At 42.5% G+C, this 257,174-nt stretch overlaps 18 protein-coding genes, 1 non-coding gene and 1 pseudogene across 36 annotated transcripts; 10 read left to right on the top strand and 10 right to left on the bottom strand.

The window, feature by feature from the left end:
- Positions 1 to 524: 524 nt before the first annotated feature.
- On the bottom strand, positions 525 to 13,995 carry LOC130195349 (epidermal growth factor receptor kinase substrate 8-like protein 2). Its single transcript, XM_056416837.1, is given in 22 exon segments — positions 525 to 1,400; positions 1,661 to 1,720; positions 1,722 to 1,794; positions 3,299 to 3,470; positions 3,586 to 3,658; positions 4,967 to 5,086; positions 5,401 to 5,461; positions 5,463 to 5,504; positions 5,588 to 5,622; positions 5,714 to 5,748; positions 5,751 to 5,881; positions 6,087 to 6,235; positions 7,193 to 7,267; positions 7,361 to 7,449; positions 8,586 to 8,712; positions 8,821 to 8,891; positions 9,003 to 9,112; positions 9,248 to 9,327; positions 10,057 to 10,206; positions 11,966 to 12,127; positions 13,761 to 13,825; positions 13,933 to 13,995. Coding segments are annotated over 22 exon segments (1,971 nt in total). The 5' UTR covers positions 13,946 to 13,995; the 3' UTR covers positions 525 to 1,322.
- Positions 13,996 to 20,238: 6,243 nt separating this feature from the next.
- Positions 20,239 to 29,244, top strand: fads2 (fatty acid desaturase 2). The gene is given in 13 exon segments (XM_056417678.1): positions 20,239 to 20,731; positions 21,298 to 21,543; positions 21,943 to 22,053; positions 22,379 to 22,576; positions 22,663 to 22,764; positions 22,839 to 22,964; positions 23,060 to 23,120; positions 23,203 to 23,279; positions 23,370 to 23,467; positions 23,775 to 23,871; positions 23,949 to 24,028; positions 28,439 to 28,564; positions 28,764 to 29,244. Coding segments are annotated over 12 exon segments (1,338 nt in total). The 5' UTR covers positions 20,239 to 20,731; positions 21,298 to 21,333; the 3' UTR covers positions 28,816 to 29,244.
- Positions 29,245 to 29,310: 66 nt separating this feature from the next.
- Positions 29,311 to 51,647, bottom strand: LOC130195899 (epidermal growth factor receptor kinase substrate 8-like protein 2; annotated as a pseudogene).
- A 1,564-nt stretch (positions 51,648 to 53,211) lies between these two features.
- Positions 53,212 to 56,461, bottom strand: LOC130195901 (transmembrane protein 80-like). Of its 2 annotated transcripts, none has more exons than XM_056417680.1 (6): positions 56,260 to 56,461; positions 55,924 to 55,940; positions 55,756 to 55,849; positions 55,574 to 55,666; positions 54,251 to 54,452; positions 53,212 to 53,527 (listed from the first exon to the last, which is right to left on the bottom strand). In XM_056417680.1, exons 1-6 carry the CDS (start codon positions 56,276 to 56,278, stop codon positions 53,518 to 53,520), a joined length of 435 nt encoding a protein of 144 aa, XP_056273655.1. In that variant the 5' UTR covers positions 56,279 to 56,461; the 3' UTR covers positions 53,212 to 53,517. The 2 variants fall into 2 exon arrangements, with proteins under 2 accessions (XP_056273655.1, XP_056273654.1); XM_056417679.1 differs by lacking the exon at positions 56,260 to 56,461 and adding an exon at positions 56,124 to 56,251.
- A 111-nt stretch (positions 56,462 to 56,572) lies between these two features.
- Positions 56,573 to 79,477, top strand: myrf (myelin regulatory factor). 7 transcript variants are annotated; one of them, XM_056417671.1, is made up of 27 exons: positions 56,573 to 56,644; positions 56,850 to 56,903; positions 67,810 to 67,900; positions 68,031 to 68,375; positions 68,904 to 68,965; positions 69,702 to 69,924; positions 70,038 to 70,138; positions 70,303 to 70,417; positions 71,171 to 71,387; positions 71,465 to 71,541; positions 71,617 to 71,727; positions 71,819 to 71,924; positions 72,844 to 73,044; positions 73,317 to 73,425; positions 73,881 to 73,990; positions 74,071 to 74,231; positions 74,360 to 74,432; positions 74,523 to 74,605; positions 74,692 to 74,760; positions 75,189 to 75,256; positions 75,383 to 75,454; positions 75,532 to 75,762; positions 75,940 to 76,033; positions 76,443 to 76,505; positions 76,844 to 76,949; positions 77,098 to 77,172; positions 77,257 to 79,477. In XM_056417671.1, the coding sequence occupies exons 2-27, from the start codon at positions 56,867 to 56,869 to the stop codon at positions 77,335 to 77,337; spliced, it is 3,081 nt and encodes a 1,026-aa protein (XP_056273646.1). In that variant the 5' UTR covers positions 56,573 to 56,644; positions 56,850 to 56,866; the 3' UTR covers positions 77,338 to 79,477. The 7 variants fall into 7 exon arrangements, with proteins under 7 accessions (XP_056273646.1, XP_056273645.1, XP_056273647.1 ...); XM_056417670.1 differs by lacking the exons at positions 56,573 to 56,644; positions 56,850 to 56,903 and adding an exon at positions 58,771 to 59,305; XM_056417672.1 differs by lacking the exons at positions 56,573 to 56,644; positions 56,850 to 56,903 and adding an exon at positions 58,771 to 59,305 and having other exon boundaries at positions 71,819 to 71,909.
- A 418-nt stretch (positions 79,478 to 79,895) lies between these two features.
- tmem258 (transmembrane protein 258) lies at positions 79,896 to 81,562 on the top strand. The gene is made up of 4 exons (XM_056416749.1): positions 79,896 to 79,980; positions 80,292 to 80,401; positions 81,101 to 81,229; positions 81,322 to 81,562. Exons 1-3 carry the CDS (start codon positions 79,978 to 79,980, stop codon positions 81,225 to 81,227), a joined length of 240 nt encoding a protein of 79 aa, XP_056272724.1. The 5' UTR covers positions 79,896 to 79,977; the 3' UTR covers positions 81,228 to 81,229; positions 81,322 to 81,562.
- A 149-nt stretch (positions 81,563 to 81,711) lies between these two features.
- Positions 81,712 to 84,671, bottom strand: tmem138 (transmembrane protein 138). The gene is made up of 5 exons (XM_056416748.1): positions 84,591 to 84,671; positions 83,559 to 84,057; positions 82,612 to 82,783; positions 82,390 to 82,465; positions 81,712 to 82,309 (listed from the first exon to the last, which is right to left on the bottom strand). The coding sequence occupies exons 2-5, from the start codon at positions 83,684 to 83,686 to the stop codon at positions 82,197 to 82,199; spliced, it is 489 nt and encodes a 162-aa protein (XP_056272723.1). The 5' UTR covers positions 83,687 to 84,057; positions 84,591 to 84,671; the 3' UTR covers positions 81,712 to 82,196.
- A 362-nt stretch (positions 84,672 to 85,033) lies between these two features.
- Positions 85,034 to 93,565, top strand: cracr2b (calcium release activated channel regulator 2B). Of its 6 annotated transcripts, XM_056417830.1 has the most exons (18): positions 85,034 to 85,099; positions 86,984 to 87,273; positions 87,353 to 87,464; positions 87,544 to 87,688; positions 88,526 to 88,672; positions 88,787 to 88,877; positions 88,969 to 89,061; positions 89,137 to 89,315; positions 90,077 to 90,148; positions 90,220 to 90,274; positions 91,179 to 91,258; positions 91,355 to 91,472; positions 91,694 to 91,820; positions 91,911 to 91,992; positions 92,165 to 92,279; positions 92,483 to 92,602; positions 92,728 to 92,804; positions 93,309 to 93,565. In XM_056417830.1, the coding sequence occupies exons 2-18, from the start codon at positions 86,986 to 86,988 to the stop codon at positions 93,391 to 93,393; spliced, it is 1,986 nt and encodes a 661-aa protein (XP_056273805.1). In that variant the 5' UTR covers positions 85,034 to 85,099; positions 86,984 to 86,985; the 3' UTR covers positions 93,394 to 93,565. The 6 variants fall into 6 exon arrangements, with proteins under 6 accessions (XP_056273805.1, XP_056273802.1, XP_056273804.1 ...); XM_056417827.1 differs by having other exon boundaries at positions 88,969 to 89,315; XM_056417829.1 differs by having other exon boundaries at positions 88,969 to 89,315; positions 92,495 to 92,602.
- Positions 93,566 to 93,682: 117 nt separating this feature from the next.
- On the top strand, positions 93,683 to 98,256 carry cd151 (CD151 molecule). Of its 2 annotated transcripts, XM_056417371.1 has the most exons (9): positions 93,727 to 93,848; positions 94,743 to 94,827; positions 95,376 to 95,567; positions 96,232 to 96,306; positions 96,755 to 96,775; positions 97,055 to 97,159; positions 97,312 to 97,467; positions 97,548 to 97,634; positions 97,777 to 98,256. In XM_056417371.1, the coding sequence occupies exons 2-9, from the start codon at positions 94,744 to 94,746 to the stop codon at positions 97,831 to 97,833; spliced, it is 777 nt and encodes a 258-aa protein (XP_056273346.1). In that variant the 5' UTR covers positions 93,727 to 93,848; position 94,743; the 3' UTR covers positions 97,834 to 98,256. The 2 variants fall into 2 exon arrangements, with proteins under 2 accessions (XP_056273347.1, XP_056273346.1); XM_056417372.1 differs by lacking the exon at positions 96,755 to 96,775 and having other exon boundaries at positions 93,683 to 93,848.
- A 73-nt stretch (positions 98,257 to 98,329) lies between these two features.
- gatd1 (glutamine amidotransferase class 1 domain containing 1) lies at positions 98,330 to 100,402 on the top strand. Of its 2 annotated transcripts, XM_056417374.1 has the most exons (7): positions 98,334 to 98,485; positions 98,749 to 98,825; positions 99,060 to 99,165; positions 99,259 to 99,366; positions 99,443 to 99,534; positions 99,625 to 99,718; positions 99,812 to 100,402. In XM_056417374.1, the coding sequence occupies exons 1-7, from the start codon at positions 98,437 to 98,439 to the stop codon at positions 99,925 to 99,927; spliced, it is 642 nt and encodes a 213-aa protein (XP_056273349.1). In that variant the 5' UTR covers positions 98,334 to 98,436; the 3' UTR covers positions 99,928 to 100,402. The 2 variants fall into 2 exon arrangements, with proteins under 2 accessions (XP_056273348.1, XP_056273349.1); XM_056417373.1 differs by having other exon boundaries at positions 98,330 to 98,485; positions 99,625 to 100,402.
- Positions 99,952 to 105,382, bottom strand: chid1 (chitinase domain containing 1). The gene is made up of 12 exons (XM_056417370.1): positions 104,993 to 105,382; positions 104,642 to 104,785; positions 103,468 to 103,600; positions 103,339 to 103,383; positions 103,128 to 103,234; positions 102,984 to 103,045; positions 102,244 to 102,333; positions 102,037 to 102,138; positions 101,749 to 101,898; positions 100,998 to 101,078; positions 100,874 to 100,916; positions 99,952 to 100,777 (listed from the first exon to the last, which is right to left on the bottom strand). Exons 1-12 carry the CDS (start codon positions 105,104 to 105,106, stop codon positions 100,679 to 100,681), a joined length of 1,170 nt encoding a protein of 389 aa, XP_056273345.1. The 5' UTR covers positions 105,107 to 105,382; the 3' UTR covers positions 99,952 to 100,678.
- Positions 105,383 to 105,515: 133 nt separating this feature from the next.
- ighmbp2 (immunoglobulin mu DNA binding protein 2) lies at positions 105,516 to 111,662 on the top strand. The gene is made up of 16 exons (XM_056417005.1): positions 105,516 to 105,646; positions 106,083 to 106,165; positions 106,321 to 106,490; positions 106,585 to 106,780; positions 106,869 to 106,966; positions 107,136 to 107,299; positions 107,428 to 107,628; positions 107,717 to 107,864; positions 107,954 to 108,128; positions 108,645 to 108,827; positions 108,926 to 109,044; positions 109,127 to 109,221; positions 109,436 to 109,559; positions 109,639 to 110,490; positions 110,584 to 110,783; positions 111,288 to 111,662. The coding sequence occupies exons 2-16, from the start codon at positions 106,089 to 106,091 to the stop codon at positions 111,474 to 111,476; spliced, it is 2,991 nt and encodes a 996-aa protein (XP_056272980.1). The 5' UTR covers positions 105,516 to 105,646; positions 106,083 to 106,088; the 3' UTR covers positions 111,477 to 111,662.
- Positions 111,496 to 115,108, bottom strand: LOC130194981 (zinc-binding protein A33-like). Its single transcript, XM_056416207.1, has 6 exons — positions 114,719 to 115,108; positions 113,365 to 113,460; positions 113,028 to 113,258; positions 112,567 to 112,589; positions 112,371 to 112,489; positions 111,496 to 112,290 (listed from the first exon to the last, which is right to left on the bottom strand). The coding sequence occupies exons 1-6, from the start codon at positions 115,106 to 115,108 to the stop codon at positions 111,740 to 111,742; spliced, it is 1,410 nt and encodes a 469-aa protein (XP_056272182.1). The 3' UTR covers positions 111,496 to 111,739.
- A 270-nt stretch (positions 115,109 to 115,378) lies between these two features.
- On the bottom strand, positions 115,379 to 122,349 carry rapsn (receptor-associated protein of the synapse, 43kD). The gene is made up of 8 exons (XM_056417006.1): positions 121,736 to 122,349; positions 120,824 to 121,162; positions 120,036 to 120,194; positions 119,012 to 119,110; positions 118,728 to 118,850; positions 118,578 to 118,631; positions 117,689 to 117,888; positions 115,379 to 117,515 (listed from the first exon to the last, which is right to left on the bottom strand). Exons 1-8 carry the CDS (start codon positions 121,946 to 121,948, stop codon positions 117,443 to 117,445), a joined length of 1,260 nt encoding a protein of 419 aa, XP_056272981.1. The 5' UTR covers positions 121,949 to 122,349; the 3' UTR covers positions 115,379 to 117,442.
- Positions 122,350 to 123,148: 799 nt separating this feature from the next.
- kbtbd4 (kelch repeat and BTB (POZ) domain containing 4) lies at positions 123,149 to 126,407 on the bottom strand. The gene is made up of 5 exons (XM_056416842.1): positions 126,364 to 126,407; positions 125,162 to 125,636; positions 124,943 to 125,084; positions 124,670 to 124,776; positions 123,149 to 124,582 (listed from the first exon to the last, which is right to left on the bottom strand). Exons 2-5 carry the CDS (start codon positions 125,621 to 125,623, stop codon positions 123,722 to 123,724), a joined length of 1,572 nt encoding a protein of 523 aa, XP_056272817.1. The 5' UTR covers positions 125,624 to 125,636; positions 126,364 to 126,407; the 3' UTR covers positions 123,149 to 123,721.
- Positions 126,408 to 127,618: 1,211 nt separating this feature from the next.
- LOC130194624 (protein FAM180A) lies at positions 127,619 to 128,385 on the top strand. Its single transcript, XM_056415649.1, has 3 exons — positions 127,619 to 127,696; positions 127,865 to 127,938; positions 128,035 to 128,385. Exons 1-3 carry the CDS (start codon positions 127,630 to 127,632, stop codon positions 128,383 to 128,385), a joined length of 492 nt encoding a protein of 163 aa, XP_056271624.1. The 5' UTR covers positions 127,619 to 127,629.
- A 141-nt stretch (positions 128,386 to 128,526) lies between these two features.
- Positions 128,527 to 132,219, bottom strand: ddb2 (damage-specific DNA binding protein 2). Of its 2 annotated transcripts, none has more exons than XM_056417127.1 (10): positions 131,918 to 132,219; positions 131,732 to 131,841; positions 131,426 to 131,617; positions 130,800 to 130,966; positions 130,276 to 130,375; positions 129,625 to 129,802; positions 129,357 to 129,502; positions 129,051 to 129,206; positions 128,915 to 128,960; positions 128,527 to 128,811 (listed from the first exon to the last, which is right to left on the bottom strand). In XM_056417127.1, exons 1-10 carry the CDS (start codon positions 132,051 to 132,053, stop codon positions 128,576 to 128,578), a joined length of 1,467 nt encoding a protein of 488 aa, XP_056273102.1. In that variant the 5' UTR covers positions 132,054 to 132,219; the 3' UTR covers positions 128,527 to 128,575. The 2 variants fall into 2 exon arrangements, with proteins under 2 accessions (XP_056273102.1, XP_056273101.1); XM_056417126.1 differs by having other exon boundaries at positions 131,732 to 131,844.
- A 604-nt stretch (positions 132,220 to 132,823) lies between these two features.
- Positions 132,824 to 143,383, top strand: kif23 (kinesin family member 23). 3 transcript variants are annotated; one of them, XM_056417683.1, is made up of 24 exons: positions 132,824 to 132,895; positions 133,126 to 133,189; positions 133,744 to 133,872; positions 134,518 to 134,623; positions 134,768 to 134,904; positions 135,007 to 135,116; positions 135,207 to 135,377; positions 135,552 to 135,596; positions 136,255 to 136,367; positions 136,628 to 136,749; positions 136,844 to 136,946; positions 137,026 to 137,105; positions 137,188 to 137,307; positions 137,410 to 137,569; positions 138,029 to 138,190; positions 138,859 to 139,025; positions 139,124 to 139,297; positions 139,469 to 139,696; positions 140,563 to 140,790; positions 141,019 to 141,252; positions 141,872 to 141,960; positions 142,058 to 142,124; positions 142,795 to 142,865; positions 142,952 to 143,383. In XM_056417683.1, exons 1-24 carry the CDS (start codon positions 132,882 to 132,884, stop codon positions 142,965 to 142,967), a joined length of 2,910 nt encoding a protein of 969 aa, XP_056273658.1. In that variant the 5' UTR covers positions 132,824 to 132,881; the 3' UTR covers positions 142,968 to 143,383. The 3 variants fall into 3 exon arrangements, with proteins under 3 accessions (XP_056273658.1, XP_056273656.1, XP_056273657.1); XM_056417681.1 differs by lacking the exon at positions 140,563 to 140,790; XM_056417682.1 differs by lacking the exons at positions 135,552 to 135,596; positions 140,563 to 140,790.
- Positions 136,439 to 136,535, top strand: LOC130196021 (Z30 small nucleolar RNA). Its single transcript, XR_008832170.1, has one exon. It is a non-coding gene; the product is annotated as a Z30 small nucleolar RNA (small nucleolar RNA).
- Positions 143,384 to 203,235: 59,852 nt separating the features above from the next.
- tle3a (TLE family member 3, transcriptional corepressor a) lies at positions 203,236 to 223,206 on the bottom strand. Its single transcript, XM_056416243.1, has 22 exons — positions 222,603 to 223,206; positions 221,942 to 222,099; positions 221,292 to 221,392; positions 221,019 to 221,082; positions 219,420 to 219,464; positions 215,204 to 215,266; positions 214,850 to 214,954; positions 213,215 to 213,244; positions 211,225 to 211,429; positions 210,811 to 210,818; positions 209,265 to 209,387; positions 208,425 to 208,475; positions 208,184 to 208,336; positions 207,586 to 207,718; positions 207,308 to 207,480; positions 206,653 to 206,726; positions 206,329 to 206,578; positions 205,624 to 205,871; positions 205,200 to 205,347; positions 204,929 to 205,079; positions 204,669 to 204,745; positions 203,236 to 204,373 (listed from the first exon to the last, which is right to left on the bottom strand). Exons 2-22 carry the CDS (start codon positions 221,963 to 221,965, stop codon positions 204,266 to 204,268), a joined length of 2,334 nt encoding a protein of 777 aa, XP_056272218.1. The 5' UTR covers positions 221,966 to 222,099; positions 222,603 to 223,206; the 3' UTR covers positions 203,236 to 204,265.
- Between the last annotated feature and the right edge of the window lie 33,968 nt (positions 223,207 to 257,174).

Below are 257,174 nucleotides of genomic sequence, written 5' to 3' on the forward strand. Positions count from 1 at the left end.
CTCTGGCTCGACGCATATCTCCATAAATGACAACTTTAATTATTTGACAAGGAGTGACATTTTTTCTCCTCTTCTGCATCATGCATTGATTGTATGTTTGCTTTTATAATCCAGTTTCTTAGTGTTGGTGATATAGTTTATTTAGTTAGATTTATACTTTTTTCAGATCCTGTGCCGGGTTTTTAGTGCTTGCAGTTTCTCTGAATGGCCTTACAGTGTCTTGAACAACAGTCGTGTGGTGTTATGGATACAATTGAACAAATTAATTGTGAGGTATTAACCGTGATTGTCATTATATTTCATGAGGCAGAACAATAAAATGAGACAATTACATGGTAATATTACAAGTCCCGTGTAATTGAGGATGAATTAGTTACTGCACTTAATTTTAACTTACTTCTTGACTTGCAACTCTTGTTCTTATCTTACAGTATACAATAAAGGAAATGTATTGACTGTTTATCCAACTCTGCTATTATTAACCTAATGACCAACACAATCATTATAAACAAGAGACAAAGATATCAAATATTTGCAAGTTTTTTTTCTTTTACAATATTAATTTTAAACAATTTGTCCCATAATATTTACAACCGTCTCTGAATGTTTTTCCTAAAGCTTCATTTCATTATTTTATATCACATAAATTCATCATTCCTGTCTGTGCAGTTTACACTGCGACATATCATGCTGCATAAAACACTTTCATCACATCATCTCACAGTTATTGACAATAACTTCATGCAAGATTATTGACAGTTTCTCTGTGAAATTGAATTCTGATTATAAACAGCAACATTATTCATGTTAATACCTACTGCTGATCTGCAGTTACCAGCAGGATGAGACTACTTCTGACACAAATAGAGTGTGTTTTATTGTACCGGTAAACAGTAATATGAAAATAATTGGCTATATATCGGAAAATGTGTCAAACATTCTGGCACAGATTTAGATATGCGATAGCTAAGATCTACTCATTTTAGTCATTCAGTAAACAGCTGGAATATCGCCAATGAGCATAAACATTGACCACACTGATCATACAAATATGTACATTACATGCATGTTGTGCTTACACATGTTCCAAGACACACACACACACACAGACAGACACACACACAGACACACACTGTGCATAGATTCATATGTTTCTCTGTTCACACGACAACCAAATGTAATGTGACAATGAAAACCAAAGAAAAGAAAACACTGGAATACATACATGTTGGGTGATACAAAATAAATACACATTTAAAAATGTATGCAACATCTCAGTCTGTTCCACTGTGGGTCACCATCTTCTGGAAGGGTCGTGCTGCTCAGTCTTGGTTGCCAGAGTCGATCCTCTGCTGCCGCCGCTTCATGATCTCCTGCAGCTCAGAGTCCCCGCTGGTCTTCTGCAAGTTACACAGTTCATTAAAAAAGTATTTTCTCTTGAAACTTCTGTTCCCCATTTACAAATGTGTGCGCACAAGTTATGACAAGTTCATCTTACATTGAATGACTAGTGGGTAATTAATTATTTTTTCTCGAACGTGTTGAACCGGTGTTCATTTGTCCGTTTAAAAATAAACTATTGTGGTCTAACTGTGAATGAAACAACTTTGTTGTAACAGGTGTGCACAGAGTTTGCGAGCTACTTGAACAAGTGACCGACCTCTAGTTGTGCTTTCTGCACGGTGGCCTGGCAATAGACACGGCCGCCTTCCTCCCTCAGACACCGCCTTCAGTTCTTCTTTGTTGAGGGAAAAGAGTTGAGCTCCAGTCAGGATCCCCAAACATTCAACAGTCCTGCAAACAAACAATTCATTTACTAAACATAAAATATGAATATACTTCTTAATATAATTCCTATTGGTAGCCTAAGTGCACCAATGTTGCTAAAACACTGTCGATCCAAAGATAAAATGTTGGCTGTATTTTAAAATAAAACAGCAGCAAAAACAGCATCCTGGTATTGTGCATGGCTTACTGGGATGGCTTACTGGGACATTTAATGGAACTGAGCCATCATCAATGTAATTAATTACACCTGTTCTTCCCTGTCATCCTGAAGGGAGCGTGAATGTCATTGCAATCCATTTCATATTTGTGGAGGTATGACAGTAAAATAATTGCAGAGGTGGAAGTAACAGATTACATTTGATCTTGTCTCTGTAACAATGTCATTTTTTGTATGCGTGTACTTTTTTTTCCTTCTATTTTACTTTTTATAAAAGCAGGCTACAACTTAGGCTCGTACTATCACACCCATTTAACTCTGCTAAGCGTCATGTCGCAGAGTACTAGTCATGTGAAAGAGAGGAATGCGCAACCAGAGCCAAGATCACGTGTGCTTAGCATTCATGTCCTTTGACATAGCTTAAAAAAAAAAGTTGCATCTATTTGAATTAATGACATCATCATGTCACTTGGCTAAAAGTGCCGCGAAGTTGAGAAGCTCAGTGAGAGTAGACAAGAAAACTGGTGATACTGGGACAAACAGGCATTGTAGACTGGTTATACTGGGAGAAATAGGCAGTGTTTTAGGGTGAACGGGTAGAGAAGTTGAACCTGCAGCAGATTATGGAGAACTTGGTGTGTCGTTCAGACGGGTAAGCACGACAACACACTGCGGAAATCTTAAAACAAGATCGTCAGTAACCACTCTGTTGCGGCTAAGACGTTGCCTAGCAACATAGTAGGGTGTGCGTGCTACGCCTTGTGTACATGTTGTCCAACCTTTACTTTGCTTTAATACGTGTGCCAGTGGCTGCAGTCTGCTGTGCAGATTATATTGTTGCACATGTCCACTTGCCCACAAACTCTGCTGATTCTAAAATAAGTTTCAGGCACCGCTGCGTCCATCGCAGGATTAATTTTCTGAGTTTTTCTCTTTTCTGGTTAAATCCTAGTGAGGCTACAGTTGAGAAGGCAGCATATATATTTATATAAGTGATGCTCAGCTGTATGCATTGACAGACTGCACAGTCTGTTGATTGGACAGAGAGGGTGTTGTTGTTGATGTTGTTCCACTTATGTATACGTTGACATTCAATGCCATATATTTGTAGCCTAAAGATGTTCTTTAATTTCATAGTTACAAATACTCAGAGTATCTTGTAATTTACCTACTTTTTGACTTTTACTGAAGTACATTTTCACAGAAGTACATATTCTACTCATTCCACCTCTGGCTATTAGAGTAGACATACAATGCAGCTTTTAATGGCCCTACTTCTGCCGTTTTAGTGAAAACATTTTGGTGTTGGAGACATTTACTCTGCTGGATTGATAAATGTTGTGAGTGACTTACGGTTTTGAGAAACTCTTTGCGCTGAGCCATGCAGTGACCTGCTCCTGGCTCGAGTCAAAGGTGAGCGGTACATGGCTGCTGGAGGATCGCTCCACGCGGAACTTCCTGGCGGGCGGCTGGCTTTTGTTCGCGGTGATCATCATCAATAACTCATTGTTGACCTCGTCCATCACTGCACAACAGAAACAGGACAGCAGACGGCATAATTGAGCAATTATGACAAATATGTCACAAATAAATAAATAAAACAAATCGTGCTTTGTTGACTTTTGTTAGTGTTCACTGACTTTTATCTTTGGGTCTATTCTTGAAGCTGTCTCCATGGCTCAGAGAACCAGGAGATGACGTACTGCAGCCTGGCTGCAAACACACACACACACACACACACATACATACATATACATACACACACACACAGACACAGACACACACACACACACACAGTTCATGAGAAACCAGCTATTATTCCACAAACAGGTTTGTTTTTCATCTCACTGGTGGTTGATACATGTTTGCCCAGGAGCCAAAAAATAAGATATGTGTGTGAAAGAATTTGACACGAGGAAGAGTAGCTGCATGCAGTATCTGCTGCAGGGCGTTGGTAAACCAGTATGCAGCGTGCATGTGCAGTGCGTGGCCATGGGAATGCTTTTGTTGAGGGTGGGAACGTATTGCTGTACAGTGACGAGGATCACAACACGTGCTGAGAGATTGTCCACAAAGCTGCACTGATCTAGAAGCAGCGTGCAGATGATATGACTACAAACATTGCTTTTACATAGTTTTTTAGCTTTGTACAAAAAGAAAAAAAGGTTGGGACTTTTACATACTACCCATTGTTTATATATATATAGGTTTTTATTCAACTGATTATTTATCCCTTTAAAATCTCTTCATCAGGACTACTTCATGTGCCCTTTGCACTTTTTCTCCCGCAACAATGCAACAATTCCCAACAGTAATATTTGATTTCCACCAGAAGCAGTGGAAACATTGACCCATCTCATTACATCATACTTTAGTTTATGATTGCATTTCCCAGAATGTATTGTGATCCCTCTTGATAACACAGCTGAGAGAACGATCATGACTGTAAGCAAAGTAAGTGAGAGTGACCTGTAATATAAAAAAGATTAAAAAGCTGGATAAAGTGAATTCACAACACAACATTTCCTGTGGCTGCATTGCCTGTGGAAAGTATATCATTACACCACACAGCTACAAAAGGCTCAGGATGAATGTAACAATGCCATCAGAAAAAAGTGCTAAATTCCATAATCAGGACTGAAGGATTGTCGACGGCTGGGCAGAGGCCACCTGCACACCAGGACTGTCTATCATTACCATTCATACCCATTCATACACCACAGGGACAGCCTACAGGAGAAGTGTGGGGTTAAGAGTCTTGCCCAAGGAGACATCGACATGGAGTCGGGGATCAATACAGCCACATGACATGTTGTGCCGATCCTCTGACTGCAGGACGACATGCTCTACCAACGAGCATCAGTCAACATTACTCCACTGTTTTTAAATAGATAATAGTTGTTTGCTGCCGTATCGCCGTGATTGCTGCTGCTGAAATACTTTCCTTTAAGAGCTCACACATACACAGCCACACCAGAGAATGTCATGGTAATGCACTGCATGTATAGTACAACAGGTCACCTGGTTGTAGACACCGTCTGGCTCCTCGATCTTCACCAGGTCCAGGATGTTGACGGGGACGTAGCCGGCCTGACCGCTGCGATTCCGTAGTTTCCACCACTGTTTGTCATCCTCTATCACCTGTGAGACATGTTTCACACCTCAGTCCTGCTAACTGTAATTAAACTCAAGTCTTGGGAGTAACACACACACACACATCACATACACACACAATGCAGAGCTGAAATTGCTTCAGTGCTAGAAGTGACCTTTCATGGTTTAACACTGGACATTCGCTCATTAAAACAATTTGTTTCCAGAAGACAAAGCCCATTAGGTAAAGTTTAAATGTCAATTTATGTTTTTGGGGAGGGGGTTGCATCCTCCCTGCCAGATGATACAATGTACATATGCATTTGTTTAGATTTTATCTTTTTATTTAAAAAGACGTTTACCTCGAGGATTTCATCCTGCAGCACTGACAGCTCGTTGGCATTCCGTGCTACGAAGTGGTAGCAATTTTGGCATATTTGCAGTGGGGGGCATCCCATTGTAAGACCTGTTAAGACAAATGGTAGCCGCTCATCACACTGTGACATGTTTTCTGACGTGTGAACGTTTGGGAAGGACTTCATTACTTACCCATTTGACGAGTTTGAGGATTGTGTTCCATAATACTGAAAAAGCAGACAGATTGTTACATGTCCAGGTTTAGGACCTTTAATGGTCGGTGCATCACAGACAGTAGCCGACAAACACGCCCCTCACGTCTTCAGCTGAGTGTTTTCTGTAATCGGGCTGGTAGGAGACCCCAGTGGCCCCATGGGTCCCTCTGTTTCCCACGGGGCCGTCCTGAGGAGCTCCAACGGCGGCTCCCAGCCATTACGAAACTTAGGACGATAAGGAGGCGCACACTGCTCTCTGGGCCACTCCGCTCTGCAACAGGAGCAACAGGATAGTCAGCATGTGACCCTTAAGCTACACATCCATACAAAAAGAGCCGGTCAAAATAACACACTGAGCTCTCGGTTGGCTGAGCAGTTTGCATGTGGTCAGTGTGTGACTGGGTGTGTGAATGTGAGGCTTGAAGTTGTGACGCGCTTTGGATAAACGTGCTATTTAAATGCAGCTACTTATGTACCTAGGTTTGGTCCATCCATCCCCCAGCAGCTCAAAGATGATCGTCTCTTTGGGGGTGAGGTGTCCCCGCAGGAAGTCGACCGTGTCTTTGGAGAAGTGAGGGGAGATGACGGAACGCACAAGTTCAGGACTCCCACAGCTCTGCAGCACCTGTGGACGCATTCAGAAGTTAACTTTTTAGCAATGTTTGTATATATTTATTATATACCAAACATTAAGGGCCATTTATTGGAAAGTTTTCTACTCAATACTACAGCAATATTTTAGCCAATCATAAAATATGTTTAAGATGTTGTGTCTAGTGTCTTATAAAGAAAATAAACTGAACTAAACTGTTTAATCTGAAGATGATTTTGTATTTTCAGATGACATGAAAGTAATAAATGAAAAGCAATTAAATGCATCAGAAATCTCTGCATCTTAACGATATTGTAAAACAACACATGCATTTTAAAGTGCTGCATGTTGACACTGATTATTGAGGTAAGCGAGACGCCGTGGCACCGCACTTTGAATATTACTGCTCTGGCTTTATCTCAACCGTATCAAGCAAATCAAACAAGATAACTGCACATGATCAACCGGCAAAGCTTAATCACAGCTGGCGTTCTATCCAACAGTATCAAAGTCACGATGCTCCAGTCTTCCAGGTGAGCGTTTAGCAGAGCGCCAAGGTGTGGTGGCAAAAAAAATAAAAACAGTGAGAGGAACGTCTGACGGCAACAATGCGAGCGCTTAACAGCTTTGAGTCTGTGCGTCTTCTTCAGGGCTCAGTCAACATCGAGGATAGCAGATGACATGGATGACTTATTTCGAGTGGATTAATATCGTTGGCATTCACAAAGATGATGGCATCACCTGTAATACCTTTCATCCACATATGTCTCTGACACACAGACACAGACACACACACACACACACACACACACACACACACACACACACACACACACACACACACACACACACACACACACACACACACACACACACACACACACACACACACACACACACACACACACACACACACACACACACACACACACACACACACACACACACACACACACACACACACACACTGAACAGATTCATAGCTCTTACCAGCTCCAGGGGGCCGAAGAGGACATGAACCAGCTCAGACGCACTTGGATTTTGTATGTGTTTCTTCAGTTTGGCCTGCAGGGGGCGCCATGACAGACAGACAGTGAGAAGGCGATGAACAGAAGACAAGCGATGATTGAGGAGAGGTTAGGAGCTGTGATATCTCACCAAGAGGTTGAGGGCCAGCTTCAGTTTCTGCAGGCTATCAATGAACTCTCCTTCAGTGGGGGGCTTGGCTCGCAGGGTCAGCATGCCCTCTATAAACAACCAGAGCAACAATGACCACACACAGACTCCAGAGTTACCAGCCCTCCATAGAGACATATCACAGACAGGACACAGGAGTCACTTTCTGGCCACAGTTCAAGGAAATTGTATTTTGTCAGGTATATAAACGCAAGCAGTACAATAATGGTTAGCTAATAGACAGAAACAAATCATCTTGACCAGAGAGTGAAGCGTAAGAAAGAATGTGCTACATCAGTGTTTCTCAACTTGTGACCCAGAAGGTCTCAACATTCTCACAACCCCAGAAACCAGAGTCATGTAATGGGAATTTAGGGATCGTATTCTTTTAAATTGTATTTTCAGCTATGGAAGTTTGAATAAATATTAAATATATCAGACCTACTGATTTTACTATATCTAATTATATTCATATAATATATATGTGAAACGTCTTGATCAACATGACCCGATATGGGATTCTGACCCATAAGTTGAGAAACTGATTCTCTAGAAAGAGAATACATCATTTTCAGCTCATTTGTCTGTGTAGTCGGGGACAACACACACGTTGTGTGTTTGCACCTGACCAGGCACATAGAAAACAACACATCACGTGCATGTATGTAAAGAATGTCTTGCTGCGATGGAAACAAAGTGTGTTGACATAAAATCACTGCATCACAGCAGTGTTGGTTGGTAAAACATTACTCAGCGACATGTTACAGTCTAGAATATTACTTGGCACCTTTACTTTGTTATAATTATCTGCGAATACACTTTCGGTTCATAGATGCACACTTTTGTTTTCAATTGAAATAGTTGTGACTAAGGCAGCCTCCATGCATAGTTTAACAATTGCTTTCTTTTGGTATGCCAATATCTTTGACATAATAACAGACGGATCAAAGCACACTGATAATCATTTTAACATGCCAGACATATATTAGTTCAGCTTTCCCAAGGAGTGGATGAGAAGTAATAATATGACACTTGAGTAATGAGTATTGTGTTACTTGTGTTACAAACTGGCCACTGCTACCACACATGCATCACTGGATGACAGTCCAGGGCCACAGGACACAAACAGAGAAACATGGCAATGTGAGCAATACCAACATATTGTCACTGCATCCGTGCCACCACAGAAGAAGAAAGGGAGACAGACCTGCTGGTCCTTTCTTCTTATTCTTCTTACTCTTGTGGCGCTGGTTGAGCTGAGAAAAAGCCTCCGTAGCCTTTTGCAGCCGCGCCACAAAGATCTCGATGTCATCCAGGGAACAGTTGAGGATTTGCTGAGGGAGACAAATACTGTGGTTTAACTTAAAGACCATAGCATCATGAGCCCGTGAAAGGAGCTGTGTAATGTAAGGACCGGTGTCCGTGTGGATAAAAACACTCACCACATCCTTCTCGATGCGTTGGGCCAGTTTTTCATGTGACTCTGTGTCATTTTGTCTGGAGGCTTGTTGATCTACATGCAAACACAACAAAAGCTCATGTGAATGCAACTTTTGCATAAAATGTGAGCTGTGCATGTGAGAAGGGCGTTCTTTGAGTACATGTGCAGTTTGTGTATTCTCACCCTGCGTGTTCATGGCTGCTGCACGTCCCATCACAGCAGGTGGCAGGCCCTTAGGGGGCGAGCGAGGAAGGATAGTTTCTCTGTGACGCTTCATTTTCTCCTGGTTCACCCTGGAGGACGAGGAGGAGGCATTGAGACCGTTAGAAATCTACAATCAAGTTAGCTAACTTCTCATTAGAAGTCTGTGTGGCCTCCTTTGATGTGTATTTGACTGCAAGAAGCTGTGTGTGTTTCACTGTTCTCACTTCAGAGTCTGAAGCCTCATTTTCTTTCCATGCTTGTCGTCTCCAATGGCACTATCTATATCTGCATGAACCATCTCCGCCTGAAGAAAGTGAGGAGAGACATACAGTCAACCTTTTTATCCTTAATGGTGGTGGAGTTTTAAGGCTGAAAGCAGTTTCTCTAGAGCCGAGATCCAGTTACAATACTGCCATGACAAATTGAATTATGAAAGTTTGCAGTTGAATGCATTGAAGTAACGTATAATCCATTCATATATTTAGAAAATGTAGTTTTAATTATGATCATCTATGCAAAGCTTTGGTTTTTGGAAAGATTTAGCTGTTCTATTCTTTCTCCACATTGAATAACTGAAGCGTCAGAGTTTTGATAGATAAGGAACTCCTCATTCACTTATATTATTTCAATAAAGACAAAGGTAAGCGATATGTGATGATCCAAAGGTCGTATTCAGATCCTTCAACCCTGCTCAGTGTTTATGAGCCAACATTTCTTGTAAATTATTTATTTGAACTTACTAGTATTCTGGAGATTCTGAACAACTGAGAGGTAATATCTTGACAACAAGTTATAGTATTAGATCCTTTCAGGGATTGACCTTCCCTTGAGAAAATTTCGCTGATTAAGGCTGCAAAAAATGTAAAAGGATACACACAAGCACACTGCCACCAACAGTACTTGAAATCTGACCTGGAGCTCCAACAACAGCAGCTTGGATTTACAAATGACATAAAACACAAAGCCAGCCAATCATGCACCGACGATAAAGGACGCAAACGGAGCCAAGCCTGCATCATTTAAACGGACTCACCTCCACCTGGTCGCAGTGGAAGAAGTGGATGTCGGGTTTGTGCTGCTCGTTGTCCTGACACACCAGCAGGAGGACGGAGGGGTATCGCGTCTGATTCAGGACCGTCTGACTCATGTGGATTGTGGGAAGAGGGAAGTTCTCCAACTCTTCCTGCAGGAGCACAACGGAGGAACAGTTAGAAGAGGAGGTGGAGGAAGAGGAAGACAAAGATAATTGCCTATCTGAGTGGGCCTGAGAATGATAGAACAATACTAGGCCTACAAATAGTCTTCAAAGAGTGATGAGAGAATTAATGCCCCTCTCATCTCTGCATGGCAAATACGAAGAGGGCACAAGCAACTGTTTAGCTTCGCACAAAGACGGGAATTGGAGAAAAACAGCTAGCCTAGCTCTGTCAAACAATAACTAAATGTTTAACCCTGTTCTTAAAACTCACTAATTAACAATAATCATATACTGTTTGTTTAATTCTTTCAAATTCAAGAGTAAAAAACAATAATTTGTGAATCTACGTGGAGTGTTGTGGGATTTTGTTATCTTTGGACCAAGCCAGGCTTGCTGACTGCTTGCTTCTCATCTTTATGCTAATCTAAGCTAACTGTAGCTTCATATTGAACAGACAGAGGGATATCAGTCTTCTCATGTAACTTTAGACAAATAAGCAAAATGTGTAAGTATTCCTTTAAAGGTTGACATTGACATAACCACAAACATTATCTTGGACATTATGACGTGTAAAAAAAGTTATTTTTTATTCAATTGGAGGCTACCACATTTAATTAATACTTAAACAGGCATCTGAGCATGTTTGTATTGTACTAAATTGGGGCACTTGTGAGAAACAGATAAAAAACGGAATTGTGTAACAGTTTAGCTCCACACCTTTTTATTAGTTGTTTTCATCCTGTCTGCCTGTTTCACTAACTATCATTTCGTTCCAGATTATGCTTCCCATCTCGTCAGTCCAACTCCCTTCACCTGTTCTCTCACCGGCCTTTGATCACTCCCTTGTCAATCCCTCATTACCTTCACCTGGTCCTCATGCCCGTCTCACCTGTTGCTCATTCCCTCGTTAGTCCCTGTCTACTTGGGTCCCTTCACTTGCACTTGTCCTCTGCCAGATTGTCTTGTGTTTTCCAGCCCAAGCCCTTGTGCGGTCCATATTGTGTCGCTATATTTCTGAGTGTTCTGTTCCTGATTATTTTTTGAGTAAAGATCATTATTCGCCTTCGCCTGCTTTATGCCCCCAGTGTGGTCTACTGGCGCTCTAACGGGCTGCCAGATGGCTGGCTGCCTGTCTACGCTGGTTACCCTCTGCCCCCCTACGGCTGAGCTTGACCACCCAGTCTTTGGTTTATCTCCCCTCCCCCCTTCCTCACGTTGCATGTCTTGTTTAGATGTATGTGCTTTTGTGCTGAGGTGTTTTTTCTGCTCCCACACTGTACCCCTCTAGGGGCATATTCTGGGGGTTGTTTTTTATTTTCTCCTCTCTTCCCTCGTGTTATGCTGTAATCTTCCTGGATCTGCCTGTAATTTCCCGCTTGCGGGATCAATAAAGTATACATCTATCTATCTATTATTTGCAGTTCTGTCTCCTGAGTCGGGCTATTGTGTTCACACAAATCGTCCTGTGACAAATTGTTAATATCGATGAACAGAAAGCCAATATATCCTTACTTTAAACTCTAAAAACAATGGATCCAACACGTTCCATAATGGACTTTCAATGCATTTTTTATTAGAAACTCCCTGGCTGGTAAAATTCTCACATCTTTCAAACTCCAAGCCTCACTAGTGCTGGCTTTGTGTGTGATGCTGTAGATCCCAAACACAAACCAGTGCCTTTGAATGTGAGGTGTATTACATGCAAACATAATCTGATGATGTGTGGACAGATGTGAAGCTGTACCTGTGTGTCACAGTCCAGCAACCTGACCGCCTTGTCGGTGACCTGCAGGAGCATCTCTTGGGTCCAGATTTTGTCTTTTGAGTCCAGAAGGACCAGTTTCCTGACGGCATCGTCCACCGTGGTAATGGACTCGGTCTTGTCCATAATGAACGTGGAGAGATGCTGAGTAGAAAACACAACTTGTTTGTATTCATGAAAGAAAAGTGTTCATTACTGAGCTTAGACTAGCTGTTAGGTGGATTGTTACCAATGTACATGCATTGTTCACATGCATGCTAAGCTATGTAAATCAGCTGCTGGTTCCAGCTTCATATTGAACATACAGACATGACGGATATTAATCTTCTCATTAACTCTCAGCAAGAAAGCTAATAATAATTTCCAAAACTGAGGTGTGCTGTACTGTATATTAAGGCCTGTTTTCTTCTTCTTCTTACATTATCTGTAAAACTACTTAACTTGAAGATTCTTCATGATGCCTTCAGCTAACAGCATAACTTGATCACTTGTTTTATCTGATATCAAAGCTGACATATTACTACCACTTTGGCTCTCTCAGCATGCAGCTGCCACCAGTGAGACTCTGATCTGAGACTACATGGGCAGCACGGTGGCTCATTGGTTAGCACTGTCGCCTCACAGCAAGAAGGCCCTGGGTTCGAATCCTGGTCGTCCAGGTCCTTTCTGTGTGGAGTTTGCATGTTCTCCTCGTGTCTGCGTGGGTTTCCTCCGGGTACTCCGGTTTCCCCCACCATCATAAAGACATGCACCGCAGCCTCACCCCGGTTCGTATGGATGTGAATGGATGTTGGTGGTGGGGGAGGGGCCGTAGGCGCTGAATGGCTGCCACGCTTCCGTCAGTCTGCCCCAGGGCAGCTGTGGCTACTGATGTAGCTTACCACCACCGGGATGACTGTGTGTGTATGACTACTGGACTCTGGACTGTAAAGCGACTTCGAGTGTCTCGAGAAGCGCTATATAAAATAAATGATTATTATTACATGGCCATGTGTGATAACAGCGACGCATTTGGAGGCCTGATTGCTTTATCAAAGAGTTTTATAATATATGAATTGACTCTTGAAAGAATACTAAAGAGATTAACGTTCCGCATTTATCTCTGGCCAAAAGAACAATACATAACATTTAGAGTAAGTTTCTTTTATCTTGTTTTTCCCATGAGGTTCAGTGAACTTTAAAAAAAATCATTACTGTTTAGCCTTAATTTTGTATATGTGTGACAGGAAGAATTGAGAAAAAGAAAGAATAAGAACAAACTAGCTGAATTACATCTGTACACCTAATACCGATCGAGTTTACAACTACTGCAATAGCCAAACAAGATTTTCCATCTTATACATATTTTAAAATGATACTGTATCTCTATTATATTTGTATTGAGTTAATTTTATGTTATTTCCATAACTCTTTATTTCCCTTTCCCAGTCGCAAGTCAGGTGAAGCACATCCATAATCAACACATGAATGATGCAGACACGTATCTGATGAAGTAAATCAAACATGTAATACAGAAGGGGATTCAGAGAGCAAGATCCATGAAACTATTATTTTTAACTTTAATAATAAAGTAAAGTTAAAGAGCCTCTCTGTTAACCTCCCAACCCTTCTAACACTGTTAATTAAACATGCATTGTTACATTTTAAATCTTTAGCAAGCTTTCTACTTCTACATATATGTTTGCTTTATTTCTAAAAACGTTTTTAAATACAGAAATGGTCAAAATTTTGAAATGATGTTTTTTCCCCAGATAATCACAAATAGAGCGGCTCTTACCTCAACATGATACTGCGACGTCTCCTGCATGATATAATTGGAGTTGGAGTATTTTTTCCTCTGTTCTGTTGATAAGAAAACAAAAACACCAAAAGTGAAAAACTGACAATCCCAGTACTGCCTGTGATCATAGTGTACATCTTTGATCTAAACAGCCAGCAGTGACACTGACCTAAACTCCACATATTGCCCGTGTCAGCAGAGAGAACAGCTGAAACAAAACACTTGTGTGCAAGCTGAAAAGACCAGCATAGCAATAAGGAAGTGACTATAATATGTAACGTGTGGGGCGTTGTCTTCATGTTTTATTTGTACAATACACAAATATATTTTATGAATACACTATTCAATATTAACATACATTTTTAATGAATAGTAAATGGTATTTTACATTACATTACATTACATGTCATTTAGCAGACGCTTTTATCCAAAGCGACTTACAATAAGTGCATTTCAGAGTACAAACTAAGAACAACAAGAATACAGGAAGTAACATTTCCTCAACATAGTCGAACTACAAAAGTACCATAAGTAAGAGCTATTTAAGCGCCACTGAAGTGCAAATCTGTGTTTTAATCCAGATATAGTCGGAAAAGGTGTGTTTTCAGTCTCCGGCTGTTTAACAACAGTGCAGTAAAAACAACGGGTTTTTATTAGTGGTCCAGACTTTGAAAATTGTTTACATCATTTTGTGTCCTGCAAGAAGGCAAATCAAATGAGCAGAACTATCTGAGAAGTTAATTATTGAATCTCATATACAATAGTTTGTGTGACTTGATTTGACCCCTAGCATTACATCTTGCATAACCCAGGGCGCCAATTACAGGCGCCGATTTACTGCAGGGTCAAAGATCGATAGTACTACTTCTCGACAGCACCACGCTAAGTGTTGCTCAATATGCCGTAAATTTAGCCTGACATTTTCTCATTTTTAGAACAAACCTGTTAAATAGTAACGCTGGTGTACGTTAAATAGGGGCATGTCAATATTTTGTTGGCAGTGCTACCAGTGATTTAAATTAAACTAATGTCACCACAGAGATTCACACAGGAAAGATTCACTCTAGACATATTTTAAGACGAAACTACTTGCACAAACATTTACAAAACCTATCTACTTCCCCCCTAAAAAAATCCAGGATCGACGCAACATTGATATATTAATAAATATTAAGTTTGTATGAGGAACCTGCAAGCAGTTGCATATTTACACATCTGGCCGTGACGGAGCAACATTATCATTTATTTGGAGTTTTATTTCTGGCCATCTGGTGAAGTCCAGTATTAAACAAAAATGAAGTCATGACCAAGACCAGAGTGTGCATCAAGACTGAGAGACCCAGTGCTGATTCTTCTAGGTATACATATTTCTTTCCAGACAGTCACAGCTTTCTCCTGTCTGACAGATGTGAATGAGGGCGGCAAAGTGTGACAGCCGTTAACGTTTACAAAAAAAGTCTAATTATAAATGAGTTACATTGTTGGTTGCATTTGAAGCAGGATGGTGTACATCTTATCCCAGTCATGATATCAACAAATAAATTAGACAATGCACATGCAATTTGATGATACACCAGCTTCGGTCTTGTCTCAGGAGAGCTGATTTCTATATAAATATATAACAATATAATTAAAACATGTGAGTTAAATAAACATTCACATTTGTCAGAGACCGAGACCGTTTTTTTGTACCCGACTATAAACATTACTGTTAACTTCTGCTGTAAAGTTGGGCATTTTAACATGTAGTCTGCGGAGATGGATTTGCTTTTGATGTCATTCTCAAGTGGCCATTTGGGGTACTGCAGATGTTGGCACTTTATTTCTTAGCACCGGATCTTGCCACATTCCCCCAACAATGAGGACATGGAAGGTGTCTGATTAAAGGAGCACATCTGCAGCATCTGCTGGTGAAGGAGGGAACTGCAACACCCCATTTCATAATATGCCTCATGTCAAACGATATTATAAGAAGATGTTGATTCCTTGAACACAAAATGCATTATATATACACTACCGTTCAAAAGTTTGGGGTCACTTAGAAATGTCTTTATTTTTCAAAGAAAAGCACTGTTTTTTCAATAAAGATAACATTAATCAAAAATACACACTAAACATTGTTAATGTGGTAAATGACTATTCTAGGTGGAAACGTCTGGTTTCTAATGAAATATCTCCATAGGTGTATAGAGGCCCATTTCCATCAACTATCACTCCAGTGTTCTAATGGTACATTGTGTTTGCTCATCGCCTTAGAAGACTAATATCTGATTAGAAAACCCTTGTGCAATTATGCTAGCACAGCTGAAAACAGTTATGCTGGTGATATAAGCTATACAACTGGCCTTCCTTTGAGCTTGAAGTTTGTAGAACAAAATGAATACTTCAAATATTAATCATTATTTCTAACCTTGTCAATGTCTTGACTACATTTTATATTCATTTGATAAATAAAAGTGTGATTTTTCATGGAAGACACGAAATTGTCTGGGTGACCCCAAACTTTTGAACGGTAGTGTATATATATATATAGTTATACAGTATATAGTTATACAGGTACATAGGTATAGTGATCCAGCCATTTATTGTCTTACTAAATTATAATTTTGTAGAGATACGTTTTTACTTTGACAAAGAATTTCTTTATGTTGGTCATTCTAAAAAAATGTAAATAAACTTCCACCTGCGATGATTACTTAAAGATAAGGATAAAGGACAAATGTCAGACAGTCATACAGATAGATAACGATTCAAGCCCTTCTTAGAGGTGACACATTTAAATATTGTTTGATACATTTAAATAAATCAATTACAAAAATAGATATTTATATGTAATGGGTGTAACACAAAATGTATGAATACTTTCATTTATTAGATTTATTTAGGTTAGATGGTGTGCATATCAACTCAAAATAAATGTGTTTCATTGAGGACTACCCTTTGCGCATGCGCCTTCTGAAAATCAGTTGTTTGCATGAAGTGAAGACACTTTCAGGGCTGTACGGTGGTGTAGTGGCTAGCACTGTCGCCTCACAGCCAGAGGCCAGCCGCGTATACCAGTAGGAGACTTTTCATGCTGGAGAGCCGAGAGGTGCTTCAATTCCCACCTTAACTCTTTTAATAAGAGCGTTTTTTATTTTAAAATTATCCAAAATGTGAGAAGACACCTACATTTAATCTCAATAATAAACTTTCTTTATTTGTTTAGCATGCATCACTTACTTAAAACTAAAGAATCGAAATAGAATCATTTATAGCCCTAAAGTAATCATGCAAATAATATTAATCTTTAAATATAATGCTTCAGATGTACTTTTATTAGGGCACAACATGTTTATTTTACATGTTTATTTTACACATGTTTATTGTATACATGATTAAGTGTACAGCTGATCATATCTAAATATCTTATTATTTATTTTTCCATGTATTAATTCCAGTAAAGTGAAGACAGTCAAAGGGATGATTTAAATATATTTTATTGAAAATACACAGCTGAATTCTAAAATGAACAAAATTTAAATCCTCTCAAAGAATTAATGTAAAACAAATGAAATGAATAAAAAAGTATTACTAGAACTATATATATATGTGTGGTCACTTCGTATCCCCGGCTCTGCAGAAGAAGTGTGGGACGCTGGCTTTGCATGTGCTTTGGAACAAAGTTTGAACAACAGATGTGAAAAACTAATTGTTAACAGCAGATGTTATCAATACATGATTAATATACACTCTATAACACCCTGCGAGGCTAGGAGCACTACACACTTGGCCTCAACACGTTGGGTTCCTGATCTTCCCTCACAAGCTGAGGGGCGATGGCGAGCAGCTGAGGAGGGACCGGCAGCAGAGTCTTCGCTGTGGGATCGAAAGAAAAACAAAGAAACGACACATAGTGAGAACGACGTTCAGGATGGTGGAACGTGAGGAGCAAAACTAAATAATAACCTTTTACTGAAGCTTTAGCCACAAGGGGCTCATCTGGCTGAGCAGGTCTGGAAACAGTCGCTGCAGCTGGTGACTTGGTCCCGTGGGCTGGAACAACAACTCTTTGTCATTTTCCTTACACAAAGTGTGTTAATGCTTCTCAGTGTATATTTACCTGCTGCTTTTTCAGACTTAAAATACCCTTTACTTTAATTCTAAGTTGCTATTTTGTTTGTCAGGTAACGCAGAGAAACAATAGCAATATATAGCATACAACCTGTCAATCAAAGATGTGGCATGTATGAACGGTTTTTGTTCACATGCCACATCCTGGAGTGACAGCCTAGAGAAAGCATGCAAAAAAAGGAAAACACTTACCATCATAGGCGACATGTTAAATCCTTCAGTTAGTAGGAGAGTAAGAACACATCAGAACAGGCCAGAACACGGCCAAAATAACAAACTATTTCAAAGAATCGTGATGGCAGGGAGGACTCTGGTGAAAACCGAATCCTCCCTCCACACGGGTGGAGAAAAACCTGTTGGTGAAGACACATCCGGGGCTCTGGAGACTGCTGCTGGGGGCCCTGAAAGCACAGGCGATGAAATTAGATTGTTACCATGTACAGTACGATTTAAAAAAGCTCCGTTTGTTAGAGTAGATCCACTTACTTCGTCTAGTGTCGAACTTAGAGGGAGACAGATTCAACATCTCTCTCTCCAGCTCCTCCTCCATCACTGGGAGATGAAACATGAACATGAGGTGTGTGTGTGGGACATAACATGGTCACTACAGAGCTGTATGTGCATGTGTTAGCGAGCTGACCTAGAGTTCTGGATGTGGCTGCAGGGGGTGGGCCGGACTCAGCCCTCTGCTGCTGGACGATGTCCTGCTGCAGGTTGGACATCTTGCTGTTTTTGATGCACTTCACTCCCAAAATGAAGGCCGCATAACCGTCAGCCCTGCTCTTCCAGATGTGCTCCCAGGTGTCCTTGGCCCTGACTCCAAAGCCGACAATAGTGTCCCCTTCTGAAGCCACAGGTGAAGCAGGCTTCCTGGAGGAAAGGTACTCCCTCAGGTCCTCAACTTCCTGGAAGCTCCTGGCATAGTCCAGAAATGACAGCAGGCTGTCCTTGCTGTTTCCTTGGGGGTTGAATTTACCGACTCTCCTCTTCTTCTACCGTTTATCAGGTAGATGATGTAGCCAATGTCGTTTTCGAGGAGCCATCTGAAGGATTTCCCCTTGTACTTGCCAAACTGCAGGCCGTACTCCCCCATCACCTCCTGTCGGTCGGACACATCTCCTCCCCGCTGAAGGAGCGCGGTGAGAGCATTGGTGCTCACGCGATGCTGGAGCTGAGCAGGAGACTTGTCCTGAAGCGAGGGATCAGTTTTCATTCTCATGGCCTCATCGGAGGGATCCTGCCGCAGATGACCCGATGGGCCCTTTCTGAAGGACACCGTCTTCCTGCCTGGGAAGAAGTTGGTGGTCTTCTTCATCATCTCCTGTGCACAGCAAAACACAACGCAGCGCATAGACAGAGTCCCTCACGTTAACAGTGATGAGCATTTGTAATAAGTAGGTAACAGCTTCATTTATTACACAGATATAGGCAGACGGACAAAAAAACTAAGTGTTTTCCACCTTATTATTCTTTATTCTGCTTGTCATAGAACTTGAACCCATCTTAAACGTGGGGAACTGTAGTAATTACCCATTCAAACTAATATTATTCATAAAGACAAGTCAATGAGTTCCTGTTGATGTTGACCACGTTACACACACAACAATATACATTAAATACGTCCCATTCAATACTAACCGTACGGTGCTAACAACACACAGTGTTACAATGCTATCCAACACAAGTAAAGTAAACTATAGAAGCCGTTGACCAACATATACAACTGAGAACCGTTCATTAAGTAACTTCATTCACAAAATGCGGCGTACTTACGTGTAACTGTTTGTCCGAAAAAGAACTGTGAAAAGATGCTGCGCGAAGCTCAGGTGCGTGTGCTGCTGCAGGTCGTCTCTCACTCAAAGGGGAACATACGGGTCTCTTTGCCTCGTGTCCAGGGGGGAAACAGCGCCCCCAAAATCCCACGTGTGGCCAAAGATATATCGCATCGGTAGTGATAAGAACTACCATAGAGAATGAATGGGGAAAGTTAAGGAAAGTTAAGGACTACTATACACGGGGTTCAATTCCCAGTTGGGGTGTTCCTTCTGTGTGGAGTTTGCATATTTTTTTAGTTAGTTAGTTCATATTTTGAGTTGGACAAACACAAATTAATTTAATTTAATGAATATCGTTATTTTATTTTAGATATATATGATACAAATGAGTTGGACTAACTTAATTACATTTTATTGCACTGATGTGCTAAATTTGAGTTGGAGTTGCATATAATTATTGGATGGAAAACCTGCCAACAATTTAATTGAGTTCATCCAATGAGTCATTTCTTTGAGTGTAGATAGACAGATAGATAGACAGATAGATAGATAGATAGATAGATAGATAGATAGATAGATAGACAGATCGATAGATAGATTAAAAGCAATAAACAGCAGTAAATAATCAATAAACTAGAACATAATTGACTGCATTTCTGAGAACATATAGACTGAACTACAATGGCATATTGAACAAAGATAATATGGCACACTGTGCATTATAATATGAATATAATACATGTATATGAGTGCAGGATGCTCTAAAGTGACTCATTCCGTGTGAGCGCACAGACGGCAGCGTGTGACATGTCAGTGGAGCAACGTGTTGAGCCTATTGCACATCAGCCAGCGGTCTGGGAGATACTGGACGCCCATTGGCCCGCACAACCTCGAATGATCGGCTCGGAATTCGTACAGTGAGTCGGTGAATGAGTCCATTAACATTTTAGGGAAGACGGCGAGGATGAATTGTGTGATGTTCACTATTTGAAATGGGTCTAAATGAAACGGGAGCTGATAAAAGGAGCCGGTGTGTCGGTGTGACTGCACCCCGGGGAGAGTAGCCACTATCTGGAGACTGTAAGTGTGACATATTTCCCCACCTTCACGTCGTGGGCCTCTACAGCCTGCCGCTGTCTGCGAGTAGTGTTCAACTAATCGATACACCGGCGACGCACGTTTATTGATAGACGGTCTGTGGTTTGATGGATCAGGGTTGTGTCCTGTGTTTACACCGTTGACCGGTTATTATGATAAACTGCGACGTATTGTTCCCAATGCGCTGCTGTACAACATGAAGAGTCGCACACAAACCCACTTAAGGCTAAATATAGATTATTCTCAATATTTCATTACATGACGATGTTGCACTTATTCACCCGCTATTGGAGGATGTCGATACAGACTAATTATGCAAATCCGGCAGCCTCCTGTTATATTTCATCATCAACTATTATATGTTGCTTTACTCTTTGTGTGACTTCACTCGTGTCACAATCAGCTGTGTGGTTAAAGTAAAGAGAGCAACAGGTTAAACCCTTTTCCTCTGGATGCTGCTCCCGCTGCACAATCTGTGACCGCACGCTGTCAGAGGGGCGTTAAACACAACTCCAGGTGTCAAAGTGTGTGGCTGACTGGCCCTTTAGTGTGCAGGTGGACCCCAGCCAGAGGCAGCAGGCAGGATGGGAGGTGGAGGCCAGCTGACGGAGCCAGGAGAGAAGGTCATCGGGTGAACTGGTGGCGTCTACACCTGGGAGGAGGTGCAGAGCCACTGCAACAAGAATGACCAGTGGCTGGTGATCAATCGAAAGGTTTACAACATCACGCAGTGGGCCAAAAGGCACCCAGGAGGGATCCGAGTCATCAGCCACTACGCTGGAGAGGATGCCTCGGTAATGTTTTACATTACAACACATTCCCTTGGAAATACAAGAGAGCTTTGTTGTTGAGGTGTCCATAATTGTCACCGGTGGAATGTAACTACACAACATGTTCACCAACACATTGTTAAACATTACACAAACGGTTTCCAGCCTTTTTACGGTTTAGGTTGAGCTACCATTTGTCACCATTGCACCACCGAAGAGACACTTTTCTAAACTTCTCAAATTATTTAATTTACAGTGACACTCACTCACAAAAATATTCAATCCTGCCATTTGTGGCCCAATTACAACCACGAACTCATGTATCTGTTGACCATTTGCTAAACCTTAAGCCCGTTGTCTGCTTGTTTGAAATTATAAAACAAATTTTTATTTACTGGTCACTTTCTCTTTTCTGGTTTCCAGGAGGCATTCACTGCTTTTCATCCCAACTTAGAGTTTGTGCGTAAGTTTCTGAAGCCTCTGCTGATTGGAGAGCTGGCAGCGACAGAGCCCAGCCAGGACCGAAACAAAAACGTGAGATCAGTCTCAGATTCTTCATGTAACAATGAACATCTTCATGTCTCAGTGGGACAACATGATTGACACCATGTCCAGAAACACCTGAGGAAAAAGAGGGTCAGACCTTTACACATCTGTTTTGTTATTATGAGTCTCACAATGTTCAGGCACATCTCAGATTCTGGACACTTGTGTCTTTAGCTAAATAACTCAAACTGTCTTCATACCTTGTTTTTTCTTCTTCTTTTTGTAATCTCTGTACTAAAACTGTAAATATTGTGAGAACATCTCCTTTTCTCTTGAACCCCAAATGACTGGTATTCTTCCACTGGGCTCTCAGGCGACAATCATACAGGATTTCCACACTTTACGTGCGAAGGTGGAGCGCGAGGGTCTGTTTCAAGCTCGGCCTTTGTTCTTCTGCCTCCACCTGAGTCACATCCTGCTGCTGGAGGCCCTCGCCTGGCTGATCATCTGGATCTGGGGAACGAGCTGGACCCTGACCTTTCTGAGCGCCGTCATGCTGGCAACTGCTCAGGTGACTCCAGCACCTTCATCTCTTCCCTCGAGCTGTCATTGTGGGTGAACTTTGACTGAATGCTCGTTTCTCTTCCTCCTCTGTAGCTGCAGGCTGGATGGCTGCAGCACGACTTCGGCCACCTGTCTGTCTTCAAGAAGTCCAGGTGGAATCACTTGTTGCACAAGTTTGCCATCGGCCATTTGAAGGTAATTGGTATTCTCAGTTGCGCATTTCCTTTTCTGAAGATTTGACAGAGATAATAAAGGATTGTTTTTCTCAGGGAGCGTCTGCCAACTGGTGGAACCACCGGCATTACCAGCATCACGCGAAACCCAACATCTTCAGTAAGGACCCCGATGTCAACATGTTGCACGTCTTCGTAGTCGGAGCGACTCAACCGGTGGAGGCAAGGAACTGATTTCCCTTTTTTTCCCTTTAACATATTATTATTTAATCCTTGACCAGCTTCTCATCCTAACTCTGTATTCCTCTCTTTTACAGTACGGCATTAAAAAGATCAAATATATGCCCTATCACTACCAACACCAGTACTTCTTTCTGGGTATGTTTCTTAAACTCTTTAAAAAAGAGTGAAACTATGAAAACATCACAGGAATAACAGTTCACTTGTTCTCCTTTTTTAGTTGGACCTCCGCTTCTTATTCCAGTGTACTTCCACATTCAGATCATTCGCACCATGATTTCCCGCCACGACTGGGTGGTAAGACGATGTCAGGTTACACGAGGGCTTTGTAACAATGAGGGATGAGTTGATCACACAGATCATGTTAACCATGCTGTCTTCATGAAGGATCTGGCCTGGTCTCTGTCTTACTACCTGCGCTACCTTTGCTGTGCGGTGCCCATGTACGGCCTGTTTGGCTCCGTGGTGCTCATCAGCTTCGTCAGGTAAACAGCAAACACACACACTGATATATTGTCATCAAACCCCACACACACACCTCCTGTTTGAAGCATGTATTGTAACACACGCTCTGAACACTGAACAACTTAAATAACAAAGATACACATGACCTGTCACTAACACTTACAATAAATAGCTAGAAAGGGAAGATAAAGTTGTAATTTAAAATGTGTTATGAATGTATAAATAATGAATACATTACCTAACCCTTTATAAATATGTATGAAGTGACCCCTCGCCATATGGTGTCACACATTATTCAGCCCCTCGTCTTGTGTTGCCTTGTTTCAGGTTTTTGGAGAGCAACTGGTTCGTGTGGGTGACTCAAATGAATCATCTGCCGATGAACATCGACCACGATCAGCACCAGGACTGGCTGTCCATGCAGGTGCCTGGTTCATTTTCAATAATACAGTCGGCTGTGCTGGTGTATTGACGCGTCTTTCGTGTCCTCCTCTACTTAAGCTGCACGCCACCTGTAATATCGAGCAGTCCCCCTTCAACGACTGGTTCAGCGGACACCTCAACTTCCAAATCGAACACCAGTAAGTCAGGGATTGAGTCCAAGGAGAACATGTGTTCATCAGTTCAAGGTTTGGAGGAAAAGACTTGTTTTAGAGATAATACAATAAGTATTATAAGTAGAAGGTCTAATCGTCATCAGGTCTTTTGTAGCCAAACTGTTTTAACTTCCAGTAAAGATCCCAACGTTTTTGTTATGATTTGTCTTCGACCCCAATTGCACGACAACAGACAGTGTTACTGTTTAGCCGGGAAAGCACGGCGTAATTTATTTGAATACTCGAGCGGAAAGTTCAGAGAAAACGAAAGAAAAACTGCCTCCTTAATTTGGCAGAGGGAAGCAAGCAAACAAAAACTCACTCTTGAAATAATCCACGGGAAAAGTTACTCCACGATAATCCAGATGCCACAAAGCTCTGACATAAAAAAAACTCCAGGGTTGAATGAGCTCTCCTCCTGAGCTTCCAGAACGAACTCGCAGCGAGCTTCTTCTTCTTCTTCTTCTTTTTGTTTTTAGGCGGCTGGCATCCAAACTGGTGCATTACCGCCACCTACTGCCTTTCTTTGCGAACTAGAAATAGCAAGCCCTTTATCCCCTCAAAAAGAAAAGAAAAGAAAATAAATAAATTAAAATAAACTAAACTAAGAAGGGAGCCCTGTCAACTTCAGTGCCCTAAATTCTTCTATTCAACCCTGTCTCCTTCAGATACTGCAGCACCCTTCCTGCCCCCAAGGATAATGCATCCCTCAATTGCACCCCTCCTACTGCCAGCCTCCTCTTCAACCTGCCTCGCTCGTTTCCAAATTTCTGGCAATGCCACATGACATGATCCACCGTTTCTGCTGTCTTGCAGTACTCGCACAGTCCAGTTGGGTGTTTTTTAATTAAGTGCATTGTATTGTTTAGCTTTGTATGTCCAATCCTGAGTCTACTCAATATGTTTTCTTCTCTAGTGCTTAATATTGTTGTCCTCCCCTTGTTAACATCCTTCTGAATAGTATACAGTTGTCTTTCTGTGCCTCCTGCCTCCCAACTGTGCTGCCATTCCTTAATAATGTTTACCTTTATTATTGATTTAGCTTCTGATTTGCTAAATAAAATATCCTTCTTGTTCTGACATTCCAATGCTTGCTTAGATAGTTTATCTGCTGCTTCATTTCCCTTTACCCCTCTATGTGCCGGCACCCACATGAATGCTACCAAAATACCCATATGCTTAAGACGGAAAAGTGCTTCGTGTATTTCATTGATTAAGTCCTGCCTGCTGTTAGATGTGAGTGATTGTAATGACATTAATGTTGAACTGGAATCCGAACAAATGATGACCTTACTTATCTGAACCTCCTCCACCCACTGTAGTGCTGCTAGAATGGCCAATGTCTCGACTGTATACACCGACAGATGGTCTGACGATCTCCGTTTTACTTCATAACGAAAAGATGGGATGGTGACCGCAAAACCGGTTCTACCTGTAGCCTACTAGGATCTTTCGATCCATCCGTGAATGCCGGAGTAAATGATTTATATGTCGTCTTCAGCCTATCCTCCACCATTCCTGCAATATTATCAATGTTTTTAAGTGCTTGGGTTTTGTTCAGAGTGAGAAAAAATTGATCAACTAATACTGAGGAAAATAACCAAGGAGGTGTTACCGATAGCGACACGGTAGCAGTGAATTTGATCTGATTCAACCCCATCTCCCTTGCAAATTGTCCACTACTCCACGCAAAGCAGCCCCGTTTGTCCCTTTCGCTTTCCCAACACGGCATGAGCCCCTTTGTGGTTGGGTGCTTGTCCACGGAATGCCCTTGCAGCTCGCAGCGAGCTACTGGCAGTCCTTTTATTTACTCCCTGTATAACGAGCTACAGCTGCGACGTGAGCAGAGTGGCTTCAGCATGGACGGATTAAGAAACCACGGGCCCCTGGGCCTGGACCTGTCAAGGCCCCCCCCCCCCCCCCCGCAAAAAAAAAAAAAGTCAAAACAAAAAAGTCAACAAAAAAAAGTCTAAAATATATATATATATAATTACTTTTTTTTACATCGCTAACAAAACAGTCCGTATGGAACAACGATACCGGAGCTGAGCAGACAACATAACGCAAATTATATGACCATGACATGAATGACTTAAGCCTAGCATATACCGGCTATGGCGCATCGTGTCATATCATCATATCAATACAAAGTTAACTAGAACGGGCACTCGGTAGAGCGCATACCTTCGCATATCACAAGATTGGGCATTGAATTATGAACATTTTGGCATTAGTTGCATGCCAATTGGACAAAAATGTATCGTGCTATGGTAAAAAAAAGATGTTGACCTTTCCATGACCTTGACCTTGACCTTTGACCCGATTGATCCCAAAATCTAATCAAATGGTCCCCGGATAATAACCAATCATCCCACCAAATTCCATGTGATTCAAGAAGATTTGACCTGTTCATGACCTTCGACCTTGACCTTTGACCCGATCGATCCCAAAATCTAATCAACTGGTCCCCGGATAATAAACAATCATCCCACCAAATTTCATGCGATTCGATTCAATACTTTTTGAGTTCTGCGAAAGATTTTGAACTGTTCATGACCTTTGACCTTGACCTTTGACCCGATCGATCCCAAAATCGAATCAACTGGTCCCCGGATAATAAACAATCATCCCACCAAATTGCATGCGATTCGGTTCAATACTTTTTGAGTTTTGCGAATAACACGCATACAAATAAATAAATAAATAAATAAATAAATAAATACACGGAGATCAAAACATAACCTTCTGGCATTTTCAATGTGAAGGTAATAACAGCTACTTCACGCAGAGGCTCTGGATTAGGGGCCCCCTGAGCTCATGGGCCCCTGGTGCCGGTAGGCTCGTTCGGTAATCCATCCCTCAGTAGGACTATTGGGGCCTTGTTACTGACATGAATGACTTAAGCCTAGCAGATACCGGCTACGGCGCATCGTGTCATATCATCATATTCATATCAATACAATGTTAATAACAGCGACGTCACGCAAGGAGGCTCAGGCCCAGGGGCCCCGTGAGCTCAGGGGGCCCCTGAGCTCACAGGCCCCATGGCTCACGGGCCCCCTGAGCTCATGGGCCCCCTGAACTCACGGGCCCCCTGAGCTCATGGGCCCCCTGAGCTCACGGGCCCCTGGGCTCACGGGCCCCTGAGCTCATGGGCCCCCTGAACTCACGGGCCCCTGAGCTCACGGGCCCCTGGTGCCGGTAGGCTCGTTCGGTAATCCATCCCTCAGTAGGACTATTGGGGCCTTGTTACTGACATGAATGATTTAAGCCTAGCAGATACCGGCATACGGCGCATCGTGTCATATCATCATATTCATATCAATACAATGTTAATCACAGCGACGTCACGCGCGGAGGCTCAGGCCCAGGGGCCCCCTGAGCTCATGGGCCCCTGGGCCTGGGCCCGGTAGGCCCGTTGGTTAATCCATTCCTGGGCTTCAGGTGTGCGCTGGAGGTGGGACCCCGGCTGGCTGAGTCCTAACAGTTTTTAAAGATATGAGAAATGTGTATCACATGATTTGACTATTTCACTCAACATAAACATCATGCAGTTAGAGAGCTTGAAAGAGCTTATGAGATGTTGGAGTTATTGGCTGTAGAGATATCTGTCTTCTCTTCTATATAATATAACTCTTTGGCACCAGGCTTGTGGTGCTCAAAGCGCGACAAATACATTTTAAAAACTCTCTTCAGAGCTCCTGACCCGGTTACTCAAGATGATCCACACACCTTGTTTTAAACAGTTTCATGTAAGAACTATGGTTGAAAGAAAATAGAAAACTGTATTTCAAGGGGTTATATTTATGGACTCCCAGTATATTTGATCACTACAAAACACAACATGATCTTTCTCAGGAAATTAACTGTTAAATATTCAACTGTTCTGTAGTTTACAAAATATAAACATTAGGACTACAGTGTTGTTTTCCTGTTAATATCCTGTAAACTTAGTCATTTCTGTGAAATATCGAGATTAAAAAAAACAAAAAAACAAAAATACAAAGATAATAATAAAAAAATATATCCATTATATACTGTATATAATGACATTGGTTCATTGGATTGAATTGCACTTGTAAAAAGTATTTTAACGTTCACATTTGCTGTATTTTTTTGCTTTGTAATACAAGCATAGTTCTTGACAAATGCCATCCTCTGTGTTCAGTCTCAAAAACAATAGAATAAACAGCCAGTGTGGACTTCAAGCGACCGCTTCCTATTGGATATAAGCTGGTTTAACTCTATTCAGACATTGTGAAACAACGGTGAATCCTTTCTTCTCCATCAGTATCTTTTTAAATGACTAATCTGATTATTTATTTAAATTCCAAAACCATTTGTTGAGGCATGTTTGATGCTGACTGACGCCTTCTGTTCCCTTTGTCTTTGAAGTTTGTTTCCCACGATGCCACGCCACAACTACCACCTGGTGACCCCGCTGGTCCGCGCGCTGTGTGAGAAACATGGCGTTCCTTACCAGGTGAAAACAATGTGGCGAGGCCTCGCGGATGTTTTCAGGTAAGTCCAATAGTAGTAATTTATTATCTGATGAGACACCTTGAAGGTCGTTTCCACCGGACAAAACAAAGGCTTGAGCTCCAAAGTGCAACTGGCAGAATAAAAAAGACAGAATGAGATATAAATATTGTCATGCTCAAATCTAGATGGTTCAGTTTGATTGCTTGTCTGAAGAGTGTCGTGTGTATTTGTGTTTCAGGTCACTGAAAAACTCCGGCGACATCTGGCTCGACGCATATCTCCATAAATGACAACTTTAATTATTTGACAAGGAGTGACATTTTTTCTCCTCTTCTGCATCATGCATTGATTGTATGTTTGCTTTTATAATCCAGTTTCTTAGTGTTGGTGATATAGTTTATTTAGTTAGATTTATACTTTTTTCAGATCCTGTGCCGGGTTTTAGTGCTTGCAGTTTCTCTGAATGGCCTTACAGTGTCTTGAACAACAGTCGTGTGGTGTTATGGATACAATTGAACAAATTAATTGTGAGGTATTAACCGTGATTGTCATTATATTTCATGAGGCAGAACAATAAAATGAGACAATTACATGGTAATATTACAAGTCCCGTGTAATTGAGGATGAATTAGTTACTGCACTTAATTTTAACTTACTTCTTGACTTGCAACTCTTGTTCTTATCTTACAGTATACAATAAAGGAAATGTATTGACTGTTTATCCAACTCTGCTATTATTAACCTAATGACCAACACAATCATTATAAACAAAAGAGACAAAGATATCAAATATTTGCAAGTTTTTTTTCTTTTACAATATTAATTTTAAACAATTTGTCCCATAATATTTACAACCGTCTCAATGTTTTTCCTAAAGCTTCATTTCATTATTTTATATCACATAATCGCATAAATTCATCATTCCTGTCTGTGCAGTTTACACTGCGACATATCATGCTGCATAAAACACTTTCATCACATCATCTCACAGTTATTGACAATAACTTCATGCAAGATTATTGACAGTTTCTCTGTGAAATTGAATTCTGATTATAAACAGCAACATTAGTCATGTTAATACCTACTGCTGATCTGCAGTTACCAGCAGGATGAGACTACTTCTGACACAAATAGAGTGTTTTATTGTACCGGTAAACAGTAATATGAAAATAATTGGCTATATATCGGAAAATGTGTCAAACATTCTGGCACAGATTTAGATATGCGATAGCTAAGATCTACTTATTTTAGTCATTCAGTAAACAGCTGGAATATCGCCAATGAGCATAAACATTGACCACACTGATCATACAAATATGTACATTACATGCATGTTGTGCTTACACATGTTCCAAGACACACACACACACACAGACAGACACACAGACAGACACACACACAGACACACACACACACACAGACACACACACATACACTGTGCATAGATTCATATGTTTCTCTGTTCACACGACAACCAAATGTAATGTGACAATGAAAATCAAAGAAAAGAAAAGAAAACACTGGAATACATACATGTTGGGTGATACAAAATAAATACACATTTAAAAATGTATGCAACATCTCAGTCTGTTCCACTGTGGGTCACCATCTTCTGGAAGGGTCGTGCTGCTCAGTCTTGGTTGCCAGAGTCGATCCTCTGCTGCCGCCGCTTCATGATCTCCTGCAGCTCAGAGTCCCCGCTGGTCTTCTGCAAGTTACACAGTTCATTAAAAAAGTATTTTCTCTTGAAACTTCTGTTCCCCATTTACAAATGTGTGCGCACAAGTTATGACAAGTTCATCTTACATTGAATGACTAGTGGGTAATTAATTATTTTTTCTCGAACGTGTTGAACCGGTGTTCATTTGTCCGTTTAAAAATAAACTATTGTGGTCTAACTGTGAATGAAACAACTTTGTTGAAACAGGTGTGCACAGAGTTTGCGAGCTACTTGAACAAGTGACCGACCTCTAGTTGTGCTTTCTGCACGGTGGCCTGGCAATAGACACGGCCGCCTTCCTCCCCGCACACCGCCTTCAGTTCTTCTTTGTTGAGGGAAAAGAGTTGAGCTCCAGTCAGGATCCCCAAACATTCAACAGTCCTGCAAACAAACAATTCATTTACTAAACATAAAATATGAATATACTTCTTAATATAATTCCTATTGGTAGCCTAAGTGCACCAATGTTGCTAAAACACTGTCGATCCAAAGATAAAATGTTGGCTGTATTTTAAAATAAAACAGCAGCAAAAACAGCATCCTGGTATTGTGCATGGCTTACTGGGATGGCTTACTGGGACATTTAATGGAACTGAGCCATCATCAATGTAATTAATTACACCTGTTCTTCCCCTGTCATCCTGAAGGGAGCGTGAATGTCATTGCAATCCATTTCATATTTGTGGAGGTATGACAGTAAAATAATTGCAGAGGTGGAAGTAACAGATTACATTTGATCTTGTCTCTGTAACAATGTCATTTTTTGTATGCGTGTACTTTTTTTTCCCTTCTATTTTACTTTTTATAAAAGCAGGCTACAACTTAGGCTCGTACTATCACACCCATTTAACTCTGCTAAGCATCATGTCGCAGAGTACTAGTCATGTGAAAGAGAGGAATGCACAACCAGATCCAAGATCACGTGTGCTTAGCATTCATGTCCTTTGACATAGCTTAAAAAAAAAAGTTGCATCTATTTGAATTAATGACATCATCATGTCACTTGGCTAAAAGTGCCGCGAAGTTGAGAAGCTCAGTGAGAGTAGACAAGAAAACTGGTGATACTGGGACAAACAGGCAGAGTAGACTGGTTATACTGGGAGAAATAGGCAGTGTTTTAGGGTGAACGGGTAGAGAAGTTGAACCTGCAGCAGATTGTGGAGAACTTGGTGTGTCGTTCAGACGGGTAAGCACGACAACACACTGCGGAAATCTTAAAACAAGATCGTCAGTAACCACTCTGTTGCGGCTAAGACGTTGCCTAGCAACATAGTAGTGTGTGCGTGCTACGCCTTGTGTACATGTTGTCCAACCTTTACTTTGCTTTAATACGTGTGCCAGTGGCTGCAGTCTGCTGTGCAGATTATATTGTTGCACATGTCCACTTGCCCACAAACTCTGCTGATTCTAAAATAAGTTTCAGGCACCGCTGCGTCCATCGCAGGATTAATTTTCTGAGTTTTTCTCTTTTCTGGTTAAATCCTAGTGAGGCTACAGTTGAGAAGGCAGCATATATATTTATATAAGTGATGCTCAGCTGTATGCATTGACAGACTGCACAGTCTGTTGATTGGACAGAGAGGGTGTTGTTGTTGATGTTGTTCCACTTATGTATACGTTGACATTCAATGCCATATATTTGTAGCCTAAAGATGTTCTTTAATTTCATAGTTACAAATACTCAGAGTATCTTGTAACTTACCTACTTTTTGACTTTTACTGAAGTACATTTTCACAGAAGTACATATTCTACTCATTCCACCTCTGGCTATTAGAGTAGACATACAATGCAGCTTTTAATGGCCCTACTTCTGCCGTTTTAGTGAAAACATTTTGGTGTTGGAGACATTTACTCTGCTGGATTGATAAATGTTGTGAGTGACTTACGGTTTTGAGAAACTCTTTGCGCTGAGCCATGCAGTGACCTGCTCCTGGCTCGAGTCAAAGGTGAGCGGTACATGGCTGCTGGAGGATCGCTCCACGCGGAACTTCCTGGCGGGCGGCTGGCTTTTGTTCGCGGTGATCATCATCAATAACTCATTGTTGACCTCGTCCATCACTGCACAACAGAAACAGGACAGCAGACGGCATAATTGAGCAATTATGACAAATATGTCACAAATAAATAAATAAAACAAATCGTGCTTTGTTGACTTTTGTTAGTGTTCACTGACTTTTATCTTTGGGTCTATTCTTGAAGCTGTCTCCATGGCTCAGAGAACCAGGAGATGACGTACTGCAGCCTGGCTGCAAACACACACACACACACACACACACACACACACACACACACACACACACATACATACATACATATACATACACACACACACAGACACAGACACACACACACACACACACAGTTCATGAGAAACCAGCTATTATTCCACAAACAGGTTTGTTTTTCATCTCACTGGTGGTTGATACATGTTTGCCCAGGAGCCAAAAAATAAGATATGTGTGTGAAAGAATTTGACACGAGGAAGAGTAGCTGCATGCAGTATCTGCTGCAGGGCGTTGGTAAACCAGTATGCAGCGTGCATGTGCAGTGCGTGGCCATGGGAATGCTTTTGTTGAGGGTGGGAACGTATTGCTGTACAGTGACGAGGATCACAACACGTGCTGAGAGATTGTCCACAAAGCTGCACTGATCTAGAAGCAGCGTGCAGATGATATGACTACAAACATTGCTTTTACATAGTTTTTTAGCTTTGTACAAAAAGAAAAAAAGGTTGGGACTTTTACATACTACCCATTGTTTATATATATATATAGGTTTTTATTCAACTGATTATTTATCCCTTTAAAATCTCTTCATCAGGACTACTTCATGTGCCCTTTGCACTTTTTCTCCCGCAACAATGCAACAATTCCCAACAGTAATATTTGATTTCCACCAGAAGCAGTGGAAACATTGACCCATCTCATTACATCATACTTTAGTTTATGATTGCATTTCCCAGAATGTATTGTGATCCCTCTTGATAACACAGCTGAGAGAACGATCATGACTGTAAGCAAAGTAAGTGAGAGTGACCTGTAATATAAAAAAGATTAAAAAGCTGGATAAAGTGAATTCACAACACAACATTTCCTGTGGCTGCATTGCCTGTGGAAAGTATATCATTACACCACACAGCTACAAAAGGCTCAGGATGAATGTAACAATGCCATCAGAAAAAAGTGCTAAATTCCATAATCAGGACTGAAGGATCGTCGACGGCTGGGCAGAGGCCACCTGCACACCAGGACTGTCTATCATTACCATTCATACCCATTCATACACCACAGGGACAGCCTACAGGAGAAGTGTGGGGTTAAGAGTCTTGCCCAAGGACACATCGACATGGAGTCGGGGATCAATACAGCCACATGACATGTTGTGCCGATCCTCTGACTGCAGGACGACACGCTCTACCAACGAGCATCAGTCAACATTACTCCACTGTTTTTAAATAGATAATAGTTGTTTGCTGCCGTATCGCCGTGATTGCTGCTGCTGAAATACTTTCCTTTAAGAGCTCACACATACACAGCCACACCAGAGAATGTCATGGTAATGCACTGCATGTATAGTACAACAGGTCACCTGGTTGTAGACGCCGTCTGGCTCCTCGATCTTCACCAGGTCCAGGATGTTGACGGGGACGTAGCCGGCCTGACCGCTGCGATTCCGTAGTTTCCACCACTGTTTGTCATCCTCTATCACCTGTGAGACATGTTTCACACCTCAGTCCTGCTAACTGTAATTAAACTCAAGTCTTGGGAGTAACACACACACACACAAACACATCACATACACACACAATGCAGAGCTGAAATTGCTTCAGTGCTAGAAGTGACCTTTCATGGTTTAACACTGGACATTCGCTCATTAAAACAATTTGTTTCCAGAAGACAAAGCCCATTAGGTAAAGTTTAAATGTCAATTTATGTTTTTGGGGAGGGGGTTGCATCCTCCCTGCCAGATGATACAATGTACATATGCATTTGTTTAGATTTTATCTTTTTATTTAAAAAGACGTTTACCTCGAGGATTTCATCCTGCAGCACTGACAGCTCGTTGGCATTCCGTGCTACGAAGTGGTAGCGAATTTTGGCATATTTGCGAGTGGGGGGCATCCCATTGTAAGACCTGTTAAGACAAATGGTAGCCGCTCATCACACTGTGACATGTTTTCTGACGTGTGAACGTTTGGGAAGGACTTCATTACTTACCCATTTGACGAGTTTGAGGATTGTGTTCCATAATACTGAAAAAGCAGACAGATTGTTACATGTCCAGGTTTAGGACCTTTAATGGTCGGTGCATCACAGACAGTAGCCGACAAACACGCCCCCTTACGTCTTCAGCTGAGTGTTTTCTGTAATCGGGGCTGGTAGGAGACCCCAGTGGCCCCATGGGTCCCTCTGTTTCCCACGGGGCCGTCCTGAGGAGCTCCAACGGCGGCTCCCAGCCATTACGAAACTTAGGACGATAAGGAGGCGCACACTGCTCTCTGGGCCACTCCGCTCTGCAACAGGAGCAACAGGATAGTCAGCATGTGACCCTTAAGCTACACATCCATACAAAAAGAGCCGGTCAAAATAACACACTGAGCTCTCGGTTGGCTGAGCAGTTTGCATGTGGTCAGTGTGTGACTGGGTGTGTGAATGTGAGGCTTGAAGTTGTGACGCGCTTTGGATAAACGTGCTATTTAAATGCAGCTACTTATGTACCTAGGTTTGGTCCATCCATCCCCCAGCAGCTCAAAGATGATCGTCTCTTTGGGGGTGAGGTGTCCCCGCAGGAAGTCGACCGTGTCTTTGGAGAAGTGAGGGGAGATGACGGAACGCACAAGTTCAGGACTCCCACAGCTCTGCAGCACCTGTGGACGCATTCAGAAGTTAACTTTTTAGCAATGTTTGTATATATTTATTATATACCAAACATTAAGGGCCATTTATTGGAAAGTTTTCTACTCAATACTCCAGCAATATTTTAGCCAATCATAAAATATGTTTAAGATGTTGTGTCTAGTGTCTTATAAAGAAAAGAAACTGAACTAAGCTGTTTAATCTGAAGATGATTTTGTATTTTCAGATGACATGAAAGTAATAAATGAAAAGCAATTAAATGCATCAGAAATCTCTGCATCTTAACGATATTGTAAAACAACACATGCATTTTAAAGTGCTGCATGTTGACACTGATTATTGAGGTAAGCGAGACGCCGTGGCACCGCACTTTGAATATTACTGCTCTGGCTTTATCTGAACCGTATCAAGCAAATCAAACAAGATAACTGCACATGATCAACCGGCAGAGCTTAATCACAGCTGGCGTTCTATCCAACAGTATCAAAGTCACGATGCTCCAGTCTTCCAGGTGAGCGTTTAGCAGAGCGCCAAGGTGTGGTGGCAAAAAAAATAAAAACAGTGAGAGGAACGTCTGACGGCAACAATGCGAGCGCTTAACAGCTTTGAGTCTGTGCGTCTTCTTCAGGGCTCAGTCAACATCGAGGATAGCAGATGACATGGATGACTTATTTCGAGTGGATTAATATCGTTGGCATTCACAAAAGATGATGGCATCACCTGTAATACCTTTCATCCACATATGTCTCTGACACACAGACACAGACACACACACACACACACACACACACACACACTGAACAGATTCATAGCTCTTACCAGCTCCAGGGGGCCGAAGAGGACATGAACCAGCTCAGACGCACTTGGATTTTGTATGTGTTTCTTCAGTTTGGCCTGCAGGGGGCGCCATGACAGACAGACAGTGAGAAGGCGATGAACAGAAGACAAGCGATGATTGAGGAGAGGTTAGGAGCTGTGATATCTCACCAAGAGGTTGAGGGCCAGCTTCAGTTTCTGCAGGCTATCAATGAACTCTTCTTCAGTGGGGGGCTTGGCTCGCAGGGTCAGCATGCCCTCTATAAACAACCAGAGCAACAATGACCACACACAGACTCCAGAGTTACCAGCCCTCCATAGAGACATATCACAGACAGGACACAGGAGTCACTTTCTGGCCACAGTTCAAGGAAATTGTATTTTGTCAGGTATATAAACGCAAGCAGTACAATAATGGTTAGCTCATAGACAGAAACAAATCATCTTGACCAGAGAGTGAAGCGTAAGAAAGAATGTGCTACATCAGTGTTTCTCAACTTGTGACCCAGAAGGTCTCAACATTCTCACAACCCCAGAAACCAGAGTCATGTAATGGGAATTTAGGGATCGTATTCTTTTAAATTGTATTTTCAGCTATGGAAGTTTGAATAAATATTAAATATATCAGACCTACTGATTTTACTATATCTAATTATATTCATATAATATACAGGACTGTCTCAGAAAATTAGAATATTGTGATGAAGTTCTTTATTTTCTGCAATGCAATTAAAAAAAACAAAAATATCATGCATTCTGGATTCATTACAAATCAACTGAAATATTGCAAGCCTTTTATTCTGATTTATTGCTGATTATGGTTTACAGCTTAAGAAAACTCAAATATCCTATCTCTAAATATTAGAATATCATGAAAAAGTATACTAGTAGGGTATTAAACAAATCACTTGAATTGTCTAATTAACTCGAAACACCTGCAAGGGTTTCCTGAGCCTTGACAAACACTCAGCTGTTATAAATCTTTTTTTTTACTTGGTCTGAGGAAATATTAAAATTTTATGAGATAGGATTTTAGAGTTTTCTTAAGCTGTAAGCCATAATCAGCAATATTAAAACAATAAAAGGCTTGCAATATTTCAGTTGATTTGTAATGAATCCAGAATGCATGACATTTTTGTTTTTTTAATTGCATTACAGAAAATAAAGAACTTTATCACAATATTCTAATTTTCTGAGACAGTCCTGTATATGTGAAACGTCTTGATCAACATGACCCGATATGGGATTCTGACCCATAAGTTGAGAAACTGATTCTCTAGAAAGAGAATACATCATTTTCAGCTCATTTGTCTGTGTAGTCGGGGACAACACACACGTTGTGTGTTTGCACCTGACCAGGCACATAGAAAACAACACATCACGTGCATGTATGTAAAGAATGTCTTGCTGCGATGGAAACAAAGTGTGTTGACATAAAATCACTGCATCACAGCAGTGTTGGTTGGTAAAACATTACTCAGCGACATGTTACAGTCTAGAATATTACTTGGCACCTTTACTTTGTTATAATTATCTGCTAATACACTTTCGGTTCATAGATGCACACTTTTGTTTTCAATTGAAATAGTTGTGACCAAGGCAGCCTCCATGCATAGTTTAACAATTGCTTTCTTTTGGTATGCCAATATCTTTGACATAATAACAGACGGATCAAAGCACACTGATAATCATTTTAACATGCCAGACATATATTAGTTCAGCTTTCCCAAGGAGTGGATGCGAAGTAATAATATGACACTTGAGTAATGAGTATTGTGTTACTTGTGTTACAAACTGGCCACTGCTACCACACATGCATCACTGGATGACAGTCCAGGGCCACAGGACACAAACAGAGAAACATGGCAATGTGAGCAATACCAACATATTGTCACTGCATCCGTGCCACCACAGAAGAAGAAAGGGAGACAGACCTGCTGGTCCTTTCTTCTTATTCTTCTTACTCTTGTGGCGCTGGTTGAGCTGAGAAAAAGCCTCCGTAGCCTTTTGCAGCCGCGCCACAAAGATCTCGATGTCATCCAGGGAACAGTTGAGGATTTGCTGAGGGAGACAAATACTGTGGTTTAACTTAAAGACCATAGCATCATGAGCCCGTGAAAGGAGCTGTGTAATGTAAGGACCGGTGTCCGTGTGGATAAAAACACTCACCACATCCTTCTCGATGCGTTGGGCCAGTTTTTCATGTGACTCTGTGTCATTTTGTCTGGAGGCTTGTTGATCTACATGCAAACACAACAAAAGCTCATGTGAATGCAACTTTTGCATAAAATGTGAGCTGTGCATGTGAGAAGGCGTTCTTTGAGTACATGTGCAGTTTGTGTATTCTCACCCTGCGTGTTCATGGCTGCTGCACGTCCCATCACAGCAGGTGGCAGGCCCTTAGGCGGCGAGGAAGGATAGTTTCTCTGTGACGCTTCATTTTCTCCTGGTTCACCCTGGAGGACGAGGAGGAGGCATTGAGACCGTTAGAAATCTACAATCAAGTTAGCTAACTTCTCATTAGAAGTCTGTGTGGCCTCCTTTGATGTGTATTTGACTGCAAGAAGCTGTGTGTGTTTCACTGTTCTCACTTCAGAGTCTGAAGCCTCATTTTCTTTCCATGCTTGTCGTCTCCAATGGCACTATCTATATCTGCATGAACCATCTCCGCCTGAAGAAAGTGAGGAGAGACATACAGTCAACCTTTTTATCCTTAATGGTGGTGGAGTTTTAAGGCTGAAAGCAGTTTCTCTAGAGCCGAGATCCAGTTACAATACTGCCATGACAAATTGAATTATGAAAGTTTGCAGTTGAATGCATTGAAGTAACGTATAATCCATTCATATATTTAGAAAATGTAGTTTTAATTATGATCATCTATGCAAAGCTTTGGTTTTTGGAAAGATTTAGCTGTTCTATTCTTTCTCCACATTGAATAACTGAAGCGTCAGAGTTTTGATAGATAAGGAACTCCTCATTCACTTATATTATTTCAATAAAGACAAAGGTAAGCGATATGTGATGATCCAAAGGTCGTATTCAGATCCTTCAACCCTGCTCAGTGTTTATGAGCCAACATTTCTTGTAAATTATTTATTTGAACTTACTAGTATTCTGGAGATTCTGAACAACTGAGAGGTAATATCTTGACAACAAGTTATAGTATTAGATCCTTTCAGGGATTGACCTTCCCTTGAGAAAATTTCGCTGATTAAGGCTGCAAAAAATGTAAAGGATACACACAAGCACACTGCCACCAACAGTACTTGAAATCTGACCTGGAGCTCCAACAACAGCAGCTTGGATTTACAAATGACATAAAACACAAAGCCAGCCAATCATGCACCGACGATAAAGGACGCAAACGGAGCCAAGCCTGCATCATTTAAACGGACTCACCTCCACCTGGTCGCAGTGGAAGAAGTGGATGTCGGGTTTGTGCTGCTCGTTGTCCTGACACACCAGCAGGAGGACGGAGGGTATCGCGTCTGATTCAGGACCGTCTGACTCATGTGGATTGTGGGAAGAGGAAGTTCTCCAACTCTTCCTGCAGGAGCACAACGGAGGAACAGTTAGAAGAGGAGGTGGAGGAAGAGGAAGACAAAGATAATTGCCTATCTGAGTGGGCCTGAGAATGATAGAACAATACTAGGCCTACAAATAGTCTTCAAAGAGTGATGAGAGAATTAATGCCCCTCTCATCTCTGCATGGCAAATACGAAGAGGGCACAAGCAACTGTTTAGCTTCGCACAAAGACGGGAATTGGAGAAAAACAGCTAGCCTAGCTCTGTCAAACAATAACTAAATGTTTAACCCTGTTCTTAAAACTCACTAATTAACAATAATCATATACTGTTTGTTTAATTCTTTCAAATTAAAGAGTAAAAAACAATAATTTGTGAATCTACGTGGAGTGTTGTGGGATTTTGTTATCTTTGGACCAAGCCAGGCTTGCTGACTGCTTGCTTCTCATCTTTATGCTAATCTAAGCTAACTGTAGCTTCATATTGAACAGACAGAGGGATATCAGTCTTCTCATGTAACTTTAGACAAATAAGCAAAATGTGTAAGTATTCCTTTAAAGGTTGACATTGACATAACCACAAACATTATCTTGGACATTATGACGTGTAAAAAAAGTTATTTTTTATTCAATTGGAGGCTACCACATTTAATTAATACTTAAACAGGCATCTGAGCATGTTTGTATTGTACTAAATTGGGGCACTTGTGAAACAGATAAAAAACGGAATTGTGTAACAGTTTAGCTCCACACCTTTTTATTAGTTGTTTTCATCCTGTCTGCCTGTTTCACTAACTATCATTTCGTTCCAGATTATGCTTCCCATCTCGTCAGTCCAACTCCCTTCACCTGTTCTCTCACCGGACTTTGATCACTCCCTTGTCAATCCCTCATTACCTTCACCTGGTCCTCATGCCCGTCTCACCTGTTGCTCATTCCCTCGTTAGTCCCTGTCTACTTGGGTCCCTTCACTTGCACTTGTCCTCTGCCAGATTGTCTTGTGTTTTCCAGCCCAAGCCCTTGTGCGGTCCATATTGTGTCGCTATATTTCTGAGTGTTCTGTTCCTGATTATTTTTTGAGTAAAGATCATTATTCGCCTTCGCCTGCTTTATGCTGTCAGTGTGGTCTACTGGCGCTCTAACGGGCTGCCAGATGGCTGGCTGCCTGTCTACGCTGGTTACCCTCTGCCCCCCTACGGCTGAGCTTGACCACCCAGTCTTTGGTTTATCTCCCCTCCCCCCTTCCTCACGTTGCATGTCTTGTTTAGATGTATGTGCTTTTGTGCTGAGGTGTTTTTTCTGCTCCCACACTGTACCCCTCTAGGGGCATATTCTGGGGGTTGTTTTTTATTTTCTGCTCTCTTCCCTCGTGTTATGCTGTAATCTTCCTGGATCTGCCTGTAATTTCCCGCTTGCGGGATCAATAAAGTATACATCTATCTATACATCTATCTATTATTTGCAGTTCTGTCTCCTGAGTCGGGCTATTGTGTTCACACAAATCGTCCTGTGACAAATTGTTAATATCGATGAACAGAAAGCCAATATATCCTTACTTTAAACTCTAAAAACAATGGATCCAACACGTTCCATAATGGACCTTCAATGCATTTTTTATTAGAAACTCCCTGGCTGGTAAAATTCTCACATCTTTCAAACTCCAAGCCTCACTAGTGCTGGCTTTGTGTGTGATGCTGTAGATCCCAAACACAAACCAGTGCCTTTGAATGTGAGGTGTATTACATGCAAACATAATCTGATGATGTGTGGACAGATGTGAAGCTGTACCTGTGTGTCACAGTCCAGCAACCTGACCGCCTTGTCGGTGACCTGCAGGAGCATCTCTTGGGTCCAGATTTTGTCTTTTGAGTCCAGAAGGACCAGTTTCCTGACGGCATCGTCCACCGTGGTAATGGACTCGGTCTTGTCCATAATGAACGTGGAGAGATGCTGAGTAGAAAACACAACTTGTTTGTATTCATGAAAGAAAAGTGTTCATTACTGAGCTTAGACTAGCTGTTAGGTGGATTGTTACCAATGTACATGCATTGTTCACATGCATGCTAAGCTAAGCTAATCAGCTGCTGGTTCCAGCTTCATATTGAACATACAGACATGACGGATATTAATCTTCTCATTAACTCTCAGCAAGAAAGCTAATAATAATTTCCAAAACTGAGGTGTGCTGTACTGTATATTAAGGCCTGTTTTCTTCTTCTTCTTACATTATCTGTAAAACTACTTAACTTGAAGATTCTTCATGATGCCTTCAGCTAACAGCATAACTTGATCACTTGTTTTATCTGATATCAAAGCTGACATATTACTACCACTTTGGCTCTCTCAGCATGCAGCTGCCACCAGTGAGACTCTGATCTGAGACTACATGGGCAGCACGGTGGCTCATTGGTTAGCACTGTCGCCTCACAGCAAGAAGGCCCTGGGTTCGAATCCTGGTCGTCCAGGTCCTTTCTGTGTGGAGTTTGCATGTTCTCCTCGTGTCTGCGTGGGTTTCCTCCGGGTACTCCGGTTTCCCCCACCATCATAAAGACATGCACCGCAGCCTCACCCCGGTTCGTATGGATGTGAATGGATGTTGGTGGTGGTCGGAGGGGCCGTAGGCGCTGAATGGCTGCCACGCTTCCGTCAGTCTGCCCCAGGGCAGCTGTGGCTACTGATGTAGCTTACCACCACAGGGATGACTGTGTGTGTATGACTACTGGACTCTGGACTGTAAAGCGACTTCGAGTGTCTCGAGAAGCGCTATATAAAATAAATGATTATTATTACATGGCCATGTGTGATAACAGCGACGCATTTGGAGGCCTGATTGCTTTATCAAAGAGTTTTATAATATATGAATTGACTCTTGAAAGAATACTAAAGAGATTAACGTTCCGCATTTATCTCTGGCCAAAAGAACAATACATAACATTTAGAGTAAGTTTCTTTTATCTTGTTTTTCCCATGAGGTTCAGTGAACTTTAAAAAAAATCATTACTGTTTAGCCTTAATTTTGTATATGTGTGACAGGAATTATTGAGAAAAAGAAAGAATAAGAACAAACTAGCTGAATTACATCTGTACACCTAATACCGATCGAGTTTACAACTACTGCAATAGCCAAACAAGATTTTCCATCTTATGCATATTTTAAAATGATACTGTATCTCTATTATATTTGTATTGAGTTAATTTTATGTTATTTCCATAACTCTTTATTTCCCTTTCCCAGTCGCAAGTCAGGTGAAGCACATCCATAATCAACACATGAATGATGCAGACACGTATCTGATGAAGTAAATCAAACATGTAATACAGAAGGGGATTCAGAGAGCAAGATCCATGAAACTATTATTTTTAACTTTAATAATAAAGTAAAGTTAAAGAGCCTCTCTGTTAACCTCCCAACCCTTCTAACACTGTTAATTAAACATGCATTGTTACATTTTAAATCTTTAGCAAGCTTTCTACTTCTACATATATGTTTGCTTTATTTCTGAAAACGTTTTTAAATACAGAAATGGTCAACATTTTGAAATGATGTTTTTTTCCCAGATAATCACAAATAGAGCGGCTCTTACCTCAACATGATACTGCGACGTCTCCTGCATGATATAATTGGAGTTGGAGTATTTTTTCCTCTGTTCTGTTGATAAGAAAACAAAAACACCAAAAGTGAAAAACTGACAATCCCAGTACTGCCTGTGATCATAGTGTACATCTTTGATCTAAACAGCCAGCAGTGACACTGACCTAAACTCCACATATTGCCCGTGTCAGCAGAGAGAACAGCTGAAACAAAACACTTGTGTGCAAGCTGAAAAGACCAGCATAGCAATAAGGAAGTGACTATAATATGTAACGTGTGGGGCGTTGTCTTCATGTTTTATTTGTACAATACACAAATATATTTTATGAATACACTATTCAATATTAACATACATTTTTAATGAATAGTAAATGGTATTTTACATTACATTACATGTCATTTAGCAGACGCTTTTATCCAAAGCGACTTACAATAAGTGCATTTCAGAGTACAAACTAAGAACAACAAGAATACAGGAAGTAACATTTCCTCAACATAGTCGAACTACAAAAGTACCATAAGTAAGAGCTATTTAAGTGCCACTGAAGTGCAAATCTGTGTTTTAATCCAGATATAGTCGGAAAAGGTGTGTTTTCAGTCTCCGGCTGTTTAACAACAGTGCAGTAAAACAACGGGTTTTTATTAGTGGTCCAGACTTTGAAAATTGTTTACATCATTTTGTGTCCTGCAAGAAGGCAAATCAAATGAGCAGAACTATCTGAGAAGTTAATTATTGAATCTCATATACAATAGTTTGTGTGACTTGATTTGACCCCTAGCATTACATCTTGCATAACCCAGGGCGGCAATTACAGGCGCCGATTTACTGCAGGGTCAAAGATCGATAGTACTACTTCTCGACAGCACCACGCTAAGTGTTGCTCAATATGCCGTAAATTTAGCCTGACATTTTCTCATTTTTAGAACAAACCTGTTAAATAGTAACGCTGGTGTACGTTAAATAGGGGCATGTCAATATTTTGTTGGCAGTGCTACCAGTGATTTAAATTAAACTAATGTCACCACAGAGATTCACACAGGAAAGATTCACTCTAGACATATTTTAAGACGAAACTACTTGCACAAACATTTACAAAACCTATCTACTTCCCCCCTAAAAAAATCCAGGATCGACGCAACATTGATATATTAATAAATATTAAGTTTGTATGAGGAACCTGCAAGTAGTTGCATATTTACACATCTGGCCGTTACGGAGCAACATTATCATTTATTTGGAGTTTTATTTCTGGCCATCTGGTGAAGTCCAGTATTAAACAAAAATGAAGTCATGACCAAGACCAGAGTGTGCATCAAGACTGAGAGACCCAGTGCTGATTCTTCTAGGTATACATATTTCTTTCCAGACAGTCACAGCTTTCTCCTGTCTGACAGATGTGAATGAGGGCGGCAAAGTGTGACAGCCGTTAACGTTTACAAAAAAAGTCTAATTATAAATGAGTTACATTGTTGGTTGCATTTGAAGCAGGATGGTGTACATCTTATCCCAGTAATGATATCAACAAATAAATTAGACAATGCACATGCAATTTGATGATACACCAGCTTCGGTCTTGTCTCAGGAGAGCTGATTTCTATATAAATATATAACAATATAATTAAAACATGTGAGTTAAATAAACATTCACATTTGTCAGAGACCGAGACCGTTTTTTTGTACCCGACTATAAACATTACTGTTAACTTCTGCTGTAAAGTTGGGCATTTTAACATGTAGTCTGCGGAGATGGATTTGCTTTTGATGTCATCCTCAAGTGGCCATTTGGGGTACTGCAGATGTTGGCACTTTATTTCTTAGCACCGGATCTTGCCACATTCCCCCAAAAATTATTTAGATAAATACATTTAAAATACTGACCTGTTAAAAGTTATTATGTATTTTGTAATCAATCTATTTGAAATCACAATCAATTGGAATTGTTGACAGCACTGTGTATACTGTTGGCTGCGACCATTGTCTTCAAACCAGTGTGCTCATTGACCTATTTACCGCCTGAATAGTCTGCAGGTAACAATTACTGATAAATGATAGCATGTTGTTATCAACTCCAGATCCATATCAGGTCTCTGTATGTCCCCCACCCAATAGAGTCAACATTTTGATGCAGCACAGGCGTTCTCTCCATACAGACGCCCAGCCACATTTCACTTTATGTACTTTTTGGTGACTGTGACACAAAAGCTCTGCTGTTTGTTTAACTCTTAACCAATATGTGCCAAGCCTCTAAATATCATAATATATATTTATTGTTGATTTAGTGTTAATTAAATAGGCTTCATAGAGCTCGGCTTTTTCCATGATCCCGGCAGCTTTTTTTGTCTGCAACCGCTGCCGCTGCCTAAATGACGCAAACGTGTTCCTGCTATTCCCTCTCTGCGGATTCCTTCCTGCTTGGCTCAACACAGGTGAAACACAAGCGTCAAGTGTCATACTGAAAGTTGAGCTCGCCCCATGTCTTATTAATGGGCTGACATTCACGCCAATCAATTCACAGCGCTGCAACAGCTTGCAATAAGAGCCACTTAGCAGGTGGATGGGCAGATCTTCTCCAGAGTCAATGACCAGTGACAAACATAGCGCCTTGGCCGATTACCAAACCAATACATGACCGAGATCAATCGGACAATCTTACCTCCTTATAACTTCCCTTTAAACAAACTGAGACATGATATCTGCAATATGATGACTCATCCCCGAAGAAAGGCAGGAAAACATTTTGATACAATGCCGTGAAACTGAAACTTTTTAGGGGATGTTGTATGTGTACAGATTGTAAAGCCCTCTGAGGCAAATTTGTAATTTGTGATATTGAGCTATACAAAATAAACTGAATTGAAAATTGAATTTAAAGAGAGCTGCCGGATGGTCTGAGGTCAAGGAGTGATGAATCTGATGTGACGTCTCTGCTTTAACACCAAAACTGCTGATAACAGATCAGATGGGAGAACCTGTGCATCCTTTGCATCTGCTTTGTGCTGCACTGTGTGAATGATGGGAGTTTTGCAAACGGGATATTGAGCTGTGACTTTTGCTGTTGTTCCTTTACATGTTTACTCAGCAACATACATTAATCTATCCAAATATCTCCCACTGTTATGGATGGTGCACAACATTGTGCCTCTGTGGTTCGGGAGGACAGGCAAGCTGCTGTCATCCTCCAGTGAGAAGTGACCATCTGCCATATAAGATGCAATAAGCCAATGAAAAACAGCACAGCCTCGTCACACATGCAGCGGGATATTTCATAGGAATCACAGCAGTGGGTGGGTCCTGTGGACTTACAGCACAAAAGCACTTCACAGACACCGAGGTGCACAGTCAGATGCTTCGGGAGCATCTTGCCTTCCTGCAATACATCATCTGTCATTTGAGGCCATTCTATATTTGGAACAGGGCAGCCATGTACGAGAGCAGCTTGTCCCGGCAAACCTCAGTGAAGGTTTCTATCGTTTATGCTACACAATGTTCCTCTATGTTGGTGTGGAGGGAGGTGCTGGCAGGAGCCAGTGAGCTAATGTCTGAGGCAGCGCGGAGTGAGACCGCCTCTTCCTTTGCACTTTTCAATGCATCTTTTATTCACCTGCAGGACATGGGCATCCCCACCCTGTTCCAACCACACATGAAAAACAGGCACACCCTGCACATTGCAGTCACACACACACACACACCCTGCACATTGCAGTCAAACACACACACACAACCTGCACATGTCAGTCACACCCACAAACAGACACACACACACAGGTATGCAATAAGCTAGTGACAAGCCATAACTGTAGTTATCTTTGAACTGACAATTCAGAATGAATGGAGCCTTAAATTAACATGAACAGATTCTTCCATTCAAAGTATACAAAAAAGACTAAAAGACAATATACATCTGCACAAAACGTGACAAAAAAATGCAGACAAAAATAACCTGACAACAACACCCCGCCATGCTGTGCAGGCCGGGCACAGAGCTGGAAACTGAAGTTCCCTTCAGGAGCCTTGCCTCCCTCCCATGTCCCTCAGCGTCTGACAGAGGTGACAGCAGCCTGAGCACGACGGGGCCCCTCAGCAGGACCTTGGCCCCCCTTATCACTGTGTGTGTGTTCTGGGAAGAGGACTGTGATAGTCCAGCAAGGCCGCGAGGCTGCAGCAAGTGAGGGAGCTGGATTTCCTGACCGTCATTTGAATAGAACATTTTATATGTTAGTGATTCGGCTCAGTCACAGTGCTGATCTACACGGCCGGACAGTTTGAAAAAGCTGATTTGCACAGATGCAAAATCGAAGAAAAAAATAAATGTCTCAAATATACTTTAGCTTATTTTTTTATAAATGAAAACAGCTAGGCTGTCGTTTTTTGGAAAAAGCATATTTGTTGTAGATTATTATCATATGCGGATTTATACAGATTTTGTGTGAGAGTACATTAACACCAGCCGGACGGTGTATGTGGGATTGACTCAAAATTAACTGCGGTGCTGCTGGTTCAGTGTTCCTCTCCCAGCAACAGAGCGGCTCATTTATGGACGACAGTGAAGGTCAACAATCAGGCTTCGACTCCACAGGCAATATGAATAAGCAGAATAAATCAAGTTTGTTTTCTAAGGATTTTAGAAAAATATAGAATATTATCTGTATTTAAGAATATAAATAATAAAGGGTGTTGAAGAACATACTTAATAAACAGAACTATTCCTTAACAATTATTAACAAGAGTGTATAATCCCCCAAATGAATCAACTCCTAAATGACTCATCAATCTGTCTGTAGTGACTCATGCCACAGAAATAAGGGCAGAGGTAATTACAGGTGAAGGCATGTAAAGGCAACGTCTTGAAAACAGACCAACAACAAGGCAGCAACTTCCCTTCACACTTCCGTGCAGTCACTTACCGTAGAGGGCCTTGGCGCTCATCTTGCTGTCTGATCTGGCCACTCCACTGCAATGACAAGAAGAGGAGACGGGGTTACGCTGCATGTTCTTCATCCTCACCCCTCCACCTCTGGACGTCAGTGTCACAAACCCTCTGAATCCCCCACACTGTCACTTCTCATACACGCAAGTAGCACACAATAGGAGTGATATATACAGAGAGCAGACTGGCAAGCACTGGATGAGATTAGCCTGAGATTCTGAGCATATGGACCAGCCAGGGAGAGAGAGGGAGTGTGGAAAAGGGAGAGAGGGGGAGGGTAAAAGGAGGTGTGTGGGGCATGGAGGGAGGCTAGAGCCAGGAAAACCCAGGCAAAGGCAAACAATTCTCAACAGAGCTGCTTTGTGCCCGAGGTCCCTGACCCACACCACCTTCTGCACACTGGGTTAGTGATTCTCCCGCAGCTGTGTGACAGTAACTCAGCATAACACACAGAAAGGTAAATATGGGGGGGGGGGGGGGGAGATGCAGGAATGTGTGCGACACTCACTTGGCTTGCCTCGACGGAGATCGCAGAACACTCATGGTTTAAGACATCCACCTGGAGAAAGAACCAGACAGGAGGATAATCAGAGAAAGAACGAGAGTGGGTGTTGATGGAGGGAGGTGGATGGGGATGGAGAGCAAACAGTTTACCAAAAAAAAGCAGCATTATGTATCCCTTTAAAGACCTTCTAAATGCCTGTTGCATCATTTTGGTGAGCTCTCATGTACAGTGAACGCTAGCCTCGTTGAGGTTGTAGATATGGCGGTTGTAGATATGGCGGTTGTAGATACGGCGGTTGTAGATACGGTTTGCAAAGTGGAGGCGTAGTCTACAAAACAGCCTGCTCTTCCACTGGGCAGAGCCAGGTGTTGGGCCTGTACTGCTGTAGTCGGGGGACTGATCTGGGACAAAGGCAGACAGCAGGCCGATATGCACTGTGTAATTAGATCCACTATGTTGATGACTGTACCTGCATAGCTGCAGTTCATTAATGTGGCTTTACGCTCAGCCCAGCTAAGTATTTGATAATTGGCGTGGCGTGCGACATCTAAATCTGGTTAACCTGAGCAGGAAATGAGCGAAGGAAACTCCTGCACACCTTTATAACATATCACGTCTACGGCACACACTAGGGCTAAACACACACTAGCTAGTATAACTGTGGACCCTAACAAGCTGTTACACAACAGTTTGGGCTCCTCCAGACTTCCTTTATGATAATTTATCCTGCATTCACCACTGATAAGCGTCCCTATGTTACTGGCTAAAGTGAATTGTATTTAACAGTGAAGTTAGAAATGTATCACTTTGGCCGATGCCTTCAGTTTGTATGATTAATTGGAAGCGGGAGGTTTTGGGTGTCGTTTCACAAGCAAGTAGTTTGAAGTGCTCTCCAAGAACAATCCAACCTGTGAGATAATAAACTTGTGTCAGTTTGCGACACAAGGCATGCTACCCAGAGTGGCTCTGAATATTTGAGTGTACTTTTCGAACCAGACTGTTACCACTTGTCCTTGTCAGCGTTATGAGGCGGGCCTCCTCTCTGAAGTATCAAACAAGTTTTGCATAATGATGAGCATTGGTGAACTTCCCAAGGTAAATAATGTGTGTAACAGTTTACAGGTTATGGGCGCTGTCACTCAAGCTTATCTTCCAGCAGATCATCAACATAATCACCCTCAGGTAATCGGCTCATATCTGCTGAAACAAAGTGAAGACAAATCACAACAACAGCTTCCACGGATATCAACAGAAGGTACTGTGTTCCTGCACACATGGTTTTATTCAGACGCACGCATGTATCTCTCAGCAACCGGCTTAAAGGATCATCTACAACAGAATCTTACTGAGAAATGCAAATGAGCAAAGAAAACTAATCCTATTTACTTCAGTTCGCCTGCACAAAAGGTAGACTTCCTCTTTCTGTCCTTATCTCTCTGCTCATCCTCCCTCCTCACTATTGTCCTGGCACACCGCCAGGTTTCAGGAGAGCGGTGAAGCCGGAGTGGGGCGGCTGGGTGTCATGTGCTGTCAACCTCCTGGCAAGAGGCCCTCCGCACACCTCAGGTTCTTATTGTTCAATACTGACAACCTTTTAGTCAGTGGTGATTACACATTATTAGAACGATTATTACACAAAATTAGAGTCTGAGTGTGCAGGATGCTTATCTTACTCCTAGAGACACCTGTCTCATATTTTAATCTACATTTCCTCAAATTATTCCAAATTTTTTATTTTCAATTGAGATGAGCCGCTGCGTTCTGTGACAACCAATCAGAGCGATGGGAGGGACAATGAAAGTCAACAAAATAATTTGTGTTGTTGTTTTTTTTCACATGTTAAATCTAATTTTGGGTTGAAACTCAGAATTATATTATCTAATATTCTAAAAGTGATAAAAACAGACAATAAAAACAAGTTAATCAATAATTATATATCACAGTGACGTGCATGTCTGATCACTAATGTATCATCTTTGGTAATGCACTTCAACTTTTAAGTTTAGCAACCCTGACCAAATAAATCTTTAACTGGACATGAGGTTTTGCAATCAGTTTATGCGCCGAGGATGTCATGAGCTGTTTTGCACGACAACAACCTGACTGTATGTACCAAGTGTAAATAAAAACAAAAGTACTGATTTTTAGCAGCTTGTGTCCTAAACACTATTGACAGTGATAGTTTATGTACTGTGTCTAAAGAAATATGAGAAATTTGGACTTTGCAGTTGTCTGATTTATGTTTATTTAAAGCATTGCAAGCCATCTGGGTGAATCATAGCACCCTGTTATGATAGCTGGTGATGATGTTGCAGGTTGAATCTAGCTATACAGGTCTCTGAGTCAGGACACAAGACAAAATCAGGTAAGATTTCACAGATATTCCCCTTTTGCTCACATTTATATGATATAACGTTAAGATCAAACATCTCGTACCAGGACAAAACAAAATGTACACGGTTCTCAAATTAGCAATAAGTGTTTCTCATTTGGCTGTTAATGTGGAGCATTCATGAGGTTATTCCTAAACTTGTAAATTAAAGCACGTTTCTCTCACCAAAGAGCTAGATGCTGAAGGTGACATCAGACTTAAATATATGATACAACATGTAGTGTTCTGCTCTCCTGGAATAAGCAGAAACAAAACCAAATGTTGCAGTAAGTGAATTACTCTAATAATTGATTAACGCACCATTTGTTTGTATCAATATCACATCAAACCTTCAGCCTTTGGTCACAGATCATAAATGATGTGCTGCCAATTATTAGGAGACATTTCATAATAACATAATACATTATTCATAATAATTCATCTCCACGAAAAAAAAAAGTCCAACCAATCTCTACTTTAAACTCAAATTAAGCCATACAGGTGTTGAGAAAAAAATATAGGCCTAACTATAAAGTCAAACGTCATACGACTGAGAAATAAATAAATACAGAGAGAAAGAAAAGGAGTAGTCTCTATTTGACCCCTCATCGGAACTCACAGTGGGTTTTCCTGACAGGATGTGCGAGGTGACAAACGTGGGCAGAAGCATCAGCCCGCCATCGCAGCCCGGTCAGGAACTCAGCGGGAAATTGTCGATATTTTGTACCGGCTTGTTTTTTCAGTTGAACGGTTGAAATCCAAGACAGTGAAACACACAGTTGTCAACCAACAGAGCGCAGACGGACCAGTTGCCAGTCGGTAGGTGAGTCTGCAGGTAACTCAATCTGAAAGGGGCGGAGCTCCGCTGACACTTTGCTTGAGGGAGGGGGAGGGGGGGGAGGATTGTTCTCGCTTAACTGTAAATCGGAATACTTTGGTTTGGGTGCATGCTGGTGATGCAACTCACTCATCGGTGTTATTATCCGGCATCACAAAAAGCAACAATAACCCACTCCGTGCAGCTTCATTTAAAGACATTTATGATTTATTATGTCGTCTTATTGTCATGTGCTGTGCTTTAGTATCTTTGGAGTAAGCGGTGGTTTCAAACGTTTATGTTTTGTGTCCCCTTAAAATAAAGCAATATCAACTTGTGGCCCCGCATCACATACAAATGGGAATAAGAGAGTATTTTAACTAAAATGCGTTTTTTCCTGCTCAGTGATTTGAAGGCTTTATGATTTTATTTTGTATTTTTATATTTTGCAAGAAAAAAAATGTTTTAAATCATTTTGTGATCCTCTGATTCATCTTGGGACCGTTTGACAAATCACGACTCAAAGGTTGGTTATCACCGCTGTAAAGCACTAGTGCCCCACCAAGACCTTTATTGGGATGCCCTTAGGTGACTTTTATATGGTTGTCAAAAATATAAAAAAACATATATATATTAATATGATTTCCAAATGTATCGGCCTTCATACATTTGATGCAAGCTCTTTAGAAGTGGGATCATTATATTTAAACATGTTTCTGATTGAGCAGCAAAGCCGTAACTGGTCTAAACTAGTTTGATTCAACAGGTGAAAGAAGAGCAACAGAGTGGAACACTGCAGGTTTCAATGTCACTGCTCGTAAGAAGGACCACTCTTTGTCTGCAGCGAGCCGTCCCTGCATAGAAAATCATGAAGATAATGCAGTTTCCCTCTTCTGGGTACATTACTGCATGGAAAAAAACTATTGAATGATTGTTTGAACAAAAATGCAAACAGATTATCAAACACTCCTCCGAAAACCAGCAGTGGGGAACAATTCAAAATGGAATATGAATGCTTGACTCACATTCAGAGACATGCACACGTGTTTGTCTGTGGGCTCGGCTGTTGCTCAAGCGCAGGCACTCTGAAATGTCATTTGTTTTGAAGCTGGTTACTTTGGAAACCACGGCATTGAGTTTGATGATTAACTTAAGCTTTCAGTGCTGAGAAATCACCTGTTTGAAGAATGTGGTGTTGGAAATTACCAAAAGAGATCTTTACCTGAATGAATACAGTGCAGTGGAGCAGTGTTGATCTGACATCAAATGTGTAGGCTGCAAGTCACATTTTAGACCAAACTACAACATTCATTCTTAACCGAGAATCATGTTTAAGGTAGCATCAGGTACACTAACAGCCGCTTTATTGTTTATTTGTATGTATAGCCAACTCCAGTTAACCTACGTTATTGACTCGTTACATTCCTAAAAATGGAAGACATGGAATAAATAAATGTTCCTTTAAAAAAAAAAAAAAAATCACTGTTTCCACTAACGCCTCAAATCGTATTCGAAACACTTCTGCCCTCTACTGGAGAAAAGATGAACATACAGTATTACAATGTATCAAATGTAGTTTCTTTATTATAAATAATAAAGTATAACACATATATAAATATTTATCCTCAACACAATTACAAAAAAAAATAAGATTAGCCAAAGAAAAGGAAAATATAAAATATAAGAACAATCTGTGTGTCACTATGGTCAGTGAAATCCCTGAGAGATCCTTACAACACTGACCAACCGGAGCTTTGAACAAACGTTCTTCAATACAAAGTTATTTTGATTTGTGGTTGTTTCAAAGAAGTGCAGACAGGTCTTGAGTTCAGCTCTAACATAAGGATGGAGAGAAGGCTTCCTCATTTGTCACTGAAACACACAAACAAGATACACATCTGTTATTCAACTGTACCTGAATAACTTAAAACCCATAAATGACAAAGAAGTGTGTTCTTGTTTAGTTGTTCAAAATATATCTTGCTAATGAGTGCAGGTTCAGTTAAGTTCTTCGTTCACATCGCTTTATGAATGCATTTTTTGACCATCAGCCACCTGAATACACAACATCAAACTTTTCAAATTGGGAAATTCTGAGGAACATTTGAGGCTGTGACTATATTGTAGAAGGTATACAGTATCATTCAGCACACACATCAATTATTCATCAAGTCCCAAAGAGAACCAGGACTTCATTCATGGGCAAAAGGGTGAACAAAAGAAAAGCTGAGTGCGTTCAGGTGTATCAAAACATACGTATGAGATGCCAATTACAAAGACATATCTTGCCAATCAAAAAAAAGGGAGACTATATTCGAGGCCAATCTCTTCATGAGATAATAAAGCATGTTATCTATGCATGACACGAGATACTGTAATATACCTATTATACTTAATTAATACTTATTGTAAGTCGCTTTGGATAAAAGTGTCTGCTAAATGACATGTAATGTAATGTAATACCTGTCTATTATTTATGCTGACATGCAACTGTCAAAAAAAGCCTGTTTGTCACATGATCTGATAAAGCCTATCGTGGCTGGTGAGGTTTATTATATAATATAAATGATGAAAAGTAATAAGAGGAGAACTGACCTGGCCAGTCGGGCCAAAGTGCTGAAAGCCACGACTCCATCGAAGCCATATAAAACCAGCAGGACACTGCTGAGGATCACGTCTGCCCGCATCACGTATGTCTGCCACACCAGGAAGTAGACCGTCAGCAGGACGGTGGTCCCAGTCACAATGAGGTTGGTAAGAAGAAGGCCCTCATTCTCCATCAGGTGGCCCCTCACACCTGCAGACGGTGCAAGAAGGATGTCAGTTACTGTTAAATCTATTGTTTTCTGTTTAAAATAGTCGTAAACAGGTAAAACACATCTTTTCCGACTATATCTGGATTAAAACACAGATTAGCACTTCAGTGGCACTTAAATAGCTCTTATTATGGTACTTTTGTAGTTCGACTATGTTGAGGAAATGTTACTTTCTGTATTCTTGTTGTTCTTAGTTTTGTACTCTAGGTTGAATTCACTTATTGTAAGTCGCTTTGGATAAAAGCGTCTGCTAAATGACATGTAATGTAATGTAATGTAATTTGAAAGACATGATAAATGATGATATTAATTGCATAATGGGAAATGTTGGATACAGTGTTTCAGGAGCTTGACTCATGTTAAGAATTGAAATCAGGATATGTCATACTCATCACAGGTTTTAATAGATTTGTTTTATCAACCTAGAGGCAGCTCTTGCTAGCCAAGAAAAATCAAAACCAGTGAAAAATCATCAATGTATAGCTTTAGTCAAACACTGTGTTATTGCTGCATGGTGAGGTTTTCAAGACGGTTTGCAATCTCTTCCATGTGCCTTGAATTTATCCCCCACGTTGTTTTAATATGTCTAAGACACACAAGACAAAATCACATTGTAGTAGTTTTGATTGCTTTAAAAAGGTTGCTCTTCAATTCAGACTCAATCAGGACACATTTGAAAGCTGCTGGTAAGTCTGACTTGGGTATGTTGCTCCATGTCAGACGTTTAAGTAAACTACAAATAATTGCCAGTGGTCCTAAAGCCAATAATTAGAGGTATTAACTGGTCTGCTTATTTCGTTTTTTACTTGCAGACAAATAGACATGTTTCCCCATTGAAAGATGGTTTAAAGGTGTATTCATGAATACTTTATGCATGTATACTGTAAATATTGGCTGCCTGGAAGGGACAAATAAAATGCATTCGTCAACCCTGAAACTGTGACATGTTTTTGGGAATGGATGGAAAGCAATACCATATGATAACGCAATCAAGTTTACATACACTGAAGGCAGAAACTGGCATGGTCCAGGTCTCTGTGCTGGAGAAGGCAGCATGCCCATAATGGAGGGATGCTTTTAATATGGGAATCTGTTCTCTCACCAGATAATAAATGGAGGACCTCCAGACCAGCCAGCAGGAACAGCAGACAGACGTCACAGACCAGAGCATCAGTGGGATAAGTCAACACCAAGCCTAAGAGCAACAGACACATTCACTGTTCTCTAGGGTCAAAAGATAACTCTAAACAAAATCTGGGACTGTTTAACGTGTTCAGTACTCACTCTTTCTGATGATCAGGCCAAGAGTGAACAGGAAATAGAAAACAAAGTACCATGTTGTCAGGTTCAGCAGCAGCTGGAAGGTAACAGAAGACAGCTGAGTGCGGAGTTAAGGTGTTGTTATCAGTCAGTGACACAGAGAGTCTCTTTAGGATGACACGAAAAGGATACGACACTGGCTGATCGACCTAGAGAGAGAGAGAGAGAGAGAGAGAGAGAGAGAGAGAGAGAGAGAGAGAGAGAGAGAGAGAGAGAGAGAGAGAGAGAGAGAGAGAGAGAGAGAGAGAGAGAGAGAGAGAGACACAATTTTAAAAAGTTATCTCAATTTCTTTCCAGCTTTGAATTAACTGGCGTTAACTAAATGAACTAACGTAGGAGTGGTGATGCCGGTTCTCTCTTTAAAGTGGCTGTACATAATATGAACGTCTTATTTATCGCTAGCGGTTTGACGTAGCGCCAGCTAGTTAAACGCGTGTCTCTAGCAGCCATAGCAACGCGTCCTCCTACCTGCTCTGGGCGTCGCCATTTTGATTCCTCTCCTCAGCTCTTTCACTTCCGACCAGAACGATGAAACGTCTCGGCCTACTGGCCGCAAGATGTACTACAGCAACTTGGTCAAATAAGTGGGATACGTGTATGGTTCAATACTGCAGGCTGAACTGAAGTGTATAAAGTCCTGATAGTGTGTCAACTGGGCCGCATTGCTTTTTAAACATTGACGGGATCTCCTTTCTGATTGTCTGTCTGCTCCTTTAATCTAAACTACAGGGAACTATTATGTACACTACACTCTCTTTAGTTCCATGTCACTGTTACAATCCTATTCCCCTCCAGCAGCAGCAGCAGCAGGCCGCTGTTTTCAGTCAAAAATAAATTTAAAGGTCTTCAACAAGTGAGTATATGTTAGCTGATGAGCATGTAGTGAGCAGCTAATGAGGCAGAAGGTTTTCTCAAAACATAAAGTGAATTTATTTATTTTGAGTGGGGAATAAAAATGATTGCTAATGTTGCTCCACGTCTGGTGGATTCGTAAACACATCTACTAACGCGTTGGTGATAACAACTTCATCAATATGTTGATGTTGTTTTCTTTTCAGCGAAAATAAATAAATTGATGAATGACAACTGGAAGAGAGATCCCAAAGTAAGAGGTAATGACAATAATAATCGCAGTTCGCTATATAGACCTTCACTGTTCAGGAAACTAATTAGTTGGAGGAATAACCCCTCCACAAAGTTCCATAGTTTTGATATATCAGTAGGTTACACAATGTGTAATGTCACTTACATATTTTTTCCAAAAGATATATTCAGCATTCTACATACAAAAACGTATTTGTTTAGGCTTAGGGGCACATTGGTTTTCATACCTGCATGTATCCCCCCCCACCCTCATGCAAACCATAACCTTTAACAAACCCCCAAACTTAATCATACAGTTTAATATTTAACCTTAATTATTTAACCTGCTAGGAGGTGAGTCTCCTCAATCTGATTTTGTTCACTGCAGGCTTTATACAACATGCAGAGTAGTTGGAGGGCTATATGGGGTAAGAAAAATAGAATGACAAAATGAACTGCTTTAGCATAGCCAGCTGTTTCATTGTCCCCTGTAGCCTCTATCTGTTTCTCTTTCTCGCTTGTCCTCTGAAACAATCTGCATAGTGTGGCTAAAAGAACGGAGGCGTTGTCTGGTGTGAATGCAGGAAAAGCAGAGGGGTGGAGGGGGTGTAGGGGAGATGCTCCAGCTGTGGGGGAACAAGACAACACAACAGCATCTCACATGTGGGTGAGGGGGGGGGGGGGGGCGTCAAGGCTGCGGGGGCTGCACACAGTGGCATTGTTATAAGGGGGGTGGGATGCAGCTGATAAGGTTGAGAGAAATGGATCATTCCCTCAAATCCTCCCCTCGCCTTGACACAAAACACTCCTGTTACTGTATGTTTGTTTAATATGGCATTTAAAAAGGCAGCACATATGTTTATAAAATCCCTAAAACATACTTTAGATCAAATGTTTTTGATAAAGTATTTATTTTTAGGACTATGAATCACTTAGTGTTAAAACTGAATACATTAGATCACGTGCCGCAAGGCTTTTTTCCAAAGTATCCTCAGGCCTGACCTAACTCTATTCTTTTTGTATGAAGTATTTTCATAAAATGTATACGACAAGTCAAGTACAGTTTATTTTTGTAATCAATAAAAAAATCCATAGCCTCTATTTGAATATCATTTTTAAAAATCCATATACAAGAAGCAAAGGGAATAGGGAGTTCAGGAGCAACAGAGGAGAGATGTGAATTCCAGCTGGGCGGAAATATTTGAAATATGTTTCATATACAGAATAGACTGACATAATACAATTAGATAGTGTCCCCAAAATGTATTTTACCTAATTTTCACATTTTCAAAAAAACATTTAATGTCCCTGCATGCTCTTTGGAATATTTCAAATATCAAGCCATATGTTTAATACAATATAGGTTTAGGGCTGCAACTAACAACTAACAATGCATTTAAATATGGTTAAGAAGGCTGATTATTAAAAATTGCCATCACGGACCCCGAAGTGATGCTTCAAATTGAATTCAACCTTCATGATAAAGACAAGCGGCAAACTCTCATACTTGAAATTAAACCAGCATTTGTGTTTCTCTGATTTTTATAATCGTTGATCATACATTTTCTTTCCATGACCAATCAATCAATCAATCGACTAATCACTGCAGCTTTTTTTAGAGGTATTTAGTTAAGTATCAATGGCCACAAAAAATGGAAAGATACAATTGAAGATAAGTTGATATGAGCCAAAGTTATAGTGTCACAGACACACGCGCCCTAACGCGGCCTGTTTTTAGTTTGGGGATATTGGCCGCAGCCTCACATCCTCACCTGCTGGGCTGCTCTCCTCCTCCGACTCAGAGAGAGAGAGAGAGAGAGAGAGAGAGAGAGAGAGAGAGAGAGAGAGAGAGAGAGAGAGAGAGACGAAGGAGGAAGAGAAGCAGCAGAAGGGACTTCTGGTCAAGTTAAGCCAACTTTTACGCACTTTAAAAAAGAACAATTATTTCAACAGACTAGTATTTTTCTTTCGGTATTTCTTCCCACTTATGTGTGTCTGTTTTCTTGCCAGTTCACTATGAAGCTAGTGGTGGCTGAAATGAAGGCGCGCCTGAAGGCGATTTTTGTAACGTTGTTCTTCTTTGGATTTTTGTTGGCACCTTAATTAACGAACTCCTCCGACTGTAGTTGTAAAGTTATTGCCCGAGTTGTAGCGTCATCGGAGGCGTTTGGCTCAGTCATATCCATCCAGTGCCAAGTCGCTGAGCAGGGGAAAGACGTTCTCCTCTTGAAGTGTTGGATTTATGTCAACTCAGACAAGAAGTCGTCAGTGAGAATATAATCTGGATTCCGCGATGTTTATTTGAAAGTTTCCCCGATCCAAATTGATTTGGTTCGGACAAGGGGAGACTTGAATGGATGGATTGTTTATGTGGGACCTGCTAGGATGGACGTGGTAGATGAAACAGAAGCGTTACAGAGATTTTTTGAAGGTAGGAATGTCTTATTTTTTTATCATATTTATTAATGCAGTTCAGTTGTAAATTTAATGTATTGATAGCAAAACGGAACATATGTGATTTGTGTTACTTTTACAACCACTTTGACTTTGTTTAAAGTCTGTTTAAGTGTCAGCTTTCATGTATGTAGTTTTTAACTTCAGTGCTTTTCTGGTGCACCACACATGGCAGGTGGTTAACATCACAATAATAATACTATTAGCCAGTGATCTTATAGGATCTGTGGCTTTTAAGTGAAAGTTTCCAAAACATAATACAATGCAATAAATACTCTGTTTTTCACTTAAACTTTTCTTCTTTGCTATTCCTCCGGGGAAAAAATGAAGGAAAAAAAGGAAAGAAGGCCAGAGGTTTAACGGGTGAGAGGAGCAAAAGTGCTGCTGATGGGTAACAGATCAAGTTAAATGGGGAATCCTAAGAAAAAATGAGGTGGAGGAGGGTGGGGTTGGGGTTGGAAGGGTGTAGGAATTCAAGTCAAGATAAATGGTGTGTTGGGTGCTGTGGCACATTGTGTGCGTTAGAGACCGACATGAGCAATGGGATTTTAACCAGTGATGTAGTGTTGCTCATCATAAGGCAAACAACCATAAATAGTGCAGAAAAGCATGATGTATGTTTATCCACTTATTTAGCGTGATTAATATAAACTATGACTTGAAATTATTATACTTTTAGCCACTAAAATAGTGTTGGTTTCTTCTCTATTATATCGCAATTTTATATTTGTGTGACACTGTGAACTCTATATGCTCTCCCTCGTATTCCTGCTGTAAGTTTCATCTTTCTCAGGCAAGACAATTACATTTCGTCACATTTGTTTGAGGAGGTTTTTTTACTCTGATTTACGGCTTGCCACAGAATTCACTTCTTCCTAATTAGTTTTTCTTAAAGAAACTTAATGTCAAATGTTCCAGAAGTCAAGTGCACATAAAACACATACTGTGGTTCATGGATAATAAGTTATCTGAAGAGAGACTTAACACTTGATGATAGTATACACAGTGTTGACTTAAATATACACAGCCATCTATGACTGTCAGATGTTTCTTGCCACTCTGACTGGAATTTAGTGTGTTTACATTCTTGCTTTGGGAGTAAGAGCGATGTTCTTACTTTGGCTTTATTTCAGCCACTTTGCTTGGACTAAAATGTCAACTTGTCCATGATAAGTATACAGTAGATGCCGCCTTAGATGCTTCGTTTTCTATTTAACTTGCTCTTTCTCTGAACTAACCCAGTGATATCGAGCTCAATATTATATCTCTCTCAGATTTTGGACTCAGGCTTTTTGGTAAAAGACCTTGAATTTCAATTTGTGACAATATGTACAATCAATAAGCCTTCAGTTTGATATATTAGACATGTCCGTGTTCATCTTGCCCTTTATCTGAAAGACACACACACACACACACACACACATCACTATAATGGATTTTGGCCCTGGTAAACTGGGTTTTTATGGGATTAGTGAAATATGTATACATTCACACTAATGCACAGTGTACATTCCTGGCATAGCCCTGGTGGCTGTTAAAACACAATGAGGTGAGACTGGTGTTTCTCCTCAAGTAGTTGGCCTTCCCCAGGCGCTCGCTCTCTCTGATTCCATTAGAGTGACAGTGAGCAGACGGGGTGAGGAGGTGAGATAGTGCAGACTCAGGGTGGAGAGAGACTGACCTGTTGAGAGAAACCCAGTTAAACCACAAACCTCCCCCAAAACTTGACCTTCTCCTCTCTGACTCACTTAAACAACAAACAGTCGCGCACTCACGCACAGAGCCGCAGTTGCAGATAAAAGAATCATGATGTTCATTGCTGTTGTGTTGTGTTCCCTTTATTAAGTAATACCTCATCCTAAAACACTTGAATGAACAGTAGTAGTCGTACATCCTCTCAATTGAGAAACTGGAACCAACGTAAAAAATGACTCTTAACCATTGTCCAAGTAGCTGTAGTCAGAAAAATCACATTCTCACAATGATAACTCTAAAATGATGTGTACCATCTTAGTTTAATATGTTGGAATTATAACTTTTTCTAATAAAAAAAATAGTACAGCTGAGGCTGAGGGAACGTCATGAACGCCATTCGGTCATGAACCAACGTTTTGGACGAAGTATTGAACAGCTTCAGGATCACTTAACATGTTTAAATTAATCCTGAGGAGGGCATGCATGTTTTTTGTAATGATGATTCATAGTAACCTCCAAGATATTTATTTCATGGTGGCACGAGATGGAAACGTCAGGGAATCATCAAAGTCGAAAGGATTCATCCTCTGGGGAATGACAATCCAACCAAAAGTTATCAACATATTCCAAGATTTGCAGCCTGTCGTGAAAATAGAGTACGTTTTGACTCTACTGTGTCTTCATCAGATTCACAGTGGACAAAGACAGCAAAGGCATATATAGTCAACCTAGAACAGGTGTACAATGTTCATAGGATAATTGGTTGAAGAGAATTTCAAACCTATTGGTTAATGGACCCAGTGGTGGGCAGAGAACTGTGTTTCAACTAGTTGTCAAAATATCACAATAGTTGTGAACATTGCCATCTACAGAGACACGCTGCTCATGGCTGAAAACCCTTCAACCTGCAATGAGCTTGTCCAGATACTCTTATCGCCAGAAATAAAACATTGGGCACGTTCGCCTCCTCACCGTCTGAGTCAATAGGAGAATAAATCACGTTCCTACTCCATATTGCCCTTAAAAGAGGAACAACTCATCACACGTGTTCCTATATCAAACGTCCTGCTGCACTCCCACAGAAGTTGTGAATCACGGACGGGAAGGCTGTCGTCCATCTTGGAAAACCTGTGTGAAACGGAGCGAAGTGTGGACGTTTCCTCTGATTTACAGGTTTAGCAATGAACTGCAGCTCGAGGAATGTATTGTTTTTGAGCAGTCAGGCTTACGGTGCTTACGAGTAGGTTTTATTATTCATTGTTGAGCCTCACTCCCATGAGTTTGGACTGCCAACGGAGTAATCCTCATCTGATGCATGTTGTTTGTGGTTGACCTGGCCTTCAAGAGATTAATTCACTTTTTTGTGGTTGTTAAAACTTCAAAAGAGGCTGTCAATGGAGAAAAAATCATGCTAGGGGATGTTTGTTTGCATCCTGTATTCTTTATATTATTAGTCATTGTCACAATACATGTATTTAAAGACAGATGCAGGTGTTTATCAGAGTTGCTCTCTCTGAAATGTGATAGTTTAAAACACAGTTTTTATTCATCTATGAGATCATTCACTTGACTGCCTCAATTCTGAATATTTTTCCCCTTTTCCACTCCTGCTTCTTTGTGTTGCTCAACATCTTCTTACTTATACTCTATTTTTGGCCTCTTCTTCCTTTATTCCCTCCTCTTCTTTCCCCTCCTTTTTGTCTTCATCTTCTTACACCATCTCTCCCTCCCGCCATGCTCTGCTATGCTGTCGAGTGCTGACCCTCAAACCTCACATTAGCAGAGTTTCGTGTTTTTTCCAGCCTCTCTTCGTGTCCCGATCCCAGCCCTGTCACTCCTGTAATCTCCTGAGCCAGGTCCGCCGGTGCGCCCAGTGCTTGTGTGCGACAAGGGCTGTGTGTGGTAGCCTGGTACAGCCTTTTCTCATGACTGGGGAATAATCCTCATTAGAACACTCTCCGAGCCTTTCTCACACACACTCTGCACACATATGCTTTAACACATAGGCATGCACGCGCAGACACCACACACACACTCACACTCACACACATTTGTTACCCTGATCTGTGGCTCTCAGGTCTAGTGAAGAAAGTCTTTCAGCCCGAGTAGCGAAACATGTGAAAAATTGGAGAGGACTTGTTCTTCTCATCTTCTGTTTCAGGGGCTTTCATCTCAAGGACATCAACATGCTTTGGCTACGCGCAGGTACTCTGCCGCTCTGTACGCTCTGCTTCTCTTTAGTTGTGATTTATTTCCTCACTGAAGAGGGGCTTTCTATTTGCATTCACTTCTTGAATAATGTCTGCATTATCGTGAAGCTCTTTACTCGTTTACCAGTAACTATGTCTTGTAAACAAATGGAGAAGATCTGTGACTCTCAGGCTACACCTCAGCGCTCTTTAACACTTTCTAGTGTAGATTTGACACGTTTTCTTTCCTTTCATTTACTGTTTGTGTCACTATGTGTGTTGTATTTTACATTTTAGGTACACTTTCTGTATTGTTTGCATCTTGTTGAATAACTGAATGATTGTTTGCTCCTCTACGTTGATTATATTGACATCACTTAGATCCATCAGGTGATTTTTAGTCTTTTTTGTGTGATAAGTATCTCCAAAAGCACATTGAGATACAGGACATACCTGTTCATTTACTTTAAATATCTACCTGTTATAGAATACCTTGAATGATTCTACAAACATCCGTTTTAATGTTGTTGCAAAACCTTTTTAATAATTAATTTCAGTCTTTAAATTGATTATTTTTCAGAGTGTTTTTATTCCCTGTCTGCACTATTTGTGGGTATAAGTGTTGTGGGTGTGCAGCGAAGTTCATTCAGGTCTAACTATTTGATAATCAGATGGACTTTGTTCCTCCTCTGAAGGTGTTTAATTATTAACACAAATATGTAAGTGCTTCAAGAAATCTCATTTGGAAGCAAAACATCTGTGTAAAAAATATAGTTTGGTTAAATTTAGTTTTGTTCCCTCAACTCTGATTTTGTACCTGTCTTTGCCCTTAATAATAGCGTAATAACTCTACAGGAGGAGGATTATGTCATACCCTACTTTTTAAAAGAACTACGTTAGGAAAATGAAAAGCTGTGCATCTGATTGACGATATAAGTCAAATCATCACTCGCACACTTGGTCCTCTGTGTGTGTTCATTCTAGATTATTACTCTGCTGACAACACAGGCATTGAAATGGTGGCATAACACACTCACACACACACAAACAAACACACTTATGCTAACAGACATACACACACACACACACTCACTCCCCTATGAGCCCCTAATCTCTCAAAAGGCCAGTCTGTATCGAAGTTGGACTGACAATCATTTCACTGTTCCTTGTTGAACACAGCTGGACAGAGGAAAACAAAGAGGGTGGGGGACTTTACACATCCAGATCACAGCAATTATACTTAACGGATGCAGTGATTTGACGGTTACTATTACTTAATTTATGTTTCTATTATTCCTTACCCACACCAAACAGTATAGCATTCAATGACAGCGTGACCCGTCACGTTACTTTAATCATTACAAGTGTCACACTGTAAAGGCAAAAGCTCACTTGTTTGTAGATGGTTACAAAAGTGGTGAAAGTCGGGATGCACTGTTACCCGGCAGCTTTCAGGTATTGTCTGATCCAGAATAGCGATCCGATAACTTCAGTTTGTAAAACTAAATGGAACAAAGATCTACATCTAAATTTAAAGTGTGTTCTATAAGAACGAAAATATATCATTTAATTAATTAGATCGGCCCCGTCGTCATCAACATCGGATCCAGCTGTTTGAGTCAGTATATGGGCCCGTCTCACTGTGAAAGGTTTCTTCAAGAAGCAACACACATATGTATTGTTCTCAGTGATATGTTGCAGAGTTATGAAAGACTTGGAACTAAAGTGATTGCCTTGGCTTTGTAGGTTTGAAAGGTATTTTTAAATATGTTTTTAATTTTTTTGGACACATCTGTCCAGTGCACATGTTGTTTTAACTCCCCAATGAAATCCTACTTTCACAGTGTAGTCTCAACTTCATTCACCGTGTAAACTGTACACCTGTTAATTTAATCCTTTCAGTCTTAATTTTTCCTCCACACAGGGATAAACGTAACTAACTGTGCTTTCTTCGGTTCACTATTTTTAAGGAATATAACTTGCATAAATATAAGAAGCAGCAGATTCTATAATCTATACAATGGGGTACATGAAGGTGGATACATGAGGCTACAAATAAGATCACCATACACCTTTGTATTTCACTGGGCAATCACAATATGTTCTTATCTGTTTTCAGAAAGTGTTCACGTTACTGTTGCTCTACTGAAAATGGATGCACATACATATTCAAAGCCATCGGCATCTGAAACATATACTTTCTCATGCTTCAAGCCTTTTAAAGTTAAAGTGCATCTATTTAAATCATCACTATAATCAATATATTTTGCTTTAACAATATATCAAATGGCAATGTTAAAACCATGTGACAATGTTATTGCCAAAAGTATCACTTGAATCTGCAGCTCCCCTCGGCTTGACAGAGCTTTATAGCGAGTTTCTGCTCATTGTTTGTCTGTGCAGCAAATAGAGTGGTAGAGACCAAACACAGAGCGACAATAAAGTGAACATCATCAGGTGGACAGAAACGCAATCCTAAAGGAATGATGATATTCCTTCCTCTTTTCTGGATGTGCAAATAAAAGACTGTTACAACTTAATATAATATGTCGGTTCTACCTTCACAATTTGTTTCCGATGCCCCCAAGTGGGCAACACATAATCTGTTATTGCAGATTTAAGTCATCAAGTGTTTGAATGTCAAATTCTCCTAAAAGGGTTTAGTTGATAGTGTATAGTCTGTAGATGGAGCTGTTAACATCACTTATTTCCAAGTATAGCTATGTCTTACTTGCCAGATTAAAAGATATTGAAAATACACAAATGGGTCTTGGGAGAGGACTTGATTTTCAATCAAGGTCTTGAACCTCTGCCATTCTTGACTTGGACTCAACCGGCTCGGTCTTGGACGTCTCTTGGACACTTGTTTGCAGCCCTGTTTCATATTCTCTCCCCATCGCTGTAGGTTTTCTCTCTGTCATTTCATCCTTGAACATCAAACTTGTATTCTGTCCTTCTTGCCCCCCTGCTCTCCTCAACCTCCATCTATCTACCCTCCCCTCTCCCTCCATCTCTCTATTTTCCGTTATCAGGCCTGCCAACTTAAATTTACTGCCTATTTGGGTGGGGTGCACATCTGGATCTTATTTAAGGGGAACCATCCTGCTTTTCTCCCCTTGCACTGGCACGTATTAAGAGACATTAACCATCTGCTTCTTTGCAATGTAAACACACTAGTTTTCTCCAAAAACATGGTGATGTTAGACTCTACAATGTTAAACAATATACTTTTGGGTGTTCTTGGTTTAATTAGTTACGGAAAAGTTATTTGGTTTGTAAATGTAATGATTGAAAGTTGTAAAGTGTTTATGTTTATGCTATCAACTCTGTACAGATAGGACAAAGTACATATTAGTCCCAAGATGATATACTGTCCATTTAATAATTATGTGAACAGTAGCAATGGGTGGAGGTGCTTAAGAGAGGAACTATGACAATTAAGTTGTGTTTTTGATGAAGAGTGAAGCATTAGTGGCATCCAAGAAAACAGAGAAAAGGAGACTCTTTTCCATTGCTCACAAAAATTCCTTGCATTCCCAACTGAGTAGCTGCTTAATCTATCAGAGAAAGTGTGTGTGTGTGGGAGAGAGAGAGAGAGAAAGAGAGAGAGAGAAAGGAATAAAGAAAAAGAGAAAGACTGGGGTTGCCTGCCCACCCACTATATACCAGGTCCTTACCCTCTGCTTCACCCCCTCCATCCTCCTCCCCCTCTCCTCCCTCCCTCACTCTGGTTCAGCATCTGTATTTCATGTAACATTTAAGTTGAATGGAAGCAATAGGAAAAGTCAGTTTATATAAAGATATTTACTCGTTTATAAATAAATGCACAAGAAAGTCTTTGTTCTGCATGTTGGTGTTTTAAAGATTAAGTGGGGTCATGTGTTTGGGATTTGTGAGGCTTTGGTTATCAAAGGGTACAAATGACCCTGGGGTGAAGTAAAGGGAGCATTGGGAAACAATTATGAAATAACTAATATATATGCCATGTCATTATATAAAAATATTTTAAATCACGCCACACATGATGAGGAAATCTTTTAGATTCATTTAATTCTCATGATATATGCCAATTGTAGTGAACAAAGAAAATAGAGACACATGTTTAGTTGAAGTTTAGTATCTCTGTTAGTAATTTCTAAATAGTTAATATTTTTTATAGGGAAAACAGCTGAGGTACAAAATAGTAACTTTCAACTAGAGCCATTCCATTAGAGACACTGAGTCATCACATGTGATCTGTAATGTTGACTACTAAACACATATTTAGACTGTTACTGTCACTCCTGACAGTCTAAATCTTTAAATTCTCAGAAATCAAATACAGCTCCTTTTTTTCATCTTAATTATGTGTTCAGCAAAATACTGTGAATTTCTTCTGATATAAATACATTGATAGAATGTCATTAGGTTATTTGAAGTATGGAGAAAAAGCTAGAAATAATTTGGTAATATGTTATTTGATAGATAGATTGTCTTACAGGGAATTGTTACAACATAAGCTTGTGTTAGAATAGAGCTATTGTTGTTGAGAGATTCCCATTGCTAATTCCCAGATGCTCTCCATCTCCCTGTGTTCCTGACCCTCCCTTCACCACAGGTCATGATATTATCAGTTCTCTGGAGCCAGCCAACATTGACACCAGTATCCTGGAAGAGTACATCAGCAAGGAGGACGATAGCACTGACATGTCAGTAGGGACTCCAAACCAACCCAGCAACGTCAAAACAACATGCACCAACCAAATCAGATCATGTCGTTACAAAGGAATTTGTTTTCTCAGATAAGGCTAATCTCTTTTTTCTTCTTCTTTCTCCCAGCTGTTTCTCAGAGGTCCACAGCACCCCAGGACCAAATTACTCATCTCCCCAGGCAGGAGTGTCCTCCTCTGGGGGGTTGGTGTGTGGTGTGAGCCCTCCTATTCCACTTCGCCAAGGAGCGCCTCCGCCTGGGCCTCCTAACTGTCAGAACGCCTACCCCCCAGGTCCATCCCTGGGCCTCCGACAGAACTACCTCTGTCTGGGGCAGCAGCAGCAACAGCAGCAGCAGGAGCAACACCAGCACCAACACCAACACCAGCAGCAGCAGCAGCAGCAGCAGCAGGAGCAGCAGCAGGAGCAGCAGGCGCACGTCACGCCTGAGCATAGGGGCCACTACGCCCCGGGGTAAGCACAATACCACAGAGGTAGATGGATAAAGGTACAAAAAGGACAAAGTATAAAATGAGCTGGTACCTAAGTATGTTCTCAGAGATGGTCAAGATTCTCCCACAACGGCAGAAGTTGTAGCAATTGACACTTGCATTTTTTTTAAGCATGCAATGAAACCACACACTCCATACTACTGGCCCATTATGCAATCAATACTTGATTTAGCTTCATTTGTCCAAGTAAAACACTAGCTGGTCAAGAGGGGGAGGGAGACGGAGCTGATAACAGGCAGAGAGCGAGAGTCAAATTACATTCTGCAAAAGAAAGTCTGACGTGCACAATCTTGTGTAAAGAACGTGTCCACTTACTCTGATCCCAAAGGAGTTTCTCCCTTTAATATAATGGCAGTTTAGAAAATAAGAAGGAAATACGAGGGAGGTCTTCCCAACTCCAAGCATGGTATTTCTTTACGCACTTGTATGATTTAAATCTCAAATATTACTGTGTTTGTGAATCTAACATCTACTGCGTTGTGTTTTTTAGGACACTACCTGAGTCCCCTCCAGACTCCAGCTCAGAGCCGTACTCTCCTCAGCAGGTGAATGGTAAGTGACTCATTTGTTTCTCCTCATTTCCTCAGAAATGTGTGGAAGGAGCATGACAAACAGCACACACAATAGAGAAGATATAACTGACAGAAATGGTGCTTTAATCTGTCGACCGCATGCAGACACAGAGTCAGAGGAAGCCACTGATCCATTCAAGGTGTATGTGGGTCACAGTCAAATCAATATCTGTTACTCATCACTTTGTTGTATTTAAACAGAGCGTAAAGACAAAAAAAAGTTAACGTGTAAACGTCAATATATTGAATGCAGCGTTTATTTGTCATTTATTAATCAACCAAGTTTACATAATTTGTCTGGAACATTTATCTGATCTCCGACATTACATTTTTCTGAACTCAGCTTTATTAGCTTTGATTATAAATGTTGCTTTAAAGAATGAACCTGCGTATGTTTGGCTTGTTTTAACAAACAAGTTGAACACCAAAGGTACTCAAAGTCACTCTGTACTTCTTGCCACTCACACACCTGCGTTGTTCTCGCCCAGGTGTGAAAGGGTGTGGAAGAGTGTTATCTGATGGGCATCCCTCCCATTCTCCAGTGTGAAACAATGGAAAACGTTTAGCTCAGCTTAGAGAGAAGTAAAATAAACCAGAGTCTGAAAGGCAAACAGATGGATACATTTTGAGGAGAAAAAGCTGCCACACCGTGTGTGATCAAGTGCATGTGGAAAAGTCGTTTAGATATTATGCTTCACCCTCGTTGTGTCTTTTAGATCCTCACATGATCAGGACCATGACACCAGAGAACATGTGTCACATGACTCCAACGCCACCCCTCCCACCACACGAGCACTATCCCAGCATGCATCGGGACATGTACCTGAAGCCTGAGCCCATGATATCACAGTATTCTATTGGTCAAGCGACAAGCGGAAGTGGAGACTTGCAGCAGAATCAGATGCTCCATCAGATGCTGCAGCTTCCTCAGGGGCAGGAGTGAGTTATACTGGAGGGAGAGAGGAGGAGGGTTGTGTGTCCAGCAAAAGGAATGATGGGAAGGAAGCACAAATATGTGCAACTTTTGACTTTGTTTCCATTTACTCACACAGCAACATCCCCGCTCACCAGGCGAAGAAGAGGAAGCACTCGGACTCTCCAAACAGCACCCTCAATTGCCAAATCATCACAGGTATCATCAAACAAGAACCAGGTAGGCAGGCATCTTTCTTCTCTTCCTCACCTTCTCTACCTGATGCTGGCCTGCTCTTTCCTACCCTTTAACGTTTTGCACAGATAAACACTTCTACAGAACAGTTGCAGACATTCTTAGCATTCCACTGTCTTGTTTTAATTGCTGCTCTGTTTTTTCCGCAGGTTTAATGCAGGATGCAGACAACTCCTACATGGACCCAAACTATCAGTGCATCAAGTGGCAGCCTCACCAGCAGAACAAGTGGACAACACTGTATGACGTCAACTGCAAAGAGCTGTGGGTGGAATTTATTTGGACATATCTGGACATCTTGAGTATTTTATTCTGGGGGAGAGAGATCTTAAAAGCCCTCTGCATAGAGCCAAAAATGAAAGAAGTTATAATTGGTCCAATAATAATTCAACAAAGTATACTACGGGAGTGGAAAAGGAATAGCAGGGTTGCAAAGGTCTACAAATTCCTCAGAGGTGAGCTGTGCGGGGGAGTGAACAAGTGCAGGGTTTCGGCTTAGAAAGACAACGTTAGGAGGGGGCAAAGGGAGAAATTAGTGTACACCTACTTGTGCTTTTGCGATACCAAAGAAAAAAAAGAAAAAAAGTATAGATAGGGAGGAAGGTTAAAATGAACTCACAAGAGCTTTCTGCTATGATATCAAAACCAGCTGCTTGCTCATCACCATTTTTATCACACTACACCTACGTTAAAAAAAAAGGCACAGCCGGTTTTCATTGGTTTTGAAATTAGATTTATTATGTCTTTCAAACAAACTCATTCCTCAGTCATAAAGCAAATAGTTGGGGTATCAGTCACCATCTCCATTGTTGATCCCCACAAATTACCAAATTCTATGCAATGCTGAGGGTTTGAACCTAAAATCATATTGACGCCCCCTGTAATATAGTCAAGAGTCTCCCCCTGGTGATGGCTCAGAACTCTGCATTATGCAGCAGTTTTTCAACTCTTCTAACAACAAATGCAAGCGTCCTATTCACATTATTCATGTGTCACAATCTCTTTCCCTGTCTTCAGTCCAATGCCAACCTACCGGGTCGATGCTGACAAGGGCTTCAACTTCTCCTTGGCTGATGATGCTTTTGTTTGCCAGAAGAAGAATCATTTCCAGGTCACAGTATATGTAGGCATGCTGGGAGACCCCAAGTACATCAAGACAAGTGACGGCCTGCAGCCCATCGACTGCTTCTATCTCAAACTCAACGGAGTAAAGGTGCGCAGAGCAGGAAAAATGGTGAACATGACATCAACTTGACAGGTAATAAGCTCTACAGTATTTAGTTGATGTTTTATGTGTCTCTTCTTTGCCAGGTGGAGGCGGTGAATCAGTCTATCAGTGTGGAGCAGTCTCAGTCTGACCGCAGCAAGAGACCCTTTAAGCCGGTGATGTGAGTATGAGCCCTTTAAAAAGGTGCAGCTGCAAAAAGAGGAATTTTTTTCTAAATAGATTTATGTTCTCTCAGGATCACCCTGCCCTCAGAGCAGGTCACAAAGGTCACAGTGGGACGTCTCCACTTCAGTGAGACCACGGCTAATAACATGAGAAAGAAGGGCAAACCCAACCCTGACCAAAGGTGAAAGACGTGCCCATCACATGTCAACATGATCATATTGATCAAAGCTCCAGCACTCACATACCTACTCCTGATGTTTTTGTCCTGGCAGGTATTTCATGTTGGTAGTGGCGCTGCAAGCTCAGTCCCACAGTCAGAGCTACACTGTGGCTGCTCAAGCGTCTGAGAGGATCATCGTCAGGGTAACGTCTGGCCATGTCTGTCTGCCTCCTACAACAATCATATCCCTTGTTAATGTGACACCTTTGGTCTACTTTACATAACTCTCTGCACTTCAAAGTCACTGTGTATTTCATCATGTTCTCCATTGACTGTCTTTCCTCCTTTTATCTGCGTGGCTGTAATCGCCTACACCTACTCTGACTGTACGCTCCAATATTAGCTCTGTTGTGAAAACCATGTATCTTCCAAACTTCAACCTTTTGTGAGTGAAGAAAAAACACCTTTTTTTAATTAAGATAATTTTCTTAACCCATACATCGACACGTGACCGAACATTTGATCAAAAGAAAGACGTGAAGATAAATGGTTTTCACTGGACAGCGATGGCATTGTTCATATTCCAGATGTGTAAAACATGGAGTTACAGTGTAAAGTTAACTGCATTAGCAAAATAATTATTAGAGATATTTGAAAGCTACACAATTATTTACTTTAAGCCAGTGGGCTGACATGAGACCACAATTTCGTGAATAATTTTGATTATTCATTCAATTTAAACACTTTCATGTGTAATGTTAGGTCAAACATTTAGATTTTAGGCTTGTGTTAAATGAATTGTTAATATTTTGAGTAATGTCTCTATTTGGTTTCTTGCTTTAAATCCATCTCCGTCCAACAAAACAAAATCAACAATTTCTGCTTCCCAGTACCTCTAATGGTCACTGGTTTTACGAGGCATTGTGTGCTAGTAGAGCGATTCTTAACTGGGAGCAGTGCAGAGCTTCTCATGGAGTCTCTTTGTCTGGCAGAGTAATATTTTTCTCCAGAATTTCAAACTATTCCAAATAATTATAATACTTTTATAATTAAATTATTTGGATCTTCATTTTGGCATATCCTTTAGAAACATCTGAATTTCGTTTGTGCACCTTCTCCTTTGTCTCCCTCTTACAGGCATCCAACCCAGGCCAGTTTGAAAGTGACAGCGAGGTGCTGTGGCAGCGTGGCCAGCTGCCAGACTCGGTCTACCACCAAGGGAGAGTCGGCATCAACACCGACCGGCCGGACGAAGCCATGGTTATCCATGGCAACCTGAAGGTCATGGGCTCACTGGTCCACCCGTCTGACATCAGGGCCAAAGAAAATGTCCAGGAGGTCAGGATGACACTCAGTGTGTATGTATATGGGTGTGTGTTTGGGCATGTTGAGCATGTGCGTGTTTCCAAACTGTCAGTGTGTCATTGTGTGCCTCGTGTGCTTGTCATCACGTATCGTCATCCAGATGCCAATGCTCAGCACACCTGACAGTGCAGTTTAACTCTAAATTGTGTCTTTTCATTGTACTTGTATCCAAGCATTTTCATCTGCAACATGAACATTTTGTTGTCATACCATCTGCATGAAGGTCATTGTCATTCTGTCTGTAGGTCAACACGACAGACAATTTGAAACGGATTTCTCAGATGAGGCTGGTCCATTATCAATACAAGCCTGAGTTTGCTGCCTCCGTGGGCATAGAGAGAACTGCAGAGACTGGTAACAACTTCATAAATAACACAATTAAATGTTTGCCTCCATCATCTCCATTTCTTTGCACACTGTACTTCATGTTATCATCGTCACGTCACATGTTCCAACTCAAAGATCTCTTTGGCGGCACCAATGATAAGCGGTAAATGCAGATTTGTTGCTAGGTTTCATTTCCTAGATTTCGCAACTTTTGCCTTTTCCCAAGAATGTCACAACAGACATACAGTTCCTGATATTGCAAATGAAAGGGACCTTAGGCTCAGTTGTGTTACCTCATTCGCCATAAGATAGTGACCAAACAGACATTCATTTAAATGACAATCTTGAATGAGATGATTACTTTAATATTTGATCTGTCTTTTGCTCCATGTGCATTGTTATGCCAGCGTCTCCTGTTTCTGTGCACCCGTCCTGCTTTCGCTGCTCTTATTCACTTCAAAATCTGTAACATCCTCCTGCAGGAGTGATCGCTCAAGATCTTCAGCGAATCTTGCCTGAAGCAGTGAAGGAGGGGGGTGATATCGTGTTCGCCAACGGAGAAATTATCCCCAAGCTGTTGGTGGTCAACAAGGTAACAAAGACACATAAACAAACCGTGCACACAGACATCACCTCCATACACACTCACCGCTCACCCTCTCATTTTCAAAGGACCGCATCTTCATGGAGAACGTGGGAGCGGTGAAGGAGCTGTGCAAGCTGACAGACAACCTGGAGACTCGTATCGACGAACTGGAGCGCTGGAGCCGCAAACTGGCCAAGCTGCGTCGCCTCGACAGCATGAAGAGCACTGTGAGTGGAAGCACTGTCAGGTGAGAGCGATGAGCGCAGGTTGCCTACAATGTGGGTTTCAAGGCAGGCGTCTGACACATTGACAGAGATAATCGCATCTGATTAGAAAATCATTTATAGATGACTTTGCTTTTTGTTGTCCATGTAGCCAATCGGGGAGTTATTTCAGCAGGACAGGAAGTGTCCCACTCGGGAAGAAGACAGTCAAACCTGGAAGCAAGGTATGTGATAATAGTCATGTATGTTATGATGTGTTATACGTCAACAGCAGGATTTACAACTTTAGTGTAATCTGTGTTTTATTATCGCAGAGTTCTGCTCCAGATCCAGGCTGCATCAGCCAGAGGTTCATGCAGGGAACCATCTTGGCTCTGGTCATCGTCATGGTCTTCAGGTTAGACTGAACTCAATGTGTTTGGGGAGGGAATGGGGCTTCATCTGCGTGCAGAAGTGCCATGATCTATATTTGTCCCCCGGCAGTGTCATCTCCATGTCCGTCCTTTATGTGTTGACTCTTCACCATAGAGGAGACGTCACAGACAAAGATGGGTATGTACTTTTGAGGGGGAAATACATTTAAGCTTTAACGTGAAATAAATAAAACATTTTCTTCTTCCTTAACTTCTTTCCACACACTGTGTTCTTGCTTTCTGTAGCTATGTTCCTTCCTGTGTTCTCTACATCTCTTGGATGCCCATCTTCACTGCCTCTGTAACTTTCTGTCCACCTGTCTGCCCATGGTACGTGTTCAACACCTGCCTTTCTTGCTACTTCCTTGTTTCCTTTTCTGATCTACTCTTTCTGTCTTATCTTTGATTGCTTAGTTGGGCGTGTGTAGACCATGAGTCACATATCTACACACTATAACCGTAACTCGGTTATATACTGTATATATATAGATATATACTGTATATATGTATAATTATTGTACCCAAAGCATGCTCTTGACCTCCTGTACTGCCATCTGCTTATTGCAGGTCCAGAGCTGCACTGGGATCCTCACACAAGAGTTTATATCCTCCATTGTCCACCACCCCTGCACCAGGTGAGTGGAGTGACTGACCACTGAATTAAGTTTGATAGTTTTGAAAAGCACAGTAATCACCCACTCCCCTCAGGGCATAGAGAATGTAAGCATATTTTATATTGATCTGATCCTTTTTTTCTGCAGCTTTTTCAACTACAGCCATAAACAACCAATCAGCTACAGGTGTGACATTGAGTAACAACCAATCCACACCAGGTAAATAAATAAACATGAGATGTTTTCCTGTGGAGTAAATGTGTCTTCAATGCCGGTTAATTGTCTTTCATCTCTAGATTTAGGCAGCCCGGTTCCCACAACAGGACTTATTAATAAGAAGGCCAAGTCCAGACCAATGGACAAAGACATCCGCAATAGAAACCGTCTGAGTCACACCTCAGCACCTTTGTTCTTTGCCAAGTCCAAGAGGCCAACGACGACAGACCTGGGCGAAGTGGGAGCTACCAACCGTCTGCCTCCAGGTCAGCCGCCACTGACCCGCAGACAGCGCAGCCTACACACAAAGGGTAAATACACAAACACGGCCCAGACACGGCACTTTCTTCACCAATATAATATGCAGTATGCAAACACAGTGAAGCCGTGTGTTTGACAACAGTAAACAAAGCTTATCTGCATACTGTACAGTGGAATGCTACGGTATGGGTTCGGTGCTCAAAGTGCTGCTTTCCTTCCTTCTGCAGGAGGAAGGTCAGCTCCCGCTCTGACTGGTCTACGTATCATGGAGACAAACCAAGAGATTTCAGCAAACAATTGCGCCACACCTGAAAGCTGCAGGTAGGTAATGCATATTGCACTAGTCTTGAGCTGACATTATGGGTGACAAATAAAAAAAGCAACATGAAATGTCCTTGGAAGCAGCTCCAATGCTCCTGGCATATAATTCACTGGAGGGTTGAGGCCATTTGTCCAAACGATATTCTTTAATTTGGTGTTTTGACCGAGGTGGTGGAGAGCACTGTATTACTGAACAGTCCAAAGTCTCTCAAAGGGGTTCAGCCTTACAAATCATCAACATATTCAGTGAAATGCCCCTCAAGGATGTATCTGAATTATGTTTAACCATTAATTCAATTTTTTTCCTGAAATGTATGTGTTACTTCTCTGTATGTTTGCCTTTTACACTAATTATGCTTTGAATTCAAGTTGTGATGTTTAATGCTACTTCTATTTCTGTTGACTCTAGCTTCACAGTATCACTCCATGGAAACAGAAATTCCTCCAAATCACAGATAACTTTGCACATGATGTGAGTATATAAACATCCCACTATCTACATGCAATGCTTTACTTTACGGGTCGGTAAATCCCTAATAATGTCCAAAGAGGTTCTCTGTCAAGAGCCATATCATTTGGCAATTAGTATCTGTAAAATAGAGACAGGCTTTAATTGGTACACTTCCAATTAATTGATTATAATTAATTTCTGAAATCGTGTTCACTTGACTTTTCCCAAATATAAGTAGACCAAATTAAATTAAAAGAATATTAGGAAATTATCAGGAAATAACCGATCCAAAAAACTATAATGCAATCTGTGCCACTAAAAAGCAACCTTTCAACATGAAGCATAATTCATTATTGCAGGTCCACGAACAGCGTATGGGTTCGACAATGTGGAGCCACCAAGGGACGCTTATGCCCCCACCACACAGAGAGAGAGCTCTACGGGGGACAGACTTCATCAACAAAGGTACATAATATCTTAGAATCCAAACATATGTCCTTCTTTTGTCCTTTTCTACCACTACAAGTATGTGGAAGTAGAATTATCATTCATCAAAATGCCTTTTCCCAAGAGTGATATTCTTTATCCTTTTTTATGATGTCCTTTTTCTTAGGGGACTCATCACCTGTGGTCTGTGCCCTTGTTGTCCTTCCAGGACATCACCTATCACTTCCGTGTCTCTCTGTCTGTGAGTAAACTTGGCCTCCAAAATATTATTTTTGAGCTTAGTTTGAATAAATTCATTGATTTTTGTCTCCCCTTTCGTTGACAGAGTGAAGTGAGCTGTGCCACTGAAGGAGAAACCTCTTCCTACTCCGACTACCACTTTCTCATTCAAAGCAGCTGTGTTTGAGAAGGAAGACGATGTGTCCCAGGGCCGCTACGATGCACCACCTTTTCCCTTTGTGGTTCCATGTGTACGCTGTTGTGATGGGATACGGTTGTCTCATTATTGTACATTATTTTTTAAAGATATTCAAACAGAACAAGCTATATACCACTGTCCCTACTGCAATCCCCTCCATATGTCTATGCATTGGGCCATCTCTTTTTGCTGTGATCACTGGATTTATTTTTTCTGTCACTGAAAATGTTTTAGATCACTGTAATTGACGACCATGTTGTGTCACTGTTGACTGAGTCGATACGTTTTAATCTCATTTAATTGATCATCCCCAAGTCTATACTCAATACAAGCCACACTTACTTTTCAACATAATCAAGTTTCTAAATGAAGCCCAGGCTAAGATACTTTAGATGACTCTGCACACATTTATGACGCTTTTTTCAATTCAATGAATCTGCATGTACACTGAATCCAGTGTCAAGTGAAAACAAAAACACTTTTTATACACTGTAGAGAATATCATTGACTTCTGCTGAAAGCTTCAGTGAATGGTTGCAACTTGCACTGAATATATACCTCAGTAGTGCACACTGGCAAACCCTGGGTCTCTACAGTGGAGCATTGTGTTTGAGGCTGCTGCAGTCGACCGACTGTCTGCCGTCTCTTCATGCAACATCTGACTAAACACGACACAGAGAAGGAAATGCTGTGCGGGGTTTCTTTCTCAATTGTGACATTGAATTAAACACCAAACTGTTACATTACATGGTCACGCATATGCATACTATATCACAGAAAGCCTTATTATTATTGTTCCTAAAATGAAGTCATACTAATTTCAGCAGATTCACTGGAAGACATGCGATAAGACTGGATAATTAAACAAATCACTGGAAATTAAAATGTAGAAACACTGATGGTTCTTAGCATCTGATAGTGGAAATGCAACTAGTCCTACTGACAATATTTCAAGAAACACTGGAATAGCTCACACTGTATTTTGCTTACTGGACATAATGCTGGCAAAGCAGTACATGGCATAAATCATTTCAGGTGCATGCCCAATCATTTCTTTAAATTGATACATCTCAGCTCAGAGGCAACTTAAGGGCTGCTTTAGCGATGGAAATTCTATTCTAATGGCTCGATCAAGCTGAGAGGGAGATGCATTTACTTACGCACACTGCAGAGTTATAATTGGATATTATACACTGGACTGTTTTGTGTATTTCACTGGATGTTTTGAATACTTTTTCTTGTGCCTATACAATTAAGAATATGCAGCGATAACATCGTGAGTGTAACTGATTTGTATGATGTTTCCTTTTTTATTATCTTTTCTTCTTTAAGTTTCACTTACTCTCACCACCATGCTCTTGTTACTTTTGTTAAAATTGGTTGTCAAATCCATATTACATATGTTTCTGTATTCAGAAGGAAAGAGCATAACAGTGTATCTCAAATGTAAAATCAATATTAAATAGGAAACAGCCATCAGACAAAGGTTTATGGAATTTAGCATAATATTAAGAAACTGTACAATGCTTTCAGTAAAAGTATGATGACTTCAGTGGGTATAGTGAACTATTTTAGCTTATTTATAACGCACCAGCTAGCATACTGAAACCACTGTAGCACTTTTTGCACTGTATATACAAACTGCTTTTGCTCGATCCAGTGCACCAGACTGTTTTCAATACTCTGGTAGAACTGCATTACATGTAACTGTAAAGCTTCATTTTGTTACTACCAACGCTACTTTTTATCTGATATGTTTTATCATTTTTTTTTATAGTTGATATTTTTGTGGGTTGTTGTATTGTTGATAATATATTAACTTTTTGCGAATGAAGCCCAGAAATGATTGACCAGCAAGTACACAAACACACACACACACACACGTCCCACACACACGCACATACTCTTTCTCTCACACACACACGCACACACACACCAATTACATTTCTAATTGTAGCACTATTTGTCATGATAAAATGCCATAACACTAAAACTTGAGTCCTTTAATATCACTACTTTATCTTTTTTGCCCATTTTATCATTACATTTTCAAAGCTTTATGTGAAAATATAAAAAAATGCCCTGTAATACGATGTAAATGCATGTCGTAAATACATTTGTGATTGGATTCGCTGTTGTGTTTGTCTGCTTCATGAGCTGAAACCATCTTATTATATCCGTAAATGGCAGCAGAAGATCTATTATCGATGAGGATAGAGGTGAACTGCCTGACCTGAATGTGTCTTTCAGGTCTCGGACTGTCGCCCACCCTCGTTAATGCCGCGTGTACCCGCTCGCGGAGGTATGCTGGCACGCGCGCACACCGTAAAGCGAAAAACTGTCGGACACGATCATGATTTTTCCGACAAAGTACAGATTGAAAACAATTAAAAAACAATTATTAAACTATGATGATAAATATTTAGAGTATATAGTTTGAAAACGTTTAGACCATCGTACATGTTTTATTAAACTCAGGATAAGTACCACTTATTGATCGCGATTAGACTGACATTTGCATGAGAACCACGTGATCTGTACGTCACGAAAATAAACCAGGAAGTGCTAGTCAGTACGTGGCCTTATCATCTTGCACCACAGAAAGAGGAGCTCCGTATCATTACAACAATGGTAAGAATGCTTCTCTCGTTTATAAAAGTTCAGACATTAGTGAACACAGACACACGGTTTATCTGTCCGCGTTACTCACACTTTCACTCTCCAAACGATGCGTGTCCTGTGTGCTTCGTGTCGCTGCGGGTTTGCAGACGAGCAGAGCAACATTAGCTTCTCGTGTCAAACTCACACAGATTTAGCCGCTCTGTGTGTTTCCACACTGATGCAACGCGGTATGCGCGATGATTGCGGTATAAAGTTGAGATATATGTTTTAATGTACGTGTATCTAACCTGATTGTTTTACATTCCTTGCGGTGGCTTCAGGAACTCGAGGCTATGACCAGATACACCAGCCCGGTGAACCCGGCTGTGTTCCCCCATCTCACTGTTGTCCTTCTGGCCATCGGCATGTTCTTCACTGCCTGGTTCTTCGTGTATCCTTTCAATGCGTGTTTCACAGAACACTGTGTAGTTACCGTAAAGTGGGGGTCATACCCGACACCTTTAGGGTACTATGAATACGTGTCCTGCAGTAAAAACCTACAGGATGAAGTTATGGGTCATGTCCGTGTCTGTCCATGTTGTGGTCAAGCTAAGTTTTTTTCATTAAGCACAACCATGCAATAGGTTTCTAGATGTTTGTTTCCCCCCAACCCTCCAGGAAGACACTGGTTTCCAGTCATTTGAGTAATTGTGACATTTAAACCGGTTGGAATTATTACTAGTTTCATAATTCAGCTATCATTTGAATTGATAAGAATAAGACACAACATAGTTAATAGCTGAGTAAGTATTACAGTATAAGTCAAGAAACATGAGGAGGCTCACACACATGTTAAACTAAATGAAAGCTATGATTGGAACAAAGATGAAGATGAAGTCTGTGAAATCTTTGTTTCTTATTGCTTATGACAGTAAACTGGTGTAAAACACACCCGTTTGCATTGTACTCTATTTTTGCAGATCTTTCACTGTCTTTATCAGTGATTTTATGTAAATGTCAATTAACTAACACAGGATGTATATGATACACCGTAATGAAGAATTATATAATTACTTTGATCAGATTACGCTCCACAGCAGGAAGCTTGGCTGTTGTACTTGTTTTGAGTTGGCCCTTAACTTCTCATCAGCTACGAGGTGACGTCAACAAAGTACACCAGGGACGTCTACAAAGAGCTGCTGATCTCCCTCGTGGCGTCCCTCTTCATGGGCTTTGGCGTGCTGTTCCTTCTACTCTGGGTTGGCATCTATGTATAAAGGTACATTTAAAATCTTATTTAGGTCACATTTTCATTTGTAATCACTAAAACTGTTTTGTAGTGGATAACTTTGTTTCTCTTGTTTCCTGCAGTTTCATGTGACTGACTTCAAACAACACCACATTCCATTGGAACGAAGGACATCAAACACAACATGGATGGTTTAATTGGACTGCACTGACATTTTGGGATCTTATGGACTGGTTTTCTTGACACAAGTAAAGAGGATTTGTATAACTTTTAGTGTCTTTCTTTTTTCAACCTGATATCTGACAAATGCAATAATCCATGGATCACAGATTGGCACAATAAAATGTTGAGATGAGACCTGAAGTTCACTGGAACTTGATCTGTGTTGTTGAGATTATAAAGTTATTTTGACGCACTGAAACCCCAATCCCTGATTAATCTTTGTTAAAAATAGAGCAGCCAGTTTCTACGGGTTGTCTGACAATAGTGACTAATGAAGGAATACACTGGGGTTAGAGAAGGATTGTTTAATAAAAACAGTGGGAACACTTTTCAAAGATCCCAACTAAAAAAACAACTGGATTCACAGGAAATTGGCTTATTAAAATGACATTAACCATGTAAACAACATGCTAACCATAAGGCAAAAATAAATCAACACGTTTCCTCTGTGTGGAAGAACAGAGCGTTTCCAATATAACAATTACAAGTTAATTAACCTTCATTAGCATGAATCAAAACAAACTTCCCATTCTTCCAAAGTTGTCTCCAATTCAAATTAAATTACAAAGGCCTCACAGATTAACTCACAATCCTGTTTAATGCAATACTACCGTGGTTGGGTAACCCGTCACTGTAAACCATTTAACTAATTGCCTGATTGGCTACATAAAGCCAGTAAACACAAACTGTTTTAGACTGTGCTTCATCCGTAGCTTGTTTTTCTTTTTACATGAAAATATTCCCTTTATGCCTCATGAAATCTCAAAATTCTCTTTCACTGACGAGCTCTGGCAAAGGCATCCCGAAGCCACAGAGAGTCCTCATACAGCCTCGGGTCTCCCATATACTCTGCTGTTCGTTTGTACAAGTAGTAATACATCACTGCCCCTGTTAACAGAAAGAAGTACAGTTACATGAATAGATTAGTTGCGATGGAAAGTGCACCTCCGAATTAATCCACCAAGTACCTGTTCTCTGGAAAACAAAAAGGGCTTGAAGACCATCTGTCCAAACAAAACTGTTTGACTCGAACCATCTTAGGTTCTAGGAAAAAAAGATAATACCAGTTTGTATGGCTCAAAATTCTCTACATTTACTATATACGAATACATTAGTTATCAGTATTTTACTTGGATGTAAAAATGTGAAAGTTTTGACATGGAGGTGTCAGGTGGTGTGACGAAGCTTACCAACACCCAGCAGTGGAAGCAGATGCTGAGCGTCAGGTAAAGAGCGGATAAAACCAGCAGAGCCCTGAACCTCTCCAGGAGCAGAGACACCAGGCCCACCTGGAACACGTAGGTGCTGAACATCATCAGCAGAATGATGATCACGTTGAACAAGATGGCGATGTCCTGGATGCTAAAGACACACATTTTACTGGTTCATTTGTAATAGCGGTTATTAATGGTGCGAACAACGCATAACAAAAGAAAAATACATGTGACCATGTCAGAGAGGATATTGTGAAAGACTTGTATGTTACCAGGTTTCTAAACAACGGTCTTATATGTATAATTAATGAAGTATGGCTACTGACAACTCAAACTAATGTGCTGGAGTTATGACGAGGCTTCATTCACTGGCCAAGATATTTTGTAATGACAGTTAATATAATATAAATGGTTGGTCTATAGTTATTATACTAAAGATATCAGAGCTGCTGACGCATTGCAAATAATTAAACGTGCAGTGAAGTGGAGTTTTGAGATTACCGGTTACTGAGAAAGTACGTTAATTTAAATGTACAGCCCCAAGGATGATAAACCACACAAAGTGCAAGTACAAAAATGAATATGTTTGTGAGCTTATGAATCATATATATATATATATATATATATATTGGTCAATTATTCTAAATGCATGCTGCCATTTTAATCAATTCAATTGGGGGATTAGTTTATTCATCCTAAATTACTGTTATTTTCAGCCTTAACACATTTGGTTTTAGTCCATCTCTCCCTAATAAGACTTAATTGTATACCGATTCTAATGTATTATTATATGAAGTATAAACTATATGATAAATGACATAAAGTGAATAAAACACAGCAAGTCCGCACATGTCAGAAGATATATCCAGAGTTGTAAATGCTTTGACTTTAACAAGCTGACTCGACGTGGTTCAATGACTTACATGAAAAGCACTAGTTGGATGACAGGCTCTCCTCTCAGGAGTTCACTGAACGAGTTGACGAAGAGGTCATAGGCCAACAGTGTCAGCTGGATCAGCAGCACCAGTGAGTAGTTACCAGCCTGGAGCATCTTCAGGGGCAGATGCTGCTTCTCTTCACACGTGCAAAACACAGGTACTTGATGCTGACGTGTCTATTGGGTTTGGATTCTGCCTCTACATACTAGAGTACAACAACTAAACACTGCAGTGGTCTAAAAGCAGACGGGTGGTACTGGCTTCACAACATGTCCATTCCGCATCGTAAGAAACTGGGGGATTTTCCCTGAAATGTTCTGTTGCTTTAGGTTTTCGTCACACCAGGTTGTCCCTCTGTTCATAAACATGTTGATTGTTGTCCTCCCAGAAAAGGGTACTTGGTGATGATTGCAGGCAGTCCAACATTGCAGATCGGACATGCTGACATGGTTGATGGAGAGAATCTCATTATATGCTGCATGTCCTGGGAGGAAGAAACAGAAAAGCTGTGAAACAACAGCGTGTGGTGTAGAAGGAGTGACACAGCAGTTACTCGTTTATCCTCCGGATATCTCTGCAGATGAGGTGGTGATGTAAAATAGGGTGTCTGTCGCAGGGAGCTAAATTAGCAGTAAACACAGGTAAGCATGGAAAGGTCAAAACGTGGACGAAGTTCATTTCTCCTAACGTTACGTGAACACCACTCACATTGGCGGGATCTCTTTGTTGTTTATTTCTTTCCACGCGCCTACGTTAACGTCGTCTACGACGGTATAGCTCAAGTTATCCTGGCAGCGGATAATCACGGAGACCGTAATATAGTAAGTATAGCTACTAACTGTCTTTCAATCTCATTTCCACAACATCAGATATCTGGGCTGGCGGTGCACAGCTCGGGCTTTAACTTCGAGGAACTCCCTCCAGACACGTTTGCTATTTTCACCATCACAACATTGACACTGCAGTGCTCACTGTCGAATAAGTCGACTTCACAAATACCACGTAATACCTACTCACCAGAAAGAAACGTGTGAGGAGTGAAACTTCGTCCCGAAGAACCGCCACACTGCTCACTTGGAGCGGCAACTCCTATTTTCCAGCATGTATTTCCGTGAATTCCATGGTAACGCCACTTACTTACCGTAATACCAGACGTACATGTTCAACAAATATTCCTCCAAAAAATTCAAAAGAGTTAACGGTAATTTTTTGTCGGTGTATTACTTGCAGTGACTGTTATTTACTCCACGTAGCTGCCATGTGAATGGGAAAACAACTAATGGATATTTGGGGGGTGGAGGAGGGACATGGACGACTGTTGGTCTTCAATTCGAGAGCTACATCGATTATTACGGTAAACGTGCATCACATGCGACGCTTACTGCCACCCAGCGGCGAACGCGAGTACTACGTGATTGAAGTACTGCGAGCTGATCAAAGGTAGCAGACACCTGCGTCCAGCAAGCTGTGTGGGTGAGTCGTCACCGTTTCTGCAACGTCGATGAATTTACACGGAATACAATAACGTAAGTAATTTCAAAGATCGATAAGTTTATGTTTACTCTTTCCGTTATGATGCATTAACGACAGCGACTAACGGGAGTGTGAGGTTTTGTTCTTTAATTATACATGTAGGAGTTACTTCATTCTCTTTCCTTTCTGATTACAGCAGCTGACGTTAATGCTTCTAATTTGGTCACAAATAAGCCATTTCCTGCTCTGTATAGGTTTCTGAGCCAAGTATGTGTTTGGTACAGTCGCAAAACGCTTATCTGAATGTCACAACGTATCAGTCTTGTCTCATGTTGACATTTCTCCGAAAGCGCTTTCTGTGAAGTCTAGTATAAGTTTGACTGACAGTTTGTAACCGATATCATGTTGTATACTGTGTGAAGTCGCTTTCCCTGAATGTGAGCGACTCCTTGCTTCACACACCAACCGTGTGAAATATGTTTGGTGTGTATACGTTTTTTTTGACCTTTGGCTCTCTGCATAAAAAATCCTTAACATATGTTTACATAGTCTTTTATCCGAGAGTATGCTTTCTTAGATCATAAATAATTAGATTTATTTGCCATTATCAGTTCATATTTTCAAGGTTTTATGATCATAGATTTATTGACTGCAGGGTTATAAAGGAGCGGTAGTCATATTTAAATTAACACTGAAACAGATTTCCATTTAGAATGCATCTTGACCTGAAGATCTCTAGAAACATCTCAGTTTCTAACTATGACTTATGTGGATATGTTCTTGCTGTGTAATAGCAATGCCATCTAACCTCATGAAGACTGATAATATGTGATGCTGGTATTATAAATCACAGTTTTATGAAAGTCCGTAGAGAAACTGAGCACTAGTTCCCATGTAGTCCTTAAAGAGTGAACAACTGCAAATGTTTTATTTGCATCTCCTCACCCCTGGCAATCCGCCCTCCCCTTCGAGTACACAGAAACTCTTCTCACATGATACCATTCTGTTTTTTTACCCTCAACACATCCTGGAGCTCAAGACATGACGCAGTGACACCACATCCTATTTATTCTAAATAAACCCTTTGGGCAACTGGATGTGCTGCATGAAGCTAAGCATTAATGATATTTAATTATGTGTTACCTTGTCGTTAGATATTCATATTTTGTATAAAAATAACATGGCATCGTATTGGATACCTCAGACATCTTTCAAATCTTAATTAGTGTCCACATGTCAGCCACATGATCACAGCAGCTGTAGATACGGTGTCGAGTCACAGCGGAGTGGTTCTGCACCTCATGTTTGACAAGGGAGGACCTGCAGGACAGCTCACAACGTCTGGCAGCACGAAGAGACCAGCTCCAAAGTGTCTTTTCATTCGTGCTCTTCAAGAAACTAAAAGTGAATGTCTCCGATTATGTCTCAGACTGGTGGCATCCAGAAATCCTGTTTATCATTAACAATCTTTCAATTGGTTTAGTTTTTAGAGTGTCATACATAGAATCAGAATCAGAATCAGAAACAGTTTTATTGCCAGGAATCTTTACACAAACGAGGAATTTTTTTTGGCGGAAGGTGCAACATAGGGGAACATCTTCCCATCACAACCTCCTTGAGACCACAGGATGTCGTTAAATATCGTCTCTTGATGGGAAAAAGAGTAAAATATTTAAAGATCATGAGTTTACAATGATATTTGACAAAGACAATCTGGAAATCATCTCATTTGGCGTTTTTGTTTGACTATTTATGTTTGATAATTTTTCAATGAATAATTTATCAAAATAGTTGCCAATTATTTGTTGTGTTTCGTCGCTCGGCTCTACTTCTCATGACAAATACAGACTGAAAGCATGCAATGCCAAACCAAGAGGTCAACAAGTACAAGACAATACACACCAACTCCCCATCCACAGTTGTCTTCCCGTGTGCAGTAATGTCGAAGTGGCTGAATGATGACGAAGTGCTGGTGGGTCAAGGCAGCGGTGAGGCTGCACCAGTGAGCCCCAGACTGCGAGGCCCATCAGCTGGGAGCCCCAGACTGCGAGGCCTATCGGCTGGGAGCCCCAGCCCCAGCCAGGGTGTTTGTAGCCCACGGGCTTCCCCCAGAGCCAGAGAGGCAGGTTCAGGAAGCCCAAAGGCAGAGACCATGGGCAAGGCCAAAGAGCTGTTTGTGCTGTGTGACAAACAGGGGAAGGGCTTCATCACAAAGTGGGACATGCAGGTAAGCAGCTGGCGTGGTGGAAGAAAATAAATGTCAGGCCGATTGTAGAGGGGTAAAGTGTCCATATTGTTCTGTTCAGAGGCTGCAGGTGGAGTTGTCTCTGTCCCCTGAACAGCTGGACACGGTGTTTGATAGTCTGGACCGAGACAGCAACGGATTCCTCACTCCTGTCGAGTTCAACACAGGACTCGGTAAGTGTTGTGGTCTGAAACCATTATCCACGACGGGGAGAGCCACCGTGTGACCCGAATCCTCTGTGCGTCTCCGCAGGTGAGTTGATGGGGCTGGAGGACTCGACTGAACTGGGTCAAAGCGAAGCCGAACATACGGACCAGGTGGACTCCTCCCAGGACCCCGTTGCAGTCCGATTTGTAAACATACTGATGGAGCTGGGAGCGGACACACTGTTTAAGGAGTAAGATCACTGGCATCAAGGCATTCCCATCAGACTGTACACTAGGTGTTTCCCCATGAGTTCTACACTCATCTTCCAGTTTGGGAGGTAGACCGATGGCTAAAACTGAAGCAGTTGCTCTGTTATTCACCCTTCCTTTTATTTTCATACATTTTGACCAAAAAGAAGACGGAACATATGGTAGAAACGTAGGATAATGCAATTCGATTCAAACTGCACTCTCGAATGTTACCATGAAGTTGAATACAAATGTCCCGAGACTCACAACAACGTGACCTTTCATGAAGGTTTGATTCATTGCACGACTGGAATTAGACCGCAGATGTTTTAGCAAAGCTTATCTTCAAATATTGGCACACGGTTAAGATGGTATGAATGCTAATATAGCTTGTTTGCTTTATGTGTAATATGTTACATATAAATATCTGCCAAGTTATGAGCAGCTGAAGGATAGTGAGGTGTTAATGTGTAAGGCACGTTTTACATGGATAAGGAAATGATCTTAAAGAAGTGAATACGCACGACAAATATCCACAGTAACGGTACGTTGTCCCAGCAGTCCCATATGAAAATATTAAACAGTAGTTTTATTTCAGGGCTATTCTTTGCCACTTTGATACAACTTTGCATATATATGGGATTTATGTAAAGATGTAAACTATTAGTTTCTTGTGCAAATCTTTAAACTAGATAACCTTTATAGGAACCAAGAAAACTAGAAGCTTGATACTCAGATAGATAGTATATGAACAGTTTGTTTTTAAAAACCTTTTTGTGACGTAAATGAGTGATTCTGAGACGTCCTCGTTGCTTTAATAGTTGTTTGTTGTGCGTCAGTCAGCAGGAGCTCTCGTCTCTGTGGTGTGAACTCCAGAGAGACAGGCCGGAGCTGCTGAGCGCCCTGGACGGCGTCCTGATCCACGCAGTGTCGCATCTACAGGACTCCTTCAGAGAGAGAGACAGTCTGGAACAAGCTCTACGCAGGTCACAGCTTCCTCCCGCTGTCTGCTGCAATGTGGAGCAACTCATTGTGCCCTATTCAGCTGTGAGGATTCCCACTGCGTTGAGATGTCTAAAATCATTTATTGTGTGCTTCAGACGGGAGATTGAACATGATGAGGTGGTTCGGTCCATATACGGAGAAATGGAAAACCAAATCCGAGAGGAGAGAGAGAAACGTCTGGTTCAGGTACATACTTGTGCTATTTGGACCAGACGCTGTGCCGTTTCACACAAGTGATCCTCATAATAGCCTTTAATGCATCTATTGTGAAATCAAGGACAGTATTGGACAGAAGCAGAGAGGAAGACAACTGGAGGAGCTGAAGCTGCGTGAGCAGGAGCTGGAGAACTCGCTGAGCAGACAGAGAGAGGTACACGTCCACATCGGGCCGCCGCTCCTCCTGAAGAGTTTGAGTTTAATGAATGAGACCCGTCTTTGTCCGAAGCTGGAAACCAGAGTCCGGCAGCTGAGCTGTGAACAGTCAAACATCCAGGAGCAGAACCAGCAGCTGCGCAGCCTCAACCTCCAGCTCCAGGAGCAGGTGGAGCGCAGCAGGGAGCAGCTGCAGGCCGCGCTGGCTGAGCTCGGCCTGCTGCAGGGCCAGGAGCAAGTGGCCAGGCAGAGGTGAGTGGACCGCACCAGAACCAGAGTTCCTGCCCTGGCAGCTGGTCAGATCATATTTGCAAGAATACAAGGAGTTAAGAGGATTTGTTTTTTCAACAAATCCAAATAAAAGACAACTAACAATGTTTTAATCTTTCACTCAATAAATAAGAGCTTGCTTGTCTGTGCCACGCAGCCACATTTGTCCCTACTGAATAATTATTTCTTTAAAATGACTTCTAAATATTAAATTCCAATGTATTTGCATACCACCATGTCATACAAAAACAGTTCAGAGTGCTTAACATAAATATAAAAACATCAACAATGTATGAGCTCTTCATACACAAGCTCATCTATTTACATACTAGCATATTATACAAAGGCTCAACGTTCAAAAATATATTGTTTCATTAAAGAAAAAGGTGGTTGCATAATAAACTTGACAGCTGACCTGTAACTGTCAGCTTGTACTCAAAGGTAAGTCGTGTTTTTGTTGTAAACAACTTTTGTTGTGGATTAAAACACATTTGGTATTTTCTAGTGTATTTATGGCAGCAGGACAGTGTTTGTGTGGTACACTCAAAATAAACAGAGTGGCTCATTTTATGTCTTTTAATAATCTACTTGAAGAATTAACAAGTTGTATCGGGCTTTGATTACAGAGGCAACGCTCTTATAATAATCCATGTTCTGTTGGTTTTGGTCATATCCTGGGATTTGTGGACGATAAGAAGAAATAAAGAGCACCCTTTAACAATAGTTGGTTTCCTTGACTGTAGAAACGTGATTCAGGTGTCGAGGAACATGCAGAAAGAGAAGGACAGTCTCTTCAGACAACTGGAGCTCTTGAGGTACAGCGACACCGCCACTCTCTACATCAGCAGTGGGATGTTTGTTCTTCACCATGATCTCTTTATTTTAGGGATATGAACAAAAGGCTGCGAGATGAGAAGGATGTCCAACAGTCTCAGAAGATGGTTAGTCACAGTCGCTCTGGCCTTCCTCCTCGGCCTCTCAATTATTATCTCAGTGAGGACCTTTGTACCCCGTGGACGCAGCAGATTTATCCAACCTAAGCTAAGTCTTGGAATGGCTTCGTGCTTCATTCCTTCCTCTGGACAATGATTATTTATATGGGTAGCTGTTATTTGTGGGTTATTGATTGAACATGTGTTCATTGACCCCATTTTGGATTTGTCAGCAATGTTTTTTTTGGTTTTTTTAGATTTAGTCAGTGAAGTGAAATATTTTTTTGGATAGACATTTATTCCACCTGTACCAATTTAAATATGAATGATATGATGAAAGCACTATTTATGAAGTAAAGTCTGTCAGTATTCACCAAACTAATAAAGCTTTTTGTTTATCACAATTCATAAAGGAGTCGCAATCTATTATTAGGTTCTCCTTTGTCTAATCCACTTTCTTATATATATATATATATATATATGGCTTTTCTACCCTAACTGTGGTAACTATGTTTTTGTTTTTGTTTGTGTTTTTTTGCACGAACTATCCGCTCACTTGATCAACGTTTCTGAACAAGTAATTGCACGGACCGTTACACATGAACACCACGTATATTTCTAGTATTTTCTGTCTTTCAGTGCAAATTATAATCAAACAAATGTATTGCTCGTAAGTGATTGTGATATTTAACGAATTTGTAGCAGAATAAATGTCACTATTTGATGAATGTTTTGCCTCTTTTTAACATATTTTCCACTTGTGCAACAATTGGTATATCTAAAAACAATACAGGTAATGTTCCTTGAAAATTTACCATAGCACGTCCATATATTTATACTATATACAACGTATATTATAAAAATCTTAATGCTACTCATTTCTTCTGCCTCACTTCTCCCAAAAACCTTGTAGAATCCAAACGTCTCAACGCCCTTGCTGAAGAAAGGGTCAACTCTAGGTCACTACGTCCTGCAAGACAAGCTGCTGAAAAGGTTTGTGTCGCGTGCAGCATCTGATGTCATGTTTGCAGTAATGTGAGGCGGTTGCCAGAGGAAGCAACTCATGGTGTGTATTCATGGGTTCTGAAGACAGCTGAGCTCATCGGAGTTGGAACAGGACAAAGACACGGGGGTCCCAAACTTATCCAAGAGACGCCAGCCGTCCTCTAGAGTCGTGTGTGAAGATGTTGAACAGGTGCAAACTCAGGTAGGCAACATATTACATTTACAAATGCATTAATCCAAAATTCTTCAATATTATTATACAGCAGCAGCAGCTGGATGCCTTTTAATGATGAGGATACTATTCTGAGGCTTCTTCACTGTCAGGAGCACAGATTAAAGCTGCTGCCTCCTCTTCATCGGAGACGACGTGAACATGACCATGATGTCTTACTGTTGAGCTTGGTCCCTTTACCTGAATCCTAGAGGACACTCGTCAGTCCACAGCGAGTGTTCAAGGTGGTCTTCCTGGGTAACTCCGGCGCTGGTAAGAGCTCCTTCATCCAGCAGTACTGCACCGGACTCTTCTACAGTAAAATGGACGCTACTGTCGGTGAGCTCTTCTTAGTCTCACGCTGATTGACCTGCTCCTCAGTGCATGTATAAGTGAAGTATGACATCACAGGGTCTATGTTGCTTCTAGCTATCGATTTTAAGATGAAGACTTTAACTCTGGGCTCCACCGTCATCACCCTCCAGCTGTGGGACACTGCAGGACAAGAGAGGTCGGATGCATCGTAGTGTATTCACCTGTTTACCAACCGTGTGCTTCTTTGGGGCCTTTCATATTTTACATTATACAGTCTTAGGCTCTTAGCTGTATTATTATTTATTTATTTTGCCACCTGATAATCAATTTTCCTCTTTTTAGGTGTAATTTTTCTTATTCCTGTTCAGGTTTCGCAGTGTAACTGAGCAGTACTACCGCCAAGCTGACGGAATCCTTGCCATGTATGACATAACTCATGCCTCCTCCTTCACTGCTGTGCGAGCGTGGCTGGACTCTGTGAAGGTGAGCAGGTGCCGTGCAATGGATGGAAAACAACATGCAAAACCATTTAATGGAATTTGAATACACATGCAGCTGATTGACGACCAAGCCGCACTAATGCCAGCTGATGTTATTTATTTATTTTTGAGGTTATCTTTGTCTGATGTCTGTGTGGATGATGTAATAGCATTGCTCACCTTCAGTTTTCTACACTAATACTAAAGTGTCTGTCCCAGGAGAAGGTGGGTGACCGCGCGGTCCTGATGCTGCTGGCCAACAAGCTGGATCTGGCAGGGGATCGCCGCAGAGAAGTGAAAACCAGGGAAGGGCAGAGACTCGCAGATGTGAGGCACATTTGAATATTCAAACTACTTTCCACAGTGATTTACTCACAGTGGAACAACACAATATTTTCTTTGAAGTAAATGAAATGAAATGGTTTTTTTTTTTTACTTTCTTGTTTATGCAGCAGCACCAAGCTTCGTTTTACGAGTGCAGTGCAAAAACTGGACGTAACGTGGAGGAGCTGATGACTTTTCTAGCTGGGTAAGGCATCTAATTTCTATTATTTGTCATTCACATCTTCTGGATCCTGCAAAATGGTTGGCACAATTTGTCATTGGGCTTAAATACACTCCCTTACCAGTTCATCAGGTATGCAGTCTAATACAGCAGTTGGACCTTCATGAATGTTATTGTGATTCAAGAGGTTTTCATTCAACTTCATAGTCATTTTAAGGGTTGATTGTTTGTGGTGCTTTTGAATTGTATTGTGTTGTAACAAGTTGATCAAATCCCAGTAAAAGTCAAACATTCCCGTCACATTTTCCCAGAGCCTCGCATGATGTCTTCAGATGGCTTATGTTGTCTGACAGGCAGTCCAAAACCTGAAAGATATTCAGTGTAAAGTGATATCCAACATCGTATTATCATTACAATGCTACGATTTGACATAAGAATGAAATGAAGCCAGGCAGCAGGATCAACTGTATAAATGACACATGTTGTGGCTTCTGCTGTGCAATGATTCAATAATGTTCTTCCTTTCAGGATGTTAGTCTCCCGGCATGATCGCCAATGTGAAGATGCACTTTTACTGACGGAGGATCTGGCCCCGGGAGGCTGCTGCCCATGAACGCAGGACAAAGAGGCTTTGAGCTCGCAGCCCCGCGTCCTAAGGTCACCGGCATCCTCTGAAGACACAAACATCAGCATTGTTCTGAGAACAAATTCACTGAAGAGTATCACCATTGTTCTGGATCTTTATAATAAAATCAACAATTTGTTGTTGTTGCTGTATAGTCTTATTTTGTGATATTCTTTGAACACCTTCTTTACAAGCTGCACAATTGTTTTGGAGCTCATATGCGTGAGAAACCAGCTGGGGGCAGCCGCGTCCCCCATGTAGAGCATCGAGCCAAAAGAGTACCGACCCTTGAGTAGGAGGCGCTGGTCAGAGTGTCAACTGAGAACCAGCGCTGGTGCAGTTGACCTTCATAGACGGCAGCACGCTGACACCGGGGCTGCTGAGATCTGGGAAGACATTACCCCGATAATCTACATCCTTCGGGGCCCACCATCTAAAATCAGGTAGGGGAATTTGTCTCAGCGGAAAGGGAGAGCAGTTTTTCCATGACACAATGCGTTAAAAATAACTCTTATGGACATGAGATGTTGTTTTGCTGCTGGACAATCACATTTACACGTAGAGTATCGTCTCACGGCTTTAAAAAAAAAAAGCATTTCTCATGTCCTATTTCTTGATTTGTTTTTGTTTTTCTGTATAAAATAATGTTCACTGATGCCAAAACTAAACATATGTCATGATGCTCAGTCACAACCTTTCTTAAAATAGAAGCATAGGAAAGTTCAGTTCAGGCCAGGATAAAAACAGACTTTAAATTCATAACATCGAGCGCTAATAGTCGACAGTATATCACTTGCATGTAAAAAGATCAGGTTAAGTTACTTGGATTATATATATATATGAGAGAGAGAGACTGCTGGATGACATGTGAGTGACACTCTTAAGTATGTTTTCCCTAAAACACATTTTATTTAATCTTTGAGCTCTTTCTACTGCTGTTTTACCACCAAGTTTGAAACGCACCACATTTAATTTTCATTGTTTATTTTCATTCAAAGCAAAACACACATATAAAACCTTAATAACATGTCAGAAATGTAATGTATGCCCAGTGTGGGTTTGAACTTCACCCATTCAATCATCTTGTTACCCCAAACGTGGAACTAAAGTAGACTGAAAGAGGATATTGCTAATCATGAGAGAATAGAGAAGATATATTGAATGATCATAATCCTCACTATAGTATGACATAAGTGTTGGAGGGTATGACCTGCTCTCTGAGCATCTTGTATTCCTTCTCGAGGTGAGGATTCAGCTGTGCAGAAAGTATTTCAGGTCAAACTCCCAGAGTGGACACAAACCTGCAGTTCACTAACGTATACGTGTTTCTATTTCAGAATGGAAGCTCAGGGGGAAAAACCACTCGGCTGTGGGACCATTTGTCTGAAATATCTACTTTTTCTTTTTAATATTCTTTTTTGGGTAAGTTAATAAGGAAGAGTGTATCTGTAATGAAGACCACCGTCTCTCTGTTGTCTCTCAGCTCTACTGACTACTGTGATAAGGACAGTATACTAACATTAGCAGTAGTATTTTTAGTAGTTTTACATACATGTTAAATGTAATGTTTGCTTCAGATGCCAGATATTTACAACACGGAATCACTTCACAGCTCTATTTCTCATGGTCAGAAAACCAACTTCTATGTTATGTATATTCTATAGAATCATGTGCCCTATAGTTTCTATAGACTACATTTAAGGTATAATGTCTTGACTCCAATGGACAAAAAGTTACAAGAAATTCTTCAGAGACAATCCTATAATAAATCTTCAAACAACATTTATTGTATAACCAACTTGAATAACCAAGTATATGCACTCGGATGCATGAACGTCTCTTGAGGCTAACGGGCAAAGAGAAAGACGTTGTCTTGTTTGCTGGCACATTTTAATAGCCTGCAAAACATAATGTGCATTCTTGATATGAGCATCTGGCTGGAGTGAAGCTGATGACGGTGGTTCTTTCAGCTGGCAGGAGGGCTGGTGCTGGCAGTCGGCGTGTGGACTCTGGTGGAAAAGAGCGACTACATCAGTTTATTGAACTCCAGCTTCTACTCAGTCTCAGCTTATATCCTGATAGCTGCCGGGGTCATTGTGATAGTGACGGGGATCATCGGATGCTGCGCCACTCTGAAGGAGAAGAAGAGTCTTTTGATTGTGGTAGGATGGATCAGACACAAAGCACTGCCCCGTGACACACACGTGTTTATTTCACTCCACTGAAGCAGGAACCCCATTGAATGATGTGGATTAAGAAACCAAGTAAAGGCCCTTTTGAGTTCCTGTTTTTACACACACACACACACACACACACACACACACACACAGCCCGGTCTGAGTCGGCGTGCTTCGAAAGTTAATTCTGAGTGACCTTCTGTCCCGTCCGCCTGCATTCAGGGCAGCTCATTATGTCAGACAGGCATGACTGTCACATATAACAGACAAAGCCATGCAGAGTGTGTCTTTAAGAGTTTAAATTTAGAGTGCGGCTCATGCTTGAGGAATGAAGGGCATCGGAAGTGGCTGCTTGGACTGAGGAGTGTGTGAGATAGACGCAAGTGAGAGGATATCATGCAGAATCTAAACTGCACCAGCTCTGTGACATTTTTATTTGCATTTTCAACACAACATTTGTCATGAGTTTAATCATTTAACCTCATTTGTGTCATGCACAGTGATGTTCAATAATTATAAGTGTGTCGTATCATTTCGTATTTTAGCTAAATATACATAAAAGATATTTGAAACATGCAGAGATTAATATTTTTCTCCCTCAGTTTATTCACAGCTGTGTTCTTTGTTATTTCATGTCCCTCCTCCACAGTATCTGGTCTTGTTGCTCGGTATCTTCCTGCTGGAAGTCATTGCTGGTGTGCTGGCTTACATTACCTACCAAGAGGTGAAGTGCTTTAACTTGTGTTTTTTTCTTGCTGTAAATATTTGATAGAAAGATAGTGACAGATATTATTCATATCAATAGATATTATTCATATCAATATCAAATTCTGATACAGCGTGTGATTTTACGCTGATAGTATGTTTTGTATTCTAGTCACCATTTATTTTAAATTTCACTGCAGTAACTACAAACCTGACACTCCCTTTTTTCTGTATGTATAATTAATGTGTATTTTTGTCATTCCACAATCGCGTAATGTGATTTCAAACACCATTCCTTGTTGTCCATTTCTATTTCTATTTTCTTTTTTTACCAGCCAGGAAATGGCTCAGCTGCTGCATTTTCTGCTCTGAAATCTTCTCTGCATGCCTCTCTGTGCATGTTCTACATTTGTCTTGTTTTCTATCTTTCTCACACCTCTCTTCCTTCCTCCCTTTTCTTGCTCCAGTGTTTCCCTTTCTGCTATCAGGTAATCTGATGCCAACTGTTTCCATTTAATATCAAACTGTTTCTCGAACAGGATGATATTAATGGCTTGTTTACACATTGTCAGTCAAGCAACAACACTATCTTTATTTCTGTATGAATGTGAAGAATGCTCATGTGGAGCAGGGAGTGGAGTCAGAGGAGCTCTAAGACTATATATATATTTATATACAAAATATAGCTATTTTTATTGATGGGAGGAGATTAACAGATAACAGATTTTCTCCTGAGTACCACTGAAGTGCAGCTTTCTGTCTCACAGCTGGACGAGGAGATGAGACAGAATCTGAAGGTGACAATGCAGCAGAAATACCAGCAGCCGGGGGAGGAGAGCATCACACAGGCGGTGGATAAACTTCAGCAGGAGGTCTAGAAGTGCTACTAAATGTTTAAATCACCTGTGTCAGTCTGATCAATGACAGCGTGGCTCCTTTAGCCTGCATGTGAATACAATTCAGTGTTAATCACAATTTCCCTCATACATTGTTCGTCTTGTTTCTCTCACCGTCTCCCTCTCAGTTTAAATGTTGTGGCAGTCATAACTCCTCAGACTGGGCAGACTGTGTGTGGATCCAGTCAGCAGAGAATGAGCGGCTTGTTCCTGATAGCTGCTGTAAAAGTCCAAGTAACTTCTGCGGACGCAGGGACCATCCCTCCAACATCTACAAGGTGGAGGTAGGGAGACATGTCCCTTCGGCTGCGAATAGTTGTTAAATCATAACAGTATCTTAATTTATTTTGTCTTGTACTCCCAGGGAGGCTGCATTATGAAGTTAGAGGAGTTCATCCTGAGTCAGTTGTATATTATCGGTGCAGTGGGCATTGGGATTGCATTTCTACAGGTAAAGCACTAAACACTGAGTACACATTGACATCAACATCTCTTTTAATGTTGTGGAAAATACCAGCAGCTGAACTGTGATCAATGATTGTTTCTAGGTGCAGTGTGGAATTAACAAGTTTCTTGTGTCTTTTTTATTTCAGCTTGTGGGGATGATGTTTACTTGCTGCCTTTATCAAAATTTGAAAGAAGATCCATAATGATTTTTTACTTTGTTTTAATATCGCAAAATGTGTCACATCATAAATTGTAAAATATGTTATACGTATTTTAATAACCAAGTTATGTATACAGTTCTGGATGCTGTGAACCTGTTAACTCACATTATATGATTTTTCAAAATACGCACACACGAGATGAACAGAAATGGTTTTTTTTATTTTTAAATAGCATTACATGTTTTAAATATCGTCCCTTTTTATATTACTATTATGTTTGGATTAACTTAGATGAGCTAAAAACACATTGTACAGAGCAGATCAATATGAGAAGGCTGTGGCTACATTTGAAAATATATATATATTTTTCATGCATCACAGTGTTAACCAAAATTGTAACTAAATAATGAGTATTAAAAAAAATGTTTTGTTTGCTGAAGTAAAAAAGCTTTTTTTCACAATGAATGTGTTGTATTTCTGTGACAGTGAACTTTTATTCTGAAATCCGACAGCGGATGTTGTTGTCAGCTGACATTACTTCCTCCTCGCGGATTTCTCTTGAATGATTTCACCCACAATTATCTTCTTATTCGTTTCAAACAAGCTACATCTATTTATTAGTGAGGGAACACGAAGATAAATGAAATGTCTGCAAAACCCACGTGTTTGATTGTGGCGAGTGCGTCTCCTCAAGGTGGGTCCATGAGCGCGTGCGAGTTGATGTGACGTTAGGCTATAGTCAAATAGTAGTGATACTGTGACGTTAATTAATGTGATAAAGTGCAGTGCTGAGTTCACAGACAGTTGTGTGAGAATTGGAGCTCAGCCACCGTTAATTGATTTTAATTAACGTGTTAGCTCTGGTCAACGTCGCTTGCTAGAGCTAGCTTAGCGTCACAACCAGGCGACGTGTTTCTGCTGCAGAAGAGCTGTCTAATCAGGTGTCTCTTTCTCCAGGTGTGTCAGCGACGTCATTCCATCAGTCCTTCAGCCTTTGTGCCTCCGTGTTTAATCTGCAGACAGCCACACCTGGGGTAAGGAGGCTTTTCCTACGTGAACAAATAAACCACTTAAAAGTATTGTTCTACAGTGCTAATAAAAAAGCTTCATCATTTACTTCGGGCTAAAAGTAAAATTATGATATAAAATACTGCTGTGATTAATTAAATTTAACATGTTGATGTGTCTAACTAACCAGAGTTTATGAAACTTCCGCACTGAGGACAGAGGAAGAGCTTGTCCTCATCGAGGGTTTCTTTTAATTGCAGGGGAAGCCAATAGACTTTGTAGGAGTTGATGAAAGCACTGCTCGATGGGTGCAGGACTTCAACCTGAAACCCTACGCAACACCCGCCAAACTTGAATCTATAGATGGTGAGGTTATTTATTTCATGGTCATTTTGGCTGTTTTTTGATGTGTGCCATTGGTTGGACTCTCCTCAGTTGTGTCACGATGACCCTCTTCAGGTGCTCGGTACCAGGTGCTGCTCATCCCGGACTGTCCCGGAGCGCCGAATGACCTGGCACACAGCGGCTCCCTGCACCGCATCCTCACACACTTCATCTCTCACCAAAGTGAGTGTGAGGCTTTTTAAAAGTGTATTTTAAAGCAGTCGGTGTGTAATGCATGTGTCTGCGTCTCTGTATGCAGAGCCTGTTTGTGCAGTGGGACAAGGCGTGTCGGCGCTGTGCTGTGCCACTGAGGGACAGCGGTGGATCTTCAATGGCTACAGCTTAACAGGGGTTAGTCTTCCTCGAGTAAACATGAGGGCAATTTACATAAATATCTTCATGCGGTAATGCCTGTACTAACAGTAAGTGCTTCTGTCAAAGCCGTCAGTGTTTGAACTGGTGCGGAGACCTGACTTTGCCAACCTGCCCTTGGTTGTGGAAGACTTTGTGAAAGACAGTGGTGGATCATACACAGGTGAGCTGACCTGCACTGACAATTTGGTAAATACTTATTTGGCGTTAAAAAAAATTACAAAAATCCTTTCATGTGTATGTCTTCGTTTTTCAGCAAGTCAAGAAGATGCTGTGCATGTCGTGATAGACAGACACTTAATAACTGGCCAGAATATGCAGTCAACCTCACTTGCTGTAAATAACCTAATCCTGCTCTCCAGTGCAAAATAAGAACAGAAACAAATTAACATCAGGAGCATTCAAATTCAACTGTTTAGTTGTTCGACATTTATATTCATGTAATTAAACAAACGTTCATCTCGGATGCTGGGTAAGAACTGATGTTTGGCAACATTGTAAATACAACTTCTCAATGCTGTTATTATGAACATAATCAAATATCAAAAGCAGATGCAGTTTTGAGGAAGTCAGAAGGATTCACAGCAAGCAAAGCTGCACCCAAGAGTAGAAATATGTGTGTGCACAAAAGAACAGATTTTTTGGGATTTGGACTGAGGAGAGGCTGCTGATGTCTGGTCAGTGAACGAGAGAGAAAATAACCTTTCATTTCAACGTTATAGATATTGATTATCATGCACCCTCTGTTGATGAAGGGAGATGAGTCACTGCACTTTGACTAAACTGTACAAATTGAATTGTTTTCCACAATACCATCAATGATGAGGAATAAAAACATACTGAAGTATCTTGTGTCTGCTGTGAGTATTGTTTGAGTCAACAAATATGGCATTTGTTCATGTAGAAGGGATTTCAACACTTTCATGACCCTCAAACAAGTTGAGTATTAACCAAATTCTGTCAACGGCTCGTTTCAGTTTATGTGACCCTAACTTGTAAAACAGAAACATTTTAGCTGCATATAGCTCCCGAATGTTTGGTGCTGTGTTTAAAGAAAAAAAAGAAAGTAAAATCCATGTGCTGCTGGTCCAAAGTCTACAGTCTTCTCTATCAAGTCCAACTCTTATAGGAGATCATAGAAATAGTCCAGTCCTTGTCCTAATTCCCATAAGGAAATCCCTGTTCCCAGTTCAGTCGCTAAAGAGATCCTCAGGTAGAGCGACTGTAAAAAAGTAAATAAAAAATGTTAATCTCCCATGTAGCAGTTAACATAAGGAAAACATTTCTTTAATGATCTTAAAATGTGCATAAGACGTACCTTCAATGACGGATAGTACACCACATGCTTAACGGCATTGCTCCTGAAATTAATGTCAAATAGTTAAAAGATGCTGTTAAAATTCCAGCAATTAATTTTTCACTTCGTGTAATTTAATCAGTACCTCCTGTAGCTGAAATAATGCTCTGCAGAGTATTCGTCCCAGAGAAGTTTTGGCCTGTGTTCTCGCAAAATCTCGATGTACCTACAGGAAATCAGAGACAGATTTAAGACTACGTTCAAGGATCTGTGCTTTTTTTTAAATGCCAATTTCACACGGAATAAGCAAACAATAATTGAAAGTGTTTTTTGTTTCTTATTTGGTAATGAGTGATGTCATGTACTTGGGAAAACCGATCAGTTTAAATCAGTTGCGTGGATGTTGCCGGGCCACAGTTATTTGGCGGTTTTATTCCCCTAAACTTTGACTTTGTTGCTTATTTGTTCATGAGTATTTTATTTTGAAAAACAGTTATTTTAAAGCTTTCAGGGGCTTTAAATGGGAAATTCCATGGATGTAACAGACTTCAACATCTGGTGTGTGGAGTTGGAAAGAAGTTTATCAGATCTTTGTTGCCCGCCCCACTGGTTGATGTTAGTGGCTTGACAAACTGCTACTTGCATAACACACCCAAATCTACAACTGAACTGTCAGCGGCTCCCATTGCATTATGGATAAAATAGGCAGCAGGTTTAGAGACAGAAGACTAAAGTGTAGAATAAAATAATCTTTGATCTATTTAGACTTTTTTTTTAAGCAATCCATTGGGATGTTGACTGTTTGCCACAACGCTAAATCAGAATGAAACATCTAAAAATGTAATTGCTAAAAATGTAAATAAGGTTTTACAGCAGTAGTCACAGTACTGTCTCACCTTCCTCCCAGGGTTGGCTCTGCTCCCTGGCTTGCAAAATCCAGGCCATACAAATTGAGTCCAAGCAGGATCTTTTGCCTCCACTGAGCGTTGGGAGCAAGTTGGAGAACACAGTCCCTCACCCAGGGGAGGGGGGAGCTCGGGCCCGGTCTATTAAAGAACATTTTAAAAAAGCATTAATGCTGTGCATCTTCTTGTAGCTGTCTGTTACTCTACTCATGTCCATTCCCTGAAACATTCCCATTGCTGCCACAATGCATGTATGGCCATCACTTGTCTGTGACTCACCTGGCACCACTGGAGTAGTCGTACGTCATGAGGCTGAATCCGTCCACCACCGGGGCCAACTCCTCAAACTCCTCCCTGCCAAACATACCTGGCTGGCCGTCACTGATAGTGGTGGAAAAGGAAACAAACAAAGGAAAGTCAGCACCAATTTAAGTGTACTTTTACATTTTCTTTTGAAGGCGCTGAAGGAAAACCAATTTATTTCACCTTGTCACAGCAGGTGGGATGACAAGAATGCAGTCTAATCTTTTTGCCTTCAAAGTTTCACATATGTGTTTCACCAAATGGACCAGCTCCCTGCACAGAAAAGATTTTACACATGTGTTTCTTTGTATTTCTGTCATCACCTCAGATTAAAAAAAATACATATACAGGACTGTCTCAGAAAATTAGAATATTGTGATAAAGTTCTTTATTTTCTGTAATGCAATAAAAAAACAAAAATGTCATGCATTCTGGATTCATTACAAATCAACTGAAATATTGCAAGCCTTTTATTTTTTTTTATATTGCTGATTATGGCTTACAGCTTAAGAAAATTCTAAAATCCTATCATAAAATTTTAATATTTCCTCAGACCAAGTAAAAAAAAAGATTTATAACAGCTGAGTGTTTGTCAAGGCTCAGGAAACCCTTGCAGGTGTTTCGAGTTAATTAGACAATTCAAGTGATTTGTTTAATACCCTACTAGTATACTTTTTCATGATATTCTAATATTTAGAGATAGGATATTTGAGTTTTCTTAAGCTGTAAGCCATAATCAGCAATATTAAAAGAATAAAAGGCTTGCAATATTTCAGTTGATTTGTAATGAATCCAGAATGCATGACATTTTTGTTTTTTTAATTGCATTACAGAAAATAAAGAACTTCATCACAATATTCTAATTTTCTGAGACAGTCCTGTATATGATGGTCAGATACAGATGTGTCAACAGAAGAACTCACTTCCTTTTGTTACCTCCCAGCTGGCTCCACAGCTCCAACGTGAAACCATCGAAACCTTCAGTCTGCAAGGCCACAGCTTCATTAGACGGACTCCGGACACACACGGTTGCATGGGAGTGAAAGCTAAACACAACACCTACTTACCTTTGCAACATTCACCAACTCAATTCCCAGCTCCTCAATTTCATCTTCACTTTCCATCACATGCAAGTAGTCCTGGTAAGACCAGCCGTCAAATAACAGCCGAGGCACTGAGGGTAAAGAAAATGAAGCATCTCAAACGAAGGACCAAACAATAGAGTCTCATCTGAAAACACTTTCATACATTAACAGATATGAGTTGTGGTCTACTCACCCATCCGGACTTTTTTACTCGACTTGCGTACAGCTTTGACCCAGCCTGGAGAGACAAAAAGACTCCTTTATGTACATTAATCATTAGAAAACAGCTTACATTTGACCATTGGTGACGTGGATCCTTTACCTGGGTCATGATCGTGGAGTCCTGTAACTTCGAAGGTTTCCGCTCCTCGTCGGTGCAGCTGAAGCCAGACTGGGCACACCATAGTTAGTTTAGCACCAAATATTTTGGCAACATCATAACCATGGGAATTCCACTGGAGGATGAGAGAAGTAAGACATGCAATTTATAGATATTTAGTCAAAACAACATACTGTACACACAAAAGAGAAGATTCAAGAGTGTCTTAACCCTTGTGTTGCCTTCGGGTCATTTTGACCCGAATCAATATTACACCCTCCCCCCGCCTTTGGGTCATTTTGACCCGATTCAATGTTTCACCCTCCTGTTACCTTTATATTTACTAACATATTTTACCCTTTGGGTTGAATTTGACGACAGCAATTAAAACCTCCAGAAAATTATTAGAATTAATATTGTTTTCCAAGTTTAAGTGTGAGGCACTTTATGTTTGTTTGTTGACTACCGAAAGAACACCGACATTAAACATTGAATGGGGTCAAATTAATCCAAAGGCGTGGGGAGGGTGTAATATTGAGTCGGGTCAAAATGACCCTAAGGCAACACAAGGGTTAAGTCAACACATAAATGTCTACACGCATGTTGAAAGAACTATCGGTCGCTACAATCATTCCTCTTTTACGTCCTAATACATAAGCAAAGTAAGAGGGTTACTTCTAAAGTTAAGGGCCAGAAGTGGAAATCATTTTCATTGTTCAGTATCATCACCTCGGAAAATATAAGGAACAAAAAGAGCATCAAAATACTCAGACACTAAATGTACCATCATATAAGACATATGAAAACATTACATCTTTATTGTAGAGAACCTGGCATCAGTAAATATTTGGCATTTGTGCTTGAAAAGAGAGTTCAATGATAAATTTAATATCACGGCAGTTACCAATTCATTCTCCGTGAATCCTTAGTGAACCAATGTTTTTGTCTCGAACAAAGTTAGTCTTTTAGTGTCTCCAATAAATTGAAGGTGTGCACAGGCCTTCACCGTCAAGCCAGTTTGGCGAGGAAGAAAACCACAGCGGCGAACACTTCCGCTGCACATATGGGCGTGCGAGTGTGGCAATAAAACCGACTTGAAATAGTCTATATCCTTTAACGCTGTGTCGTCCAACGCTGAACAGCAACAAGGGAGGAAGTAAACATGTCAGTGACTTACTGGGGTGACATATCCAAGCACCGGTCCTTGAAAGGTTTTCTTGATCTGAGCCCAGTGTCTCTTTTCCTCCTTCACTATGTCTTTCCAGGACGGGTCCGACACAACGAGGCCTCTCTCCAGCACAGACAGCTCAGCTGGAGATGCCTAAACAGTGAGAGCAAATGAAAACAGCACATTTCAGGGACAGGTGGAACATAATCATGAGTGGACATGAGGACATGAGGGCATGATGCCAATCCAGCAGCATGCCAGGGCGACAGAGGACTGGTATGCCCTGCAGTGACAGCATGAAACAGCTCACACCCAGTCCATGGTATAGACCGGAAGTTGGAACATATACATTAAACTCACCTCAGCCACAGCTTTGTGCGACTTCTTTGCATCAGTTTTTGAGAGAGTGGCACTGACCAACACGCAGCATGAGATGGCGTGCAGGAGCAGCAGCAGGAATGATGTATTTCTCATTTTAACAACAACAAAAACGCAGTTAACTCTTAAATATAAGAACGGGTTAGCTCAGAGTCGGCAGGTTTTGTAGTGGCACGCGCTCCCTTCTTGATTGATGTGGTCGATTAAAAACCAGCATATCCCGCCTCGCGTGGCAGTCACACAGCACAACGAGGCAAAGCGGCAGACACACAACATGTATGATGAACGACCTGGTTCTGACGGTCGGGCGGGTTCTGCCAGTTTGAGTGACAACTTAGCACAACGTGTTTTTTCGGAGCGTCAACGAAGCTGGGTAACTTCCGCGTTGCGTGTTTTTCAAAATAAAAGGTGCGCGCGTGAGTGACGAGACGTCATCCGAGTCGTTAGGCGGCAGTGTCGCCGGAGGGCTGGCAGGCTCGTTTCACGAAAGACAACATGAGTCAAAAATACACACACACCGGTGTTAGCAAGAGACTGTCAAAGTGGGTCCGTGTGATTAACTTCAGCCTTTCTGTCGTCGGCTCTTTTCTATTCAGATAATCGAGCTTATTAGTTAACTGACATCATCATTAACAGGTGCGTGTCTTTCTTTCTGGGTTGGCAAACTAACGTTAGCTTTCATGTAGCTTTAAGCTAGCACATATCTGTCTTAACTACTACGCTTTATCCTGCTCGTTTTTCCTCATGCACATCCAGAGCAATATGTGACGTAACGTGACCTAATTTAATGGCTGTGCTGGTGGGAGAAGTGTATATGCTTTATAACGTTACTTAAGTAGAAGTAACACGTATGTAATACAACAAAACTCCCTTAATCTAAGTAATACATGATGAAGCCTGTTACATTAGAGCACTGGTATGCTTCCCCCCTTATTATTAATGAGAGGTTTCTCTAACCTATCTCTAAATTACAACACGTTTCATCAGTCATATTTGAGCTGGCGTGTAACATTAAAACGTAACAACAGATAGTTTAGTTATTCTGTTCTGATCATCTTTTGGTTCTTTCTAGTGAGAGATGGCGGTTGAACAATTTGTGTCAAAGACACTCGAGCTTCTCCAGGAGGAAAGGGAGGCTGAGATAGAGGAGACCAGGTATGTAACATAACATTTAGACTGTGGTACTTTACTTAGTAAAGGCATTATTCACAACTTCAATGCCATGGGTCAAGCTCCAACAACACAGGATCCTGCACTTCCCATAATGGCACGAAACAATGACTGTGGCTTTTTGTTTTTTTTACCTTCAGGATATGGCAGGAGAACATCTCTCTCAAAGATCTTCAACATAAAGGAGTTTGCCTGCTGAAGTTGCAGATAGGAAGTCAGTCCACAGGCCTGTACGGTCGCACAGTCGTCGTCCTTGAACCAAGAAAGCATCTTGGTTTCTTGGCTCTGCCAAGCAACAGCTTTGGACCCGGTGAGATGGAAGAATAAAACATTTGATCTGTGGGTTTCATTGTGACTTTAGTTTCATATTTTGCTTATTGTGACATGTTTGTCTTTTGTTACAGGGGACATAGTTGGGTTGTATGACACTGGTGGATGCACCCCAGCCTCTCAGATCGGCACAGGAATAGTGACGAGGGTCAGCCAAGTTTCTATAAGTGTGGCCTTCGACGATTCAAATGATGGCCTCAGCTTTGATACGGGTGCGCTTCACAACCTCCTAAAGTTGGCAAATGACGTCACATACAAACGGATGAAAAGGTGAGTGAGATTTTTATGTAAGACGGATATATGGGAATTCTGAAGACTTTAAAACAAGTTAATTTCTCTGTGTGTTTTTTGCCTGCAGTGCCTTGAATACATTGAATGGATACAGCAATGGACCAGCTGCCAATCTGATAAATGTTCTTTTTGGGGACTCACAACCATCCTCGCAATCACAGCCAAGTAAGTGACACGTTACAAAGCAAATATAATCAAAAGATAGTTGCTCTGTGAAATTGTGCTTGTTGGTACCTTTTACACAAGTATGCAACATACTCTACGCTTATTTCAAAATGTTGCATGATTCATACAATCAACATACAATTCTGGGTATGTTATTTTGTTTCATCAGATAAAGTACAATTCTTTAACTCGAACCTGGACGATTCTCAGAGAGAAGCTGTGTCCTTTACGCTGTCTCAGAGAGAACTGGCTGTGATTCATGGACCACCAGGCACCGGGAAAACCACCACAGTGGTGGAGATCATCTTGCAAGCAGTAAAACAGGGACAAAAGGTGCAGGAAGTATATATGTGAATATTTCTCTCCTAGTGATTGATTCAGTTACATTTACTATGTTCTGTCAGTGCAGTATGTCAGTCTAGACAGGGTGATTTTCACATTTGTGTTCTGTGTTTGTGCAGGTACTTTGCTGTGCGCCCTCTAACGTGGCTGTGGATAATTTGGTGGAGAGGTTAGCCCGGTCCAAGGCAAAGGTCCTCAGGCTGGGTCACCCTGCCAGACTTCTGGAGTCTATACAGAAACATTCTCTAGACGCCATCCTTGCACAGAGTGACAACGCAAACATCATCGCTGACATCCGAAAGGACATCGATAAAGCATTTGTAAGAAGGTTACTGTTTGCTTCTACTGGCATGTGTGTGCCATTGTGACTGATTTACAAGTATTTCTAAATCTTTTTTTCTTTTCAAGATTGGAATAAAGAAAATGCGTGATAAAGGACAGCGGGTGAACTACAAAAGAGAAATAGGGGAGCTTAGAAAAGAGCTGAAAACAAGGGAAGCAACAGCCATAACGCAGATCCTAAAAAGAGCCGATGTTGTGTTATCAACCAACACAGGTCAGTATTGGCTTTGAGGGAAGTAAATGTAATTCATTGGTTGCAGTGATGATGAAAGGCAATTACAGTGCATTTGTCTGCGTCTGCAGGTGCTTCTGGCAGTGGTCCTCTGAAGTTCCTGCCAGCGGAGCATTTTGATTTGGTGGTGATAGACGAGTGCGCTCAGGCGCTGGAGAGCAGCTGTTGGATCGCCCTGCTCCAAGCACGCAAGTGCATTCTGGCTGGAGACTACAAGCAGTTACCACCTACTATCAAATCACAAATGTAAAGTAGCAGGCGTTCCTCTCTTTTCATTCATATGCAAATAACATTCAAGATTTAGTATTTGTCCTGGGACAACATTTTTTAACATCTTCCTCAGAGCTCCTGTAAACATACCAGAGTACCTTTTCCAATTATGGCTAAGTAAGAAACATAATCTGATTGAGCTCTTAAATAACAACATGAGATGGGGGTTTTTTTCTCACTTTCTGAGCTTAAACACTCAGAATCTCTGCTGATCTGCTTCATCGGGACAGTTTGGGTTTGATCACATTTTAAAGTGTGAAACTGTCAACAACAATCCATCCAATGCTAAAAATCAAACCACTTACACAACACAAACAAAAACTCAAATAAAGAAATCTCTCATGAAATTAAGAAAACTGTTCTAACTTTGGCGGAAAATGTGTGTTCATGTAGGACCCCATCGACCATAGTCAGAAACAGATTGTTGTCTCTAAGATCCTTTGACAGGTTGTTATTGTTTGTCTCACATTGTTTTCTTTTTGCGCTCCACAGGGCTGCATCTAAAGGCCTGTCACTCAGTCTCATGGAGAGACTTATCCAGATGTACGGGGACTCAGTGGTCCGGATGCTCACAGTTCAGTACCGCATGAACAGTGCCATCATGGACTGGGCCTCCAAAGAGATGTACCAGGGAAGACTAACCGCTCACAGCTCTGTAGAGAGACACCTGTTAAAGTGAGTGTGAGCTTGATGATGGAAAGTACGTCGCGTTTGTATTTCAGTGAATGATAAATCATTAAAGTGTGAAAAAAACAATCTCTTTCATGCCAAAGGGATTTACCAGGAGTCGCCTGTGTTGAAGAGACCAGCACGCCACTTCTCCTCATTGACACTGCGGGCTGCGGCCTGAGCGAGATGGAGGTCACAGATGAGCAGTCCAAAGGCAATCAGGGTTAGTCATTTTTATTGCAAGATATCAAACGTTATCACAGTGAGTGTGCTCTGGGATCTAACACGGATGACTTTTTCCTCAGGTGAGGTCGACATTGTTGAACTGCACATAACGGCCTTGACTGAAGCTGGAGTTAAAGCTAAAGACATCGCTGTTATTGCTCCATACAATCTACAAGTAAGTCACTGAGTTGAGATACTGCAGTACTCAACTAATACTGCTGAACTGTGTCATAGCATTCATGCAAAACTTAAATTTCGATCTACACTTTCAACCGTAATGACAATAAAATACCCAATATCCAAAATGGATGAAGTGAAATCAAAAGATCTTACAGTGATGTCTCAAAATAATGAACTGACTTGTATTTGGATGCGTTGTCTCCGTACAGGTCGATCTTCTGCGTCAGAAACTTTCTGCGAGGCATCCGGAGCTGGAGATCAAGTCTGTGGATGGATTTCAAGGCAGAGAGAAAGAGGCTGTGGTGTTGTCGTTAGTTCGGTCCAACAGAAAGGGTAACTCATTGAGCTGTGTCTGGCACGCCATGATTGTTTGCAGCAGTCATTGATGTATGTGTTCACTGCTTTATTTCAGGGGAAGTTGGATTCCTGGCAGAGGACAGAAGGATCAACGTGGCCGTTACACGTGCGAGACGTCACATCGCTGTTGTGTGCGACACTCAGACTGTCCAGACTCATGCTTTCCTGAAGTCCCTGATCAAGCATATGACTGAGTTTGGCGAGGTCAGAACAGCATTTGAGTACATGCAAGACCTCGTGCCACAGAACTACACCCGTGACCACAAAGACACAAAGGCTAATACGTCTGCCAGCAGCTCCACATCCACCAAACAGAAGGTGAAAGATCAGCCTCCGAGCCGGGCGAAGCCACAACACGAGAAGTGTCCTGGTGGCAGCAGTAATGAACATGCTGCTGCGACACAGAAGCACACAAAGTCAGTGACCGAGGAAGAGCAGGACATGACCAGATGTGCTGAGATCAGAGTGCAGGTGGAGAGCTTTCGAAAGGACTTAAGTCAGAAAGAACTACAGTTCCCATCATCATTTAACTCTCATGACCGCCTGCTGGTCCACCAGATCGCTGAGGAGCTGGGCCTCGTGCATGAGAGTAAAGGTGAGGGTAAAGACAGGTGTATCATGGTGACCAGGCCTCTGGTGTCAACACCGGCTGAGAGGCCAACACAAGCAGAAGAAGAAGAAGAAGATGATGATGATGATGATGATGAAGAACCTCAGGAAAACGAAACAATCCCCAACCCCCAAAGTGAGCCGCTGTGTCAGCCTCCATTAGACCTGAAAAGTTTACATTTGGATCGAATGAAGAGGGAGCAGCAGAAGAGGGAAGAACATGCTCAACAAAAACAGCAACAGAACAACATCCCACCCGCGTTGGCCCAGTCGTCAAAGAAGCCCAAGTCTGCTAAAGGTTTGAAGTGGAAACATCTCATTCTTAGAGTTGTTTGAACGTGCCTGCTCCAATGTGTGTGCAACAGGTCAACTCTTACCGTTTCCCTCCCAGGAAAGAGCCGAGTGAAGCCCGGCGCTTGTGGCATCGCTGCTGCTGCCGCTCCGGATGAGGACTTTGACACGCTCCTCGACGCCGTCATCAAGGCTGAGCGCGTGTGCAGCTTCGTCAGGTGCAAAGCGTCTGTGCTGATGCTCGGACAGCTTTGCCTGTTCTGCAACAGGCAGTATTGTCTCGGGCATCATATCCCGGAGGTAAGACGGGAGCAGACCCCAACCAAGTAGCAGTTGTTTTGATTGCTGTGTTTACTAGACGCTGGATTCAAATGCATATACAGTTCCAAGAAAGGCTTTACTTTTCTTCTGTGCATTGATTTCAGCAAAAGAGACATTTCACCCCAAAATCAAACATACATATTGTTAGTGTTACTTGTGGTGCTAATTATCAACCTCGATTGTGTAGGTGTGAGGTTCCTAGTTTTGGAGATATATGCCATAAAGACATCTATCTTCTCAAGGGTATAATTACACTCAGCCTGTAGCGCACGAAACGCCAAAAACATACATTAGAAAAACATGTCTATGGCCAATATTGCCAAAACTAGGCTACTCAAACCAAAACAATGTAGATTGAGGATAAATGTGTAAGAGGATAAATACGTATTTTTGATTTGGGAGTTAACTGTCCCTTGTTAAATGTATAAACATTGTGTTTTTCTGACGTGATAGTCATGTTGTCATGTTGTAAACCCTTGTCAGGTCCACGGCTGTGGAGATAAAGCCAAGTCTCATGCTCGGATGAGAATAAGCAAAGAAGGCGTTCTGTACGCAGGAAGTGGGAAGAAAGACAAATCCATGGACCCCAATAAGAAAGCCTATCTACAAAGGAAATTGGACTCTAAATTGAAAGCTATGTCATCACAGAGGAAACCCAAAAACAAAGAATGACAGATAAGGCGAGCAAACAAACTTTGTAAATTCCCATAACTAGAGACTTTATTGTGAACAATTAAACCATAAAAAAGTTTGAAAACGTCTTGTTTGATCAAATTTACATATTATAATCTGTGTTGCCTTTCCAACATTCATACAGTATGGTTTCATACAATGTGCTACTAAATCTCATGAAATACATCTTGAAACCGCCTCGTGTTCCTTGTAGCAGCTTTGACACTCTCTACAAAGTCCTCTTCAACGATACGGTGTCGGGTCTACTTTACATCCACGGTGACTGTCAGAGGACAGATTGTCAGTGGGGTGGAGTTTTTCCCATCTTCATTCAATCCAGGAGAAAAGTAGGGAAACACCCTCTCTTTGAATCGATCTTTGAACGTGTGCATCGTTGTCAAATCGGCAGCGTTGATGAAAACCACCTTTCCTTTGTCGTAGTCCAGCTGGACTGTAATCCTCTCGGGCTTCTGCTTCAACACCAGCTTGGTGCGAGGCGAGGTCTGAGCCCAAATTGAGTCCCCGTTGCACAGGGCGATCACCCAGAATCCCTCAGCCGGGTTGAGGAAGACGGTACTCTTCCTTTTGATGGACTCTTGGACGACTCCGATGCACCATTCCTTTCCCTGGCCCACCTCCACAGTCCAGCTGTGCTTCCCAGATGTGAAGCCGGTGGCTCCCAGCGCACACACACGATTGGTGCAGCGTTCAGGGTTGTCCGGTAGGATTTGCTTCCTGCTGTATTGAACACTGGTCAGCTCTTTAGAAAACATTAAGTTGGACTGGGCTGTGTTTGGATCCAGAGTGATGGGGACTGGAAGTATAAACCAAATTCAGTTGATTGAAAATGCCTCGCAATAAACTTTATCTTTGAGCCCTTGTGTGCTCACCCACCACATGTGACGATGTCGGCCATCTTCTTCCAAATTCCAAACCCAAGTAATCCCAGATGATTTGCAGAGGTGATCAGGATATCTCGGATACATTCTGGCTCTCGAATAACGCATTTTGCCCTAAAAAAGGTTCAAATAATTGAAATATTGTCTTATGAAGACATTGATAATAATGGCAGATAGTGAGTGATACTTACCGTTTCTTCATCTGCTTGTACTCCTTAAGGTAAAAGAGAAAATAAAAAAATACATCATATTGACAACATGCTAGATGTGTAGTTATATGCAAACTCACATGTAGATGCAAAGATTTTTTGAATCAGTATTGACAAAAAGAGTACACAACTTTAAGTGGACAAGAAAAGATAGGTTAAATATATCAAGTACAAACATGAAAAGAAACATCTAAATAATTCCAGTCCACCGCGGTCCAGACTGGAACATCTCAACCATTTGATTGAAATTTGGAACCGACATTCATAATCCTCAAACTGTTTAAGTCTGGCATAAAATGTGGGAATTTCTATAACAATTGTATATACGGATATATACAACATATTAATACATGTTCACATAAAGAAGAGCCAACTGAGATGAACATGATAACATGCTTCTCATTTTATGGTTTGGATTGTCATTGACATCAGTAAACACGTACCTTTAGAAATGGTAAGTCCTTTGCTCTGAGATATGCCTCAATATCCCTGACGGTGGACGAGAGGCTTTTGATCTGGTCCGTGATGTTTTCCAGCTTCTCGCCCATCACCTGGGTCTTGATTTCCTTTTCCTCGTTGAGCACCTTCAGTCTGCTGTTCTCCTCCTCCTGAAGGAAGAGGCGGAGCTTCTCAAACGTCTCCTTAATCGCTTCCTCGTTTTGATGAGCTTGGCTCTGTCCGGTGGAGAAAGCTGGTTATGTTTGTCCGTGGACCCGAGGAGCTGCGGTGTTAACTCTGGGCCCAAAACAATAGAGAATACAATACTCTATTAACTTTTACCTGAATATAGTTTTTGGTTTCCTCCCAGTCCACTTTGGTCTTGATCAGTGTTCTGAGCTTTTTCTTCAAGGACCCGAGCATTGTGGAAATCTCCTTCTGAAATTATGAAAAGAATCATTAAGAGTTTAAATCTTGAGCTGAAACAATATTTACGATGAAACAATGTAGTCAATGGACAACATATGTATTTTCAACTATCTCAATAATCAATGTGTTACTTTTTCCTTAATAAAAAGATGATGCTGCATTGTTATACACTAAATATAAAAATAAAATTAAAAATCCATAGCAGGGCCACAGAACATTGTAGTGATTGTACAAATATATAAATCAGTCAGGCACAGGTAAACAACAACAAAAGACATGATGCAGGTCGATGATGGTCGACCAGCAAAGTCAAGACATACAGACAGCCGACAACAGAGAGACCTGACAACAGACAGACAGTCGACAACAAACAGACAGAGAACTGACAACAACATACAGACAGATAGTCAACAACAGACAGACAGACAAACAGTCGATGACAGACAGAGATCTGACAACATACAGACAGTCAACAACAGACACAGAGACCTAACAACAGACAGACAGAGAACTGACAACAGACATATAGTCGACAACAGACAGACAGTCAACAACACCTGACAACAGACAGACAGTCAACAACACCTCCTGAAAACAGACAGAGACCTGACAACAAACAGATAACTGACAACAGACATGACAACAGACAGACAGACCTGACAACAGACATATAGTCGACAACAGACATACCTGACAACAGACAGACAGAGGGAAAGTTCCACACAGACAGATTGAGGACAGTTCCGTTCTCGTGCTGACAGAGCTGGGTGCTAACTAACCATTTCTTTAATTGAGCTTTAAATGAACTGTCTGTGGTTCTCTGATCGATCCTGGAATGGAGTTCCAGTCTGGTGCAGCTTGTACAGAAAAAGCAGACTAACTGAAATCACTTTTCTTGAGAGGGACAATACAATCCCGTCTTGTGAGTCGATTTGCAGTCGTGTTGACCTTGAGACGGGCTGCTCTGGGAAACTCCATGATTAATTATGTAATTGAGAAAAATACTTAACATGAAATAAATTGTTATTTGCAACCTAATTTATACCCTAAAATAAAATAAATCCAATCCCAGTAGTAACAAACTTTTGCTCTCAGAGATCACTAATTGTGTTTCCTGCACTGGAGTGTGTGTGTGTGTGTGTGTGTGTGTGTGTGTGTGTGTGTGTGTGTGTGTGTGTGTGTGTGTGTGTGTGTGTGTGTGTGTGTGTGTGTGTGTGTGTGTGTGCAGTTAATCCTGTCATTTCTGTAGTTTATATTTTTACTCTACCTTTTTCTGGTCGGCCGCCTCCTCCACCGGGCAGCACTCATGAACTCTGTGCTGTTTTGTCGTTTGGCAGACAAGACAGATGGGCTCCTGGTCATTGTGACAAAAAAGCTTCAGCTTCTCGTTGTGAAGACCACACAAGTCTTGGTTCCCGCTGGTCTTTTGCACTTGCTGATGGTCCGCAGCTATCTTTAGTGCCAAATTGATAGGAGGCCTCCCAGGAACAGACACAGTGCGACACACGGGGCATTCTCTGCATCCTTTCAATTCCCAGAATTTCTGCAAACAAACTCTGCAAATACTGTGGCCACATTTTAGGAGAACAGGAAGGTGATAAATCTCAGTACATTGAGGACAAAGTAAGTCCTCGTCAGAGAACAAAATCCCTGCCATTCGGCTGAAGTGTTCCCGTAGAGTGAGGTAACAGGAGTGCTTCCTTCCTGCTCTTCAGGTGTTGTGACCGCAGGCGGTTCGACCCTGAAGCTAGTTGGAAAACCAGTACGACTGGTTAAATACGCTTCTAGCAACCCTCATAAAGTACGTTAAATCGGCTCCTAAGAATCGATGGAATACAACTGCAGATGGAAGCATAACAAATATACACACACACATATGGATATATAAAACAATAGCCACTAGCAGCACTCAGATCACAGAATAGACTTATATTCACTTTCAGTGCCATTTATTTTCCACTATGAAATGTTTCCACATTTGACACAGTACTGTGGTTTGACTTAATGCATAAATATATTAACAATGCATTCTAGTCAGCCTCTAAATCATTCTAACCATGGTATTATCAACATGAGGTCTAGGAAAACATAAGAATGCTACTGCATGTATTTCCATGTTGTGTTATTACTGCACTCTGGGGAGGGCAAAGCTTAGAGGCAAATACCGAGGTAGTTTAAATCGTTGAAGATGAGCCTCAGTGGTGCAGTGAAATCTCATTTATACCCAGACCCGAGAACAAAGGGTGGAGAAGATGTCCATCATTTTGAAGTTCAACATTGACCTTACTACAGGTTAACAACAGGCAGGTTAATCAACATTTTTTTGGATGCACAACTTCAAAAAAGATCCAGGTGCTTAGTGATGCGTGAGAAACAGGTGTGGAGCTGTACGAGTAAAGTGTTGCTCTCTTCTTTCATGCTGCCACCCTACTCGCCTTTCATAGAGAAAACTATGTATTTTTAAAAAGTTTTAAAGCTACAGTTTTGTGAACTGAGGATAAAGGTTTGTCACCTCTTTGCTTTAATTATGAATGTTTAAAAAGTGTTAATAGTAATTGGTGAAACTATTGATCCTGGTTTGACCACTCAACCTAAAGGATTCATGTCCTGCATCAATGTTTTAAAAGAATATTTTAAAACACTTCTACTACAGTCTTACTAAAAAGAAACTTAAGGGGAGTTTACAGTTTTTCTACTGTATGAAAGACCTCGTTTAAGCCACGACTATTTTAATTGACAGGTTTTTATCCCCCAAGTCACATTATTACTTACAATATATAAGGAATATGAATGGTAAAAGCCACTGAATATTAAGAAATACTATATTAAACAATTCCGAAATAAGTAAATGCAGTTGCACGAATTTATAATTTGACGACATCTTTTGTTTCTTATAAATAAAACATGCAACATGATCTGATGCAATTTTTGGCTTTCTTCCTCAAAACCACCTTAAGATGACAATGCCCCTGCGAGTAAATAATCTGTATAAATTTGACCAATTAATTCATATGTACATACAACTATAAATATGAAAGCACCACATTAAAACAAAGTACTGTTTCTCCTCTAAATGGTTATCTGACGAGTGTGTGATTGGTCAAAGATCCTTTCCCAATAGGTTTCCTTCTCAACAATATTTGTCCTTAAATTGCAACAATAATATGTTGATGTCAGACTTAAGAGTAAAACATGGACAGAAAAGGTATTTCTATGAACACAATGTGTGTTGATGTGGCTCCTTAGTCTTGATGAAAAAGGCAAAACCGGAGCTGCATGAACCAGTCCTGTAAAAACATACTAGATTGTAAATGGTTAAGAGTTTTTAGCTCATTTTTAGGTTTTACATAACACCTCAAATAAATCAAACCTTTGAAACAAATTAGCATGAGAATAGTATGTACATAAATACAATAATAAATATACCATGTATGAAATCAGTTACATTCAAAATGACTGTACTCTGATACAAAAATAAATAAATCAGACAACGATTAATTAAAGAAAAAGTGGATATTGTGTAAAAGGTGTTATGAGAACTGGAACAAACCCTGCGACTAAGATCACTGAAGATCATTTCATCATTTCACAAAATAATTCTAATACATAAAATAGCAAATACAAGTTATAAATGCTCTTCGGGCGGTCCATATTCCTCTAGATTTAAATCCTGCAACAAAGAGAGTCATCAGAGCCACTGTGGGTTCTTACTTCTTCAGCTTGTATTGAAATCAGTCCGTTAAACCTCCACCGGCAGCTGTAACTCACAGACTGATGTCTGTGAATACGATGGATGCCTTGACCGTGTCCTCAGAGCCGCACTCTGCAACGCTCCGGGTTCAGTTCCGCATCCTCTTCACGGAGCAGTGAATTGTTACTCCTCAAACATCTTCAGCACATCCCGAGGCCGCCTGCTTCTCTCAGATCAGTCAGGAGCCTGTGAGGCGTCGCGCTTCGTCTGCAGATCCAACGCACAAACGCAGTCGCACAATCACACAAATCCAGGCTTCATTGAGGACTTGAAACACTTGGGACAACCCTTCGTGCCGTTTGTCTGCAGACACCTGAAAGAAGACAACAGCCAAGTGTCAACTTCTGCGGCATTTGGACGTGTACACGTCCAGAGATACGCGTATTCATGCAGGTCGATTTATATTTGACGCCAGATCCGAAGACCTCACTGTCGTCAATGAGGAAATCACACTCAAAGATCAAGAATAATAAGTAGTACACCCACTTGAGATGGAAAATGTGGGAACAGGGTAAGGCCTGCAGTTTTTGGTCCCTGTCCCCGATGGACTCTCCACACATGCCGCAGTAGAGCTCCAGCTCCTCCACACACTGCAGGAACTTCACCACCTGGTCCCTGAGCTCTTCCTGCTGCCCCCGGGTTCGATGGATCCCTTCACTCAGGCAGTGCACCTTCAGCGAACACAGCTTCAGACAAAATCAGAAAAGAACCGTCAATGTGACCTGTAGATTGTTCGTATGATTTATCTACCACTTGGGTGAAGGGCTGAAACTAAAGAAAAGGCCATTGTTTTGTCTATAAAATGGCAAAACAGAGCAAAAATATTCCTTTGTAACTTCCCTCGAAGTTGACGTCTTAATATATCTTATGTCCAACCAATAGTTGATAATCATGTGTGACAAAGAAATCTTATTCCCAATTTATTCAAAAGTATTTTAAGAATAAATGTTTCTCCAGCTACAGCAAACACAGAACGCTTATGTTTACCTTTAAAGACACCAGACCAATGTCAGCGTCCTCAGTAACGGTTCTAAATATGTCTCAAATAATGCATCTGGCTGTATCACACTTAGCAAAGCATTTGCATCGACAACAAAAGGTACAGGGCCCAACACAGATCCCTGAGGAACTCCGAAGGTCACTGGTTTCCAGCCTGGCATCAATTACCACCACCTTCTGTTTCCTATTGTGTGGGAAGTCCTGTATCCAGTCTGTAACTCGGTTATTCATACAAATGCTTTTCATTATTGCTTAAAAAATGACTGATACAATTATTTGATTATTAAACTACTTGCCGATTAATTCTGCATACAATGTATTGATTATTGGACTGATAGTTGGAGCTCTACTGTACTTCCTGTGTAACATCAGTTACCTTGTATCCCATCCCATCTGACAATTCCTGTGCTCGCTGCAAAGAATCAAGAGCCTGCAAAATAAACAGTGAGGTAGGCACTTATTCTAAAAAACAAAAAGTCTTAAGACTGTGAGGTTTGAAGTGAAATATACATATAATTATAGATACCTTGTCAAATTCTTTCTGCAGCAGCCAACACTTTGCAACTCCCAGGTAGACGTGTGATTGTCCGAGACGGTTTCCAATCTCAGTCATGATACTCAGTGCAGACTCGTAGCGAGGGAATGCTTTCTGGATGGATGAAGAGAATTACCAAAATAAAGCTCACCATTTAGATGCCAGCACAACAAACAGTTAAGGAACCAACTTTCTGTGAGAAAGCAATGATAAATACACCAAAGACAGCATCTTCTCTTTAACCAATCAAGTCTGCTCAAAGGGCGGCATCTTACATCAGCGTCACGTCTGCAGCGGTGTATGTCTGCAAAGTTTAGTAAGCACAGCGCCTGCAGAGGACGGTCACTGTGCTGCAGAGCAATCTTCATCGATTCCTGTTGGAGTGTAAGACAGAGAGAGGTTTTCGAGAACAAATTATTTAGTTGAATCTCCTAAACTGCGAGAGCAAAGCTCTTATTAAATCATCTAATGATGGGAAGTTATCTAAAATATGTTTGGATCATTTGAAAATTGGAATTTTTAAAGTTAGTCAGGTTTATTGACAGCATATATATATATATAAATTAAATGGCAGTATTGAACTATATATAACATGATGTAGAAACTGCGTCTTAAAATTAAGTCTAATTTTGAATTTAAAATAATTACACATTTAACTAAAACATTCTGTGAATGAGGGCTTTTTTTATAATAGAAAAGACACGTAAATCCTGAAACTGAAGGCCATATTTAACTACTTTTACAAATTGCATGCCGTTTTTTAATTTAGCCGTTTCAGTATATTTTCAAATGAATCAGACTGACAACTGATGCCAAACAAGAGGTGTTGTTGCTTCCCCTAAAGGACTCCTCTTGTACCCGGGTATTCTAAATATGACAACATGTGTACATATTCTAAATGTGTTTGGCTGAAGTAATACATCTGAAATGCATCCTGCTGTCTTGTTACTTTACTTTTGCACTCCAAGGCAATGACATCAAGCTATTTTTCACCCTCAGTACATAATTAGAACAGAGTAAAGACTAAAGCTTCATTAACACTTTAAACCAGCCCCTCTATGAGCATATTTCTGTCGAGGTCTAAGGCCTGGGACAACAGAACAACTGCGGCTTGCACCTGTCAGCACATCTACAGTATTTGCAACTCCGACATACAAACGGCCAAAGACATCAGGGGGCAGGGGACTTTGTGAGGAAACAAAAACAGTGACATTCTCCACAAGCTATTTGAGTTTGTGAGTCCAGATTCTGAGCACAGTTGGACCAGTTATTGAGTGTTGGACAGCTATAAAACAATACCTCACAGCACTCCATGGCGTCTGGCAGGCGCTCGAGTTTCCTGTAGGCGACAGACATGTGGTACTGGCTCATCGCTCGATACTTGAGGCTCCAACCCTTGCCGTAGTCATTGACGAGCTCAGCTGCTTTACATGGGAAGAACAGGGCTTTCTCATAGTCCTGTGGGCATACGTTATAGACGAGTAAGACCTCTGATAGTCAAATGGCTTTCAGGTTTGTTATCCGATGAGAATTCAGCCTTTGACAGTATTATGGGAAAGGTTGAATTGTCATAGGTTTGAGTATTTTTATATTTTTTATATTAGGCTCATTATCTTTCCATCTTTCATAAAATAATGTGACATATGATTGCAATTTACAAACGCCGCTTCCTCTCAATCCCATTGAAACCAATCCTCCCGAGGAAGCCGCGGGATTACTCTAACACATCTCTGATGTCAAAGGTACTACACGAACACTCCCTCCGCTTCTCTTTCACAAAGCCCAGTACCCCTTGAGCTAACCATTGATGGTGTTTGCTTGGATGCTCTGCAGTGTCACCATACTCTGCAAATACGTTGGCAACCTCAGTATTGATTGCGCAATCAAGTCACACGTGCACAACAAATGGTTTTACCCAAATAGAAAACCCCAATAGGTCAAAATATGTTTCACAGAAAAAGCAAAGTTCTTATTTAGGCTCCCTGTCTGTAATATGCAATTCAATAATGATTGCTAAAGACATTTGGTGAAAAGCTAATGCTAAGCATCAGCTTTCAGAACAATCTGGTTAATTCTATAAAAAGTACCTTAAGGTGGACATAAATGTTCCCCAGACTGCAGCAGACTCTGCACTCCAGCATCTTGTCGTCGTTGTTGTGTGCGTAGCGCAGGGCCTTCTCGTAGCTCTCCAGAGCTTTCTGGAAGACGCTGAGGCCCAGGAAGGCGTTGCCCATGCTCAGGCACACCTGGCCGTTGAGCTGCAGGCTGACGGTGGTGCCCTGCATGTTTAAGCAGGTCTTACAGTAGGACACCGTTTTCTGGAAGTCGCACAGCTTCTCATTGCTGCGCGCCAAGTTCAGGTAGCCTTCCGTCAGGTAGTCTGGGTCCTCCATTTCTCTGGCTGTGTCAATTTGATCTAGAGCGTACTGCCAAGAGAGAGCGAGGTGATGGAGAACTTGTAGGCAAATTGTGAATAAGTACAAAAGAAATGATACTGAATAAAAGCCAAATTATATGATGCATTTATTCAAAGACATTGGACCTCCCAGTGGGTGCTGCTTGAGTAAAGATGGTTATGTCAACAAGAGACCCCACACTGATACTCGGGTTGCAGGACACTTATTTACTCTGCATCGTGTGGAAGCCACAAATTAACTCTTGCCTTTCAAGATAACTGGAAATGGAACCAAGAGCGTGACCTTTGACCTCTTCTTGTTTAATAGTCACTAAATAGTTGTAGAAATTTACTACGGCATGAACTGTACCACTTGTGAGTGGACATGGTGACATATCAAATCGATAGGATACTCAGCAGCACACTCGCACAGCGCTCCTCGCAACTCAAAACATGATCACACTGGAGTGAAAATGTGAGATTGTCTTGACATTAATTATCCAAACCAAATGACAACACTGATAATTAGAGTAGGACAGACAAAATATATATATATATATATATATATAACATTATGTCACACACCGTTCTTTCGGAGGCTTACCTTGAGCATGTCTTTATATTTTCCCATTTCTGAGTGAGCCGTTATCAGGCAGCCTAACACCCGAAACTTCCCCCCAGGATCTGAGGTCTTCTCCAGCACTTTAGTCCAGACATGCAGGGCTTTGTCCGTCTGATTGGACTGATACAACCTCAGGCCCTTCTCTATCTGCTGCTTGGTTTGGTCCTGGCCCATCTCTGGTGCAAGGCGCCTCATAAAAATATTCTTTCGTTTAGGCCATGTAATTTCAGTGAGGCAGCAAGAAAGTAGATCCTTGCCATGCACAGAACAACTCCAAAGAAGATCCCTTGAAGATGATCCTCCAAGAGGTCGCTGACAGAAGGCCTACCAGATCCCGCTCTCTCAGCTGCGGCTGTGCTCAGATGGAGAGGAAACTGAATCCACCAAAGTAAAACGGCAACGCACCAAGACCATTATCACCCGTCGCTTCTCGGAGATCTGCAGGGCCAGAAAGAAAACCTTCCCCATTCAACGCTGCAAAGATCCCCTCTCACCACAAAGTGTTCAAAAATTCTCCGTCAGATTTGCGCTTGAAAAATGCCAAAGAAACACGTTTATTGACGGAGTGCTAGCAGTGGTATCCCAGAATATCGACTCCCTCCGCACCCCAGCGAAAGGAATTCTCAACACCCCCGTGTCCAACCCCCTCCACCTTCCTCCTACTGCTGGCGCTACAGCAGATGGCCTTGTCACTCTAGACCATGTGTCCCTTCAGGAATTCTGTCCTGCCCTCAGCAAGCAGCCCCAAGGTCACTTCAGCTCCTAGCGATCTACCTTTACACTCACTCGCTGACCAAACACTGGACAAGACATGTTTAAATTACAGCCCTCTGGAGCATTAAATACACACACACACACACACATTGATCTCACTGGACTCACATGTGGGACTGTGAACTGTGATATGGGAGCTATTAACAACGTGATTGTCCAAAATGAAAAAGGCACTGCGAGTCAGATGGTGCTCGTAGTGGCAGTCGGTTCCTGTTGGGAGTTCTTATAGAGGCACATATGTGCCCCCAGAACCCCCCACCCCTCTTCTTGGCGTCAGCAACTGATGCTTAGAATAGTTCACAAAGTCTGACATGTTACTGGGCTTGGGTTTCAGCTGCACAGCCTCCTGCAACACATCAATGGGATCAACGTTTTGCCCTCGCTGTAGTAGCTTTCGCCCCTTCAACTCCCCCCCCCCCACAAGGACAAAACAGGCACCTTTACCACCTCGCCATTCACAGGATGCACTACCAACACAAAGATGAACATCTTTGTTGAGGCAAAGCTTGCAAGAATGAAAGATCCTAAATCCCTGGTCACAAACATTCTTACAGTATTAATAGGGCGCGATATTAACGCGTAAAGGCTAACGAGACATACATATAAGAAGAAACGGACAGCTTGTAGCTACAGCAATATATTTGACATTTCCGTTGACAGTTTAACTTGAACATGTACATCAAAAAATACGAGACAAAAAAACCTGTGAAAAATTTCAAAATTAGAAAACATCCTCTGTTATCATCTTTATGCACGATTTGACTTCAAACTTGACATCTGAGGAGATTTAACCCACAACATCATGAAACACTTCATAACGCACAATACACAGAAGAATGTTTTATGTTCAGTAAAGTTTGAAGCTGAAGTTGTGCATGCATGTCAACAATTAATCAGTGCACAGGAAACCACGTCGATTAGAACATCACTCGTCACAGCACCACAACAAACCATGTGACTTCTGGGCTAAAGGGATCAACAATGAGACTCACTGGAATAATACAAGCAAGTGAAACACTAGTTCTACTGGTCTGAGGTTGAGGTCCGTGTGTAAAGAGTGACGCAGAAACCAGCTGAGTAAATACATTTAGAGCAGATCTCCTCACCGAATGTCTGAGCAGTGAAGTCATGGGGAGTTATCCAACAGTCCTCCCCGATTGTCCGTGGCGACAGTATGAACCTCCAGGCGAGAGCTTAGGCCAAAACAAACTGCCAGTTTGTGAGGAGGATTTTGATACCTCTGATAACGGAGACAACAGATGTGGCCGGGTTAAACTTTAACGTGTTTGCGTCACCTTTCTTACATTTGTCCCTGAAGACGTATATGCAACCATTACAACTGGCGATCTTCCACAGCGAAGGAACGCAGCTCCACACCGCGGGGAAGCGCAGGCGGGTGAAGCTCTCCAGCAGAGGGTTGTAGCACACCAGGGAGTCTCCCTCGGCGACGATGAAGATCACGTCCATGTGGACCGCGGCGTGCATGCAGCCCGCGAACGGCAGCACGTACGGTTTGATCTGGCACTTCTGGGAGGCGGTGTCAAAGCACTGAATCAGTCGAGACGGCTTGGTAAAGAAGTCCATGTCGTTCTCCTCCCCTCCGAGCAGGTAGATGGTACCTCCCAGGTTCACACCGGCGGCCCCGGACACCGCCGTGTCCAACTGGCTGGTCTCGGTCCACACGTTGTCCTTCACGGTGTAGTAGATGACCGCATTCGAGAGCGTGTCCTGCAGTGTCTTCCCTCCCAGGGAGTAGATAGCGTCCTCAGTAGAGACAGAGACCATGGTGTGATGGAGGCGGTCTCTGGGCAGTGGGGCGCAGCGCTCCCAGTCCATGGTGTGCATGTTGCACTTCCACATGCGGCGAGGAATGGACCCCCCGACCACATACAGGTCCCCTCCGTGTTTACAGGCTGCAGTGATCTGATGGCATAAACTGTTCTGGCCGCTCACTCTGATCGCATCGTCCTCGTCACAGTGAAGCGACACAGCCAGGGAGTGAGTCCGCGCCTCCTCTTTGCCAATCAGGTAAATGTGGACATTCTCACCGATTTCCTGCAGACACACAAAAGACACATCAGACAAACAAATATTTTCAATATAATTTAAAAAAGAGAGCGCTCTCAGATGAAATAACAGTACCTTGAGATTTTCTTGGAGGATACAAGAAAACTCCTCTCTCTCCACCTTGTTGTGATTTATCCACAACTCGATGGCTACTGTTGGATTCTGGGAGCTCGGAACTCCGTCTGAACACAAACACAAGGTCAAGTGAGTCACATTCATTAAATGTGTTATCTCCAACTCCTCCTGCATGTGCTGCTCGCTAACATCATTTAGTAATGTAAATAATACAGCACATTGTAAAACACTGTTTCAGACGGCATGGCACATAGGGATAAGACAGCCACATACCTTTGATGATGTCCAGGAGCAGACAGAGAGGCATATTAAGAAATTCCTCAGTCTGATGCAGTTGCGCCAAGTGGATTTTAGCACATTGCTTTGCTGCAGTATACAACTCCTGGTCACTGTGTCTGTCTGCAAGCCACATCACCTGGACACAAACAGGTAATCATTAAACTGATACGACACAAGTATGCTTCAGTAGCAGAGACTTGTGAAAACAGTCACCTGCAGGCAGTTCTTCACTTCTACTGTCCGTGAGAGGAAGCGGGAACATTCCTCAAACAGTGCAGTGAGCTGGTACATATCTGCCATCTCATATGTGTCCTGAAGCTCCTCCACCCTCAATTTTATTCTGCCGTGATAGATGTAGTCAATCAGCAGCTGGAAGACAGTGGCACTGACATCCTTCAGTTCAATAGAGCGGTCGTGGGACTCTTTGAGGTTGGAGGTGAACATGGAGCGGAAGAAACTGCTCTGAGCCGAAAGCACCAGCCGGTGCAGGTTAAACTCTTTGCTATCCACGGTGACGATGACATCAGCGAACAGGCCGTCCTCCAGACACAGGTCCATGATGCTCTTCACCACCCGGCTGGAGTGGGAGCGATCAGTGAAGGTGTATCCCAGGAAGTAGTTCTCTTCTCCCACAGAGCCCCCGACACCGAGGCCCCCCTCCTCGCTGGATTCCATCTTTGCTGCTCGCCTGATAACAAATAATAACAAAGCATCCATTTACACTCTGTTGCCATTTTAAAATGTATGTACAGTTAAAACTAATATAATCTAAAACAAATTACTGCCTTCATTAACGTTATAATGTTCAGTCGTTGACATTTTCCTAGAGCTGATCTTGGAGTGTTTAAAAAACAAGTGTATCCCTCCAGCTATGCTGCTGCTTATTGTTATGGAAACATGTTGCATTGTCCTGAAAGGTGTTTCTAATCATTTATCCACCACATTTATTTTAACTAAAATACACAACACATTAGCCACCTAATAGAACAAACAATACAATACAAATGCAATCTCCAAAATGCCTCTTAAGTCGAATAAACCCCTGTCTGATACAGTTTAAACCATCTCCATGAGAATCATGACCCAGGTGGGAATAACAGCAGGACTCCTGGACTGCATTGGTTCTGAAGAGATGAATCCAGAGCTTGGTTCTATGGCTGTTAAATGAGCGGCTGTTACAGGTTGTTAAAGTCAGTGTCGATACACAGACGGTGTAGAGCCTGAGAAGCTGACGCGGTGTTGTGTTTACGGTCCTCATTAGCTAGAACATGCTTCGCCACAGCAGCTAGCTGGCTCGGGTTCCCTCGAGACACAATTTAACCGCGATTTCTTCTAAATAGAGTTATAACTTGGACCGAAAACTAGACAGAAGAGTCGCGAGGCTTAAAAAATGACTGGTACAAAATCGTGGTTACCTTTGTTTTCACTACTTCACCATTCAGGCGCAGATGAACTCTTCACCGGAAGTAAATACACTGTTTCACTGTGCAGGAAGAGACGAATCGCTGGTATCATCTGGAGCTGCTGCCACCTCGTGGTGGAGCTGCGTTACTACAACTGTTATTTTTGCGAAACTCTAAATAGAAGTGAGAGGCGTCGCTGGACAGTTAGGTGCGGAGTGGCTCCAGGACATGTTGTGATAAACATAATGCCTTTCTTACAGCATGCACGGTTTATAATGTTCACCGAAAGCATGAGGCGTTAAGTTTATAATATATGTGTCTTACCCAATTACACAGAAAGTCAAAGAAGTGAGCTTTAAAATCTCGAATGACATTTTTCTAGTATTTTGTTCACTTCCCTTGTTATGTTCTTATATATGGTTTCACCCACTGAATGATGAATGTGATGGGTGGGACGGAAGGCTGTGATTTATTCATATTTAGATATTCATAGATTCATGATTTCTCAGGGAGACGGAAAGACTAGATGTGGTTCCATCCGCTCTTCATATATATATATATATATATATTAATGTTTTACATTGAAACTGTGTTTTACACAATATTTATCAAAGCAAGCTTTTTAAAATGTCCTTATTTTTCCATAAACCTTTAGATTTTTCTCTCCCGAGGCAACTGCATATAAACATTTACAGACTGATCGATACCTTGAATGAGTTTAAACAATTTGTGAGATCTACTGAGTGAAGGTTGTCACTGTAAAGATGTTTTATCTAATGATACTCAAATCTGTGTGCTTTATGTTCATTGTTGAAACACTATATATATATATATGATCGTAATGGGACACAGCTGGTTAAATATGGTTAAATATAAAAACAACAAAATAAAAACAAATTTAACCTATTAATGTTGAGAAGGACACTTACCTTAACTGATAAGGTCTTTTGTTTTGTATTTGTAACATTAATGTCTTGGGAAATGCATGGTGTGCATTTAATTTAGGCAGAATAACGGATGAACAAATGAGTTCCCTCTGTGAACTTCAAATCCTGCAAGCTCAAAGTTCTGGATACCGCTATGGATAAAAATCCTGGATTTACAAGACATTGCTCTCTGTTCTGCACCAAAAGCCACATCATCATCTGGCTTTTGGTCCCTTTTTTCCAAGGTGGAAAAATGAATGGTATTCACTGGCTGAGCTGCTCCTGCCTGCATTTACTAAAGTGCGTGAGGAGGATGCAGTGGTTTTGTCTTTCAGGAATAATCAAAAGAATAATGAATGCAAAAATACAATTTAAAATCTGCCTTTGTGTCATTTTATGGCTTTTGATTGTGCTGCAAGGTAAGTAGACGGACAATATTCTAACAGGACTGCGATGAGGACAGATATGTTTAGGTTGTTAAAGAATGATACTGCATGTAATGATCAATATGCATGACACTGTATACAAACACTTAGATTCTCTGCATTTCAATTATGTTAGTTAAACTTCAGTATTCTTTTCTTAAGATGTGGCTGCAGGCAGAAGTCCAACTTCTGAAAAAACTCTCTCATCTGTCTCTGATGCAAACCTGATGTTTGAGGTACTTTCTGTCTCCGCATGAGGTTCAATCAAATATTGTGCCATTTTTTACTTGCAGAGTTATTGATGCATTTTCATTCTTCTATCCTGCGTGTAGTTCTTGCTGGGCGGGGTGGCGATCGACCGGGACAACAACATCGTCATGCTCGACGAGGAGATGGCATCGATGAGGCAGGGGCGGGCGTTTCTGTCTCAGATCAATGACAACATACCCAGAAGTCTGAGCGCCATGCTGCACATGGCGACCACATTGGAGGGTCAAAAGAGAGGAAAGCCGAAGACTCAGAATCAGTTTGACACTCTTGTTCTGAGCATGGTGTACTCGGCGCAGCAAGCCCGGCATCAGGAGAGAGAAAAGGAGCGAACGGCCTGGAGTGAAGTGCTTCTTCAGCTGGCAAATTACACCGTCTATGAACTACGTGGGAACTATCTCTTTAGTTATGCATGATTCCCAAACTGCCATTCTGTATGAGATCAAAATGAATGCAATAAATCACTTGCCTTGAATTTTTCTGTAATTTGTATTCATAATAATGCATGTGATTAATGAAAGAAATGCCAATCATGTATGAAACATGAACATCTTTATTATATTACAGTAGAAACAACTTTGCACACAGACTTTTAAGAACCACGGTTTATTTTTTCCTCGTCCGTGTTTGTTTTGGTTTGGTAAACTCAGTCTTGGTCTCCAATTCTTCCAGAGTAGCCAGTTTCTTCTTGAGCTTTGCATCCACAGCAGGAGCTCTCCTGTCCCTGCTGGAGCGCCTCTGCCGGCCTCCTAAACCGCCCACTGAGGTGGAGGTTTCCTCCTGCGCTTCGGGCTGATCACCGGTCACTGACTTGTCTCGATCCCACACCAGCACCGTCACACCTGTGAGTAAACATCAAGCAGCTTAAGTGACACACTTTGACCTCTACTGGCTGAACTGGTTTGATCAAATTATAAAAATCGATCAAAAATGTGAAAAACTCACCCATTCCAGATCCAATCACGTCACCCAATGCATTAAATTTGTTGATCTGTGAATAAATAGATACAGTATGTGTTAATAACTAAAGCATTAAAGTCAAAAAAGGTTTTTCGGGTGTTTAAAAAAAACAAACTCTCACAGATTTGATTCCTGTAGCGCTGGGATCTTGCAGCTGACACACAAGCTCAGCGGTGTTGGCATCAAAGACGTCGATGGTCCTTTGCTCTCCAGCGCAAACCCGCTCATCCGGGTAGCGGCCCGCCACGATGAGGTCATAGACAGGGTGCCATGAGGCCTACAGACAAATAATAACTGTCTTCACAAATAGTATCCTAACACTTCGTGCGACATCACGGTGTCACTACTACTTTAGTTTTATGGTCGACATGATTCCTTGAGGATAAGTTACAGAAGGATACTTACACATCAAGGGAAAAAAACAAACCTTGATGGGTGTGAGATGCTGGAACTGTCTGTGTGGATGTTGGATGATATGTTGAGGTTTCGACCAATCGGGAGAGGAGTAGACCCGGATCTGGTCATACTGATCCGTGGTGAGCAACTTGGAGCAGTCCAGCGGGTTGAAATAGGCTGTGAGGAGACGACAATACCAGTTTTACAAAATAATGTAGATTTTCTTTACAACCTGTACATTAGGAATATTGCACAACGACAAAAGACACAACCTTAAGAAAGAGTTGTTTGCATGTTACCCGAGTTCACAGCTTTCTCATGAGGCATCTCGTGGAGGAAGCTCTTCTTGTCCTTGATGTTCCTCAGGTCCCAAAGTTTCACTGTGTGGTCAACTGAGGCCGTTGCCAACAACCAATCACAGCAGGAGTTGAACTCGGCATGGGTCACTTTCGCTTTGTGCAACTTGTCACTGAAAATCTACGACAAGACAGAGCAAAAAGGAATTCACGATAACAAATACACACTTTTTAATGGATTTAGTAGTAGATATATACACACACACACACACATATATATATATATATATATACATACACATATATACACTTTATTCATCCCCAGGATGAACTTTCGTTGTATCAGCAGTAAACAAGGTTACAATGTATAAAATAGACTCACATTAAATTAAATAGCAAAGCAGAACAAATTAAATTCAAGGAAATTAAATAAAATAATAATTAAAAAAATACTAGTACTAGTAGTAGTAAAAAGAGCAACAAAGTATGTTGAAGTAGTACATTGCGGTGAATGAATGAGTCAAATGAGGGACTGTCACACAGGAGACTAAGCTTTGACTCCTGTGAGGAGTCTATTTTCACATTTAGGATTCGACAACAAAACTACTTGTTCAGGTTTAGTAATAAATACTTCATTGGGGGACGGACACAAACCTTCTGGCCATCCAAACCCAGGAGGATAAGATGCCCCAGGTTGTCTCCTGTCACAAGCATCTGTCGACTCACAGACACGTCCACACAGCAGTACCAGCAACTGGAGGAAACAGAACAACATGAGTTCACTGGATAAAAAAAGGAAAATAAATTCGTGCAACATTAGACGTATGATTTCAGATTTTTTTTGTATGTCTAAATCAATCTTTACATTTTCTTTGTATTCACAGGAAGTAAGTTAATTAATATTAGAAGCAGACTCCATGAAAAAATGTAATATTCCTTCTCATTGCTGTCCAGTGACATCTATTTCTTTATTTGAGTATTAAAATGTTTCACTCGTATCATGTTTGAGGCTAAAACAAACAAGAGATGCAGTGTTACAACCACTTTAGTTTTTTTTTACATTTCATGAAAAGTTGAAATGTTAAGAGATGCAAACATTACACGCTCAGCACAACAACATTAACAAGGTCACAGCATCTCTTTAAGGTGAGCATCAGTCATCTCTGCAGTTTCCTCACCAAAGGTTGTGGTGATCGTGGCCACAGTCTTGAGTTCTGGACAGGACGGTGGGCGTGCGGCCCTCAAAGCTCTGCACGGTCAACGTGCCCTCACCAGAAGCCACGTAGACTTGGGAAAGGTCCATTGGGCAAAATTTCATCCCTCCGATAAAGTCACCTGCTCCGTTCTGTGCACAGGAACACACGCGCAGGCCTATCACAGGGCGGTTTTGAGCACCACACACATGTTTAGCATTAAAGCAATAAGGGCCCCTGGATAAGAAGACTGATGCTCAGACCTATAATCCTCTTTGATTGTAGTGTAGGGAAAACAGACCATGTCTTACTTCAGAATGTCTGTGTTGGCAAACACTGTTAAAGTTGACCCATTGTCATCCCAAAGTGCCATCACACCCCTCATAGACAAGGTGAACAGCTGAGTAGGATTTAACTTGTTAAACTTCATGTCTGTAACCGAGTCTCCGACCCCCATCTAGGCAGAGAACCAATAAAAGGGTGTTGTCAAGTAAATTTAAGTCCTCAAAGTGTTGCACGATTTAAAAAAGGACCACTCTAAAGAGTGGAACGCTTGTTGAACGACTCATTCAAGTCATCCGGTCAGTCAAGTATCTGGTGCAGGAACTCACCCCTTGGAGAAATACTTTTTTCGCAGGTGCCTTAAAATCCCACAGATAGATGTCACCCCCCTTGGAGCCCATAGCCAGGGTGGTGGGATGGGTAGGGTGCCACTCCAGACAGGTGATTCTCCGGTTGAAGGGGCTGGTAGCGCCATGGAAATGATAGGACGACAGCGAGCGAACGAAAGGTTCCTGCAGACACTGGAAGAGACGACAGAGTTAAATGAGCAAACTGCAGAAAGAAATGATGCACACATCAATAAATGTTAATGCATTTAAAGAACTCGTATAGATTCACATGCACACTGGTCTCACCTGTCTCATCTGGGAGTGGAGACTTTGACCCAGAGTGCTCCTGTAGATGTAGTGCAGGATGCTCCTGTACCCTCTTCTCTTCTGAGCTGCTGCGGACTTAACGGGAGGTCCTGCTAGAACAATAAACTGTCACGACCAGAACACTTCACGTGCACCGTGCTGAAGCTGTCTGCCCGTTCTGCACACCTTTTTTGGATGTTTCTCCATCTTTTCTGTCTGGGAGTTTTTTGGAGAGAGTTGGAGAAGAACTTTCCCCGGTTCTTTTTCTGAGTTTAGCCTTTGATTCAAGTGCCTCTGCGGACTTCTTCTGTCTCGTTTTCATGTTTTGCCCTTTAAAAAAATAACGATTCTTATTGTACAACACAACACGGAGGATTTGATTTGAGACTTACTCATGCAGCTGCCACACTGGGGTTAAACCAGACTGCAAACCTGCGCTGTTCAATGTTTAATGTCGCAGGAGCTCCTGGTGTTTGCATAACGCAACAGTGAACATGTGCGGTGTTTTGTAACGTGTTTGGTGGGCGTAGTTTGTCTTCTTTGCATTTAGTATATATATATATATACACATATTTTAGATGCATACCGCCACCTACCGTACTGGAGTATGTAACGACTGTGGTATACACTATTGCATACATTTATATACACGGTCCTAGCTTTTAATGTGTTTCTTCCTAAAATGTTTTTTTTAAATTTGAATAATGGATACAATACAATTCACTTATACACACAGCAATCTGAAATTACCCCTTCTCATTATTTTAAAGCATGAGAGAGTATGAATTAATGGTTCCTACTGCACGAGAAGGGTTCATTTTAATTTAATACTGTGATTGTGAAAATTCAATTTCTCCTTGTTGCTGTTTATTTTCGTTTGCATGGTTTCTTGTGCTTTTCTGACGCGCGCTCTTGCTCGTCTGGGTTTATCCGGTGACGCGTAACATACTTTAGGTGTGGGTAGTTTCCTCAAATGGCTCGGAGCTGAAGGCGGAAACACGTGTTCGCTTGTTGTGAAATCTCATTGGCTGCTGGCGGCTCGTTTTGAACAGACTACAGCCTCTGATTTGAGGCGGAGGGAAGTTTCAAAATCGTCGGAACAGGAAGAACGAAAGAAAAACACCTCGAGCACAAGAAGCAGCGAGTTACAATGATCAGACAGGCGTGAGTAGATTTGATTTGTTTTTAAATCGCTTTATTCAAGTTGACGACCTTCAAGTATTACGCGGAGGCTAAATGTCGAGAAACAGTTTAAGTTACGGGATGTCCACGGAGTCCAAACAGCCAACCGTCCCCTAGCTAGCTGTTAGCTTAGCCCTGGCGTTAGCCGGGGGCTTTGTCCACGCATCACCCGAGGCAACTGTGCTAACTCATACCGTGTGGTTGTTTTACAGGAAGGGTAGAACCCCTCGCAGGCCTCCCAAAAAGCCGTCCAATACTCAGAAAGACCCGGTGGGGGTGAGTGTCACTGAAGTTTGTTCAAGACTTGTCGAACGGCTCAAAAGCTTTCATGATGTGTGAACGTTTGGCTTGTTACTCATGTTAGTGCATATACTCGAGAGTAGTGAACGAATAAACACGTTCACCTCCTGTAACTTATCTTTGTAATGTAATGTTATTCACCAACTTTGTTAACCACAAAATAATGGAATCAATAATGAAAATCACGAATTGTTAAAACTCATGCAGCTGTACAGAAGCTTTGCTTGATAAGATATTTATCAAAAACCCAATTTAAATGAAATGGTCTGCAAGCATTCAATTCCAGCTCATTTGGTCAGTGGCCACAAAATATGGAGGTCTTAATTCAGCCTTACCCACTAGTTGACTTATCAGATCACTGCTCGGTGTTGCTGAAGTTCATGAATTGTCAAACAGCACAGACTGTAGCTTTTATTATGTCTGTGGTATGAGATATGGATGTTTGGCTTGTTACTAGGGTCAGCTGATACTTTTCACATAATTAACTTGGGAGTAGTGAAGGAATAACCACATCCACCTCTTCTGCTCAGGTGTACTGTCGTGTACGACCTCTGGGTGTGGAGGACGAGGAATGCTGCATCGAGGTCATCAGCAGCAGCACTATCCAGCTGCACGCCCCAGAAGGCTTTAAAACAAACCGCAATGGAGAATACAAAGAGGTAATGTATACCTTGCGACGCACGACTAGTTGTGTTTCCCTCCCTTTTTGTTCTAGGACTTTCAATGATCATGTGACTGTCTGATTTAATTTAAAGGACAAAGCCGGTATTTTTCTTATTGTGACCAAATCCCATGCAAAGGCCAAAACCAACCACACATGGTTCCTATTCACAAGTATTGTCCATCTAGCCAAAGTCTGATGGATCACTATTGGTCAAATAAAAAAATAATAAACGGATCAATTGTGTGTGAAATTTTCCTAAATTCAATCCCACATATATTACATTTCATTTGGCTGACACTTTTATCCAAAGGAACTTACAAAGAGTCCATTCAACCGTGACTACATACTCAGAACAATGAAAATCAACAAAGTCCAACAGTCAAACACAATCCAGCTGACATAAATACCCAATGTGGTGTTCCACATTTGTATTGTATTATCCATAGATGACAAATGCACTGCTTGTTCTTGATTTAATCAAATGATCTCAAAACAGTGCACGTCTAATTTTGGAAATATACATTATTTTGTCTGTTTTTACAGCATATGTGACTGTAAAAAAATATGATAAAGTCAGCCGTGTACTTAAATGTAACATATTACCCCATAAATATTCAAATTTGTCTTTTTCACTTCGCAGACACAGTATTCCTTTAAAAAAGTATTTGGAGTGTCAATATCTCAGATGGAGCTGTTTGAGTATGTGGCCAAACCTCTAGTCGACGACCTCATCCATGGAAGAAATGGTAAGTGTTATAACCTTCAGAAAGAAGCCACATGTATTTGTCAAATTACAATACCAGTTTAACTAAAGCAATCTCCCTATTTTCATACTAAATATCAGTAATTCTGCTGCATTTTCTTCCACTTAATGTCCTTCGTCGTTGCAGGTCTTCTCTTCATGTATGGCGTCACAGGAAGTGGAAAGACGTTCACCATGACTGGCTCTCCAGGCCAGGGTGGACTTCTACCTCGCTCGCTTGACATGATCTTCAACAGTATAGGACCATACCAGGCCAAAAGATATGTAAGCGAGTTCACATTCAAGAGCGCTGTTGATCATCTCTTCTACCCACACAATTCGATGCTTTGGGAAATTTGTATAATTGAATTCCTGCTGGGTTTTCAGGTTTTTAAGACTGATGACAAGAATGGCATGGAGGTCCAGAATGAAGTCGATGCTTTGCTGGAGCGCCAGAAGCGGGAAAACATGTCTTTTCCTAAACCATCCTCCTCCAGGTAAGTCTCAGTCTTGTTAATGTTATTTATTTATCTATTCAGTTACATTGTGGCAGAACACTGATGTGGAAGTCACTTCTTTGATTTCAGACAAAGATCCGATCCGGAAATTGCTGACATGATTAAGTCAGAGGAGGCGTACAAAACTGAAGGCGTGGATGAGGACAGCAGCTACAGCGTCTTCATCTCCTATATAGAAATCTACAACAACTACATCTATGACCTCCTGGAGGAAAATCAAGAGGATGCAATCAAACCAAAGTGAGTGCAGGAGCATAATTCAGATATCAATGTACATTTAAAGACTGATTAATCAGACCCTTCAGAGATATTCAAATGTTATAGTTCAAGTGTAGTGGTTTGTAGAGATTCTTTTATTCATTTAATTTTTCTCTCAAAGTAGCTGTAAGGCAATTATCGTCTTCTGTTTACTAGGTGGAATGGTGGAGGCACACCTGTGTGCCAGAACACTGAGTTCATGTATGTGGCCAGTGAATACTCGTACATCATCAGACTAGTGGTCTTGTTAAAATTACCTCTCCCTGTTACACCAAAAGCTGCAGGCTAGATTGTAAATATAACCCAATCAACACTGGATACATTTTCAAACTCACAAACTTCATACGGAAACTTCTTGTAGGTCAACTAAAATCTAGTTGTCAGGACAACTAAGAAGTTACCCAGAAGTAAAGCTGGGCTTCAGAAAAATAAATCAATTGAGCCAAATATGCTCTAGTTCCAGCACTGAGAGCGTTTCTGTTTTTCTTTGTTTTGTATGATATACTGAACATTGTAATGGTTTGGACCTGGCTGTTTTGAAGATGTCACCAAGGACTTTGTAATAGCTTTATATTTTTTATATTTGCAAAGATATATAATAAATAAATAGTCTCCAGTGTTGATGAGTGTTTATGTAGTTTTTAAAATCATTGCATCGCCCCTTCAGCTGCTTGTAGTCTTTGTTGAAGCTCCTGAATGTAAAGCTGCTCTCTTGTTGCTTTGTGTTGCCCTTCATGCTTTGTATTGCCTTTCATTGCCGCCGCCCCCCTCCCTCTGAATGTTTGATTCTCCACATCTGCTGCATGAAAAATGAAATTCCATGTTGTCAGTGACTAACACGTTTGTGTTCTCGACGTAGAGCACCTCAATCCAAAACCCTGAGAGAGGATCAGAATCACAACATGTATGTGTCTGGTTGCATGGAGGTCGAAATCAAGTCTGCTGAGGAGGCCTTTCAAGTATTCTGGAGAGGTACGTGGTTGCAAGACCTGCGTTTAGTAGTCAAAGCAGTCTTATAAAAAGAAAAAGAGTACGGAAAAACATTGCACTGATGATAGTAGATGTGACTGACCTGGCATTGCCGGCCTCCGGGTCGGCTCTGGCCAGGATATGACCTCAGTTAATCTTCTCGCTGAGCCGCCTTAAATAGTTTAGAGCAGTTCAAATTGCATGCGAAGACGCTGTCTGAATAATCGTGTTTTGTAAAAGTCGATTGTATTATGACGTTGCAGGCCAAAAGAAGAGGAAGGTCGCGAACACCCGCCTGAACTGCGAGTCCAGTCGCTCCCACAGTGTGCTCATCATTAAACTGGCTCAGGCTCCTCTGGACGCAGACGGCGACAACATTCTCCAGGTCAGTTGTGAAACCAAATGGCTGCTCCCAGATTCATATTCGGATGAATTGTAAGCACCATTTTAAAAAATATTTCTTTGATTGTGTTCATCAGGATAGAAACCAGGTGACTGTTAGCCAGCTCTGCCTGGTGGACTTGGCAGGAAGTGAGCGCACCGGGCGGACGGGGGCAGAAGGCACGCGTATACGAGAAGCAGGTTTGTTTCTAAAACATCAAAATTAAGTTTAATTAGTTCCTGAAGTTGCATGAGATTAAATAATATTCTTACCTCGCAGGTAACATTAATCAGTCTCTGCTGAATCTGCGAACGTGCATTGAGATACTTCGAGAAAACCAGATGTGTGGCACAAACCGGGTATGAATGACCAGAACGCACCAGAATGCTGTCGTTACATTTACTGGTGAACCATGTTGGTGATGCCAGTTCTCTCCGACAGATGGTCCCCTACAGAGACTCCAAAGTGACCCATCTGTTCAAGAACTACTTTGACGGAGAGGGAAAAGTCCGAATGGTTGTCTGTGTCAATCCCAAAGTTGACGACTACGAGGAAACCTTGGTACGTTCTCCCTGCGCCGTCACGCGTCCCCTTCTTGTTGTTTGAATGACCATGCGGGTTGTTTTCCGTCGGACGCTCAAACGATGCTCTCCGTTTGTCCAGCTGGTGATGCGGTTTGCAGAGATAACCCAGGAGGTGGAAGTGGCTCGGCCAGTGGACAGGCCTATCTGTGGCTTCACCCCCGGCCGTCGCCATAGAAACCAGGCCTTCAAAGAGGAACTGTCCCGCAAGCTGGACGAGCGCGGTGGTCCGATAGATAAAGGTATGTTACGCACTGTAGAAACTAATCTGTAAAATATAGTATGTAGTGAATAAATAATCTTTCATAGAATGTAATGTTGGAACAAATGTAAGACGAGCCTGATGATGGGATGAATATTTTATAAAACAAAAAAGGGAACACTTTAAATTAAGTCATTCAATGAACCGTAGCCCCATGACTCTTCTAATTGTAATCATACCACCTCAAAGAGGATCAGGGTGAAGCAGAAGATTCAGGTTTGGGTCTATTTCTCTTTTGTTTTGTACGCCTAGCTGCTGAGCTTATGCTCATTCCTTCAGTTAATTTACTCAAATTCCTATCAAGCTTGTGCGTGTGCCTTCTGGTTATATGAATGTACAATGGCATTAGTTCTCACATTTAAGAAAGCCCTCATTTACTGAAGAACATATTTGGAATAGAAAAGAGGAGTTGTTAATTCTCTTGTTACTTTTCTTTTAGATGTGCCCTCGGTGATAAACCACCTGGTGCAGAGCCTCCCTCCTCTACCTTCCTCCGAGCTGAACGACCCCCACGATGACATCACCCTCCCCAGGCTGATCGAAGCTCTGCAGAACAGACACAGGATCAGGCAGATGATGATTGACGAATACAACAATGCAGGTGCCTGAGCTCAACCCTCACCCCACAGCTTTGCTTGTCGGCGGTCTCACATCACCCCCACACTCGCATCTCTTCACTGACTCCCCTAGGACTCACTTTAAAATCCTCACCTTCACTTACAAGGCACTACACGGTCAGAATCATTCATATGTGGCTGAGATACTTTCTCATATTCACCAGCCCGCAGTCTCCGGTCCAACCACTTGCATCTTTTGTCCGTCCCACACGCTCCTTAAGACCCGTGGAGACGGAGCTTTTGAGGCAGCACCAGCAGTCGCATTAAAAGCAAGACATATTTAATTTATTATACGTTAAAAATACTATATGGCTCTCAATGAAATATATTTGGCTTTTATGGCTCTCCCAGTCAAAAAGGTTCCTGACCCCTGCTCTAGGGCTTGCTTTTTTAGCAGTTTTAGTGTCTATTTTAAGGGGTATTGTATCATTTAGTGTGTATTATTATGCTTTCTTACCTGTTATGTTTTTTTTACCCCTGTTATGGTCACATGGTTTGATGTTTTCGCTTTTTTCGTGACCCCTGTACAGCACTCTGTGACCTTTTGTCTGTGAGATGTGCAATGTACATAATAAACTTTATTATTATTGTTCAGGTTACTTGAATAGTTTCCTAACTCTGCTCACATGTTCACTCCTTTGTGTTATTTTAGCCAACAGGATGAAGTCCATGCTTCAAGACTTGGACAACAACCAAATTTCTAAGGATGATTTAATTCATGCGCAAAATGGCAAACTGGCGGATAAGGACAAAATCATCCAGAACAACAAGACGGAGCTCGAACGCTTGGAGAAAAAGAACAGGATGCAAGAACACAAGGTGACAGACGAAAACACGAGAACCTCCCAGAGAATGCTCAGTGTCTTTACTAGATATGTCACTCAGTTTCTTTAACGTCCACCATGGTCCTGTTCCAGATTGACATCCTGCAAAAAACGACAAAAATTTATGAGGACGACAAGCGCTCTATGAAGTATGAACTGGAAACCAGAGAACAGAAGCTGCAGCGGGAGCAGACTGACAAGAAGCGCATGGAGCAGCGCATGCACGGCGTGGTCACTGACACGCAGCACAAGTGGGCCAAAGAATGTGTGAGTTGCTCCTCGAATAACACGGACGCCGGTCCACTCGCCTTGTGTGTGCTGCAGCTTTCCTTAAGTGGCAAGTCGTGGATTCTTGTGTTTGTACAAACGATCATTGGGGAAATTGGAACATGACAGTCTGTGGTGTTGAGCTTTAACACTTTGCCTCTTGCTGTGTAGGACCGACGCGTCAATGCGATGCAGCTGGAGATGCAAAACAAGCTTTGGGTGAAGGACGAGAAGCTGAAGCAGCTCAAGGCCATCGTGACGGAGAGCAAGACTCCAGGACGCCCCGATCCTCCACCACGGCAGACCCAAGGTCGCCCCGATCCTCCACCCCGCCAGACGCCTCAGCGGCCCTCCAGAGAGGAGCGGCTCCCTGCGAAGAGATCCGCCTCGCCCGTCCCTGTATGTTGACGATGCACATCGTTTATCTGTTTCCCTCACTGGACTAACATGACTAATCATATTGCGATGCAGTAGATGTTGGAACATAAACACCTGTGCATTATAAAGTATACGTGTATAAAGTATAGTTCAGTGCGTTAGTCCTGCAGCAGTTCACTAATTTGAAAGTTTTTATTCAATCATCTGGTCATAAAGTAGTAACTGTGATGTTGCCTTGGAATAGGTGCTGCGACTCCCACTCGTTTGCATTATTGATTGATCTCAGATGATGTTGAAATAGGATGAAACTTTCCCCCGATGTCATCTTCAAATATTAAGTCCCAAATATTCAATTTTCAATGAAAAACTGAAAAAAGCAAATCTTAAAATTAAAGATCAATCTGGCAACAATTTTGATTACATCAAATGTCTGATGGTTTCAGCTCTACATTGGAATAATTCAGGTGTTAATTTGTCACCACATTTACACACAGTAGGCATGTGACTGGCTTTTTTTCCTACACATTAAACCGTAAAAAAAATTACTATTCTTTAGCCCATAGTCACGTAATGAGATGTTACGTTTTGGTCGAACAACAGTCCAAAACCGCAACGGGCTCTATTAAATATAAGAAAATACATTTTACCATTCGAGGAAACTGGAACCATCATGTTTGGCTATTTCGTCCTTACAATAACCCAAATGATTAATGGATGATGCCGACGACTAAATGTTGTAACGACTCCACGTGCTCCAACAATGTAACATCACCCTCACAGTGATCGGCTGCTGCTCCGTTCCACCAGTAACTTTTCACTCTTGTGTGCTTTCTGTGTACTAACTCATCTAACCGGGCGTTGTGCAGTCTGTCCACTCTGCTTCCCAGAGCCCTGTGGACTCTCCCCGTGTCAGGCCAGTCAGTGCCACTAGAGTTGAGGAGGTTGAGGACAGCAGGCAGGGTTCCCGGTCCCCTAGTACGCCCACGAGAGCCGAGTCCCCAGCCGGCTCCTCAGCCCTCCGGAGCCGGAGGAGGAGAGCTCTGTTTCGGTTTCGAGAGGAGGATGAGGCAAACCCCCGTTCGTTTGATCTAGACCTAACTGAGAGGAGCTACCTGGTCAGTGAGTTAGCGACAGGAAGCAGCTTGAGGTTTTCTGATGTCTGTTCCGACTAGAAGTGTCTGCATCCTCAGGCAGAATATTTGACAGTTTCCCCCAGATTTGAGTTCCTCCAACTGAAGTCCTCTCCAACCCGTTGCCACCTCATGATGGATATTGTTGTTAGAGTGTGATCCAACTTGGATGCATGTTCTCATTTCTTTTTCAATGGCTTCTCCGCTTTGTAGACGGCGACGCCGGTGCGGCCGCTCCACCGGCGCTCTCGCTCTGCTGGCGGCGAGAAGTGGGTTGACCACAAGCCTTTGTCCAACTTGGACTTGGGTACAGTTCTGCAGCCGGTCATCCCCAATTCCATCCAGGTGTCTTCAGCAAGTGAGAAGGTCCTGTCCAAGTGTGACCGATACGTGTTGACGCACCAGGAGATCGCCTCTGATGGGGAAATACAGACCAAACTCATCAAGGTGAGGACGCTGCAAATAGAGATGACATTCATTCTGATTATCAGTCCGCTCACATGTTGCTGGTTTTTTCCGAGGTTTTTGCTGGTAAACAAACCAATAGTGGATTGGGAATCCACCAACATCAGTTACAGACAAAGTTGCTATAACTGACCTTGGGAGCAGTTAATGTTTTATACTACTGTCGAGTCGGTTTCACAATCAAAGGAAGATGTCAATTGGACTTAATTTCTGTTAATTCACTCACAATGTAGACGGAGGAAGATTACATCCCCACTCTGTATCCGGCCAGCCAAGTCTGCTGCATGTTCTCAAACATGTTCAGTGTCTCCTGGAGCGTCTTACGCCTCTGATCTGTAGATATCTAACGCCTTTGTAAAGTTTGATGGAATGAGGCAAAGCCGTCTATAAACGGTCTTTGGAGCATGTTTATAGATGACAGGTTCTGTCTTTCCCGTGCTACATAGTGCATGTTGGGGATAAGTGAGTGATCAACAATGTATCCAACCGCTTTAAAGTATGGAAACCATGTGCTGCACTTGTTAACTCACTTTGTTTGATATGAACCTGAATGTACTAATTGTAATGCGCGGTTACATCATACCTATTCTTCATTTAACAGGGGGATGTGATGAAAACAAGAGGCGGAGGACAGGCTGTCCAGTTCACTGACATCGAGACGCTGAGGCAGGAGCTCACCTCAGTCCCCAGGTAGCCGCCCACAGACAGTTAGGAGCGGCGGATGAGTCGGGCGTTATAATGATGTTTAAACATTTTCTCTCTTGTCACTTTAAATTTGTGTCCGAAGGCGTAAAAGAAAATCCTCCGAAGGTGAAGCAGGAACAGATGGTGCTTGGACCGATGTGGAGACGAGGGTAGGATGATTATATTGATTAATCTTCAGTAATCTCCCGCTATCACTCGTTTTGGATGAATCATTTAATGAACTTGGCTTTGCATTCATATAAGATGTATCTCTTGTTCTTTCAGTTAGAAAATGATATGATTGGACTCAATTTGTCATAATGAACCAACACTTTTTTCAATCTCAATTATCCGTTTTTTTCCCCCCCGTTAACACATGACACTATTTATTTAACTAACACCTCATCAATTAGCTTGTTACAACTCACCAAAACCCAAAAGATTACAACGCTAATAAATCACACATGCCAAGAAAAGCAGTAAAAATCACTAACAAATAATAAAGTTGCTGATTAATTTGTCTCGGGTGATTAATCATTTGAACTGAATATAATACCCTCCAACTACAGATACAAAAATTACACTAAAGTCAAATTTGCACAGCTCTGACACAGGATTGGATTTATTGCAGGAGAAGCACCCAATTAATTTACGTAATTCGCCCCCGGTCCATTCTTGTAGCGTGCGTAATATCGCACCGCGATTACAGGCAGAGACGGACATTTGATGAAGAAGCATCAAAGTGTCCATCTTTGAAAGATACATTCACAAACAACACAGACTAACGTAAACGCAGCGCCTCACAGTAGAGTCGGGTTCTAATGTGTCTTTTGTTGGCAGTGTTCTGTGGCTTTGGAGATGAGGGCTGGCTCCAACATGGGTCCTGGCGTTGAGCATCATGCCATCAACAAGTGAGATTTCCATAGATCACATCCAACGCTCACATTTGCTTTGCAATAGCTGAACAGTATTTCATTTGATTCGTTTGACGTTTCAGGCGCAGAAAACCCTGACGGCCGCCGCCAGCTGCTCCAGTGATCGCTCCCTCCCACCCGGCTGTTGTGCAATAGTCTCAACTTTTAATATTTAAACATTTTCCACGCTTTTATATATTCAGAAGTGTATATACATGGATCACCAAAGCTGTTTTGTAAAAATATTTTATACGTAGTATTTGAACCAATAGATAACAAGTATTCTGTGATTCTGCTTGCATATTTTTTACACATGGTGAATCGTTGTGAAGCTGCCACAAATATTGATTTTCATCTGCTCCACACGGTTTTGTTCTGGAGGGGTAAATTATATCGAGTTTACAGTAGACTGAATAATCCAGTTATTTTTGAATTCTCTTTATACAATGTGGTTCTGCTGTTGAGAAGCTTTCCTTCCTTCACTGTACCCTCAGGAATAAAATTCCTTTGAAGCACCAGTTTGTCGTGTATACAAAGTATAAACAATGCACATTTGACCGTTTGGTGCATAATAGTCTCCCGGGCAATTAGCGCCAGTCTAATTCCCGCCCACTAGATGGCAGTAGAGGACCGCAGTACATTGTAGGAGCAGCGTGAGGCCTGACTCACTGTCCTGAGCATGTTAACGGTCTGACAAGAAACGCTGACTTCATGAATGTCACTGAAGAGAAACAGAGTCTAAGTGGCTGTGCAAGAGAAGAGCTGCTTGACAGTTTCAAGGGTCAATTTTGTGCTGCTTTCAAACCGATTAGCAGCGAGCAGAACTGTTGATGGGCCAATAAGGAGAGACTCCCTGCTTGTTTTAAATAAAATATACACTTTTAAAAGAGAGGTAGTGTCCCGTTAGACTGCTGTGGCAATATTCTGTCATATAAACAAAGTCTGCTTTCCATTACGGAGCAGAAATTGCCTTGTGCTCATGCTTGATTAGATATGCATTATGTTAACAAGACGCCTCGTGTATATAAATCCACATTAAATTAGTCTGGTTGGCTGCCTTCAGGTCCCAGCTATTAAAAGCCCGAGGACGTCCTGGTCTTAACTGGTGGTTTGTTCCCATCTCAGGTTTGGGGGCTTGGTCACAACCCACAAGCATCTCCGGTTTTCACTGGTTTGACGTTTGCAATAATAGAGGCAACATTGGTATTTGAGGTCAAAGTATTACAATACCATGCCACAAAACTACTATGCAAGTAAAAGTATTCATTAGTTACAAATTAACCTGTGTTAAATTAGATCAGCAGCACTAAATTTGATCAACTGAGGATTTGTTTTTATGTTGCCTGGTAATCTTCAAAATGCATCAGACTTCATATACTGATTATATGTTAAGTACAATTGCAATCTAATAACTACGTGTCAAATAAATGTAAACGTGCTATATTTCCCTCAGATATAAAGTATAGCCTAGATTGGAAGTGCTCAAAAAAAGTAGCTGAAATATTTTAAAGTAAATGTACTTGATTACTTTCCACCACTTTGTGTTTTTGACAAATAAAAAAAGCAACGTTTTCAGTAAATCACTCCCTGAATAACAATCGACGTCAAACCACGACAAGCAGACAAAACCTCCAGGTGCTAAAATGTCAGCGTCCAGTTTCCCCCCTGATGGACTGAGCGTCGCCAGTGTCATGGCAGCTGAAGCTCGTGGTACAGTCATCCGGGCTTCGAGGAGACATTTGAAATCTCATCAACTACCAGTCTGGCTGGGTTTCAATTGGAAAGCACTGGAGAGTGACTAACATGGAGCCTCTTGGAGAGGGTCAAGAGCCCAGAGCAACCAGTGGCCATTAAATTCACTCCGATGAGATATTGAGTGCTCTGCTTTTTGACCGGGCTCTTGTTTGGTGTGCCGTCATCCTCGGCTCCTCGCTGCAAGCCCTTCACAACAAGTGGCGCGAACATTATAAAGATGTGTTATTATGAAACTCCTGTCGAGCTCCTGATCAACATCACCGGTTTCAAAGAGACACTTGAGGGAAATAAATGAAAACTGCACACAAAGGCTTTAAAGACGACGTTCATCCAACTGCAGGGTGAGAATACATCATTCTGCATTTCAGAGCTTCGGGATTATAATTACACATTTAGCTTATCAATGTTATTAAATGTGCTGGAGGGGATTCTGATGTTCTACTTGAACACACAGACAATTAGACCATCTCAGATGTTAAAAGAGAAAGCCTAATTGCTATGTTTATTTGACTCTTAGCTTGAATGACTGATAAAGAGGTCTGAAGCTGCCTTTTGCTACAGGCTATACCAACCTATGCTATGGATGAGGGCCGCTCATAAATCTGGTTTAAAATCACACTGTCGACTTTTTTACCTGTCATAATTATTGATTTCACTCACGGCTCAAAAGCTGATGACACCCTTTTATATCATTTGAACCTGCATAAAACATTTTTGTGGCCGCGTTACGGCAAAAAACACGTTATTAACAACAATATTACAGCATCGACTTTCAAGTTGATTTGGCAAACTTGTTATGAAACATCCAGCGGACTCTGAGCACATTGGCCTTCGAGGGGAGTCGTGTTTCTGTCCGACTCTTCATGTCAGTCCAACAGAATCCACACTTAGTCCTGAGGGAAATATCTGTCTGTTCAGCTCTTCAACGCTCTCTGTGTTCATCACTTAGTTGCTGACTGTCAGCCTGTTGTTTGGTGCTGAGCAGGTGTGTGTTCACTGAGTTTTAAAAGATGTTTTACTGGAAACAAGAAACATCGCTCTATGACAGCGGTGATCCAAACAATGAGCCGGAAGATGCTTTTAAGCTCTGTCGGTCTGTACCTTTTGTCAATGGAGGGACTCATTTCACATCAGTCATTTGATCTGTTCATATAAAATATAGTCTATATTATTGTGATATCTTTGCTATATTTGGCTTGAGCAGACTTGACTGCTCCCATGATTACCATGCTGCAATGAGTCCGCCTGTGAGAAGTGAGCATGTTTAAATAGGTGTGATGGAAGTGTAACCCGACCCAGTGGCTCTCTAAACTTGGCTGTGCGGAGCATTCAAAGCAGGATGCCTGTTGCCGTCGCTCGCAGAGCGCTATCATACCAACGTCATGGCGGCTGATTTGAAGGGCATGTCGAAGCCAGTAGCTAAATCACAGCCACAGCTGTCCTTTAAACCAGAACCCATTACAAAGGCTTCTACCGTCTTTTCGTGGCGAGGATAACAACATCCTGACAATGAAAGCCAATTAGTGGCAAACACAAGTAAATACTGCATGAGAGCAGAGCTTTGCAAAGCGAGGCCGCGAGCGGGTCCGTGCTCTACGTCTTCATGTGTCAAGGCCGTGGCTGCCTGCCAGCTCAATGTGTCGAGCCAGAAAGATATGCGGATGCAGATGAGTGTTGACAGCCAGTCAATTGTCATTCAGCCCATCTCCCGGCCTCTCGGGACTCATCTGGCTTCTTCTTTTTTTCTCCTCTCTTCTTCCCCCCCCCCCGCCAGGCTCCTCTTCATTGCCCGCTCTCCTCACGCTCCTCTGCCTCAATGCATACTAAAAGGCCCCGTGGAGGCACGAGGCCCCGTGTTCAGAGTTAATAAAAGGTAGAAGCTCCCACGCTCTCTTTTCTGTGACGAGCAGATGGGTCAAAGAGTCACCGGCTCACAGAGGCTCCCGGAGGTAACGTTTGTTTTTTCAGCTGTTTAGAAGCACATTGGATGAGAATTGCTCTGACCCTTAAGCGCATGTGGTAGGCTAAGTGGTTCAGAAGACCTCATCCCATCTGCTCCACCTCCACCTCCTCCTCCTCTGCTCTTTTTAGTCCGATATGTCACTTAGCTTCTCCACTCGCACTGTGAGGCGGCCTCCACCGAGCTGATCTGATTTCTTACCTCATACTGTTGATGACGTTTTCTTTCCCAACGATGATTTAAACAGATGTCGAGTCCGTCACCGTCCATTTCATTTCCCGACTTTATCGCTTAGAGTTGGAGTTGTAATGAAGAATCCATTTGTCCTAATGCTTGTTGTTGTGGTTACACAGGAACATTGAGAGAGTTGACCTCTGACAAGCGTAATTCAAGACATGACTGATTTCTTCTTAACAATATTGGAAGCCATTGTTGTGCAGGCCCCATTATAGGCAAATTGGGCCGAATAGTTCCCCCCCCCCCTCCCGTCTTTGTGCTTCGCAGCCGACTAAGTGCTTGCAGCTGTCAGTTGAGTGTGTTCTCTTTGCCAAGTCTATGTGGCTTGGCTGCACTGCTAGCTGGCTGTGTCCGTACCGTGGTGACAGTATGCCATGACTGATTTCCATTGACTCACTTCCATTGTAACCACAATGTGTCCCACAAAGAAATCCCCCTGCTTTTTTTTCTTAACAAGTGGTTGATCTCATCTAGTTAACGCTGCGGCGTAACCGGGCTTTGCGTGCAGTTGGCTGATTATTTAAGCAGCGCTCCAAGCTTCATGCTGATGAAATGAAAGGAGAGGCCAGAAAGGATCGACCTGACTGGCTCAATGCGGGACGATGTACAGTGACTGAATGCTATTCGGGATGTGGTGGAGATCCACTCAACATTCTCGCATCACATGAATCTTCTAGCTTCAGTTCGGCAAGTACAAAGAATAAATGAGCGTTAAAACACCTCTTATTAACCCGCTAAACGGATATCTGTGAGTCCTTGTTTGCTACAGTGCGAAGCCGGAGTGGGATTTCTTCAAACATTTGTCCTGCCAAAGCTTTCATTCAAATTACTCACAGTGGAAGCGGCTTATCTGTGAACAATCATCGGTGGCATTTAGAAGAAGGTGAAATAGCGCCACATGATTTTTATATCTGCATAAGGCTCAATCAGGTCCCGACTCACAGAATCCCACGCAAAAGAAAACATAAAAGCCTCTTTGAAAGCACACGTCAGCTGTTTATCTTTTAATAGACCGCCACACTGCCGCTCTTGTCCAGTACTGTGCACTTTGCACTTTGTGAATGGTCGGCCATTTGACATGGCACATTAAGGAGTTGTTACTTCATTCATTAGAGATGGCTACGTTGCAAAGTTCATTCATACTAATAAAGCTGCTACTTTTATCACCAGGGGCCATGTGTAAGGATGAAGGCTGAGACCTCAGCGTCCATGTGCACAAATAAGATTAGAGCGCTGGCTGCGACCGCTGTTTACAAGGTGACCGGGACAGTTGTTCCAAAAAGCCAAAACACCTGTTGAACGTATGTTTATATAATTCCCAAAGCATGGTGTGTTTATCCGCATGATTAATGTGCATTTGAACATTACCTGAGGAACACGTGTGCATGCTCCTTTCTTGCTGGATACTAATGATTCAGCGCATGCCTAATAAACTGAAGTGAGAATGAAAATTGAGGCTCCACCTGCCTGCGAGGCTAGCTTACGCACACACCAGGACAGCTGGCAGAGAAATCATCGTGACTAATGGTCTCAGTGGGAGACAGTAGCGAGGCTGTGGGTGCTTGTTTTAGCGCACTAAGAAGAAGCGACTCTGTTTGTCTTTCTACAGCGTGACTGTGTGATTGCGAATATGTCGGCTTTGTTTGTGTTTGCTTTTCTAGCCACAGTAGTGTGACACGAGGAACTTTCTAAAAGTGTTACTGTTGTTCATGGTTCCCTCCTGGGACCTCGGTGACCTTTTGCAATGGGAATGTATTCATGTTTTTAGAAGTGGGTGGACACATCTCAGACTGTCGATTCTGTCACCTGGAGGTGTGTGTCTGTCAACTCACTGCATCTGTATTCTGTCCAGGCTCCTCGGCTGTGGTAAACATAATGCGCTGTGACCTGTCCTCAGGGCAAATGATCGGATTTGCTCTTCCCTTGTCTTTCCCTCCTAATCGCATCTACCTCAGAGCCAGAAACTGGCTGTGCAGCTGTCATAACTGAAGCCCAGCGCGACGTGATGGGAGTGCATGCTTTTGCTATTATCTATTCTATCGGAGCCAGAACACAATATTAAACCTCCACTGCATCCCTCGTTCTCACCGACCACTGCATGATCAATACCCACATCAAAGGCTGGGCAGAGATAGCAGGATTCTTTGAAGCATGTTTGTGGAGCTGGATTTGCTGAGCGAACACAGTCCACACAGAACCCCCTCGAATCAGCTTGTTTGGCTAGCATCCTCTCTGTTTGTAGAGGACCTGAGTGGAATCTAATGGAGGACAGACAAGGCCTCTCCCTTGTCTTCTTCCTCTCTTTGAGCAGCGAAATGCATCCAGAGTGCCAGTGCTTTTTGCTCAAATGACATACGCTTCATTGCATGCCAGCTCAAACATTTATCTAATATCAAATTGGCCGTAACACTTTGGAGACAGCGAAATGCCAAGAAATATTTCTCCATCCAGGACGCAAATTAACTTGCATCATGTTTTCGAAGTGCCAAGTGCAAATACGCCGGGTAATTACTGATTGACATGAGATGGAGTGCAGACAGAAGCGGTGTTGTCTCGTGGTTACTTTGTGTTGTGACTTGAACAGGCAGAAACAAATTCCAACAGTTGATTATTCTGCACTCAGAAGACGACCCGTGTCCCTGGAAAGCTATTAACTTTTTGAAAAGGTGCTTTTCGTCTGTTAAATGAGAAAACAGTGTATCTGGGTCTTTGTGTGCTAAGTGGGTAAAGCAGAACATGTACTGTGTAAATGAATCATCTCTCTACAGCCAATCCAAGGGCGAGACACCCATTCTTCAAATTCACACAATAAACCAACATCTGTGATACTTTTGACTTTTTAAATTCCCATATCGTTGAATCTGTTGGTAAGTAATTGCACTATTTGGTGTATTCAGTGCAAAAGGTTTAGCATCTCCATTCAGCTGTAGCTCATTTGAAAGGGAAATATGTGAAAATGCTGACATGTCTGCTCTTCCCTCCCGACACCAGGGGCACCAATGCATTTGCATCGCTGTCTCTCTCTCAATCGCTCTTTCTTTCTCATTTAAGGCAAGGCAAGGCAAGGCAAGTTTATTTATATAGCACATTTCATACATGAATGTAATTCAAAGTGCTTTAAATATGGGAATTTAAAAAGTCAAAAGTACCACAGATGTTGGTTTATTGTGTGAATTTGAAGAATGGGTGTCTCGCCTTTGGATTGGCTGTAGAGAGATGATTCATTTACACAGTACATGTTCTGCTTTACCCACTTAGCACACAAAGACCCAGATACACTGTTTTCTCATTTAACAGACGAAAAGCACCTTTTCAAAAAGTTAATAGCTTTCCAGGGACACGGGTCGTCTTCTGAGTGCAGAATAATCAACTGTTGGAATTTGTTTCTGCCTGTTCAAGTCACAACACAAAGTAACCACGAGACAACACCGCTTCTGTCTGCACTCCATCTCATTTCAATCAGTAATTACATTATGGATGCTTCATTTAGCTTACATGAACGAGTGAATACATAACCCAGGGCCATTCAAAACACCACGAGGGCCTGGAGGAATACAATTAAACGACATAGGCAGAAAAGATGTCCACACCGGCAACTGCAGCCGCGTTATATTCTGCTCTTCCTCTTTCACGAGGTTGACAAACATGGCCGGCCCCTCACGCGGATGTTTCACATGGGGCGGTAGAAAGAGACACACTTTGAGTTAAAAGGATTTAAAACCGAAAACACAAGACAAACTAAAATGAATTGACTAGCTATGTTGCAGTTTAGATCCATGTCCGTCCAAATGTCATCACCTCATCAATTTATTCTATCGGACATTTGTGTGAAGTTGTGATAATTTAATTAGCACAGGAATTCTTGAGTTTTGGCCCAACACATTTGTTGTGACGCCGCAGCGACCTCTGACCGACACATCTTCACAGTTCATCCTTGCGTCCATGTGGAAGATTCTGCTTGATTTGAAGAAAAATGCATGAATCGATAAGGCCTCCAGCTGTTGGCGCGACAACAGAAACCTGCTAACAAGAAACCACATCCAGTGTGTTAGTAAATGCCCACTGTGTGGAAGCCCCTGGATGCTATCAGAGTTTAAGAAAATAAAAGTTCTTTCTTGCTCTTTAATGGATTTGGCAACGTTATACTCCGTTATGCAAACCCAACGCTACCAGATGGAAGCGTTGGGTTTGCAAAACTCATCAATATAACCTCATCAGTAATACGTTTTCTCTTATAAACGATAACCGTGCTATCGTGCGTGCGAAGACAAATGTTTCGTCAAAATAAAATGTTCTCCATCATATTCGGACTAACTAGCTCTAGGCCTACAGCTAAATGCTATTTCCATATTAATAAGCAACTGAAGAGCATTAAAAAAAAAATTGGAACGTCATGTATGAAGCCATCGAGTGTGTGTTTTTACAAGATTCTCATTTAAAGCCCCATTATGTAGTTTTTCCCTTTTAGCGCCCCCTTCAGTTTTTGAGGTATTTAACGTTTACTTCAGTGTCGTAAATACCCAGTTACGATAGATGCAGCCTCGCATACACTTGTATTGAGTTGGGATCATGTGTTGTCCTGTATTATAATTATAATTATTGTTATTATTTGTACGTGTCACGGGTTATAAAAGGTGACGAGGGGGAGGTGACGCGATTTTTGTTTTGTTTGGAGCGCACTGACAGGCGGCGGTCTTGTGAGCGGACTCAGAACGGCAGCAATCCGGCGACTGTTTCTATTTTGGATTTATACCAACGGGCGGGATCACTAATACGAAGACTGCGCAGTGAACTGGGCCAGCACCGACCGGACTAGGGTGAAGTAGCGCGGGGATTGAACGCGGCGCCTCGCCACGTTTCCGCCTGGTCTGTCAGCTGTTTGCCGGCTTTTGGGGGGAGGGGGGGGGGTGTATGCGCGTGCAGTCATTTACTTTTGTTTTGGGGGACTGCAAAGACTTTGGAGACTGTCGGGATCTGGGGATTATACTTCGTTTTGAGTGGGTTTGATTTTTTAGTGGATGTGTTCATTTTGGGGGCTTGCAGATGCATTGAATTTGATTTAATATAATAACATTTGGGTTTCCGCATATCGACTGTGTGTTTTTCTTTTACGACCATTTGAGCAGAGAGAGTTAACACCAGAATTCGCAGATCCGCCCATTCCCTTTTTTTTTAGCGTATTGTACCTTTTCCCCTTGATTGAGTTGCTAAGGGCGAATTGTTACAACATAACCAAAAGAATGACAACATTTAGCTTAGATGAAATACCGATCGCGATTTCAGCCTATATACGTTGTTTTCTAAATGTTTGAATGTGGAGTACGTGTGATCGAATACAATATTGTTGACAACACCAAAAAGCTACATAAAAAAGCTACCCTTATACTCAGTGCGTTTACATGCAATCGAATTATTGGCTTGGTCGGACTGAAATCGAATTATCCGTTTCATGTAAACACCTTTGTCGGACTATGTGCGGTCCGACTTCCGACTTCGATCCGATGAACACCCCTGGATAGCTCGGTCCGATCCAGTTGATAATTCGACTCTCGCGGCATGTAACGGTGAATTCGATTAGGAACTGGACTTTGCGTCTTTGCGCATGCTCGAGATCCCGCCGCCCTCCTCCCTCCCATGTCGTGACCCGGAAGTCGAAAGAGACGATAAATTAAATTCTCCGTGTACCTTCGGCGACGGCGTCTTCTCTCCGTTATCAACTCAGCCAATAGCGCCATTTGCATTCGCTGTACTCCTATTAACACCATGGAAGAATAGTAGAGGGATGTAGCTTCGCCTTGCTCTCTGTTCGCCATCTTTCTCGAAATGTTGTTGTTGGTGGTGGTGAAGAGGTCAAGCGGAAATGGCTGTATCACCACGAGTTGTAATGAAAACAGCGCCGCCTATCGTATCGGATATGACATGCTTTCGGCCAATGATTCGAATTACTCACTGCCATGTATATTGGGATAACAGCAGATCCCCCAAAAGATAGCATAGTCCGACTAAAGCAAGATTCGAATTATACCATCATGTAAACGCACTGACTGTAGCTGCGAGCGTGGACTGGCACTATATGACATTGCGTAATCACTGCCAGAAAGCAGGTCGAAGTACATGCGCCTCGGATCGGGCGGCTCCAGAATCCTACATAGCGGAGTTATTTCCCCACAGACCCCCGATGGCAATGGCGGAGCCGCAAATCGCCATATTAACCCTCCTGCCGCCTTCTGGTCAATTTGACCCGATTCAATGTTTCACCCTCCTGTTACCTTTATATTTACTGACATATTTTACCCTTGGGGTCAATATGACCCCAGCTATTAAAATCTCCAGAAAATTATTAGAATTAATATTGTTTTCCAAGTTTAAGTGTGAGGTACTTTATGTTTGTTTGTTGACTACCGAAAGAACACCGACATTAAACATTGAATCGGGTCAAAATGACCCGAAGGCAACAGGAGGGTTAAAAGTCATTGTAGCGGCACCATTTTTTTCAAGCTGTTATTTTAAGGTACAATTGTTTCATAATGTTACTTTAAAACAAGTGAGCTGTGATTTTATTAAAAGGTCAGCCCACTCATTGACAATGCATTAGTTTAACGTTAGCTCAATCTACCTGCTACCCACAGCTGATTAAATCTGCCACGGCAGATATAAGATGCTAAGTGCGTCGTCACCGGCTAGAGCCGTCTCCCTCAGTGGGAAATCAAGGAGCAACATTAAGATCATTATTTTCAGTTGTGAATTTGCCACCATTATCTTTGTAAACTGTATAAGTGCTGTGCGAGAACCAATAGCTGGACAGGGGTACTGTAACGGTAACTGTGGGGGGCGGGGCTTAAATAATCAATGTAACAGTAGACATAATGTAGAAAGTATCCAAAATAACTCCCTTGTTTAAAAAACTTTGCGTCGACACGGATTTTTGACATCAATAAAAAGACAACATATTTTATTGTGATAATAATGTTTGCAGAAAAAAAATAATAATATGGAGGTTGCCATTTGTCTGGCACTTCATAAATTACACACAAGGAAAATGTCGGAGGGTAAATATAATGTACTACATAGTAAACAAGTAGGCTAGTGACTTCAAACACAGCCTGAGTTTTGGAAACGTGTAAGTGAGAGTGATAAAGAGAGTCGGCCTGTGAGTGGGGAGTAGTCTCGTAGGTTTACTTATGTGTCCTTTGTGTGTGTGTTTTATGGCTGCAGAGCTGTTAACATTATGGCAGTAATGTGTAACTGAAGATAAGAATTTAATACCTGCTTTAAGATTAAAAAAACGTGCTTTGGCACCCTATGCAGAGCGTTCATTCCGGCTGCCGACACGTTTGACAGCACATTGTTTTCGTCGCGGTGGCACAAACGACACAATGGGGCCCAGTGACGAGCCCGTTTTACAACCTCGAGGACTCAGTGAGCTTAATGATGGCACAACCACACGCACATAAACACTGCTTTTCCCACACCGAGCGAGAGCGCTGGGTGTGTGTGATTTCACAAGAAGACGTTTCACAAGTGGCTGTTATTGTGCGTCGCCGATAAAAGTCGCAGAGCGAGAACACATTTGTGTAGGGACCAGATCGGGAGCCCCACCTCTGCACCTCGGGCTCACTCACCACAACCACGAGCTGCGGTTTCCCCGCTCTGCTTCACACTAGCACCGCGGCTCCGGCCTGGACAGGTCCGCGGCTGTTATCTCAATGATGTTCTAATTCTAGTCAAACAGTCCTGTGTTTGACTCAATAGAGGCAGTGTTAGTCAGGAGAGTCAATATTAGCTGAGCACACAGAGCAGGGCTGGTGTGTGTGAGGGAGACAGAGAGGTGTGTGTGTGTGTGTGTGTGTGAGAGAGAGACGGAGAGTTATGTGTGTTAGTGCGTGTGTGTGTGTGTGTGACAGGATACATGGTGAAGTTTGCTCTGTCAGTGAACCCTGACCGCCCGGTGCAGTAATAATAATAAAGATAATAAGAAAACGGAAGAAAGCAAACTCCTGCTTACTTTTTGCCTCAGTGGCTTCGGTGTTTGACGAGAGTGACATTTCTTTCATGGCGTGTCTTTCATGTGGATGTAGTTGTGAGATGTCAGACTCCGCCGGCCTCCGGCGCTCTGTGCAGTCGAGCTTGGACTTGCTGACAGTCATACATGAACGGCTCAACACTTCAGATGGTTTCGCTCTTGAAGGAGAGGTTTCCTTTTTATTCAGTTTGTTCAAGGTCAAGCTGCTGCCAATACAAACAGCCTAATTATGATATTTTCCAGATCAAATTGCTTAACTGCTAAATTAAACCTTCCATTCATCATGTGGATGAATGCACATTAAAGTGGAGTCAGCTCGAAAGGCCAACAACTGTGATTTATCCACATAAAACATGCAGCGGCATAACGCGTACTTGAATAAAGATTTAATTACAGGGAGCAGCTGAATAATGTTTCAGTTTTGACTTATTTGCAGTTATAAAAAAAGATGAGATTATACATATAATGTACATATTGAGCTTCTGAATCTGACACTAAGTGACAAGAATAGAGAAGTAGACATATTCTGTTATTGATCAGCATTCTGGTGCGTTGATATATTTCTCATTTCAAAACATTGTAGGTATGGATATCTATAAATCTGGACACATATTGCAATTAAATGAAGGCATACTCAGTGTTTGCTTAACCTGCTCAGAACTCCAACTCAACATAATAAAAATATATATTTTTTAAACAAAACAAATAATGAATACAGATTTTATAGTAGCTTTAACAACCTAAATGTAATTTAAGTTTGAGACAGAGTTAACCTGAGGTATGATATCCATGACGGCAAAAATACAAATTATTTGAAACATATTGTAAATTGTGGGTCACATGCCAAATAATTAAACTTATTTACTATTTCACTTAATTTTTGATCGTCTGAATCTGAGATTTGGGGGAGCGACTCGGAGATCTAAAATCAGGCTAATAGATCCCAAAGACAGAAGTAAATCTCTCTGGCAAGTCTGCAAAGAAGCAACATAGAAGCTGTGATAGATGTCACACATTCAGAGGAGCCGCTGCAGCATCTGTGATGGTAGAAGGCCGTCCGTCATGTTTGACTGAGCCTCTGGCCTTGTTAGCAGTAATAACTAGTGTAAACAAACAGCAGCAGTGTATTTTAAGGTCATCACAAAACATCAACCAAAACCTCCCAGTCAGCACAAAACCGGGGCTCTGATGTGGTAGCACACTCCTCGCTATCTAAATCTGCTGACAAGAGAAAAAGCAACATTAGCTAATGCACTACTTAAAGACCATAATCGCTTTTTCCCCTACTGTTAATGAATGCTAATTAGAAGTCTGGAGCAGTTTCTGGCGTGTGCTGGCTGCTCCTCTAATGTGCCGTATTGTTCCTCTCCTCGCTCCAGCTCAGCACTAATGCTGCTGTGCCAGCTATTAAAGTCAGATAAGCTATCCATCTTTAGCATTGCCAGCCAAAAAGCCCACTAATAGCTTCGCCAAAAAATTGTTAATTTCCACAGTTTCCTTTTTCTTGTTTTGAGTTTTCTCTCGCAGTATACGAAATGGACAGATATTCAGGATCACTTTGTCGGCCTCAGCGCGTTTCACACGATCCATTTCCGTGCCCACATTTTATAGCCCTGTCACCTCAAAACGCTCCGTCAGGGAAACAGGCTGCGGATTGAGGGCCTTTTTACAAAGCCCGTTCCAGCGTGCCACTCCATCATGGACACTGCCATGAAATCCTAACAGGCTGTACACACAGCGAGTGCTCCTTCCGTGATGAATGTGTCCGTGGCTCTTAAAAACTAACACAAGAGTGCATTTTAGGAACTCATCTTAAAATGTGATATAATCCATGAAACGACGACAATGAGGTTAATCACAACCACACTTTTAACGAGGATTAGGAGACATATTAGCAGCCATATTATCCTCTTCTCAGATTCCTGTTAATTTTACAACCGAGTTTATGATCTGGCAGAAATCCATTAGCCAATTTATGCGACATAGGCCACGAGGGACTTGAAGGGAAAGTTGAGCACACGTCGTCATTGGGAGTTTCACACTGTCTTGTGTGTATAGAGACTTTTGTGATACACATGTTTTTTTATGATTGCAGTTAACAAATTGATTAAAATAACTGCTAATTGTAAAAAAAAAAAAAAAGGATAGACACTTAAGGGGCTAAGGCATTGAGGCAATTTATAGATGACATATTCACTAGATAAGTGTTTATAATTAATTATACCCTCACATCTTTTTGTTTAACCTTATGGGCCTAAACATAGGCATGCAGAGATCCAGCTGCAGCTTTAAAAATTAAAGGTGAAAGAACAATGTTAAAACTGTCTTCTGATAACTCCTTCTGGCAGTTTTTATCACCTTTTAAAATATTTAAACCCCATGGCTTTGCTTTATTCTGTATTTTAATCTGCTTTTATTTGCCTCTTTTTAATTGTTCTTGGCTGCGACTAGAATTTCACGCCTTCATTTTTGCTTTGGTTTTTTTATGCTTCATGCCAAATCTACTGCATAATTTCATTACTTTTCCGAATTTCCCTCTGAGAAGCACATCGTAACTTTGACAAGACATGAAGATCTATCCAACAGCTGCTCCGGAGCTTTCAATCACATCACGGTCGTGATCAGCAGATAGAGTTCGCCAAGTTAACATGAAATTGTAGATTTAGTTTTGGTCTTCTGATACTATGGATGTAACCTACACGTGATTCTCCACAGCTCGCATCATGTTCAGAGTGTGACCAATTCGGTGTCTTGATGAATACGTCGATGACCCACATGCTGCTCACACTTTTTTTTAAATCACTGACGCTCATCCCAAAGTGTTTCAAGTAAGGTCAGAAACATCCATTTCAATAAATAATGTCCTCCGTGGAAAGAACCTGAGTGGGAGGCCTCGGTGCAATCTGTGAGTTACTCAAAAAAACAGGAATTTAAATGGTAGAGTGAAATCCACCTATGATTGAAGTAGTAACTCAGATCTGCCTTTTGTGAGACAGCACCCGTTAATGCTGCTTTTCCTCCGGAGACCTGGGCTGAAACAACTTCCCAGACACACAGATGTTCAACCTCTACATCAACAGACACCCATGTCTAGGTCTCACCCAGACAGAGGACTCTTATTTCATGGATCTGAAACTAGATCCATAAAAGTGCAAAGAAGAGAGGTGACTCGGAACTTAACAGCTCCCTTATGAAATAGTTTTTTTGTTGCTTTTTTAGTCCACCGAGAATTCAAGAACAAGCTCAGTGTAAATTTCACAACCCCAGATTTTTCATCTGCTCAGAGATGAAAGAATCTCGCCTCGGTGTGAGGAAACCCGGGAAGTGATTAGTTTAGAGAGCTCGCATGAGTTATGGTGTTGTGGTTCTGCAGACGTGCCCTGCTCTGTGGGAAAAGTGAACTTTTAATGCCATGCGGTTTTATGGCTGTTCATCATGTTATATTTGACATGTACAAAAGTGAGATTTACCATCTCCCCTGACAGGCTGGTGTTACATTTGCAAAGCCTGATGGATTTAGCAGATCCTAGCATCATATTTGCTCTACGGAGGATTCGCAGAGTTAATTAACAAAGAAGAACATCTGCATTACGCAAGCACTTCTAATTACCGTGTATTTTAATGGAACAATACGAAAGATTATTTCAGCTATAATAAGAAAACAAAGTGTTTAATTCTACCCGTTCCTGAAATAAATCAAAATCCTGTTACATTTAGAGTCGGTTTGGAGTGAAGTATCTCCACAAGTATTGGATGGACTGCCGTGAACTTTGGTCGAGACACTGATGTTCATGTATGTTCGTGTAGACTGGCTCTTTCTCATCAACGTAGCAACATCCAACGCTCAAAGAACACATTCATGAACTTGTTTGGCTGTGTACAAGTAGCAAAGTGTGAAGCGCTACCTTCGACTCTGTGACCTTCTGTCACATCACTCCCTCCTTTCATCCCAGGATCGTGTTACAGGTCCGACTGGGACCGCACCACCAACCAGGAGGAGGAGGCAACCAGCAAACTTCTCACGCTTGTATTTGGCACGTATAAATAATGAGTCAAACTGATCAACGCTCCATGACAACGATTCAGCTGAACTAAATCTAGACCTAGAGCGTGCCTTCAGGCTCCTGTAATCTCTAGCTCGACTGCTATGCCCTGCATGTCTTGAGCAAACGTGAGAGGGGTTAATAATCTGAATACTTCCAGTTTGAAGACATTCTGCCAGCCTTTTCTTGTCCTGTCACTCTCCAGCCGAGGGGAGATGAAGCCACAGAGGAGCATCAGCATGACGCATGGCACTTAAATCACAAACCCGACACTGCGGGTCAAATACCTCAGAATACTTTAAGAACTGTTCGCTCCTCCTTCTAGAGAAATAGTATCTACAGTATACCGTAATTGTCAGCGATTTCCTGACGGTCCTACAGGGCAATGGTGGGTCACGTATCCCTTTCTCTGCCCTTCACTGCGACTAACTAACGACTTCACACGCGGAGGAATGCTGCTCGAGAACAGGTCTGAATGAAGCACAAACAGCCGCAGGAGTCAAGGGCGCCAGCACCTCATATAACAGTGACTATTATTATCGTCATTATCATTATAACTATCATTCCTTCTTTTGCTCTCTCATTTCTTACATCATCTGGCTGTTGCCAAAACAACCGCTCGTTATCTGAGGAGGGATCAGCATGTGCTAGCAGAATAAGGTTTGCCCGGCCGGATTCCCACAGCAGGCTTCACGTCGGGGTGAAGTGCTACAGGTGTGAGCATTCCTTTGCAGGCTGTGGATGGGCGATGATGGGAGAGATTGTCCAGTGAATGAGGGTATAGGAAACAGCCGTACCTTTGAGGATCAAGATATCAGAGATAAGGACTACCTGTGAACCAAAGGTCAGATAAAAGAAAAATCCACAACAATCTCTACTCCATCTACTTCACCCTTTTATAGCAACTCCCCAGTAGCAGACATGCTGTTCTTTGATATGACCTCTCTGACAAGGATAAACCAAGACCGTACACCTCTTTAAGACTTAATTGCTACCTGTCACAGGACAAGAATCCTCTCTTCTCTTTTACAAGGCCCCATAATAGCCGAGAGCGTCAATCTTCTTTGTGGTGGAACTCATCAACCTAAAAGGGTGGATAAGTAATCTGGCAGATGAAAGATAGGAGGGGAAACCACGTGAGTCGACGCAACCACGCAGAGACGCTTGTGGTAACATTCTTTGTTTATTTCTGGGTGTTGCCGCACCGCGCCGTTTTTCCTCGGGCACAAAAAGGAGTCACGGTTGCGGCGAGCTCGAGCCGCCGGGAACCTGACGAAAGACGGCGTTCTCTGCCGCCTCGCCCGCCAGGCACACGGAGGCGGGGTCACGTGCTCGGTGTCGGCCGCTCCCTGCCCTGAATCGCTCCTCTGTTCACCCGCGGAGTGACGATGAGGGCGGGGAGCTCATCGCAGCATTTTAAAGGTGAGTGATTTATATGGCAGCTGTTCCCCAGTGGGCCGTTGTGAATGCCCGCGGCCCGCGTTGGACAGCTGACCAACACAAGCTTGTTCTGCTCCGGTCGCATTTATGGCCTCAAACATAATTCTATTAGTGCAACCTCTACCACACAAAAAGGGATAAGATGGGTTTTATGATGGCGTTATCTCAGTTAATCAAGCAGCGAGACTACCTCAGGCATGCACACCCTGAGATGACGACGCTCCCGTCGGCGTTATAGCAAGAACTTTAAGAGCGAAATGTTCCAACAACTGAGCTATTCTCAAGGACGACACTTTGAGTTGTTGGTTTTTATTATGGTTTCATTCGACAATCCCCAACTATTGCTTCATGTGTTCCACGAGCTCCGGAGTAGGAGGCTCAGAACTAGTCTGTGGTGTTGTTTGATATTGGAGACCTCTCCGTTTACCCGCAGCAGCACACCGGGAGAGCGTAACCTGATTTCACGCTGGCTCTCAAATAGTGCAGAGAATTTGTGAGGCAGTTAGTGGCCGTCATTAATAACGGCCTCGGCTGGGTTGACAGCTGCTGATTGGAATGAAGAGCTGCACTACGACAGACAGCTACACATTTTCCTGACAGCCAGGTCTCCATTACTAGGCGTCAGCTGCCAAAACAGCAGTAATCAGAGAAGGAGAGAGGAGAGAAAACAGGCTTTCTCGCAACAGACACCTTATTTTTCCCTGGGCTCTTAGAAAACACAAACAGACAAACACATGCGTACACACGGAACTTACTCTGCCGTGGCACCTGTTATATATATATATATAAATACCACTCAGGGGAGTTTTTGAATTTTTCTAGCTACACTTAACATGCTCGTGAAACTGTGATGTGTATGTACGACTAATTAACGACACAGATTTAGTTTGAGAGAAGTGTAACGTCGCCCCAATTATAGTTTTTAACAAGGTAATCATGTCTTTCCTTTCAGACTGCAGGACACTTTTGAGCCACACGAGGGAGCCTGAATGTTCGTATCGTCTGAACATTGAATCTGATATGAAAAGTTTGTTTGTTGAAAAAAAAAAAACAGCACCCGTCAACTCTCCAGAAATGCATTTATTTGTTCTCATTTATTAGGTATTTAACATCAGAATATGTTTTCAAGTACACATGAACAACATGCCGTTGTGATGTACCGCAAATCTCTGACTGAATGTACAAAAGTAGAAATGGCCGACAACTGTATTTACGTACAAATCTGCTCTTCTATACAATTTCTAGATAAGGCCTAATATTAATTTGATCGCGATGTTTGGTCATTTTGTTTAAAAGTGGGAAATACTAGTTTAACGTTTCTGCAAAGTCACAAATTTGTCAAAACATTTGCTGATGATTTCCCATTTAATTTAATTCCTAAAATATCTGCGCCTCACAACTCTACAGCATGCTAACATTCCTAACCTGCTAGTGGCGTGGCTCTTGGGATGGCAATGTCAACCCGCCCATCACTTCAGTTCACACAGAAACAGCTCAACACCGACTGGACGACACACATGCAGGTTCCCCAGAGGATGAATCCGACCTACTTATCTGATTGACTTCATCTAGCTCCACCATGACTCTCCAATGTTTGTGTTTATCACTCAAACTGAAACAACTGAATGTTGGTCTTGTGCGCATGTTAGCATGCAGCTGTTAGCCTCAAGCCAAAGTACCTCTGTGCCTAAGTTCAGCTCCACAGAGTCTGCAGCCTCCGAGTCTCGTTTATGTTTAGGCACTCACAGCACTGGGTGAAGGTAAGAAAAGCTTGTGGTCTGTGGTTCAATAATGAAGAAAAAATACAATGTTGACACGAGCGACTTCAAATGTCACATTTTACATTATTTAACTAAAACCACAATCTTTCACTGTCCTTAAACAAACATTGTTAGTGGTCTAACTCAGTGGTTTTTAAAATGTCATTAGGGAGCAAAAAGGGGAATCATGAATTTTCATTATATTTCTAACCATACCAACAGTATGAGTATTTTGGCATGTCCTATTATAAAAAATATAAATGCCAAGATCCTATCAGATGGGGGACTCTGGGACAATATCTGATGAGATGGGGGTCATTCTGACTTCTGTGCGGGACAAGAAACGGTGAACCTCCTTTACTGGGAAAAAAAACATTGACTACCAGCCAGCAATTATGTTTCCATCTAAACATATTTTACAAAACAAATCTGTTATATTTAAAAGTAATTTATATGACAGGGCAGGGAACTGAAATCAACTGTTTTGAGAGACATTTAGAGGACTTATAGCGTCTGTCTTTATTTTTCCTGCATAGAAAGCTGATGCAGCGAAAAAGTAAAGAAAATTAAATTCTTGGAAGTCTAAAAGTAGAAAAGATTTAATAATCTATGTGCAAAAAAACCTGTAGTTGCAGAGTAATACAGTAATGTATTCAAAAAACAAGCATCTGCATAATTTTTAGAGGGTAAAATTACGAATGCTGGGCAACTTTGAAGCCTCACAGAGTGTTTTCCACATGAATGGCAGTCAGGCTGAGATCTACTAAAGCAGGCATTCTGTACACTTATGCACACACAATTTACTAAAGACAAGGACTATTTACAGTAATGTCGGGAGGCCCCAATTACACGCCGATATGGTCCCCGAACTGTATGGTCATGTAACTGTCTCGTGTGATTGAGGAGGGCAGGAGCAGCATTTTTTCAGTGGGAGGAGTAAAAGTGAGAGTCTGTGGCCTTGAACAGTTTGATCCCTGTAATGACGGAGGGCTTTGGTACGGGTCAACCTGTCAGCGCTGTGCTGCCACTGATCCCTGCATGGGAGTGAACCTGGTCATCCGTACGCTGTCACACACACACTTACACACATTCACACAGCTCGGAAAAATGTCCCTGGGTGTGTCCCACTGTCCACGAGGGAAGCTGTGACTAGTCATTCTGATGTTTTGGACTAATCGAGATAAGAGTTGAAGCTTCTCTGATATATAGCATTGCTCAATCGTGGTTTCATGCATGGGGCCGTTAGCTCATTGTGGGTTCTGGAAAGATATGTGGGACACTTCATTTTAGCCCAAACTCTGTCAGCCCAAAACAGATGTGGCAGCATATTAAAATAAATCTTTTCTCAAACTTCCTACTGATGCTGTTATACACATTAACTCTGGTATACAATGGAGTACAGGACAGATTCGGTTTCAGAGACACATAGATTACAGAAACACAAGAGGAACCGCCGATGCCTCGTTTATTTTAGAGACTCATCTTTTACCAACTGAACAAGCGAAAAAGCTCCACATGCACATGAATATCCTGCATGCGCATACAGTACACAAGAACATACGTGTACCGGCGTTTGCATTTCTTAACCCAGAATTCATTTGGTAGGTTTACTTCAGCGCTCTCTGGTTTTCAGCGTAATGGAAAGCAGAGCGCCGTGGCTTCGCTGCTGGATCAACATGAACAAAGCAATATCGTGACCTCGGCTACAAGTGGGAGAGCAAGCTGGTTAATTAGCACCTACTCCATTATCTAAACAAGACCTTTAGAGAGAAGACATAATTAAACCTCCAGATACTAAATGAAAAACTTCAGGGTAGTAAATTAATATGTGCATTTCCATGGAGGCACTATAGTTATTAGAGTTACTCTGTAACACAACGTGCATCTACTTCTACTAAATATGATACAATCATGTTGGAAAACTCTAATAAAAAATTATACGAAATTTGCCTGCCGAACTTTAAACACGGTCCACGTGTTTCACTGAACCCTCTTGCTGCCTCGAACTCAATCACCGCAATTTATTTATTCCAATTGTATCCATTATTCCATCGCTGATCATTAAATCTAGAGCTAGTCAGTAAAAGCTACGGTTGGTAACTTTAATAAAAATAACTTGTTTTGTCACATTTTCTCAAACTGTCACCTTCAGTATGAAACAGATAATCTGTCTGATCATATTTTAGTGCTCCTAATGCCAAGTGAAAAATCCCACTGCGCCAGAGAAGAAAAAAAATGCAGCTTTTAATCACTGCTCGTCATACTTGATTAACTGACATTGAATAGATTGATTGATCAGTTTCTAGATCAATCGGCTGGTCTATAAAATGTTGTGATATAGTGAGAAACACAAATCCTAAAGTCAAATGTTTGGATCATTAAATCATCATTAAAATGGTTGTAGATACATTTTCTGATGATTGACTAATGAAGTGATGGACCCCTCCAGTCATGTTTAGTGGACTGTATTTCCAACCAGTGCACAGGGTTCACAGCAGCAGAATTAGCAGCTGTCATGCTGGATCACTGCAGAGCAACATCAGAGGACGGGGGATTATTTGTGCTATTGTAAGTGTGTATGTGTGTGTGTGTGTCAGTGTGTATAACACTCAGTAAAAATATCTGTACATTTATCACCTTATGATAACTATCTTATTATATACTGGTTTGTGGGATTTGGAGGCCTCACCATCAGATGGTAAAAGTAGGTGTGGCCTGAGGGAGCAGACTAACGAGGCAGCAGCCCTGATTTAACACAGCATGAAAGTGCTGTTAGTCATAGATCGCCATGACAGCAGCTCTCATTATCTCTACCTGAATATGCATGGCATGGTTGTCAGAGCGACGCAAGCACAGGGGACTGACACACATGATCGCGACAAATCAGAGGAAAAATGGGATGTCTGATCACTCTGCCCAGATCTGATGGAAGTACCGAAATTCAACTCAGGCTGCTCGACTTTATGGACGTTACAAACGGAAACGCAGATGCCTTATTAAGGTGCAAAGTAAGAGGCAAAAGCACTCAGTGGAGTACATTTGTCTGTTTCCCTTTTAAACACATAGAAGTCAGATGAGATTAGAATGTAATTTCAACATGACAACACTCAAAACACGAGCGAGTGATGGACAATGTCTGTGGCACCTTCCAGCCACTCAAATCAGACGAGCCGCTCATCCCCGTGTCCTTCTGTCAAGTGTTTCTGGGTTTCCAGACCCTCCCCACCCCCGCTGCTCTTTGTGCTGTGGGCCCCAGGACTGCAGGTGCACAGCCTGTCTGCCCACTACAGGTGGGCCCAAGGGAGAGAGCTCACATCTCACCCTCCTCTTGGCTCATTAAAACCTTCAGCTGTTCCTCTCCTCCCCCCCTCCCTCTTCCAGCCTCACGCGGCTGCTCACACCACGCTGATCACACCAATCAAGCTTTGATTTACAGTATTTACACCATCCTCCTGTCCCCATTGTGGCTACGGGGAATCGGAGGACTGCCCCTCCCCCCTCTGCCCTCAGTGCAGCCGGCATCCTGCTAAATGTGAGCCAATCAGGGGCGGTGGGTGGAGTGCCAAGCCACAGAGCACTCCTTCCCGTTGGCAGCCTTCCCTGTGGTGGCTCTGATCACAGCGCAGTGTTAACAACACGTGACCTGGCCCCACAGCCCACAGTAATTGAGGTTACATCCCAGGCAATACCTTGATGAATAATTAAAAGGCCAGAAACAGAACTCAGAGTGACTTAGCCAGCGCCCTGGGGTCTAATAACGTGCTTGGACTGTATTAGGTAATCTATCCACTGGTGCCAGTTAGTAACACACACAAGCCCAGATAAAGGCTACTTGACAATAGCAGCCATTGTCGGGGCAGAGAGCTGGTTATGGCACTGCAGGAACAACACAAGGAATTATTTCATAAGCAGTACGTAGTGGCACTTATCTCTCCAGTAAAGTGGAAAGAAATGCAGAGAAAAAGAGAAAAGATGTGAACTGTCTAATTATCAGAAGCCTAGACTACTTGACAAAATTGTAAAAAATACACCAACTTGAACGGTGCATACTGTATCAGTGTCTCGGTTTTTGTTGCATGCGTAACAATATCTTTGTGACCTTGCCGACGCTGAAACATGAGTGTGGAAACACTAGCCCCATTTATAAGTTGCCATTAAGCCTGCAAAGCTGATAAAGATGTACCGCCATTCCAGTGACAGCCGTTAGAGCGACTCACGTCAGTGGCAGGGTGACAGAGGTCACTCACACTATGCTCAAATATGACTTGTTTTATGGACGAGATTAGAAACTGCACGTCTAACTGAATCATTTCTGCAGTCACATGTGAAGACAAACACAGCAAGAAGAAAGAGCTTGTTAGAGTAAATACGACCGGCGTAACCATAAGTAATGGATGCATATAGAAAGGGATCAAAGAATATGAAATTGCAATATCAGAGAGAAAAAAGCCACTGAAGTAATTGAGAGCCTAAACATGACAAATGATGTGTGCAAGCAGCACGCAATCTCAGGACTAAGTACAACGTAATGGCAGGATAAATGGCGTCAGGCTGCAAAAAAGTTGTGCTGGAGTACACAAGGGCATGCCAATTTCAAAGCTAAATGACAGATTTGTGTAGGCAGCACTGTGCTCGCACACTGACCCACACTGCTGTTTACATGTTCTGTGGGTGCAGAACAGTGGGGCCCTTTCCTCTGACGGGGCCGTGCGTGTCACGGCTTCAGCAGTGAGCAGAGGGGAGCTGCCAATGCAGAATAATTAAGACCTTTGTGGAAGTGACAGGGTCACTGGGAGCTATGCAGCATAGCAAAGCTCCTCTCCTCAGCTGCTTCCTCTGTGAGCTGTCACGGCCGCTGCGTATTTATAGCAGCATGGCGCAGCAGTCCCTTCTCCCCTCTCCTCTACCCTCCGCCTCCCAGACAGATGTCACCTTCAAGCCACCGTCTCTGGGGCTAAACACAATGCTTTCAGCAGCCTAACAAGCCGCACACACAGGCAATCAACAGAGCAGCAGGAGTCTGAGGACGACATCGACGTCGCCTCATTCACGGGCAGGCGGCAGACTCCCCTCGGACCGGGTTCCTCTACATAACGGCATGAGCAGAGCTCGTCTGTTACCGCTACTCTGCAGCACGGGGGCCAGAGGCCGGGGGGCCAATAGCACGCCGAGTCAGGAAAGGAAATTACAATGCCTGTCGATCCAGAACCAAACTCCAGCCAGCAAACATAATAATATACAGTTTGTTTAATATAATACATAATGCTGACGCTGTTATAAGTGTGTCTTTTAATTTGATTCCATCAATGAATGATATCTCTCACTGCTTTCCAATCTCCGTGCATTGTAAACAAGGCAAATATGTTCTCGTGGCAGACATAAGAAAGATTTCCAAACTCAAATATTTAGGGAATAAACACGGGAACCCAGACACAGAGTGTGTGTGTGTGTGTGTGTGTGTTTGTGTGTGTTTGTGTTTGTGTGTGTTCAACGAAGCTGACTGTATGCCTGTGCCTCAGATAAGAGACAAATGAGGGCCTGTGTCATGTAAGCCTGGCTGACTGAATGTGTTGACATAGCTTTAATTCAGCTTGATACCAGACACCAGTAGTCTGTCAGCCTCGGAGCACATGGGGTGTTAACCTCTCAGAGATTCTCAAAATACACAAACACCAAGCACGACTGGGCAGAAGGGATTAAAATAACTTTTCTGAATGCCGTGCTCATATACTGTCGTTTCCACACTTCCCTTCGGTCAGCAGTATAACTTATGCAAACATAGAAACACATCAGTTTAATGATGAGTGAACCTTTTGGTTTGATCATTAACGAGACAAAGACATTGTAGATGTGATAAGAATCACATTCAGCCCGGTGCAAATGCTCCACTCTGTGTATCAAAGAAGCAATAAAGTTACATTACAGCATACAAACACATAAACATCTTTATTTATGACCATGGTTATGATTTGATCCTTTAACCTTAAACAGATTGCTAATGTGTCAGACTATCTGCCCAGTAGTGTGTTCTCAAGGCTGTGGTAACACAGCCTGGGCCTCTGGATGAAGTGTTGGTTACTCAATATGAGCATGTCTTGCAGGTCATAAGCCTGTCACAGCCAAAGTGGGTTTCTTTTACTGCCACAGTGGCGATAATCAGCTGATGCTGGCTGTCAGTTGATGCGGCTCTGGGACAGACAAGGGACGGACTCAGAGGCCACACTATCGTCCTGCTGACAAGTATCCCTAACCCCAGCTGCTCCGGCGGCTCCTCTGTCATGTGGGAGGATCAGGGGGGGGGCAGACTGAGGGGGAGGTGACAACAGGCTCCGCTGTGAAGGGGAGAGGGAGAGTCTTATGAGAGCACAGATTTCAGCACCCCTGCCTCACTGTGCCCTCCATCCCTCTCAGCAGGCCCCCCGCCCCCCCCTTTCTCCTCCCAGCAGTAGTTTTTCACTAAAGCCCCCAAAGAGCAGAGCTCCGGTTGGACGACAGGCCTCAGTGACCACGGGATAAGCCAACAATCAGGTGCTACATTGTTTAGGAGCGTTATCTCAGATTAGACCGCTATTGTGAAATCTCACATAATCCTATATATATATATATATATATATATATATAGTACATTTAATTCTCAGTGACATGAAAATGACATGTCCTTGCCAAGATAGGCAGCAATAACATTGAGTTAGAGACAAACAGCATGCGACAGACAACACAAGATATACCAAATCAGAATTAAAACAGATTTGCTATTATAAAAACATAAATGAAATACAATCACACAACATATTTCATCCTAGACACAACCAAAATGGCACCTTCAAACAACATCATATGTGCTATCAATAAATGTGTGATAAGCTAATATCAGCCGATGATATCAGTCAGTCGGGTTCTACAACAAACTTTACAGATGAAACATTAACTCAAAAGCACATGATCAGCTTAAACACGTAAAGTGCTGTTGTATATTGAATCACCCACAAGTATATAAAGCAGTTTCAATACCATCTTGACTAACTGATAGCCTGTTAATACATTCATAATCATAATATACATACTACACATACATTTTAAAGTATCCTCTGGTGTGAAATATGTGAACTCGGGTGGCAATTTTCATTGGGATTCAGCAAAGTTGAGTTTTGGATTATGTTCCCAGCTGTAAATAATCTTGCTGCTTGTAAGATTTAAATATAGAATAGTATTCCTGCTGCTTGGAAAGATATGCATTGCCATGAAAACGTCAGCCCCTTAAATGAGTGTAAACTTAACTGTGGCCCCTTATAGACGTGGCGTGCTCGCTGTGTGCCGGCCTACAGGCTGACACGCTCAAATGCTCCTACATCAACACATGCGGCAGGCTTCATCTGGAGACCCACCGTGCATGACGAGCGGAGGCTGTGAGAGCATGCTGGGGGGGGGGGGGGGGGGGGGGGTGACCCCTCCAGCTTTGATTGGCAGGTAAATGGCTCAACCAGAGTATTCTCTCCGAGGAATGTGCTCGTGTCTGTCGGAGCAAAGAGCAGCTGGCAGGAGTAAAGACAGAAGATCAAGTCGGCTTTAAGTGTTAGAATAAGATCCTCGCAGCTCTCCCTGCCATTTAACAGCACACCAGACTTTAGACGCTCATTAGCAAACCAAGGACTTGTTATTGCAGTGCAGAGGGAAGGCCTGCTCATAAAGACATTATTCACTACAACCTAATACTGTGATTACACCGACAGGCCAGCTGCTTAAAAGGAGGCATGAAGAACTTTTTTAAATTGCAATTCTGATTCCTCAATTCTTAACACCAGCTATCGTTAACTAAGTCTGGGACTGAAATGTTATTCCGAGGGCTCCTTGTGCAGATTCAATGCCAACGTTCTGCTGAGCCGCAGAAAGACACACATACCCCGAGGCCCCGCCAATCGCAAGTGTTGAGGTGTTGAGTGTTGCTGTATGCATATATCCTCTCACGTACTGCAGTTACAGTACCAGTGAAGCAGCCCGACGAGCTGTGCTCTCGAGCTTCGCGGCCTCACTTCCCGATGAGAATGAGTTAACATTCATGTCACCTCTGATTTAAAAAATAAAAAAAATAAAAAAATTATGGAACGTTTATGGAATTTCTTCATAATTAATCTGAAAAGAACACTCCCCCATATTAACACCTCTGCAGCGGCAGTATCATTCCCATTTCGCAAAGAACGAGATGTAACCGAAGTGAACCCTGTGGTCGGTGACCTAACGTATGGACATACATCACTGACACAGCTCACAGAGTCAAATGATCATGTTACTAATGATGACTGAAGAGAATTTGTCTCAGTGATGGATACATAAACTCACCGCACGAAAAGGTCCTGATACCCTAATCGCTGCCTCTCCGTCAGATGATTGCTGGCTGCAGTGCCAGACTAACCCTGAATAAACCCTTTCATTTTCAAATCCCCCAAAACTTTCCTTTAACCCTAATCTATCAACTCAGTTATCCCGCATGATTAATCGGGGGCCTTAAATAACCACGACAGGCTTGATTAATCGGAAGGGGTGAGGTGTTGAGATCTGGCCCTACAGTGAATGTGCAGAGCCAGCACACGCCTCGTACTTCTGTGGCCACTGCCATCTGCCTCCCAGTGGGACTTGTTCCTCCACAGCGCCTCTTGCGACAACTACACAACTAACACATTTCTGACACATATAACACAGACGTCCTTCTGCTGCAGGAAGTCCTGCATCCTCGTGACTAAGCAGACTGTCTGGAGGAGCAATTTGAAGGCTAAAAAAACAACAGGATGCTTCGCCGTCATCAATATGTCTGTACAGCACTTGGACATATAATATATACTTCTTACTTCATAATAAGCGTTAACCTAGAAGGACGATGATGTCCACAGAGAGCGGCGACAGTGGCAGAGAGACAGGGCAGAGGTCAACGCTTCTCTCCCAGCTTAAAAACAAACATCACTTTAACTCTCGTGTATACCAGAGAGGTTTGTTAGAATTAAGTCATTCAGCAATACAAATAAAAAAGCCTAAAAAATGACTGACTTGAGAAATCTTAGTTGACAAAGACCAGACCGATGCCCTACAGCTGGGCCACAGAGGTTTCCCCCTAGTAGTTGTGGTTCTGGGTCTCAAGTTGACTTCCAAATATCTTGGACCCTGTACTGAGGAACCCGTGGGCCTTTGACCCATTATTATGAAGCCATATCAACTTCTGTCATAGATTCAATACAATTCAATTTGTATAGCTCAAAATCACAGATTACAAATGTGCCTGAGAGCGTTGCATGTCTGGAAGCAGTTCAATCTTGGAAATTTACTTTTGTTTGATTTCAGGATGTTCCGATGCCTGCAGATACAGTTCTACAATACTCCACTAGAAAGATGTTAGAAACTGAATTTTACAACAACTTGTCTCGGTCCCCACCCCGATGCTCACACTGGAGAAAACATGCACTCTTTATGCATCTCTTTTGGGCTATGAATAGATATCTGGCTTCACACATGCTGCTAAAGCAGGGACTGGTTTGCTTGAGCCAGAACTGCATCGAGGGTTATTTGTGAAGAAAGTGTAATCAGACTTTTTGAAAAAGAAACTGGAAATGATTTGTTTTTATGATGGTGCAAAACTTTGATCATTATGTATAACGTAGACATTACAACAACACACTGATGTTTTTCCCATCTAGCTTAGTTCCGAGTTTTGCACATTGGTTAATAATTGTGGAAAGGATGTAAATGTGTCAATTTCCAAGTTAATGAGAGTGAAACATGTTAAGAAGAATAAGACGTTTTCCTGGTCCACTTTTAGGACTTGGAGCTATTGGGATCCCGGAACAAGCATTTTACACTCACATTAGCACTGTGCGGACCAGCTGTCTCCGGTGTTCACCGACATCTTCAACACCTCCCTGGAGACATGCCACGTTCCAGCCTGCTTCAAGGCCTCCACCATCATCCCGTCCCCAAAAAACCAAGATCACAGGACTCACTACACTACAGGCCGCGCCCCCCCCTGTGGTCATGTCATCCTTTCCTTCCTTTTGTCCTGCAACCCACACCCCACACCCCATCCCCTCCACTCCTGGACCCTCAGCTGTTCGCCACAGAGCCCAGCAGTGCAGGCAACATGCAGTCAACATGGCTCCTTCACCATCCATCTGCATCTGGACTCGAGAAGGACCGCCCAGAGGATCCTGTTTGTGGACTTCAGCTCTGCCTCAATTCCATCATCCCCCCCTGTTGCAGGACTCTCAAGTTTCCCAGCTGCACGTGCCCGTGCTCCAGGAGACTCTGACTCCACGGAAGGACCGACAGAAGCACACACGGCTGAAGTGAAACCAGGCTCTGTTCCCCCCAGGCTCCCTTCCCTGTGTTGTGGCCCCTCTGCTCTCTGTTCTTCCTCTGCTCTTCTCACAGCTGCACAGTCACCCACCCAGTTCGCTCTCAAAGTTCCATTGACACCACATGTGGGGACTCTCATTGACTGGCCCGGAGATTGACCACCTGGTGTTGGTGACCTGACAGGGCTGACCTGACCTGAACAACAACCCTGAGCTCAACGGAACAAGACAGCAGTAATGGTTGTGATGGAGGTGGGGAGGACTGCCCCCCCGTCATCCTGTGACCCCCTGGACTCTGCCGTACCATAGGAGTCGTCCTCTCCCTGCCCCAGCTCCATCAACTCCTCCTCCAAGTGGGCTCCATCCCATCTCCAAGAAGGCCCAAGAAAGGTGATTCAGCCAGGAGCAGAGGGAGTTCAAGAAGAAATTCAACCTGCCAGGGAAGATGACAACATTCCCATACGGAGATCATCATCTGCTCCTCATCCACCGCTGCCACCTCTGCAAGCCCAGGCTGCAGCAAGCGCAGGCTGCAGGCAGAGATCATCCGGCCAGGCAGTAGGGTTATCGCCTGCTGTCCTGCTCTGGGGGTTATCCACTTCAGGGTGAGGTGTTCACCCAAGGTCACCCTCCAGCCTCCCACCCTGGACCTCCCCTGCTGGTCCCCCCCCCCTCCCCTCCTCTGAGTCCTCCATCCCGAGGCTCACTCCTGACACCCCGGCTTTTTTACCTTTTTCGGCGGCTCGATCCTCATCAACCCGGCACTACCCTCACCTGCACCCAGGACACCCCCCCTCCCTCCACCTCCTCCTCTCCTCTCTCCTTTCCCCCTCTTCTTCCCTCCTCCTCCCCCTCCCTCTCCTCCTCCCTCCTTCCTCCTTTGATTGTTGTTGTCATGTCCCAATGTTGCCACCTTGTTGAAAAATGTTCCTGTTTTGTTTTCTTATTCATTCTCTGATTCTGATTAACCAAGAAATCAAACATTTGTCAAGTTGACTAGCTGGCATTGATTTACCAACTCAAAGGTAGCTGGTATCCGTTTACCAAGATAAGGTCAGAAAGACTTTTGCTTCACAATGTCTTCTGTTTCTCATGATTGTATTGCACAGTAAAATAAACAAATACTTGTGGTGAATGGACAACATCCTTTAGCCCGCTGGTGTCATTTTGATCTACGATTGAAAAAAATCTCATGACCACCGTTTGAAATCCCAGTTATCACTTCACAACACCGTGACTCTTGTTCTGCTTGAAGAATTTTCTCTGTCATTTTGTTCCCACATTTGTAGGTCACGAGCAATAAAATAAGAGATATGGGCGTCTAATCGCGGCACATTGTTTTGGCTTCGGTGCTGTATTCTTGTATCTACAACTGGCTAACCGGAGTGGAAAACAACGGGGCAAGGTCCTTGGTGCTGATGTGCTTGCAGAAACCATGAAACAACATCCAAACGTAATTAATGTCACAGATAAACAACTAAGAATAGCTGATTAGTTCTGTAATGAAATTAATGTAGTAAGTATAGCTTGTTTCACACTCGACCGAAATCTCTATGTATTTATGTCGTGCTACATTTCCCACCCATCTGGTAATGACACCACATACTGGTCTAATGATATCACACTGGAGTCTAATGCCGCTATTAATACAAGAAGAGCTTCTTCAGCCTCTCTTTCTAAATGCTCTCTGATGAATTGGGACAGAGATGCTCCTGGGCTGGACAGCAGCACATTATGACCACTGCCTTTCCCATTTCAAGACAGTAAACACATGCTCATGTAATGCAGCGACTCTTCTTGGTCTCTCTCTGGACATTTTGTCTATTCTCCATGTCAGGGAAGCTTACGTAGTGGTATTTTCATCTTCCTCGAAGGCTAGGTAGGACAAGGTCAATTATGAGATGAGCTTATGTAGATGCATAACTTGAGGCTCATACCACGGAGAAGGGCTCAATGCTGATAAAGAAAGCAGATATGAACTGTTGATTCATGAGAAGTCATTCAAAAGTGATTACGATACTATTTTCATTCACATACCGCCTGTGTTGACAAAAGGTATATTATAGGTGACTTTTTCTTTGCTCCGCCCCGATGTGCGCCGCAGAGCTCCGGCGCGCGAGACGGAGAGCCGAGAAGTGTTAACGCGACACGTAGAGACAGAAGTGACATGCTGCTGTGTAGAGACGATCAACAACAGACGTTTAGTTTAATAAAAGAACAAAGACGTCTTTAAGAAAAGGACCTGACATTACTGCTGCTGTCATCTGGCACGATAAGAGAAAATTACAGGGGGGCGGGCGGAGATTTTTTTCACTCAAAATTGTCTGGGAGCCATATGCCGTCACCGGAAGAGCCATAGGTTCCCGAACCCCTGCTATAGAGTCTCTCATCTGTACATTTAATTATGATGCAAACAGAACAAGAACAGTGCTAATAATTTCCTACTTGTAATAGTAACATCATTTCTATCTCAGGAAATTATTATACTTTTAGAATGTTTTCCTGCTTGCTCCGACATAATACCATTTCAATATTCCCACTGCTACTATCTTATCATTATATTGATAAAGAGCGCTGCAGCTTAACGCAGCTTTGCTGTGTCTTATTTTCCACTGCAGGGGGACGGGAGGAAGTGAGAGGAACATTCTGTTAATTGGACATCGAGTGAGGCAACAATAAGCTATGCATGGTGAGATTTGCCTTGGAGAGCTGGGCTAAGGATTTGGAAGAAGAGGAGCTATAATTGGCATTAAGATGAGCCAGCTGTACACGTTCAAACTGTGACCATGGACTCTTATTCCCCTCTTCTCCGTGAAAATGAGCTCAAGATCCGGAGCCTCAGGAGACATAATACATGTCACAGCCTACAATAATGGTTAATTTCAAATCATGTAGCACCCCTCTCTCTCTCGCCGTCTCCCCTATTCTATTTCCCTCCCACTCCCTCCCGGTCTTTCTCGCCCTCTCCCTGAAATAACCCATTCATCCTAAAAGTGGTTTTCATCGTTTTCTTTTTTCCCGTCTCCACCCCCGGCCCACCCCCGTGCGCCATTAGTTCCGTCCCTCCATGCTCTAACGACCAAATGCATTTCCTAGATTTTCTCTATAGCAACCCTTATTATCCTGGAGCTAATGTTTTAAATTCAATTGCAACAATCCATATCCAGGCCAATTCACGGTCTCCTTTTTAAAAAGGCGGCCCACCCAACGCAAGCTTTGAGAACACGTCTGTGGAGCGAAGATAAAAGCGGCCGGCTCACCATGTATACAAGCGTCACGTCACCAAAACAATACTGCGCCTGTTGATAATATATTCAAACATAATTCTCGAAAATAAACCACCTCATCCACATTTATAAAATACTAAAGGAAATGGGCAAAAAACATGCACGCACACACACAAAAACAGAGACACACACACACACAACAGGCAAATTGCAGCAGTGGCTATTAATGTTTCACAACATAGTGTATTTGTGTCGTGTCTCTGAGTTTTTTCTTTCTTTCAAGGGCACACTGCCAGAGGGAAAGTGTGGGAGGGGCTTGTTGGAGGGGTGGGTGTTCAGACACAGACAATATTTCCCCCATCTCTCATGCTTCAATGCTTCACTGCTCGCCAGACTCAATCACATGTGCAGTGTGCTTTCATGAATTAATAACGGGCACTTTGGAGGCCTGGCAGGAACATGGTGACCACACGCTGATGGAAGTTTAATGAGCAGCACAGGGACCGCGCCGCCATGGCACTGGCGGGTCTCTCAGCGCACTAGGCCATGTCCCCGGCCCTCCCCACAGAGCCACAGTGTTTGGGCTCTCATTACCTAGATAAATATATCTGCCCTCTGGATCAGCCCGCAGGCCCTGCTTCCTCCTCCTTCCCCCTCAAGAGATGCTATCACGGCCCTGATTACACTGCCCTGCCCTTGGGACAATGGCTGGGTTGGAATCACAAGAACACAAACATCAGTCTCAATTTACTCCTCTGCTAAATATCAGGCTTTAGCACAGCGGCAGCTCGGCCACAGCGTGACACGGCTTCAGGATCGTCCAGGCAGAGATCAGCGAGAGCTGTGAGTGGAGTGAGGTCAATGGTGTTTCCACGAGGCAATTATCTCAATCGGGTCACATTTGGATTCAGGCAGTAGCACAGGGTAATTACGGAGGTCAGTAGCTAAGAGTGTACCCCCTCCCTCCCTCCTCTTTCCCAATGTCTATCTCCCTCTCCTTCCTCCTTGCTATCCAACCTCTCTCTAGGGACTGCCCACTGATGAGTCTCTGAGATGCAACACGCTCATTGATTTAAGGCCCGCCACAGGCATTGATTTGAAATGGCTGAGGTACGAAGGCCCACAGCCCCCCGCCCGTCTTAATGACTAGATCAAATGCATCACACCTCCTCAGCTGACCGGTCCAATACTGACAACATTCCAGACCAAATACAATCACCCATCTAATTTCCTTTTAGACTACCGAAATTATTCGTGGCTCCTTCTTCACTTTAATCCATAGGAAGTGAGTTGATCATTGATATTCTCCAAGAATGAAATGACAGTCACACTGCTACAAGAAAAAAACAGCTCAGAACCAGTGGCACAAGAAGAGTAACTATGTAAAGCATTTCAGCACAATGTTGAGTTACTTGTACTTAAATATTTCCTTGTAGTATATCCTTGTATTATTATTATTACTATTATTATTATTATTATTATTATTATTATTATTATTATTACTATTATTATTATTAATATTATTATTCATATTATTATTAGTAGTAGTATTAACCTTGCTATTCACTTAACTGTCCTAATATGTTCTATGCATTCTCCTTCCTTGTTCAAACCTGCCAGCGATATTACCCATAATACATCTCAACCACTGCCAGTTCTGTTATGCCAGTAGTGGCTAATGTGGTCTCAAGCCGCTAGCATCAAGCAGAGATGAGGCGCATCCTGCAGAGCTCTATTAAGCTCAGTTCTTTTAAATATTCAAACATGTTGTCTTTAAACCTGTCAGATTTTGCGGAGCCACAAAAGACACATGAACTCGCCAAACCTGTAAACAAACTTTGATGTGCGAAACCAGAGTTCTCCTTTCAATCGCTGCGTTTAACAAATCAATCATACTTAAAAATGTTAACATTGACGGAAGACATTCTTCATAATGAGTTCTGACACTTCTGACACTTAAAAACAGGTATTTCACTTGTTTGAGTTTTTTCACAGAGCAGTATTGCTACTTTTACTTATGTAAAGCATCTGAATATGTATTCCACCACTGCTCAAGATACGACATGCACAATGCACATTAGTGACCTGTTGGTGCAATTTGTATTCAAAGAGAAACTGATGGCTTTGGAGGAACATGTAATATGCACTTGTAATGAAATGGAAAAGCCTCCTTGAATTCCCTGGTGTGGAGGGGTCTCTTGGTTTGCTTGCCTCTTGCACCTCTTGCTCTCATGTTTATATAACAGTATAGTCTCAATCATTCTATCCAGCTGGTTGAAGGTTACCAGGGGCAAGAGGGGTAACAAATGGGCTCTGCGCACCATCTGAGAGCTAGCAGGCTGAAGGCTGGATAATGGCCTGTCATAATGGACAATATAGGCAGAACCCTCCTGAGACCAGGAAACCAAAGAACAAGTAGGCTGAATTATTCATGGTTACCATGGCGGCCCGCACAGCTGCATTACATTAGGCTCTTCATTAGCCGTGCCGTATTCTAGAAAAAGCTTGAAACTAAAATATGACCAATATTTCCCATTGAGGGAAGACATTATCATAAGCTCTCAAGGGGCTTTATTCCAGCTTAAATGTGCCCGAGTGCTGACCTTCCTCACCACAGTAATAATGTGGTGGGATTAAAATGCGATTCCATCCACGACAAGAGCTTCTCATGCTCATTCTAATGACGGCTGCACTGTGACAGCCTGGTTCGTCTGACACTGCAGTCATTTCCCACTAATAAGACACTTAACACAGAGCCTCTCGCGCCTCTCCTCTCTCGGAATACCTCAATGAGGAAGACACAAGTGGGAAGGAAAATTGCCCTTTGGGTTGTATTTGCTTTTCACCTATACGTACAAATCCATCGGTCACTCAGGTTACACTTAGAAGATAAAACGGAGAGTGGTATAACACTTTCTAAATTACGAAAGGTTGTTTGCTTTCTGTGTAAATACTCAGAGCAAATGATTTTTGATTTCAGAAGGAATGAGTTCTCCAAATTTGCAAGTGAGATTAGGCCGGTACTTTCAATCCTACGCCGGAATCTATTCATACATTTAGTTTTTACGTCTAGAAATTTCAGAGCCTCTCAGACTCAGCCTGCTTATAGTTGTTGTGCTTCAAATCACATCAATTATTCTCTTATATTATAGTGCCAACCTTCAAGGCTTAGACAACAGTGCAAGTAGCAGATGGACAGCTCCTAAAGCTAGATAACAAAGCAGCATTACTTATCTATGTACCTCATTCAAAATTAAAATTATTAGATTTTTATGCAAAAAACACCACCCTGCCTCAGGACACAAACTATCCTCTCAATAATGATGAGGAACACAGTGTGAGGGATGTATGCAGTTTAGTAATTGCTCTTTCCTTCCTCCCCATAACCACACTATGAGGTCACAGCTTTCAAACATCTTTTAACTCTGTTATGTTCATTAACTGTCGATTTAAAACGCGCACAACAAGATCCAAAAATCACAAATACCGTTTTTGACCTTTCAATGAAAATGAAATTCAAAGCCATTATGTGTAGCCTATTTTGTCATTCTAGCATCCTTCAAATAATTCTGAAAATGCAAAATATAAATTATGTCAACACTGTGATGTTTAGCAGATAAAATGTTTACAATGTTCACCATCTTAGTTTCACGCGTTAGCATGGGGACACTTGCTTATTAGCACTTAACACAAAGTACAGCTGACTGCATTAGTTTTGCAGATATTTGGTGTTGGACATATTAAAATGTTGATCTGACAATGGCACAAGATGAAAGGCGAAGGGATTACCAACGTTTTTAATAACTCATCATGCGGGGGACATGAGTGTGTGCACCATATTTCACGTCATCTAATACTTAATAGCTCAAAGATATTTCACAAAAACTCCACATAGTTCAACTTCATAGAGGTAAAGTCAGGGGCTCACCAAAGTCTGGATGATTCTTCCTCTGGGGACCATGAGTGTAATGCCCTGTTCTGTGTCTCCTCTGTCTCCTTGATTGTTTTATTGCCTGCACCTGCCCTCAGCCACTCTCGTCTCGTTAGCGTCTGATGCCTTACACCTGTTTCCCCCCTTAGTGTGCCTGTCTTTCCCTTGTCTCCTGCTGGATTGTTGTCTTCTGTCTTCCTCGTTCTCCTTGTGGTTTTTGTGCCAAGCTCTCTAGCGTCATTAGTGTGTATTCCTGACCTGCCTGTTGGATTGGATTGGATTCAATGTATTGTCATTGCTAGAGTACAGGTACAGAGGCAACGAAATGGCAAGAAAGGATGAAAGATTACAGCATAACATGAGGGGTGAGAGCAAATAAGCACATACATTTTAAACATGACTTGCAACATGGGGGGGTAAGCCAAAGACTGGGTGATCTAAGCCCAGCCATTGGAGGGCAGAAGGTAACCAGCACAGACAAGCAGCCAGCCATCCAGCAGCCATTACGGCGCCAGTCACAGAATCCGTCCTGTCACACTGGGGGTACGAAGCAGGCGAAGGCGTGGGATGGGGGTGAGGGTAGTGAATGCATATCAGTGTGTTGAAAGTTTGTGTATGAGTGGCCTGGTTTTTCGTCCTCCCCCAGGCCACAACAGACAGAGTTCTCAGTCTGCAAGATGGTCGTTGCCATGGAGATAGCCTTGAAAGGTCCTGGGGCGACAACAACCACAGGTGTTTGTGGATAGGGGGAAAGGAATGAGAGAGATTCTCACTACAGCGATCTTCAGGGGAGTTGTTGTTCCAGTAACGGCCTTGGCCAAGGCCCGTTCTGGTTGGGGGAGCCGAAAGCAGATAAGATTGGGATTGTTTGGTCTTCCAGTAGCTGCATTCAATTTGCGCAACTACTATCCCTCCATTTTCCTCCCATTTTCCAATAGGTTTTCAAATCGATCCAATTCATTTGCAGAGCCGTCAGCTTCTCCACGATGTAATCAATCTGGCGGTTTAATGCCACATTCTGAGTGCCAACAACTCTACCCAGCGCATTCGGGCAGCCTTAGGGGGCTTTTAACAGCTGTCACCGTTTCCTTAATTTTCCGATAAGCCAGGGCAGCGCCAAATCCAAACAGCAGAAATCCTGTAATCATAGTTCCGAAAAGATAGATGTCTTCTACGTCCTCTACGGAAAGGGCCGCTAGGAACACGACACGCCGACGCTCCCACGCGTCTATCGTGTAACCAGCTGCCAAAGTCCCGGCAGGACGGGCAGGTTCCCCGAATCCGAGCTTCTTGTCGAGAAGATGGTGTCAATTGCGTTGAGAGTCCAGTTTATCAAATCCATGGTTTTTAGTTCGAAGAGAGATGCGGAGAGAGTCTCTCAAGTATAAGACAAGACAAGACATGACGATAGGAGCCAAGCAGGGAAGGTCAGGGGGAGGAGAGGGAGTGAAAAATGTGACCGCCTTCGGAGAGAGCCAAACGAGAGGACCCTGCCTGCCTGCCCTGACCTCCGATTCTCTGCCTGCCCCTTTTTAAACTTGTTTGCTTATTGGAACCTTTTGCCTCAGTAAAGAGAGTTTTTGTTATTCACATTGAGTCCTGTCCTGTTCCTCTGCGCATGAGCTCTTGCCCCTTGCCGCCCGTGACAATGAGTGCCTGTACATAACACCAAGGCGATCCATCTAGTCCGCGTATCCTCATAGAACGGTTAGTAGATCTTACAGAAAGTTACTCTTCATTTCCTACAAAAGTCGGCAACACGTGTAACATTTTAGATTTCGTGGATAATAATAAAATCTTCTGGAACATCTACAAAATGCAGTGCATTACTTATTGTGGTTATTGCCACACATCCTGGATGATGAGATCATTTAGCCTGAGCCAAAGTGGTGGACCAACGGACCATCTGACTGACGGATGCATTTCTGTGAGAAAAACATGACAATGCTGTGGAATAGATGTATTTCTTTCACTTAAAAACACACACACACAGAAATACCAATGGTAAGACAAAGGTGAAAAAAATAACCTTTACACTTTGACTTGATAACATACATCGTAAATCCTCCAACTAGTGCACGCTGCTGTATTGATCGTTCTGTAAACCTGTAAAAAGTGAAATTGCCTGAGCAGCCGGCTCCTCCCAGCTGTTGAAACAAGGCCGAGGGATGAATGCAGCAGCATATCAGCAGTGCTGCTATTTCAGTCATTGACCGTTGTGCACACAGTCCATCATTTATTCATCGGGGGCAGTCTGTCAGAACAGGATGGCTCATGTCGGCCACTGGACCTCAAACCTGCAGCTCAGGACCAGCGAACAGCCGGTTCAAGGATCATAATACCTGAACAGTCACAGTGACCGTGGCTCTCGATTACCAGAAGTATTTCGCTTTATAGCGGCAAAAAAACATGTATTTAATTGAAGCAGCTGGTAAGATATTTGACAGCTAGAATGGAGCAATTAGTCGTCTCACGATCGACTTATTCCATAAACAGGACCAGACACATGTTGGCACACACTTCTACTTATCCATTCAGCCTCAGACAGATGTGACACACACAACAGGTACATGCTGCCTGTTATGCATGCACGCATGCATGCACACACTAAACACACACACATATACAAACACACACACACACAGACACAGAGAGAGAGGGAGTTAAGGATCCATTTTCAGGGGAAGCAAAATGATTAGCAGTGCTGAAACATGAGCGGTTATTATAAAGTCAATACATTGTCATTATAAGTGAAGATTGTTCCCCCAGAGTGAAGATATTGATTCATTCATGTGCTTACTGGTCATCGACCCGGCCAGTAATTTGCTCCCAAACAGATTTGAGATATGAGGTTTCTATTTCATGATGGCCTGTACCTCTAAACTCACCTCGAGCTGAGGCTTCAGTGATTCAATACAATCTAAATACATCGGAGGCCACGATCCAACATCGAATCATGCAGGCATGGCAGGGGACCTTTTGATTGTATTTAAGTATTTGCAAGTTGTTGAGAAAATCTCACCCCGGCCAGCAGGTGATTACCTTGGCTTAGCATAAAGACCAGAAACAAGGGGAGCGGCTATCTTGGCTCCGTCCAATGCTGAACAAAATCTGCCTGCCAGCACCCCTAAAACTCACAAAATAACTTTATATATTGCTTTTTAAATCCATACAAAAGATGGAAATTGAAAAAGACAAGTTGTGATTTAACATGGAGTTATCCAATCCAAATTCCCAAATCATTTATAAAAGAACAAAACAATTGAGCAAAGTGCTGTTCAATCAAAAACAACTAAAACCATTAAACACAAAACAATAAAAAATACCAGCTTAAAAAACAAAAGGACAACCAAACAATAAAAGCAATAAGGCGAGCCAATTGGAAAAAATATGTGTTTTAAGACGGGATTTAAAGATAGGCAGTGTAGGGGCTTACCCAACATGCAGAGGCAACTTGTTCAAAGCTTTGGGGCTCCACATACAAAGGCCCACCTATGAAGATTATGGTTATGCAAGTGGAATTATTGATTCATGTTATTAATCACACCAGTGCTTTGGAAAAGATGTATTACAGAAAATGGCAGTCAAAATAAAAGTCCTTCATTCTGAGTTTCCACCTAAACTTTCATCCTAAGTTTACACCAATGTGCAATGGTCTACAATGTTTACAAAAAGAAACATATTTAACTTTACTGTTGTGGAGATGATGTCGCTGGAAATAAGGCTTTTGTTCTACAGCCTGCGCTTCAAATCTCACAAAAAAGCGCATAAAGGTCCCGGGCTGTTTGATCAGATGAAGCTCTCTGCAAATCAAAGCACAACGATTATCTGTGGACTTCCCCTCTGGTGCTTTTACTCAGCCTCTGTGACAGGACTGTTTGTCTCAGAAACAATGAATTATTTAATTGGATATTATTCAGCGGTAATTCAAATACATACCTCGTCACAAGAGATACCTTGAAGATTTATGTTTGCCTTATCCTTTGAATGTGTGTATGCTGTGTGATTCAGCAATGCACTGGAGCAAAACTCAATCATTTGAAAGCAAAACAAAATGCCCTCTTTAATATTTATAATCCCCTTTGAACTGTAAACTCCATCTGTAGTTTAAAGTGATGACTCGTTCAAAGCATAATCTTAATCCTTTTTTACGCAGCTTAGTTCTGAAACCAAAGGGAACTGAGGGAAATTGAAAGCTGCCATCAATGCAATAAACCAGAATCAAATACAAGCAGAAGAGCACAAACTAATTGTCCTACGAAGGATCTAATGCTGTTCATCTGTGTCCACTGCAAATCAATATATTGTTTCACAAGCTGAGAAAAGAAAAATCCAGCATCTCTTGATTAGAAAACAGTTCTAAGGAGATTGAATAATGTACGTTTCCAGAGACACAAATCATAAAAAAAGCTCACAGCAGTGTTTTAAAAAATATTTTCACTTTCCCTTAGTCGGGGGTCTCTTCACTTCCTTGAGTAAACTTCCTGTTCCATGCACTGTTTTACATTTTAACCGCTGTGCCGTTTCTCTCGGCCCTAAGGAGTCATTGAAGTCGTTCAGTTAGTTCACATGTACTATAATACCTACATCCTATTTATTTAACATTTTATGTTTGGTTATTTGATGCGGAAATTAAGTGTTGTATATGACGTGTGTTCTATTGCGCATGTAATTGTTTTGTGGTTTTACGGCGAGCGGTGATCGAGCTGGAAACCTGGCAATCTGATCTGGCAACGGTGGTGGAGGCGAAACAAAGGAGAGACTGGAGGCCAACAATAATTATTTCAGAGTAGTGGGCTGAAGTTAACCCTCAAAGATGTCCTTCTGCTGAGTGGTTCAGTGCCAGAAATGATATGTCATGCATTTGAGATTAGAAACTAGACTCCGGCAAGCCACAACATATGCATATCACAGCCTGGAGAATTTCACCCATTTAAAAAAAGAAAAAGCCAACACAACTTGCTCGCCAGCAATAACTAATATGTTCAGAGAAGTATTTTGCCTCCACCTACGTTCCAGCCACAGAAACACGTCATCATGTCTAAACAGAAAATGGCTCAATATCGTTTGCCACCTGTCAAAGTTACTGGAACCACAAACTCTCCCTCCCTTGACAGCAGCCTAACTGTAAGCCTCTTTCATTTACCAGAAGAATAAGTCTTCTCTAAACTAACCACATTGTTACTGCAGGAAGAGAGATTTTTATTATGAGCAAAGTTGGCATTGATTAAAATAAAACACATACAATGTAAAATGTAATGTAAAACTAAAAACACTGCCATTGAATTTATACTTTGCATAGATATTGATGTTTGACTAAAAGTATCTTTTCAGCTTCAACATATTTAGTTTCGTGTTTCCTTTGGCTTAGGTGTAAGTGAAGAACATAGCTGCATGTCTATATCACTGTGTATGTATGTGCATTGCCTAGCAAGTAGTTATTGCAATAGTTACTGCTATTACACTGTAAATATTATATTATTAGTCTGTTTGCTACCACACACCGTGTCCTCCTCCTTAAATATCCAACAACTCCTATGAACTCAGACTTTATGGGAAAGCTGGTTTCTATGGATGATTTAATGCCTCAATCAAACTATTACTTTATACTATTTATTCACAGTTAATGAGTATGGGAGTGATTTATGTGCATTGGATCAGGAAACATGCAGCGGTTTGTCTTTGTGTGGCAATAAGGAGGGCTGCGAGTGGGCTCAGTACACTGAGGAAAGTTGCAGAAAGGCAAAACACAGGAGCCATAAAACTGTTCCAACAGAGGTGTCAGGTTTTACAAACTGGATTATGAGTGAAAGTTAAAACCATTAGACGGATCAGCCAACACACAGTCTGACCTGTCACTGCTTCTCATTTACAGTCAGTAAGACAAACACAAAGTTATCTTCTGGCCTCATAAATGCAAATGACCAGAAGAAGTCATAAAAATAAGCATCCTTTCTGGTGCTACAGTATCACATCTTTGGCCCTCCTAAATATTTATATAAATGATCTCTTGAATCACAACTTTGCTTCTGAACATGCAAGTAACGAGTTATAGTTTCTTTTCCACAGACCTGAGCCAACACTGAACCCCAGTACTGCAGGGCTGCTGGATCATTATATATAACATTATATACATTGTTATACACATATGTACACCTGAACTTGATGTGTTACACTTTTTCTACTTCTGATCAGAAAAGCTGTACCTATTTTTGTGAGTTAGAGTTATGATTCATCTTTAACAAATCATTATCAGCAACCGTGTTTCCGATAACCTCATCTCAATGTAGCTAAGATGTGCTCTGAATCACGTCTGAACATGTTGTTGTCCTTATCTGTGTCTGTTTTCACGTATAGCTTTGTGTGGTGATGAATGGAGCACTGGGAGTTATGGATGGATGAATTAACAATGAGAGCTCATCTCATGAGACGATGAATGGGATCAACACGTCAGAGCTGTGATGACACATTCCTCCACAGACCTGCTGCAGAAGCTCTCTGTGTGTATTGGTTTGTTTAAAGACTGTGACCACCTCATTGCTGCATCATTACATCACACAATACTATTTTAACTGTAAACTTACTCCTTCACCTTTCATCAACTTACTTCAACTCTGGTTATGCTTAAAACGGCCTCAGCAGGATACGAGCTAATGTTTCTCTCTCTTTACTGCAAACATATCCCAAAAACTGTCAGGAAATAATCCTAATGCGTGAATAACATGAATGGAGCAGGAACAGAAAGTACCCCAACGGTACAGAAAGCGATAAAAGAAAAGAGATGCAGAAGGATATACTGTTTTAAAGCCTTATTGGTGGAGAAAAGGGTATCTGGAAATGTGGTTTGGTGACTTTAAGATACACTGTGAAACATGGCCTACAACGACATAATTGATGCCATGAAGTAATCCTTAAAATCAAATCAAACAAATTAAAATATGTAATTAAGGAACCCTTGGATCTCAGGGTCCCAGGGCTGAGCAACACGTGTTCAAAGTAGTTTTCAAAGTCACAACGAGGCAACACCAGGGCTCAAATGTGACACATATTATATCAAATATCGTAATCCAACAACAAGTAAAATCCCTAAGAAAACCAAGACGAATTAAACAGATGTAACAAATTCTTTATGATAAATTAAATAATTCTGTAATTTTTAATTGAACATAATTTAAAAAATGGTGGTGTTCGTCAGATAAAAAAAAGAAAGAAAATTGCTAGTTAAGATTTTTCACTTAATCAAAAATGAATACATGTATTTTCACCAGGACGGTCTGACTGATTTTATTTCCACAGATATATTCTTGAATAAATGGTCTGATATCAAATGCAAAGTGTCTCCAATTTATAAACTGATCTGATTTGATGGAAGTGAGTCACGGAGCAGGTGTGAATCTTCTTCCTCACTGTCGCTCTGCTTATCTTTGACACGGGAAGCCTTCCAGCAACACGCCACCGTCACATTAACATAGCACCCTGCTATCCTCTGTCTTGATCATTTTATGACTCTGGCAATTGGACATTACATTTCTTATTTTCAAATCAGAAAAACCACAGGAGTTTTCTCCATATTGGTCAAATACAGATCACTTGACAAATCATCCCCCCCTAGCAGGCTTAATGCCTCCTGCATATTCATAGCTTTTTCAAATTTCCAATCAAAGTGTCTGGCAGGTCTCTGGTGTGAGCTGCGCCTCTCACTCTTCTATGAATCATTCATGCTGTTTTGCTCACAGTTGTTTGGGTGCATCTGGCTCGGGGAGGTATGGGGTTGGCCAAATGGAGAGGCCACATGGCGGCTCCAGATGTTTTGCTTTTGTATATGCACAGCTCATCAAAAACAACAAGCAGTGCCACCCTTGAGTCCTGCCATCTGGGAGACACCAGGCAGCCGCTTCTCGTGCTCCCCGGTGAATTATTGGAGGGCTCTTTTGAAAAGATACAAGTTCTTCTCAGGCCACACTTTAGTGCTACATTCAGCAACTGTGAAGTTGGGAACACCCTGTTGTTAAATGTTGGGCGGCAGGCTGCTAATATGAAGTCGGTTCTTCAGCTGAGGTGCCCGAATTTAAAAAAGCATGACGTGTCCTTTAACTCAGAAAATCGCTGCAGCTCGGAAATAATGTTTTGTAGCTTCTGTGTCTGACCTGTAAAAAAGGGTAAAGCAAATTGACTTTGCTCTTCATGGATCAATACAAAAAATGATTACCAATGCTGTTCCAACGGAAACTGTTTTTTAAATTATTGAATTACACAACAAACCAATCAAAGTAATGAGAGAAATATTTGAAAGAGTTCACTTTTCACACAAAGTTTTTGAATATCTGTCAGGTCACATTATTCCGCGTGCTGTGTTCTCTGCAGGCTCTTTGTGTCCAGCCCCCTGTGCATATCACACCCTTCCCAAGATGCCTGCCACTCTCAGTAAAATCATTATTTAGTCCTTTTGTAAGCAAGCAGTGTCCCAGATCACAAATTAATCTTTCATATGTTTCCAAGATCTAGCCTTCTGTAATCCCATCTGTATGAGACACAACAAAGCACAGCGAGCGCCCATGAATTATTCATTCCTTCCTCATGAAAGGCTTTCGTTATGTCTGTCATGTTTCACTCTTGCAAGGAAAATCCATTGATCCTTGCCTTTTCTCTGACAACAAGAACAAACAAGCGACATCACTGGCTCTACATTTTCTCACACTCCGACAAACAGATCTGAGAAAAAATGCATGAACAATAAAGCAATGTATAATATGCAAATGTCCATAATGTGCACACACATTCCAAATGCTCACTCACACATACTGTACGCACACGAGGTTAAACACATCGCTGTGCTTTTAACTAATAGCTGCAAGTGCAACCTTAGGGGAAATGTTTGAACTTGAACACAGCGTGGCACAGTGGATTAAGTCACATGTGCCTCGCCAGTAATCATTTATCTTCAGTAGCATTATAATGCAATGTGCATGTCTTCTTTCAGACATGTTGCCTTCATAATTTAGTGCAACAGAATAGAGAAAACAGCATTGTGAACAAGAAAAAGGCTTTAAATCACAAGCACGGAGTACATTTCCTGTGAAATATTCATGTGGAAAGTGTGTTTGTGTCCAAGGAACAAAAGACAGAGTGTTGTACATCAATGGTCTGACAGTGCTGCGGGCTCCACAGAACGGGCTCTGCTTATTCCAGCTATGGTACGCTGTGTATACAGTATCGGGGTTGGAGCGTGGGGGGAAGAGAGAGGGTCATTTATAATGTATAGGCCTGCTGGAGGTGTTGGATCTGCTTAGGTTAGTGTGCAGAGCTCTGTGTGTCTGCTCTTCACCTCCCTCGGAGCACTTGCCTTATTTACTTTAAAAGCTTTCCTCTGGAGCCTTGTTTGGGAACTTGGGAGTCTTGATGGATAAGACAGATCCAATTCACTAATACCTCCATATTTACAATGACGAGCCTATCGCCTTACACGATTCTGAGTCGGTACGACTCTGGATTTGAAAGTCACACAGCCTTGTAAATCCACATTAGTGTCTCGTTGCCCGCTATGTAATGAGGTTAGTCGGGTGCTTGTCTGCAGGGTGCCTCAGTAATGCTCTTGGCTCTCAGGTCGGAGGAATCTGACTGGATCCTGTTAAGAACAGCACAGTGGTTTTATCTCCATTCACAGGAATGCAAAACTAAGCATCGGACACATTTAGAAGCGTTATACATTACCTGCGCTACCGCCATTAATCCTAGTGCACCTGTAGCTTCTGCTCCTCCTGTCACTCATGCTTATTTCACAGCACACTGCAGCTCTGGTATGACAAGTTGCTTATGCTGATTGTGTGTACTTGACTATGGAGATTATACAGCAGCTTGCAGGATAAGAGTGCTGTTGTTGGCCCAGGCTGCCTCCTCCCTGCCTGTCAGCGCCAAGCGGAGATGAGCTTGTGGCCCGTTCTGTCTGCTGTTAATCCTGCCTGTTCTGCTTTGTCAACGCTGCTGTTTGAACAATGGAGCTGTCTTCTTGTCTGCTAATTTAGGAACAAACATTTGCCTGCGTGGCAAACAAGCTCTCCCAGGAAGTGCTATTAATAGGATAATTAAGCAGACGGTAATGAGCAGGATTACTGCTAATTATGACAAGATTTGTTTTGGCATTTGCCTGAGAGGCAGTGGAGTGTTAAAGTCTGCACAGGAGTTCATCACTGCAGCGAGCGAGTAGGCACCTGAGTAAACAGACCGGGACGCACCGGGGGTATGAGTGTGTTGTGTGCACATGTGCACGTGTGTGTGTGTGTTGGTGGAGGGGAGTGGGATAAACAGAGGGGAGATAATAGCAAAAGCACAACAATGCCAGAGGTCCTGGCAGGCCGGGCTATCACTTTGAAACAAGGTCGATCCAACCTGCCTCTGTTCGACCCAATGGCGGTGAGGGGCAGCGAGATGACCCTCTACTCAGTGTCCACATCCTGAAGCTCAAAATGACCATCACAATATACCTGTCCAACAGGACGTCTTCAGATATCTTGTTCTGTCTGACTAACAGTCCGGAAAAAACTATATACAATTTACATCATTTTGTAAAATCTACTAATTGATTAATCAACCAGTCATGTATACTTTGTAGCCCCATATTATTCAAATAATTGTATAGGTTGAGAATATTTGCATTTATAGCTTTACAATGATTGTTCATGTTCAACCCTTATCTCTAGATACAGGCTGATAACTACAGCAAGATATAATGATCGCGATTATTATTATTATTATTATTATTATTATTGATATACAGACTAGTAGGCATACCAAAGTAATACAGACAGTATAAAAACTCATTAGACACCTTCAAGCATTCATTCAGATCACACTATCATTAATTTCTCATTTAATTTAAAATAAAAAGTGTAGACGTGACATTAATCAATTAAGTGCTGGCTGTATAAACATTTAGTTTAAATGATAAAAGGCTTATTTTTTCCTCAGAATAAAACGCCCCACTTGCAAGGTGACAGGAAGAAAAAAAAGTCTGAGCAAAGATGCTAATTCCTTTGAAAGAAATACTCAAACAGTATTATTTTCAAAGAGCTTTGTAAACTAGCCATTTTCCTGTCATTAGACGCAAGAAGAAGTTTTGTTTTGTTTGAAGTAAAAGTGGAATTGATTTCACGTGCATAAAATAAGTTTATTTTTCATGTTTTCTCCTTTGCAACAAACGAAGAGGGTGAAAGGGCAAATCTGTTTCACGCCGTGTATTAGTGTGTCATTAGTTGTAGTATTCCCTCACATGATAAGAGATTACATTAGACTATTTCCTTCCTGTGAACACAGTAGCCAGAAGAATTAAACCGTGGGGTGACTTAACAGAGTTGAAACCTTAATTCACAAGATTCAATCAAAAACTGACAACAAACAAGCCCAGTTGAGGTGAAGGGGAATCTTAATGCGATTGTAGCTAAAGCTCAGACAGTGAGCCGCCTCCATTAAAGCATGCCACACGGCCCAGCAACTACACATAAAACAGCTGAGTCTGGGATTTAGAGCTTTGGCTTATCGTCATCTTCACACCACTGTCTCACCAGGAGCAGAGAGCATGGCACCCAAATCCTCTCCGACTGAGAACCAAGTCTGACTTTGGGCTGCAGGTGCAGTCCAAGTCGCGACAGGTACATTAATGAGTTATAACTCTCAATTAGGACCTCGATCTCTCAGCCTCCTCCAAACACACAGCAGCGTTGGCACGCCAACAAGACTTTTCATTCCGTAGCAGAAGCTGGGATAAGATTAAAGAGAGGGAGAGCTGTGTGGAGCACTGTTTCAGAAATAAAATTGCTTTTATTCCACCCAACATGTGTTCAGTGAGATTAAGGCGTAATCTTGCAACGTTTATTAATAAGAGCCCGTTTGTGGCCTTCCGGCTGAGGCAGAAAAAGTGGAGCATGCCTGCTCTACTTTAAATCCTGTTTATTGAATTATAAAGAACCTTAGAGGATCAGGAATATGACTCATACATTTAAATATTTTATGATATTTTTACGTTAAAGCACGTCGTTGAGTAAAATATGTGGTGTGAAGACAACTTTTTATATCCAACAATTTCATTTTCAAAATTACAAATGACCAAAATAAGGACTATATAAGGAACATTATGGGGTATAAAATATAATTCCTTTAATGTAAATTCCCATGCAAAAGGTGCAATATCAATTATCAAAGGATGTTGGCTCGAACATCAGTTGATCAAATATTTTTTTAAATGAAGGAGATTCGTCACGACAACCTACATCCAAATCCTGCTCTATTCTCAAACATAGGGCCATATTGGAAATCCCTAACCTCAATTTATATAATCCAAAACCCTTGCATGAACTTCAGCTTGAGCTCTGGCTTTCAAGAGGTATTTGGAAGTTAAAGTCTCAGATCAGATTTGGACAGATTAGAATTAAGAGTTGGAAGTCTGGGAGGGGTGGATATGAGGACTTGCACTGCTCCACGAGACGGCCCTGTCAGTGATAAATTATACTGAGCCACGGGTAAGAGGATTGCCCAGACTAATCCGAATCAAAAGACATACCATGTGAATTACATCCCGAAACAGGTTCGCTTACAGAGATTAGAAACCTGCATGTAAATCCTGTCATACTCTACTTGGCGCTGGAAGATGAGCCTGAAAGAACAAACACAAACATGTCCTTTGTGCCCAGCTGCAACTGCTGGCACCAGGTCAGCAACCAAAACCGTTGGTTTCCTTGATTACGGCTTTATTCTTTCCTATTTTTTTGGAAGATTAGATGTTCAGAGATGAGACTATCTAGGCCAAGTGCACTAATTATTCCCACCACATCCAAGAAAGTGTTTATACTGAGGGTTGAGAATAACCCTGCGCTATAGTGTGTGACACCCACATCGCAGCCTGTTCACTCCCTCTCTCTTTCTCACCATCCCTCTCTCCCACCATTACTAAGCTCTAGTTCAATGAAGCATATATTTATCTTCCTGTTTGACATGGGGGATTCTATCAAGGCATCTGGCAGCAAGTGTAGTAACATGAGGCTTTCTGTTGAGACGTCAAAGAATGTTACTCTCTGCCATAGTGAAAGAAAAAAAATACCATACATTTTTCTTTTTCCTCCAGAAGTACTGAACAAACAAGAGTTGTATCCCTGGCCCAGAAATGTTTCAAAGAGCACATGTCTGCTGGGACTGGATGTGAAATGTAGAGCAGTGTTGGCTGCTTAGCTTTGCATTTCAGCCAGAGCAAGCGCGTAGCAGCGCGACAGAAATCTGGGCAGATCTGGAAGCCATGGAGAGTAAACATGCTACTGCAATAAATAAAATAACGACAACTGCAGTTTCATAACTTATCCACTACTCACATATTTCATATTACTGACTGCATGCTCATTGCTTTGGGAAGTAATAAGACACAGTGATCCCAGAAGCCTCTGAGTTACACAGGGCCGTAGCTACACGCTACTGATAAAAACTGATGAATAATATCTCAGCTTAAAGATTGAATGAATCTGTTGGGCCCTCATGTGTACAAGGGAGATACACTATGGTTATTACCCTACACATCAAGCCTCGTGAAAAATGCAGCACAGCAAAGCAATTTTGTTGTAGATTGAATGGATGTAAATGCTTTAGGGCACAGTGTAAATGGAGAGCACTGAGACGAAAGCAGGCGGAGCCGGCATAAGAAAAACCATCAGGCGGTGGTGCAAAACTCTCGGCAGTGCTGTGAAGCATGCCGAATAGAGGTCTCTCGCTGCAGTATAACGGCTCATAAAGCCGCGAATGGTATTTCCACTTCATTCAGTCTCAGGGCCAGGTTCCAAGCAGCTCCTCAACGATGGAATTGAACCCATTAGCAATCGATTAAAGAAGCAGCAGGCTGTCAGCGCTCTGCCTGCAGGCAGCACGGGGTATGGCGGGGCTCGGGGGCCCGTCGGCCAGCTGAGGCTCCCGGCGATTGCGGTTCAAGCCTTTGTTTATGTAGAAATTGCGGCGAGCGCACTTTAAACTTGGATACCTCCACCCCCGCGGAGCAGATTAACACACGTGAGCGGGTAGTGCCCAGAGATGCGGTGCGTGGCGTCTTTGGATTGACGCGTCACATCACCGATGCACAAGGTACAACATCTTCCCCGAGATAAGACGGCACCCACAGGACACCTGGGACTACTCCAGAGACGGTGGGTTGCCAATTTGATGAGCATATTCATAAGTCCTATCGACTATTCCAGTCGTGGATATTTACCCAGACCATGAGATATGAATGATGAACAATTTGACCTTTGGAGACGGATTAGAATTTCAATCAAGTGACCACAAACCAATCCATAAAACTTTATGGAAATGAATAGTGGAGTCGTGTAATTACCTTCAGCTTAAAACATCTGTCTTTCGCTTTGCTTTTACTCGTCTCTTTTCACTCATCGTGAACATACATTCAAGTATATTAATGTATATAAGATAATTAATTATACTCGGCTTCACCCCTGTACTATATATTCTCCATACATAGCAGCCTGTCAGCTTTTGTTCTTGGGGCCGACCTTTGTCTGCTCAGGCCTCATAACTGACATTTTCAATTACACTGCAAACAACTTATCAATATGCATGGATTTCCAAGCCAATATCAGAGCAAACAGTCGTTTGGAGAGCCGAGTCTGTCAGGGGAGAGAAATAGGGCAGACATGTCAAGGTCAGGATTTTGTTAATGAGGGACGGGCCGCTGAATAATTGAATGGGCCGAGCAGTATCGACTGTTGAAGCAGAAGCGTTTAAAGCGTTGGCGATCGTTAAGGAAAATCCTCCCAGCACTTTATGTTCCATGGCAGTAATTTATGCACGAGCATCCAAGCGGGTGCCCTATGGTTCACAGCACTGAATGCACAAAGCAATGAGTGGATTAGCCAAGCACACTCTAGAAACAGCAGCCAAGCGTGCAAGTCATTCCTGTGGATGAAGTAATGGCTCTGGCAGTGCAATTATTCAGCTGCGCATTTTAAATACCCAAACAAATATCACCGAGAGAAGCGTCGAATATTTGCTCAGCGTACCTCGCAGGAACATTGAATAATAGCTAATCGTCAACAGAATGTCAAAACTGAAAATGATCAATCGACAAATTATGTACCACACAAAACACACTCAGAAACAGAGCAGCTGCAGCTGTAGCGGAGAGGGGCATCCAGAGCGAGGGAAACATAACATTTCAGAATTTGTAAACAAGTTCCCGGAGAGAGAAAAACAAAACAATGTGACAAATGAATAAACTGATGACATCACCCGAATTCCCTGGCAGACAAAACTGTGATATTTGGCCACGGAAAAAACAAATTCTGATAATTGTGGTATCAAATCAGCAGATGTAAAAGGCGAGTAAACAAGCTAAGTAATACTACTTTAGCCAAATGCCCCCTTTTGTTTGAGCGCAATCTCAGCCGTTTTTAATCTGCACCAAGAGTTGCCCAAGCTGTTGTTGCAGCAACACACTCGAGCGGTTCTCCAGCCTTTAAGCCTCCACCCCTCTCTCCTCTCCGTAGGTTGGGAGCTTTTTTTTTTGGGGGGGGGGGGGGGGGTTCTAATCCCTCCATGTAATTACTGCTCCCTGCAATGGCTAGACCATCTCTGTGTAAATCAGATTAGCTGACCTAAATCGCTCTCGTTTCTCTCTAGCCCATCAAACAATTCCTTATCTACACCCAGAGAGCTAAACAACACACAGACACCACTCCTCCAACCTTCCGCCCCCCAAAGACATGGCCTGTTTATTTGATCAGCGCAGGAAAGCAAACAGTTTCTCCATGATCCACAAACAGGCTGGGCTGGGCCGGCCCTGCTGGGTGGCCACAGAGCGAGGGTAGGGCTGAGCCGCTGGCAGGGCTGAAGACAGACGGATAACCGCCTCCATCACGTCCACAGCCTCCATACCGGGGCATTAAAAGCAAAGGAAGCGAGGCAGACACATAACACGAACAACAATGTGACTCAACGTGCGGTAAATAAAGGTCACCGAACATGATAGAGATGTATTACTTCTCTCTCTGCTGCCTCCTCCGCTCTTCCCATCCAATTTATTCCTCAGGTCATACATTTACAACTTTGAGAGGAGGAGGAGGCGGAGGAGGAGGAGGAGGAGAAGGAGGGGGGTTAGGGAGAGGAAATGCTGCTCTTCAGTGGGAATAGAGACAGGCTAAAGTAAAGAGGGGGAACAAATGAGGTCTGTGATCCTTCTGTCCCCTCCTCTCTCTCTCCCCCCCCCCCTCCCTCCCTCCCAAGCCCCAATCAGGCTGAACCACTGCTCTCAGCGCGACAGCCAGGCCTTTGTTGCTGTCTGAATGGAGGTTAAATATCCCTCGAAATCAGAGCTCTTTGGCTTTCTGGACGCATAGTCAGAGACCCAGTGCCTTTCACATGCTAATGCCCGTGTTTTTTATTTCCTTTGTAACCATGGTTAGACAGCGGTATCATGCTAAAGGGGCGATGAATAAAGCCGGCGAATTTGTTTTTTTCTCAGCCCCCCGCCCTCCCTCCTCCTCCTCTCTCTCCCCTCCCCCCCCCCCCCCACTTCTTCTTTTATCACCATCTCTTCGAGCCAGCCCACATTCCATCCCCCTCCTGCAGGGGTTTAAAAAAGCACAGATGGTCTCTCCTGACCTGCTATTCATCATTGTGTCAAACGCTTTGTCAGAATAATGCTCCACAACAACAAGCTGGAGGATTTTATTTGTTTCTATTGATGAGGCCCGTTAATTTCACAGACGTCTCATTAGGCTTAAACCACCAATTAATTTCTTTTGTTCTCATTAAATGGCTAATTCTAAACATGAACCGAACTGACAATGAGCGCTGCTCAGAGCCAAAGCCAGACAGCGCTGCTCCCGCCACGTAGTCACTGGAGCGTGAAGCAGGCAGGTAGAGGGGGGAAATTGAAGAGCAGGAGGCAGCAGGAGATGAAGATGGAGGTGGGAGTGGTGGCGAGAGCAGGGAAGAGCGAGGGAGCGAGGGAGAGCCCTGACAAAAGCCTCTGTTAATTTGTAGACGCCCTTAACACTAGGCATGGACGGCGATTCATTAACTGCTTGCAGATTTTTTTTTTCCTGTCAGGGGATCAAGTGGCCCTCAGGAGTAAAGGTTGCAATCATCTGTTGGGAGCAGCAGCTCACACTCACATCTGAATAAAAGCAAAAATAAAAATGATAGCAGAATAAATCAAAATATAAATGGGATCGGAAAAAAAAGAAAAGACCGGGAAACTAAGGTAGTAATTTTTCTATTGGAAGTGTGTTCACAAAAGCCATCCAGTGCCTGCACTCCATTATAGCAGTGCAAGCTGTCATTATGGCCAAGGATATATGGAAGCCTCATAATATCCAGAGATTGGTAGTTTGTAAGACAGCACTGTACAATTTGCTGCAGCCTTGAAGGATCCTTGAGCCTCTCTTGACAATTTACCGAGGGAATTGCCGGAGCGTTGCCTTTTGTCTGGTGGAGACACAGGGGCAATTATCCAGCCTCCTGTAATGTTTCCCCGACTTTAATCTCCTGGCTGGGAGCGTAAAGCAGAATGGGTAAGGTTTCAGAGTGCCTCTGGGTTCTATTAACACACAACTGCTGTTTCTGTTCAGGCCAGGCAGCCAAGAGAGGACTGCAATCTGACAGACAGGCCTCCCCTGGGCTCTTAGGGAGAAAACATGATTATGTCATAATATATTTTTGGAAAAGAGATCCATTTGAAAGATTGTCCTGCTGTCTTTTCAATCTAACATGGCTCTGCTGTTGTCGGGCGCAGTGGGAGCACTGGGAATGACAGATGCTTCAATGAAGCAAACAGGAAGAGAAATAAAGTGTTTACCAGCACACGACAAAAAGAAAAAATCACCAGAGACCGGAAGCAGGGGCAAGAAGTCTAGTTTCACTAACAGCTTCATGAAATTAATCTCATTAGTCTGGTGTCAACATTTTCCTGGGTTTACCTAAAAGTTAATACCCTGCAGTGCAGTTTGGATTGTAAAACATGTTCATGGTTTCACTCATAACTCACAACTGTCACCATAAAAGACGAAAACAGTGCATTTCAGCAAAGCATTAGAGCTGCAACGATAAGGCTGTGGTTGATTAATTGATGGATATGTATATATTGACAAGAAAACAACTGCCAACTTTTTAAAATAACATCCCAGCGCCTCAAAGACATTTCTTTTTTATACATGACCTGAATACTGTTGTCTCATATACTGTTAGTTGAATAAAACATAACATGAAAATATATCTCTGTGGGCTTTTTTCACTATTTTCTGATTATTTTCAAACAATGCATCCACTATTACAAAAATAAAGCAGATAAATCAACAATGAAATAACAGTCAGCTGCGGCCTTAACAATGCTACTGACCACTGGATTGTATATACTGGTGGTCAATAACTTTCTCTTTACAAAATGAGGCCCGGTAGGTGTATCACTTTGTGGCAGAGAAGAACACTTGAGCCTCAAGTAGTATTTGAACAGCTCAGAGATCATGCAGCCACTTCACTACTTATATGTGTAAGAGCAAAGAGCCGAGAGAGAAGCGTGGACAGTCTTGTGATCACTGTGTACGCCTGTAGAGTGGAGGCTGCTCTCTCAGCTCTCCAGCGATGACTAGTAAACAGCAGCAATACTGAGACGTGTGAGATGTTCCATATACCTGTCTCATATGAGGCAGTTACCTTGCTCCAATAAAAGGCAAAAATATGACCGTAACCCAATCTACCGTGCTGATAGAACGAAACCAGACGAGACTCCCAACTAGGAAATGTGCCCTGAAGTATATATTAATTAATTATTCTTCAATTTGAATTATTCAAAGTAGTCTACGAGGACATGGGTAACTGTAAGCATTGTTTTATCATTATTATCTTGACGACAAAGAATCAGGGTGCATTATTGTAGTTTGGGATTGTGATGGCATCACCATAACAATTTAAGAGAAAATCTTGATTTTTCTGTGAAAGTTGGTAAAACCGTTGAACCACATTATTTCCTTGAACACAAAATAATATATTAATAAAATACAATGGTGTAAACTTCCAGACAACCTCAGATTGAATGATCTACTTGAAGTCAACATGTAAATGCTCTCTGGGGCGATACAAGGTTTCCCATGAAGTGTTAATCCCAACAATCTCTTTTATATCCAAAATAATCTGTCAGGGGGGTTTCCCTTCAGAGACGTGCCTTCAAGGCCAATTCAAGCGAGCGAATGGAGTTAACCTGAGCTCGATTTGATTGTTGATTTGATATGAGTCCGAACACTTTCAGTTCTTCACGTTTCAGGAGCTGCTGTCGCATCACTGATATCCACTGGTATCAACCATGGGGGCTTCAAAGGTGGCTGCTGTGAGGATTCCTTTGGAGCACAGAGGTTATCTTCAATGAACGGCGGCCGCAACGGATCCCTAAAGTGACGACTCTTCACGACAGAGAAGGCATAAACACATCCATAAAACAATGTGAAAACACCCACCCAGCAGGGTCCACTTCCCCATGGTCAGCTGTGAGATCATCAACATTATAATATAATAATAGCTGAATTCATCATTTCCGTCCTCGATTAAAAAACTTCCGGTTAGTTGAACTAGATCAGATATACAGCATGTTTTGATTAATGAAATAAATAGTCTATATGAAATAACAAAACGATTTAGAATTCTCTGGTGGTATTTAAATACTTGACAATAATAGCACTGACTAAATAAATAAATAATCAGATTTTCTGTGAAATGTTATTATTAATTTAAAAAACATAATTGCGTTTCACAATATCTTGATATATGTCACATTATATCATTGAAAGAAGATAAATTAGCATATTTTGTTATTGCCCAGGCCTACCACTATGTACTGTAGACTCTGATGGTTGCATGTTTTTTCCATTAATTCATCCATAAAGGTAAACAAACTACGTAATACTCCATAAATATGTCATTTATCTCTTGCATGTACAGTGTTAAGTATCACTGTAGTGCATTAAATTCTCTGAACCCAAAGATCAAACATGGCTATCCCATCGTATTCAACAGTCCTGAGAACAGACAGGAGGCCCGATGCAGTTTTGGAAATGTGCAGTAAGTAATATATCGGTCCTAGAGTGTATTTATTACTTGGTGTTGAATCAACAGAGATCATAATTATTGACACTAACTGAGATAAATCTATATTAATTACTAGGAAATATAGGCCTACAAGCCTTTAATATTAAGTGGACAATCCCCCTCTTTTAATTCAAACTATGTGCTCAAGCTGTTAATCACATTTATGAAATCAAATTAAAATTCTTACAAGTAAACACAGGCAGAAGACTGGGCCAAAGGGAAATCCAGCTCCCACCACTTTAGCTCAATACCACTATTTCCTCTGTAATTAGCCATGTTGCTATACACCTCCAGCTGTGCCTGAATCAAAGAATGTGTGTGGAAATATAATTACCGTGTTAGCATAATGCATAAAGCATAAAGAAGTACTCGTAGTTGTCTTGATCTTAACATCAACGAACATGTTGGTTCCTTCTCAAGGCATCAAACTAATCTAATTACTCCGGGTATTGAATTACTTTACTTGAGTTTTAGAGGACACTTGGAACAAATACAAAGGAATGTCCCGACTAGCATTTAAGTGGAAAACGCCCATTCCAAAAAGGGCAGGAATGAGGAGATGATGAAATAACATACTGATAATGTGTGGTCATCTGCTCCTCAGGACACATCAGGTAGAATTAAGTTTTTCAATCTTCGCGACCCTCCAGCTGCGGGGACACAAACCGGCCCAGTGCAGGCAGTCCCTTGACCTCAATATCTAAAATAGCATCCAGTCCATTACTGTGCCCATGTCCTCTGACTAAGCTCTGAGACTCCACAGGGTGAAGTGCAACATCAAGCTCTCATGTAGAAAGTCCTGGGAACATCAGTAGTCTGAACACAGCAGTGGCAGCAAAAGCAGCAGCAATCCTGCCTAATCCAAATGAATCCGGGTCTCGCAGGTTTGTTCCTCCTGGTTGGAGGGTGATGACTGCTCCGCTCGGCCGGGGTGCTTATCAGCTGTCAGTGGTCGGTGGCTGTACAGGCCTCGTGTTATCTGGGCTCAGCCTGCTCAGGGATTGGAGGGCCCATGGAAAGTAAACATAGAACTAGAACCTGTCCTTTGCTTATCTATCCCAGGAGAGAGAGAGAGAGAAAGAGAGAGAGAGAGAGGGTGTGTGTGTGTGTGTGAGGGAGATGCACAGAGAGAAGCTTGTTTCCATGACAACCTCCTCTTTTAACCCCCCCCCTACCCCCCCACCCCTCTTCTCTAGAGGAGAACCCTGGTGGTCTTTGTGTAATGCGATTCCACTAGAATGCACTGTGGATTAGAGCTGCACTGCCTTCGGGCCCTAGGCAGGGCAACAGTAAAGACATTATTACCCAGATCAAATGTTGTAATCACTAGGCACTGGGGGCTTTGACATCCATTGCAGATAAAAACCTAGGACTGGCAATACTCAGGTGATTAGGGGATTATTATTCTGCATTTCAGCACGGTGCTAGTCCCTCGCTGTTAGAAAAAAGAAACCAACACAAAAAAAGACCTTATTGTTTGTGTGATGGACGGGGGAGGGCAGACAACAGAAAGCCAGCCACAAGAACCAGTCAGAAATCTGGTGGGCTGTGATCAATGCCTCGCAACTACCAACAAAAAGAAAGCCTCACAGTGCTTTGCATGTGCAAGCCCACATACTGGCCGACCAGACCCCCCTTGATTTTCTGTATGCTCTTTGAGTCTTGGCTCTAAGAATCCAAGCAGAAATTGAGAATTTGAATATGTTTAGAGCTGCTGTAAAACACTTGGGCCACTCTAGTTTCTTAGTAGTGTGGCCCTCTAAATAGAGCAAGGCAGCATGGGCGTTCACATGAGAACCTGCTGAAAGCCCTCCATTGAGAGGTAGATCAGCGGAAGGCGAGACAATGAACCCCCTCAGTGTCCAGCAATAGGTACTCAGAGGTACACACTTTCATCTGCAGATATTCCACTGTTTGATTAAGTGAGGAAAAAAATTCTACTTGAGCGAGGAGCTTAAGCTACAAATGCACACACAGGAAGTACACACTTCAGCAATGTGGGAAAAGAAAGACCACAGCTTTTAACAAATGAGCCTGTGAGAGCGGAGCACGGCGGCTGGCTCCATCCTGAAAGCATCCGGCCCGGCTTTTATAATCCAACAACAACATCTTTGAAGAGGCAGCCGTATGAAGGGCTCACAGCTTCACGCACAGAGTCCTAGAAGAGCCTTGCTCTGGAGTGGAAGGACCGGGCCATTCACCTCATCCAGTCCAATAGAACTCAACTACCAAAAGACGACTCAAGAGAACTTAAGAGCAGTGTTTGCGTCATATTTCTGAAGTGGCACTGCAAAAAAGCTCTGCCTCATTGTATCACTCCGAGACGGCTGTGCGGCTTCAGTGCTGTCAGCATACAGAGACACAACCCTGAAGAAGATGGTAACTGACAGTGACCACAATTAGAGTACACTGTGAAGCTGCAACAAGTCAGTACTTTTTTGAGTTAAATCCATTGCCAGAGATCCAACGCAGCTTCTCAAACAGCAACCAGATTGCCTTCCTCTCATGTCTGCGGTTCTCCTGAGACAGTTGTCAAGTCCTATCTGGATGCATTTACAGCCATTTACTGACATACTTGCATTTTCTGTCAAGGAGAGCACGTGAGTAAGTCTGTATCTACAATAGATGCCGACTAGAGCAAGGGGAAACCTTCAGTAGCAGCACACAAGGCAATGAACACGTTCTGGTTTACAGTCAACCCAGGAGACACCCAGCATGTCAGGAAACATTATTTGTCCTTAGTTCCTGGTGCAGTCAATCGCCACTGCAGCCGGTTTACACTTCCGCCACACGGCAGCAAATATTGATTGGAAACCGTCTTACTTAAAAGAATAGTTTGACACTTTGTGAAATGAGCTCCGTTTGTCTTCATGCCGAGAGTTAGATGAGAAGATTGATTCTACTCAAGAGGCTCATGAATGTAATCATGGAGCAAGTTAGCTGGTTAGTAGTAAAACAAGGTCAGGCTGGCTATGTCCAAAGTCTGGCTGCAAACACCTTTAAAGCTCATTAATTAATTTATAGTTTACTAAAAAAATCTAAATGTAAAAACAACACATGGTTTTATGACGGGGTATATTTGCCAGACAATTTCTTGGCATCACTTGTCATTGTTGATTCAAGTACATTACTCAGCCTAAGAGTTTAGAGTAGCAGATGTTGTTCCCTCCAGCCATTTCCCCCTAGTTTCAATCTTTAGGTCTTCTTCAAATGAACTTCGCACAGGCCATGGGAGTAGTGTCAGTCTACTCATCTATCTCTCGGTAAGAAAGCAATTAAGCTCGTTTCTGAGCCAAAAAAGCCTTTAAAAAGGTGCAACAGAAGCAAGGCACCAGCACTATAGAAATTCAGCCAAGATGATTTTCTTTATATAAAAACAGTTTATTGATTTATCAACAACTGCCAACTGTACAATCCTTAGGGATGATGACACGTGTACGCTACACAGTGTTTATGCAGAGACCAATCTTGTCTATAAGAAGATCGTAGTCGAACATTAGGAAATACTGAAGAAAGCAAACAGAGCATACCCAAAATGTGAAATGTGGTAATGGCTTTGCCTTCCACCTTTATGAGTAACCATGTAAGTCCTGCATATCAGTCACAGAGTCAAACGAGAGGCAATAATTAACCCGTAGCCTGATGACTAAACTTTGCTGAGTGGATAAATTAAGATTCATACACTGGTCGGGTCAACAGACTTAAGTCACAGCTGCTTCTTGTTATCCATTGAATGTCACTGAAAGCAGCCAGTGTTCAGTGATGGGTCTTTATTATAAAGTGGAATTTCTGCTGACCAGGGCCAAAGGGTAGACGTAACTGGAAACCATGATGTTCTCCTCTTCCAGTCTGAAAAAAAGGGTCCTTTGCAGAATCCACCACTGCTAAAATCCATGGGACAAACGTCTGTGTTACAGCAAATAGCGGAGAAAAATGCCGGTCAGAAGAAGAAAAAAAAGGAAAAAAAATCTAAATTAGATTTCCAAAAAGGTCATTCTGGACAAAGAACATGGAAAAAGCAGATGAGAAAGAAAAAAAACCTGAAATAGAATATCCTCTTACAAAGTCCTAATCTAATTTCCTTCCCTAGAGGGGACAGAAAATCACGGAGAGCACAAGAAAGAACCATCACAAGCGTAACTGGACACCAAAATATAAATCTATAAAAGGCCTTTTATTACTCCATTATGTACACTTTTCACAGGACCTCCAAGGAGAAGCTCCAGAGCGAAGCGCCGCTTCTAGTTGTGTCACGGAACTTTATCTCCACATTAAAAAGGACGAATAAAAAAAGAAATATCCAACAAACAATAAAACAGCAAGACATTATTTTCTTCTGAGTGCCTTGTGGAACTGCACTTGCTGTCCAAGTGTTAGTTGTATGAGTGAGGAAGGGCAGAGCCGAAGGTCACAGCGTCCACGGCCACTTCAGTCTGGCACTGCCAAACTTCCTGTCCATCCGCTCCGGGGCTGCAGGCAACATCCATGCGGTCTGTCTGAGGGAAGCTAGATGGAGGAAGAGTCTACTGAGCACGAGCATGCTCCAAGCCAAAGCAGTCCGCTCTAGTAGATCACTTCATAGACAGTGGCCTTCTTGTCTCCAGAGCCGGTCACAATATACTTGTCGTCTGACGAGATGTCACAGCTTAGAACGGATGAGGATTCCTTGGACTGAAGAAGATACAAACAAAAAAAAACATGTTATTCCTGGAGGCAGTTTACATTCTCATCTACATTTGAAGTTAAGTGGAGCGGATTAGCTGACTACGGGGCAAGATTAGATTGCAATGGCATCAAGTTCTGGCCTGATGCCCCTCAAAAAGACTTCTTTGTCAGGTCAATAATTCAGGTTCAGTTTTCACTGATCAGAGCGTCCTGTCAGACAGCGGTCGCTTTGCCCTTCCTCTTAGAGACAACTGTGCATACTTTTGGACTGGCTGCAGACAGAGTGTATTGATCTGCATACCTGGAATATGCTGGCGCCGTAAGGAGTCCTCCAAGCATTCAACAAATTGTCCTTCCCAGTGCTGACGAACCATTTACCTGCAAAAGAGAAGAAAAAAAACAGTGCAATCATGTCTCCTTGGACTAAGAAATGGTATAAACATATCTAGAAATTAAGAGTTACCAAAACACAACAGGCATTCAGACTGTACAAAGGGAACTGTAGTTTTACCGCTGCAGGCTAAGGCCCTTTTGCAGGCGATTTTATGTGTGTGTTCGTACCACAGTAGGCGAACTTGAGGGAGAGGACACAGCTCTCGTGCAGGTGGAGCTGGTACTTGTCAGGCTTTGAGTGGTGGAGCACCTCCACGTTGCTGCTCTCCATGCCCACAGCAAGCCACTCTCCAGTTGGACAGTAGCCCAGGGAGAAGATCTGGAAATTGAACAGAACAGTCATTACTGACAGTTCTCAGGGCTGAAAGGAAACTGCCCCCCCACACACCAAGTCTGTGGATGTGTGCATGTGTTCTCCTTCTATTTTACACGCTTGTACCTGTGAATTGAAGTCATGCTGCTGCAGCTGCCGACCCTCCCTCAGATCCCAGGAGCGCACAGTGTTGTCAAGGCCACCTGTCCAAAGCTTAGTGCCATCATGGGATATGTCAATACAGCTAGCACCATCCGTGTGACCCTGAAACTGCCTGCAATCAAAGTCAGAAAGCATACAAACAGTTATTGACATATAGTAGCCCACACAGTGTTACATTACATGTCATTTAGCTGACGCTTTTATCCAAAGTGACTTACAAAACGTGCATTCAACCAAGAGGACAAATTCAGAACAACAAGAATCAAGAAAGTAACATTTCTTCATGAAAGTCAAACTACAAAAATACCATAAGTAAGTGTCATTCAAGTGCCACTGAAGTGCTAATCTGTTTTTATTCGTGAAGTGTTAATAAGTGTTTTCTGCCAACCTGACAAGAGTCTGGTTGTGCAGGTCCCAAACAGCAATGTTTCCATCGCTGCAGCAGGAGAAGCAGACTTTGGCGTCGGGGCTGATGGCCAAGGCGTAGCATGCCGGGGCCGAGGATGTGAGCTCTGCCTTGATGCGGGGCGTCTGAGAGGCCAGATCCCAGATGGTCAATGTGCTGGCCTCGCCTCCGACAATCAATGTGCGGCCATCAGGCAGCAGCTTACAGGAGCGGATGTAGTTATCCCTGTTCTGTTGCACAGAGGACAAAGCAAATCAATATATGTTCAGGTCAGCGGAGCTAGAGAGAGATTTAGGAACAAGTCGGTGGGAAAGAGGACGAGAATCCTTCCGTCATAATAAACCAACCTACGGGTATTCTCAAACATACTCTGCCTGCTATATTTTGCAATTTTAGTTCATCACATCAACACATGTATTTTGTGACGTTCATATTTCATACATAATTTATACAAAATAAATGTGATGTTTTTTTCCCCTCATTTTCTTTTTTGGTTGTTGCTGAAAGTCTCTTCTATTTGACTCAAACAGTGAGTGAAAGCCTCAGCTGCATGTGTGTACCAATGTTATTCCATTGTGAATGGAATGAGGTTGTGTATACAGAGCATTACTTTTCGACTACACAAACAGAACGAGGCGTCAACAAAGGTTGTTGATGGTCGTAACGGGAATCAGCAGCCGCGCTCACCAGGCAGTCCAGTTGGGACACGGGACTCTTGCTGCCAGGTTGGCTGATGTCCCAGATCTTGACACAGCCTTTGCCACCAGTATAGACATGACGTGTGGGGTTGCTAATGGTAACAGCGCAAACCACTTCGCCGTGGCTCAGCGTGTTGATCTGGCGGGCGTGGCGTGGAATACCCGGGCCGATCAGTGCGTCAGGCGGGAAGGGCACGGGCTGCATCTGACCGTCTGCACTCACGTGGAAGGAGTAAGCCCTGGTGGGAAAGTCACGGTCAGTGTTTTATGTCACTGCTGTTTAAAAAAAAATCACATTTGGTGAGACACTTACGGTTTGCCACCCGAAATTGATGTGAGGCTGGTAGGAAGGCCTGCAGCACGCATGTGGCTGTGAGGATCAAACCCCTGAAAGAGAACGAGATGGAAGCCTTTGAATACCAAAGATTACCGACTGATCAGTTAAACCAACAAGGTGTTTTTCCAAAAGGGATAGTTACACATATAATATGCTTATTTGCCTTCTTGCCCAGAGTTAAATGAGACGATTGATACCAGTGTAAATTCATCAGTTAAATATGACGCTAGAGCCAGAAGCCAGTTAGCTTAGCAAAATGGAAACGGGGAAACAGCTAGCTTGCGTCTGCCAAATTAAAAAACGAAATCCTTCTGTGTGCATGAAATACATTAAACGTGTTCACTTGCTGGTGTTATTTTTACTTGTTTTTTTATTTCTGTGTAAACGTGTTATATCTGTGGTGAAAAGACCAAAAATAAAAGTGTAAAAAATAAATAGAAAAACAGGGAGCTGCTCATAGATAAACAGCTTATTGGCGCTGCTAGAGGTATACAACTCCACAGGGAACCTTTTACAGACGGATACAGAAAGGTTTTGATATTTGTATCCAACTCTGGGCAAGTATTTTAAACATGTGCAATGCTTGAAGATTATCCCAAACAGCATAAATTACAAAGGAGAAGCGCGTTACCATCGGGGAGCGTCCATAGGCTGCAGCTGCTGCAGCGCTCATCTGAGGGGAGATGTGCAGACCAGCGTACACACCAGGACTGGTGAGGCCTCCATTCATGTCATGGCCCATCATGGCAAAGGGGGTAGGGTAGGAGCCAGCGATCGACAGAGGAGTACGCAAAGCTGGCGCTGCTACGGACAAAGACAGTCGGAGGATAGTGGTGACGTAACTGTACATCGGGAGGATGGGGAAATAAATAATCTCAGATGCTTGCGAGGAAAGAGAGTGTTACGAACCTAAAGCCTCCAAGCCTGGTGGTTTGCCCAGAATGGGTCTGAGCCCAGGGGTGGAGCTGGTGCCAGGGGTGGGGGCATCGTTGCGGGGAGTGGGGGTGTTGGACTTGAGGCCAGGCGTGGAAGATTTGTCATTCTGTTGAGGGAACGAGAGAGCAAGTACATTCACAATCCCGGAAGCCAAGCACTGTGCAGATTGACAATTTGAGAGCAAACTGAACTTAATCCAATCTAATTCTGACAACCCTCATAGTCCTGCAGAGCCATGAACTGCTATTTATTCTAAAACCTATTATGGTCACAATGGAGATGGGGCCGTTTTTATCCCCTTACCGCTTTGGCTTTAATCTTTTAGTGAGGCAGAGGGGAAAAAATCCTGGAGGAGTTAAATACATTGAGCTATTAACAGAGAAGACCTGACTGATCCTGATGCGGGACAATATTATCCCTGACGTTTAGTCATGCACTTAAAGCACCGACAGCCATTCTAATCCACTGCAGAAAACGTCCTAGATTTATTTGCACATATCCCATTGCTCCCTCTGCACTTCTCATTTAAACCCTTTCTGTCCTAGTTTGTTCGTAACTCTTGGAGTCTTACATGACTTAGCTCCTTGGCCTTGGCTGAAGGGGTGCTCCCAGAGGATGCCACTGATGCAGGGCTGTTGGGTGTGTCTTTCTTTGGAGGGCGGGGCTTATCAATGCCATTTTCAGGAGGCGAGTGGGTGGGGCTTGTTCGTGGAGTGGCAGGGTCCTGGAGAAACACAGCAATAGATTTACATGAATGCAACAGCTTCGTCTTGGTACATGTCAATATGCCTTTACAAGGGCATGCTGCTCACCTCATTAGATACGTCTACCACCAGGTCATCACTTTTCTCTCCGTCACTGTCCTGTAAACATAATTGGGAAAATAGTCACCTTGAGATTTAGTGAAACACGTTTTGGTCTACACAGGATGAAGTACTTTGACAGTTTGGGAAATATGCTTATTCGCCTAGACTGAGTTTGTTGAGCCTGGCGCATTAACTTCCTGGTATCACGGTGAGGTTGCCATGCAACCAGCAATGACTCCAGCAACATTGATGCTGGCCAAAAATAAATTTACCCATAAAGCGTCTTTGTGTACTAGAAAAGCGCTATACAAGTCTTAATTATTATTACCTTCGCATTGAAAATGCGGAAGGTTATGTTTTGATCGCCGTGTATTTATTTATTTGTATGCGTGTTCCTCGCATAACACAAAAAGTATTAAAGCGAATCGCATGAAATTTGGTGGGATGATTGGTTATTATCCGGGGACCATTTGATTAGATTTTGGGATTGATCGGGTGAAAGGTCAAGGTCATGAAAAGGTCAAAATCTTCTTTTTACCATAGGGCGGTCAATTTCTATCCAATTGGCATGCAACCAATGCCAAAATGTTCATAATTCAATGTCTAATCTTGTGATATGCGAAGGTATGCGCTCTACCGAGTGCCCGTTCTAGTTATTATTATAAATACACAGTGTATTATTTTATTTTTTTAACTTATCTGGTAAATCCCCCTTTGGACAGAGCTAGCTGTCGGCCCATTCTCCAGTCTTTATGCTAAGCTAAACTAACCAACTCTTGGTTGAAGCTTCATATTTAACAGAAAGACACGGTGGTAACTTGACCCAAAAGGTCAACAATTCCTTACATATCTGCTCAAACTGTCCTTCTCCTCCACTTTGCGTTTCTTAGAGTCCAAACTGTAGTCAGAAGAGCTGCGGTGCTTCTCACTGGCTGTGCGTAAGCTTTCGGAGGGGGATACGGAATTATTCTGCAAAGAGAAAACCAAACATACTTTATTATCATTTCATCTTTCATTGTAAAAGAGAGCAGCGAGTAATTCATCGGTGACAAATTCACAAAGAACCCACTGTGCCAACCCAAACACTAAAATTGCCTCATTCACACAACTAGGGATGCTGCAGACTCTTAAAATGCAGCTGGAGGCCAGCTCCAAGCAGTACCCTGACACCAGCCAAGGCCAATCTCACACACAAGCCCGTCCCTGGCCAACAGAATGGGCCATTATCTGAACTGAAAGGAGGAGGTCTTGTTTTCCGAGCTGGGCTCCCTCCTCCTCATAACCGGACAACAAACAGCCTCACAGGGACATGAGCAGTGTGTTGTGGCTGAACAGAGGGCCTTTTCTCCGGAGTCAGTCAGGCTAAGCGTGAGAGAGAGAGACGCTGTATGTCGTGGGCATTGACTGCCGCAGCTCGCTTGGGCAGCATGTCAGCTCAGGCTTTGAGCTCTGATAAAGAAAGAGAATCTATAACCTGCCAGTGGGCCTGACTGGTGCTTCTTCATGGAGCCTGCCTGCCCACACAAGCTGGGACAGCTCACTCCAAAATGGGAGGAACTAGGCAGGTGTCCAGCAGCTTTCACAGGAGTTTGCCATTTGCCTGTAAAGTGCCAAGTTCTCCCGATTCCTTCCGTCCCTTCTTCCGAAGACCAAAGCAACAACACGCACTAAGTCGTTGGTAGCCAGGAGAATTGAACAATGGCCGATGGACTGGCAGTCTGGGCAAAGGGCCACCGTCTGCATAATGGCTGACCTTTAAAGAGATGCTTAGCGTGACTCATTAACCAAAGTCAGCACTCTGCTATCAGATGACCTGGGACAAGAGCACAGAAACAAAACAGGCCTGCTAATCGCCCCAGGAGTTCCATTTCTTCAGACACGACTGCACCCATTCAGCCAGCTCAGCCTACAGAAACACAATCTCACAGGCACATCACAAGCCATCAGAGATTGCAGCCATTCCAATAAAACGCTTTAGCAGGTCCACCAGACGGGGTGGATAAAAAGAAAACAAAACAGCTCTCCATTTGTGTTCATAAATATTCATCACATGCCGAGGAGGAGAGTGAGCTGGTAAACAAGGGAGACAGTAAAAGGGATCACATAAATCCTTTTAGAAGGGGAAGTCAAAGTCTTTCTTTAATTGTGATGAAATTACAAGGCTTCTAATCTCTCCAGCATGATACCAGTCATTTCCCTTCTGGATTAAAACACACAGGATTTATATTCCGAGCCTCATTTCCAATTAAATTTTTTATTGAAAGCAGATTACAACAGAAATCAGCGCTAGCATGCTGTTGGTAGGAATTTGTGCTCGACATTTGCAGTGTAGATGAATAATAAAACCCAACAAGCCCTGTAACTAAAACAGTTGCTGGTGTGGACAACTCACCGTGTTCTCTGGAGCGCAGACATCACAGTGGCGGCAGAGGTGATGAGGAAACCAAGTGGAGCAAAGAGAAAAACTCGTCAGTTAGCATATCATAATAGACGCTTCTGGCTGAACGTGTGAGAATCAGCTGCAGGGCACAAGGCCCCTCTTATCAACCTGTGTTGGAGCTGTTGAATAGCTTCTGCAGTCATGGGCTGGGAATGTACCAGCTCATTACCCAGACAGAATGTGAACAGACAGGATGTGCTCCTCACCTAAGGGCCCTGCGATTCCCCTCTCGGGAGTAACAAGGACTAAATTGTGTTTTCCCAGTTTAACTGATTCTATACAATAATGTTCAAAATAATATGCATTTTAATTCTTCGAAAATAAACGTGTTGGGAAGCAATTCCAAATTGGAGATCAATGCCTCACCTCGGTGTTCGAGGTCATGGTGGTTCTTCTCATCCTTCACTGGGAGGTGGGCTTGGCTGCCCAGGGCACCCAGCGCCAGCAGGCCTGACCCGGCGCCTGCCACAGGGGGGATGCCAGGCGGCTGGAGGCCTGAAGGGTGAGGCGGCAGCTGGACCGGAGGCCCGTGAGCAGCATGGGAGAGGTGCTGTGCCTGGAGCTGCTGCTGCTGGAAGAAGTCAGACAAACAGCGAGTGGGTCGGAGGGAGAAAGCAATAAGAAACCACACACTAAAGCACTCGGCTGATCAGTTAAACCCCGGATGAAATTAGCGCATTCACACAGCTATTACTTTTAGCATCCGACAGCAATCCCCCCTAGTGCTATATCCATCCCAGGCCAGGGTGACATAAGCCCTAGATCTGTGCTGAGGAGAAGTTACGAATGATCAACTGCTCAACACGTCCAATGGGCTGGAGACACTAGAGCATTAAAGAAAATGAAAATAAAAGTATCTACATTTACGGCACACAGCAAAGAAAAGTTGGATTCAACCAAAGCTTAACGCAGAGGAATGATTTTGCGACAGGTAAACTAGCGCATTTCATACTGCAGCACCACGATGCCATCAGCGAGTTGAGCGATCCTCTTAAGGAACACGAAGCCGTGTAGGAATCTGTCCGCCTGTGGGGTAAACAACTACCTGCTTTTTAAACACAACCAGCGTCTATTTACTCCTTTCGTATTCATGTTCCTGGATTAACAGAACATGAATCATTTGCGCGCTCATACTTTAAGAGACTTCGGGAACACTAAGTGCCAGAAGCTGGCACTCGTTGCCTCTCATTCCAAAAGTATTTGAGTGTGTGTGTGTGTGTGTGTGTGTAAAGCTGCTGTGGGAGCCAGGACTAGGGGTCCCATGCTGGCACTCAGTCAACCTTCCAATATTCACCATCAATATTTGAAAGGCACAGGGAAATGGATGGGAGTTAAAAGGCACTCAGCATGGAAGTAAGCAGTTTAAAGCCAGGTTAAATAATACTTAGCCGAGACACCAATAAAAACATCAGCAATTTATTACCCGTCTACGAGCCAGCTGAATAATTCAGCTGCTGTAACAGCGCGCACCTCTCTCTTTTACAAGACGGACTTCAATCAGTGACCATTTATGGCCATTTCAAGAATATTAAGCACTTAGTAATGTCTTGGGAGTTGGTACAATACACCTGCCTAGTGCATAGTTATACACATTAATTCAATAGCAACTTGCTCTCAAATGTACCTTTTACAAAAGATGTTCAGTCATAGGTCTTACAAAAGGGCACCTACTTCTAAAACATGTCCTTAAAAATCCTATCTGGGGAGTCTTTTTAAATGTTGCTACATTACTGCCCTGGAGATAGAGAAGACCAGATTATAAATTGGTGAGGTTTTTAAAATCCAACTTTGTCCGTTGCTCTATAGGGCAGATGTGCAGATGTGTGTATGTGTGTGTGTGTGTGTGTGTGTGTGTGTGTGTGTGTGTGTGTGTGTGAGAGAGAGAGAGAGAGAGAGAGAAAGAGAGAGAATATTGTGTCCATGAGGGAAATTAAGGAGCCAGTTCATTGGCAGGGGAGAGCCACCCTCGCTCATTGTGTTTAATGAGACACTGATGGGTAATATGCATGGTTGATCAGCAAGAGCCCTCATTAGAGGTCCATAAATGAAGACTATAATAAATAAAGAAAGGAGTCTGGCCTATTTCCTCTAATTTAATATTCCAAGATAAAGACCTACTCTTTGCCCCTTTTTCTCAGACTGAGCGGAGCTACAGAAACACACACAGGCAAAATTTAGCAAATGTATTATAGTGGTCTCCAGTGTACCATCTACACCCGCGATAGTGAAACGCATAGCACTTGGAGAGGAAAAAGTGCCACGCAGCATGCACAAGCCCTTCAAGCCCAAATGTGTGCACACACCGAGTCAATTAACAACAGCATGGCACATTCAGATATGTGTGGATGCCACTGACCATGAGAGCCGGGTAGCCAGCCTGCTGCTGCTGAAAAGGAGGACAGAAAACAGTCAGCGCGACAGCTGCTAGAAGCCCCATCTCCAGTATTATACATGGCAATGAATGATATTACAGACAAAATAAATATATATATTTTACTTGAATTTCCTTTTAAAACAAAAGTCATTGTGTGTGTTTATCCAGGTGGCAAGTCGGAGACAGGTGGGCTTATCTATTTGGCCGACTTCAATATTTGGCGTGTTTTCTAATCAAATTTGGAGCCGCCACCAGGCAGGTTCATCTCGACGCAAGCAGCTGCCCTAGTTGCATCCTATTAATGGCCCCGAGTCCCATCAATAAAGTATGCAGCTGGCTCCTGGATGCTGCCTGTCTGCCTGGCACGCTCTTTCCCCCCACCTTGCTTTTCAATATGCATGAGGATTTTGGCATGCCTACAGATCTTCCCCTCAATGAATAACTAATGGGAAGGTATTCGTAAAACATACAGTCGCTACATTTCCACCTCCTCTGACATGAGCAATCGCCGTGACTTGTGGGAAAACCGGACTGTTTCATAAAACAGGCGGGATGCCAAATGGGTCCATATACTAAAACAGTGAATGGGCTCCTCCAATATTATTTAAAATGTAGACTTTTTTAAATATTATGGCCAAATACCAACAGTGAGCCACAAACGCACCTCAATATTCCAGCATTATATTGTTCTAAATCTGAAAATCACAGACAGAGGAAGGAGCCACAAATCAAATTGGTTTCTTAGAAATAACTGCAGCTGCTCTGTTTTGGTAAAGCTGGTTAAAGCATCTTCAGTCCAACTGATAAAAAACAAGCAGCACTCCATCACCTCAAGACACCTGGTCAGACAAATCCTAGGGACCAATTATCCAGGAACAAAAAGGTCACCATGGGGGCATTAATTGAATTCCAATGTGTGTCTCCAGTCATCAAGTCAGCCTTTTGAGGCAGCCTCTTATGCATGCTAAAGACTCTGCACGATTCAACTGTAGTAATAAGACCACAGATAGCCTGCGCTTTGTATTGAGGGTGACACCAATCACTTGTGTTCTGGGAGGGCAGGGTGAGTACAGCTGATCAATGAGGAGCAGATGGTGCTCTGAAGCGGTGATGAACACCATACATTACAGCTCAGTGCTGCGGTGTGCAAACAGAGCTGCTGTCTGCACGGCCTCAGCTAGCTCGCAGCGCTGGCTCTGTTCTGCTCACCCTCAGCCTTTTAATTCCCACAGCTATCCAGGTCAGCAGTGAGGGATGAGGCTCCTCGTTAAAACCTTAGCCAATTAAAGCAATACAAGCTGCGAAGGGGATCTCAAGAGCTCTCAGGCTTACATTTATAAACACACAACAAGGCACTGAAGATGCCGCCGAGGAGCAATAGAACACATCTTGAGAGCTACGCTTGTTGTATATGGTTTGAATGTGTTGGTAAAGAATATAAACCCAAATAGGATAAGAAAACCAATATGAACACATTTGATTCAGCACTGTAACTTTAGCAGGCGGTGTATCACACAGTTCAGTCTCATGGTGCATGAAGAAGACATGGAAAAGTATTCATTGCTGGTCATCATCAAATGTGCAGGTCAAATAAAGGAATAAAAAGGGGGTACACACGGTGAGAGGCAGATTGGGAAGGCCACGTACCCCGATGATAGCATTCAGCTCGGTCATAGTCACCTGCTTCGCCCGCTCTACTGCCTGAGCAATCTGCTGCTGGTGCTGTGGGAAGACATTTACAAAAGATGATTGGGGCACGCCAACAACACACACACCCACACTCACTTATCGGTACATTTCACACTTAATTGTCATAGTGCTGCCGCAATTTTAAAAGTGAGGGCAAACGCCACACAATTACTTAACATTGCTTAACCTTACGTTTTCTTCTTCTTTTTTTATTAAAGTAGTCTCTTTAGAAACCAGGTTACATTAGTACAAAACTGTAGAAGCGCAACATTGAAAACTCACCTCTTGTGACAGGAAAGGCATAATTTGAGCTAAAATTGCGTTGAGCCGCTTGGCAATCTCCGTCTGAAAAACAAAAGAGCAGCAAAATGACAGTTAAGTATGGAACAGTCAGTCAGTGACTTCATATAACCCCGCCTTTAATGTTTACACCGATTAAGTCAATTACTGCGGCAATCAGAACTGCTTGACTCAACATCCTCTAAACAGCGTGATATTGACATTTGAAATATTTAAAACATTAGGAGAGCCCAAGGGGATGGAGCACAGCTGTGCTGAGAGTGCACTCCATGCTAAACGGATATGAGCAGGCAGAGTGCTGCTGCGTTGAGAGGATCCTCTCTCGCTCTGGCCTGCTTCCCCTCATCTGCAACTCCGCTGTCCTGCAGTTAACCTCAGAGTTGAACCACACAACCACACCCCGGGAAGCGAGGCCCACAAACCAGACTGCACCGTTTACCTACATGTGACACTGTAGGCAATTTACATTCAAAGGGTTAGAACTGTAGTTTGAGCAAAGATTACAAACCATAAGGACCCGGCAGGTCACGCACCTCAAATATATGATCAATACCATTAGAAGACAACTATACCAGCCTGTACATAGGAATGGTGTGCTAGAGCTCTGCCTTTCCAGGATTGAAGCATAGGCCATGTCTCACTGCAATCAGCTCCCCAGTACACCACCCTCCCATCCATCCACAGAGCCCTGCCTCCATTCTTCTGCTTGTCTACCAACTGCCATGGCAACGGCTGCAGCCCTATCTTGCTGGGATCATTATGCAAATGGCACCTCTGCTTGACCGTAACAGGCTTTAAAATCATATTATGTGCTTGGAGGCAGGTCATTAAATTGAATTTTCAGCCTGTCGATCACATGAACGTAGCAAATGAACGGTGGATAAAAAGAGCAATGGGAGGAGGTGTTCACAGTGGCGGTGATATACCCACTCCCCTGTACAAAAAATAATAATACTGCACAGCCGGCTCGTTCTGCCTCTTTCTTCTTCCAGGGATGGAAGATGAGACTCTCAGGCTCAAGCACTGCGCTGGGAGCAGAGAAATTGCAGTGCCAAAGCTACATCATCTATGGAATTTATGAGCTGCAGTTCAACCCAAGGCCACTGCGGAACACAAACACATCGCAGGGATTTTCTCAGATTTTTCATTTGGAGCAGCACACACACAATGTACTTTGCCGACTGCCAGCTTATTTATTACACATGGCAGAAATGCCAGGCAGTTTAGGCAGCCAGATTCATTACCTCTGAGCAGAGCCAGAAAGATTGGAGAGTAATGTCCAACAGAACGAGACCTGCTGACCCAAGCCGCAACATGGATAGCCACTTAGTCAGCAGGACAAACAAGCTGAAGATGAAATATCAGATGAGACAAAGTAAAGCCTGGGATCAGAGGCAATAATGTGAAACAAATACGTGGCAGCACATGTCTATCAGACAACACTGATTATAACTTGATTACTGTCAGCTGACCAGAAAGACACTGAACTCCTCTGATACACAATACATGTGACCTACAACCAATACAGCAGTGGCAGGGTTAGATAAAGGTTTTATCGGCATTAGCATTAATGCAATGTCGTCAGTGCTCTAGTAAAGGCTCAATAATGCCCTCAGAAATGGTTGAAAAGCGACAGAGCCTGTATAATCCATGTTTGTTGAGATAAGCCATGTCAATAGCAGTCGAACATTTGACAGGATTTGTGAAAAGGCCTTGAGCGCACAGTCCATTCCTCTGTAGCTTAGTGTCATGGTGACAGCTGGCTGGAAGAGGTCAGGAGGTGGCTGATCCACTGTGCCCTAAACAACTCGCAGCCTCCCCACTCTCACACTACAACATGCAAATACATGGAAAAGGCATCAACTCAGCTCACCACTGTTGCCAGAATAGACAGTGCTGTGCTGGGAGGACTTTTTGTTTTGTTCTGCCGGCAGATAAAAACAGGGCTGTTGTCACTTTAAGTAGATGACAGCTCGGCCCTTGAGAGACCAGCTTTGTGCTGCTGCTACACAATTACAGGTACTCGGACCTGTGTAGCACCACTTTAAGTGCACTCTCAGGCTGGCTCGTCAATGGTGTGCAGAAAGGTATTCGCCTGTTGCTATCAGCAGTGGGAAAATGGATCTGAGACACTGATGAGTATTAAATACAGAGGGAAAACTACAGTTGGCTCTGGTCACATGATCCATCTATAAACAATACTTGACTAGTCAGATTTAGAGAGCCTCCCAGTTTGTCCAAGATGAAATCACCTTGACTGGAAGAGCATTAGACTAGCTCTTCACTATCAGCTCATCTAAGCCAGAAAATGACACATTTCCACTAAATTGAGCTGTCACACAAAGCCCTCAGAGCCTTTGTTCATGTGAAGCAAGTCCAGAATACATTTCTAATGGCCATTTCAAGTTATTTGTATTGATTAGGTAATTGAGTAAGGCCAGCAGCCGGCCTGAATGGGTGCATGAGATTACTGTGATTAACCTCGTCAGCTGCAGCAGACCGCCAGGTCTGGCTAAAGGGCAGCTGTGATCTTAAAGCCATAAGTGTATTCTCAGAAAAATATCATTAAATCTTTCTTCTTCAAGCCTCATCTTAAAACACAATAATTTTCTGTTAATAGAAGTGGCCCTGACATCCTACAGTTCACACCCTGGAATTATTTCCCTCCAGCCAAGTCCCACATGACAGATTGGGGATATGGAAGCATTTACGGCCACAGTTTCTCCCACCACTTTTCACTGCACGGCTCTATTGTATGAACACTGGCTGACACAGTTTGTTTAGGCTCAGGGTATGGCAGATAGTTCGCTACTTAGCAAATGATTCCCGCAGCCATTTGTCTCATGTCTGTGTTACGACCACAGGTAACAGCCAGATCTGATTGAGCGTCACCAACACCCGAAAACCCCAAACCCACAAGCAGATCTTGGAAACAAGCGCCAGATGATGGTAGTTACTGGCTGACAACACACAGCAGAAATTAGATGTTTGCATCTATATACCGTCATGGCTGATAGAGAGGGATCAGATAACACTGCCACATCAGTCCATCCGAGCTGTGCCGGTGTGTGTGTGTTCTGAAATCTGAATTATGTCCCTGCACGGTAATGAAAAAGGCACAGTTAGAGGAATGGATTTCCTCACTGTGGAATAAATCTCCAGGTAGGAAAATAAAATGCCTATGTGCATCCAATAATCCATCGCAACCCTGCCTGTAAACCACTCCCTATATTCTCCTCCTCCTCCTCCTCCTCCCCTGGCTGAGCTGTAAACTGTGGGCGCTGCATGGACGGGGCCCACACTGTTTGCTCACAAACACACCGTTCAGCAGGTTAGGGCCCCATTGATGAATTATTCAAGCACTTCCATCAGCTCTGTAGAGGTTCCTGATAAAAGTCAGGCGCTAAAATGGATCAGTCGATTAACCTGTTTACACAGAGCTGGGCTGTTGCCCCTCCCCCAGCTTTATTCTCCAACTTGTCTCCGGCTCCCATCCCCCTCCTTTTCCTCCGGTCGGCGATAAGTGCCTGACAGAAGCCATCAGAGCGGTCCGAGCCCCGACAGACATGTGGCAGTGTGACACACGGCTCGGACGCTGATGGATCACCCTAGCACACCAATCCGCCGTCCCTCTGACGCTGTCATTAACCAGGCTATAGGTTGTCGCAGAAGAGGGGACAGCATCGCTGGTTTAAGAGCAGCATTCATGGGAATCTCCGGATGACTCATTCAATCTTTATCTCTGCAAGCATTAGTGTGACTGATCTGGGGAGCAATAGATGATGGGATCTTCTGATAAGATAAGGGCACAATACGTAATTAAAGGACTTTTGACCCCCTCCTTTAATTACGGTTCATCTTAAAAAGAAATACTGAGCCATCGGTTATCCACTCTCTTAAATCACTCAGTCAAAGGCCAAGCCTGCCAAAGTCTACCTTTAATCTTATCAAAAGGCTGAGACAAATCCAGGCTTTACACCACTGGCGTTTCTTTTTTTTTAAAAGGACCAAAGAAATCGTACAAGTGGCGGTACAAGTTTCCAATCGTATCGCCTTGTTTGTGTGCAATAGATCTTTCCGTTTACAGCCCATTACCAGCGCTCAGTTCACAGCCTCGTGGCTCCTCCTGGGCCTGACATTCCCTGACATTGTGGAAAGCCACCGAGCTGAAAAAGAAGAGGAATATGAAGGTACCTACCTGTTTGTGCATCTCTATGTTCAGCCCGTAGGACATCTCATAATACTGAAACAAAAACAAAGATTTCATTGTGATTAATGATGCCATAAAAAGTTACATCTACAATCAAGTTGTGCCGACAATATTTTTGTATTTGATTTGTCATTGGTGTTGTGTGTTGTGTATGCATGTGTGTTGTATATGTACATATATATTTTGTTTTGTATTTTACTTTTATTTTACTTTGTATACTTCTATATCTTTCATCCCTGTTTCTTATATTTTGTTTTTTATTCTTGTGTGTTTGGTTTATTGGTGCTGCTACTGTCACGACAAATTAATAGATTCATAAAGTATATATCTATATCTATCTATCTATCTATTAAATATATCTACACACGTTATTGAAAGTTCTTTACAAAGTCGCTTTTGTTTGATCATTTCAATGTCAAATACACACTGCATGAGCCACGGATCAATGTTTTCATTGATCACAACAATAATTAGATCATAAAATACAACGTTGCTTTGGCTGTTAAAGGTGATAAACTAAGATCAGACAAAAAAGGAGTTCTTTGAGCAGCCAACAGCAAAAAGCCAATACATCAATATATTGTTATTTAAAGTGCAGGCACAGGGAAGACAGGGTTAGATTTATTGATCACCATCTTAAACCCTCAGATCTCCAGGATGTCTATTTACTTAGTGTAACGCGATTGCCCAACACTCTTGATATTTCAAGCCCGGTCAGTCCGTCTGGCTGAAATGTAATCCGTGGAGCCCACAAGTGGCAGTCGGGGCAGAAATGGCTTTCCAGTCAGCGTCTATTTGATGAGGCCAGTGCATTATTCAGTCCATTAGCTTCTTCGAAAATTACTCTCAAACAAGAGAGCCATTCGGTCTGAGATCAGAGCCTCGCAGCCATAGAGTAACCTGACACCCAGTGCTGGCTGTGGGTTACTTCCCGACATGTTTACCTAACCTCCTCCCTGTCAGCCTGACATGTTGTTTTCCTGTGAAAAGAATGTTTAACTTAAGCCTGCATGTATTGGTTTAAGTCATCCCCGGTGTGTTTACCTGGGACAACAGAGTACACTGGCTCAGAAGAATCTCCTGATTGCGTCATGTCTGAGCCAGATTCCTGCGTCATAAGCACGCCTGTGTTTTTCTAGAAGGATGGTTACTAGGTACAAACAGAAACCGCAGCAGGTTCCACGTCCTCCATTTTGTTTGCCGTGGTTGGTGCATGTTTCCCACACACCGCTCTGGCCTTCACCATCAGCTCACACATAATTTATGGCCGTGCATATGTCTGAGCGGGGAGTCTCCTAGGAGAATAATCAGATCAGCACACACAGAGGGCAACGCTGCAGTCGACCCTTGGAGATCAGGGGCACGCTATAATGGAGCCTCAGCCGCCTGCCTGTCAGGAAGAGCGCCTCCGTAACAACCAGCTACATCAAACCCCTGGGGCCTTTCACAGGCCTGTACCTGACATTCAACCCGCCCTAACCACCACATAGGTGATCACAATAGCATGTCTCGCTCCACCCCAACTAGATCTTCGACAAGCCTTGCAATTTGGAACCATAATTGCTCTCTATTGTGAGATTATCTTACCATGACATAGTGGCGCTGCATCTCTGTCTTCTCATTGGCCAGTTTGTCATACTCCACCTTAAGACTAAAATAGAAGACACGGTTTCAATTGCAGGCATTTTTATAACTTCAATAACTCACTCACACTTAACCACTTGACATCAGAGGGTAAAACAAATACACTGCTGGGTTTTTTTCCATATAAGAACCAAATATTCACCATAAGCTTAATTGTTGAATAAAGAGTAAATGTTGACACTGTCATACTGCGGTGATATACTCTGTAATCATTACCTGTGATACTGGGCTTGCAGGAACTGAAATTCATCTTTAATCCTGTCACAAGACTCGGCTACAGTGAATTTGAAGCCAGGCTGACCGGGCTGATGTGGAGCCTGAAAGATGTGTTGTGAAAAGAAGAGAAATCACATCAGTCCAGACACACAAGAAAGTTGTATTCTTCATGTTCTGCACTGTGCTGCTGAAGGGAGAATAGGTCTCACATTAGACGACTTTGAAGATAATACATCCTACAGAAAGCAAGACATTACCACACCAGAGAGGAGGTCTACTTCACACCTCAAGAAGCTAATAAAACAACGTGAATAGGCTTTCACACTGAAAAATGAAATCTAATCTGAAAATGAATTCAAACCACCACCTGTCCCCATATTCAGCAGTCATATCATATGTTAGTGTATGGCTGAGTAAATATCTCTAGGCATGCAAACCATCTGCATCCATTTACCACTAAGTGCATATTCTGGTGTAGCATGAATGCATTATGATATAACCATATAGATGTGATGAGCTGCATTAAGGGTGGAAAACGCTTTGCAGGGCAGTTTTCAGAGGGAATCAGCACAGTCAGGATATATGTCAACATAAGTGTTGTCAGATAAATATGAAAGCTGTAGTAAGTATATAGAGAAAGCGCTTCTTACCGGATGTCGGCCTTGTGGATACATCTTGAAATGTATCCTTTGTTTATCTCTCCAGTGTACAGGTCCTTTGGCAAAATGGTTGAAATGTGCTCACAGCCACACCGGTCTCAGCAGGCAGGGGTGGGTGGGGTGGGGGGCAGGGGAGGTCGTGAAAATCCCTGTGTTAAAAAATGACGCGGTTTAACCTTTAGACGAAAAAACAACAACAACACCACAATGCAGCGCACGTTGTTTGCTAATAAGTAGTCAGAACAGCGAACTCGTTCCAGTTAGAGGCAGCCAGAGCCGTGTCACAAAGCAGCACCGGAGTCCTGCCCTTCTGTCTTCTTGGTGACCTTATTCGGTCAGTGGTCAAGCGATATACTATTTTAAAAAATAGATATAAATGTATATATCGAGATTTACAATTTAAACTGATAAGAACCTCGCTCGAATTAATCCGTCAGGATGTAAACACTTGCGTGAAATTCGTTTGTTTGAGACTCTTAATCTGGACGGATGTTCCACAACCGAAGCCCGCGGCTCCCGGTCGGCTCCGCGCAGGCTTCCACCTCCCGGTTTGCCTCCGCGGAAAGCGATGGAAACGGTGCGCTGCTGTTGAGCGTCTGAACGCCCCAAAAAACTGCAAAAAAATGAATCAACAGCTCCGCTTAATACGTACCCGTGCGTGCGTCCTAACCGTCGGTCCGATTTTTGTTCTTGAAGAAAAAACAGAGTCGGCGATAATTCATGCGCTTAATCCCTCCTAATGTAAACGTGGTGGACGCGGAGCTCGACAAGCATCCTCTCTCTCTCTCTCCGGAGTGCACCCAGCCGGGCTGGGGGAGCAGTTGGGAGAAAATGTGGTGCGGTCGGGCTCGATTAAACTACTTTATTCTCCGCCTCGAACCTCCGAGGAATGTGCGCCTTTTTGTGTCCGGTTAATCCCAAAATGAAGAAAAAAATATATTCTTCCAAAATCTGTCTTCCGACTCGAAGAGGTTGGCGATTCTTTAAAAGCGTAACATGGTACTCTCCACAATCTCGCATTTCCCCCAGTTGTCCAGTTTACCCCGGTTGCCACACACAGGCAGCAGGGCTGAACTGCCGTGAAAGCGTCTATCTGTCCAATCGGATTACTCGGAAGGAATAAGACCAAATCTGCCTATCGGAGAGCGACGAGCCCCACGTGGGGTGCAGCGATACATGACATCATCCCGTGGATCCACAAGGCATCATCCGTCCGTCCCACCATGTAAAACAACAACAGCAGGCAGTGATGCGCCGACGTTGATATCCGAATTTGACAGAGACGAAACAAATTCCACATCCGCGCTTCATTAGGGTGTGTGTTTTTTGTTTGTTTACCGCCTAAATAAAGTTAATGAATTTTTGGGTGAGACCACAACCAGCGGGACGGGGAGGGAGGTACGGTGCAACAACCCTTCATGTATTGTTTTCACCGTACAATGATAATGGGGGGACACGGAAGCTTGTTTGTAATGCATAGTTATAAAATGCGAAGCGATGTCACTGTGAAACATGGAAAGTAGTGGCCCAAATTAGAAGCGCGTGGGTTAAACTCCCCCCAACACACGTACACTGGGAAGAACACGATAATGATCAATCGATCGACGATATCCACACAATAAAAGGCACGAGGCCGACTCAACATTTCAGTCATACATATCTCGTGATTTTTTCCACAACAACATCCGTGCGCCAACCTATCAGCGTCTGTGTAATAGTTACACTGCGGGGGAGAAGAGATGATTGCCTTTGTCTGATATGAACATCAGCCATGTCTGAGCGCAGCCTCGACGCCTTGTTTTGAAGGTGCAACGCTACCCCACGTGGGATTCCGCTGCGGCTTTAAGGCCTCTCATCCAATGGCAGCACGGCGCACTTACTTGCCGGCTTCCCATTGGTCCAGAAGCGTCGAGCCTGTCATTCACGGAGCAGAGTTGTCAATCAATACCACGCGGGGTCAAGCGCTGACAAATGCCTGTGCTCCTCGGTCCTCTGCCTGTGAATAGAGCCTGGAATGGCTGCTTAATTAGCTTCGAATGGCTTTTCTCTCCAGTTCAAACAATCTGTTACCACCACGTGGTAATGAGAGCCTACATTAAACAAAGGAAGAAAGGAAGCATGCAAACAGTTGTAACATTACAACCTGTAGTTTTCCTTTACATATGGACCTATGTCACGAGCAGACAAAAGGTTCTTGTTTACCTTTTATTTTAAAAAAGCCAGTCGAAACCTGTTATAACATTAAACTTGAGTGTAAATATTAAGGTTATTCTGCATGCATGGACGGATGTAGTGCTTCCACAATCAAACGCCACAAATAAGACGCTTGTCTTTTTGTTTTTAAAGAAGCAACTTAAATCAGTTTCATGCTTTTTTTCAGCTGTTATAACCAGTGTTGGGAGTAACGCGTTACTTTGTAACGCGTTACTGTAATTCCACTACTTTTAGCGGTAACGACGTATTTTTTTAATCAACTAACGCAGTTACAGTTACTGAAATTTAAATGAGTTCGTTACTCGCGTTACTCTCTTTTGTGAAAAATGAACACTTGCAGACAAGAAGACAAGCTAGGCTACTTTAGCTGCTTCTGATCTGACATCGCAGGACCTTGGTGGCGCAATGATATTGTAACGTCTCGGACGTTATGGACTGATGACACGGAGACGGGACGACGGTATTATTCCTCCCTTTATTGGGCATTCACCAACACAAACAGCGTGCTCCTCTCAGCTCAGCAGCTCGAACGTCATCAACAACGGTTCCGTCAACCACCCGTAACTTCCGTTTTCCGACAGGTTAACCCGCCTCCCCTCTACTCCGCCAATCACAGGCACGCCTCCCCTCTACTCCGCCAATCACAGGCACGCCCCCTCGACCAGCACGCACGGTGCCACACTTGTGATTGACAGCCACTTCCAGTGTTGCCAGGTCCGCGGTTTTTGCCGCTGGTTGAATTTTGTGTCCGCTGGTTCGGGTAGACCTATTTTGCATGCAAATTACATGAATATCTTGAAATAAAAATCCATATTTTAAATGAAATAATTTATTTATACCCAAATCCTACCAAACTGACTCCAGATCAGCACGTACACGCCTCACTAGCACCCCCCCCTCAATTATATGCAGCACCTCAAGGCACCTTTGTTTTCTCTTTTAATTAGTGTTAATACTGTGTAGGCCAATCACTTTTATTTCATTGGGCCTAATGTGGTAAAAAAAAAACACTGTTAAATCACTGAGACAGTTATTTTGTATTAAGTTAACTAAAAAAGGGACTTTTGTACTCCTGCTTGATTTGAAGGCCTGTTGCCCTGTTGATTGCAATAAATAGGTCTACAACATATGTTTATTGTGTTTGACTGTTCAGTACTGTTCATGACATTAAAAAAGCAGACATAAAAGTAACTTAAAAGTTACTTTCCCGAGTAACTAATTACTTTTGATATACAGTAACTAGTAAAGTAATTCAATTACTTTTAAAAGAAGTAACTAGTAACTATAACTAATTACTAATTTTCAGTAACTTGCCCAACACTGGTTATAACAAGCCTGTGAAATGAGGAAAAACAACCAGATAATTAGTACGCCTAATTTTATTGTCTCCCGTCTTTGTAAATCTAACACATTCAAAGCTGTCAAATTAACAATATACACGTATAAAGGCCTATAAAAAGTGACTAAATCACAAAACAACCATCCATGTCACATATGGAGCCCGTAGCAGAAGGCTTTGGGGAATGCTATAAGGTCATTTTGTCATGCAGGTCTGAGACTGCCCAGCAGTGGTCTTACTTGTCATTCTTGTCAGCCACCTTGAGGATGTGGGATAACTGTGTTATTTCCAAGAGTATGGAGGCAGTCTGTGAGAAACTCAAGCACACACAAGAGCTGGCGGGCTAATCTCAGCCAGGCACCCCCTCATGCTTTTCAATAGAGAGTGCTTGGATTAAAGGCAACAAAAGGCCGGGCCAAACCCCAGGGAGAGGGGGCTCTCCACCCACCGAGACCCCCACACTGTTTATTTACACGGAAACCCCAGCCTCAGTGAAACTCCCACCCTCAGGCATTACACACTGGCCTATTTGCAGAGGTGGCTCTAATTCTTGACAGAGCTGGGATTGTCCTCACTCCTGCCACTTTGAACTGAGGAGCAGCTCTAGCGTTCCAAATAGCTCAGATTTAGGAAGCACATATGTTCCATAAAACAATTACTGCAGGGCTATATTGTCTAAAGGTGGCTATAACTGTCACACTCTGCATTTCTTTGGACATATTTGTATTACTCCTCCAAGGTACAGTTTGAAATCACATCAGAACACGGCAAAGATCAACGACATGGTGGAATTTATCAGACTACACAGTATTGGCTCATTAATGGGACTTGCAGTTAATAAACCACTTGGCCATTTCTCTTTCTTATGCAGGCTCACTTTCCTGTTCATGAAGCAGAAAATGAGGGCCTGCAAAGGTTGGGTTTGTATTGCAGTGCCTCCACTTCAGGGGACTGGCATGCTGTTTACATGGAAAAGCACATTCACAAACAAACACTTGCATGCTGTTGCAGACATGTCATTCACAGGCAGGAGGCAGGCATTCACAAACAAACAAACACACACACACACGTTCCATTCAACAAAAGGCCTACAGTGTGTGGTGGAAAGATTAATTGCCTGTACTGTATTATCATTATGACTCACCAGGCAGTCATCAATAAAAAAACAAGTCCTTGAGAGAAAAAAGTAGACATGAAGAGTATCTTAAAACAAAAAGATGAGGTCTTTGGCAGGAATCCTGAGCATGTATTTTAGGAGGACATAAAGCAAATGTAATGACTATTCTCTCCTATCAACCATCGCTCAAATACAGAAATTAATAACAGCACATGTGCATGGTAAAATGTGCTGGAGTGTATGATTTCTCCGTAAGATCAAGTACAGGAATAACTATAATTTTACTCTACTTTAGTTTTCATTGCTGGAGACAAAAAGATCCTTTTATAGACATCTTGTTTCATGTAAATAATCCACGTTTCCCAATTTCTTTCAGAAATATTGTATTCATTCACTTGCCGGAGTAGCTTTACACCAATTTCTTAGCATAGAACCAATATATTGTATATCTAAAAAAAGTGCCAACATATAGTTGGATGGGTTTTCCTTTCAAACAACACGTTCTTGCAAGCCACTACAATTCAAAGTTAATTGCATTCTGCCACAGTAAGAATACAACTTACTAAAATTGACTAAAAAGCCGATGTTCTCCCAGTTCATCTGCATATTTCTTTTGATAATGCAAACTTCAACTTTTGGGTTGAAATTGTCACATTCAAATTCTTACAAAGAAAACAAAATTGGGTTTGTGGAAAGATACCTCACTAAGTGATTTAACATGCATGCTAACACAAAGTGATGATGTAAAGTCCATCGAATAGGCTGCTGATATAACTAAAATACACGGAGCCTCAGAAGCTCTGCTCTTTAAACCAGTACCACATGAGTGCTGAACCAGCAGCATTCACTCAGATGATACATGGACACATATACCTCCTCATACAGCCTCATACTTGTTGTCATGAGTTGTTGTCTTGTTGTTATTGTTCAGTGTCCTCCACATGCAGCAGAACTGGAGAGCCTGCAGTTATATTCTTATCCACTTAAATTCAGCAGCATTCTTTCAGAGAGGTGATGGTGGTGCACGGTAGCCCTTCTCAACTCCATGTTTCTCTCACACCCTTCACACTGCATAATCAAGAATTCAGAGAAATCAGAATTGCTGCAGTGAGAGAGCTTGTTCAACAGACCCTCAGCTCCGGAAATGCATAGCTGCGTCATTTCTGTTTGGACAACAAACTGCATATGAGGCTGGAGTTACAGGCTCACAGCTATATGTGCATTGAATTATTCCCCTCCAGCAGTCTCCCTCTGGACTCAAATGCTATGAAAAGATTCAACAATAAACTGATCAGAGGATCAAGCGGTACCAGTTGATTGAGAAGACCTTGAGCTGCTCAACAAAGATTGTTACTCTTATCCAGTTTTCTAAATGGCTAATGTGATTACAAAGATTCGTTAGGCCTAAATTCAGTTATGGTCAGTTATTACTTTCACATGACATGGGAATCACTTCACATGACTGTCTTGAAAGAAAATGGGTTGTCAAGGTAACAACCCATGCAAGAAAAGTACAATTGCTAGTGAGGTCAGAGCCTGAATTGTTGGGCTGAGGGTGAAGATTATTTTTCCCGTACATCAAAAAACAAGGTAACCGATTATGGTAGAGAAAAACCTTGAAGGGCAAGATGTGGAGGAGTTTCTTTGTAGAGGTCAATGCTGAGATGAATTCATTGCAGTATAATGAAAGGTAGCAACGCTCCTCGCTCCATTATGACAATGTCAGCTGGGTATTATTTTATGAAACTGCAACTTCTCTGCTTATATATACCACATTGTACTACTTCTGCCTCACCGAGGAGTGTTTCATATTCCCTGGCACACAGTATTATATTTCCACTCCTCCATGCCAAATTGACTCCACAAGTGCTCCTCTACCTGCTGACGGATACCTGCTCGCCGAAAACGATTCCTACACTGGCGGCCGGCATGGCTGCTTGCTCCGGGGGCATTATTTGATTCCATTAATAAGTTGAAAAGGAGAGACAGAGCGAGGGGATGGGGAGACAAAAAAAGAAGCTTGACTGTGTAGAGAAGAATAAAAGAGCGCTGAGGAAGTTATCAGGGCATCGGAGAACGAGCCGGCCGTCTGACAGCAGATCAGAAAGCTCCTCCAGCTGGAACCCCCGGCTCATGAGCCCAGCAGTCGACCAGGATGATGAGCTCTGCTGTGCGGGACGGGTCAGAGCAGTAGCACCGATGAAGAGTATACATCGCCTCCACGTCTGCACTCAGCACATCAATTCACCAGCAGTATATTTTAATCATGTATTTAAGCAGCAGTGAAAAGTAAGTCTGCAAAACCCTTTCCAGTTACTTCCTTATATATATATATATATATATATATATATATATACACACACACTACCGTTCAAAAGTTTGGGGTCACTTAGAAATGTCTTTATTTTTCAAAGAAAAGCACAGTTTTTTCAATAAAGATAACATTAATCAAAAATACACATTGTTAATGTGGTAAATGACTATTCTAGGTGGAAACGTCTGGTTTCTAATGAAATATCTCCATAGGTGTATAGAGGCCCATTTCCAGCAACGATCACTCCAGTGTTCTAATGGTACATTGTGTTTGCTAATCGCCTTAGAAGACTAATATCTGATTAGAAAACCCTTGTGCAATTATGTTAGCACAGCTGAAAACAGTTATGCTGGTGATATAAGCTATACAACTGGCCTTCCTTTGAGCTTGAAGTTTGAAGAACAAAATTAATACTTCAAATATTAATCATTATTTCTAACCTGGTCAATGTCTTGACTATATTTTCTATTCAATTTTCAATTCATTTGATAAATAAAAGTGAGTTTTCATGGAAGACACGAAATTGTCTGGATGACCCCAAACTTTTGAACGGTAGTGTATATATATATATATATATATATATATTAGTGCTGTGAAAAATAACGCGTTAACTCAGTTAATTAAATTACAGGTTTAACTAGTTATTTTCTTTTCACGCATTTAACGCATGCGCAGAATGAGCTTCCAATCCGTCTGTTGTTGGTCGTCTCTACAGCAGCATGTCATTCTGTCTCTACGTGTCGCGTTAACACGACTACGATCTCTGTCTCGCGCGCCGCAGAGCTCGGATGCCGGCGTGTGCGCGCACATCGGGACGAAAAAAAGTCACTTGCAGGGTGACGGGTGGAGATTTCCCCCTGTTATAATAGGAGGGGAAACACTGGAGTTGATAAGCGTGTCTTCTTGTCTGATCAATACGCAACTGTGAGGTGCGCGAATGGACCGAGCGGCCAGCTGCTGATCACTTTGCAGCGCGCAAAAAAAAGTTTTGGGAGCACCGAAGACCCATTTTGACCCAGGAAAAACCCTGAATGTATATATGGGATTAATCATGATTAATCCACAGAAACCTGTGATTAACCTGATTAAAATTTGTAATCGTTTCACAGCCCTAATATATATATACTCATAGATTGTGAGTCCTTCCCAAAATGCAAGTTGGGGCCCCATTCCATGTTTTATATAAGCTCTTAGAAGTTCAACAGCAGTTCAGACATTTCCCCTCTTGCATGGTAATATTATCTTTATAAATTTGTGCTTAACTTTTATTTTATTCTATCTTCCCCCCCATTAATTATCTCATGGCCCCACAGATTGATGTGGTGACCTTTTGAACGTAGGTCTGAAACCACTGGACCGATCTACCGAACTGCACATAAAGTCGTTCAATATAAAGTCTCAACTCCACATGAGTGGACCAGCTAACAGTAAAATGTTGCTCATGTATTGATGCATTAGCATTAATAATGTAATAATGGCTTACGTAAATGTGTATGTCCCAGGAGCCATTTTTCTGCAGAAGAATACATACTGTTACTTTCATACATTACAATAAATCTTTCTGATAATACTTCTAGTCCTAATAGGATTTTTAGTGCAAGACACTTAAAAAATCCCCAAATCATTTGGGCTTTTTTGCCTTTATTACAGCTGGAGATGGACAGGAAAGGAAGACAATGTGCATTAAAGGCCCGCAGGTCTGTATCCCCTTCCACCACTGTACTTAAATAAAAGTAGTTTATGTCAGCATAACTTACTTAAATTCAAAGTTAAACTGTGTTATACCCTTATATTATTCGAGTAATATTGCAAATGTTTTATTCCTGTATTATCATCAAAGCAGCATTTCACTGATGCAGTTGGTACATTTAAAATATTGTTGGGTCATTTAATCAGCAGAAAAGCATCATAAATTATAAACTGATCATTTGGTTTGTATGTAAAATTATAGTCGGCTAAATATCACCAGGTGAAACATAAATGTAGCTTAGTTAAAAGTATAAAGTATTTACATTCCACCACTGTTCACCGCTCATTATAGCCATCATATATCAGTAAGTAGCTTGGGAAGCAGTAGATTATTCACATATGATCAGTGATTGATCGTATAGGTGTGTGTGGTCCCCTGGATATTGCTATCAGTGTATTTCTGATCCCAAAAGGAGGACACCAATGGGTTAAAGAATTATAGAGACAGAAGCCCAGAGAGAGAAAGCGAGAGCAAATCAACAAATTAATGCCCGTCCTATGAGAGGCTAAGCCTCTTATTTTTTATTTTAAATGAGGATAGAAATTGACTTCCTTATTAAATCTAATTATTAGTGCCCTCCAAACGTCTTGTGAAACCGCCAGGAGCGACCAGGCTATTAGCATAAACACCACCACTGGCAAGCTTAAAACAAATGGTATATTTAGTCAGTGTTAATGGGATTAAAGTGCGCTGGATTCAGGAGCAGTTCGACTAACAGTGAGCATCACATCTTCATTATGGATGCCCTGAATTCTACATGTCCACTCTCTTTGTTTGCATTTCATTCCACTCTGTTGCCTCAGTTATTCAACAGATTGTGTTCAATCTTGATCCAAAAATCCCAGACAATCATAAATAATAAAGGATTACACCAATCTCTGAAAAGCTGGTGGCTCGCCAGCGGCAATGTGCACACAGAGAAATAACTGTTGGCCATCTGTGCACCAGATTGGTAAGAGAAAGGGTAAACAAAGAGCACAGTGTACCTGCTAAAGCTTCCTGCCCTTCCCCCCTCTCCCTCCCTTCAGCCAGGGAACATGAAAGGCTTTGGTGACGCTCACCCCGGCAGAATCCAGTGGCTCGCTCCAAGAGCTCTTTTGATTAGCGAGGTTTCAGAACCGCAGACTGACAAGCCGCGCCTGTCAGGAATCTAACAAGGCTCGTGGTTATCTCTCTATCCGCAGCCAAACGGCACAGTGCCAGCCAAATGGAGTAAGGATGGAGGATAATTGACCAGACAAATGAACATATTTACATGTCATATACAGAGCTCTCCAGAAAAATGAAGTCATGAAAGCTTACCCTCTGCAGTCTATAAATCCCTCCTCACTGGGCTAGAATTTACATGGCACAATGTTAACACATTGGCAGAACCGCAGTTAGCGAAGCGTAAACCTACACTGAGCATCACAGACCCTTATTAGGGAAAATTGATTGCGTTGCAAAGCTTATATAGGGGCCAATCAATGCATTTTGATGTGAGCTGTAAAGTTAAATGTGATGTTTCAGATCTAAGGGTCAGAGAATAGATCAATATGAGATGGATTTCACATTGTTTCCACCAGCTATTCAATAGCCTGATTGACCTCAACTCACCGTCTCGTGATTAAGACTCATTTGATATGAACCATTTATTGTACTGTTGGGATAATTACCGCCAAATGTGGGATTTTCCGCACAAAATGAACAACACATAACAGCTGTGAGCTGTTTCCACCTTTTAATGGGAAGCTAAAACAAAAGCCTGTGTTTTGCACGCTTGTGCTGCTTTACAGACTGTGCAGAGAGAGAGAAATTACCTTACAGTCACTCATCTTTCCCAACTGGATCTGGATGACCCTCATTATCGTGTGAGATTTATACATTTATATGCACAAAGAGAGAAAGAGAGAGAGAGAGAGGAAGTAGAAGACAAAAGATAGGGCAGAGTCATAATGAGCTGTGTTTATGTGTAACGTTGCTTGGCCTGTTGACAGCGGTTAATGAAGTTACAGTTAGTGGGGGGGGGGGGGGGATCTGCTGGCACTAATTACACTTACTGTCATTAGCAGTGTCGGAAAGAGGAGGAACTGCAGCAGGAATGGGAGGAGAACACAGGCAGATACATCAGAGCAGCGGCAGCAGCACACAAACATGAACGCACACTATGTGACGAGGGGGATGAGATATTAATGTATTGTCTACGGAGCACTCCTGACTTTGCATTTAAAGTTTATACCCTGTTACAAATCCTGCTAAAAGCTGACTTGCTCAAAAACAGACACTGTATAAAAAAAAAAAGATGAACAATGTATGTACTGGAAAAAATGGTGATATGAGATATAGGATTCAAAGAGTCCAACAAGTGCCTAAAGAAATATGTTTATATGTTTATATTGAATAGCAGATGCAGGAAATATTTTACACCTAACTGAGCCTGAAGTGTGGATTGGCTCCTGTAGAAGCCACAGCTCTGACATCTGGAAATGTTGCAGTCCCAGCTGTTAGAAAGTGGGAGAGTGCTAGATTGACTGTCACAGAGTCTGAGTGGAGCTCAGTGTGTGCCATCTAAACCACAGCTCCATCGCAGCCTGTAATCCAGCTCACCACCAAAGCCACCGATGTTGGCTGCCTGCACCGACCGAGCCTCGCTGTTTGTTTATGCAGCACGGAGACCCGGCCATTAAAAGTGGGAAGCCTGTCAAAAATGAAAAGAGACTTTTCATGTTTGAGGGCAGCAATTGTGGCTCTTGAGTGATGTTTTTCCTCCACACTGACCCCTTGCTTTGAGGTCGGCAAGCCGCTTAACCCTGGGCTGTAGAGCCAGCCCATTGGCTGGGCCAAACACAGTATTTTTCAATGTGGTGGCGTAGTGGGTGCCTCCGGCAGAGGTACTGTGTTTGCGTGCAATGACTATGGCTGTGTAACCACGGCAGCCTACACATCATTATAATGGCTCCTCAGGCAAAGAAGCCAAATATCCTTCATAAATCTGCACATCATTTCCCTCATTATGTCCTAGTTACCTTTCATCATGCTCCCCAAACCTCTCCACAAGGCAAAGAAACCAAGCTGAGCAAAGGCTATAGATCATAGCAATCAAAGAAATAAAGGTATCATAGCATTCTGGTCAAATACTTAAATAATCTGCGTAAATACTGATGTACAACCCCCCCCCCCCCCCCCCCTGCACACACACACACGCACACATACAGAAGCTGTTTACAAATGGCACAATTGCCATTTAAGAATCACGATTCCCAGCTCACAGCCGTTCACATACTAAAGCAACGCAGGGAGAATGTGGAAATTTGCTATGTAGTTAACTTGCGACAGCCACCAATTAGGTTTACGATTCGGGCGCCTTTGGGCCACTGTCGCCAGGCCTCAGTCTCCCTCTGATGTCATTACACAAATCTGCTGCAGTCTGACAGAGCAACAGGGCTGTAGGACATGGAGGGGGGGGGGGGGGGGAGGGGAAGATGGCTCGGCTCCTCTCCTCTGATAGCAGCAGATAAGCCAGCCGTGGGGCCTCTTATCTCATCTGTGGATCCTGTGCAAATGTAAGTTTTAGTCTGGCAGCTTACATCAGCAAAGCCTGTTGGGGACAGAGGCCGGCCGCTGGGGGACCGCGATGACTCCCCTCATGCGACAAATACATCCCCTCCACCCTTCGCAAACTACCAAAGCAGAACCAGAGTGGACTGCGGGAGACATCTCCTCTCAGCCAGTTAAAGTGAGTCCCCAACAGAACCAGAATTAAAACTGTCAACTTCAGCCCGTAGCATTTGTTTTCGCTGTCAGCTGCACATCGTATGCAGCAATAGTAATATTAGTAGACGTTATGCCTCACTATGTATTGCAGCTGTGCGGAGGTGTGTGTTCTGACAGCGGGAGAACTGACCAACTGATGTGGGACCGGCACCCTGCGGCCCAGGGGCCACAACGCTGCCATGTGACTGTGATATGGTTCATTTTAGGATACATGAACACACCCTCTCAGTTCGTCTAAACGCCTCTCTATCCGTCTACTGTATGTACCGCACATTCCAACCAGACAGACAGGCCACATCTGGAGAGCGACCAATGGGAGGTCACCCCCCCCCATTCCCACTTCTCTCCTTGCTCCCTGTGTCTGTCATCCCACCCAGAGAGGGAAGTGGTGAGGTTGGAGTGGTTGGCCAGCCGGGGCCAGCTGTGTGACCACAGACCTCTGAGTGTGTGTGTATGTGGGAGGGAATGAGGGATCCAAAGGCCTTATTACAGACTACACACTGGGCCTCACAAACAGCCACTTCACAGCCAGCGGCCGCCACCGAGCAGCAGCAGCAGAAACACGGCAGGATTTGTACTGTGGCAGCATGGGAATGGATGCTTGTATGTTACTATCAATCACACTCAGGCGTTTCCATCGCATGTTTTTTAATGCATACCTGAATGTAGAGCTGGTTCATTTCTACACGGAAAATTAAACGTTAACGTTTTTGTTTTCAGACAAAATAAACAGATTAAGTCACTGACATGACAAACTTACTAAAGTGACACAGATGTTAAGTAACCCTGACATTTTTGGGAAGAATGTGTTGTAGCACAATCTGCTGCCAACTCATATCAGCTGGAAGCGACTGTTGCTGGACTGCACCGTCAGCCGGATCCCGGGACTGAAGGTCTCAGAGTGATGATGTCACTGTTTGCCTCGGCCCCCAGGGTGGTGATTTATGAGCTAATCTGGGTCCGTCTCCCCAGATTCCAGGTATTTCTCTCCCAAGGGAGTCGCTAATGGAAAAATGGGCTGGAGCCACCATGCAGCAGAAGTCCTCTTGGCTCTCAGACACTGACATCCATCTCCATGATCACACCCGAAAGAAAGAAGAAGAAAAGAAATATAACAATGTTGACTTCATTTTGCAGCACACGTAGATGTTCATAAGACTGCACACACACACACACACACACACGCACGCACACGCTTGCACCGAGGCAAATACAGAATACATTAAGTGTTGCATATATAACCTTGGCTATTTGCAATTTGCCATACGGCCCATGAAAGATAATTGAAGCAACCTCCTAGTATGCAAATAGAATGATAATCAGCCAGCGCCACTCTACCAAACACACATATGCACACAAAAACAGTTACATTGTTAGCAATTTCTAATAGAGGACACCTATTGACCCATTTTCTCTTGAAAAGCAATTTGTCCCTCCAAAATAAAACTAATAGGTGGCAAGATGAATGGATTAGAGTGGGCTAGACTGGGTGCACCGTGCCATGAGGCACTAAATCACCAGATTATTAGTTTTATGAGCCAAGCCCATGAGAGAATAATTGCTAATGTTCCCAGAGTAACCAAGGGAAATAAAGGTAATGGAGCAATTTATAAATTCTGATTGGTATACATAGAGAACTTCCAGCCCATCTCCTTTGTTATTTTACTGCTCTCGATAAAATACACCCCAAGCCACACAAACACTCGGGCCAGCTATCAAAATCAATACAATCACAGAACCGTGAGCGCTGCTGCTGCTCCTTTGTTATTTTTAGTGCAATGCAGCTTGACTTGCAGTTATGAATCTAAATAATGTGGGAAGAAAAACCCCACCAACAACAACAACTTCTGTTTCTGAACTTAATTTAGCCCGTCTGAGATACATAGGTCACCCTTGCATCACAAAGACAAGAAGATCACTGATCATCTGAGATCATTCACATTTTACATTCCAGAAGGGGTAAGATAGTTTTACAGTGAGACAGACAGACATACACACAGCTGCTGAGGCAGACAGGTGTCCTGTTTAATCCACCCAGCTCGGATGAATAACCTGCCTTCACTCATCCGGTTTTGTGTAACCACACAACTTTCCATCATACAGACCCAAATCCCTAATTTCCACCTCTTCACAGCTCTCTGATGTTCAAATTGTAAGTTGCACTGAGTCCCAACGTCGTCTGAAATGTTCTGCAGATGTAAACCCTTCTCATGTGGTTCATGAAAGCAGAGATTTATCTGGTAAGAGAGGGCTCATTGCTCTGCGGCCGCAGTCTGCCGGCCTCATATTCAAGTCCAGGTGGGTGGTCCTAGCATCTTCTCATCTCCATTTCTCAGGAGGATAAACAGCACGTTTCCTGCAACAATCAACTCCTGTTGATGTGTTTTAAACAAACCTCCTCATCATAATTTCATTACAATCAAAACAAGCCAGCGTGCCTTTTATACTAGACATGTGCAGCTATGGCCTCTAATGTCATTTGAGCCACTGCTGTATTGAATTATGCATTGAAGTCGGGGTGAAGACAGATCACGTGTAAAAAAAAAAACAATGGCAATATGGAGGCATGGGTTCGAGTGTCACATCACCTCCCAGCCCTGAGACGCTCTGCCGGTGCATCTGTGATAGATTTGCAATGCTGGAGTGTTTGCAGCCGAGCAGAACTGATGTCCTACCATATGTACACACACACATACACACACACACACACACGCACGCATACACACTACTTGACCTTTCAACAGCACTGATGACAGCTCACAAGCTCCTCTAGTAACTGAAAAGCTCCTCATATACTTTCAACCCACTTCTTGTTTTTCTGTGGTGAAACTGCGTTGCTCACCCGTGTGTTCACTTCCTTGTCTTACATGTATGAAGTAACACTGAACTGAGACAGCACAATCTGTTCAGACCTGTTGAGTTAAGGTAAGTATCCTTTTTGTTTCTTTAACATTCATGGGAGGGTGATTCAGTGGAGACAATTCATGTCCTCGGGCCAATATGTAGACATTTTCTGAATCCAAACACCCACATATCTGCACTTTGTCATCCCATCTGTACTCCTGCAGTCCCACATAGAGGGTGCTTTTGGGTCATATCGTCGGTTCGTCATCACCTCACATTTCCTGTTATGAAATAGCTCGACGACCGACAGTGTAAAACAGATCTTGACAAACCATATAAGAGCGGAAACCACGTAGCATGAGAGCTTGTCTCACAGTGTGAAGATTCAACTCTAGTGCGTTTTACTCCTCTAATTTCTATGCCGGTGGTAAAGCATTTAATTCTGGCTTTACAGTATCATTTAAATTGAAGCAGGTTTTAAAGTAATTCACCATCAACCTCAAATGTCAATTTAATTCCACACACAGCTTTCAAAAACCACTGACAGCAGGACGCAAGCACAGACATGGAAATTGATTTTCCGAGGGATTGATTCCACCCCGGATCTTGTGCTGATCTAGAGAGAAAAAAAGCAGTAATGACACATTCTGTGATCCCACAGTTTCTATACGATGCGGTAAGGTTTTATCCAAATGCTACAAGGCCTGTAATAAATCTTGTCTTCCTTCCATCAGCTTGCCAGCAGCTGGGAGCCGTCAAGGGAAGCCACCCCAAGCAAAATGTTATTCCAGCTTGTTAGTGTTTGAAGTCACAGCAAGCTGGGCTGCAGAAGCTGCTGCCTGTGGTTTATGGCTTGTGGGGTTGCTCAAGATATGGAGTCTCACTTTCCAAGTCAGGATGTCTCACCGCCATTGAAGCCACAACCGTAGCTGTGAGATAACGCAGGCACGTTAAGAGGAAAGGACTTCAGAGCACACATGTGGTCTCGACTCAGTGAGTGACAACACGACAGTGTGTGGGTGTGCCTCAGCTCTTGTTTTTCCAAATCCGTGCAGCGCTGCAACCACTTGCTGAAACACGATTGCTTCCTCTTCTTTCTACGTTCAGATACTCGCTTCAACCCCAACATGTCCTGCTTTTTAATGAGATTAGGTTTCTTTCATTGTGACAATTAGTTTATTAGTGAATCCTGACAAACTCCGTATACTCAGACAAAAAATAAAATCGATATAAAATAGAATTCGATATGCAATTGTGTATCTGTGTAACAGGTGGAGGAATTTTCTATTTCAAGGCCCCTAATACTCGCCTTGGATTTTTTTCAATAATTCAATAATGTCCCTGATATCTTTAGATCAGTGTTTCAGTAATTAAAGTGGTGGTATTCCAACCCGGTAGGTCAAAGGCTGTCAGTTTCCCCACTGATATTTTTCTCTAATCCCTCATATTTCCTCACAGTCACAGCGAGGACCTTCAAACATCTCCTGCTGAACATTTTACAACCCGACACACATTAACAGGACATAGGAGTGAACATATTTGGTTAAGTACAAAGATAATCAGTGGTAAAACTATTACGGTGTTTTATTTGAGAAACAGATTATGTGACCTTTATGTGGAATATGAATAAGTAAAATGTATAGCTGTCACACAAATGCAGTGGAATAAAAAGTACAATATATAATTGTGTAAAGTTATACACAATGGAAATGAAGTATAAGTGGTTCAAAATGGTACTTCAGTACAGTACAAACATACTTGCTTTACATTACTGTTGAAATATACATTTGGAAACCAATGTCTCTACAAGTTAGAAAATAAAAATAAACAAAGGGTATCTTCAGATGTGTTGTTTTATCCAGCCAACAGTCCAAAAACCCAAAATATTGCATTCACTGACATGGAGACAATAACAGGCAGCAACACCTCACTTTTGAGAGGCTGTTTACCTAAAACGTGACAACTAATAAATAATTGCAGATTAATATGAGACTCATTGTTTCTGCTCTACTTGCTACAGGTAAGAGTAACGATCACCCAACGGTACACTCACTGGGAGAACTTCTCCACAGGGAAGAGGAGTGCAGGACAGAGGCGGCTGGAAGAAAGTACACTCTCAGTAAGAATGACATGGGAGGAAGTGAAAATGTCCCCTATGTACTATGAATAAACCATTAGGAGCTTAAGTGAAGGACATGCAGATACTAATTGGATATGCTTGGTTGATTCTATTACTCTATGAAGATGGGGTAAGGCAGAAAGGTCAAAAGGGCAAAGTGATGCTCCGTCTGATTCAGTGATAGTGTTGCACCATCCCCCCCACCCCCACCCCCACACACACATACATACATAGACGACCTGGGGGTCAGCTGCTCCGGCGCGCCCCTTAGGGACAGCGAGCAGACAGGCTATTGATCAGCCGCACTATTATCAGAGCTGAATGGGTTTATCATGCTGTCTGCTCTCAGCAGGGAGTCTCCGTCTCTAATGGACCGTGGTGCAGCACTCCCCTGCACCTGTCCTTGTCACCCCCACACCTTAAGCACCATCGATCCCCTCATCACCCGTCCTTGCCCCCTAGTGCTCCACTCTCTGGGGTGTGGGGGGAGGGGGATGTCTGCTCCTGTACTTTCAGCACTGAAATATGCTTCTCATTGGAGTCGCCGTGCTTAGGAGTCCTTTTAGAAATCACCGTTACCCCGGTAACTGCAGTTTAGAAATAGTGACGATAATATAAAAATACTCATTAATATGAATGGCTTATTCATGTCAAGTGAGCCAGCAGGAAATTGTCTTCCTCTTTATGTTAAAGGTTGCTCATCATGTTAAAAAATGGATCAAAATCAAACAACCATAACTTTGAACTACATTCTGTAACAGGCTTTCTGTTATAAATCTTATTCCAAGCCCAAGCAAGCCTGATGACATCACCGTGATATCTTCAGGGTTATTTTCCCATACTGAACCCTTCCCTCCAGATCCACGGTAGATATTATTCAGCTGTTTTAACGACCCATGAGCCTCAAACTAATCTTGACTTGTAAAGTCAGTGCGGTGCACATTTAAATTTACCCAGATTCCGTAAAACGTGCAGACTCGGTTTCAATAAGCTTGTAATGTCTTTCTAACATTTGCCCTGACGACAAATAGAAAGATGTAGCCCGTGTTTGCTGACAAAGCCTGAACGCTCTTTCCGTAGTTGGTGGGTGACAGACCGTTATGCTCCCCATGTTCATGTGTTGCATCAGAGACGCCAAGTGGTGTCCAATGTAATTGCATTCCCTTTTTTATATTTATCCCTCCCCTCTTGCCGTAGGTAGTTCCCTTTGTTTCTGAGAGGACATGCTGCAGCTACTTTTCACAATTAATGTCTGGTAACCTTTTAAAGGTCTAAGTCTGTAAGTATTTCTGTTTGCACCATGTAAATACCCACGACAATATATTCTCTGTGTATCTCCTGTTTTATTATGACATTTGTGTTGTAGCATTACATGCTAATCGCGATGAGCATTTCTCACTAAAAGCCTTGCTACGGATTTCCAGGTCCTTATTTTATGGATCTACTGTTAGCCATATGCTAAGCTAACCTGTACAAGCAAGAGCAGAATACATACGATATGTGATCAGTTGATGGGATACAACCGTGTCGAGTCACTCACTTTGAGGCAGTGGTCAATATCAGTTATGTGTACAGCGGAGATGTTACACTGGCCTATTAAAAAAGGCGGCAGTAAATGTCACACACCATAAACCAGCCAGTGGACAGTGGTTATTCAGAGGTCAGGCAGAGTGCTCAGTCGTCTGTGGCGGAACAAAGTGATGAGGATTTAATGATATCCAGCTTTGTGGCTATTGATAGTAGAGTCAATGGGCTGCACTGTGGGTGTCTCTCTGATACACAGCAGATTAGCAGCTCTGTGCCAGATGAAAACGTCAGAGATCAATAGGACACAGGGGAGAATCAATAATCGTCCCACTGCTCTGTGGCTTTCATTTGGTGGATTGCTCTGGTCCTTTACGGCCTGCCGTGCTGTCAGTGTGCCATTAACTGCATTCATAAAACATGCATCACAGATCTGTCACGGGCATCATATGTTAATGCGTGCTGCTAATGAATATGAATGCTCTGTTCATAAGCCAAGTCTCTCTCTCATTACATTGCTTTACACCTCGCTGGGCCCAGAGAGCTCGCCTTGGATGAAATGTAAATCACTTCTTTATTGGGGTAAGATGCATGACTATCATACTAAAACGCCATGCAGATGAGAACAAAATATACTCACTTTGCATTGGATTGAATGCTTTAAAGCCAATAGTCGTGTACAAGTGTGAGTAATGAGTGGGCTAATTGTAGCATCATCACCGAGTTTAGGATGTGGAAATAGCAGAGAACATCCAGACATGTCCTAAATACTATAATCAGCATTACCTGGCTTGTCGCGCTTCATTATAGTCCAGAGATCTTAGATTAATTAGCATTATTGTGCACAGTGACTGAGAGAATTGGACAGTAATTACATTAACCTTCGGGATCACACCTTGTCTTTTTACAAGATGTGTCTAGGCAATAAAAGATTGCGACTGCATAGATGATTACTCTTATCCTTGACAGTGTCTGCCTTCTAAATTGATCCAATTAGCCATTCAGGGATAATTTAATTACTTGGGGCGGCTATAGCCTCTCTATCTTTCTGTCCTTGCTACCAGGATAATCAAAACTCTGAGAACTGGAACAAATTATCTTTAGCACATGGATGAAGAGATCAAATGTAATCGGATATGGGAAAACATGAGTTAACAGTACCTCTGTAAGTGAATGCAAGCAACAATATCCCTCTTTGTCCTGTTTCTCATGTATGGAAGTGAAATATATTGAGCTTATTCTTCAGTACAGACAGACCTTGGAAGGAGAAGCTAGTGATTCTTTGTCACAGTTATGAAGCTATTGAGTCTCTGTCACAGTTATCAGTCTCACAAGTCTCTTGGTAAACTAGTCTGGAATATCAATCGTGTCCCTTGAAACACTAATGAAGGTGACAGCTATAGTTCCTATGAAAGAACATATCCATATGATTAGTATGCATGGTGCAGGCTCAGAGTTAATATTAGGTGAAACCGTCTTCATGCACACAGAGCAATCTCATCTGCCTCATTTTGAGCACAGCAGTGGGACGTTGGGCACGCCTCAGTCTCCTCTGCTGCGGGGACATTATGGGTTTGAGAAATGAGACGTGGAAGCCACGGAGTTGCCAGCCACATCCATAATTGGCAAACCGAACAAGATGAGAATGAACTCTGGGCTTGGCTCGTCTTTATTGCAATTAAGATGAAATTCACTAATCATTTAAGCTCACAAATGGAGGTTTGACAGGAGGCCAAGAGCCCATTGAAATACCATTGGCTTGCAGTTTAAGTATTTATCTCTGCAGAGTGAAAGGGGCCAGTATTTAAGTTTCTCCAATCAGCATTCAGGATTGGGATCCAGTGAACCTCTGAGTAAAGGTAATATATCTGAGAAAGCAGAAAATGTGTACGCTATGATTGAATTGGAATTAAAATATATTACAAATTCACCTTTTTGTGCAGATGTGACCACAGGAAACAAATCTGTTGAATATCCTGGAAAATGTTTGTTGCACTTTTTTATCCTTGTTGTATCGCCTCAGTTCATTAGCATGCCATGTTAGATTCAGGCCAAGTTTGGGAGCTAATGAGTTGAAACAGGTCCAGAGGCTTGATGTTCACAATAGCCAGTGGGAGCCACATTAAAGACCGTGTGTTCGCAGCCCTGTTCATCCAACGGGGGCTTTCTTCAATGCCTGAGTGTGAGTCTCACTTGGACATGAGCGGAGCGAATAAACAGGGCTTTAATCAGGGAATTGTTTAGGGAGAGTTCCTTTAAACTGTGATTATAACACCAGATCAATGAGGATTGCTGCTCTGAGCCGTGTCAGTGATAAAAAGGAGGATTTACATCAAATATTCATAGCCAGTATTCCCAGAGGATTCACCACCACAGACAACCACTGACTTTTATTCTATGGAGAGTGGATGGAAAACAAAACCACCAAATGAATTCTCTGTAAAGACCGAGCTGCTCCAAATGGTGTTTTATGTGAGGAAGTAAAGTTGCAGTAATTATCTACAAAGTGCTGCTGTATATTTGGAGAAAACAGAACTTTTAACATGAAAATAAATGTGCTTTATTGCTATCCTCCCCCTGCAACCAGTGAGCCAACGACATGTGTCACACGGTTGGTTACACAACATATTATACAGTCAATGAAAGCACTCTCCTGAGAAAAACCTGCCTTGTCATCAGATATTATTTGGTCTTTGCTGTAAAGAACTGGGACTTGATTTAAGAGTGGACAGTCTTTTAAGTGCAACAGCTTTATGAATATTAAATTATCAAAAAATTAACAAAGGGAAACAATGCAGATGCAGTAGACATTTCTTGATTGTCATTCAAATCCTATCAGCAAATTGCACAGGCAATTTAGGCTTTTAGTTATTTTACTTTCTTTACATATGCAAAATTATGTAATAATGAGAAAGAAAACATTTAAATGTGTTGGTTATAGCCACTAATTTCTTCATTATTTACTATTGATTAACACATTAAACTGCATCAGTTATCTGCATGGTGGCCTATAGTATAACTCTGTGTTACTTTAGAGACACACTTCAGAGCCGTAACGTAATATCGCCATTTATAACAAAACAGAATGTATAGAACCAACACAAGCTCATAGCAATGCAAGCCAGTTTAATCTTTTTTAATGTTTGATGGTATTTGCTTGAGCGAGCGCAACAAGTACATAATTATCCGTCTAATTAAGTTGCCAAAACACAAGCACGGTGCTGGAGCACCTCTGAAACAGTGAGTGCACCATTCATTAGCATGTGCTATAAGCTTATTAATCATCTAACAGCCAATTAGCACACTGTTACCATTTGCAGTGGGTGTGTAAATAAATTCCCGGGTTAATTTCTGCCTCTGATAATAAAGGGAACGTTATGAAAATTAGCTCCGTGACTATGTAAATGATCTATGTCGTTAATTGCACGGCAGCGATAGATGTTTGCCGTGAACCGGGCTGGTGATGCAACAAATATTTCCCAGGCTGTTAAAGAAATTAATCGGGTAGCTGCTGATTCCCTGGAGGAATCCACAAGCTACAATAATGACGTTTACCCAGCCCTCTGGCAGACTGATAATGACAATGTCGCTGCTTGGCAGCCGGCCAGTGGGAGGTGAGGGCGATGGTGTGGGGCTGGCAATCATCTCTGAGAAAGACAGCATGGACACACACACACACACACACATATGCACATACACACACTGGCCACACTGGCAGAAAACCTGTGGGCTTTAAGGACTAAATCAGCTCTTGTATCACCCACTGGTAATTAATAATAATTGCTTTCTAATAAGGGCCATGCCATTAGCAAATTACCCCTCAACTGAACTGCAACCACAGCAGAATCTGCTGTTATTGGAAATGGAATCTAGTGGGATTCACTTGACCAAAATAAAAACGCACAGACACAAGCGATGACCACTCGCTGCTCATGGTATTAGATGCATAACGCATTACGGCTGTCAAAATAATGTCATCACTTCCACAGACATTCTGCCGCTCTGACAGGAGAACTGAGGAGGGATTTCTCTGCCGACGTGTAACTGACAAGTCGCAGTAATGAGACATGTTTGCAAGCTAGATAAACACAAAGTAGGGTGGGCTCTGCTTCCATTTGCCTGAACTCCACACCCATGTTCTTGCCTTGTGATAAATGCCTCAAGCTGGTCTTAATCATGCGTGCGACAGAGGAGGAGATGGAGGCCAGGGCGGACCGACAGGATGAATGAAGCATTTACTTCGGGCGGTTCCATAAAACAGCCCTCCATGCAGTACGGGGCTCATACTGCTGACAATGTCTGGCCACCGACTGCAGCTCGGACACAGATGCACTCTGCAGGGCCAAGCGGCTGAAGTAAGGCTTCATTATCGACAACACAATTCAACGTATAGAATTGTCCTTTTGAACTAAGACTAGTAAACATTCAGATTTGCTTCACTGACATGACTTTTCACATTTGTGCTTGTTGTTATCTTCTCATGATTATGAAGTGATGAGGCATGTTGACAGTATGAAACCACTCGTTTAGCCGTTTGGGCGACAACAATTTAGTCATAATACATAAGTGAAGGCTCAGTGTTGGTGTTGCAGCCCAATCAATTAACACGCGCGTAATACCAGGCCTATTAGAGCCAGCCCAAACCGTCCCTGCCCTGTCATCTGCTGTTGGAACAATTGCCTAATATAACACCAGACTCAGAGGAGCACTTACCACGGCCCAATCTTCTGGAATCAATAACAACAGGCAGGCTATATTGTTTCAAACAAGGAAACAGTGGGGGATGAGAGAAAGGAGAGAGATGAGAGGTGGGTCAATACAAGTGCTTGGGTTTAAGAGACGCTGGCTCAGCCAGAAGAAAAAACTCATGCCCTAAAGTGCTGCTGTTCTCTGACATGGATATGAGCACCACATCCTGGCAGAGAGGGTCTGTGTTATAAAGGCCTGAGAAAGGACGTGGCCTATCACTAGGCCTCTCCAACACGATGAGAAAAGTCTCGAGGTTTAACCTCTGAGCTGCAGCACAGCAGCTAAAGGGCAGCAGCCCGAGGGAGACGCTGTGCGGCCGTCTACAGCTTTTGTCTCCGGCACTGTGGGACACCGTCAGGGAGCAGCAGCAGCCGTGGCATCCAGGGTCAGGGAAGATTTCATTTTCTTGATGATAATTCTTCAGGAGCTGTCCATCAAAGTTGATGAAAATTCAAATTACGCTGCAAGCAAGTGATTAGAAAGGCATTTGCTATCCACGTAACACAAATGTCACAGCCTCGCTAGCATAACAGTGTCAGGCCAAAGCCACCCAGCCGAACTAATGGAGAGCATTTTTTTAGTAAGTGAGGCTGTCGCCTCTCTGGGGCCTGTCAATGTCAGAGTCGGATGGATTGCATCATTTCCTGTGCCAGCAGGGTGAGCTGGCTGGCGACACCACAAGGTATCGATCTGACTGTAATCACACCAGCAGGTTGGGGATTCAGAAAAAAAACGTCATCCCCAAGTGTTTAGCTTTAAGGACATGATCCAATTTCTTTGCACTGAGCAGGAATGGACTGAAAGAAGGAGGGAGAGAGCGACAGTGTCAGTGATCTTCACTCCAGGCTGAAACAGAAGAGCAGACCGATATCGACAGCAGGCTGTGTATCATCAGGGCCGGAGGTCTATCTCTGGCCCTGTGTGACCCAGTGAGACTTCATCGCCACTGAATCCTTAAGCACATATTCCAATAACCAACAGTATTACGGTATTCAGCCACCAGGTCAGCTTGGTTTGATCAGTATTTTCAAAAGGAGCATCAGGGAACAGGCAGATCCCTGATACATGAAAGCCAACTGAGGAATGGGAAGCCACATTCTTGAAATTCTCTGTCTTCTGTTTTCTGAATGTGCACTCGTGCATTTCTATTGACACATGATCAGTGTAGCTGAATGGCTTTCACAAACGTCTGTGAAAAGTGAAGGAAAAACGATGCTTTCTGATGATGGGAATTTGAATAATCTATTTTGGGAGGAGAGAGTTTGAGTAAGGTATGAACGGGTGAATGATCACACCTGCATCTTCGGATGAAGACGCCGAAACCTCGGCCGACAGAAAATCGGATCGAGCGAGTGAGAGAGAGAGAGGGAACAGGTGAGGAGGAGGTGTGAACTATAACATTCTCGAGGAGTGTGATCATTTCTGCCTCTCATCTCACTTCTCTTTGATGTATTCAAATGAAAGTATCGCCAAGGCAGACTCAGCTCCATCTCATGACGGTTGACATGTCTGAAAACTGCATGTGATATATTATGTTGTTTTACATTACAAAATACATTACAACATTTACATCAATACATTTGTTTACAGAGATTTACACAAAATATAGACAAATAGGAAAGTTTTATAGAAATAAAGACAAACTCATGATTACTACCATACTGGTAACACAGGAAAACAAAATAAGCCTGAAAACATTTGGAAAGAAACACGTGCATCGTGAATTTGAGAGAATATTTACACTCCTACCTAAACATATTATTGTAGACACAGATTTTCAAAGGACCATCCGTCTCCAGACAGAGAGAGAGAGGGAGAGAGGGAGAGAGAGAGAGCTGTCTGCTGCTGTATAGCTGCTATTAAACAGCACGACATGACTTCTTCCAGCTTCCAGCACGCTACCTGCATACATCCCCCCAGTTGCCATGGTAATGGAGACTGGCGTAAGTAGTGACGGGCCAACCAGACATCAGAGCGGCTCTTAGGCAGAAACATCAGAAGACTGCTGGCGGAGGTGATTTATTAAGCCCGTGTTCAAAGTCCATCTGAACCATAACAAGCCTATAAGCATGCCACGGATCGAATACATTAAACTGGTTGAGAAAGTCTTCTCCCTCTTCATTATGGTATTCATATTACATTGCACCATGCATGAAAGGCTGAAGGAAAGGACAAACAATAATCTGAATAAGAGATACTGGAGTGTGTTGAAAATCAAGCTCACCGTATTATTTGGAGCATATCATGTTTATGCACAGAGTGAGCTGTAATTTGCTGCTAAATAATTGACTTCTCCTGTGTTAAGATCTCAGGAGACCCTTTCAGTTTATTCATTGAATGGCCTTTGCAGCACGCGCCGCATATTAGCCTTTCAGAGATGTCTTGTCAGGCCTGCCACACGGCTGCGCAGAAAGACTCTTCTCCTCCATGCCTTTCCTGAATAATAACCTTCAACTAACCTTTAAACCACAGTGAATAATTTCAATCCTATTTTCATATCAATGGCTAAGTCAAGCCAGGCAATTATCTTTTATCCGTATACTTTGCTGTCAGCGGAGAGAATAATAAAGTTTTCCCTTGTGAGGAGCCGGAGAAGGAAGAAAAGAGAGTGGGCCAAAAAAAAAAGCGGAGCAAGATGCCGGAGATGCTACCTAAAGACATGAATGTGGCGATGAATTATTCAGTAATGACTACAAGATATGTCATAAAAAAAGCTCTGCTAACATCTGCACTGTGTTCTGAGGGGGCTGAGCAGAGCAGGGCACTGACGCCAGAACGCCTCTGAAGATAAACATGACAAATTGGCAGATCATCTGTTCAATTAGGATAGCGGAGCAGGTGCGCCGGAAAGGCGCCTGTGCCACAGGATGACACAGTTACCAAGCCAAACCAGAGGCATGATGGGAAATACCTTGTTTGTGTGACAATGATTTAGAGCGATGCACCAGAAGGATACCCCAAGAAGAAGAAAAAAGGATATTCCCCTTGGTACTCATTAAAACTCGATTGCAGACGGCACCCTGCCCCGCTCCCCCCCCCCCCCCTCTCGTTTCATTGCTTCATCCTTCTGCTTTTGGCTCCTCAACTGCCTGACTGGACATTCCAGGATCATTTCTTATTAATCCATAAAACATACCGCGCTGGTGATTGGATTGAAGGAAGCAGTGGAGCAGCAAAACATGAGATATGGAAAAAATATCACACATTTCGACGAGCAGGCAGGCGGGCAGGTTTGGTGGGTGGATGGGGGGGGGGGGGGGAGTAGGAGAATAAGTGGTGAACAGGGAATGGGCTATGTGTGAGAGAGATGATGGGGGCAGCGGAGGGAGGGGAGGTATAGAGAGGAGGGGAGCGAGAGGGGGCTGGGGGGGGGGGTGCAAGCAAGAAACATGTTTTGAAATATTAATCCGTGGTTCTGGCCGTGGGCTGGAGCACAGAGATGAAATAAGCAGGGAAACCTTTGAAGCGAGGGAATGTTCGCTGCCTTCATGAAGCAGACGCCGCACAGACGGCCATGTTGGTGGAGAACAACTGGGGCAGGTGCAATGCTTCTCCCTCACATCCGAGAGCCCTCGTCTCCTCTAGTCCATATGCCTCATTGGTGCAGCGTGTATTTAGAGTGTTCCTCTTTCCCGGCCCTGACACAAATGAGATGAGTGTGGTACAGTCTCTTAATCCCCAGTGCCTTGTAAAGCCGTTGAAAGGAATACTTACTGCGGCATAAACTATCGTTCACGGTCTTAAAGAAAGCACAGGAGGCTCTGCGCTCCGAGGGAAAGACAACTTCCACCGGCTGTAGCTTCACCAGATTTAGGTGTCGAGGAAAGGTGCATCACAGGATCTTATTGAACCTGAATGACCTGCTGGTACCATGCTGAGGGACTAATGGATTCAGCACTCTGATGCGACTGCCCTGTGTGCCCGCTATAACCACAGCCGACTTACTCACAGCTCGGGGAGGCCGAGCGGCCGGCTAGCCATGCCAGCCGGCCACGTGCACCTCTCAACCCTCTCTCCGTGGTATCACACAATATTTCACTGACACCAACACTCGTCACTCTCGACACAAAGCCGAACAAGAGCCCCGACCACAATGCACATGGAGCAGCAAGAAGACGTCTGCACCAAGTGGTAAAAAGTGAAGGCTCATTAAACATGAAAGAAAAAAACTCATTTAGGTGGATAACTTAATATGCCGTCCTCACATTTACCACAGCAAACACATCCGCTATGAAGACAATACATAAAACACTTTGAAAAATCACATTGGGAAAAGTCATCATCATTAAAGCGTACTCAGGCTAAGTATCTTAGATGAATTATGCTGCCTGCATCAAAGACAGCAGGAATAACATAGAGAGTGTGTCCTTTTCTCTTCTATTCTCTGATAGCACCCTGCTGGGAAACTTGAAATTATCCTCTGTCTGGCTATTCTCCACTAATAATAATGCTAACGTTTTTTCTCTCTAATTATGCAAATAACTCTCAATTAGCATAACTCGTCCTCTGTGTCAGTACAAACAGCAGAACACCCCGCGGGCACATGATGGTTTCATTCTCAGCCTGTTGTGTTTTGTATTTTTATCATCATTACTTTTCTACGCCGACTTCCTCCAGTGAGTTCATGAAGATGTATGTTAATAAAGATAACTGTAGTGGTAGTGGTGGTGCTGTGCAGGTGTTAAGGAGCTGCTGTCGGAAGTGATGCTGTGTTTGGTATGCTGCCCTCTGCAGGCCCCCCACAGGGGCTGCAGTGCTGTGAAAGGCAGACCTGAAGCCTCGGTTGAGAAGCAGTGACACACTCCCTCTCACACAGCCTGCAGCCAAGATTAAAGATGTATGTTTAGGGCAGATCAAATAGAATGCACAATCCACAGGCCCACAGAGAGAAAACAACATTCATTGTTTTTTTTATTTTTATAAAACCATACATACATGTATTCTTGAAGCCTGGAGTTGGTTGATAACGTCCATCAAGCCTGCAATCATCAAAAGAAAGAGGCATCAGGAAAACTAGAGCTATTGTTGTGATTTATTCATTTTAAGGACAATGTCGTCCTGAGGGGAAACCATGAAAAAACTGCAAACAAATGATGTTTGGTGGTGGCGGATGCTCTTTTAAACGAGTGTATAATGAGAATGCGTTGCCACGTGTCCTTACAGACAAAGAAAAGTAACACCTGGGAAACAAGGTGTCTGATATATTTTCATTTTTTTAATGCACAGAAGTTTGAGAGGAAAGCTGAAGAACACAGGTGGGAAAGTATATGTTCTACTTAGTGCTGATGAAAGTGTCTGTAGTCCTTGAGGGTTTTGGAGTAAACACTACAAACAGACAATCCCCGGAGGGGCACATCACCTCCCTCCTCCTCCTCCGCCTCCCAAAGGAAAAGCTCTTTGAAAGAGAGAACACCATTAAGACCACAACTAGGGTGAAGACACAGCATTTCTTTAAAAAAAAGTCAGACCAGATGCCAGTAACCCTCGAATAGATCCATCCGTTCTTCTGACTTGAGCTCTATCAAGTATCCTCAACACTGGAAAAAAGTCACAGCTGAAGGTGTGAAGTGGACACCCAGCCACCACATGACACAGCGATATCCAATCAGTGGACACGTTTTAACACATCAGCAGCACTCCAGAGGGCCTGTGTCGACTCAAGTGTCCACATTCCTGCTCTCGGCCCGGTCAGGAACACACACACACACACACACACACACACAGACTGACTGACACAGGCATGTACAATGCACAGGGTGGAGCAATGTTTCCTGTGACAAGTGGAGATGAAAGGTCGCATAATGGTGTCAGATTAGACGTGGCTTTGAGTCTGTCCCTTTCGGAGTCTCGGTCAGACACATTAGAGGGACATGTTTTCCCATCGCCTCATTTGAGGTGCGCTTGTGAGCCTCGTGAAATCCTCTCTCCTCCTTACATCCCACTTCCACCGCCTCAGGCACTCACAGTGAAAGAGAGGCGAGAGTGAGAAAGAGAAAGAGAGTGTGCGTGTGTGTGTGTGTGTGTGTGTGAAAAAGAGCGAGGATTTCACGAATGCCTTCATCATTTAAACGGCTGTGCTGTCGCTGGAGCGCAGCATGAATAATTCAGTGCGACTGCTCCTTCTTCAAACAGACAAATAGAACAGGATTACGCCTCCACAAAGCAAATGGTAAACACCACAATCAAAACAACAGAATTAATTCGGTAATTAGGGAGACAAAATAAATGTGAAAAAATGATAAACTCTTCTGAGACCACAGCTGCAACTCTGTTACAGTATGCAAATATGCAGATTCTTTTTTAAATATTTTTTTTATAACTTTTTATTTCGCATTTTCCACAAACAGATTATTCGTTGACATCGAGAAAAAAATATATATATATATATCTACAACAAAATAAAATCAGCACACATCCAAATCCATCCATATCCACATAAACACCCGCCAAAGATTCCCACCCATCCCCTCCCACATGTGTATACCCTCCAAGAGTCGGACCCGATGAGGAGGGAGGGAAGGACCAAACAATCAAACTACATACCACCAAATGATAAGCATGGAGTACAAAGTAAAATAACTAAATATGCAGATTCAAGAGTTCAGAATACATTACAGGCTCAGAGGATTGTTTGGAATGAATGGCACTGACAGACATTTTTGAAATGATGAGATTCAACACATAATCCACATCAAAGCACACTGCAGAGGAGGGATTTCAAAAGTGTATTTGCAAGACAGCCGTGTACACATTTATATGAAGCCAATAAAATAAATAGTGATGAATATTCTTTTTCAGGTGATCATCAGCAGAGAGTGCTTTGCTTACTCAATGTTTGCTTAGAAACGAGGAGTTCAAGGAGCGCTTAGATAGCCGAATGGTTAGAGCCAGACGGCAACCTCGGGGTCTGAAACGTGAAGTCGATGCGGAAACACCTCAAACTTGCATTATTTCTAATGGTCAGCAGGGGGAGACTCCTGTGGTTGTGAAAAATAATAGAAATTGTAAAGAAGTCGATGAGAATAGTTCTCACTTGATTTGTTACTTCAGTTGACATTGTAAATATGAGTGTTAACCAAGGGGAGAATGGGGGGGCGCTGGTCGGGACAGAGGATGTCCTACGTGTAGGGATTGTAAAGCACTTTGAGGCAAATTTCAGATTTTGGTCTATATTAAATAAATTGTATTGAATTGTGTTATTGTGCTAGACTTAAACGACTACGCCATGAGTCTGAGCGCCGTACGAGGGCAGTGCAGAGCGGCAGCTAGCTGGCCTTTGGGACACACATACTGGGACTCACATGCACTAATATGCAGGCGTGGCCGGACGGGCTATACGTCAAATAAAAGCACAGAGAAGCTCAAAGAGAGGAATTGTGAATTAATTCTCGGCTCCACTATATATGTCCATGACATGCTAAAGAAACAGTGCTAAGTGCACTCGTACTCTTACCACTGCTGTGAATGTTGAAAGAGATAATACATCTTGTTGGGCGAGAGTATATTTGTATATACACACACTCTGACACCGTTGAGTAGGAAAAAGAAAAACAGATGGCCGCTTACATAATTGAAGAATGAACAGAAATCCAGCTCAAGGATTTGTAGTTCATTTGCAGTCTGGAGTTAAGGCATTTATCTCCTCCCCATTCCAGCTGGAGTATTTCTCTGCTCTATAGCCGATTATAAGTGTAAGCAAAGAGAATCCTTCTCATCTCTGAGAAATCCAACCATGAAGAACAAGTGAGGAAAGCGTGCAGAGTAGCGGGCCTACAGAGAATTTTGTTTGCCTTGTGATCTGGAAAGGTCAGGGCTAAACCTTCTGCGAGCAGCAATTAATGTCTTTGACTCGCGGTGCAGGAAGAACAGTGATCATCAGCCGACATCCTCGGCTTTCATAGCATGACAGAGCCTGGCATGAGGGGCTTAGGTGAATATGAGCTATCCATTTCAAGCAATATTTAAATCACATTTCCAATTTGCAGCCCTTGAACAGCAGTTTAGAGCAGGATGAGGCGGTTGAGGCATAATGACAGCTTCTCCAGGGTTTATTGAAAGTGATGAATGCTCAGAAGAGGGGATTGCTTGATGTGAATTCATGAATTTGAAAGAGATTATTTAAGCAGAGATCAATTTGAAAGTCCTACAGCTCAACATTGATGCAATGTATTCAAGAGCACAAAAAAATGAAAAGAAATACTGAGCACTGAGCCCTTTTGCCGCTGGAACAAATTAGCTCTCTAAATCTGATAATGCCTTCATCCAAACCAGTTTCATCAGCAATATCAGGGCAAGGGGGACACTACATGACACACTAGAGTGAAGAGACACAGTGTGCAGATACTGCACAGCCTAATCCATCCACTGCATATGCGGCGGCAGCAGCGCGTATGAGTAAGTGGGTGAAAAACAAGCCTTGATGTCCACCCAAGCAGCAGGGGCCACAAAAATAAGGCCCAATCAGTAGCCATTATAGATATGGAGCACATATTTACAGCCCAACTGCCTCTAACTGGCTGGGACTAACTACATTAGCCATACAGCCCCCTGAAGACAGCATTAAAGGCTATACGACAGGCTGCAATACAGTGGAACTATCAAAGGCCACAGAAACAGATCCTCTGTGTAGGAGGAAAGAAAATGAAAATACATCACGAATGAATGAACATGAGTTACAAAAAAAAGGAAAACCTGGGACAAAAAGATTGAGGTGCACATATTTCGTATGAATCCGGGAGTCAAATGGAATAGTGAATGAGGAGCTGCTGCTCATGTCCTGCAGGGGCAGGACGGCTGTTTTTCCACAGAAGCACATCCCCGTCTCTGCCAGCACTCATTTACTGATCTCATTAATATCCGTACTCTGAGGAGGCGAGAGACGGCAGCGGTGAAACAGCCTCCCCCCGTCTCCTCCTCCCTCCACCCTCCATGTGGCTGTTCCACTGGGTCCCCCTCCTTCTCCTCTCATCTCCGCCTCTCTGTAGTTCAGTAATTGGGCTCAGCTCATTGTTATTCAAAACCCTGTAGAACCAATTAGCAGCAGACCTCCTGACCCTGGGTTGCTATGTAATGGTGCAAGCTAAAGACTCTAAGTGAGGAAGCCAAGAGCAAAGGTTTTAAATTCCTTTAGTTCCTGATTAATAATCCTGTCAGGGCGATCAGAGGCATTAAAGAGAGACTCTGGTTAGGCTCCTGCTTTTATGGATTCTTCCTCATTTCTAGGCTGTCCATTAAAGCTTAATGATGCCGGGGGTTGCTCTCGCTCCTCTGTCTTGTCAGATAAATGTACAGATAACAGGATGATGAGGAATCCTGATCCTCCAGCAATCTGGGACGAAGCAATCCTGTGACCCTGCTGGGAAGAAGTAGGGCAGCCGGGGAAGATGGGAAGAGAGGACAACACAGGCAGCGGTGGTGTGTGGATGGTGGACCGAGATGTCCGGCCGCACTGGAGGATAGAGATGAAAGAGAGGGGCCGGATAGAACCCGGGGCAGGAGGCCGAGATGAGAGGGATGCAGATAACACCTCATGCAACATTAATGAGGAGGCCGAAGGTTACGGCAGAGTCGTGGCGGAGGCTGCACAGGCGGCCTGGTGCTACAAGTGATTTGTTTAGCAGGGATGCAAAAGTGCAGATGTTGCAATTCACCGTTAGATTGCCACTGAGGAAAGAATAACTAATCAGCTATACGCAGCAATCCTGTTCACACCTGTTTCGGTAAGTGGGTGTTATAAGAGCATATGCCCATAAAGTGGTTCAGTTTGTATGCGATTAACATGTCACAGGTTGACATTTAAATACTACAGCTCTCCAAGGCACAAAGCGGCTATAATGAGTATTATTCAATATTAACGATGGATAACATTTCTACTTGCATGTGAAAGCGGTTCCTCATAACCACAGAGAATTGTCTGCCAACTCTGCAGTTCCCCTCATTTCCATGAGGCGGTCGGCTGCAACTTCTTTCAGCTTTTTGTTTTGGTTTTACAGCCAATGACTTTACTGCTCTGCCTCAGTCTCACTGCGCTCCTCTGCTCCAAAAACCCACGGCACAGAGCTGCCCAGCACCAAAGTGCAGACACACAAAGTTAGTTCCTAGCTCGTGAATATAGAGTGGAGCATTTAGCAGCTAAAGAGACAGATATTTCCCTCAGGAGTTGGTGGAGACCAAAAGCAGGGCTAAAAGCAGTGTACATATTGGACATGCCAATTGTCCAGAAAAATGACTTCAAACGAGCGATGACATTGCTCGTGTCTGCTGGATGTGTAAATAAGCAAATGTTTGCTTCACTATAAGTTTACCAGATCAACCTAAAAAAGCTGTTTTGAGTATTAATGCTAAACTAAGCCAACAGCCTGCTAGCGGTAGCTTCCTAATTCAGACAATTCAGTGATATTAATATTCTCCAACTCTCAAAAGAGTTCATGAAAGTGAAGTGAATATGCATATTTTTCCTAAATGTGAAATGATTTCTTTACCCTAAATGCATCTCGGCTACTAGAAGCTTGTTGACTGTCTTGTTGTTGTCTTTCTAGTTGTTAGCATCAGTTTAATTTAGCGAATAATTGTATCAAATCCTCACAAGGCCCAGAGGCATAATTTCCAAATCGGCCCGTATATGGTCTCTGACTTGTCTTGTTTGTGAATCATCTGTGCAGGAGATTAACATTTTTGAACCAAGAAGACGCCAAGCTCACACCTGTTTTCTGAAACCTGTTTGGAAAAGTTGTGATGTTTGCATTCCTACCGCTGAAGTGCTTATTTGGTTCAGTTTTCCAGGCTTGGCCGAGAGTTGTGGGAGGATTCACATGTGACGCTGTAAACACTGCTTAAAGCCCTCTGACACTGATGCATCGCCTCCGAGGCGGCTATAAATCCTTTTACAACAAACTCCATAAAGCTCTTTGGTGCCTAAATATTTATGATGGTTCCCTGAGTTTCCCTTGAGGGTTGTTTTCTGTCCAACAGCACTAAGTCACGTGGAGCGACTCCAGACATCTTATCTGAGAGTCAGGGTAAAGGGCCTGGTAGTCTGGCCATTTCCACCAGCAGAGGAACACACAGGGAGGAAGGGCCACTAATGAGTGCTTCTCCCTCCACCACTTCTCCTCACAGGCCTCCTCTGTTATTGGACTCGATTGACCCGGCAAACAAACATACTGCTGCGTGACCTCTGCTCACCAGACAGACAAACCAACACACTTTTCCGTGTCGAAACTACCAAGCCCGTCTCGGTCAGGGACCACAAGGCGGTCAGTGTAGGACAAACATGCTGGAAATATCGATGGACAGAAGACAATAATGGACATGACAGACTGTAACGTGACCTGGCTGGTGGATGACTCATGGAGTGGGAGGTCAAATGTTGTTATCATTGCAGTACACACCATCAGTGCGTGGATAAGAGACGGTTAGAGAGTAACTACAGGTGTGTTGACGGTGAATCTCAAAGGTGGATGCCTTCCTGAAGCGTATCATTTGCTCCATCGCAGTAGTGC

Source organism: Pseudoliparis swirei, chromosome 6, assembly GCF_029220125.1.
Source record: "Pseudoliparis swirei isolate HS2019 ecotype Mariana Trench chromosome 6, NWPU_hadal_v1, whole genome shotgun sequence".
NCBI classification, from domain to species: domain Eukaryota; kingdom Metazoa; phylum Chordata; class Actinopteri; order Perciformes; family Liparidae; genus Pseudoliparis; species Pseudoliparis swirei.

Coding starts and splice junctions, on each gene's coding strand:
- LOC130195901 (XM_056417679.1), bottom strand. CDS start 56,241: ATGGCTGCTAGAGACACGCGTTTAACTAGCTGGCGCTACGTCAAACCG. Junction 55,667..55,755: donor TGGCCTGATCATCAGAAAGA/GTGAGTACTGAA, acceptor TGTTGCTCTTAG/GCTTGGTGTTGACTTATCCC. Junction 54,453..55,573: donor GGTCCTCCATTTATTATCTG/GTGAGAGAACAG, acceptor CACCGTCTGCAG/GTGTGAGGGGCCACCTGATG.
- myrf (XM_056417670.1), top strand. CDS start 59,260: ATGGACGTGGTAGATGAAACAGAAGCGTTACAGAGATTTTTTGAAG. Junction 59,306..67,809: donor GTTACAGAGATTTTTTGAAG/GTAGGAATGTCT, acceptor CCTTCACCACAG/GTCATGATATTATCAGTTCT. Junction 71,542..71,616: donor AGACCCTTTAAGCCGGTGAT/GTGAGTATGAGC, acceptor ATGTTCTCTCAG/GATCACCCTGCCCTCAGAGC.
- tmem258 (XM_056416749.1), top strand. Junction 80,402..81,100: donor TTCACTGCCTGGTTCTTCGT/GTATCCTTTCAA, acceptor ACTTCTCATCAG/CTACGAGGTGACGTCAACAA.
- tmem138 (XM_056416748.1), bottom strand. CDS start 83,686: ATGCTCCAGGCTGGTAACTACTCACTGGTGCTGCTGATCCAGCTGACA. Junction 82,466..82,611: donor GCTTCCACTGCTGGGTGTTG/GTAAGCTTCGTC, acceptor TTTTTTTCCTAG/AACCTAAGATGGTTCGAGTC. Junction 82,310..82,389: donor TTTTGTTTTCCAGAGAACAG/GTACTTGGTGGA, acceptor TTCTGTTAACAG/GGGCAGTGATGTATTACTAC.
- cracr2b (XM_056417827.1), top strand. CDS start 86,986: ATGTCGAAGTGGCTGAATGATGACGAAGTGCTGGTGGGTCAAGGCAGC. Junction 87,274..87,352: donor TCACAAAGTGGGACATGCAG/GTAAGCAGCTGG, acceptor TGTTCTGTTCAG/AGGCTGCAGGTGGAGTTGTC. Junction 87,689..88,525: donor GCGGACACACTGTTTAAGGA/GTAAGATCACTG, acceptor GTTGTGCGTCAG/TCAGCAGGAGCTCTCGTCTC.
- cd151 (XM_056417371.1), top strand. CDS start 94,744: ATGGAAGCTCAGGGGGAAAAACCACTCGGCTGTGGGACCATTTGTCTG. Junction 96,307..96,754: donor CTTACATTACCTACCAAGAG/GTGAAGTGCTTT, acceptor TTCTTGCTCCAG/TGTTTCCCTTTCTGCTATCA. Junction 97,160..97,311: donor TGGATAAACTTCAGCAGGAG/GTCTAGAAGTGC, acceptor TCTCCCTCTCAG/TTTAAATGTTGTGGCAGTCA.
- gatd1 (XM_056417373.1), top strand. CDS start 98,437: ATGTCTGCAAAACCCACGTGTTTGATTGTGGCGAGTGCGTCTCCTCAA. Junction 98,486..98,748: donor GGCGAGTGCGTCTCCTCAAG/GTGGGTCCATGA, acceptor CTCTTTCTCCAG/GTGTGTCAGCGACGTCATTC. Junction 99,535..99,624: donor ATGGCTACAGCTTAACAGGG/GTTAGTCTTCCT, acceptor CTTCTGTCAAAG/CCGTCAGTGTTTGAACTGGT.
- chid1 (XM_056417370.1), bottom strand. CDS start 105,106: ATGAGAAATACATCATTCCTGCTGCTGCTCCTGCACGCCATCTCATGC. Junction 102,334..102,983: donor CTGGGAGGTAACAAAAGGAA/GTGAGTTCTTCT, acceptor TTTTCTGTGCAG/GGAGCTGGTCCATTTGGTGA. Junction 102,139..102,243: donor ATCCCACCTGCTGTGACAAG/GTGAAATAAATT, acceptor CACCACTATCAG/TGACGGCCAGCCAGGTATGT.
- ighmbp2 (XM_056417005.1), top strand. CDS start 106,089: ATGGCGGTTGAACAATTTGTGTCAAAGACACTCGAGCTTCTCCAGGAG. Junction 106,491..106,584: donor AAGCAACAGCTTTGGACCCG/GTGAGATGGAAG, acceptor CTTTTGTTACAG/GGGACATAGTTGGGTTGTAT. Junction 110,784..111,287: donor TCGGGCATCATATCCCGGAG/GTAAGACGGGAG, acceptor AACCCTTGTCAG/GTCCACGGCTGTGGAGATAA.
- LOC130194981 (XM_056416207.1), bottom strand. CDS start 115,108: ATGGCAGGGATTTTGTTCTCTGACGAGGACTTACTTTGTCCTCAATGT. Junction 113,259..113,364: donor AAACCAAAAACTATATTCAG/GTAAAAGTTAAT, acceptor TCCACCGGACAG/AGCCAAGCTCATCAAAACGA. Junction 112,291..112,370: donor GGCCGACATCGTCACATGTG/GTGGGTGAGCAC, acceptor TTATACTTCCAG/TCCCCATCACTCTGGATCCA.
- rapsn (XM_056417006.1), bottom strand. CDS start 121,948: ATGAGGCGCCTTGCACCAGAGATGGGCCAGGACCAAACCAAGCAGCAG. Junction 120,195..120,823: donor ACATTTATGTCCACCTTAAG/GTACTTTTTATA, acceptor GTATGCCCACAG/GACTATGAGAAAGCCCTGTT. Junction 118,851..119,011: donor GCTGCAGACGTGACGCTGAT/GTAAGATGCCGC, acceptor TCATCCATCCAG/AAAGCATTCCCTCGCTACGA.
- kbtbd4 (XM_056416842.1), bottom strand. CDS start 125,623: ATGGAATCCAGCGAGGAGGGGGGCCTCGGTGTCGGGGGCTCTGTGGGA. Junction 125,085..125,161: donor AAGTGAAGAACTGCCTGCAG/GTGACTGTTTTC, acceptor GTTTGTGTCCAG/GTGATGTGGCTTGCAGACAG. Junction 124,777..124,942: donor GCTCCTGGACATCATCAAAG/GTATGTGGCTGT, acceptor GTTTGTGTTCAG/ACGGAGTTCCGAGCTCCCAG.
- LOC130194624 (XM_056415649.1), top strand. CDS start 127,630: ATGAATGCAAAAATACAATTTAAAATCTGCCTTTGTGTCATTTTATGG. Junction 127,697..127,864: donor GCTTTTGATTGTGCTGCAAG/GTAAGTAGACGG, acceptor TCTTTTCTTAAG/ATGTGGCTGCAGGCAGAAGT. Junction 127,939..128,034: donor ATGCAAACCTGATGTTTGAG/GTACTTTCTGTC, acceptor TCCTGCGTGTAG/TTCTTGCTGGGCGGGGTGGC.
- ddb2 (XM_056417126.1), bottom strand. CDS start 132,053: ATGAAAACGAGACAGAAGAAGTCCGCAGAGGCACTTGAATCAAAGGCT. Junction 130,967..131,425: donor AAAAAGTATTTCTCCAAGGG/GTGAGTTCCTGC, acceptor TCCTGTGCACAG/AACGGAGCAGGTGACTTTAT. Junction 129,503..129,624: donor TGAGAAAGCTGTGAACTCGG/GTAACATGCAAA, acceptor GTCTCCTCACAG/CCTATTTCAACCCGCTGGAC.
- kif23 (XM_056417683.1), top strand. Junction 137,106..137,187: donor AGATGTGTGGCACAAACCGG/GTATGAATGACC, acceptor TCTCTCCGACAG/ATGGTCCCCTACAGAGACTC. Junction 141,961..142,057: donor GAGCTCACCTCAGTCCCCAG/GTAGCCGCCCAC, acceptor TTGTGTCCGAAG/GCGTAAAAGAAAATCCTCCG.
- tle3a (XM_056416243.1), bottom strand. CDS start 221,965: ATGTATCCACAAGGCCGACATCCG. Junction 204,746..204,928: donor CCTCAAGTTCGCCTACTGTG/GTACGAACACAC, acceptor TCTCTTTTGCAG/GTAAATGGTTCGTCAGCACT. Junction 204,374..204,668: donor ACGGCGCCAGCATATTCCAG/GTATGCAGATCA, acceptor TATCTTCTTCAG/TCCAAGGAATCCTCATCCGT.